At 40.5% G+C, this 236,607-nt stretch overlaps 3 protein-coding genes across 5 annotated transcripts; 2 read left to right on the top strand and 1 right to left on the bottom strand.

Annotated features, from left to right (window-relative positions):
* The first annotated feature begins 1,955 nt into the window (after positions 1-1,955).
* Positions 1,956-84,651, top strand: stx8 (syntaxin 8). The gene is made up of 8 exons (XM_077198963.1): positions 1,956-2,079; positions 2,513-2,612; positions 2,713-2,807; positions 5,138-5,248; positions 22,227-22,354; positions 22,945-23,037; positions 76,320-76,421; positions 84,005-84,651. The coding sequence occupies exons 1-8, from the start codon at positions 2,063-2,065 to the stop codon at positions 84,067-84,069; spliced, it is 711 nt and encodes a 236-aa protein (XP_077055078.1). The 5' UTR covers positions 1,956-2,062; the 3' UTR covers positions 84,070-84,651.
* A 1,652-nt stretch (positions 84,652-86,303) lies between these two features.
* ntn1a (netrin 1a) lies at positions 86,304-161,202 on the bottom strand. Of its 2 annotated transcripts, XM_077198961.1 has the most exons (6): positions 159,544-161,202; positions 112,212-112,400; positions 100,772-100,921; positions 98,958-99,011; positions 93,014-93,088; positions 86,304-87,966 (listed from the first exon to the last, which is right to left on the bottom strand). In XM_077198961.1, exons 1-6 carry the CDS (start codon positions 160,559-160,561, stop codon positions 87,638-87,640), a joined length of 1,815 nt encoding a protein of 604 aa, XP_077055076.1. In that variant the 5' UTR covers positions 160,562-161,202; the 3' UTR covers positions 86,304-87,637. The 2 variants fall into 2 exon arrangements, with proteins under 2 accessions (XP_077055076.1, XP_077055077.1); XM_077198962.1 differs by lacking the exon at positions 100,772-100,921 and having other exon boundaries at positions 159,544-160,992.
* A 3,072-nt stretch (positions 161,203-164,274) lies between these two features.
* On the top strand, positions 164,275-207,606 carry pik3r5 (phosphoinositide-3-kinase, regulatory subunit 5). 2 transcript variants are annotated; one of them, XM_077198998.1, is made up of 18 exons: positions 164,275-164,499; positions 179,762-179,872; positions 182,572-182,672; positions 184,240-184,308; positions 185,233-185,371; positions 185,706-185,775; positions 187,445-187,619; positions 188,046-188,214; positions 189,011-189,079; positions 189,280-190,139; positions 191,931-192,056; positions 192,352-192,483; positions 192,847-192,940; positions 200,779-200,855; positions 200,973-201,066; positions 201,540-201,622; positions 202,183-202,298; positions 206,895-207,606. In XM_077198998.1, exons 2-18 carry the CDS (start codon positions 179,773-179,775, stop codon positions 207,040-207,042), a joined length of 2,622 nt encoding a protein of 873 aa, XP_077055113.1. In that variant the 5' UTR covers positions 164,275-164,499; positions 179,762-179,772; the 3' UTR covers positions 207,043-207,606. The 2 variants fall into 2 exon arrangements, with proteins under 2 accessions (XP_077055113.1, XP_077055112.1); XM_077198997.1 differs by lacking the exon at positions 164,275-164,499 and adding an exon at positions 177,682-177,747.
* The last annotated feature ends 29,001 nt before the right edge of the window (positions 207,607-236,607 follow it).

Here is a 236,607-nt window from a genome sequence, read left to right as displayed (position 1 = left end):
TTCAAAATACTTAATTTTGTGTTTTATATTGTGTAAGTTATGTATGTAAAAACTCATCTTATTACTGTCATTACTGGTAATCAGCTTTGGGCCACCATTACCTAATTGTGTCTATTAATGCTGATCATCTGACGTTCTTACTACTTTGAGTAAATTTAAAGGATGGAGCAAGATTTGTTTGGTACATCAGTCATTCATGTTAGTGCTTTGCAAATGTATGCACTGTTATTGATACAGTTCACGGATGTGCACCATAATAAATTAGAAATATACACATCGGTTTGTTGATGTGTATATCACTCTTGTTAATGCTGAGTGAGGAATTACTGTTGAAACATCTATAATGTACCTCAAACTGAGTAGCATATGAGAAACATCCTGATCGAGTCGTCCTTGCGATGGATGTTCGGTTTGAATGACTAGTTTTTCCAATGTTTTATCATCGGACTCGTGCTCAGATTGATATGGTAAACTCAATGTCATCGTTACTGTCTTTACAGTTCAATCGCTGAGCTGTAGGAAGCCTCCAGACAGAGCTGACGTTCAGTTATGGTAATAGGCGTGTAGCTTCCGACAGGCGCGGTAGACAAATCACAACAGACTGGGCCATCTGGCCAATCAGAGCAGAGCAGGCTCTCGGAAAGGAGGGATTTAGAGAGACTGATTTATCCATCAACCGAGGTTTAGGCATTGCAGACCGGGGCTGAGATGGTGCTGGTGAGGACAATGGAGGAACTGAAGGGAAGGAGGAGCTAGTTGGAGCTAGAGGTGTGAAGAAATCCCAGGTGGTGAAGACAATGCACCAAGGTGAAGCCAGAGGGATGAGGGAGTCCATGGTAGAGCCAAGAGAGTGGTGAGCCAAGGTGGAGGCGATAGGTCTGAGGGCTAAGGTTTAATCCGGGGCGTGGAGACTTGAGTGGGAGCTGAGGGATCCATGCCAAGGCGGGGCTGATTCACTGGAGGAGCTGAGAAGCAGAAGGCAGCGATGACTTGGACAGTTAGAACTGGGCTTATTCAGCAATGACTTGGACATATCTAGACTGATATGATAATGGAACTAGACCGGACCAGCAGTGACGGAAATGCAGCAAAAGCCTCTTCATCCACATCACACAATAGATTTACCCAGCTCTGTTCAAATACCTCAGCCACAGGAGGGTGTTTCCCGTCGGCATGTCGGCATCGTCCTGCTCGCCACAAATACTTGCCTGTAACCTTACAGAAAAGTTGTCTTCCTCCTAGTGCTGCTTCTTGTATTTTGTGTCTCAAAATGCATACCATGCTAGCTTTGCTTAAGTAGCCTACATTATTAACATCTTGCATCATATTCATTCACAACTTGCAAAACTTGAATCGTGTATTTACTACTGCTGCTGTTGAATATTGAAAATAAATATTCTCATGTTAGCTTGCTTATATTAATTATTCACTCATTGCATCATAAGCAACTTGTAAAACATCAAACATGATTTTGAACACACACACACACACACACACACACACACACACACACACACACACACACACACACACACACACACACACACACACACACACACACACACACACACACACGCTAAGACTTTCTAAGATGATAACATAATAATAATCACTGGTATCATCACTGGTTTTACAACTCTTTATTAATTTGTGAATATGCACACTATCAGCATTTATGAAAGAAACACGACCTGAGCTGAATTAAAACCTCAACTTTATTTTGCTAGTCACAAATCTAGATTTTTGAGAATGACCTCTATCAAATTCATAATTTTAGATTATCAAGAACTAACACATGTTTCAAATCATTTACAATTGCACATATGTTCAATAGTGGTCATAGCAATAAAAGTAATTTATTTTATATATCCCTCTTTCTTTTCTCTTCTCTCTCAAAGTCAAACTTTGTAAATGATTGTTTCAGATTTGAAGTACCGAATCAATTGTGTCTGTAGGAGGCCACCGTCTGACGTCATGCCCAAACAGGAACTAACACAACGCTGTTTGTTGATGTGATTTTCTACAGAAACGCTGGTTATTACTGAAACAAAAGTGTCGCAATATGTCACAGGATTTCTGGTAAGCATTTTATATTGTTATCGTTTATTGACATCTGAGGTCTACAGGTCAGTACTGTAGAGTTCAGAAAACTCAATTTGCTGTTTAGTTCAGTGGATCTGTAAGTTAGCAGCCACATCAATGGAGACTGAAAATATCTGTTTTAATTTCCTTTATGGCTCATTATATCCTATGCTTTAGTTAATTACTAACGTTATGTGTTTGTGTACATATGTGTGATTGTTTTTTTACGCGGCGAAAAAAGAATAGCTTAGAAATGTTGCCAGGCTGGTTAGATGAGATCCATGTCACATGATTGTGTTGATGACACTCTTGATTAAATGATTAAATATCTGGCAACACATATTTTATGATCTGTTACTATCAGCGTAATGTCATAGGTGTAAAACTGTTTGACAGAACTGCAATTTTTGTTTTGTTTCCCGTTATTTAGGTTACAGAATTATGATGCAGCTTGTCGGATGGCTCAAGAAATTGCAGAACACATCCATGAAAGAAACAGACTGCAAAGAACTGGAGGAAATCCAGCCAAGGTAAAGACAGGGTTTCATTGTTCATAGGATGAAGTTGAGCACTCTGTGTCAATGGTCTTTACGTTGGTATATCTCTCTTCTTGTGTGTCTATCCCTGCAGCTGAACATGACCCTGAGAGCATCATTACAGAAGCTCAAACAGAATATAGCACAGCTCAGGGACACATTGAATCGAGCTGCTGCTCAAAGACAGATGTATCCTTTCCAGTAGAATTAATACTAATTTCATGCACAAATCCTGAGAGTGGAATTCAAAGATTTGGAAAGGCAATTTCAGTATATTGTTATATTTCACTCCAGAGGAAGAATATGAAATTTCAGCATTATACTCATATTTAGAATCTGTTCATTATGGTTTGTTTAGAGTTGGTTGTGTTTGTTTTGAAGATTTTTTAAATGAAAGTTAATCAAAAAAGGGTTCAACCCCATTTTCTCTGTGGAAGACAAAATGCAAATTTCACATTCATCCTTTCCAAACGGCAGTGCAAAGTAGCTCATCTTTTAAGCTCTAGAAAAGACTGAAAAAACAAACAAACATGTAATATATTCCAAGGGTTTTGAAGTCATCTAACCCCGAACAGGCCAAACAGAATATATTATTTGCTGATTATCCTGCACTCCAGTGAGCTGGTATCTCAAGAACAGGATCAGTCCAATTACTAAACATGTTGTTCGTTTGAGCCTCTTCTTTTTAGTGAACCAGTTGATATGGCTCATGAATCAAGTTCTTGAGTTTATCGCTTTATGATCCAGTCACAAAGGTTCTCAATCTTTGTTGTTGTTGTTTTAGTGGAACTCATAGTGACCACATAACAGCAAAGAAATCTTCAAAATTTTCCTTTTGTGTTCCACAATATTAAGAATACAGGTTAGGTTTTATTTTCAATTGCTAACAAGCATCGTTCAATACTGAAGCCACTTTTTCACAACTCTTCGTACAGTCTGCAGTACCAATATGAATCTTGGCCAAACAGTTAATCTCACCTCCAAAACTTACTCAGACCAACAAAAAAACGTTATATATGCCTCAAAACAAGCTTGTTCCACCAGAACGCTGCCAACAATGCTCATTCAGAAAACATACGTGTCATTTATAACACACTGACCTAAAAACACTAACATCAGCGATCATTACATAAATCATGAACCTTTATCTTTAAAGTTTGAATTTTTTCTTTTTAACATAAATCAGTATTTCATTATAGCAAAAGAATAAGATCTTTTCATTTTACTGACTGTATTACAGCATAAAGAATGTATGAGAAATGCAGCAATTGCTTTTTTTATATATCTTTACATATACAAATTTACTAACGAATAATAAAACAACAACAACAAAAAAACCAACAAAAATCCTGAAGCAATATAAACAACAACAACAACCCCCCCCCCATAAACAACACACCCCTGTGTCCAGAGGACTTTCTGTGTGGAGTTTGTATATTCTTTCCGTATCGACTTTAGTTTCCTCTGGGTTTCCAAAGACATACAGGACAGGTGAATTGGAGGCTGTAAGTTTGCCTGTAGGTGAGAGTGTGAATATGAATGTGTGCGAGTGTGTCATCCCTGTGATTGACCGGCCATCTGTCAAGGGTGTTTTCCTGCTATGACCCAAGATGCTGGGAAAGGCTCCAGTCTCCGCACAACCCTACAGGACAAGGGGTTTGGAAAATGTTAGAATAGATAGATGGATGGATGGATGTACAGTTCTGCAAGGGTTCTTGTCCTCCCTCTCTCTTCTTTCCCCACCGATGTGTCTTCCTTGAACCATGTTTCCAAACAAAATCATTCTGAAGCCATCCCGATTTACTAAAAGATGACTGAAAAACAATTACTACTTTATTGAGACTAAAAATAGGACACCTGGGTCGGCTTTCAGCTTAAATTGCAATTAGTTGTGTTTGGAAAAATTATGATTTAATTTCATTGTAAATATTCTGCTAAATTGAAATTTAAATGCTTTTATCAGTTTTGAAAGCAGTGTGTTAAGCATTCGAAAAATATGCTGCAAATAGATAGTGTTTTGCAGATGGTGAAGTATGACTGACAAAAGTGTTCATGGATTTTGGAAAATGTGGTCATTGAATGCATTTTGTGTGATTGCAGTGAAAAATGGTTTCTGTGTCACTGAATATGTGAAGAGTTCTGAAAGTGTGGTTAAGTATTGACCTTTGCTTTTTAGCTAGGCCATTGCAAAAAAAAAAAAACTGTAATATGACATGAGGCTGAGCAAAAACACTAAAACAAAACATCTTCACAATGATAAAAAAACTGTGATTTCTCATGAGATCCTGTAGGTGGCAGTGTTTTATAATAAACCAATTGCAGCGTGGTCAGAAGTAATGCTTCTTGTGAAACACAATTGGATTTGGAAGTACTAGCTCTATACAACTAAAAGAAATAAATGTGAATGTTGTGTTCATAAGTCATTTATGTTTATAATGATTAAGCGTATCTTTCTTTGAGATGAGCATAATTATGCAGTCATAAATGTATAATTTTAATGCCTTAATGAATAATGCCAGAATGCAAGCTGAAGCAGACAGAAGACAAAACCTTGTTGATGATCTTGCTACCAGAGAAACAAGACTGAACGCTTCTTTTAAAGGAGACATCACAGAAGCGGAGCCAGCAAGGTACATACACATACTGTGTAAAATATGACCAATGGATAAAAAATTGTGTTAGGCCAATATTACTGGCATGGCTAAATAGACATTATACAATAACAAAATTGATTTACTAAAATCAAACATTAATTCAGTAAATGTTGTGTTGTGTTGTGTTCATTTAATTTCAGCAATATTGGATACAGTATTATTTGTTAAATTATATACCGGTATTATTTTAAATGTTATCAGTATCAACCTTTTAAAAATATCAGTAATTCTTTTAAGAATGTCAGTTATCATTCCAGGAGTCAACGGTATATATTTTTTTCTCAATATTTGAGGTATTGAGATTTGTATTTAAATCCCAAGCTTTCTTGTCAACATTATTTTGTTCATTAACAATATTTTTCTCTTTTCCATAAATTCATAAACACATAATGATGCAAAACATCACTAATTGGTTTGTACATTACCATTCAAACGTGGATTTTCAGCAGCTATTACTCCAGTCTTGAGTGTCACATGATCCCTCAGAAATCATTCTAATACGCTGAGTTAGTGCTCAAGAAGCATGTCAAATATTATATTTATATTTTTGTGTATATTTTCAGGGTACATTGACTAATAGAAAGTTCAAAAGATCATAGTTTATTTGAAATATAAATATTTTATTAACATTATAAACGGTCATTTTTGACGAATGTAAAAATTAATCGTTATAATTTCTGAAAAAAAATATTATTATTTAAAATGAAATTAAATGAAATTATCAGTGTAATTTAATACAGCAGTGTAGAATATGTCGCAGAAAGCCAAATGTGTATGTTTGCAAGGCATAATGGATGTCACTGAAAGTTTTACATTCATTAATCTTGTACAACGCTGCAGTGGCCTCAAAGAGGAAGTGACCGATCCAAATGACTGGGCCTTAACTCTCTCACACTGGCGCGGTCCAGCAGAAACCATGAAGTCTATGCCGTAGTTAGTATACCAGACCACAGAGGCCTTTGCTTGCCATCTTTCCTGCTTGCCCTTGGTGTAGTGTCCCAATGTTGAGTAACTTTATGCCAGAAATGTTGTGACCTGTGCTGAAACTTAAGTCTGTGCACACACTCTGAGGGCTCCAGTTCAGCTTTACTGCTCTGCTGATCAGAGTTTGAGCCTTGAACCTCTTCCTTCAGGACTGTTTACACTTCCCTACTCTCCACTGCGCTCACATCCTCTCTCCAAAATACACCAATCAGAGACATAACGCGTCACCGCCAATCTCCTGTGCGCTTATGACTCTTAATCGAAACGACAGTTCAGGAGCTGAGCTCTTTTAGAAATATGAGATGGTCATTATTCAGATTTGACCTTCTGGAGCCAGGTTACACAAACTTGGATAGGAAGACAAAACAACCTGCTGATTTTAAATTAGGATTTTTCTTTTTTATCATACGGAGTTTAATGCTCCATCTGTCTTGATTATTGTCTTTTCTCATTGCTCAGTTTTATACAGGATAGTGTTGTTTTTTGAAACGACCACTAGAACTTTAAAAAAATTGCTGTTATCTGAAATAAGGCTGAAATATAGAAAATTACAAATAACAATTCACCGCAATAAAATAAGTTGAGGTTGAAGTACTAAAATGACCAAAACTGAAATAAAATAAAGTGAAATAGAAATATATAGAAAAAAAGACAAAAGCACATAACATAATGACTAAAACTTAAAGGGATTGTTCACCCAAAGATTAAATATTTGTCATAATTTACGCAGCCTCATGCCATTTCGAACCTGTACGATTTTTTTTCTCTTCTGTGGAACATAAAAAAGATACTTGGAGTAATGTATTTTGTTCAAACAGTGGAAGTCATTGGTAACTTCTTATGTTTACACAGAAGAAAGAAAGTCATACAGATTTGGAATGACATGAGGGTAATCAAAAACCTAAACATTAATCAAAATATTAATAAGTACTATAGTTTTTATAATATTATATACACTATATTGCCAAAAGTATTGGGATGCTCCTCCAAATCTTTGAATTCAGGTGTTCCGATCACTTTCATAGCCACAGTTGTATAAAATCAAGCACAAGGCATGCAGACTGCTTCTACAAACATTTGTGAAACAATGGGTCGCTCTCAGTGAATTCAAGCGTGGCACCGTGATAGGTTACCACCTGTGCAATAAGTCCATTCGTGAAATTTCCTCACTACTAAATATTCCACGGTCAAGTGTTAGAGGTATTATAACAAAGTGGAAGCAAATGGGAACAACAGCAACTCAGCCACAAAGTGGTAGGCCACGTAAAATCACAGACCGGGGTCAGCGCATGCTGAGACGCACAGTGCACAGAACTCGCCAACTCTCTGCAGAGTCAATAGCTACAGACCTCTAAACTTTGTGTGGCCTTCAGATTATCTCAACAACAGTGCGTAGAGAGCTCAATAGAATGGGTTTCCATGGCCGAGCAGCTGCATCCAAGCCTTACAACACCAAGTGCAATGCTTAGCGTCGGCTGCAGTAATGTAAAGCACGTCGCCACTGGACTCTAGAGCAATGGAGAGCTGTTCTCTGGAGTAACGAATCACGCTTCTCTCTCTGGCAATCCAATGGACGAGTCTGGGTTTGGCGGTTGCCAGGAGAACGGTACTTGCCTGACTGCATTGTGTAAAGTTTGGTGGAGGGGGGATTATGGTGTGGGGTTGTTTTTCAGGGGTTGGGCTTGGCCCCTTAGTTCCAGTGAAAGGAACTCTTAATGAGCACAGAGTCCTGACCTTAACCCAATAGAACACCTTTGGGATGAATTAGAACGGAGACTGCGAGCCAGGCCTTCTCGTCCAACATCAGTGCCTGACCTCACAAATGCGCTTCTAGAAGAATGGTCATAAATTCCTATAAACAGAAGAGTTGAAGCTGTTATAGCTGCAAAGTGTGGGCCAACTCCATATTAAACCCTACAGATTAAGAATGGGATGCCATTAAAGTTCATGTGCATGTTAAGGCAGATGTCCCAAAACTTTTGACAATATAGTGTTTAATACTATAACACTGATACAGGCTAATATAAAGGCTTTGTCTCGATCAGTATTGGCCCTTTTGATTTAGTGGGTGGTAGAGGCTGAGAAGAGGTATTTGGTTACTATCTCTGATTTAATAAAATTAGGGGAATTTGAGAAGTCATTTATAGGCCTGATCCTTTTTTCCCCCTACCCATCTTTGTGGACTTAATCCTCTATTTCCTTAACATGGGAGGGCTGTACTTTTATCTTTATAGTTCCCGTTCACGTCACACTGCTACGCCGTGCACACATTTAGCTAAAAGAACACTAATAAATTACAGTCATTTGATCAAGTTTTTAATGCTAAAGAATATTTTATGAGGGTGTTATCCTGGCAGGATTTTTAGGGCCTGGATTCATCTTACTGTGTGGTCTTTGTCTGCCAGTGGGGGTGTTAGTTTTGCTTCAATAGGCTGAAATAGCATTTAACTTTTTCCATAGGGATAAGACCAGGCTTATGGCATTCGCAAAACAATACCTCTGTCGAAGATTAACCTCTAATCAAGCACAAAATGACATACCGCTCATTTGAAGATTCAGAGTTCCCGACCCGGTGTCCCAACCCTCCTCCCCCAATTTCCTCTCTTTTATATTTGATCGTAATGCACAAAGTTGTAATTAGTTAAATAGGGCTTCTAAGAGACGTGGTCTGTCTCCATGTCTCGCTCCAGTGTGATGCCTCGTCTGATTAAATCTGCGGGCTCTGCGGGAGGTTAATTGGATAAACGTTAATCCTCACACCGCTGAGATGGAGCGGAGGAAGTGGAGAGGGGCTGGCGCAAGCTACGAGTTGCCAAACATGTCAGAAAGATTAGTATCCACCGCTGACCACTTGTCTCGCTGGCCAGAGGATTAATATAGGCCTGGACTTGGACTGGACTGGTTTGGTATGTTTGTAGATCAGCAAGGTGGATGAATGGGGATGAAAGAGGCCTAGCTCACCAAGCGTGTGAGATATAAACTTCCTTGTTGTGAGGAAGGATGAGAATGAGAGGAACGGATCTTGCTGAAGACTCTTCAGAGGTTAGCGACCTCTCTGAACTTAAATGAACCACCACTGATGCTGAACAAACTGAAAGAGAAGGGCCATTGTCAAAAACTGGCGCTTATAGTGAGAGGAAGTCATTTGGGTTTTACTCAAATACCTTTTTTTTTTACATGCAGTTTCACCTTAACCTGCTTAAGCAACTGCATATTCCTGAAAGGAAACATTTAAAAAAAAATCCTCAGTATAAAAATATACTTTATATGTGGGTCAATGACATACTGTATAAGAGTGTCCGTGATAAAGAAGAGGAAACAATCTTTAAAGTAATTCATTTGAAATGCATGTGCCGAGTTCTTAGAAATGTACTCTTTGTATTCATGTTGGATTTATAGTTTTGGCAAATGTTTATAGCATTTTCAACTACCGTTACAATTTAATGACTGATAAAAATATAATGTGATGATGTAACAATCAATGTTTGTCTTATACTGTACCTACATCTTAAAGGATTAGTTCACTTTTAAAAATAACTTTTGCTGATAATTTATTTACCCCCATGTCATCAAAGATGTCCATGTCTTTCTTTCTTCAGTCGAAAAGAAATTAAGATTTTTGATGAAAACATTCTAGGATTTTTCTCCATATAATGGACTTAATGGGGTACCAAACGGTCCAAGGACCAAATGACAGTTTCAGTGCAGCTTCAAATGGCTTTAAACGACACCAGACGATGCATATAGGTCTTTGTTTTGAGTAAAAAAAAAAAAGAATATATATATACAGGTCCTTCTCAAAAAATTAGCATATTGTGATAAAGTTCATTATTTTCCATAATGTAATGATAAAAAATAAACTTTCATAATTTCAGATTCATTGCACACCAACTGAAATATTTCAGGTCTTTTATTGTTTTAACACTGATGATTTTGGCATACAGCTCATGAAAACCCAAAATTCCTATCTCAAAAAATTAGCATATATCATCCGACCAATAAAAGAAGTGTTTTTAATACAAAAAAAAGTCAACCTTCAAATAATTATGTTCAGTTATGCACTCAATACTTGGTCGGGAATCCTTTTGCAGAAATGACTGCTTCAATGCGGCGTGGCATGGAGGCAATCAGCCTGTGGCACTGCTGAGGTGTTATGGAGGCCCAGGATGCTTCGATAGCGGCCTTAAGCTCATCCAGAGTGTTGGGTCTTGCGTCTCTCAACTTTCTCTTCACAATATTCCACAGATTCTCTATGGGGTTCAGGTCAGGAGAGTTGGCAGGCCAATTGAGCACAGTAATACCATGGTCAGTAAACCATTTACCAGTGGTTTTGGCACTGTGATCAGGTGCCAGGTCGTGCTGAAAAATGAAATCTTCATCTCCATAAAGCTTTTCAGCAGATGGAAGCATGAAGTGCTCCAAAATCTCCTGATAACTAGCTGCATTGACCCTGCCCTTGATAAAACACAGTGGACCAACACCAGCAGCTGACATGGCACCCCAGACCATCACTGACTGTGGGTACTTGACACTGGACTTCAGGCATTTTGGCATTTCCTTCTCACCAGTCTTCCTCCAGACTCTGGCACCTTGATTTCCGAATGACATGCAAAATTTGCTTTCATCCGAAAAAAGTACTTTGGACCACTGAGCAACAGTCCAGTGCTGCTTCTCTGTAGCCCAGGTCAGGCGCTTCTGCCGCTGTTTCTGGTTCAAAAGTGGCTTGACCTGGGGAATGCGGCACCTGTTGCCCATTTCCTGCACACGCCTGTGCACGATGGCTCTGGATGTTTCTACTCCAGACTCAGTCCACTGCTTCCGCAGGTCCCCCAAGGTCTGGAATCGGTCCTTCTCCACAATCTTCCTCAGGGTCCGGTCCCCTCTTCTCGTTGTGCAGCGTTTTTTGCCACACTTTTTCCTTCCCACAGACTTCCCACTGAGGTGCCTTGATACAGCACTCTGGGAACAGCCTATTTGTTCAGAAATTTCTTTCTGTGTCTTACCCTCTTGCTTGAGGGTGTCAATGATGGCCTTCTGGACAGCAGTCAGGTCGGCAGTCTTACCCATGATTGCGGTTTTGAGTAATGAAACCGGCTGGGAGTTTTTAAAAGCCTCAGGAATCTTTTGCAGGTGTTTAGAGTTAATTAGTTGATTCAGATGATTAGGTTAATAGCTCGTTTAGAGACCCTTTTCATGATATGCTAATTTTTTGAGATAGGAATTTGGGGTTTTCATGAGCTGTATGCCAAAATCATCAGTATTAAAACAATAAAAGACCTGAAATATTTCAGTTGGTGTGCAATGAATCTAAAATATATGAAAGTTTAATTTTTATCAATACATTATGGAAAATAATGAACTTTATCACAATATGCTAATTTTTTGAGAAGGACCTATACATATATATATATATATATATATATATATATATATATATATATATATATAATATATGTAAGCATTAAGTTCAAGTCACTTAAGATAAACATGCTTTACGTTTAATCAGCATTTCAGTATTATAATGTGTTCCAGGAATATTCTTTTCCTATGCGTTTCTATTTAGGTCATGTTCACTTTAAGTTCGCATGGTTCTAAATGTCCTATCTCGTGACCCGTAGTCCTAGGAAAACTCTTGCACTTCACGCGCGTTTCAAGTCTGTTAAAAACTGCATTTCTTTCCACCGTATCTGTCGACTTCTTGTGTCTGGCGTAGCATCGTCGGTATGTATATCTTGTTTTGTGAGATTGTCTGGAGCTATTCTTTATTATTTTTGACAATAATTTATGTCGTAGAGTGTAATCTGTGATAGTCTAAATGTACGGTTATGTTAATGCTAGCTCTCGCTTGTGTCTTTGTTGTACGTTAAATGTGCTATAAGGACCTGAAAGTTGTTCACATGTATTTCTGCTCTTATAATAATGTAAAATGAGTACAAACGAGATGCAACGGGAATAGTGTAAATTAGCCTTTATTCATGTGGTGTTTAGGTTGAATGAAATTGGCGCGACACTAATTTGTTCTTGCTCTGTTGCAGTTTCACAAATTTCTCTAACTCCAATAAACCTGTCGAACTACGAATTAATCTTCAGAGTCTTGGTGTGGGGAAAAAGTTTAGCTGGCCGTCAGGATATTAAGTAAACATATTGAGGATGGCACAGTGAAACGACGGCTGTCCAGCAAGCGAGATAAAGCAGAGCGAGTTGGAAGCTACCCGACATGTCGTCACACGCATCCAGTGGACGATCAGCGGACCATACTCTAAAGTCAAGTGTTACCTGAGCAGCGCCCGCCACCGAGCTTCAGGCTACTGAGGTACTGAGGAAGTACAGCAGCACAGCAGAACCCACACTGTGCATCGTTAAGGACGCGCTCGCAAGTGTGTTGTTCAGTGAGATCCAGTTCATCGTAACAGGGGTCTGCAGCAATCAGAGCAAGAGCGAGAGCGGAAGCAGCAAAGACACGCCTATGCTATGCTGAAGAGGAAGCTAATCTGAGATTACAACAAGCTAAATTGGAAGTGTCTTTAGAAATGTTAAAACATAAAAAAGAGGCTGCAGCAGCCATTGCCGAAGTAGAGGCATTTGAAGCTGCTGCTGATGTAAAGAGTGAGAAAAATAGCAATGACCTGAACATAGACTCTGTTCCGGTTCCTTTTGAAGCCTCACAACGCAGAAAGCAGTATGTGCTTGATCAACTAAGAGAAAGGGATTCAGAATTCCAGTCATGTGAAAACGGTGACAAACAAGCAAAGACAGCGCCAGTCCCTAATCACAACGTGTCACCTCCACCACTAAAGCCTGAAGCCAGTCCCTTCTATCCGCACCAGAACAATACTGATCCACATCGTCTCATCTCACAGCAGCCTTACATCAGCACATACGAGGACAGCCACAAGCCATTCAACATGACGCCTGGAGACGTTCGTCTACCTCACATCAAGTCCAGTGGTGAGCATGCTTCTCCTGCACATCACTTCAGAACACGAAATCACGACACTCAGCCTCCTCCCGCACACCATGTCATAGCGCCATACTCAAATGACTGCAGCTCATACATAAATGACTTTGTCAGGTATCTAGCCCGCCGTGAGCTTGTGGCTAAAGGCTAGCTTCAATTCAACGACAAACCCCAAAGCTACAGAGCATGGAAGCGTTCCTTTTTGACCGTCATCAGAGGCCAAAACCTGGAACCGAGTGAGGAGATGGATCTTCTGCTAAAGTGGTTCGGAAAGGAGTCAGCAGAGCATATTGAACAGATAAGAGCAATACACATCAATCGGCCAGAAGCCGAACAGACAGCGGGAAGTTTCCGTCCACAAGACAAAGTTGTCACCCAGAGCCACATCACACACGGGTGAGCCTCCAACAAAATCCGGCGATGGCGACAAACTTTGTCTGTTGCATAAAAAGCCACACCCTCTACGTAAGTGCCGGGAATTCAGAGAGAAGCACATTGATGAGCGCAAAACACTCCTCAAAGAAAACAATGTGTGCTTTAAATGTCTTTCTTCCTCGTCTCACATAGCAAAGCATTGCAAGCTCAATGTCCAGTGTTTTGAATGTAAGAGCAACAGGCACAACACAGCACTTCACCCTGGACCCGCACCATGGCAGCAGGAGGCTGGCCCTGTTTCTGAGCATGGCGGGGAGGAGGATGAACCTTCACCGCAGTCTCAGGTCACCAGCAAATGCACGAAAGTCTGCGGAGGGGAACTCACTGATCGCTCATGCTCGAAAATATGCCTCGTCAAAGTGTTCCCAGCCAGCCACAGAGAAAAAGCCGTGAAACTGTATGCAATCATGGACGAGCAGAGCAACAGGTCACTGGTTCAGTCACAGTTCTTCGACAATTTCAACGAACAAAGTCCCAGCGCTCCTTACACCCTGAGAACATGTGCTGGAGTGAAGCAATCAGCAGGCAGAAGGGCCAGTGGCTATGAAGTGGAGTCTCTGGATGGAACTGTTCGCGTCGCGTTGCCAAGCCTCATAGAGTGCAATGACATACCGAACAACAGAGAGGAGATTCCGACCCCCGAAGTAGCCCTTCATCATGCTCATCTAAGGTCAGTGGCACACCTTATCCCGGACATTGACCCGCAAGCCCCCATTATGCTTCTCTTAGAACGGGACATTATCAGAGCGTATAAAGTCCGCAAACAGGTGAATGGCCCTCACAAACTGCCTTACGCACAGAAGTTGGACCTGGGGTGGGTCATTGTTGGAAATGTGTGCTTAGGTAATGTTCACAGGCCACTGACAATTAGCACGTTCCACACGAACACCACTGAGCTGCAACGGCCCACTCTCTTTGACGCGTGCCCCAACGTGTTCCATGTGAAGGAGAGGTTCAGCGATACCCAGGCCACCAGTGCGCCTCAACCTTACCTGAGGACCAACCTATCTGTGAAACCGACCACCTTGGATGCACGGTGTTCAGGCGGACCAGGGACGACAACCAGGTGGCTCCCTCCATTCAGTATACAACGTTCATGGAGATAATGGATGAAGGACTACAAAAAGACTCAAACAACAGTTGGGTGGCCCCATTACCTTTCAAGAGCCCACGCCCACGGCTCCCTGACAACAGGCTACAGGCGCTGAGGCGTCTCATGTCTCTCAAGCGTAACTTTGAGAAAAAGCCTGAGATGAGAGACCACTTTCTAGCCTTCATGGGCAACATGTTTCGAAACGGTCATGCAGAGTTAGCCCCCCCTCTCGGCCCGGATGAAGAGAAGTGGTACTTGCCAACATTCGGGGTGTATCATCCGAAGAAACCAAAGAAAATCCGGGTGGTATTCGATTCCAGTGCCCAATATGACGGCGTATCACTCAACAACGTGCTGTTAACGGGACCTGACCTGAATAACACACTACTGGGAGTGCTGATTCGGTTCAGAAGAGAGGCCATCGCCGTCACAGCCGACATAGAACAGATGTTCTATTGGTTCCTGGTAAGAGAAAAAGACAGTGACTTCTTACGTTTTCTCTGGTTCCAGGACAATGACCTCTCCAAGGCCATCGTGGATTATCGCATGAACGTCCATTTCTTCGGAAACAGCCCTTCACCTGCGGTGGCTATTCACGGTCTACACAAGTCTGTTCAAAGCAACGAGTTCCCGGTCGACCCAGACGTCCAGCACTTTGTGTTGCATGACTTCTATGTCGATGATGGGCTGAAGTCCCTGCCCACAGTTCAAGCTGCTATCAGCCTGTTAAAAAGGACACAGGATGTGCTCTCCAAGTCGAATCTGAGACTTCACAAGATTGCAGCGAACAACAAGGAGGTCATGGACGCATTTCCATCCATTGACCACGCGAGTGACCTCAAAGACCTTGACCTTGACGCAGACTCGCTGCCATTGCAGCGCAGCCTCGGGCTTGACTGGAATCTCAAGACAGACTGTTTCCTTTTTAATGTCTCCAGTGAGACAAAGCCCTACACCCGGCGGGGTGTCTTGTCCACAATCAATAGCCTCTACGACCCTCTTGGATTTGTTGCGCCAGGCACAGTCCAAGGCAAGGCTATCCTGCGAGAGCTCACGGTGGAGAACGGTGACTGGGACGCGCCCTTACCTTCAGCCATGGAAGATGCCTGGACGTCTTGGAGAGCCTCTCTGTCCAAGCTCGCTGAGCTTTCCATTCCAAGGCGCTACACAGAGGCCTCACCGTCAGCAGCGGTAAGAAGAGAACTGTGTGTTTTCTGTGATGCGTCAGTCAAAGCTATCGGCGCTGTGTGCTACCTGAAAGTGACAGACAGTAATGGCAACAACCAGATTGGATTTGTAATGGGCAAAGCCAAGCTGGCCCCCCGCCCTGAACACACAGTGCCAAGACTTGAACTCTGCGCAGCAGTGCTCGCTGTTGACTTAGCAGACCTGGTCTCAGCAGAACTAGACCTACAGGTTGATGTTGTAACCTACTATTCAGACTGTAAAGTAGTCTTGGGCTATATTTGCAATGACACCAGGCGCTTTTATGTCTATGTCAGCAACCGGGTGTTACGCATCCGAAGATCCAGCCGACCAGACCAGTGGCGCTACGTGCCAACAGACCTGAACCCTGCAGATCAAGCAACACGTTCCATCCCTGCTGGCCAACTGAAACACACCAACTGGCTGAGTGGGCCCAAATTTCTCTTAAGCCGGAGCCCAGCATTTCTGAGAGCACTTATGACCTTGTTGACCTGAGCACAGACTCAGACATCCGCCCTATGGTGTCTGCCTTGAGCACTACAGCCTCAAACAAGCAACTGGATTCACACCGCTTTGCTAAGTTCTCTACCTGGAAGTCATTAACTCGTGCAGTCACTCGCCTTGTTCACATAGCCTGTCATTTCAAGATAGCTCAAAGAGAGAACAGAGCGTGCAAGGGCTGGCATTACTGCAAAGCTGTAATCACAGTTGAGGAATCAGAGAAAGTGTCAGCTGCTATCATCCAAGCAGTTCAACAGGAAGTTTACATCCAAGAGATAGTGCAAGTTACATCCAAGTTACATCCAAGTGCATTCAGAAACAGGAAGGGATGCCAAAAACAAGCCCTCTCAGAAATCTGGACCCGTTCATTGACACACACGGCCTTCTCAGAGTTGGAGGCCATCTTCATCATTCAAGTCTTGATCGGAGTGAAAAGACTGCCCTGATTATTCATGGCCAGCATCACATCGCCACTTTGCTCATCAGACACCACCACAAGCAAATCCATCATCAAGGCCGTCACTTTACTGAGGGGGCGGTCCATTCAGCTGGCCTTTGGATAGTCGGAGGAAAAAAAAGAGTAAGCAGCATTATCCACCAATGTATAACATGCAGAAGGCTCAGAGCTCCACTCAGCCTCCAGAAAATGGCTAACCTGCCAGGCGATCGTCTTTCAACAGATCCTCCGTTCTCCTGCGTAGGTCTTGATGTGTTCGGCCCATGGAACGTCTCCTCACGCAAGACCAGAGGCGGCTTCGCTCAAAGTAAAAGGTGGGCAGTGATCTTTACGTGCATGATCATAAGAGCTGTGCACATTGAAGTCATAGAATCCTCTAGTTTCATCAACTCGCTACGGCGTTTCATTTCAATGCGTGGGCCGGTCAAGTACATTCGTTCCGACCGTGGCACGAACTTCATTGGCGCCTGTAAGGAACTGAAGATAGCCTCAAACATTGACAGAACTGCCGTAAAAACTTACCTCTCAGACAAGGGCTGTATCTTGTCCTTTAATCCCCCACATGCATCCCATTGGGGTGGATCATGGGAGAGAATGATAGGGCTGGCGAGGAGGATTCTGGACGCAATGTTCCTCCAGCTGAAAGACAAGCTCACCCATGAAGTACTGGTGACTTTCATGGCAGAAGTCGCAGCAATCATTAACGCCAGGCCACTTGTTCCAGTGACTATGGACCCTGATAACTCGTTCATACTCATGCCAGCTGCTCTTCTCACACAGAGGACGAACATCGTGCCTGCTCCTGCTGGTGAGTTTGGAGTTGCAGACCTCTATAAGTCCCAGTGGCGGCAGGTTCAGCACCTGTCCAACACCTTCTGGGACCGCTGGAGGAAACAATTCCTCCCAACACTGCAGGCCCGCAAGAAATGGCAGTCCACTCAGCCAAACATTCAGTCTGGAAGCGTTGTTCTCCTTAAGAACAGCCAAGCACCTAGGAATGAATGGCCTCTTGGACTGATTACACAGGCCTTCCCTAGCAAAGATGGGAAAGTGCGCCAGGTTGAGGTGAAGATCATCAAACCAGGCGGGACTAGCCTCTTTCTCCGGCCAGTCAATGAAATAGTTCTCCTCCTACCTCCAGAGCCACAGTAATGGACTGTTTAGTAAATGGACTGTGTATGGACTGTGGGGTGACGTGTCTCCACGTCAGGCGGGGAGTGTTTTGTTATGAGTAAAAAAAAAAAAATAATAATAATAATATATATATATATATATATAAACTTGCTTTACATTTAATCAGCATTTCAGTATTATAATGTGTTCCAGGAATATTCTTTTCCTATGCGTTTCTATTTAGGTCACGTTCACTTTAAGTTCGTATGGTTCTAAATGTCCTATCTCGTGACCCGTAGTCCTAGGAAAACTCGCGCACTTCACGTGCGTTTCAAGTCTGTTATTTATTTATTTTTGAAATGACCGATCATTTCGCAAGATAAGACCCTTATGCATCGACTGATGTCGTTTAAAGCCATTTGAAGCTGCACTGAAACTGTCATTTGGACCTTGGACCGTTTGGAACCCAATGAAGTCCATTATATGGAGAAAAATCCTAGAATGTTTTCATCAAAAACCTTAATTTCTTTTCGACTGAAGAAAAAAGACATGGACATCTTGGATGACATGGGGGTGAGTAAATTATCAGCAAAAGTTTTTTAAAAAGTGAACTAATCCTTTAATCATTTTCGAAAAGTTTTAACAAACATTTTCAAGTGAATTTTTTTTTATACAAATATTATTGACTATTAATTCCTAAATATTCAGTTTTTTTATGTGGATTTGCACCATATGACAATATGCAATCTAAACTAACCTTTCTTTGTTGCATAATTTCAAATTATTTGATATTTTAAAAGACATGTTGACCTTGACACACAGTCATTTCAAATATTAAGCAGTGATTAATAAAATATTATCCAAAACTACTTAATATAGTTTTCTTTCTTTAATAATTTAATTATTTTAATGAAGCTTTGTTCTTCATTATGATATCAGGATAGTTGTACTATCCAGACATCAAATTGATTTGTAATCAATGACATGGATGGATTTGCTTGATACTATGGAAAAAGTCTCTGAACCTTCAGTATGCAGAACCCGTGCAATCTAGTGACCGGCTCATAACTCTGCGCGATGCTAAGCGCTGATAGCTTTTCCAGAAGAGCCTTTAAACTTCACTTCTCTCTCTGTCCAGGAGCCTCGGGGGGAACAGGTTTCATACATTAATCAAAGAAAAGTGCAAAAGCACAACGCAGTGTCTCCACAGGATAACAGGCCACTTCTCGGTTTGGCACGCCGCTTTGAAAGCTTGTATAAAAGCCAGAGGCGGTTCATATGCTTTGTGTCCTTGTAACGTAGGGCATGAAAACTCACTCTTCGGGCCCAACAAAGTGGAACCCATATGAACAAATAAACAGAGGTTCTCTGATCTTACAAGGTCCAACGTAGGGGATGTTGTTTGCTATTTTAGAGGTAAAAAATAGAAAGGTTATTTATTCTGAAGGCACATGAGTGCTACAGATGTGAGTTTGGTAGAAAGAGCCTGTGGATCTTGAACAACTCACGGACATGCCTCGAAGTTTATTTACATTTGTAAAGTAGATGATGTGTGTCCATTTGATGTGTGCACGTAGCTGTTGATTGACAGTGCATGTGGAATAACTATAATATTACACCGTGTACGTAATCTAGTTACTGTGTGTGTATGTAATGAGAAAGTTGACTTTGTGTATTACAGCGATGACTGCTGTATGCATAAATGAATACATACATTTTTGTTTTATTGAAACAATAATCTAAAAGAGACTGTGTTACATTAATTCTGACCACATATAAGGGCCTGTTTACACCTGGTCACTTCATGCGTTCTTACTGATCAAGTAGCCAGTTCCATTTACACTTGGACACATAAATGTGTCTCCGCAAACCGAATATAAATCCGATCCTCATTTTCCTGTGCTACGTATTTGCAAATTCAATGAAGTTTACATCAACGAATGCAACAGAGCTGCATTTTATTTATCATCAGCTAATTTCAAGATCAAAGATTTCAATAGGAGAGAGAACAGCATCAGCACTGGTAAGATCATAGTCTCAATGCTTTTAATGAAGATGATTGTGTGTTGAGCATCTGCGACTTACTTTGTTTTATTTGCGGCAGTTTGAGCATTGGCTTGCTGAAGAGATGCTCAGCTACTCATCTGTGTTGATCTGCTTGTTGCAGTAACACTGTCATATCTGGCTATAACGTCATATAGCCTATAACATGCTCTCACGCGTTTATTTTTTAACATTTTATGAGGAGTAAAATTACATACAGTATGTGGTTTCAACAACCAGATGTATTAACACTTGCCCAGTTTCGTCTGGAATCATTTATGCAATTATAATAAAATAATTGATTTAAGACACTGAAACTTTAATATTTAAATCTATTTTAAAAAATTGCTTTGCATTGTGCAAAATTATCACAAAGTAGTATTGATGATGTGGAATCATTTTCTATTGATATATGTCTCCTCATTTACATGGAACAATGATGCAAACATGGGTTCCATCAACGGCTCCAACAACTCCAGGGAAGCCCGACATTCTCATAAGATTGTGCTGGATGGTTTGAAGACCAGTTGTAAAGTCAATGAAATGCCATACAGTAGTGGCCAAATATTATATTATATATAACAATATTTTCCTTATATTTTGATGGTTTAAGCAGACTTGTAAGGTCATAAAAACAAAAACTTCCCTTGCCCAATCACTTTTGGCCACTACTGTATGTTTGATGTGGTTAGTGCCACAAAAGTGCTATTTAAGACCCTGCTTACTGTGGACAGATGAGCCCAAATCATAACCAGTGCATTTTTTCAGTCGCCAAAAATTAAATTTTTACTTTAATTTCTGCAGTTAGACCATTGATTTGTAGAGTGGGAGAAGTTATTAAATTTCTTACTTGGTCAGTTACAAAATGAATACCTTGAAAACCGAAAACCGATCAAGCCTTTATCAACTCCCTGTCATCATTTAAATCCAATACATTATATTTTCGTTGGAAAGTGCGCGGCCTCCTCCTCTCTGCTGACATCTTGTTACTCCTGACTAGTATAGGATACCTCTCCAGCACTCTTAAATAATTTAGGAGCTGAGACCTAGTCTTGACCATTAGGAACATTTATGAATCAAACTTATTCTTAAGTCTAGGAATAAGAGTAAAATTACTCCATTCTTAGAATTTTGACACACTTAAAACTAAAAATGTTGGTCTTTTCATAATCGGATAGCTATCTGTTCAGAGAAATTGCATGAAGTGACCCAGTGTAAACAAGCCCTAACAGCTGTTGCTAGGCAATATTATTCCTCTGCAAAGTAATATAGTGCACTATGTTTGATGGTTTCCTGAAAAATTCCATACATTTCTCCATAGATAATAAAAAAAAAAAAAAAAAAATATATATATATATATATATATATATATATATATATATTATCTTTGTTGAAAACAGTTGTGCTGCTTAATAAGAAATGTTTATTATAAAATAATTTCTGAAGGTGACTCTGAAGACTGCATTAATGACTGCTGAAAATTCAGTTTTGCCATCACAGGAATAAAGTAGATTTTATAAATTAAATATATTAAAATATAAATCAACTATTTTAAATTGTAATACAATTGCACAATATTACTGTTTTACTATATTTAGATCAAATAAATGCAGCCTTGTTGAGACTTTTTTCAGAAACAATAAAATAAATCTCACTGACCCCAAACTTTTTCATGGAAGTGTATATTGAGCTAGAAGTTTGTATGCTTTCAACCAGTGGCTATTGTCACAATGCTCATGTAGAAGAAGAACATTTTCTTTAATGAAAAAATCCAAACACAGTAATTCACAGGCTAATGTCACAGGGAGCAAAAAACCAACCACTTTAACCAAACAATAGCAGAAGGGTAACTAACTCAAACTGAGGGCTTAAATACACAGAGCAAGCATAGGAAACTAGATGGCACACAGGTGAAGGTGTTTAATAACCAGGATAATCAAAACAGTTACTATGACAACCAATACATTTGTTATTCTTTTTTTTTTCCATAACATCATTTGTATTATTTAATTCGGAAGCAGTTCATGGTTTAATAAATGTTATTACGTACACAATACGGCACATTTTATCGGTACATTTGTCTTAGATTTCAAAAAAAATTAAGAATTGTTACAAGTTATAAGTTACAATGTTTTTTTGGGGGGGGTTTGGTCATCTTCTGCAGGTCAAGTCTGATGACAGGAGGAAATGGGTCGGGACCCGCAGTGAACCCGTGGCTGATTAATGAGTCTGAGGAGACCCTAGGACTTGGCTTTGGAGAAATCAAGCACCAACAACAGCAGATTATCGAAGGTACGTTGCATTTGAGATCACTTTTCTAAGTCTTTCAGTCTTGCAACTGATGTGGTGCTTGACATTGCTTCTAGCTGACAATTATCTGGCCACCTCTCTCTGCTGTCCAGATAATCATCTATCTTCTGATGAGATGAGACATTTTGAGAAGCATTTTTTTGAATTTACGCCCATTTATAAGATCTGCTACGCATTTAAGAATAGCAACTGGTAGGAGTTTTGAGAAAAAGCAGGAGCCGTTTTGTCTACCCAAGTTATACTTTTAGCTTCAAGGTTACAGCTAAAGTACCTTGTGGCTCACTGTGGCAGGGACCTCTGTCAAAAATGACATCAGATCAAACTGTATGTCCTTTAAATGCCACAGATGCCAACACCCTGCTGCTAATGGAATTTATATACCTTTCTATTGTTTTTCCAACCCAAATGAGATAAGATTTTTCTTTTCCTTCTATGTATGGTAATTTACTTACCACAGAAAAATAAAATATAAGAATGTTAAACCAACATTTTTTAAAATAAATATGTGTCTTTTTGTCTTTCTCTTGTACAGTTCTGTCTGAATATGTCCATATTCTCTCATGTGTCTTTAGCTCAGGATGCTGGCCTGGATGCTCTGGCTGCAGTCATAAGTAGGCAAAAACTGATGGGTCAGGACATCGGCAATGAGCTAGAAGAACAGAACGGTAAGTGAAAAGCGCAGTAGCCTATATGTGACAGCTCTGGCTGAACATTCCGATGTTTTTCTGTGAATAACATCTATTGTGCGGTCAGGTTGGTTTTACTTTGTCAAGCCGATCTCTTGCTACACTACATGTGAAGTCATTGGCTCTAAAATGAGCCATTTTTTGAGATTGGGTTAAAGTGGAAAATGTGGAACAGGGTACTTGGAAACCCCCTCTCACATGGTCTGTCTATCGCTTTTTGCTGGTCAACTAAATATAAGACCTGTGCCCTTTGCACAGAGACATCACATCACTGTGGAAATCTATTTTAGTTCAAATGTGAGAACATGGAGGAATTGCACAGTGCCTGATGTAGTCAAAGTCTCATGGAGGAGACTGAGCTCAGATCAGTAGTCTGTGACCTCATCTGAAGGTTAAAGCTGCTTTTAACTTTTCCCACACTGTTCTTCAATCTGTCTGGCCTAGCTGGTAAAGTGAGACAGGCTAAAGTGGGAAAAACCTATATATAATAAAAAAATTTTTAAGTGAGATATTTTATCCACCAAGATCATTTGGCTGAAATACAATATTTTCTCAAAATGATCAGCCACACTAACATTCAATAAAGAGTGGTACTTTAGTATGAATTGTCAGGGTTATAGCAGGTAAAAAAAAAAGATAAACCAAAGCTGCAGTTGTTCATTTAAAGCACTTAGTGATGTTACTTGGCGCTCTAGCGTAATAAACATAACTTCACGTGTGTTGCGGAAGAACATTGTAGCCGGAGTTACTTCTCTCTGTTTATGTCTATGATGAGTCACGCAGGTACTGGACTACTCCGCAGCGGTACGACCCGTACCAGTCTAAAATAGTCCGAATATAAACACTTATTATAGGTGTACCATAGTGATTCAGGATAAGACAAAAATACGGTTTGAAAATGGATTCATGATGTAATCGTTTATCTAAATTTTGTAAATTCTCAGCAAAAAAAAAATGTTACGGACTGGAGATTTACTATTCCTAAATGTTGCATTCTGTCTAACTGCTTTGTAGCGAGAGATGAAGCATCATGTGCGAATGCCTTTTTAGGTCTTACTCAGATATCGATTAAGATTTCATGTTATCTTATCTTATTGCAACAATAGAGGGAATGCATTAATGTCACTTTCCCGCTTGAACACGCCCCCTCAGCCGGACTGAGTGGCAGAAGCGCAGCTGCGTGACTGGATTTAATAGAGGAAACTGCGAAAACGCAAGTAAAACAAACGATTCCCTTTCGAGAGGTCTCTCCTATTGCGTAAGTAGCTTACGCTATGGGAAAACTCCTTTTCTCGAGAATATTGAAGTCTTTATGTAAAACGCATTGCAGTTGCACAGCTGACAGCAATGAACGAAGGAAGCTCGGTCATTTGCTGTACGGTAACTTGCTCGAACCAATGACGGGGCGACTCTGAATGCGCGATCAATGAGCGCGCTTCGCGCCCGCGCGCATCAGAGCCCGCCAAGATGGGTGTGGCCAAGAGCTATTTATTGGGCGCCCCGTCATGAGAGTTCTTTAGATTTAATCTCCTTCAGCGAACACCTTCTTCGCTGGATCCTCCGGATTATTGAAGCCTTCGCCGCCGTCGAAAAGCATACCAGCGGGATTGATACGAGGACGTCGGCACCTTCAGCCGCCTTCGAACGCCATCCTACTGAGCCATCCGGCTTGCCACACACGCAAGTATCTTTACATCTGTTCGCCCCGCGACACTTGTAAAAGAGCAATTTTCTGAGGCGTTGTTTCAAATGCCTTCCTGCGCGTCGTGCAGAGACCTTCTCCCGGACGGGGATCGTCACATCATCTGCGCTCGCTGCCTGGGCCGGGACCACGCAGAAGCTGCTTTGACCAAGGGCGGATGCCCGGAATGTGATGACCTGGGTCTCTCCGCACTGCGGGCTCGCCTCGCCGTTTTCGCCGTGAGCGAGCCCATCGCCCCCACCCCTCTGTTTGAGCCGCGCACTAAGAAAAAGCGCCGCTCACAGAGGCTTCCTGAACCGGAGCTCAGTGACGTCACGCCGAGCCAGTCTCCGCGTGCTTCACCGCCGCTCTTACCTTCCCCACCGCCGGTTCAGTTCACCCAGCCGGACCCACACCCCTCTAGCAGAGCGGATGGGCCTTGTGACTTTCGGCGCGTCCGAGGACGATGGGGAAATGGATGACAGCTTGTCCATCGGCGCTGCATCGGACGACTGGCCGGGCTCCACTCTCGACCCAGCCCCGTCGCCGCTAGCTAGCACAAGCGGGGGCTCCACCATGGATACGGAGATTATCCGCGTACTCTCGAAGGCCGTAGAGGACCTCGGGCTCGATTGGTCTTCTCCCGAAGAACCAACCCGAAGCCGACTGGATGAGTGGTTTCTGCAGGGGCGCCAGCAGGCCCCTCGGCAAAGGCCTTCTCCCTTCTTCCCGGAGGTTCATGACGAACTCACCAAGTCATGGAATGCCCCCCACTCTTTGGTCTGAAGCCTTCTTTTTCTTTGTCGCTCTCCTCTGTGGACGGCGCGAAGGAAAGAGGCTACGAGGGAACGCCGCCCCTCGAGGAGGCCGTGGCCAATCATCTCTGCCCGCCCTCCACCACCGGATGGAAAGCCAAAGCTTCCCACCCCTCGAAGCCCTGCCGCACTACTTCTGCTCTCGCCGGTCGCGCCTACGCCGCCGCCGGCCAAGCTGCATCAGCGCTTCACTCAATGGCGGTACTTCAAGTGTTCCAAGCTAAGCTTCTCCGCTCTATGGACGAGTCTGGCCCCGAACCCGAAGCCTTTAAGGACCTACACAGCGCAACTGATATAGCTCTGCGAGCCACGAAGGCCACCGCCCAGTCTATTGGCCGCGCCATGGCTAATTTGACTGTTCTCGAGCGCTATCTGTGGCTGACTCTGACGGAGATGAAGGACGCGGATAAGGCGCCGTTTCTCAACGCGCCTATCTCCACCAGCGGGCTGTTTGGACCGGTGTCGCTTCACAAGAACGCTTCACAAGCTATGCGCCATTTCCTGCCAAAGCGCTCCAGCTCATCGCAGAGCAGACAGAGACCGCCACAGCCGCAGCGGGCTAGAACAGCTCCCACCGCCTCTCAGCCCGCGCCTCATGCTGACGCTCGACGCCGCTCGCGCTCCCACAACCGCAAGCCGCCTCCTGAGCGGCGGGGTCCTCGGCCCAAGATTGTGCTGAACCCTGAGCCTCGAAAGCCGTCCTAGCCACAGGAATGAGAAGAGAGAGTGCGTGTCTCGCAAAAGCCGGACCACTCTCTCTGCAAAAGCTCAAACATTACCCAGTCCCCTTACAGGCGGCTGGAAATGTCCATACAGCAGTCAATGGGCCAGTCACAGAGCTCGCTCACCTGCAAACAAACGCCGTTTTTACGGCGACGCACAGAAAACACAAAAAGAGTCTTTTTCTGCCTGTGTCACTAAGGGTTCACATGTCCACAAAGTGTACGCACCACTACACACAAGCACTGTTCACACAGTTATGAATTCATCCCCAGTAAAAGCGGGAAACATTATAAAAGTGACGCGTGTGCCTACCACTGTTTATGCACCCCCACTTATAGACACTGTCCTTACAGTGTCAAACACAACCCCAGCTCAGGCTGCGAGTTTTACAGACATAGCGCGCGCTGTTGTAAGCACACACGCGCCCGTTCACTCAGCTGCTCAGCGCGCGCCCGCGCCTCTGAGAGCTACGAGCTCAGGCGATTCGCTGGCCGGGTCCCTACGTCACAGCGGCCCGCCCCTAGCCTGTATTCAGCCGACTTCTGTACACACAGCGGCATGGGAAAAGATTCCAGATATGCCGAAATGGGTATTGAATATAGTAAAGCACGGATACTAGCTCCAGTTCGCTCGCAGACCACCACGTTTTACGACTGTGGTCGAGACGAAAGTGAGAAAGGAGTGTTCACAGGTTCTACGCACCGAGGTGCGCAAACTAATAGAAAAGGGCGCTGTGGAAACTGTTCCCCCCTCTATGAGCGAGGCAGGTTTTTACAGCCGCTATTTTCTCGTCCCGAAAAAGGATGGTGGTCTCCGCCCCATCCTAGATCTCAGACACCTGAACAAAGCACTAATGATTCGCTCGTTCAGAATGTTAACAACCAAGCATATCCTCGCGCAAGTACGCCCAGGAGATTTGTTTCTCTCAGTGGATCTGAAAGATGCTTACTTTCACATTCCAATAGCGCCTCATCACAGGCCGTTTCTGAGATTCGCTTTCGAGGGACAGTCTTACCAGTACACAGTATTTCCGTTCGGCCTGTCCCTGGCTCCCCGTACATTCACGAAATGTATGGACGCAGCACTTTCCCCCTTGAGACGAAGGGGGTGCGAATACTGAATTATCTCGACGATTGGCTGGTCCTAGCACAATCAGAGAGTCAGTTAATAACACACAGATCTTGGATTATCAGCCATTTAGAATGCCTGGGTCTAAGAATCAATTTTGCAAAAAGCATACTATCTCCCAGCCAGAGGATTTCTTTCCTGGGAATAGTTCTAGACTCGATGCAAATGACAGCGCGTCTCTCATCAGAGCGCACGCTCACCATCCGGCGCCTTGCAACATTATTCAGGGCGGGCGCGCGCGCGCGCCCCCGTCAAGCGGTTTCAGAGGATGCTCGGTCTCATGGCCTCAGCATCGGCCGTACTACAGCTAGGATTGTTGCATATGCGCACTCTCCAACGCTGGCTCAAGAGCCGCGTCCCTACTCAGGCGTGGCGTTCGGGCCACTTTTTAATCAGAGCGAACCACGGCTGTATAAAAGCCCTGAGCACTGGAAAGCCGCCGACTGGTACCAGTCAGGCGTGAGTCTGGGTGTGAACACAAGGAGAAAGATGATAACGACAGATGCCTCCAAAATAGGTTGGGGGGCCCTTTACGAGGGCAGGCCTGTCTCCGGCTTTTGGTCAAACCCGGAGAAGCGCCTACACATAAACTGTCTGGAGATGAAAGCGGTCGCTTTGGCTCTCAGAGCCCTGCTTCCACATCAAAAAAAAAAAAAAAACGAACACGTCCTGGTCCGAACGGACAACATGACGGTAGTGTCGTACATAAATCGCCAGGGTGGACTCAGGTCGAGCTCCATGCATTCAATGGCCAGGAGACTCATTTTATGGTCCCAGCACAACTTGCGCTCGCTGAGAGCACCGCATGTGTCAGGCGCCCTGAACCAGGGGGCAGACATGCTATCCAGAGACAAGATTCTCCCAGGAGAATGGGCTCTCAACCCGCTGATGATTCAATGGTTATGGAAAACCTTTGGCAAAGCGGAGATCGAACTCTTCGCCTCCAAGGAGAACGCGCACTGCTCTCTTTTCTTCACGAAGAGCACGGACGCGCTCGCCCAGAGCTGGCCGAGCCGCCCCTTATATGCCTTTCCCCCGATCGCGATGCTGCCACAGGTCATCAGTCGGGTCAGAGAGGAGAAAAACGCAGTGTTTCTGATAGCCCCACTCTGGAAGAACCAAACATGGTTTCCAGATCTGATGCAAATGCAATCTGCACCACGGCCGATTCCACTGAGGCCAGACCTCCTCAGTCAGGCCAGCGGGATGATATTTCATCCCCGCCCCGATCTGTGGGCCCTTCATGCATAGCCCCTCAACGGGTTCCCAGGAACCTCACGAGCGGAGCGCTAAAAACCATCGCTGAGGCGCAGGCGCCCTCCACGAGACGCTTATATGCCCAGAAATGGAAAGTGTTCAGTGACTGGTGTAATGCCAAGGGCCTGAACCCTGAGACATGCGAGATTACGAACGTACTCGCTTTTCTACAAGGGCTTCTGGAGGCGGGCCGCACCCCCTCCACGCTCAAAGTATATGTGGCGGCCATCACAGCGTCACACAACCCTGTAATGGAACGTCCATTGGGAAGAAACGACCTAATTATTCGTTTCCTAAGGGGCCTAGGAGGATGAACCCTTCACGCCCCCCCTCAGTGCCGATCTGGGACCTAGCTACTGTCCTAGACGCTCTTAAAGGGCCCCCGTTCGAACCACTCCGAACCGTGCACCTTAAACAGCTCTCGCTCATGACTGCGCTCTTGCTGGCACTCGCCTCGGTCAAGAGAGTGGGCGACCTGCACGCGCTTTCGACAAGCGCTGCCTGCCTAGAATTCGGACCTAACGACTGCAGGGTCGTCCTTAGACCGAAACTTGGGTATATTCCTAAAGTGCTCACCACTCCCTTCAGAGCACAGGTTATCTCCCTAACTGCGCTATCGTCTCCAGCAGACGAACACGACGCTAATCTACTCTGCCCCGTTAGGGCTCTCAGAGTGTATTTGGAGCGTTCTGCCCTATTCAGACAGACAGAACAACTGTTTGTATGCTTTGGCGGCCGTACGAAAGGTTCCGCCGTTTCAAAGCAGAGAATCTCTCACTGGATAGTTGAGGCTATAGCGCTGGCTTATGAAGCTAAGGGACTTCAATGCCCCTGGGGAGTCAAAGCACACTCCACCAGGAGTGTGGCTTCTTCCTGGGCATGGTCGAGCGGGATACCGATCGAGGATATTTGTGCGGCGGCAGGCTGTGCCTCACCGTCCACATTTATCAGGTTCTACAACCTACAGGTCCCGACATTGCATTCCAATGTACTATCAGCATGATACTAGTTGAACTACGAGTTCGTATCTAGATTATGTATGTGCTTGTGTCACACTGAGCGCCTTCTAGCCGCTCTGTATTTTTCCCACATATAAAGCTCGCCTCTGCCAGCTAGTTGGATGATAACTTTGCTTTTCAGCTCAGGCACCTGCCTCTGGCTATCATAAGGCGAAGTTCAGCACGCACGGCGTTTTGCATGGTGTTCCCATAGCGTAAGCTACTTACGCAATAGGAGAGACCTCTCGAAAGGGAACGACTCGGTTACTAACGTAACCTCGGTTCCCTGAGAGGAGGGAACGAGTATTGCGTAAGCTGCCGTGCTTGTGCTTGGTTAGTTCGCTTCAGTCGTTTTAACCTAAAGAACTCTCATGACGGGGCGCCCAATAAATAGCTCTTGGCCACGCCCATCTTGGCGGGCTCTGTAAATACTCGTTCCCTCCTCTCAGGGAACCGAGGTTACGTTAGTAACCGAGTCGTTATCAGTTCAAACTAAAGATTGGACTCAATATAGTGTTCCTTACAACTTACTAAAGATCCAGTGATCCATGGATATTAACATGCAGCCAGGAATCGTGTTTCCTGACATTTATATGTGCCTGATTTCGACACCGGGGAAATACATACAGCAAATTTGCCTGTGAACGCTTTATGTAAATACAATATAGGCAGGTCTAAATCCAGGTTATCACTTATATCAATGTTATATATATCATCATATCGTCTAGACTTAAAACTTGTATAGTTTTTTGTCAGTGTTTATTTAAAAATGTCAAATTATACAGAATATACAGTGGTAAATATTTGATTGATGAGTTGTCACTGCAGTATATAACAATACAATACATAGAGAATGATTTTACCACTAAATTCAGCATATTGACACAAAAATGATAACTGCAAATCCACCTTTCGCTGCCTGGAGTCCAGTTGTTTCTATGAATTGCAGCGATCTATTTGCTTCTCTGTTCTGTAGCTTTCGGCAGTCTGTAAAAATATACCTCAGATTTCTTGTCAAATGTAGTTGTACAGTCAATCGCTGAGCTCGTTCCCGTTTTAGATGTGTTTTTGTGTTTTTCACGGCATTCACGCTGAAAACCAATGCCGCCGCTCAGTCATTTTGCCACTCAGTGGCCGTGGCCTCAATCACTCCAGCTGACGGTGACGTCACGCGCATTCCCTCTATTGAGCAATTATTGTAACAATTTCGAAGAGCAGCCATCACATTCTTGAGTGTCAGGTATGTGAACCAACTGATACACAATCTTACATGCAAAATCGAATGGATAAACATCTCAGTTGAAGTCAATTCTGTGACCATGCAGATATCCTGATGCAAGTTCACCTCCTCCCTGTTGCTTTTGTTGGCACAGTGAAGGTTGCCCACAATACTTTTTCAGAGGGCAGCGTAATTGCTATGGACCACTTCCAGTGTTACTAGTCTTTCCTGTCTACTTCAACAACTCACTCCTTGAAAACATAAGACACAGTCCAAAGAGTCTGAAAGGTCACAATTGGTATTTTTATTGAACAGAGATGAGCACATTAATTAACTGAAAGAGTGATTGAAAAGATAATGAAACTATTATAAGTACATCCAGAGATTAGTTATTTTACATAGCCTAAACAAATCTAAGGTTCATCATTATTGTGACCTTCTGGTGGAGACTAATGCTGGGAATTGGAGGCACTTGGCTGCTTGTCACCGTTATTCAGGGCTCAGTGTGATTGATTTAGTCTGCTTCTCGCTTTCCCCAACTAAACATAGGAGTGAGAATGAATTATTTGAACGGGACTAACATTTTCTCCCATCTTTTGCTAAAACGTGCAGCATCAGTGTTTCCTAGAAAAAGAGTTTTAAGAGCAGTGACTGAGATAGCATGGTCTCGCATTTGAGAGCTGATAGAGTTACGATACTGTTCTAATGTACAGTCCAACAAACCTCTCCTCCAGATTTCATCTGCAAGAGTCTTTTTCAAGCAGTCAGATATAACACCTCTCCCATGTGCGTATTAAAGTCCTGCTTTCCTCTGGAAACCAGCCGTGAATAGCGGTCACAGAAAGTCTTGAGCAGAGTCCTCTAGAAAGAGACTGAAGAGTGGGTTCCTTCCAAAATGCTGTAACTTTGTGCTCCTGATGCACTTTATATAAAAAGAGTTTATACAGCACATGTACAGTGTCTTCAGAAAGCATTCATGCTCATACTTTTTTTTTCAAACATTTTTTTTGCCCTTCAGTAACACATTCATGATTAATTTTCTGATGAATTCATCTGATTAACACATTTAAAGGGATTGTCTTAAATTCATAAGTCATTATTTATTACCCTCATGTCTGTAATACCTTTTTTTTCTCTACGGAACACAAAAATATATTTTGAAGAATGTTGGTAACCAAACAGTTTAGGTTGCCATTGACTTCTGTTATGTTTTTTGACCACACAATCAATACTATACAAGACAATAGGAACTGAAACTATTTTATATGGAGTTGTTTCATATAGATTAGTATTGGTTTTGGTGATATTGTACTTCCTTATGTAAGGCCTGCCCAATCGGTCCAACGCCAGTTTCCCATAAGCGGGTGAAGGTTTACTGCATGTTACTATCTTTTCAGCGTGGCAAAGTACCTCAAATTTAGGTTAGAATGCCAATTGGTTATTGGTCTTTTATATAATAGTTAGGCAACACATTTGATTATTCTATTTAACTCTTTACACTTATTATCCTCATTAACTCGGGTGCCAAAGTCGCACAGGGTCCTAGCACCGACCGTTAATTTTATGCAGGCCCACGATCACAAACTCATCAGTTTTTGGTCACTAAACAAAGGTAATTGGCTAAATATCTTAGACGGTCACATTCTCAATTTAAGATATTTTGTATAGCTCAGATATAAGCAGACCAATATTACTTCTCTGATAGTATCTTTGGTTTGGTCATGTCATGGTTTCCCACGTACACTTAACTAGAGTAGCATTACATTAAACATAGGTAAGACTCAACCTACTGTATTTAGGTCGAGCAAAATTTTGCTGTCCTAAATGGAAATTCACTTTTTTTTTTATCTTTACAAAACCAGGTACACTTGAATTAGTGCCAAATATTAGCCGGAACTCTAAAATTCGCCTGGAAGATCCACCCTCCTCTGTAAGCCAAATTACCTTTTGGTTTACTTACTTGGAATGAGATTTTTGTACCAGCCGCAGAGACATTTCAAATGATGCCAAACATGTATAGTGTTGTATGATAATTGTTCCCATTAAACCATATAGATTTTTGGGTGCATTTCAGAAATGGGGAAAGGAAAGAAATGTAAATGAATACAATACTGAGTCGATTGCCCTTAGTGTGTTTTCGACTTGCACAGGGATGCTAGTTTCTCAAAAGAGCGTTTTAAATGTTAATTTCCTTTGTTTTCTCAGAGAGAAGCCCTCTCTTCCAGTTTCTCCAGTCTTACACTTAAAATATGTATTAAACAAATATTTAAATATTTGTGTATTTTAAAAAAAATACTTCGGGGGATTATACATTTGATGAATCTATGTTTGGGGATGATTAATCACAGAAAACTTTGCATTATAAGTAGTTCAGTTTTAAAATAATTCCAAATAAAATAATAAAAATGATAAAGTCTGGGCAATAATTAAAGTCAAGACTTCATGGTTATACTGCGTTCAAGAACACTGTCAGTTTTCAGTATTTCTATGAGCTTTGTGTATTGGAATTTTAAACTATACCAAATTAGCATTTGCACAATGCACTTTCCAGGTCATGCCATAGTTTGGATTGAAGTCTGGGCTCTGACTGGGTCATTCCAGAACTAATAACTTCTTTTTTCCAAGCCTTTATAATTTAGCTGTGTGCTGTTGATTGTTCCTGCTCTGGAAAATGTATCTTCAACCTAAATGAAGATCTCTTACTGACTCTAACGGCTTCTCTCCAAGTGGTCTTGATACCAACAAGGTTTCCAGTTTTTCCTGCTGAAAAGCAACCCCAGAGCATGATGCTGCCACTACCATTTTTGATGTTGAGTTGGCTGGCGCCAAACATTCTTTTTTGCTTTAGGTGAATCGACCTTGCACTAATCAGACCACAAAATTCTTCCAGAAGGTTTGGAGTGGCTTAAAAGTTTTGTCACATGGCTTCTGGCAAACTTTAGCCGTGATGTAATGTCGGTCTTTTTCGAAATTGGCGTTCTTATTGCCATTCTCATGAAGAGAGGCCGAATCATTGAAGTGTTGAAGGAATTGTTGACGTCTACATAGTTTCCCCAATTTCATCCAAGGAACTCTGCAGCTCTGTCAGCGTTGAAGCTGGCCTCTGATCATTTCTCTGGCAATTGACCTTTTGGCCTTGATTATTCGATCTGGTTGATGGCCTAAACTTAGTAATGTTTGGATTCTGCCATGGTTTTTCCATTTGGTTACAGCAAATATCCCAGTGTTCCTTGGCAAACATATGACCCTTCTAGTATTTTTATAACCTTGTGAGGACATTTCTTCCTCCAGACAATTTCAGTCCAATGTTCTACAGGTGGTTTCATGGTCTACATCAGACCGCTGTACTGATCTGATCTGTTTCAGTTTCGAAATGGCAGAAAACTAACTCTGGGGTTATTCAGAGTTGGTGTTCAGACTATATAACTTGATACAGCACCTTAAAACCACAGTGCTCATGGTTCGAGACGCAACAAACAAAAATACCTGTCAGACGCATGTGTGTAGACCAACAATTAAAATTTTGTGTTGCTGGAACGTTATGTGAACACAATTTGAAGTCTGCCTTGACAGATTGACAAAATAGATTGAAAAATTGAGTTCTATATTTTAAACTCTGCTTATGTATTCTAATGTATTTTGGCTCTTACTTTCACACACACTTAAACATGCTGTCTGCATGGGAATTGCATTCAAGACCTTAGATACCACAGTGACAAGTCAGGTGACGGCAGTGAAGAGGTCAGTGTCTGCCACTTGAAAGCTCCAGATGAGTTGAAAAGGTCAGCTGATCACTAATGTTGCTGTCTAGCAGTAGAGGAACAACCCAAGGTCTTCATCAGAGAATTGAATTGTATTGCATCGGGTTGCTTGTGCTTATTTCTCCAGTTTCCTCAGAGAATGAATTGTGAATATTATTCACTGCTGTCTTTTACCTATGTGAGTTAGCAACTATATAAAATCAACACATCCAACATAACAAAAATAATGTTTTCTATAAAAAGATATTTATTTTTTTGTGTGCATGATTTGAAAGAGATCGTCTGATCATTACTAAACGTCCAGAACAAGGCATCACTTTTCCGACAGTGTTTTAGCCGCTCCATTACACTCTTGTATTATATGACATAATCGACAATTTAAAAAGTAATAAGATAGTTTAATGCCCTAAAAGAGACAGCAGAAAATGGATCGCTTTTACAAAAAAGTACAAGAAAAAAAAAACCTTCTTCCTGTTGCCGTATGACCTTTTTGTCCTCTCGCATGTTCTTTTTCTTTGAATGACACTCTAGTTCTGTAATAGTGTTTTACTGTAAATAGATTAAACATTTAATGTAGGAAGTGAGAGGCACCACTGATCTCCTTTTAAGGCCATGGCTATGAAGAGTGATCAGTAGTTAACATGACTCTAAAGCTTCCTGCTGACTCTTGAGTACTGTCAACATACTTGCAAAACTGGCCTGCTCAAACATCCTGATATCCTCGTGCTGACCATTTAACCAGAGCCGGAAAGTAAAAAGGGAGTTTGCATGCCCTGTTCATTTAAATGATTATTTCTCTACTTCAAAGTTTTAGTCCACACACCGATGCCCAATTTTAAACCAGACACCAATTCTGTCATTATTTTCTCACCCTCATGTAGTTCCAAGCCCATACTACTTTGTTATTCATCCTCAGAACACAAACAAAGATATTTTTAAAATAAATAAAATCCAAGAAATGTCTGTCTTTCTATTGAAAGTCTATCAAAGCTCCAAAAAGGTCTTTAAGACCGCATACGACTCCAGTGGTATAAATATTTTCAGTTTTGCAAAGCCCTCTAATGTGCTTTCATGAGAGAATCATGCCTGTTCACGTGACATTATTAAATGTTGCCCAGTTTGTGTATAGCATTCTTCTTCCTTTGTTGTACAGTGCAAAAAAAAAAGGTGAAATTTATGGTAAAAAAAACTGTAGCAACATTATAGATTTTACGGATTTAAATAATGTACAGTAAAAAAAAATATTTTCTGATATGATGTTAATATACCAACCTATACTAATATCTGATTTGTACCTCTGTAATACACCGACAACCACCAAAAACAGGTGCTGATGACAAAATCACATGATGAATCAAAGATCATCACAAGCAGTTTTTCCACAAGTTAAGAAGGTAAATACTAGTAAATAGAAGGTGCACAGTGTCATTCACACAAATACTAAACACCATCATGGTAACACACCCTATGTAAAAAACCTTAATGTATATAACTGATTTTTTTTTTAAATCAAAAGAAGAAAAAAACGCAGAAGAAACGGTTATTTCAAAAAAATACATCCAATGTAAAGTATTCAATGACTTGTTCTTCATACAAAAACTGTATTTTACTGTCAAATTGTAATTAAATGTTAGATCTATTAAATGTATTCACCATTTACAGTAAGGAAACTTTTACGGTCCTTTACCGTTAAAATCACGATAATTTCCTTACTGTGGACCGATTCCAAGACGTTGAGCAAACATTGTAGAGCTACAGTATGCGGAGGTGAAGATATTTTTTAAATAGAGACTTGTTTACAAATTTAAAGCTGGAAATAATAATAATAATAATGTTTTAGGATTCAGAAATAAGAAATAAAGAAATGTAACAACGTGTTGTAAAATAAATAAGAGCTGTTTGAGATTCGTCAAGTCAAGTCACCTTTATTTATATAGCGCTTTTACAATACAAATTGTTTCAAAGCAGCTTTACAGAGATAACAGGAAAGTAAAGTTTTAATAGTATTGTTAAATTCAAAATTAAATGTAAAATGTCTTCGCCACTTTTACATCAATAAGCAAATTAGTAAAATCTGCAAAAAATTCTTTGCTTCCATTGAAACAAAGGATTCTCTTTGGAAGATTATCAACTCATGCTGGATAACATGAATCTTCATACATTATCAAATCCTAAAAGAAACTGACGTTTTCTGATTATTTTTGGTATAATTTGAGAAAAATGATCATGTAGTAGTCTCAAACTTTTGGACCCACTCTGTTAGTTGCAGATGAGCCAGTAAGCCCTTCAGTTCACAAGAAATCACCGCAAATGTTTTATGCAATGAACCTTATATGTGTGCTACACTATAGTCTGCAAAAAACCCAGAAAACAGATTTAATTTGGCTTCCAAATATAACATGGCAGCAATTATTCCTCTGTGTATTACAAAAAAAGTCCTATATCAACAGAGTGTTACTTTTTTGTGTTGAAAGTCAACATCGTTTGAGTTTATTGGTGTGGATGTTTCTCAGATATTTGGCCTGGAATTATGACATCAGCGTGTGTCATTGGCGGGTAAATTAGTGTGGTTATTTGTGATGACTGTGCACTGCAAAAGTTTTTTTTTTTTTCTTAGAGGGCAAATGAAGTTGAAGTTAGCTGGGTCAGAACAAGGTGCCTCTTGTTACTGGCAATACAAGGGTCATGGTGGCACGCCAAACGTTTCTGTTATTTGCTATTTAAACATTCATTGGCCTTCCGGAGATGAGTTTGTTCTACATTTTTGCCTGGGATGGTTGTTTTTAACCTGAACAGTGAAACAGCTAAGTTAATTTATATTCTACACTCCTTTTAGTGTTGTTTAATCAACACTATCTTTATATGGAGATTCCTTTCTTACAGGGGTCTTTGTAGCATGCCATTCTATAAAGAATTGGTTTTGTTAACCCACCTCTCTCTTAGCATTTTATAAATAAAACCAGTCTGAAGAAAATGCAGTCATCTGCAGAATATTTCTTCAAAAGCCTTTTTCTCATTTAGCTAATAACCCTCATCTCAGTGTTGCGTCTGAAGTTATGAAGGGTATTATAGAGTATTTGCATTTCAACGACCAGTCTTTGTGCTGATAGATATGTCACATTCCCTTGAGCGAATAGAAGCAGACAGGATCTGTACATGGCAGATCTACTGCGGATAGAGAGGACGCCAAAAGTCATAAAACAGTCATATAGATAAAAACTGAGCTGGAGGTCCAAGAGCAGAGTGAGTCTTGAACGTCCGATTGGTTTGTTTAATATGTCGTTGTTGTATGTAAATATGAAATGGTTATCATTGTTTCAGCATTTGGGAAGCACTGAAAATTACTGCTTTGCTCAAGTGCACTTGCTGTTGAATTTAAAGAAATAGTTCACCCAAAAAGGAAAATCCTGTCATCGTTTACTCATTATGTCGTAAACCCATATGAGTTTTTTTCCTCCCATGGAACACAAAAGATGAATTTCCAAAGAATACTTTGACATAGAGAAAGAGTGCATGCACATGGTTGCTAGATTGCAAATATTAAGTAAATCATCGGGCAGAAAATCGTTCCTTTTAACAAAAAAACTCTGATTATGGGATTTAAACACTTGACATCAATCGCAAACGTTCTCTTTTTTTTCAACAAAAAGTTTTTATTTTTTGCACTGCTCATAGTCCCGTCTTTTTTTGTCAAAGAATGTTGAAATAGTCACAATTATCATTTTATGACCCTATTGTTGTCTCTTTATCGTCTCATCTTAGTCATGGGAAAAAAGCATTGGCTGTTATTCTGTTTTCAGCTGCAGTTATTTGACCAGTACTAATTCCCACCCACAATTTTTTTTTTCAAAATTTCAGTAACTTTTATAATGATAACAAAATAATAAACAAAATCTTGATAATTTTTTGGTTGCGTAAAAATAAATTGGAAGATATTCATATATCTATGGGTGTTTCATTTGAATGGATGCAATATCTCACACAGCTGTGATGCTTTTGCACATGGGAAATGGCCTCAGCCACATTCCTGTTATCAGGAAACCTTTAGTAGTTTGATATCCTTAACACTTCACAGGTATTGTATATTTTTGAAAGACTGTAAAGTTTATAAGGCAGGATGCAATGTCTTGTGCTTTACAACTTGGTAACAGTAAAACAGACATGAACTGCATGATTTTGCAGCTGTATTTTATTCATTTCAGGCTTTTGAATTCTTGATTTTATATTTAAAGGTGTAAAATGCTTCAAATCATCTCCATGTTCTGTTTTACTATCCCATTTTCCCCTATCCCTATTAAAGACATATCACTTTTTCCAGCTCTGACAAATTTAACATCTGCACAAAGGGCAGCATATCAGACTGTGAGTTTCAGAGCCGAGCAACTGTAAAAAGTTAAAAGACGTTGTCCTTTGCTTGCTTCTTTTACCGTTCTGACTTGATGGATTAATAAAGAAACTGAGACAAGACAGTGGGAAGGTTTCTCCATCTGCATCTCTGGAGCAGGCCTCTATCCATCATGTTTCATCTCATTCTCTCTTCATTCTGACTTTCTCACTCCTCTGCTTGGCCTCAGTGTTGGCCTGTACAGAGTGGCTTACAATAAGATTAGGCCTCCCAGCAGAGAGCCATGAATAGAGCATGTTTGGGGGCTTTGACAACTTTTTTAAAGGTAGCATCATCAATCACAGCTCTTTTTATTCTCCATAGTTTGATTCATTCATCAAGATCTTTTTTTCCACAGCTATCCCACGTGAAACAGTGCAGTGAAGACGTTTTTGTCGAGGAAACGACCTACAAGTTTAATCTCATGTAGTTAAGATGAACATAAGTTGTGGTTTTCATTTTGTCATCCTGACAGAGATATGAGGAAAACAGAATAAGATAATGATGACTCAGCCATGCTGGCAGCACAAACTGGCCGCAACCTGAATTCACATGAAATGGATTTATTATGATCGGTAGTGCTGATTACGCAGTGTCGTTTATATTAGACTCATGGATCTGGAAATGTTTGTCATGGTTATGTCTTTCAAACCACAAGACATGTCATTTCATGAGATACTGAGGGTCAGGACTCGTGGATGCTGCCAGTTGTGGTTATGCGGTGAAGCTGTATACCAAAATGACTTCTTAAACTTTTCCTTATATGGATGAACTTGATTTTGGCCATTCGACATATGTGCGTTTTTTTGCCGTTTGGCAGATCTTGGATGCTTATTATATGATGTGTGAACATTATCTCTGTTCCAAAACCTAGTAAGTTGCCTCATTAGGCAGCATTTAAAGGTATTGCTGTTCCAAAAGATATGCAACTTTATTGTTCTGCCTCATACAATTGCTTCTTTTGGCCAAATTCTAAGCTAGCATTGCATTTATTCTTCACAGTGAGGGCAATTCCATAATGTATTATTTAAAAGTTAATCCAACATGGCGACTATAATAAATATAATTCGTTCAATACTGGAAAGTATTGATAAAATATAGTTTAAAATTCATATTATTAAGTTGAGCCATTCTTCTTGTCACATCACTTGTATTGTACGTGAAGTCTTCTGTGCACTTTGCATTTGTATGGCACACTGATTTCCTGCCTAAGTGACGTTCCAAATGAAAGAGGTTTTCAAACTTGGGTCCTAAGATCCACACCTTATTTTATTTATAAAATGACTTTATATCAGGTCATTTGTAAAAACATGTTTTTATAATTGCGTGTTTTTTCACACACAGTATACAATGTGCATTTATACTTGGAAATATACAGTATAGCTGCCTTTATATTTTCTAAAGAGGATCCCTTGCAAGGGGATCATAAAATATCTGTGGGTCTTTAACATCAAAAAGCTAAAAACAAACCCAGAGATTCCATTTCAGGTAGGATGCTGGTGGGGCGCAAGAGAAACTGGGAGCTCAGGTCAGTCAGCGAAGTGAATCTTACCACTCCAAAACTTCACAAATTCTTAGTTCTTTATCACTCAACACATTATGCTTGTGTTCCCTCACCATAAAACCTCCATCTTGGACGGCATGCCGAGAGCTGATCTCACTTTCATGGACCAAGCATAGCAAATATTTTCTTTGAGCAGAGGAACCCTCACAGTTACCTTCGAAAAACGAAGCCACAAGATCGCAGTGGAAGCTGAAAGAGCTTTTTAAGAAGCTGAGAGTGCTGTTTTCAGATTTCTTTCTTTTGTTTTTTATAGACGCCATAAAGCATCTAATCGGTATTCCCACCGCCCAGGCCGCAGTGCTGCTTAGTGGATCTTGGCTTTGATATGGCGTGATACATCTGGAATGAATGTGTGCTTGTGACAGTCGTTTGCTGCATGGCCCCACATTAAACATCGGTGGCAGGAATTCCCAGACGACAGGAAGAAGTGATCTAGAGCCCTGCAAACTGTGTGACCAAGACGAGCGGTGAACGCTTTACACCTCTCGTTGCATTCTAGATTATTTTTTCGCATGTCAAGACACAAGACAGATTTGTTTTGAGAAAAATAGGCTTTGGGTCTGAACAAATGTCTTTGTTTTGAAAAGGAAGGAAGTTGCATTTATAGACGCGAATTGATGTCAGTGCACTCATGTGTTATGAATGATGGCGAGATGTAGAACTCGATAATTTTCTACAGAGTATCGAAGGAGACGACAGATTGAGCACATGGTGTTTTCACAACACGGAGGAATTTAGCGTATTAAAAATGAGATGTAATGTAATGAAACTTTAATGGTAGTCCAGAGCGTTCAAAAAACACATTATCTATCAGTAAGGTCTCATTAGTTAGAAGAGAACGTAGTCATCCTACAAGTGAAGCTGTAATTTAGTTGTTTTGTGAAGAGTTTTAGGGTAAAACTTGGTAACTTTATACTTGGAACAATTTCGACCCCCTTCTTGTGCTCTTTTCTTTGTTTAATTTCAGACACCGTATACAGATCTTTCTGTATTTGATTAATACCACAACCTATGCAGATACAGGGTCAGATTGCTTGGTTTCGTGACTGTGAACTGAAATTCACTGATAATAGGCACAGTGAAACATGACTTGAGTTTTTTGTTTTGAAAGGGACATGTTTGTTGACTGCAGATACTCACACTTGTGCTTAACCATGGGTAATTGTCTTGTACACCCATATTTAGCTCTGCATTAAGCAAAATATTACCATTTGTAACTTATAAACAGGGTTAGCATCACTTTTATGAACCTGATAACAGTCCTAACGCTGAAGTTCAGTGCTATGAGAATGTTACAGCAAATTGTTTAGCAACTGACATCCTATCATAAAATAAACAGTTCATACCTCATTAAATATTCATGTTCTCTGTACAATAACAGACACTTTCACATGCAATGTTTAGTTTTGACATCTGTGCAAAAATAAAAATGTCAAACAGTGATGGCAAGCAAAAACTTTAGTAAAGAAGAGACGGCATGATTTGTTTTTTGCTTGCATGCCGACATTTCCACAGATGGAAAAGCTGTTTTTGAAACAAGTATTTGTCCAATCAAAGTTGTTTACCTCTTAAATATGCAAATAAGAACGTTACAGATGTCCAGTGTGAAATCTTAAAATGCCCGGTCACATTTACTGTTGCTCTTTCTCGGGTGAAATCCAGCCATTTCAATAGGAATTCACGCGATCTGAAATTTCGTGTGAGGGCGGAATATTTCTCTTCACAGATTTCGCAACGGGTTCAAGTTGCTCATCTAAATTCCCCGTGCTGATCAACAGAAAGCTGTTCAGTGCTGTGTTTCATATATCGTTACACTATTTACATTAGACACTGGTCCTTTTTTGGCCACCAAATGCACCTTACTACTTAGTAAAGGTAAACAGTGTGAAATGTGACCTTTGCTCAGCGTTAGAATGGCTCTTGGTTAACAAAAGTGTGAAAAGCCCAATAGTGGAAATGAAAGTAGTGAAATGTAATCATCTGCCTTACCACCTTACCTTTCCTGTGGATTAGATGCTATCAGGTTATGGGAGTCCCCCCCTCATAACTTCAGATCGTATCCAGATGTCCACACTGATTCCATTCTGATGAAGAGTCTGTGCTCAAACAATGACATCCAGATTGTCTGACATTGTTGCTTACACTCAGTTGTAGGTTTTGGCAAGGGAACATGCAAACTAATGAGATATTTAATTAAATAATAAAATAAAAAATGTAAGATGAAAGAAATAGCAGATCAATGAGTTTTTATTATTATTAGTAATATCAGTGTACAAAACAAATCAAACCATATGGAATGTGCAGATGTGGACCATTGTGCAAGTATCAGACTTGTCCTTGAATCTATGGAGTGATTAAACTCCTTTCAGTCAAAGGGGTCTATATGAAGCTATAGGTAATCTAATTTAGAGTGAAAGTGATTATTTAATGGTGGAACTTTCTCACTTGCCAGGGATGTGTTGACCCACCTGCCATGTTTTTATGACTTTTAATGCTAGATCTCTTAAAAGGGTGAAAATATCATTCCTTAACACACACATTCTCAACCCCTTAGTATTACTTTTAAAGTGTTGCCTAAGTCTTCAGGAATGTGTATGGTCTGCCTGTAAACTTTTCTTAACGTCTTCATGCCGGCAGTAATATTTCCCTAGAGCTCTCTCCACATTATGGGGAAAGTGAGTTTGCCATGTGGTGAGGAGGCTGCAATTTCAGCTGGCAATCCCCCCCCCCCCCCAACCCAATCTGTTTTTAAGGGTGAAAGGATTCCCTCCTATCGTATTTTACCTCCGTGCACACTGTTCTGGCATGGCTGTCATTGTGGGTGACAGCAAGAGCAAACTGGATCTCTGTTAATGCTGGGCTAACTGGTAACTTGTTAACCACATTGGTTTGGATTATGAATCCATGATGCTGGACTGAGGGAGAGAAGGCTAACTTATGCCCCAGAGCAGTCCATTGAGTGAGTAGGTAACAACCGTACTGTGCAGCAGCATGTGGTTCCCATTCAGAGCCAGAGGAAGCTTAGAGATTTAGATGATCTTTAGTCCAGCCACACTTTAAACACACACACACACACACTGATTTCAGGCTCTTGATATAGTAGTGATTAGCCATGTATAGGGAATCTTTTGGTAAAGGTTTTATGAGATGTTGCACCTCAGGTTAAAGCAAAACCGGGATTTCCTTCCTTTCTTGTTAAAAATGCTGATGTATTCTAAGGGACTGTATTTGGGGTCAAATAACTTTAGCTATGTATATAAAGATCAAGTCAGAGCACAATTTCTTTAGCTTTGCAAAAAGTAACAGGGGTCAATGACAAATACAAGTGTGCAAAATGATGGAAAGGGAAATGTTTTTTTATAAAAGTAGTTGAAAATGTAGGTTCTTCTAAATGTAATCTTTGGTATCATATAGCCTTAAAAAAACGAATGCTATTTTCAGCTAGAGGATTACACAGTTAGTGTCTGCAGTGTCTTTCTACCTGTTGGTTGTACCACATTACTTTTGATTTCCCTTGTTTAAAATAACAAATAATAATACTAATAACTGTTTTTAAATGCTTTTATTCTTTTAACTGGGCTTTTTCCTTTATTATGATATGAGGAAAGTATTTTTGACCTTATGCCCCCCAAAAAATTGTCAAAATGAATTTTAATATAGAAATTAAAAACAACATAGAAGACATTTAAGTATGATTTGCATTTTAATTCAGACCAAAAAAAGACCATTGACCCATATATTTCTTTCCTCACTGAAATGCACTATTACGAGTAAATATATTATTCTATATGTATGTAGACCTCCAGGAAATAGAACAACTCCAAATCACAGAACAGTTTCTCATTGCTAGCTTCACCAAAGTACTGAAATCCTCTGCAGTCTAGTCTCACTGTAGTCTTAAACAGAAATTGCATCATGAGGTAATGATTGAGTTGGTGACTTGCTGACAAATTGTTAGACACATTCTATGTGAGGCTTTGGTGGTCTGTCTGAAGATGATCTTTTTCCACTGTTTTCATGCAGAAAGCCCATTGAAAGAATTATGTATGAAAACAATAGGAGAGAGTGAAAGTGGGAGGGGTAGACATAGAGAGATTTGCAGCTTGTAGAAGAAGCAGGTAGTCATTACTGAACGTCATTACTAGACACTATAGACACATTAATACTGTTAAATCATTCTTTGAAAGGGAAAGTTGGTATGGTGTAGACTGTATCTGAAATACTGAAATACCAATACTCTCATTCACTATTCCCTACATTGTTCCACTAATAGTCCATTGAACTAATTTGTACGCTGAGTCCGCCAGAAGTGCATCTTGTGTACAACATGTACATTGGTTGTACACTCCTTATTGACATGCATTATGATTATGGGATTAAATGAGTGCATTCAATAAAATCCACTATGGTTACGGACACCACTACAAATAGCTGTCAGATAGTGCACTATATAAGGATATAGGGGGTGATTTCGGACACAGCCGTTGTCTACAGCCCAGACCTGGTAAGCAGAAGGTTGCTACTTTGAGCCCAGTAAGGTGCTGCCAATGTAGTTTTGGGCAGGGCACTTATCTCCAGGTTACTTATGAGAGATTGTCCTAAGGGGTGTGTGTAGTGATTGAGGAGGTCAGACAGGGAGAAGCTAGAAGAGTCATGCCGTAATGTGTCATTGCTTTATAAAAAGAAAGTGCACCCATAAATGAAAATTATGTCAAACTTTACACATGCTATTTCAACCCCACATCAACATGGGAGAGCTTTTGTTGGTTGGCGTATTTGGTTGCGTTTACACTACAAGGTCCAATCTTGGTTACAGTTCCAATCTTTTGACCATATACATTTTTTTTATTTTCAGCCTGTGTACATTCACTTAACGTCGGCATGAAACAGAAGCTGCGATGGTCTTTTCTTCCCTATTCTGACGTATAGCCGAGTGAAACAGAATCTCGAACAAGCAAAAATGTTGTTCGGACTTTGGGAAGTTATTTCGATTGAAGATTACGAGGAAAGTCATTGACGCCAAACTTGACACCATATTTGAATATACACTAATTAAATCTAAAATATATAGTGGAGGAGAAGATTTTTAGCAAGTAAAGACATGATTTCAGTATATTCCTGATACAAATATTTCACATGGCCTATGAACACTTGGAATGTAGTGCACCAGTCATAAGTACTGCTTTTTTTAATACTTTGACGCTTTGTTGTCATTTTTGGTGTTTGTCAATGTGCACCCACATTCACTTTCATTGGTAATTTCTGCAATTTCATGGTAAAGAGTATCATGAAAATTCTTCTAAACCTCTCCTTTTGTGTTCGACAGAAGAAAGAAAATCATACAGTTTTTGGTAGATGTTGGGTAAACTGGGTAAATGACAAAATTCCGATTTAAGGTGAACTAATCCTGGTGTCAATGAGACTGTTAAAGAGGATAAGAGTTGTACAACCAGTCTGATATTACCACAATCCTTTTTGTATCGCACTGTTTATAATCTTAACAAACGCTTACATTTGTCAACAGTCTTGGCGGAGAATGGTGAAACATGGGTATTTTGATCTGTGCTGAAAGTCTGAGAGCAGTATAATTAACAACTCAGCGGCTCGCTCTGGTGGATTTGAATTAAGGGATACTTGAAATGAGCTAGTAGCTGTGCAGCGTGTAATCAATCCTGTCTCCAGGCCTGACTCTTACAATCTTTCCCAAAACCAACCACAGTTTATGGCTACCACTGTCTTATATTTCCACCATGTGTAAAACAAGATCTGTCAATTTAGATGATGTCCAAGGTACAGATTATATGGATAACTCCACCTCAGATGTCCTTCTTTGGTTTCATTCTACAGTCCTTATCCCTACAAAGCATCTAGCTTGTGGACAGTTTGCAACAGATGCTACATTGGCTCTTTGTGTGATAGTCCCACCTCGATGATTATACAAGTTAAAGAATAGATTTTACACTTTATGATGTCAGAACAGCACAAAGGGGCCGATGTTTTCTTTCATCCTCCTTTTATAGTACCTCCATCTTCGGCTAACATTGCGTTCTGTTAGCACAGCTGTTCAAACTGTCCTCTCTTGCCAACAGCAACGCTGTAACCCACCTGACACTGTCAACGCCAAGGGTAGCCGTAGAGGGCCCTCATAACCGCAGCCCTCCTTTGAGAGAGCGCGGTTTGCTCGCTATCACATCTTGCGTGGTTTCCATAGGACTGCTTCTGAAGTGATTCAGAAAGGAGAGCTTTTGTCTGCGAGATCTGTTTGATGTATTATCGGTCCATAGTTTCTGAAATCAGTAAGGTAAACAGATCAGGCTGATGAGATTCAATGGCACCGATATTGAGTGAGAGCTTCATGTTTTACCTTTGCTTTACAAATGAGCCTCTGTGTCATTAGCATGTCAAACGCAAGAACGCTGAGTCAGATAGGAGTACCCTCAGATTTAAATGCTCCACCTTTGATCAGCATCCCAAATCACACAGAGGCTTAACATTATTGCCTTTGAGCCTTTAATATACTTTTAGAAGTCCTGTACAGTAGAGACGGTTTGAGCAGATATTAGCAGAGATAGGTAGGTAGGTAGGTAGGTAGGTAGGTAGGTAGGTAGATAGATAGATAGATAGATAGATAGATAGATAGATAGATAGATAGATAGATAGATAGATAGATAGATAGATAGAATTTGTTTAGCAGGGCTCGAATTTCGGTGCGGGATTGCGGTTATTGCGCATCATTTTAATCATTCCCGCAGGTCTTGTGTTTATAATGCGGGAAATTCCCGCAAACATTCATTCAATCTAGCATGTAGACCAATGAGTGAATTTAATCTAACAGATTATAAGATCAAATCAGTCATTTTAAAACTTTATGCGAGACGCAATTTCATAAACAGCGTGAGTGATTCTGCCAATGCCGCGTCTTCTCTGTCTCTCAAAATGTGTTGCACAAGGCAAGTCAATCGCGGTGCACTGCAGGCGGCGACTCTAGACTCTCGCGTTTCAGAGGTCGGGACATATGATGGAAATGTCACTTGCACAATCGGGCCATTGCATCGTCACTAATGTTTATAATTTGTGCGTCTTTTTAAGTCTTACCTATTTAAACATTCAAGCGATTTTAAACCGCATAACAAACATCTCGTGAGTAACAAAACTGAGTTATTTTTCGCGAATTATAGCGCTTTAACTGTCAAAAGCACACAACATTGTCTTAATTCCGGTCTTGGGGAGAAAAAAACTACTGTTATTTTTTTTGATTACACTCAAATTGGCCAATTGACATAAAGAAAGACATGTAAAATTCAGTAAGGATCTGACTGTGTGGTCACAGTGAAATAACAAAAATGTTTGCAGGCAGAAAATGTTTATTGTCTGTGTTCAATAGTGTAGTGATGTAAGAAATGGCTCAGACAGAAGTCAAATTCAAGATTTCAAGCAGCTTTTTTGGCCCGTTTAGCGAATCTATGTGATCAACTTGAACCTGTTGAACAATCTGTGTAGGTGCCCTCACACGAAATCCCGAATAGCATTGATTCCTATTGAAATAACTGGATTTTTTGTAAACTGGATTGGATTTTGTGAAATGAGTGAATTATGGAATATTACCATATATTTACTGTGTGTGCGCTGCTGCATCGGTTGATCACCTTTTCAGATAGTCTCTTACCACAAATAATTCTTTATCAGTGAGATTGGAGTTCACTTTCAGATTGAGCTCAACCGGTGAAAGTGGCCCTCTTTTTATCTACCTTGCAGTGGAGTTTGAATCAATGCAGACTTTCAACATAGCTTGTGAAAGAACAAGCATGGTGAAGAAACCCTTTTTGCATGACTTATTGCATTTGGAAAATTTAAATAGTATGGTCCCCATAGGTTCCCTTTAAAATCCATAAACAGCATGAAAAGCATTTAAGAGAGTGGCATGCAGGGTCTACACAGAGAAAGTGTGAAGACCACAACCACCTGTGGGCAGTAGAGTTGGACCACTGAAGAATTACCTCAGATGTTGGTGCTTGGGAGTGAAGCTGCTTTGATTAGTCAGTGTTGCTCAAACATGTAAAATGTCAATGAATAATTGTACAATTTGCTCCTTGATGCTATTATACTTCATACACTGAATGCAGCCATACAAGTGCAAATGTGCTTGTATTCCTTTTGTCACCTTAAATGAAGAGGCCTGCAGCTGCAAAAAAAGAAAAAGAAAAGAAAAAAAAGAAAAATGGATGTGCACCTGGAAAACAGGGTTTCCGCGGGGCATTAAAAAGCATTAAAAGTCCTTAAATGGATTTTGTGAAAATTAAGGCCTAAAATGGCATTAAAAAGCATTACATTTGATTCCTACAGCCATTAAAAAAAATTATAGTTTTGAAAAGAATTTTATATCAATTTATTTGAATATAGCCTTCATAATTAATAATCTTTATTTGCTGTCGTAAAATATGTACGTTAGTGTGATAAACACGTGGAACCAATTTGGTAATTGCTTCCGGCCGGAGCAAAAGGTGACTCGGGCATTTTGTACAGCGGTGGACGGGTTGGAACCTTGGAAAAATGGGAAAGTGCAAATTCCAGCCAAAGTGACTGGAAAACAAAACTTTTAAGACATGGTTAAAGTCCGTTAGGGGTAAAAATGAAGGATTTTGCGTTTGTAAAAAAAAAAAAAGCATTTAAGTTAGTGACAATGGAAATAAGCGCCGTAAAATCCCATGCAGTGTGACGGCCACAAATCGGCGTAAAGAATCGATTTAAATAGTAGGCCTACATCGTATTTAATGAGTGTTTTATACATTGTGTTACATTTGTCGTCTAATATCCATAACCGCCGTATAACGATAGCCCTTTGGAAAAAGGAGAACGCGGCGCGAGTACCGTTTTCCACGCGTTTTTAGGCGCTATATGTGAGCGCAGCCTTAAGGGCCTTTCACACAGGACGCGGAATGCGCTGCGCAATGAAACCCATTAATTTCAATGGCTTGCGCCGCACGAAGACGTTTTGTTGCTGCGTCGAGCAAAGCACAAGCGCAGCGGTGCGCACCATTGACTTGCTCACGCGCACGCCGCGGTCAAAGTTCAAAATAGTTTAACTTTTGCCGCTGCGCTCTGTGACGATTGCCAGCGCGGCCAATAGAAACGGGACATCCAAACAATCACGGAAATCAAAATGGATGAACGGCAATGTCAGAATTTCCTGAGCTCTATGAATGATACAAGTTTGAGGTCGTATAGGGACATCGGCAGAAAAGCTGTGTCATGGACACATATCTCCATTCAAGTTGGCATGTCAGGTGTGTTTTAATATATATATAATTTGTTCCTTTGTGTCAGCTTTAATGTTTGAATAAATGTTTTATTCTAAAAAAGAACTGAGCTCATGTTTCGTGTGTTGATTTTCATTGTTATATGTATATATATAGGCAATATATATAGGTGGACCTTTAATTTTTGACGCGCTGAGAACGCCAGAGAGCCTGAGGACATACTAGTGTTCTCATTCTCTGTGTTTATTAGTTTACGATCTGTTTAATATACCTGTCTAATACAACTGTTATACATAGAACGTATGCACGTCCCCATGACACCTAACGTTACACCTGTTCAATTATCTCACGTGGGGGCGAGGTATAGTTTTCAAATGTGTTATTAAAAAAGATAAAACATTTTCCCAACTTATTTAGAGGATGAGTGTAAAAAGCGATGGACAGATACATAATTAACTGCTGATTGAAAGGAGGAACATTCAAAATAACTAACCTTATTATACTGACATTGAACTCCCGCTTAAAAGTTTTTTGAAAACTCCGCCTACTTTGCTCTGGCATAGCGCAACGCAAATCGCGTTGTATCTGAAGGGCAACGCTAAACCCAGCGGCCAGCACAGCGCAGCGCATTCCGCGTCCTGTGTGAAAGGCCCTTTAGTGTACAAAGCGACAAATACTCACATCAAATGTTAACGCAGAGGAACGGGACACAGCAGTTCAGTGAGTTCACAAAAGTTCATTATTTGCATGTGCTTTAAAGCCTTGCCGGTTAAACATGTCATACACTGCTGATGCTCTGTTCTAACATGCGCTTTACTGAGCGCGAACACCCGACGCACACACGCACTAAAAGCCTGTCTGTCTACAGCGCCTGGTTACTGGAGGACTAAGTTATCTTTCGAGTCTTATTTCGCTAATACTCTCAAATACACACAAGGTTTACACAAGGAAAGTTGGTTATGTCTAAACTGAGAGCAAACTGAGAAAATTGAGAGAAATCTGCTTGTCAAATGCGTGTATATTAGATGCGTCGTGTACAGGTCTTAAAGAGACAGTAGCCCTAATAGCAGACATGCAGCCGCTTGTCTTTAAAGATGAACTGAACTGAAAAAAATCAACGTTGATAACATGTTGTTTATGACAATTCAAAGTAATTTACATTAAAAATTGTAACTAAAAATATTAATATGGCTTTTTTTAAGCAGCACAAAAATTGCGTTTCTTACGCTGGCAATTTCGATGACGTCACTGGCATGGTAGGACCCGCAAAGGTATATAGGCAACAGCTGCAAGTCCTATATACACACACGAAAATGAGTAATTTTAATGGCATGAGTTACGCATTTGAGCCTGTGAGGGACAGGCCAGTCGTATCTGACTACCACCACATGGAGGACGACCAGTTTCAGGCTCCACATACAGTACAGGATCGTTTGGGGGAAGAGACTGGTGTGGGCGCGGGCGCTGCCGGAGCATGGACACTGCACCGGAGTCGATCTGTTGCAGAGAGCTCAACCTGGAACATTTATTGATCGGCGAAAATGCATCACCATGCACCGTTCATTTCGGATGCTGTGCGGTGAGAGAGACGTGTTGGAGGAGGCTATGCTATCTCTAAGGGATGTCCGAGCTGAGACGCTAGAGCGCCGCATAAGTAGCTGGTATGTAAATGTGTATTTTACGAATTGGCGACTAGGCTAGGCTAACTTATCTCAGACTGTTAAGGTTAACAGCGTACCGGCAGTTCACTCTTTGGGCGAGGGGGCATTTGGGAAGGATGAATAAGATTCGTTCCCATCCTGTGCAGTGAACTAACGATACATCTTTTCCCCTCAGCTGAATATCAAGGATTCTAGTATGCGTTGGACTTGTAACTTAGCTAAATAAAACATTTGATGTCAGACGCTTCATGTACTCATTGACGTTTTCAACACATCTGTCTCTCGTACCTAGGATTAAATACTAGAAATCAAGACTAGAATAATTTAGTTGACAAGGCCAGGGGGTAGAGATAAGATAGCTCTGCTAATGTTGGTTGGCAACGGAGTAGCCTACCATGCCAGTGACGTAGCCGAATGTTGAAATCCAACATGGCGGCGCCTGTGTAACAACAACAACATTTTCAACATACCATTTTATCCCTTTTAACACATTCTGCCATTTTGTACCAATGAGAATAAATAAAATACATCTGTTATATCACATTTTTTTTCAAATTTCAGTTCAGTTCATCTTTAAAGGGATAGTTCACCCAAAAATAAAAATTCTGTCATTATTTATTCACTGTAATGTTGTTCCAAACCTGTAATATTTATTGCTTGTGCTGAACAGAAAAGAAGATATTTTGAAGAATGTGGGTAACCAGACAGTTGCTGGTCCCCATTGACTTCCATCGGGAAAAATATACAATTCAAATCACTGGGGTACATCAACTGTTTGGTTACCCACATTCTTCCAAATAACTTCAACAGAAGAAAGAAACTTATTCAGGTTTAAAACAACTTGAGAGAGTAAATGATGACAGTTAACATTTTTGGGAGAAATCTATTTAATGTTATTAAAACAACAAAACACAGAGGAAATCACTCACTGCTCTTGACTGAGAACTTTAATAGTAGCTTTAATAAGAATCAATGTATAATGGATATATATGGTATATCGATATTCAGCCAAAATATATCGGGATATGACTTCTGGTCCATATCGGCCAGCCCTATGCGCCACTGATAGCAGCGGCAATGAGCACTTTGGTTACTTGATTTAAAAAACAACACATTTCAGATTGCCTCTTATTTAACAAACCAGCGAAATGAATGCTCTGCTAGTTAACTGGAGAGGTTTTATTTATTTGTATTGTTACATTCTTGCCGCGAGATGTTTCAAAAATGGTGGGGACACAATCGACCTTGGCAAAAGTGGTGGGGACATGTCCCACCTGCAAATTATGCCTATGTGTTCCAGGAAATAAATATATATATATATATATATAATGTGTGGTTAGTCATGGGTCGTGTATGGCATTAAAAAGTTTAAAAATGCCATTAAAAAGGCATTAAAAAGGTATTAAATTTAATTTGAAGATAGCTGCAGAAACCCTGGAAAAAGCAAAAAGGAAATAAGGAAAATTGTACAGATATAAACTGTTTTCTCTCTATAGGAGCAGCATATAAAAGAACTGTTCAATTTAGATAGTCTTGAAGTCAGCGTTTCTGTTGGCAAGCCAGACTCTCGAGACTGTGGTTCACCTGGTCTCACGTATATACGCTAATTAAAATCCTGTGGTCATCTTTATAAACCGGTTTCACTTAGAACACAGGTGCGTGGGAAGCATTAAATAACACTGAGGTACGCCGAGGTGTCAGTCATTTAACCTGCGAATTGCTGGAGTTGTCATGAAAATATGTCAGAATATAAGATCCTTTATTGCATTAAGCCTGTTGGGATGTTAACACTTGTCATTGGTTGCCAGATCCCGTCATGGTGTGCTTATATTCATCCACGTCCCTGTTTTGCACTGCTGGTACCCTCATTCTAATTATGCTCTCATTGTTCGGTTTTACCTGGCGTTAAGGCTTTGAGTTGAACCTGGCAACCGCAACATCCTGCTGTGGTAAAAAGGAGATCTGTTTAGTATGATATGTGTATGTGGAGGAAATCTCTGGCTTCTCTTGGTACCTCAGGCTCTAGGTCAGGGGTCGGCAACCTAAGGCACGCGTGCCAACACTGGCACGCGGAAGGTTAATCGCTGGCACGCAAGCAAGCGCGAGAGGGGTGTATGTATTTCATTCAGATAAAGTAGCCTACCTCCCACCTATATACAGATCTACATATTGATGTAATAATTCCTTGTAGTAACAGCTTGTTTTATTAACTTAAGTTAGGAGTTATTAATATTATTAAAGTGTGAGTATTAAACTGCACAAGTCAATGAAAGCGTGCAGCTCTAACAAACCATTGGTCAGAGTGGTCGCGCTGACAACTGCGCATCAGCGCAAACAAGTTATCCAACTGACACCTTAAAGCTCGTTCCGCTGTAAATAGTTAATGCTATAAATTTCAACCAAGTGTAAAGAGTCCTTATTAAACATTCCATACATGTTAAAATGACTGCGATGCATGTGGAAACTCCGTTCATGCGTACCTGATCACTTCATGTTTTTTCTCTGATTGGAAAGCTATCCAATCGTGAGACAAATGCCCTCTGATTGAGAGCACACTTTTACATATTCCAGATGAAAATGAACAAAATGCATACATGCATTATATATGCTTGTTGAAGTCACAAATGTAAATCTTACTCCTCCCAAATTGGTAAAAAAAAAAAACATGCGAGTGTAACGGCTCCCGGTTTATGGATATGACAGCGCTGCTGCAACACGCATCTCTTCAGCAAGCCGACGTGCAAACTGCGCAAATGAAACTGAAAGTTTAGCTTACATTCTGAAGCTTAACACACAGTTGTCTTCATTAAAAGTAGTGAGATGCAGTTATGTTGCCAAGTGGAAGTGTAACACTTTTAACAAAAGTCAGTAAAAACACGAATGACCAGGTCCAATCAGTTCTTCAAAGTCTAATTTAGGCCTGAAAACAAAGATGAAATCTAAAACAAATTTCATGGGAAACATTTTAATTTCTGTACTATTTCTGTGTTAGCCATTATGAATATTTAAAATATGTTTGTTTATTTAAACATGGGGGGGGGGGGGGGGGGTTATGGCACAGTAATGAACTCGGAAACTTAAAAATGGCACTTTATGACAAATAGGTTGCCGACCCCTGCTCTAGGTTCAGCAATCCCTCTCTCATTTTCCAGGAAACGTTTTGAAGAGATTTTTGAAAGAGAGATTGTTTTCTTCCTATGTTTTATGAGTTTGTGAGTCATGGGTTTATTGCATCACAAAATACTGATCATGTCCAACTGCGTTGCCAGTACCTCCCTTCAATTGAGTCGAACAAAAATCTGGAACACATGCTTTTGAAGTTTAGACATCAAACTTCAGCACATTTGAGGAATGCCTTTGTGCATTTTACAACATTTTGTCGAGCTTTAATTAGCATCAACCACCATAACGCACCATATTTTCTTTGGCTGACCACTGATTGGTTGTTCAACTCTAACTGATGGATTTGTTTTTTGTGAGTTCTGACCCTTGTTTCAGTAAATCTGCACTATCCTATTCAGTTTTCTGCTCATTTGACAGCTAAAATGCCCAGTCTTCATATGACAACACGGTTTCCGTTTGGGATCTGACTTTGAAGTCCCACCTTTAAAAGAGAGCTCTTCCTTTGAGAATCACTAAATCACTGGCCAACCGTCTTCTCTGGTGCCCATAGAACAATGAATCTTCTGGTGGAATGGTGAATAGTGAAAACCTTGCCAGATTTAGAGGGCTCCGGTGAACCCCATCCAATGGCGAGACTAATTCGTGCACATGTGCCATGTGTCTGTGTCTCACTTTTTCTCTTTCTTTTCTCCTTTTCATGTCAGTACACAGCAGTATTTAAGCACACACACAAATAACTGTTGAAGACCACTACCTCTTTCTCAAGCTCATTGACTAAAGGCTCTATCAATCCCCAGACAGTGCTTTGACCAGCTTTAAGGTTGTTTAAGTCACATATATTTTCCACACAGAAATTCATTCCCTGACAGAAAATCCACTAAGTTCTCATCAAAAAGACATCAGCAGGTTGATCCAGATGCCGTGTTGAAAGACGGACCCCTCCCGGGCTCCCCTCCAGATCTGGTCTCTACCTTCATTTCAGTTTTAATGTGAATGCTTCATTGTGTTCGATTCCTGCTCTTGAGGCAGCATTTTCCACACATCTCCCCTTAACAGAATGCTGGACTAGTGTTTTTGTTGTGATTCACACATCCTTCATAACTTGGATCATATAATGTATGAAAATGGTCTTCTTGTCACTTATTAATACCATCTGCAACATCATTGAGAGTAAACCACATTTGGAACAACTTTGTCAGTGTTTCTGTATTGTCGCTAGACCTGGCAAAAATTAAAACGGAATGTTAATAAAAAAGTTTAAAAAACATCAACATCATCATATCCAATGGACCCCTGAAGACGCTCATGACTGTGTCATTAAGTTTCTTAAAATATATCAGATAATTTAAGCTTTTTATGACATGGCAAGGTTAGTTCAGGTTGTAAAATGTCTCGTGGTGTGGCGACTCGAACACATAATAATATTTATAAATTATTATTTCATGATATTGATGAAGAATAACTTATTACCTTGAAAAATATATTTAAAAACATTTTTGGAATAACGATTTAAATGTGTACACTCACATGTATTCAAGGTGCATAAAGAAAAATGTTTTTACTTTTCACATGACATTTCACAAACTTCTTAACTCTTTCTCCGACAGCATTTTAGAAAAAAGTTGTCAGCCCCCGCCAGCATTTTTTATCATTATTGATTTTCATCGCTCCCAGAATATTATGTAGTATGGATGTCTGAATATGCAATATATTGAAATAAAGAACAGACCCTCTACTTAAAAAAAATAATAATTGACAAGTTTTTGTCTAAGATTAGAAATTGTAGGTCAGATTCAAAACAATGATCAAAATATAGATTGAGTTGATCGAGTCCATCAACAGTCCCATAGCTCATCATGGGTCGACATTTCATTCGGTAATATTAGGCAGTTTTGATTTATATGCTGTTTAATGTTTGATGATCACATTATTTTACTACTTGCATATGGTATCACTTGTTTCTTCTTCGCATGTCTTTTAATCAGGAGATTCAGTACTCTTTCAGAAGATGCCTGATAGAACCTCTACCCTATAACAGTGAAAACACTGAAAGCCAGAAATATCAATGGCAGAGAAAGAGTTACAAATGGTATACAAGTTTGTTCAAACCATATGAATATGAGCCACTTGACAGCAAAATGAATACAAAAGAGTTTCTAAGAATGTTACTCATGTATTTTAAAGTGCGTTTTTAAAAGACTTCTCTTTAAACTCTTATTTGTCACTGAGCCACGTACAAAGAGGTTAGATGTTGATGTTTTGGATTATAGTTATAAATTATCATATAGATTGTACATAGATAGACATAAAGCTTATTTTAATGTTTTATGTCCCTTCAAAGGAGATCTGAATGTGTTTGTTATCATTTCATTGCATGTGTCAAAATCACACAAACATCTTTTCTTAGTTCCTTCAAGCTAAACCCAAGTGTGTATTTTCTTACTGGCCGAAACTCAGCAAGCCTTTTTCAGCTTAGTGTCCGTTTATAAACTTGTAAACTCTCAACATGAAGTACAGTCCAACTAATCCTAACTCTGAAAGAGTGTTTACATCAAGGATAAAACAGCGAGGAAACGGGATGTGAAGCATTCCACGATGAAGCACAATTTCTTGTAAATATTGTAATTGCCGGCATTATATCATCAAATGGAGAGTGTGGTCCATGTGGGAAGAGTGAGATGTCAATATTGTATGTTGTTGTTGGCAAAGACGGGATCCTAAACTCTGTTCTGCTTTAGGGCCAAGTGGTAACAGTTGTGAAGAATTGTGGTGGCGGCAAACGCTCAGTGTCACACCCCAGGAGAAGAAATTAGCCCAGTTAGTTGCAGAGAATTAACACGCTGCCCCAGTAGTGATTGAACCAGCAAGGAAAAACAAGCAGAACTCGAAACAGCGCCGTGGGAAGGACTTCTTCTCTAACACAGGCAGGAATACACACCCATGTAATCATACATTCATCGCAGTATAGCATATATCAGTATGATATATAATAGCACTTATTCATCACAGTGTGTATATATATATAGTTCTATTTCACAAAATAAGAGCACAAACATTTCTTATAGAATAGTTGCCTGTTCTATAACAGTTAATCTTACCACAGTCATTGACACAGATGACTCACCTTTTTAGTTGATGTTGTGGTTGGAAGAAATAATAATTATATATTATTATATAAGCTGCACCCATTAACAATATACAGTATTCACACTGAGCATAAGTATCACTGTAGAGTTTTGGTACTGATCCTGTTTGGTCACATATAGTGCACTAAGCAGTAAAAGTTACAGATACATAATAAATCTATTTATCATCACAATTGTTTGCATCTGATGTTTATACAGAAATAAGTGGGGAAAAATGTCTGTAGGGCTTGTTACTCATCCTCATGTCGTTCCAAACCCTTTCGTTCCAAAAGATTTCTGTCCCTCCATTCAAAGTGCATTTCACTAAACCTTTGATGCTTCAAAAAGGTCATGTAGAGATTGTGACACTTATCCATATGAATCATCTAAACAGACATGGTTGCTTTATATGATGAACCAATTTCTTTTAAGCTTCTATTCAATATCGATCAATATACAGCACATAAAAAATGGTCAACAGCAGCTTAACCACACTTGCTTGACGAGCAAGAACAAACCTCATTGGTTCTTGCGTGACACTAGAAGAATTTTCACTGGATATCGTGCATCAAGCATATGTTTGAGCTTCCAGTTTTTTGTGAACAAAATAACAAAAATAAATCTCTATCAGAGTGGGCGATATAGCCTCAAAATTCTATCACGATATTTCAAGAATATTTGCGATAATGATATTTATGACGATATAGACTTTTTTTGTTGTTGTTGAAAATTTTCTATGTTTATCTCGCCTAAATGTTTGCTCTCTCATTGCGTTTTTACAATGTGGTAATTTTGTTGTTAAGAGTTTACATAACACAAGGAAGCTTGATTTCAATCTTTGAATTAAATGTTAAATGTGTGTAGGTCTAACACCAGTATTCAGAAATACTACAGAAACATAATAGAGTAATCAAATGTAAAATAACACATAGTCTTTTAGTTCTGTTTCCTGATTAAATTAAATACATAGGCTAATAATTCTCATTCATTACAATTAAAGCTATCTTTTGTTGTTTTGACGACAACATTAGTGACAGACGCATAGCCTATGGCTGCTGTCACTTTTACAGCTAGTGCACGGATCCATTGCTGTTTTCATTATACTGTCTGTCACACTGTCACATGCGTTTTATACATAACCGACTGTGTTTATGAGTATACTTACCAAGACCGGAAGTTTTACACAATTTTGCGTTTTCCCCCCATTAAAGCGATATAATCCGCGAAAAATAACTTTAGTTTCTCGCGAGCTGTACTCTATGTATGTACGCAGTGCAGCTCTCTCAGAGACTGCGCGAGTAGCTTATTGGATAGTTTAAAACCGCTTGAATGTTTAAACTGATAAGAATTAAGAAGACTTGAAAATTATAAACTTTAGTTACGATGCACTGATGGCCCGATTGTGCAAGAGACCATTCAGCATGTCCCGACTCCTAAACGCGCGCAGGAGAAGACGCGCGTCGGCAGCCCCGCTGAAGACTCAAGCTGTTTGTGAAATTGCTAAATCATCATCGGAGGCTGACAGGCTGCTCTCGCGCTCAGACAGGTGTTGTTGTTGTGCGTGCTAGGGAACGTTAAATGCGCCATACGTCATCGCGTCGCTATATCATTGATATCGCGATATGACACTTTTTTTATCATGTAAAAATGTATACGGGTATTATCGTGGACGGTATGATATGGCGCACCCCTACTATCAAGTAGATAGAAGACTTGGATTAATCCACTCGATTTAAATGGCTTACTTTTACGATCACTTTATCAACTATTTGAAGGGTCATCATTGTTTTGATGGAATGGACCTTCAATGGAGGGTCAGAAATCTATCAAATTTCATAAAAAATATCTTCATCTGTGTTTAAAATATGCAAGAAGTATTCTCTGTTCCTTACAATTTCAATGAAACTTTAGTCCATGTCCTCATGTAAATTAAATTGAATTTAATTTAATGATAATACAATTTGTAATAATTTCCAGGGACCAAATTGTATGATTTGTGACTTTTTCATGGAAATGATCCATGTTGTAACCCAGAAATCTTTTTTGTTGTTGTTGTTGGCTAGAACAACATCTATTTTATTCAGCAGTTAAAGCTCCAGTGGGTCACTTTTGTAACCAAATATTTGTTAAAATTGTCATTATGTCCTGACAGTAGAATATGAGACCGATAATCTGTGGAAAAAATCAAGCTCCTCTGGCTCCCTGTGGTCCTACTGCCATTTGCAGAAATAAACCGCTCCCGGTCAGAAACAACCAATCAGAGCCAGGAGGAATGTCTTAGCAGTGTCAATCACGCTCGTGTACGCGTTGATCACCCCTCTCTTGCACAGCGCGAGTGCGTACCGTCGTTCGTGACTCTCCTGTTCGAACTCGTTCATCCAAATGAACAAATCTTTTTTCGAGTCATTTCGTTCATTCAACGAACGAAATGACTCGAAAAAAGATTTGTTCATTTTGAACGAGTCTTTTTCGGAGTCATTTCGTTCATTCAACGAACGGAATGACTCGAAAAAAGATTTGTTCATTTTGATGAACGAGTTCAAACAGGACTACGAACGTGCATCACAGAACAGAGCAAGGCGAGCATTTGTGCTTATAAAACTTAAATTTTTTTATTTATTTTTGAAATGCCCGATCGTTTCGCTAGATAAGACCCTTATTCATCGTCTGGTATCGTTTAAAGCCCTTTGAAGCTGCGCTGAAACTGTTATTTGGTCCTTGAAACGTTTGTGTCCTATTGAAGTCCATTATACGGAGAAAAAGCCTGGAATGTTTTCATCAAAAACCTTAATTTCTTTTCGACTGAAGAAAGAAAGATATGGACATCTTGGATGACATGGGGGTGAGTAAATTATCAGCAAATGTTTTTTTGAAAAGTGAACTAATCATTTAACGTTATCTTACTAGCTATTTATTAATTATAGAAAGAGTGCAACGTTATAAAGTTACATGTATTGCAAAATACATAATGATTTGAGGACCAAGTTTGTAGTCAAAGTATGGGCAGGCCATAGTCAATGTAAAGCATATTGTTGATGTTTCGTCCCTATTTGTGAATGTTCCATAACTGTTTATAATCCGCCGTCATCGATTGTCCTGTTTACTAGCCTGCGCGTTCACGGCAGGCTCCGCTGTGGGGGAGGAGCTGTGGAGGGAGGAGCTGTGGAGGGAGGGCTGTAGCGCAGCAGAGAGCAAGGGGGTTGGACCTGTAAGTTGTGCTTGTTCAAATTTTCAGGCTAAGTCAACATTTTCTCAAAACTCCCTACTGCAACTTTAAGCTGTACTGTTTGTGAGTGATTAAAAAATATAATTTTCTTTACATTACTTCATTTTTCTTTATTCAGTCTCTATGTTGGGGTTGTTTAATGATCATTGGAATTAAGAATCATTTTTTTCCACCATCCTTCACATTGGTGCATACATCATGTCTGTCTGGATCTCTTTACTGCAGACACCACATGAGCCACCACAGCCGTGCAACCCAGCGGTCTCTTCTACCGCAGCAGTGGCTTTGGAAGCAAAGGGGGGTACGGATTTCTCAGGGTGGCAACTCAGAGTTGCATGGCTGCAGGCCGAGTCAGACTTCCTGTGGGGCATATGAGAGAGGGGTAAATTTCTCCCAGAGAGCTGTGATAGATCCCAGCACCTCAGAAATGTCCTGTATCCCAGACACATGCTGTTATGCTCACAGTAGTGCAGGGGATTCCTTTCAGTTATTTGAATCTTTTCACCAAAAAGATTAATTCAACGGCTGTTTCTGCAGGTTACTTTTAAGTCTACAGGTGGCACCAAGCGATTTACTTTTTTTGTGTTTTGAATGAGGCACTGAATCATTCATTCAACCAATTCTTTAATACCGAGTCATGAGAATCAGTGTATGAACAATTCTGAAAGAATCACAGATTACTAATGAACACACTAGCTTGCAGCCTCTCCAATGATGCAGTGCTGCTGTACTACAAAGAAGGGGGAATTCACCACTGGGAAGATGGGCTTTTAATAAAACTTGGTTGTCTACGCAGCCAGTAAACATGACAAATATTAATGTGTGATAGATACATGATTTGAGGAAAACCGAGAAAAAGGGCTGTGGCGTTCTCTTTTGCAAATATAAATAAAAAATTCAACACCCATTATGCACTCGATTTTGACATTACACTATACAAAAATCTGTAGTTGTCTTACGAGAGGTTCTCTCGTATTGCGTAAGTTTAGCTTACGCTACGGGAAAGATTCATCTTCTCGAGATACTGAAGCCAAAAAATTATCCTTAATTTTGTATTCATTGTCAACGCAGTGCAGCAGCTAGCAGACCTAGAGCAGGCCATCTCGCGTGCTCATTGGCTGCCCTGCGGGCAACTGCTGCAGCCTACAAGTGAGCCCGGCGTGACGTCACGCCCAATGAAGGGCGCCCGCGCCTTCATAGCGTCACAGCCCGCCAGAATGGTCGTGGCTTAGCGTATAAAAGTAGGGGCTGTAGGCTGACTTCCCTGATTTTTCGTCTCTTCAGCGAGCTCTTCACATCGCTGGATCTGAGATAAGCCACCGCCGCCGTTGAACAGCGAACAGCCAGCTTAGGGCAGCGCTGAGGAAGCCGGCCGTCTTCGCCACCTTCAGCCATCCGTGCGAGCTACGCTATCCGGCGACGTATCCTTTTGCCTGCTATATATATTCTAAAAGAGCAGCGAGCGTCTTTTTAAAGATGCCTCGCACTTCCTGTGGCTCGTGTAGAGCCCCGCTCAGCGCCGGAGACCGCCACCTTATCTGCGCTCTCTGCCTTGGCCTGGAACACGCAGAGCTCGTCCTCGTGTCCGGGGGCTGCAAGCTCTGTGAGGAGCTTCCGCTGTCGATCCTGCGGGCTCGACTCGAGGCCTTCAACACCGCAGCAGTCACCACGCCCTCTGTGGGACCGCGCAGGAAGAAGCGCTGTTCCCTGAGACAGCCGGAACCTGTGGCCACAGCGACGCGCTCGCCGGAGAACCTCCCTCGAGCCTCCCTTTCGCCTTCCCCGCCTCTCCTCACTGACGCGCAGCTGCCGCTTACGAGCCTCATTGCCGTCGCATTGGAGGATGAGGCCGAGGAACACGCCACAAAAGACTGCTGCTCCATCCTGGCATCGGACAGCGAGGAATGATCGCTTCATTCTGCCACCTCGTCGATCCAGGAATCTACCCGTACCCGCGCTGGAGCTGATGCGGAACTGATGCGCCTGCTGACACAGGCTGTTAACCGTCTCGGGCTCGAGTGCCGAACAGGCTCGACGGTTGTTTTCTTCAGAGTCGCAGCCGCACAGCTTCAGCAACTAGGCCCACTCAATTCCTGCCGGAACTTCATTCGGAGCTGACGAAGTCGTGGAATACACCATTTTCCTCGAGACTTCAGTCACAGTACTCCGTGTAGCTCTCCCAAGTGGACGGCGCCACCGAGAAAGGGTACACGGCTATTCCCCCTGTGGAAGAGGCGGTCGCAGTGCACCTTTGCCCGCCCTCTGCGAGATGGCGGTCACGATCAGCCCTCCCGTCTAAACCCTGCAGAGCCACGGTCGCCTTGGTCGGCCGCGCTTATGCCGCCTCCGGCCGGGCCGCATCTGCTCTACACTCAATGGCTGTGCTACAGATCCTGCAAGCCGACCTCCTCCGTGAATGGGAGAGGGCCGGGATCCAGCTGCGGTTACGGACCTGAGAAGTGCGACGGATCTCTCTCTCCGCACCACCAAAGCCGCAGCCCAAGCCATCGGACAAGCCATGGCCGCGTTAACTGTGACAGAGAGCCACCTCTGGTTAACGCTCGCGGATATGAGGGAAACTGAGCGAGCCACCTTCCTGAACGCGCCGCTCTCCCCCACTGGTCTCTTCGGCCCAGCGGTGAACGGGATCGTTGACCGCTTCTCTGAGGTGCAGAAGACCACGCAGGCCATGAACCTCTTCCTGCCACGACGCTCGAGTTCCGCCACAGGCCGCTCTCGCGAGAGACAAAGCCAGCCACCTGTGCGAACCAGCACCCAGCGTCCAGCACAGCCTCAGCCTCAGACTTCGCAGCGACGTCAGGGCGGCCGCCCTAGGTCGGGCTCAGACAGCCGTCACAGACCGCCGCCGCCCCCTTCAGTGTAATTATTTGCCTCGGCAAAGAATTACACTGAAGTCTGAGCACGCGAAGCTCTCCTAACAGAGAGAGAGAAAAGACGCACGTGTCCCGCTATGGCCGGACCGCCGTCAAAGTTCATTTCCCTGTCAGTCCCCTTCAAACAGGCTACTGCAGTGGTTCAATTAGCAGCCAACGAGCCGGTTTATTCACCCTCTCGCCTGCACACAAACGCCGTTTTCACGGCGACCCAGAGAAATCTCAAAAAGAGTATAAGGTCTGGTCCTGCTCACGCCGTCAGTGTTTTAAGTGTAGTGAAAGTGCCCACGCCCCAGTGTTCACCCCTACACATAAGGACTCCAAATCCCGTGTCACTCACAGAGCACACTCTCAAAAAGCGCAGAAAAGCCGCTCGAGTGTTGAATGTAAGAAATGTGTCCACTGACAGACACAATGTCTCTGTGCCCACTATCTGCCCGCTCTGTTACACGATCAAAGAAGCAGGTTATGAATGTAAGTCTCGTGCCTGCCAGAGAGGGCTCACGCTTGCTAACACAAACCTCCCACCGGGCTCCGCCCGCGCGTTCAAGTGTTATCACAAAACGCAGGGCGTTAATAAAACGCTCCCCATCCATTATGATCGGGGCGTCAGATACAGTTGTAAGTCTCGTGCCCGCGTACACGTGCTCACGCTTACAGAAAGCTTTTCCGCCCGGAGCGCTGCTCGTGCGTCAAAAAGTGAAAAAAGAATGTTCCCCATCCCTTATGATTGGGACATCTCACATAAATCATCCGGTTTCGGCTTTCAGCGAGCAGCCATTGCCCAGAACCGAGAGCGTGCACGCCGCGCTTTCGGCTCCGGTTCAGTTTCACAAGCCCGCAAATGGCGGCGATCTGAACCCGGAGGCCATTCGACCCCTAGCGGCTCACATAGCTGCGTGGGAAACTATCCCAGGGCTTTCAGAATGGGTGCTGAGCACAATAAAGCAGGGCTATACACTTCAATTCATTTGCCGTCCCCTGCGCTTTCAAGCCCGGACCGCGGCGATAGTGAATGCAGATGTAGCACACCTACTTCACGCAGAAATAGCAAAGCTGCTGTGCAAAGGGGCTATAGAAAAGGTACCACCTTCTCTGAGCGAGTCAGGCTTTTACAGCTGATATTTTCTCGTACCCAAGAAGGATGGAGCCTTCAGACCTATCCTAGATCTGAGACATTTGAACAAAGTGCTTGCGAAAAGACCGTTCAAAATGCTTACGACCAGGAAAATCCTCGCGCACGTTCGCCCGAGGGACTGGTTATTTCTCTATTTTCAGATTCAGATAATACCCCGTCACAGGCAATTTTTGAGATTCGCCTTCGACGGTCAGGTATATCAATACACCGTCCTGCCGTTCGGCCTGTCCCTAGCACCCCGTACATTTACGAAGTGCATGGACACGTCGCTCGCCCGCCCCCCTGAGAAGTCAGGGGCTGCGAATAATGAACTATCTGGACGATTGGCTGATATTGGCACAGTCAGAGACAGAACTGCTATCTCACAGGACAGTGCTTCTCAATCATTGGGAAAGCTTGGGTCTCACGGTCAACTGGACCAAGAGCTCGTTACTGCCCAGCCAGTCAATTTCCTTTCTAGGAATAAAACTGGACTCGGTGACCATGACGGCTCTTTTATCGACCACCTAGCCGCATCTTTCCAGAAGTGCAGCTTTCTCCCTTTGAAAACATTTCAAAGGATGTTGGGCTGTATGGCATCAGCTGCAGCGGTGCTTCAGCTGGGCCTACTGCGCATGCGCCCGCTCCAACGCTGGTTGAATACTCGCGTGTCCCGCCAAGCCTGGCTGTCTGGCGGCCAGAAAATCAGAGTGACTCAGACCTGCATAGCGGCTCTGCAGCCCTGGTTAGTGGCCGACTGGTACCAGCAGGGAGTAAGGATGGGAACCATCTCTTATCGGAAAGTCATCTCGACAGACACGTCCAACTCGGGTTGGGGCGCGCTGTTCGAGGGCACAACGGTCTTTGGCCAGTGGTCAGACCAGGAGAAGGGTTTTCAGATAAACTGTCTGGAGATGATAGCGGTCGAGAACGCGCTGAAGTGCTTCCTCCCATTCATACAGGAACAGCATGTTCTTGTCCACTCGGACAATGTCTGTGGTATCCTATGTAAACCGTCAGGGCGGTGTCAGATCCAGAAATCTCCGCAATCTGACTGAACGCCTCCTTATTTGGTCTCATATGCACCTGCGCTCGCTGAGGGCGGCGCATGTGCCTGGCCATTTGAACGACGGCCCAGACAAACTGTCCAGGGACAATGTTCCCCCAGGAGAATGGTCCCTGCACCCCCAAACGGTCCAGAAACTGTGGCGCCTATTCGGCAGAGCGAAAGTCGACCTATTTGCGTCAAAAGACAACGCTCTATGCCCGACGTTCTTCTCGAAGGACGATGACGCGCTGGCCCAGGTTTGGCCCAGCCTCCCGCTATATGCTTTCCATCCGGTCTCTCTGTTACCACAGGTGATCAAGAGAATCAGGGAAACGCGCCACTCGGTGCTCCTCATAGCCCCGCGTTGGGAGAATCAGATTTGGTTCCCGGAACTAGCACGGCTGTCACATACAGCCCCGTGGCCGATTCCGGTGAGGGCAGATCTCCTCTCTCAGGCTCGCGGCACCATCTGGCATCCCCATCCAGAGCGCTGGTCTCTGCATGCATGGTTGATCAACGGGTACTCGTTGCCCTGCCAGAAGGAGTGATGAACACGATCACGCAGTCTAGAGCCCCTTCCACGAGATAGCTCTACGCGTCTAAATGGTCGGTGTTCTCTGGATGGTGCACCGACAGAGGTCTGGACCCGCGGACATGCGGGGTGGCGCAGCTGCTCAACTTCCTACAAGAGCTGTTGGATAAGGGAAGGTCCCCATCCACGCTCAAAGTATACGTGTTGGCCGTGGCAGCGTGCGCAGAATCGACCCACGGCCAGTCACTGGGAAAACATGAGTTGGTCATCCGCTTCCTTAGAGGAGCTAGAAGGATGAATCTGCCGCGCCCCCCGTCGGTTCCCATGTGGGATCTTTCATTGGTCCTCGAGGCCCTGATAGCTTTTCCTTTTGAACCACTAGACTCCGTGGGGTTGAAATATCTATCACTGAAAGCCGTCTTAATGACTGCACTGTCGTCAGTAAAACGTGTGGGGGACCTGCATGCGCTGGCTGTCAGCGCGTCGTGTCTTGAGTTCGGCCGGATGTCTAAAGTCATCCTCAGACCTAGACATGGCTATGTTCCTAAAGTGATGGGCACTCCATTCAGAGCGCAAGTTATTTCGTTGTCAGCTCTCCCAGCATCTGACAGCGAAAGTGATGTGAATCTCCTCTGCCCTGTCAGAGCGCTGAGGTTTTACATTATGCGCTCCGCATCCTTCAGGCGTTCGGAACAGCTTTTTGTTTCGTTTGGTGGGCGCACCAAGGGTCACGCCTCCTCGAAACAAAGCCTGTCCAGATGGATAGTGGACGCTATAGCAGCCGCTTAAGCGTCAAAAGGTCTGCAATGCCCTCTGGGCATCAGGGCTCATTCCACGAGAGGCGTGGCCTCTTCGTGGGCATGTTCCAGTGGAATTTCTATCCATGACATATGTGTAGCGGCGGGCTGGAGCTCCCCGTCTACCATTGTCAGGTTTTATAACCTAGAAGTTCCTGCCTTGCAGGCTAAACTGTTGTCAGTTTGAAGGAGAGGTGTATTCTGCCCAGATCTCCTGCTCAGATCAGTCTCACATGACTCAGCTCTCCTGGTTGAGCTGCACTAAGTAGGGTATGTGCCATGTGCCTATACAGACCGGCGCACTGCTCACTGCGCTTGGCGGGCCACCTTATTTTTCCACTTAAAACCTGAAAGTTCGGGGTCCCATGGTGGATAATTGGCGCGCAGGGCGTTGACAAAGTGTACCCGTAGCGTAAGCTAAACTTACGCAATACGAGAGAACCTCTCATAATAGAACGATACTCGGTTACTAACTTAACCTCGGTTCTCTCTAGAGAGGGAACGAGTATTGCGTAACCGGCCGTGCTCGCGCCACGAGCGACTTCGCTTCAGTCGACGAAAAACCAGGGAAGTCAGCCTACGAAAAACCAGGGAAGTCAGCCTACAGCCCCTACTTTTATACACTAAGCCACGCCCATTCATTGGGCCTGACGTCACGCCGGGCTCACTGGTAGGCTGCAGCAGTTGCCCGCAGAGCAGCCAATGAGCACGCGAGATGGCCTGCTCTAGGTCTGCTAGCTGCTGCATTGCGTAGACAATGAATACAAAATTAAGGATAATTTTTTCGCTTCAGTATCTCGAGAAGATGAATCTTTCCCGTAGCGTAAGCTAAACTTACGCAATACTCGTTCCCTCTCTAGAGAGAACCGAGGTTACGTTAGTAACCGAGTATCGTTTTAACAAAAGCCGCGGAGCTGTCAAAAGTCCAAAAGTTGTCAAATATAAATGTGTGTATATATATATATATATATATATATATATATATACACACACTTTTAGGAATTATTAAATGTAACAATTCACTTCACCTTCCTGTGATTTTTTTTTTTCAAACAACATCTGTAAGATGATCGCAGCCACAAGCTGGCCTTTATAATAGGAAACTCGTTAACAGCTCAAATACTTTCTCCCTGTAAGTGAGGCACAAGAGCAACCCATAGCGTGAGACATATTCTGATAACAGAGACTAATTTATAGGAAACAGATTTGAATGCAGAGGAATCTCTCCAATGAGTCACTGTTGGAAGACTCTGTTTTGGGAATAGAGCAGGAATACTGGAATTGCTTTCTGTAAGCTGAGAGAGACAGACAAAGTGGGAGAGAGCTGGCAGCGAGGACAGGACAGGACACGGATTGTCAACATCCACCCTTCCTTTGCATACTGCCTCTCTGCAGTGACTTTTTCAAACGATTGGGATTTAGCGCCTGGAAAGGCGGCTCAGGTCCAAGAGCAAATCACTCCCCTCTATTATTCCCAGAATCAGAAGTGTCCTTTTCCACTTTACAAACAGGTACGGAAATGGACTTGTTAACTGCTGTGGTTTGTCCTCGTGAAAAGCATCTGGCGGTGGATGAAAGCTAATCATGACCGGTTGTTTAGAGAAAGACGGTTCGTCTAATGGGTCTGGAGGTGTGGCGGCCCAAAGTGTTGGAGATGACGGCAGGATGGTGAGAAAGAAAATGCATACATGAGGTCATATGTAAGAACATCTGTGTCTGATTGGTGTCTCTCTCTGAGGGTTCACATTTTTACAGCTTCACGTGCAGTGTGGAAGTTAGAATATCCTCAAATATTTATTGGTGTTTGTGGGCCAAATTTCACACTTCTGTCCCTTATGAATGGCTAATATGCATGAATGTACATTATATTTTAGTAAATATTATTTTAGGTCTAGCATAGAACATACCCACCTCTTTATATGAGACCCATTTATCCGTCCTTCTGTCTGTCTGTCTGTCTATGCATTGCATGTTAGACATCAACGTGTCAATAATGTGGCATTATTTCATAACAGTAAATAATATTATAGAGGAAGTCTGCAGATATTTGTGAATGGGTTTTAAATTCAGTAGGTCACTTAAAATATCAGATGATTTGACCTTTAAATGAAAATAATGATTAAGATACATACACTCATATCAATTCACAGTGTACGAAAAAAATGTTGTGCAACTCGATGGTTACACAACATGACATTTTCTTGAAAATAGCATAAAACATTTTTCAAAGCCTATGGAACCAGCTTGAATACAAGGTTAATTTCTTAGAACTTGGTGTCTGTATTTTAAGCTAGATTTTTTAAAAAGATTTTCTTCTGATTTGTCATTGACCCGCATACATTTACATATCTTGCATACTCTATGTGAGTTTGTGTGTGTGAACACAATATGGGTTTAGAGGGTTATAATAGCATTTTAAATAAACAGTCATTGTTTGTAATGGGCTCCGCTTTGTTATGTGGCTGATAGTTGCAGCCCGAGCCAGAGAAGGCAGCTGTCATATCTGTGCAAACACTGAGTTCGGAAATGTAGAATTATGTCACTGGAATGGCAAGCTTGTGTGAAGGGAACCGCCAGGCAGGCCTGTTTTCCCATGAGTCCAATGCTGCCAGTAGAGAGTTACTGAGCTGTTATGGAAGACTGAAGCTAAATCTTACCTTATGGTTGGGGCACTTGCTTCTCTCTGTTATGTCTGTTTTTCTTTGACACTCTTGAATACTTTCTCACATTGTCAGTCTCATCCATTAATCTGCTGTATGTCCTTTTCACATGATTCTTTTCATTATTGACATGTTTTGTCCATATTTGTGGTCTCTGGACCCCCTGGTGGACACGCTAATTTTCTCTTACCACACGCACAGCCTCAAGTTAAGCCATATGTGACAGTTCTTTGGTTCTCTAGGTTTTATACCTGGAGCAACATCAACATACCGCTCTGACAGTCTCAGCTCAAGTAAATAAGGTCCTTATTAAGCCCTGTTTATACCTGGCATTAAGTTGCATTTTGGTCGATTGGATTACATGTAGACGAGGGAGACACTTTCCCGTTTACACCTGATGTTTCTATCTGTCTCTTTTGAACACTTTCGACCACTTTTGTCCTGATTTCTTCGAGGGGAGAATCTATGGGCGGATAAATGTATGTGTTTTTTTTTTTTTTTTTCAGATCTCTCGATCCAATGGACAAATTAAGCTTGCACAATTTACATATAACGCGCCCGAGGACAACAGAAAAACTAGGAGAGCAGCAGCTTTTGTTTAAACTCTGATAGCCGGAAGACCACGCAGAACGCTGTGAGTGTATGTTAAAAAATTGGGAATAGTGAGAGAACATTGTGCTTTCTACGTTTTTCGTCTTCAAACGAAATTTGGGTCTTCGGCCGACAAAGTTTATATCCCGTCTGGCTAGCATGCTTCCCATAATGTTTACACATTAGGTCAGTAGGCGGAGAGCAGGCGTACTTTTGTGGCTCTACGAACTCATTCGACCACATGAGCATTTACACTACGAAAGCAATCCGGTTGACTACCTCATTTTCATGCTCTTCTTCCATGAAATTGCATTGTACACAAGCTAAAACTTTCAGTTTTCAAAAAAGACAGTGCTATAAAAGTAGCATAAAAGTGGTAGTGCAAACAAAGAATCAGTTTTCACTGAAAATTCTGACATCCGCCATAGCTCTGATTTGTGTTTGAGAATTAATCCAAGTAGAGACAGAGATGTCAGATTGTGTAATGGTAAAGCATAGTGTTAGCAATGACAATGTCATGGGTTCAATTCCCAGGAAATGCTTGTTCTAATAAAATGTATAGCTTGAACACTTTAAAGGGGATAGTTATAATTGTTAAAATGATTTGCTCACCCTCATGCCATCCCAGATGTATGACTCTCTTTCTTCAGATGAACACAAAGATTTGTGAGCCAACCACAGCCCGACACGGATTCAACATGCTGAATCGGGCGAACTTCCGCCAAAGACAGTTTGACTAGAGCCGACGTGTGGAACACCGCATAAACTTGCCCAACAGACGCTCACCATAAGAAAGTCATATATATCTGGAGTGGCTTGAACATGTTGTAAATTGTGAGAACATTTTTAAAAATTTGTGAAATATCCTTTTTTTAGATGCTTTAGATTGAAGTTTCTGGTAAATACATAAATGTAAATGACTTATGATTTATAATTTTCAGTTAGATCTTTTCAGTGTGTCGGTTGTTCCGGTTTCCATCTCGTTAGTTTCAAATTAGCATTGGTGTTTGTTTATTTTTTTGGCTCTGCTGTTGAAACACATTTTTTGTCTGTTTTAATGAACTGTATTGTACTGCTGTATTATACTAGTAGTAGTAGTTATACAACTGTTAAGAGCTTAAAGCTGCTTTTCTCTCTCTATCGCCATCTCTGTTTGAAACATAAAATTGCTAGTTACTTGCAGAGTTTTTTTTTTTTTATGTGGTTTGTGCTACGGCACTGCTCCTCTGTGCGGATGAATCTGTGATCACCCAAACAGAAGTGGATCTGTCATATGCAGAGGGTTAAACTGCTTTTAATCTAGAAAGGTCTAAATGGCAGTCATCATTGACATCTGGGGAATCACCTGTTGTCAAAAACAAGAAACTTTGAACTGCAGAGAAAATAAAGTACTCTTTCGTTTTTGATCATGCAGATAAGGGTAATACATTATTTGAAACTGTTCAAATTATTTGATATTACATTACAAATACAGTAATACATTATTTGAAAGCACGTCACAACTCAGTGTATAATTGCCATTGCTATTTCAATTACTTGTCGTTTGATTTGTTCATTGCAAACAGCTGAAAGTATGTACATTTTGCCAATAAACCTGATTTGCAGTGGGGGTTGAACAATTTCGATTACAATTGTACTTGAGAAATATGTATATAAAAAGCTTGAAATGTCTACTTTTAAATGAACCAATTCAAATTGAAAACCAATTTTCTCTGATTATATAATCCGTATGAAACCAACGAGAGGTGCCGTCTTTCCAAGCAACTGCATCTTCAGCACATGCCATATAGTAGCCGGGTCTTCTTTTTTCTGTTTACAGACGTGATGTAACGACGGAAGCGGACTCGGCAGCTCAAATTATTAATCATTTTTAGAAGCTTGCCGTTGCAAATCAGGGTAAGGCTTAGGAAAAGTTTCCAACACTAATGTACTTGCTCAATAACTGATTTTTTTTGTTTTTTAAACTACAAAAAAGATATATACTGCAGCTTTAACTTGTATTGAAATTGGAGCATTATTTTAATGAAACTGAAGTGTTTGTAACGGTGATATTCTGAAGACGAAAAGTGAAGAAAAAAGTCACTTTTTGACCTCAGGCTGCATCTGTCCTTTTTGACCATAAACCTCTGCTGCCAAACTGGCATTCGTCCTTCAGAAATGTGTTCAGATCTCTTCCTAGAGCTGCCAAATTAATTCTCATGAACCTGTTCTTGGTCTATAGCTCAGCCAGGAAACCTGCACCTCCATCCAACCACATGCCTCTGGCCAGGCCTCTGCGGTCATGTGTTCTCCCCATACTTGTGGAAATACTCCAAAGCTAGATATAATTAACTTTGTTATAAATAACAAATGCATGGATCCAGGAGGTTAATCTGTACGGCTGGTACTCCACTCTATGGTCAAACTTCTTTTCGCTATACAAATTTTTTACAAACTTAAAATTTGTTACAAAGCAAAAGACATTAATTCTACACATATGCTTGTGTTTCCACTGTCCTTATTCACATGTGTTTTAATGGAAATGAGTAAGTCTGCTTTGACCGCACATTCACCCGTGGTAAAATCAGTGTAATGCGTTTCAAAATATGCCTTGATCTGCGGTTCTTAGTGGTATTGTGTTTCCATTGGTGTTTTTTGGCTTCCTTTTGGTTCTTGATTTATATCTTTTTGTACCTATCAGCTGACACGACACATTATATACATAACCTTTGGTCCTTCCACTCTTTCCACCAATAACAGTAATGATGTGAGTGACGGCTGTTTTGGCTTCTGTATCAGAGTCTGAAATGTGTTGGAGATTCTTCTTCATCAAGCTTCATCAAAACAGCTTGTTGCACAGTGGAGCGAGGCTTATTTGAGTTGGCAGGCTGATGGCAGCAAGCAGCTGAAAAAATGTACAACTTCCCGTTTCTGCTGAATTACATCCAGCTCACTGCTTCTAGGTATTGAAATTCTATCAGTAAGCTGCTCGTTTTTACAGTCATGGTTTCTGTTCGAGTGTGTGTTCTGCTCTACCTCAAAGTCCATATACAGGTCAACCTGTTCACTCTTGCTCCTTTTCCCTTGTTCTTTCTTTTTGTTTTAGCCATTTTCTGGTTAATCTCCCGTTTCATTATTTCCTTTTATTTCTCACTCTCTGTTTTATTTCTTTCACTCATTCTCTCTATACTCTGGAAAGAGGCTTCCAGCAAGGTTAGTGTTTTTAGAGCAGGGTGGAGGGAAGCCACACAGCTAGATCTACACCAAAGCAAAACGGACAATTAACTTTTTTGTTTAATCATAAATAATATTGTATTGGACATATTCCGTAATGATCCGTGGTATTTTCTTCTTACGTTTTTTTTTTTTGTCTTTCCATTTTAGCAGCATTATTATTATTTTTTACTCTGAATTTCATATTCTGCTCATTTCAGCAGCTTAAAGAAAATGAGAAAATGCTGTTCAGATGGTGGTTCAGCACAGTATTTCTCAAGCGTGTGATACAAAGTTAATGTACCAATGCGCATAATAGATTTAGATTTAAAAATGGGCTTGGAAAGTCTCAAAGGATTCTCAGCATTCTAAGTGAGAGCTCTAAACTCAGCACACTGCACCATGCACATTTGTGTGTTTTTAAGGGAATTTTACATGTTGCGCCTCTCTTATGTATGAACAATTTCCATAAACACAAGAATAGGTATGGGACATGCAAGCAGTTTTGAATTCCATGTTGAATGTAAGTGATAGTTATTTAAATAACATCATTAAATATTCTTAAAGCTAAATTCCATTTGATTATTTGTGAATAAAATCACCTCTAATCATATTTAGCTTTATGCAGTGATAAAAGAAAAGTCTGGCAACAGCATTTCATCGACATATTAAATACAATGTCATCTTGTGACAATGCACATGTTCAGTGATATAAATGGGGTTGTCCTGTTGAAATGGGTTGATGGCTACTCCACACTTTCCTGGGAAATTTTCAATGGCACACTGCCCGATGATGTTCAGTCCCTAATGTCTTATTCTTTCTAGGATAAATCTGACCTCATAAAAATGAATTTATGGTGGATTAGTTCCACGACTCAGAAACAGACAGAAAAACACAGCAAATCATAATACAGATGGTTAGTTATTTAAGTACAGTATAGCACAGCTCTAGTGATGGTGTAGTATTACTGTATCAAATAGAACATTTTATTGTATGTATTAACTTAGTTAATTATTGGTATTTTTGATTGCATGCCCAGTTTTAATGTGCATAAAATATCTAATTTGTTAAATATCATATTTGGGACGCATTGTGTCCTAATCCCGTTCCCTCAGTTCTCCGGTCTCTTTCTACTGCCTCATAAATAAATTCTAAAAACATAGTATGGAATTGAAGGAGTGAGAAGGTGTCTGTATCTCTCCAGATCTTCTACTGTACATGTTCTCACAGATAGAGATATTGGATTATAGACTTTAGTACTTCATCTTACTTTTTCCAGGAAATCTAAAACAGTTTCTGTTTGATTATTTTAGTAATTTAATTTCAGGGGTCCAAGCAACAAAGCTGCTGGAATCATTTGTGTTTGTTCTGTTGTTGTTCTTCCACTTCCTCTTTATGTATGTATTTATTTATTCATTTTTGATTTAAAAGAGTTTGGGTGTCAGTCCCTAAATCCCAAAGACCCCAAACTCAGTAGTCTGGTCCCACTAGAGAGTGTGTGTGCGTGTTTGTGTGCGTGTTTGTGTGCGTGCGTGTGCGTGTGCGTGTTTGCGTGTTTGCGTGTGTGTGTGTGTGTGTGTGTGTGTGTGTGTGTGTGTGTGTGTGTGTGTTTGGACATTATAATTATCAAATTTACACTTTTGCAATAACTCCAATAGCACTTGGACAAAACCCTTCCTCTGAATAAATGATTATGTATATATATTTTTTTATTTTATTTTTTTATTTCTAAGACATTTGAGATATATATATATATATATATATATATATATATATATATATATATATATATATATCATCTAGAGCTGGTAATGACAAAAAGTTAAGAAATGTTTCTAAAATGTATGAAAAGTTACAAAATGAGTTTTGAATTATAAAATCTTTTTACAGAAACTAGCCCATTTATTTTTCCAATGGACCTGTATTCAAAGTAAAACCTTAATGAAACTTCTTACACTCCACTTTCAGAAGATGCAAGCATTTGATCAGGAAAGTTTGGAACACATCTTGTGATTGCTATCATGAGCTTTACAATATTCTAAGCATACATGCCTCATTTTTCTCCAATTTTATGGAACTAGGGGGCGCTATAACTTAAGGAAATTCTCAAAACTGTGCAACTGTGATCAAAGAACTTTCAATCCACAACAATTGCATCCATATGACTGGTTTTGCAATTGTGGTCCAGTCTGCTTGGACACAAGTTGTTGCCACTTGTGGCTATATTTTTGTGGTAATCATACAGATGTGGCAAACATTGATCTACTAATTCAATCGTTCAGGCCTCAGATGGTGTGCGGTTTAGCCACAGCCACCAGCACATACACAACCCACACATTTCTGGCCACTATAAATCCCACATACATACCACAAAACGACGGCAGGAGATTACTTTCACATATTGCCTGCTGCTCTCTTTCTGTATATCATTCTTTCTCTCTCTAGGATCATGCACTAAGAAGACAATGATGATCTCTTGTACTGACTTGGCTTGTTGTGTATTTCAGAGATCATCGATGACCTTACTCAGCTGGTGGACAAGACGGACAGTCGCATCAAAAACGAGACGCACAGAGTCAGGCTGTTGGAAACCAAGTCCGCTTCATGTGGTGAGTGTTCTGCCACCATAGCCCTGGTTTTATGTACTCTGCATCAAGAGCCCGGCAACAATAAGTCTGTCTATCGTTCAGATTTACGGCCATCTCTCTCTCTGTCCCTTTTCTCTTCCCTACTGCATCTAGACCAGTCTTCAGAACTGAAGGGATTAAAGCACACTGCCTGTAAATGGCAAAGTCAGATCTGCACATTATGGTCGGTCTCAGTGCTGTGAGCTCTTACAGGGCCATCTGCATGTGATCTGTGAGTTTGTTATTGGAGCAGCAGTGAGATCAGGCTGAGACATTTAGAGGGGTCATTTTCACCGATTTCTGGAAAGTTCTGATAGACATTATTTTACAACCGTATACTTCAGAGTACTTTCTTCTATGGTCTACTTTTGTCTGTTTGTATGTTAAAGATAATTCATCAAAAAAAAAAAAAATTCTGTGATTATTTACTCTCCTTCATGTTTCAGACTTATGTCTGACTTTCTTCAATGGAACACAAAAGGTCAGTTTTTGAAGTATTTCATAAGTGCTCTTTTCAATATAATGTAAGTGAATGAGGACTAGGGCTGTCCAGCTTCAAAATAAAGCACCATACAAATTTAACAAAAGTAATCTATACAACTTGAAGAAAACTGGATTTTCAACTTTCATGATGGAAAAACATTCAACTTTCATTAGCTTTAAAGTCTGCATGACATGTAAAGTCACCCTACTTATTTTCTAAATGCAGATTATTGATTTTACTGTGAACAATTCATCCTTGCATGTTTCATTTGCATCAAAATGACATAACTCCATATTCCGGTGAAACGACAGACTTCTCTCCGGTGACTTATGTTGGACTTTTCCAGTCACTTTGTCTGCAAAAACAACCAAAGGATAGAATCAAGACTCCGCCTGCATTATTTTCTTTTGGATAATCCGTTTCCATGTATTCATTTAGCAGACACTTTTATCCAAAGCGACTTACAAATGAGGAATACAAGCGATTCATCATAAAGAGGCAATAAACACAAGAAGTGCATGTAATACAAGGTTTTAGACATCTTTTAGAATAGTACAGACTAGAACAGGGAGAAACTAAAGAATAGTGAAAGCACAGGGGTTTTTTTTTCCCAGAAGGATGCAGTTAAGTGCTGATTCAAGAGATGAGTTTTCAGTTGATTCTTGAATATTGACAGGGATTCGTGTTCCGGATAGGGTTGGGAAGATCATTCCAACAGTGAAAAACAATGGACAAAAACGTTCTGGAAAGTGATTTTGCGCCTCTTGTGAAGGTACCATGAGGCTTCGCTCACTTACTTACCCCAGGCTTCTGGAAGGACTTTAGACTCGTAAGGTGCGAGGTAGGAGGGTGGAGAGGCCATGGCTGCTCTATATGCAAGCATTTGAACGGTTCATGCCTTGAACTTGGTGCGAGCTATAACTGGTAGCTAGTGCAGAAAGATAAACAGAGGTGTGACATGGGCTCTCTTGGGCTCATTGAGGACCAGTCCTGCTGCTGTGTTCTGAATCATTTATAGAGTTTTGATTGGACACGAGTCCAGCCAGAACAGCATTGCAATTGTCCAGCCTAGAAATGGCAAGGGCCTGGACGAGAAGTTGTGCAGCACGCTTCGTTAAGGAAGGGCCTGATCTTCCTGATGTTGTGCAGTGCAAACCTGCATGATCCTGCTGTCCTTGCATTAGGTCTTTGAATGTCAACTGGTCATCAAAGATTACCTCAAGATTTCTGACCGAAATTGATGGGATTATTGTAGATGAACGTAGCTGGATGGTTAAATTGTGCTATACAGTCCGAGTGGCAGGGGAGAAGAGAAACTCTTGTCTTTCCTAAGTTGGGTTGTAGGTGATGTTCTTTCATCGATGCCGAGATGTCCGCCAGGCACTCTGAGATCTGTGCAGCTACTGTTGGATCATCTGGTCAAAATGAAAAGTAGTTTGTCATCAGCATAGAAATGGTAGGACAAACCATATGCCTGTATAATGGGTCCCAGCAGTGTAGTGTATATGGAGAAGAGGAGAGGGCCAAGAACTGATCCCTGAGGAACTCCCATGACCAGTTGATGTGCCCTCCATACCCCCAGCCACAAAAACCTACCTGTGAGGTAAGATCCAACCCAGCAAGGTGGAGTGATGTGATGCCCAGTGCTGAGAGGGTGGACAGAAGGACCTGTTCGTTTCACTCGATGTATCACAACACAGAAGCTTTTTAGAGAAACCTTTTTGTGTTTTTTTTATCAATAAAGATTTTGACATCTTTGATATTTTGACCTAGGTCTCTTTGGTGCATTCATGAGAGAAGCAGCAATTTCTAATTTATAAACAAATTGATATTTTTAGTCAGATCTATTCAATGAACTGGTTGATCTAGATTAATCATGGATTGGACTGATCTGTTCACTGACTCTGTGATCTCAAACTATCACATGGCTTCGGAAGGCGTTAAATATACTATTTTTTATGATACTTTTATTTAGATTGTATTTATTTTTGAAGCTTTAAAAGCTCCAGTCTGCATTTATTGTAGATTCATGGAAGATAACTAATTTCAGTATTTAAATTATGTTTAGAACGACATTGGAGCAGAGTATGTGATGACAGAAATTTCTTTTTTGGGTGAACTATTCCTTTAATTGCATTTTCTGTGATGTGATCAATGACTACAGCCTCTCAAATTTTTTGTGCATGCCAACCATGTCTGAAACACTTAAATCATTTCACATGTGGTAAAGGTTGAAGCATGTCTGTATATTCAAGCAGCAAACACAAAGTATCTGTCTTCATTAAGCTCTTCATTAAAGGAATACTTCACCCAAACATCCTTTCATTATTTACTCACCCTCATGTATGAATTTAGGCCGTGAAATTTAGGCCTCTTTTTTTCATGGAGTGAAAGTGGGCAGTGGTCAGGGGCTGTCAAATCTGGTGCAAAGACCAGCTTAAACATTCTGTTAAAGATCTTTTTCTTCCTCAAAAGAAAGTCATACCTCTACTCCTGTTTTGTTCCATGGAAGGAAGTCGTAAGGGTTTGAAACAACATAATCTTGAGTAAATGTTGGCATATTTTCTAACTAACTTTAATTCTGGTGTCTTTGGGTGATGAAAGATGTTCAACCAATCCGCTCTCACTACAAACCTTTTTGTGTGCTACTGTCTTTACACTTGACAAATGTCGAACATGCATGACAAAATTGTCATTTTTGGGAGAGCTGTTGCTTTAAGAGAGATGACTTGCCAGTAGAACACTTATTTACAGGGATTTTCGCTATCTCAAGTTACATCAAGACATTATTTATTAAATAAGCTCCTCGTAGAAGACATGGAATTGATCGTGAATTAATTTTATTATAACCATGATCGTGTGCAGGGTGTTAATAATATCACGGATCATTTTTCATTAGTGAGAGCCAGTTTAACTACATCTCTTCTGCTTGCCCTATAAAGATCCGTCTTGAATTTCTCTTGGAAATAAATGCATTGCTGCGCTTTGTCCTGCTTCTCTAATGTGACACATAATTCCATTTGTTTGTCCAGAGGACTCTACAGACTAAAGTTTGTTTGCAGATCCCAGAGCTGGAGGCCAGAGTCGCCGAGTTTTGCATTGATTCCCTTTCTCGCTCCTTTATTTCTCTACCCCTCTTCTTGTTGTCCCACGTCTGCTTTTAACACCTAACCATATTCATGTATTCTGTGAAGGGGGGTGAAGAGGAGGGGTTGATGAATGGAAAAATTCCTCACTGCCTTGTCGCCCGTACCCCACTTCTGTTCCCTGACTCACTTCACTCCTCACGTTTCCAAACTTTGTTTGACACTTGTCTTTGTCTCGTAGAAAGAAATTGCTGAAAAATATAACATGCCACAACACTTTCCAGGTCTCTCCAGCTGTCTAATCTCTCACTCCTGTGGGCACACAAGGTTTATACAGTATTTATCTCCTGTGTCAATCTTATTTTCAGACCGTATATGGGTGTTCATATTATACTGTATTTTCTAGAAGAGGATTGTTGATAATTCATATTTTTTGTCTAAGTGTCTACAGTAATTTTCTGTATATATATTTCAGACACTCAATATTAGAATAGTTTATACCAAATATTATTTATTTATTTTACAATTAATCATCCAGCTAGTTGAAAACTGTTTTGCTGTGTTGGAAGAACGACAGTTTTTTTACATGGCACTAAAGTCTCTTGTTCTCATCAAGACTGCATTTATTTGATAAAAAATACAGGGCGGAAAAAAAGAGTAATATTGTGAAATAATGAATACAATTTAAAATGCTTTTATCTTAATATATTTTAAAATATAATTTCTTCATGTGATAGCAAAGCTGCTATTCTCATATTCAAATTCTCAGCAGCTATTACTCTAGTCACATGATAATCAGAAGTCAATGTACATCATATAAATTATTGTAACGTAATTTTTTAGTTAAAACTGATTTGTTGTTTTTCAGGATTCCTCGATGAATAGAACATTTAAAAAAAGCAGTTTTTTGAAATAGTAATCTTTTGTAACATTATAAATCTCTTTGCTGTCCCTTTCGATCAATTAAACGCATTCTTGCTGAAATAAAGTATTAATTTCTTTCAAATATATATAATTCGAAACTTTTGAACGATAGTGTACAGATAGATATAGAGCATTTGTCTTCAGCTTGGAATACAACCGACATCTTTACATCAAAAATGTGGACATAAGTGCTGCAGCCAAATGCTAAATTAAAAGCCAGATGTGCCATAATTTTGGAATGTATGAAGTCTGATGTTATTTCATTGATGTAATTCGTTTTTAATTTGTTTACATTCTACAACTAAATACTTTACAACCATGAAAAGACAAAAAAGGAACTACTAGTCACAGCATTGACAGGTCGATCAAAATCATCTGTTCAAAAAATGATACAGTTCAGGCCCATCTTTTGTTTGGAATCTTCTATCCCCTGACAAGTTGAAGTTTAGAGTTTTGCCGTTCTCTTTTTCTCCCTCGACTTTGATTTTAAATAAATAAAGGACACTTGGGAAGAATGCGTGTCCTTTGTTCTGCCCCTGGGTGGCCTCACAGGTCTTCTGCCCTCTGTGCACACTAATCTATTTATCTAGCAAATATTATTGTTGTCATTGGGGCAGCGTGATTGGGTTACAAAGCTTATTTGATTGCTTATAGGACTGTGACAGTTTCTCAGAGGTGAAAAAGAGGAGCAAACAGGCAAGCCTGGGTGTGAAGGTCACTTTAAAGCGTAGAAGTCTCACAGTGTGAATGAGAGTTTGTTTTACACAGTTCTCTTTAGGCTGATTTAAATCTGAATGACATTTCGCCATTTGGCATTTTATACAAAAAAAAAAGATTATGTTCGTTGGGAGATGTGTTTCCATCATGTTAAATGGTTTTCTACAGGTTTACCAGTTCAGTGAAGATTGGTTGACCGTATATTCTATATACTTCTCTTGCCTGTTTTCTGTTAAATCTGTCATTTTCCAGTGGATGGGGGTCTGTTCACTAAAATTGTGACATTGTTCCTTGTCACAGTAAAAAATAAATAAAAAAAAATTAGACAATTGCCGGCTGTGTGCCGTTATTTCCTAACTCATGCCCTGCCCGCAGCAGGCTTTGGTAGATCGGTGGTATTTCATAATAGCAGTGCAAGTTTGTTCAGCACGGCTTCCTTTTACCCTGTGCTTCAGTGTCGGCCAGCTGGCGCTATGATCTCCGTTGGGAACGCACAGCCACCGAGCCAAACTATGAGAGAAATGTAAACTAAAGTACTGCAAATACAGTACCAGCCAGTGTCCATGACGAACAGCGCATATGTCAAAAATCCTGTCTGATTAGCAGAGATAAGCATGTTTTGAAATTCCGTGGCAGATAATGGCATGTCTGCTATGTTGTGGAGTTTGCACAAACAAAGGAAAGACTGAAGTTAGACTTAAGACAAATCTTGAATCTTGAGTGATTCGTGATCTTGAAAAAAATTCTAGGAAGATTTTAGAGAGAGTGAAAAAAAAGTAGTAGTTTGAGAGGGTATATTTTATTAGCTGTAATTTTTTATTGTCTATTTACCTAAGTTGTTCAAATTAAACAATTACATTTTATTTAATACGTTTAAAATTCATTAATTGTGATGTTCAGGAAAAAAACAGGAAAATTCTATTTTATATATATATTCTATATATATATATATATATATATATATATATATAATTTTATATATATATAATATATATATATATATATATTATTTTAACCTCATATTTCCAGTTAATTTGGAATTGATGTATACAGTATTTATTTTCTTTGTTTAATAAAACAAGACTTGCTGTCCCTAATATTTGTCATTTCTGTCACTACCGTCATGCTAAATGTTTTTTTTTTTAGATTTAGACAAAAAAATCTTTTTATTTCTAATTACTGTATAGTAATTGACAGTTTGAAGATCAGAAATATAATTAATTTTAAGATTTTTACATAACAATCTGATGTGTAGCTACTGTATATTAGGAGTTATTAGCAATTCAGTGAGTATTTGAGCATATTCATTCAGAAATTGTTTAGTTTAATTTTTGTAAATTCAAACTTAAATAACTGATAGACCTAATTTGGATCTGATTCTAATATGATCTGTTTGTGTTATCCAATAGGATATTGGGTATCTAATATCCAACAAAAAGTGAAAAATCATTACCATCACAGACAATATCAAATTCCACATTACAATGTACCAAAATCTACTTGAATGTTGAGGATTTTAAGCCGCAATAAATATTCTAACATAGATAGAAAAATAGTGGGTTTTTAAAAGATTTTAAAGTATCAGCCTTAGATTGAAGAATCACCCTTAAATATATTCATTTAAATTTAACCTTGAAAAGGTTAACCTGTGTATAGAAAGGACAGGTAATGAAAAGCTCTAAAGTATAATTGTATTAATATTAATAATTGTAAAACTTCAGTTTGATTAATCCAGTAAGTAGTTCAAGCCTAATGAATATGTAGAATGAATGTAGGATGTTCAGTCACAGTTGAGGATCGATTAGTTCATTTAATCCGAGTCCGAACTATCGGTTTTGTAATAGCGGATCTGCAACACATGTTCTGCTTGATGTAAGTGACTCACAGGAGATGAGACATCCTCTCCAACACCTTCCTGGAATTCCTCTAGTGACACAGAGCATATGAGAAATTTGACTATCAGAAGGACTAATGAAAGGCAGACGCATCACTGAAAGTTTCAGCACATTTTGTTTGTCATTCTCACCCTCAATTAGAGTGTTGATCTTGAGCTTAATTTATACACAGGGCTACAAGCCCTGTTTATTTGAATGAGTAATACATGAAAAATGCAAATAATGAATGAAATAAAATGAATCGACCATTAAAATTACAGTTAGAAGTGTTTCTAGTCAAAAATGAACATTTTTAAGGATAAACAACAGATCTGAAGGTTTTTTGCGGTGCAGCTGTAGGGATGCACATGTGTTAAAGATCAGCAAATGATGAATTTAAATATGCACATCTCTGTTAGGGCATCTTCTGCTCAAAGAGTGTTGGTTCATTAAGATGTTTTGTGTGTGTTTTTTAATCAGGGATGTGGGTGGTGATTGTTCTTCTCCTCATCGCCATCGTTGTCGTGGCTGCTTGGCAAAAGTAATGAAGAAGATGTTTCTGAAGAGAAGACAGCACAGATACGGAGTGTTTTAAACGAGGGATACGCGCAGCTTCCGCGTAAACGCGTCCCTCCAAACCCCTCTCCTATCCCCTTCTGCATTTATGAAAGTAATGGAACCCATGACTGGGTAAAAGCCAGGGAATGGACCACTATAAAGAACTGAAATTCTTCGCTCCTCAGATAATGATCAAAGGAGGATTCGGAATGGAAAGAAAAATAGAAAAGAGCTTTGAATATTATTATGAATATAACCATGAGATGCTCCAAGGGGGGAAAACCTATTTAAATTCTTTGTTTGGCGGTGAAGAAAATGATCCGTATCCTTCATGAAAACGAGGTCTGTGCGTCACAATGCAATACAGAATCTTCAGCTCCGCTGTTGGGTTAAAATATACAAGCTCTGAACTTCTTTTTCCTTGTCTATTCAAATGCATTACAGTTCGGATTCAATTTTTTAAGTAGAAATAATTCTAATAAATATGTGATTTTTCTCAACACTTTTCTGTATTTTATTATTATAATTTTTTTCCTGAAAATGTGACCTAATAAATATAGTTAACACAACCTGGTCTCAACTGTTTCATTGGTCAAATCTTGCAAAAATTGTCGCAAATGTATTTATTAGTGTTATTTAATATTTGGCACACACTGTAAAAAATGATATGATCAATAAGTTCTGACAGCATATTTTTACATTGCTTTAACAAAATATATATTTTTTAATATAATTTATACAAGAGTCAACTATTTTTTTTAAGTCTTAAGTCCTTAAATCACTTGTACTTAAATTTAAGGCAGCAACTTTTTTTTACACTGCATGCTCAGTTCTTATTTCCTTAAATCTTTACTGTAATATGTACACGATTAAATAAATAAATACTAATTTATTACTTTTTTAAGCCAAATGTATAAGCAGGGGAGGGGATGGGGGGTTTAATGAGAAAGCACTCTAGTAATGTTTTGAGATTTTATTCCAAATGAATGCTGAATGTAGTTCTACCAGGTTGGTGTTCAGTAGTTATTTTCCCCTCTGGATTTTAATCACAACCATCTAAACAACCACAAACTGTAAAAAAAACATACAAAAAAACAAAACAAACAACAAAAAAAGGCAAAAGGATGTAAAAAGAAAAAAATCCACAATGTCTTGTCATTAAATATTTTCTTATAATAACCATAATATATTAGTATGCATTGTAAAACAATATTGCAGACGTCTTGTATTTGCCACAGCTAAATTTACAATTCATAATATGAACAAGAAGCAATGTATGTAAGGTCTACTGGTAATGTCAAATACACGAGGCATCTTTCCACTGCTGCGAAAAATAAAAACTGAACATAAATTTACATCGTTGTAATACTTCAAATAAAAAAGGAGTGTGCACTAAGATACTGAGTGCCAAACAAAATACATTTACATGTGGTATTACGAATATTGTTTGTAACCGGTAAATACATCATATGTATAAATATCTGTATGTCATACATTGTGTACATTTACAAGAAGTAATCATTGAGTTAAGATGATAAGTACTGCACACCTAAACCGTTCATTGAATCAGTTTTTTTTCTTTTCTTTTTTACTTTTCTTTTTTTTTTGGTATTTGATACTGAAATGTTGCGTTCTTGCAGTTTATTTCGGACAGACGAACGTTAAGTGACCCCTCAAAGATCAGCGAAAAAGCTGTACTTTGGAGACTTCAGTCTCATCAGTAACAAAATAAGTGTGTGTGTGTGTGTGTGTGTGTGTGTGTGTGTGTGTGTGTGTGTGTGTGTGTGTGTGTGTGTGTGTGTGTGTGTGTGTGTGTGTGTGTGTGTGTGTGTGTGTGAGCAGCGTTTCTCACAGTGAAGAGAATTCTCTGTTGTAGTGAAACATTACTGTACATGCATTCCTACATTCACAGACCCTATATGAATGAAGAAATGTGTAAAAGGAGAGATGCTGTCGCTTTACAAAACTAAATACTAGTTCATGAATACTAGTTAAAGGTAGTTCGTACACTTCTAAATACTGTTTTACACACAAGGAAAGTACTAACTATACACACCATTCTACCAACACTTTTTTACAAAAAGGCCTGTTTATACACTGGACTCGTCGCACTGAAGTTGTTTTAACAAAAAAAAAAAGATCATCGCCCATGTCTGGACTATAAACAATTGAATCAAATAAAGCACGAAATGATGTCATCTACCTCAATCATCATGTCTTATACAAAAATATACATGGTGGTTTTATTCCAAGTTCAAAAATAATTGTAAATGCATGCTAATTATTTTAGGGTTTGTACAAGCATGCCATTACATTTTTATAGATCATAAATCAGTTTTCAACAATTATGAGTACAGATTTTTGTTCTTGTTGTAAATAAGTGAGGCAAGTTCTAGATTTACACATGGCTTAAACAGACATTGTTTTAAAAAAAAGAAAAATCCGCAATTCTACCAAATGTAGTCTATATTAGTGGGGACTGTTGAAGAAAATAGGCGCTACTTCTTTTCAGCAATTGTTAGATGATTCTTTAACCTTAAAGTAGTGAACTGCGGGACGCCTACGATGAAAAGGCAATCAGAAACATACTTTGAACAGAAACTGTTGATTTGCTTTTGTCGTGCATTTGCTGGGACAGTTTCAGAGTCTGTAGAGTTTGGGAAAACCCAGCAGCACCAGTCTTAAAAACAATTAGTAGTGTTATATGAAATATACATGTTATGGTATTTTTCTTTTTTTGATCTGAATTCAATGATAATGTTAAACCATACAACTTCATGAAAATTGCAACAACTAATAATGCTGAATGAACTAATTATATAAAAAAAATAATTTGCACCAGTATATGCATAATGCATGTTTTTCATGCAGTTGTTACAAAGTGAAACTAAAATACTTTTCAGATTTTGAAAAAAGAACATTATAAATTGGCTTAAGAAGAGCAAAATTTGTTTTGATGTCTGTCATGTTAAAAATTCCCACCGAAAACAGAATTGACATTTCTGAAATGTTGGCATCTCAGATGCCATTATGCATTATGCATAAGTTAGAGCATATGAATTTTTAAATGCTAAACCTCACTCCTGAAAATGTTTTATTTATGTGTTTATTTTTTTATTGAAGAGGCTTAATTAAGAACTATTCATTTAAATATTGTTTACATTTTTTTTTTCACCTTGAAAAAATTGTTTTAGAATATGAAATACAGCTTAATCTGATTCTCAAAACCGGCCAAAATGGATCTGAAATATGAAGCCATTTAACAAATAATCCAATACCTTTCTTTATAATGGACACAGGTGCAAAATTGGCAAACAGCAAACAAATCTTGAAGGAAACAAATAAGAAATGAAAACTGCATCGTGAACTCCTTCACACAGGTTCCTATTTTAAAAACAAAATGTTAATATTGTCTTCATGCCTTTATTCAAAGCAGCGATGTTCAGTTCCTCTTTTTATTCTCTTCTCTTCCTTTCCCTTATTATCTGTTCATCCCCCACTCGTCTGTTGTTTCTCTGTCCAGCTCTGGATGGCCACCTCTTTCCTTTCCCCTCACTATGCTTTCTTGCATTTTCCTTTCTTCTCCCGCTGCTGAAACTTCCGGAGTCTTCGAGCCCAAGTGTCCCTCCATTGAATGACCAGACTGCCCTTGTCTGCCACCACTCCGCTTTGTCCAGGGGAATCCTCGTCATTGCCCAGAAGTAGGTACTTCTTGCCGGGCTTGATCTTCGGGCACTTGCAAGCCACGTCCTTTGCTCTGACCCACAAAAACTGGTCTCCCCTGCGGATTCGGCTTTCACCCTGTTTGTAGACAGAGATGATGTTGACGGTGAACTTCCACCATTCACCGGCTTTTTCTGCTTTTAAGATGTGGACCTGAACAGCTGTAGGATAACAGAGAAAAGAATCAAATAAAACAGAATTATTTTTTCCACTATTAACTGTGGTGTTTTAAAATACTTCATTTATTTAATTCAAATGAAAACATGTCATTTAAAATTATTTTAAGCAGTGTAAATTAAGAAACTACATGGACTATTTGTGTACTTTTTAAATGCATGTGTCATTAACAAAATTAATCTCTGAATGAAACAAATGTTAAACTTTAAGTTTGCCCATTTAAATAATTGTAATGTTACCTTACTCACAACAAGGTCTGAAAGTCTGAGACCATAGTGAAAAAGTTCCTATTTTCTCATTTAATACAAATATTTTATTGCATAAATAAATAAATACATGAATTACTTAATACTTTGTATGTCCTGATTAGTGGCCAAGAAATAGTGTGAAATCTAAAATGTTTCTTCATTTTTAATCCCCCCCCCCCCCCCCCCCATCTTTTGTGTGTGTGTGTGTGTGTGTGTACACTGCAAGTACATTTTATCCTAAAATCTTTGTTGAATAAATACATATATTCACACTGAGCCAATTATGGGTTACACTTTACAATAAGGTCCATTAGTTAACATTAGTTAATGTATTAACTAACAATGAGCAATACATTTGTTACAGTATTTATTAATCTTTGTTAATGTTAGTTAATAAAAATACAGCTGTTCATGTTAGTTCACATTGGGTTAACTAAAGTTAACAAATACAACCTTTGATTTTAATAATGTATTAGTAAATGTTGAAACTAATATTAACTAAGATTAATAAATGCTGTAGAAGTATTGTTTATTCTTAGTTCATGTTAAATAAGGTCATTAACTAATGTTGACTAATGAACCTTATTGTAAAGTGTTACCCAAATATCTGAATTTACAGCCACAAGTGAAATGATAGTTCTGCTGCAGATTCAGTCTGGCTCTGATTCTGATTAAGTCGTTTGTATCGTCTCAGTTGCTGAAGCAATGCAGGTCAACCTTTGCTTTAAAGTGCCTTCGAATAAAGCATGTAACTCAAACCCTGCCGCAATTTGACAATCCTTGCAAGTGTGAATCCCCAAAATCTGCTTAAACTGCCTGTAGACTCATGCTGTTCCCCTTTCATTATTAATAGCCTTCAATGTGCTTTGTAAGGTGACTTCGACAAAAAGGAGCAGCAAAACAGGTAGATTTAATTTTGTCCGCGTAATGCTTTGCAGATTGAGGCAGTATCGCACAGGCTTATGGTTGGTGATCTAAGTATCTGTCCATTTACACTTTTTACATACGTTACTCGCTGTCTGTATGTTTTTTAAGGCTAGAGCCATGCAGACCATGCATGTTTTTTTGCCCTCTGATATATAGAACATTTAACCCCAGATTACAAACACTCCGCTTATGAGAATCCACATTTTTCAAGAGTTTCATTTAATTCTAATACAAGGATCGATTTTCACATTTACAGGAGTCAATTTATATCTTGCGCCACATCATCATTCTCATTCTCGACTTCTCAGTTGTATCGGGGGCCAGGATGCGAGTTCTTTAACTCTTTCCTCACCAGTTTTTTTTTTTTTAAGTTGCCAGCCAGCACCAGCATTTTAGATATTTTTCACAAACTTTTCATGGCCCCCAGAATATTTAGTTTTATGAATATCTGAACATGCAATATATAAAATAAAGAAATAAAGAAAGAAATAACATAACCTCTGCTTTTAAAAATGCATTCTTTTTTTTATCGACACTTGAATGTGTTTAAGTTTCTGTAAGTGGCGGGGAAAGAGTTAATAGCCCCAAAAATTTTAAAACTTTATTAGAAGAAACCAAATGCTTAAGTTTATTTTTGATAAGTTTAATAAGTTAAATCGCAACATATCATTGCTTGTTTAATCACATTCGGTTTAAAATATGAATACACTGAAATCAATTGTAATTATTTTTTTAAGCAATATTTTGCACAAAAATAAACATTCTGTTATTATTTACTCATCTTCATGTTGTTCCAAACCTGTATGACTTTGAAGACATTTTTGAAGAATATCCTGGATGTTCTTTTCCTTATAATCAAAGTGAATGAGTGAATTAAATTGGTTCATATGACTCAAATGAACAATTATTATGTTAACAATATTCCAAATCTGCTGATGCCATTTTATAGCTTTGTGAGAGTAACACAAAAATGTAAGTTATTCACTTCTTGATAGACCAGCTTTCCCTATAGCTTGTCCATGAGAGACATAGCAATGCACTATTCATAAACGATTCATTCCTTTGTGTGATCTTTTCAGTGAAATTCTTAATGCAGTTCACATAACCTGTCTGAAAGTTTTGTTCTGGAATTGCACTGATCTGACTCTCAACTCAATGCCTCAATGATTCAAGGAATAATGACTAATTTTGGTCTGTTTCCTATACAAAACTATTGAATGAATTTATAAAAAAAATTTTTTTTTATCATTTTTGAGTCTAACTGCCTTAGTTCGTATCAAGATATTCTTCAAAAATGTACGTTTTGTGTTCCGCAGAAGAAGAAAAAATCATACAGTTTTGGAACAACATAACGGTGAAATTTGTTTTATCTTTAATTACACTAGAAAGTGAGAATATCATGAAATCCAAAAACCTTTAACTTTATGAAAAACTGTCACCATTTGGAAAGGTGGAAGTCATTTATCCACTGATAACAACATGTCTGTGGCCCAGCTGTGGTCAGGATTCCTGTGGTGTTGTATGGGTAATGTGTTACTGAGGCATGAGGCTGTGAATATCATGCAACGAAATTCCTGATTCCCCTCACAAGTCTTTAGATGACTCCATCTTCAAGTTCAATTCCAATTTTCTAGCCATTTCTCCCCGTGCTGCTGTATAAAGCCCCCCTGATGCTCAAGAAGGCAGAAGGAAAGTGGATTAGGTTTAATGCTCAGAATGTGGGAGTTTATCCTAGATTGTTCACTTTTGAGTTAAGGGGGAGCTGGCGAACTCTCCATAACTGAGGACAACTGTAAATTGAAGTCAGCGGGGGACCATATTATCTGGATAAATTCTTAAATGAGTCTTAAATGAGTAATGGCAGTGTAGAAAGGAGAACATGCAAAGCCGGTCTGCAGGAGGTGATGGCATTGAGTATTCATCATGTAAGATGCTACTACCATTGTGTGCCAGACCTCCTCTATACGCTGTGGGGATTCCCTGGGTTTTTAAAATTTTTATTTATTTTTTTGGTGCTTTTTTTCATCCTGAATAGACCCTGAATCATACAAGGGTATATTAGGCATAAACACTTTCTTATCCATCAAATCATGTCTTTGGCTGGAACGCATAAGCTTTTTCAATCATTATTACATTTATCACATACCATCTTTACAAGTACACAGCATGGCCATTATAAGTACTTTGTGTAGCTTAAAGTAATAGTATCCAGCTCAATCAAAGTATACATTTCATTATGGGTCAATGACAACACTATTTTTTTTAGTCTTAGTTTTTTTAGTGTATACAAAAAATGTTATCACAAATTAAATTCACACGTATAGTGAATAGAATAAACATATGATAAGCATTTAGCATTTTCTGAATTAAAATGCATTGTGATATTTTGGGGGGCATAAAATAAAATGTATCAGGCTGAAAAAACTTTCCTGATATCATTTAATGTATTAATAGAATGGATTTAAAAAAAAAAGAAAACCGTAAGTAGACTGAACTACAGTTTTATTATTATTTGAAAAAATAAAATAAATCTACTACAGTGCTTAGTGGTGTATATTGATATTTGTTTTGTTTTTTTTTACTCAAAAGAACCCCTGCATACCCTTTTGTCAAGGTCAATTAAGTCTCTCAAAATATCTGACTTTATAATAGTGAGGCAATTTAAGTTCAGTTTGTAAAGTGTCATGGTGTGATTTCCCCAAAAATGTAATGGTATTTATAAATGAATAAAAAAAAACTTTTAACATTGAAAAAGATATATAAAAATGTTTTAATGATGAATTTGTGTACACAGTGCGTGAGGAAAATATGTGAATACTTTTTCTGCAAATTATTGAAATGTTTTAAATTAAATATTTATAAATATTTTCTTTTTTTTATTGTGGACACTCTAATTTGACAGCAACCCATATAATAATATGGTAATATTTCCATATAGCAATATTCAAAACTATTAAAATTATACCTATAATTATACCCAAATAATCTTTATTGTGTTTTATTCGACATTAATAAATTACCTAAACTCTTCAACACTCGCTGTTGTAAATAAAAGATGAAAGTGGGTTACACTTTATTTTCAGGTGTCATTGTTACAGTGTACTTATATATTTAAGTTCTGACTAATATTAAGCAACTACATGTACTTACTATAGGGTTTGGGTAGGACTAGGATTTGGTTGAGGGTTAGTTGCATGTAATTAATCATAATTTACTGTTATTACTAGTGTAAGTACATGTAACATTATGTAACAAGGACACTAAAATAAAGTGTTACCGAAAATTGTTTCAAATGAAATCCTATACTAATTTATTTTCAGTGTATGCTGACTGAAATGAATCAAAAGAGCTGTTAAAATGCTCTGTCTGTTATTAAACCTGCTAAGCTCTTTAAGTTCCACGGGGTCTCGCTTGACTGGCGAAACAGCCCCACCTCTGTAGGGCTGCACATCTGCTCCTTTTCATGGACAAGAGAGGGCCTGCTGCCCCCAGGAATGCAGGACAGGGACATGCGCTTCCCTTAATGAGGATATCTGTGAGCACTCCGGTCCCTTCTGCCCGTCACACTGCCATGGTTTGATCCGCTTTGGGCTGAAATACCTGCTGGGCTGTCCGTCAACGCAGCCTCCCCTAAACCCCTCACTGATGGCCTTTCCTCCTGTTTGATCCTTTGACTTTCTTCTTGAAAGCCCCAAGTAAGCCGTCACTACAATATACCAACACTGAGGGGACTCGAGGGAATTTGGCTTTGGATAAAGAATGAAGATGTTGTAGAGGGCAAGGATTTGAGCCACCTGCATAAATGTGGGAGTGTGTTGCCGTCGGTACGGTGTTGTGTGCACTTTTTCTCACTCACCGTAGTCTTTCTTGCAGTACTTCTTCATATTGATCTTCAGCTTGCCTTTGGATGCCTTGCAGTAGGATTCACAGTCTAAGTTTTGGAGGTAAAAATAAGAAAGGAAGGGTTGAGATGGGGGGGAAACAACAACAACACACATTGAAGAATGTAAAAGAGTCATTGTCAAAAAGAGAGACACTTCTGCAAACTACACATCTATCCTAAAGCCCCGGCCTGTTGTGACACCCATCTGCCCAGTTTAATTGTGAGGCTGTAATAGGGCTTGTGAGGCATTCAGCAAAGTGTCCTTTGCTCCTTAGAGAAGGAAGGAGACAAAAGGTCCCTCTCGTTCTGCTCTCTGGATGTCTGGACCCTCCCCTGCTCTGATGGGAGCCCTCTGAGGCCAAGCGTATTGTGCCACCCAGCGATTTTTTTTCTTCTTCAGTTCCATGCTAATTTCTCACCCTTGTCTCCACTGTGAGTGCCATGATGGGCCTGATTAGGGCTTTTTGAATCACGACACCTCCCTCCCAGTGCTGTCAACTCTGTACCCTGTAAGTCTGTCCTAATGCCTCCTCCCCCAACGCAACCCCTAAAGACCATTTCAACCTTTGGCATTTATTGGTTCGGCAGTCAGGGAGGTTGCGGTGAAGGGGGGGGGGCAAGGGTTGTCCAAGCACAAAGGGAGGTCAGAGGGAAAATTAGCGGCACATAAAGTGTTTAAAAAAGCTTGTTGTATGTAAAAATAAAGAAGAAACATGGTGTTTTGGGGGGGAAAAAACAAGGGATTCGGTTCTGATTGGGCCTCTTCTACAATTCTTCCCAGATAAAAACGAGTTGCGCCTTCAACTCAGAGGACACGGACACGATTAAATCATCAAAAACACCTCTTTCGAGAATGCAGATGTTTAAATGGAGAAGTTTGCTTTCGCCATTCCCCTTACAATTGTCATGGCCTTCTTTTAGTGGATGGATGGAATGGGGAGACAGAGGAGGGGGGAGAGAAAAACCTTTCAGCTCGCCTGCATATGAACAAACTTCATTGTTTCGGTCGACCCTCGCTCCATGCCTGCCTTTTACTTTCTTTTGGACTCTCTATTCTTTCTGTGTGAATGAGGTTGCCCTGGGCAACCCAGGAAACAGAAAAAAATGCCCGTGAAAGTAGTCGCACGAAGTGGTTGCGCGAGGGAGTCCGAGGTGGGGTTGGGTGAGTCAAACCGTGCACACTGTAGATTGGAAATGGCAGAGAAACTGTAACCGAAATGAAATTGAGAGTCCATACTGTGTCAGCTTCATTTCCATTTAAATGAAGACTGTAGAGCAACTGCTTTGTTTTCTATAACCCTATTTAATGCCATCACGATACTTCCCTTTGATAGCCATCATTTCTCATTAGCTCCCCTTTAAAGAGGTGATGAGCACCCTGAGATTCCTATTCGAACATCTAGTCCCCCGCAGCAAAGACAAATGTACTCATTGTGCCCCCTCTTGAGTTAGGGGAAGTAGGGTTAGCTTGCCGTCCCGTCACGATGCTCCCACAGAGGCCAGTGTCACCTTAATGGATGTTTTTCCTCCCGTCTTTTCAAGCGAAAGCTGTGTGCGAGAGATTTTGGCATTGCGTCCAGTGAGGCTGCTAGCGGTGCTAATGAGTAAAAGAAATCTGCATGTAAGTTTGAATGTGAGGCTTGTTTGACACTGAAGAATGAGTGGAGGGCACCGGTTACATGCTGACTGTGGGGGACCCCTGTGGGGAAACATTTGTGGACGAATTCTCTCCGTCACTAGACATTGAGGGAAGTTGTTGGTCTGGAGATTCGGCGGAGAACAGCCAATGAGTCTGCGCTTTTCAGCCTCACTCAGCACTTTTTGAAAAGCCTTGACATCTAACACTGACAATCTAACCTGCTGGGTCTTTTAAAGCTTGAAGACGGCAGACACTGTACTCTGTTGTTAGCAAAAAAGACCCTGAGGCTGACTTGAGGTCTGTTTCCAGTTGGACCTCTAATGGAATGGACAATGCTATTCATGCGCACATCGCAGATCTGGGAGCTGTAACAATGAGGTGTGAATGAGTGCACAGGGGGAAGGCTTTCTCTGAGCGGAATGAGACTGATTGAGAAACAAATTGCTGCAAATAAAGCATGTAATTAGATTATAGCCAGAGCCCCAAGCTCCCACTGGGGCAGGGACTCAATGGGCAAGCTGGGTCTATTCCAAAGGGAACTGCTTTTTTTCTCCTTCTCCTCTCAACCCTCTCAAAACACCCTTCTCGTTTTCTGCCGTTCTTTCATTCCGTTCAAGAGTTTGAGAAGGAAATAGCTATCTCTCGAATTCGTACATTGCTTTAAAGAAACAGACCAGAAAGTGTGTGCAGTTGTGATGTTTTTGTCACGGTCGTATCATTCTAATGGGATGAGAATGGGTAGAAATCAACTTCATTACTGTAAATGAAGCCCAGAGATTTGTGGGGAACATCGCCAACCCTCGAAATCTGACAATGTGAAATGGGAGAGAGGTGAAGCCAGCTTTAAATTAGATGAGAGCTTTGCATTCATGATGAGACACTAAATCAACACCATTCACTCTCTCTCTCTCTCTCTCTCTCTCTCTCTCTCTCTCTCTCTCTCTCTCTCTCTCTCTCTCTCTCTCTCTCTCTCTCTCTCTCTCTCTCTCTCTTTATTATCACTAGGAGCCTTGCAGATTTCTATGGGAGCATTTGGTCTTACAAGAGTGACAGTGGTAAAGGGACAGTTCACCCAAAACTGAACCTGTATGACTTAATTTCTTTCTTGTCAGAAAAAAAATATATGTTTGGGGTCTGTTTGTCATCACATCGAGTACAACAACTGTCTCATAGTTACACTTTAAGGTATACCCTTTAGAGGTATATAAGGTAGGATAACATATTTTGCTTTTTCTGACAATGTTCTGTGGAATACAAAGGGTGCATTTTTGAAGAATATATCACTAGCCCACTTTATTCCATGTCTTAGTTCTCAATGGTTGCATCAGGAGCATGTGAAAATTAAAGTCATAATTCACTGAAAATCTTTACCAATGTTCCATGAATATAATTCAGTTTCAGTTTGTTTATCACGCAAAACTATTTACAAACAAACTTATGGATGACCATACCATTGCTTTATGATAGTTTAAAGTGCTTTTGTGTTATTTTGGAGCTTGACAGATCCAGTCCCAATTCACTTTCATTGTATGGAAAGGAGCAGCCACAATATTTTTCAAAAATTTACCGTTTGTATTTCACTGACAAAAGACAATCACACAGGTTTGAATTGAAATAATATGAGGGTAAGTAAATGCTGACCTATCCTTTTGATTATGTAAAATATTCCTATTATTTGAGATAATTATTTGAGCAGTCCCCTCATGCGAAAAACAACAAATCATCTACGAAATCCATGCCAATAATGATAACCACCATGTTGGTTTTGATGACTGTAAAGACAAAAGGCGCTGATCTCCTAATGCAGGTTTGTAGAGACATCTCTGTCAGTCATAGATGAGTGTGCGTCTGAGGGATTATACAGGGGTCTTGGGAGTGGTGACTCACACCATCCATGACCTCGCCACACAATATGTGTTTTGTCTGAGCCAAGCAATTGGAGGTATTCGCGATGCACTCCACCCCTCCATGTGGTATTACTGAAGACACGTTAACATCCTCCTTCTCCTCTCCTCCCTCGGCTTTCCCTCTGTCCTCCTGCCTTTACCTATTTCATTCTCATAGACACCTGCTTCACAGCTGTCTGCCCCACCCTTCTGTACAAGAACGTACAGGTTCTCTCTCAATCTGAGTGGGCAACTGTTAAAGAGCAGGGTGGAGGTGCCCTGATAAGAACATCTGTTTGCAATCATCTATTGGATGAGGTCATATTTTTCTGCCGTATTGCACTATCCTGAGGTGAGCTTTGGGCTCGGAGTAAAGGCATAATGTATGCAGTCCCATGGCAGGGTGTGTGGGTGGTCTGGAGTGTCCATTTTGATGGGGGTACTCAAATATGTCTGTCCTGTGCTCCACCTCTCCATCAGCTTGATTTGGAATGCTGCAGTTTCCATGGAGGGCTGCTCTCCAAACCAGATGGGTCAAACATTTTTAGGGCTTAAAATCAGCGGTCCCCCATTGCATGGATTAAAGGTCACGTCATCTTTGCAAATAAAGTAAAAATGCATTGATTTTGAAATAAAGCTTGCCAAAATCAAATTCCATTAAGCGATTAGAAAGGTAGTATTTCATACATTTTTTGACCTTAGAATTTAATTAATTTCTCTTTTTTTTCTTTTTTTCTCTCCAGAAATGATTTAATCATCACATTTTTTTCATTGTGCCTGCCTTATATTTCTGTAAAAAAAAAAAAAAAACAGACGAATAAATAAATATGTCATTATTTGGTTACACTTTATTTTAAGGTGTCATCATTACAGTGTAATTATATATTTAAGTACTATTATTACTATACTATATATTTGAACAATATTAAGCAACTACATGTACTTACTATAGGGTTAGGATTTGGCTAGGGGGTTAGTTGCATGTAATTATCCATAATTTACTGTTATTACTATAGTAAGTACATGTAAAATGTAACAATGGCACTGTAAAATAAAGTGTTATCCATTATTTTTATATTACTGTAATATATAAACAAATTATATACAGAGAAATGTAGGTATTTATATTCAAACAAATACATATCAAATAAATATCAAATTATGTATAGAAAAAAATATTATTTTATATTTGTTCAGCATTGTTTTAATTGTTTCTGTTCTACAAAAATACTAAGACAAGCACGATACAGCTATCCTGCATTTCTTAGGGTTTTCACATGTGCTGCCATATGCTTAAGGGTCAGGCCATGACAAATGGAAACACATTGTGGTAAATGGGTTAACCTTTTCCCTCCGCTTTGCCTATTTGTTTATTTTGCATGGGTCATAACACCCTCTATCTCAAATCATTGATAGTCCATTAAGGAAAGACAGTTTTCACAATGCAGTTCTGACATTTGGCAATAGCCAAACTACCAGTCATGAAACAGAGAATTGGTTTCAGATGGGCTAGAGAGAGTGAGTGGGTATTTTAGGACAAAGGAGGAAGAAATGCAGAGAGAATAAAAGACCGTAGAAGAAAAATGTGGGGGCAGTGAAAATATCCCAGAGAAGAATGAAATGAGGTCCATGAGAGAGAGAGAGAATACCAGCAGCTCTGCTGTCAATCTTATCTGTCAGTAAAGTATTAGAGGTCTGCGACGATCAACCAACAGCTGCAAAGATTTTTTGCACGCTAGAATTCCTCTGTCTGTGAGAATGACGAATATTTCTTCAACAAATACTTTTTCCATACGGGCAAACTCAAGCATGTTCACTCACTATGTTGAAAATACAAAAAAAGGGGAAAAAAGTGAGAGAGAAGCTGATAGCTCTGGCAAGAAAACTTGGGAAATTAAACATCTGATCAGGAGACACTTAGTCTGTAATTGCACGAAATTTTAGGGAAGCGTTTGTATATTTGCAGACAGTGTTTTACTATCTGATGTTGAATGAAATCATTTGGCAGACACTGCAGTTAAGTATGACGTTCTGCTTACTTTTAGACATATTTATAAAACATCTGCGGCGAGAGTGAACGTGTCAAGGGACGCAACTGTAAAACTAGATCCCCCTAATAATTTCAGCAGCAGTTCCTCTCCCATAATGGGTTTGGGTAAATAAAATATTACCACTTTACGCTCAAAAGTGTAGAAAAAATTATATCAGCAAATCAATAAGAATGAGCCCCCAAACAGCGCCACATCAGCTCCTCATTCCTTAGTACGAGACACTTACAATTGGCCTAGCTTTTTAATAGTGATGGATGTGGTCTGTGGTTAATGACACCAGTTTTAAACTCACTAAAACAATTCTCCACAATTCTTATTTAAGATTAGTTAGCAGAACTAACCTGAAGGCTCCTCTGTGCTGCTTGCAGTTGTGGTTGGTGGAGCAATGGGAATTTCTGTTCCGAAAAAGAGATGACAGTTAGCAATAATAAATAAATACATACATAATTAAATTAATATTCTCAAAATCAATGTAAACATTGGTTTAAATAAAAAAAAATAATGAATATTAAAATTTAAATTAAATAATAATTATAATTTAAGATCAATATAAGAATAAATATTAGCTTCTGTTCAGACAGTTTCTTGCTGCTTATTTGAACCCTGTTAACTCCATAAGAAAATGTTACAGGTTTCACATTATGAACCCAACCTGCCACATCCGTATCCCTCTTTTGTTGTTATGAAAAACAGCAAGATGCTTGTCCAAGACTTGATTCTTTCATTCCTCCTTCCATTGCCCTTTCATAAACGGAGGGAAGTTTACACTCAGTAAAGCCATGCGTGAGGAAAAGACCTTTTCATCGAAGTGATTGAGTTCATAAAAGTGGCATTATCGGAACATAAATATACAAGAAGAAAAGGCAATTACTGCCATGAGGACAAAACAAGAGGATGACTGAACAGCTCAAGCGTACTAAGAGAAATATGAAGAAGTTGATAAAAGAGTGCTCGTGTGCTCTGTGGAGCTGTGCGCAAGCATGCAAAAAAGAGTTTTTTAGGGAAGAAAGAATCAAGTCTTCTTAAAAAACAATCTTCATCATTTGCTGGGGTCCAAAAAATTTGTATGCTTATGCTGAAATATGTTTCTGTTGCAAATATGCATTATGGCACTTTTGCCCAGTAAACAAGGCTTGATAATAACATTGATTTGTAATGTTACTTATTCAGGATGACATTGCAAATTTAAAAGTCATCCAAAAGTATAAGTATAGTTCAATAAAGAACTACCAGTTCAAAGGAAAGTAAATTTTGCTGTTGGCATTTTGGCAAGACTCTACGGTCACTGTTCAACGATATACGTGATATACGTGGTCTTCCTATATCAGCTCTAAACATCTTGGGGAAGATGGGAACAAGTTTAATGCCAGATTAAATTACAAATATTTAAATAATATTGTTTTATGGTCTTCAGAATAAAAGGACATAATGGTAAAGGTATGTGTAGCCAAGACTTCCTTGTGTTAAACTGAACTTGGCATGGATTGAGAAACTGCTTAAATTTATATGTGCTATTAAAATAAAAACATTATTTCACTATTATGAGAGAAACTAAATATTTTCAGTTCAATTACCGAGTGTCTATCCTTCACACATTCATGCTTTTGACTTTCCCAAGAAACTCAAAGATATATGATTCCAAAAAGTAATATGTTGAATTCATTCCGCTAAACTCCCTGCCAACTATTTCTCTTGAGCGTTTTATTTCCAATAGCTTTGTTTAATATCCAAGCGTTGTTTCGTCGACAAAAGCACCAATTAAACAGTTTGATTTCAAATGCAAACACCAGTGATGGATAATATGTTTTCTTTATTCCTTCCCATGCAGTGAGGACTCTATTATACTTTTGTAATCTTTAAACAACGATTTTAAGAATCTAAAAAATGTCAATCTCGCTGATTTGGGCCATGAAGAATTTAAAGAACGGCAGGTGTTAATCCTGTGGAATGACCTTAACAAGACATGGTTCCAAATTCTTTCCACTGTGAAATGCAGATTTTCTTGTTCCTCCATAAGAAATGGATCCTACAGTCCTTTAGGAGAGTTTCATCTAAATGTTTCAATGCATTCCATGGACAAAAACATTTGTGCATTATCGCCCATTGGGGATTTAAGTGGTAGAAAAAAAATCTTGACATTGAGTGATCCACATACTTATGCAGGGGGCAATGGGTGATCGGCTCTGCTGGTAGCCTTTAGCACAACGGTTGCACGTGATACCCGTCACACCGTCTTTACAGGGGCATTGGCCTGTAGTTTGGTTACAGGTTTTGCCAGCGGCCCCCACAGGATGGCAATCACAGGCTGCGAGGAACAGAAGAAAAGAGATAAAAGAACACACGTGTGGGGAAACGCACATACAACAGTACATACATACAAAAAGCACAGATAAACAGTAAAAGTAGCTTTAAGAGCCCAAGTTTGAGGAAAGGGTGAAGATTGGTGAAGCAGTTGAAAAAGACACTGTGTGTGTGTGTGTGTGTGTGTGTGTGTGTGTGTGTGTGTGTGTGTGTGTGTGTGTGTGTGTGTGTGTGTGTGTGTGTGTGTGTGTGTGTGTGTGTGTGTGTGTGTGTGTGTGTGTGTGTGTGTGTATTTGTGAAAGTGGTGACCAGTCTCTGGTAACAAGAGCATGCGCACACACACACACAAATTAAACACAAAACTTGGGTATGATAGTCAATAATTTTACATAAGGACTGGCTTGAGAATGTCTTTTTTTCTCAGTATGCATTAAACTTGATAATATCTATGTACTAGATTATGTACTAGAAAATGTATAATTTTGAATCGCCTGTACACGTGATTCATCAAGACCCTCCACTGAAACAGGATGGCCTAAGAACTGCAGGCTGGTTTGTCGGAAGTGACACTTTGACCGTTGTAAGTGCTTTGTCATCCATAGACATTTCACGTCCATGGATGATAGTGATAGTCCAGGTAATTCTAACCTCTGACAAGCCAGTCAGGATGATGGTCGTCATCTTCTGAAATACCGCAGGTACTGAAGCCAATCCGTAAGGAACACAACAAAAACAGAACAGTCTGTAGTGAATAATAAAAAATGTGAGGTGACGACTGTCCTCATGCAGCGGCACTTGGTAGTAAATATAAGTCAGGTCGATGGTAGAGAAAACAGTGGAACCTTTTAGAGCAGAGAGTAGTTCATTCATACATGGCAATGGAAAATAATCCACAATCACTGCTTTATTTGGCTCTCTGAGGTCAGTGCACATCCTAATTTTACCTGACTTTTTGGTCAATTGGTGACACCCAATCGGAGGCGTTGATGCGTTCATAACCCCAGCTGATTGCAAGCGATTTCATTTCTTTTACAGAGCATTGAGAACAGAGTGTGGCAGACGGCAACATTTTTCACTCATCTTTATGTGGTGTATAAAGTTTTTAGCACATCGAAACTCATTTGACTCAGCAACAGTGCACTGAAAGACTGGCACAGGCAGAACTTGATTGTTTTCAATCCTCAATCCAGACATTAGGTCCCTCCCCATCAGTGGTGTCCCTTTGTCTACAATGAAGAATTTAGCAGGAACTGAATGGTCATGTAGGGAAATGTTAGCTGACAAATATCCAACCACTGGAATTTGGGCTTTTGAATATGTCACAAGCCTGGTTGTAGGTTGCGACAGCACAGCATTACTGAAGTGGTATGCATTAGTACTATACGGCAGGACAGATACAGGTGACCAGGTGTCAACCACCAAATCCACCATATAAGTCTGTGAGTCCAAAGTAGATATAGTAACTGTGATTGTAATGCTGGGAGTACAAGCTGAATATTCTGTGTACAGTACAGTAATTTCTTGTAATTAAATTTTACGGACCTCGCACGAATTTGATTGCGCTGATCTGTGACTGTTTACCATTGTTCTGCGTTTTACTGCTTGCTGCTGTAACTTGGTGGGAATTTGAAATGGATTTAGCCTGATCGGCAGCAGATTCAATCTGGCTTGCTATCATAACAGCTGTCGAGTGTAAGATCAGTTTATAGTAAAAGTCCTTCACGTATTCGTGGGCAAAGCACATTCTCTACTAACTGATTGCGAATAATTTCATCAGTACCGCAACGAACTCACATAAAACAGCAAGCTCTCGCAAAGCGGCAACGTACTGTATAACTGTCTCGTGATGCGCCTGACACTTTATGGAAGACACGACGTTCAGATACTAAGTTAGCTTTAGGCACAAAGTAGGCTTTCAATGCATCCTTATACATGTTTGGCAATGAGTAGAAAATCCACTGTCCCTGTGTATCGAGGTAGTACAGCAGGACAGCTCTCTGTCTTTCGTCCCCTGTAGCATCAATAAGTCATAAAAATTTTCAAAGATCCGCAACCATTTGCTGAATGCAATAGCAGCCTCAATAGCAAAAAAAAAAAAACCTTAATCCTCGTTGCCAATTTGTGGTGTTTGTCAGGGGTCATTAAGCAAAGAATCACACAAGGCAGGAGTAGAAAACTTTATCCATCCTGTTTACTCTTCACTTCCGTTTTCACACACATTACGCCATTACACAATAGTTAAGACTTCATATCCAAAATAGTAATCCAGAAGATTTTCATCAAGTTCACATAGGTATCGCCAAACTTCTTGATTTTGGACACAATATCTACTTTTTATCATGCGAGGGCCAACCAACTTGTTTTTGTGAACTATTTTGTTTGAAAAGTTTCTGCTCTATTTCTTTACAATAAATGCCACTTTGTTATAGCCTATACTGCAAACATTTTTATACAATTTTAAATGTAAATTTTTTTAAATGTCCAAGCACAATTTTTGGGCAACTGTGTAACAATAAAAATTCAAATTGGCAAAATATCTTAGAATAAAAGTATTTTCTTCAAATATGTTTCTACAACATGTGCTTTCTTTTTTCATCAGAACATGAAAAATGATACACGTGCCTATGCCAATAATGTCTGTCACATTCCCTTCCTGTTGGGAGGTCTCTCTCTAACATATGGCTCAGCGTCTCTCTACACTTCTTAAACCATGTGGACTGATTGTATTGCATTTGTGTCAAAACTTCTTTCAAGTCCATTTTCTCAAATTCCCACCATGGGTAATTACATTAAAGATTTTTTTATTTAATTTTTTTATCCCAATGCCGTTTACTCAATATTTCCCCCACCAGCACTGTATAAGTGATACTCTGTCAAATGTTTTGCACATTAAATGAGTAAATTGGCTCACATATTTTATGAGTAATGCAGCACAGAGAGTTGTGCTTAAACTTTATTTCTTTTAAGCCAATGCTAAGATCAGTGAAGTAAAGTTCCAGTCCCAAGGCTGGAACTGGACACAGAGACAGCCACTCCCTGCATGTCTGTCTCTTGTCACTTGTCACTCTCTCGTCATCAAAGCCAAGTTTATGTCTTGTCCTTTGGTGTTGTCATTATGTAGAAAGTAGGCACTCTTTGTCTCTCGTGACAAATGTGGAGCCTTAAAGACTCAATAAACAGCTCAGCTGACTAATCCTTACTAAATGAAACGGCTTCACAGCCTCAAATGTGATGCAGGTCATTTTCAAAATGTTATTTCTTTCTTTGTAAATGGATGACATTAAATGGGAGCTCATAATTATCAGTCTTAAACGAACTAAATGCTGAGGTTTCTGCTGCAATATATATTTGAGCCGTTGTGACAGGATCATTTATTTAGGGGACTTTACTCACGGTTCATTGATCGTGTTCAGTAAAAGTTAAGTTTAATCAAAAGTGTTTTTTTCTTTATTGGCGTAATATTCATTTCCAAAAAAATTGTCCACTTATGCCACTAATGTCTTTAAAAAAATAAAAAAGAAGAAAAACATTGCAACTTTGAAGCACTTACAGTATAATGGAACAGGGCCAATCTGTAAATATTAAAGTACTGTTTCAGTTGTATAAGCACAACATATAATCTATGCATGCTAACATGATTATAATGTGACAAAAATGCTTATTAAGCCTTTTTTGACGGCATGATAATGCAATGCTTTAAACCCTGAAACCCTAAAATGACTGTAAAAAAAGATTTAAACCACTTTACAGCTCCAATAATACACAAATATTAACAAAAGTAATGTAAGTATTTTGTAAGTTATAAGCTTCAATTATAAATTTCATTTTTAAATTAGAAATGAATGATTTAAATCCTTCAAAAATTGGCCCCATTCACTTCCATCGCAATGTGCCTCACCATACCTTGATTTTTTTCCCCTTGTTTTAAAGAAAATGAGGGGTGACCCAGAATCATTTTATGTGGTAATCAACATCATACAAATGTGGTAATCAACATTATACAAATGTTGTCGAGTGAGCTTAAGTAGTATCAGTGAATAATGGCAAATAATTTATTGTCATCGCATGGAAAAGACCTGCATGAAGATTCTTCAAAATACAATACTTTTTTTTTTTTTTTGCTCCTCGGAGCAAAGAACGTCATACAGGTTTGGATTTATCCAGTAAATCAACGTAAAACACATGGGGTGCAGCTGTATGTCTCTCTCAAACATTTAGCTTCTGCTGCCTGATAACAACCTGTCTGGAGAGTGTTTAAGTGGTTGTCCACTTAGAGTGAAGTGGTGGTACTACACCAGATTCCTGGAGTAGATATGGATCTACTTTTTACTCTCTTCATCCACTCACTTTCACTGCTGCCATGTCCCATCGTCCAGAAGTACCAAGCTGAGAGTTAATTGATATACAAGCCTGAATGGGATTTCCTTTTAGGAGCCACCCTCACATCATTCCAAACCTGTATGACTTGCTTTCTTCTGTGGAAAACAAAAGGTGATTTTTTAAACAAAATTGGTCACTACTTTCACTTTTCCACTTTTCCAATCCTATTACATGGCTTCAGAAGACAAAGTATATCATGAGTAAATGTAATGTTTTGGGGTGGTTTTTGGAGCAATATATACATTTACATTTATTCTTTCTATATTCCACTTAAGAAAACAACTAACGAGTAAAGGTCAAAAATTGAGTCTTTGTTCAGAGCATTTAATCCATTTGAAAGAGATCTGCACACGGCAGCTTTATTAGAGCAGATTGCCAAATGTGAGAAGTTTAGATCCCTGCCAATAGTTTAACATAAAGCTGCTGTTTGAAGTCTGAGCTCCTCTCCTCCATTAAAAGCATCATGTTGAGAGTCGGTGGGGTAATTTGTGTGTTGTTGGAGGTGGGCCAGCTCAGCCCAGGCTCAGTATTGTAGTGATTATAGTTTCTGCTGGCCCACAAAAAAATATCTGAAGCTAAGAAAAGGAAGAGAAAATGAGAGCAGCTTCATTCTAAGCACCATTGAGGTTTTTTTTCCCCCTGATATATTTTGAGTGTCTTTTGTTGCTGAAGTTCATGTTTAGAGTGTTTTTTTATGATACTTTTTTTTAGGATAATAATTTGATGAAATTATGGATGTTACTCCCAGCACAACAACTGCTTTTTGCCAAACTTGTCATTTTTATGCACTACATTCTCATCTAATTGAAGCCAGCCACAAAATAAGTTGTTTTTTATTTTTATCTAATGCGAAAAGTTAGGTAATGTAAAACAATATTTTCAAATCCCCAACAGAAGAGGTTATTTGTGGTTAAAAATAGCACTGTTTTGTGACAATGCAAGACACATGTCAAAATGCAAGGTGTAATAGTGTGACCACAAATACCACAAAGCTCTCACTGCAAACATAATCTCTTCTAGCGTACTCAATGCTAACTTTTCTTAGCTTTTCCCAGAACCCTGATGAGGATGGGGAGAAAATGAGCCTTTTATTTTGTCTATTTGTATATAAACCCATGGCAACCACACATTAAAGGCACAATTAAATTGACTGGCTAACGTATTTTCATCCTGGGATCCCATCAGACGCTGACGTCATTCTCTGTAGCTTGCTAGTTCTAAGAGTTAGCAATCCATATAAACGCAAACATTTCATATAATACTGAACCAAGATTCCAAGCTAACCAAAATGGATGAACTATTAACAGCCCACCCAATGGGGTGACAATAGTCCAGCGTGGTTGACAGTTTGTAGAGCACCGCACATTTATGTGATCTAAGTGTGGTTTACTGTATTAAACAAAATGGCTCATTTAACAAATCAAATCTAGTTCAAAGGAGTCACTCACAGTGGGCAGGATAAATGATGAAGCAAAAGTTTCCTAAGCATAGTAAAGGAAACTTATGGAGCAAACAACTCAAAGAGAAGAACAAGATGCACCTTGCAAAGCTGCCTTCACTTTGTGTGTTTACAGTGTGCTTTATGAAGGATGAAGTCACAAATCAGAGGGCTGGAGTCTCATTAGAAGCTCTGACCTAATACAGACTTTCCGCATCGTTCTTTATGAATTTTAAAGGGTATGTTCCAGTGGCCCATAACACATGTATTTTGATATATCAATATCACTTCACAAAAAAGTATCAAATAAATGTGACATTTTCATTCAGTTTACCCAGGGTGATGAAACTCGGTTGTTTCTGGGTTTATAACACACAATGCGACTGTAACAATGTTGTTATTATTATCATGATCATAGGTTACGCTTAAAGAGAAGATATTTTAAGAAATGTCTCTTGTTTTATTACAATGGAAGTCAATGGTCACTAGGGTTGGGTATCGTTTGAATTTTAATGATTCTGATTCTGCTTATCGATTCCGATTCTTATCGATTCTGAATTTCGATTCCAATGAGGAAAGAAAAAAAAACATAGATATCATTAACATTTATTATAAGTCTTATTGCAAAACATTTCATTATGGCTGAATACCATGAACAAAAATTAGCAGGCTGGAGAACACTTACGGAAGGAACTTTTGCCTATGGTTTAAAAATACCATTGCAAAAACAACTAGCCTAACTAATATACATTTCAGGCATTATTAAAGACAAGTAAACACTCAGTAAAAAGAACAAATAAAAAATACAACTGAACAAAGATACAATTGAAATAAACAGTGTTATAAGAAAATCAGGTATTCAGGTACAGAAACTATAATCAAATGTAAAATAACACTGCTCTTTATGAAAAAATACATTACAAATATAGTTACAAAGGTTATTCAGTAAAGAACAGCACCTGAATTTTCTCTTTGTCTTTTGCTGGTTGATTAAAGTTATTATAGAGACGGTAGCAGGAATATTAGGCTGCTGTCACAAGAGCTGAGTGGACCCACTAAACTATTACACATGTGAGCGCAGCACAGAAAACAGCAAGTCTTCTTGCACCTTGAATGGCTTAACATTACATTAAAATCACTTTTTCTGTGAGCGCGCTTTGGATGTGCGTGCAGCACAGAAAACAGTGCGAGAGTCTTTTGCGCTTTAATGGTTTAAAATCACATTAAAATGCACACACATGAACCGATAAGCAGAATCAAAATGCTATTTCTTATCAAATCACTGGGTTCTTGGACAACCGGTTCTCTACCCCATCCCTAATGGTCACCAACATCCTTAAAAATATATTATTTTGTGTTCCACAGAAGAAATAAAGACCTAAAGGTGAATAAATAATGAAAGAATTTCCATTTTAGGGTATCCCTTTAACAAGACATATTATTTATGAACCAAATCACACTTTTTTACAAATGAAACTCTGATTATTATTTGCATTTATCATTATATATTTCAAATAAATACTTTGTAATATTATACATTTGAACTTATTTTTTATATTTATATTTAGACTCGAATGTCTGTATTCGAAAATGCTTCAAGGTGTTCCAAAATTACACATGTAGTCAAGTCTACAGAAATTAGTTGTGTAGAAGGCATTGAACACTAAGCCAAGAGCCTGAATTGAATTGAAGCTCAGTAAAAGAGCAGCATACTGTAAGTGTTTTTCCTGAAGTAAATTGTTATAGTATATCGTTGCCACTTTTTCACTACTTTGATTAAGAATGTGGTGACTTGTCAAAAGAAAAGAGAAAGTATGTGGTGAATACATTAAATTAATGAGTGTGAGGGGAGTGAGGTGCTTTTTATTACAACATACTTACACCTATTTTCATTAACTTGCAATACATCGCTTATTTAGCTTGTGAAAATGTTTTCTTTGGCGGGAATGAAATATCATGCTTCATATCATTTGTCACCTTTCTGTAATTACCACGCATGCTTTTTTTTTGTACATCTGTTTTGATGTAACTTAATACAGCTGTATAACTTGGACAGTGTTTGATTGTAATTACATTAGGGGCTCTAACTCTGGCAAATTTCAGGATTAAAACGATCAAAATGCCTTGTTTAAGTTACAGATTTTGTAAATCATGATGAAATGTGTTTTCAGAACTATTTAAAATGAAGCAACATTCAATTTGAGGTAGTCAGCTCAGATTAACAGGAGGTCCCCTTCTCATTTGAAGAGTGCCAGTGTTTTCCCGTGTTCAAGACCTCAAGAGTGCGTAATGTAGGAGACACAGAAGGGAACTGACATAAGTATCCAAACACGTAAAAAATTGAAATACACAATGTGAGAAATAACAAAGAAAAGTACTGAGCGTGTGCCTATAGAGTGGTGCAAGGATGACGTCAAAACCTGGAAGACTAATTCGCCGCTAATTCCTCTGAGATTTTCCTATGGGGTTTTATAATGGGGTTTTCCAATTTATGAGTGAAATAAGGTCTGTGATAAACACAACATGACGATACTTGACGATTCTACAATGTAAATTAATGTTCAATGTAAATGTAAACTGGACACACACCCCAAACGTTCCTATGTAGTTACTTATTAGGAACAAACTGTTTTTTTTTATTAAAATAAAAGCTTCAAATTAGCATTTTCGATATGGGTGATTTACATTGTAGAGCAAAACGTTCAAGTATTGTCAAGTTGTGTTTACCTTATTGTACTCATAAATATAAAAAACCCCATAGGAAAATCTCAAGAGAACCAGTGGCGAATTAGTCTTCTGGGTTTTGACGTCATGTAAAGATGGTGACAGTGCTGATAAATGTTCCTAGCAAAAAAATAGCACAAAAGTCTGATGAGGCAGTTGGACCTGAAGACTAATGACCTTAAACAGGCGAAAGAAAGAAAGCATTGAGAAATGAATAGAGAGAGACGAGAAATTGCAAACAGACAGCAAAACATTCAAGTGAACAAATCACTGGGAACTTTCCCTTTTCGCTAAAATTGAAAATTGCAGAAGAATTGCCATCTTCAGCAGATCTCCCTTACAATGAAGTATCTGCATTAGGAAAAGTTCTCAATGACTGTGGGTCACAAAGATGCAATTTTAATCCAGAATTGATTTTCCCCAATTTTTTCCGTCCAGAAATACATCTTTCATAGTAGTACATGAATATTTTGAATCTATCATTAATAATTCTGTAACAATCTACAGAGTATTGCAGCTATTTTTAGTGTGTTCTTTTTTTTAAAGTTTTCCTTGAACCATTAGTGAATTCCATTTGGTTTGTTGACCCTAATTCCAAGTGCCTGGGAAATTCTCCATGGCCTCTGTCTCAAATCTCAGTGAAACAGAAGAGTTCATTAACTTTCCAAGCAAAGCAGATCATTTTATTAAAACTATAGAGAAAAATAGGACCAGGGTCATCAGAGACCTGCAGGATTATTCACCCTTGATTTTAATTACGGGAGCCTTGCAAAAATGAAAGAAAAAAAAGAAACGGCGGAAACAGAACGTAAAACAACATATTAATCCTTTGGCCTTTTTCAGATTCATCTTTTCCATTTGCACACTATTAGGTAAGTGTGTACAACATTCTGCAATTAAATGCATCATTTGACAAAGCCAACATATCCCAACAGAGCAAACATCACCAATGAGAGTAATGGGATGCTGAAAGAATCAAGTCTTGTCCACAGGAGAAAGGAAGTGAAAACAAAAAGAAGTTCTCTTCCCTCAATAAGACACATAGCATGGGGGTTAGCGAAACACACAGTCGGATGATGAATGTCTGTTTGCATTCCAGGTCGACAGGAGAATCAAACGAGAGCCCAGAGAGGGGTAAATGTCAGTCTGGAGTATGGTAGAATGGATATGTTGGTTAGGTTATGCATTTTTGTAATGCCTTTCCATGCAGAGAATATTATTATATGCTCATTAATCTTTTTCATATTCATCAGGTGTAATGTGAGTCTGAGAACTAAAAACAACACAATACAAAATGCTTAAATTTCTAAATATAATATAAAAAAATGGTAACACTTTACAATAAGGTTCATTAGTTAACATTAGTTAACTACCTTAGTTAACATGAACTAAGAATAAACAATACTTCTACAGCATTTATTAATCTTAGTTAATATTAATTTCAAGATTTATTAATACATTATTAAAATCAAAGCCCACTGTTAACCCACTGTGAACTAACATGAACAAACAATGAACAGCTGTATTTTTATTAACTAATATTAAAAAAGGTTAATAAATACTGTAACAAATGTATTGCTCATTGTTAGTTCATGTTAGTTAACGAACCTTATTGTAAAGAGTTACCAAAAGAATTCTTAATATAATATGCCATAAAAATGTTACTAAAAGGAAAAAAAAATTCTAACTTCTTTACATCCTCTTAACTGCTTGCATATAACAGATACACCATAAAAAGTTGAATTTAGTTTTATTTATAAAATTCAAAACTACAAAACATGCTACAAAAAGTATAATTGCCTCTATATGACAGCAGGAATCAGGCTAATTGCGTTGTTGTTTGGATGTTGTAAATGAGGACTCATGTGCGGGAAAACAAACACCTTCTGTTCAGCTTTCAAGTGTAACATTCTCAGATGATGCAAAAACATTCCCCACAGTTTTGACTGTCAGATTGATGGACGCTTTTATTTATTTACCTATTTGTCTGTTTGGGGAAAACAGAGTCTTTAACTTCCAGCTAGTTTTACCCCGAGCTAAAGCTGTAAGTAAATGATCCTAAGCCGTCACGGACAGCAGCAGAACGGACCTTGTTATGAGGAGACGCTAAGGTGTGACGGGGGGCTTGTTTGCACAAAGCTTTTGCTCCTTTTGCCCCACGGCAACGTTAGGCAAAAACACCCTGCCTTTTTTGTCTCTTTCCTTCTGGACAGCTCCCAGGTAAGCGTGCAGTCGCCAACCAGTTGCACACCTGTGGAAAGTTCCTTGCTCATTCCATCTTCTCTTTTTGTCCGTCCTCCCCCTAACCTCACTCATCTGACCTGTAACGAGGATCAGTTCACACCTCTGCTCTGTTTGTTTGGCTTGTCCTGTCAAACCATCCCCCAAATGAATCCCAATAACTCTATGTCAGAAAGATGTAACCCCTCCCCCACCCACATCCCTGTCCTTGGGCTGCATGCTGACAGAGTCTCATTGGGGGTGGAGGAGCACAGGAATGTGAGAATTCTTCCTTTGGACCTGCTGACTCCCTCGTTTGAGGGGTAACCCTAACCCTAACACATTAAGAATAGTCACCGGCTCATCTAATTGGTTCCTTTGTGGTACTATGTGAATTTATTCGTGTAGAAAACAGCCAGCTAATCAGCTTTTTCTGCTTTCTTTAGTGATAAGTTGCAGACTTTGGGCCCTTAAGACCAAATCTATAGTCGCCCTTTGCGCCCATGGGGTGTAGATTCAGTACCCTTCATACCTTTGCAGGCCTTTCTGTGAGAGATGGGCTTCGACATGTCTCTGTAGTAGCCCTCTTTGCAGTAGTGGCAGTGGCGACCTGCTGTATTGTGCCGGCAGTTCAGGCAGACTCCTCCACTTTTCCTCCCGGAGAGTTTGTAAAGCTCCATGTTGAAACGACAGCGCCTTGCATGGAGGTTACAATTGCAGGCTGCGGAAAAGAAAGAGATTTACAGTTTAAACAGCATATCCTTTATCACAGCCAAGAACAATCAAATCAGAAAATCCAAATACAGACTAGTCGCAAAAATATGTTCCCGTCATTTTTTTTCTATTTGGGTTTGAGTGCAAATTTAAGGACTGTAAGCAACACATCATAATGCTTAACATTTTTTAAATATGGTGCTGCATGATCATCATCAGTCCCTTGACTGGCTCTTTTGGAAAGATTTCTGAATATTTCCAAAAGAGGAATAGAATAATACAATATTTAGAAAGGTTACACTACAGGTGTGTACACTACTGTTATACATTTAATTTAATTTACTAGATTTAATTGTACAGCATCACATGAAGCACATCTTCAATTAAGTTCAATGTAAGCTTTATACTAAAGATTTAGACACCCAAAGCTATATTAAACTTTCTTATTTATTTCAAATATTTTAGTTATATTTCAGAGTTCGGTTGAGAACCAACTATAGGTCTAGTCATTAGATCAGGAATTAACAACATTTTTCTAATCATTATGTAGTAGAGATACAGGCCTCAATTTGACAGCTATGTCTTTACCAACTGCAGCAAATGAAGAGCCAGGGAATTAACTTCTGGTAATGAGGTCAGTTTCTGAGCTTTTTCTCGGACCAGGCCTGCTCTTTTCCAATGATGCCAAACAACATCAGACAGGCTCTCCAATTACCATTCCATCCCCAATCCTCACCATGCACAGGAAGCTGTGCTCCTGCTTGTTTACTAATGAAGAAAGTTGCTGCCACCAAGTTTAATTACTGTCTGATGTTTATTCATGACTGATTTGTGTGCAGACATGTTCTCTTTCATTAGGCCTGGGTGAGACATTGGTGTGGCTCCTCCTCATGTATTATTCAACAATAAATCCCAACCCTCCTACCAGAATGCTTTGGGCTGTTCAAGCAAAGACAACTGTTGGCAAGGCATAGCTGATGCACATTCTCCGAGAAACTTCAACAGAGTGTTTATTTGGTCTGATGCTAGGAGACTTCGAGACAAAATAAGCATTTTGATTAGAGGGCATAACAACTTACAAAAGTGAACGCAGTAACTACACCAACACAAAAAATGGCTTTAAAGTTTTTTGGGGTTTTTTTTGAGTGATTCAATAGCCTATCATTTATCATCCTTAATTTTCTATGATTGTAGTTGAATAGATTTTGAAGGACCCCCAAATATGATGATACCCTTGCAAGAGACCCCATCCTAAAATAAAGGCAGCTTCATATTTCCCTTGTATAAAAGCCAACCTAATTAAATATTATCTGGAAAATATTTAATTAAATTGATAGTGAAAACTTTCTACCCACTATTAGAATACAATTAGATGTATATTAGAGGAGCATTGGTAGCACTTAATTTTTTTTAAATTACTGTTTTGCATCTATATACAGTGGCGGGCCGTGCATTTCACACCTAGGCCGTCAGTGGTGTTATACCTAAATTAATTACTTTTAATAGTGTAGCAGCGCATAGACTCTCTATAATTGTTGTGAAATTGCTGTTTTTATTTAGCACCAGCAGTTATTGGGTTAATGCGGTAAGTTTGGAAAAGGTAGAGAGAAACGAGCGAGTGAGTTCGGGGTGTGCTTTAGTGTAGGCTACAGTGGTTCTTGCGTTCCAATTATAGTCCAGTTCCTTGACTTGTCATTCAAGAGTTACAATAGTCCCTTTTCAGATGTTAAAATAGTATGCATTTTTAAAAGAAAATGAAATTTCGATCATAAATTTAAAAGGAAAATTAAGAAGAAAATCATATTTCAAAAAAAAGCATTATACTCAGCAAAACTACTGAATATTTTTTACACAAAATCCATCCATATTTCTTTCCTTCGAAGACTTTGAAGACTTCAATTACTCTGTTGTACAGGTTATCTGTGCCTTTCTGTTCCAACAATAAGTCTTTTCTATCGAGGCTAATGCTGAAAGTCGAGTCCCATCATATTTCTGGCATAAGTTTTAATTGGCTTTAGGGCTGAGAGTGTCTGCTCGACAGAAGCAGTGGACACAGGGACACACACGGCAAAACATGACGATGTGTACAGCTGCCCCATGCTCTCACACAGATTTTTGAAGGAAATCAATGAGATCAGTGGGACTTTTGCCTTCAAAATCATTCGTGGCATACATAGTCAGTTCTGTTTTTACCCGGACAGATCGAATAGAGTTCCGTGACTCTGCGTAAAGCTCAGGCTGAATAAGGGATTTCTTTTCCGGTAGGTTTAAACCTGCTGGGGGTCGAGGAGAGAAAGAAACATTCATTTTTGGGTTGAAAAACTATTAAATCTACAGGAATATATTCTAGTTTAAGCTGTTCGCTACAGACGCGGTAAGCTAGCTCTGACTACCAGTAATAGTATGCGCTCTGACCATCCAATCAAAGGACGTGAAAATGGTGACGTCATTGTACGGCTGCTAGATGGCCCCGGTGCAGTCAAATCGAAATCTGATTGGCTGATTAAATCTGACTGATTATCTGATTGGTTAAAGCAACAGTTTCATTGCCATTCATTTTAAGCTAAAGGCGCCCGCACTATCGATTCTGAAAGCCTCGTGGCAAATTTCTTTGACCCTGACAACACGATGGCTGAAATATGATTGGATAAAAGCTCTGACATAAACATACACTACTGGAAGCAGCCCAACCAAGAGAAAAGCTATGAAATTAAGAGAATGCACTATTGGGAATAATTTAATAGCTTACTCATTCATGGAAAAATATATTAAAGTGCAAGTCAGTGATTCTGATAGTGTTTAGGCCAGCAGAGAAGGCCTTGCTGGCCCTGACGGCCCAACACTTACTATGTATGTAATTACTTACTGTAAATAATGGCGCAAATAGCAGTAAATTGATGAGCGCAAACCTTAGTAAATCACCTTGCTTGATTCATTTAAATACTTTCCTCACATAACTGCTGTGTCTGAAAGGGAAACTCCTACATATGCAATATTGTCAGCCTCAAAAATAACTGTGTCCATGTCTTTGCAGTGCTAATTTCTTAATGTCTTTAGTAAATCCTGACAGTAGTTTTTTTTTTACACCAAAAGAGGGTTTGCGCTGACTCAAGCTGTAAGAAATCTGGCCGTAAATCTCATAATTTCAGTCTTTAGACAAAGTGAAAACAGTAATATTGTAAAATATTGAGTTGGGTCATAACTTGATTTTGATAGTATTTGTAGTTACTGTATTTTGCCTTGCAGGGGATTCTATTTCCTTTCTTGAAATCAAGTTAAGGGAGCAATCCGATTTTCATTCTTATTTTGACACTTAGTCCTTTCCTGTTCACTTGAGTACAATACTATCAATTTAGTAAAGAGTGAATTTTTTTTTTTAACTCTACTAAATATCTCCTAAAAAATACTCTTGGCTCATCTCCACAGATTTTCCACTTTCTGCCAAAAAATAATAATACTTGAAATAGGTTTTTCGGGATGCCTGCAGGACATAAAGAATGATAATTCGTCCTGTCCTAGAAGTGTCTCCTCTTCAAACTTACTCCATGCACGGCTTGTTTGCTTTCAAACAGGCATACTGTTGGTATTAATTCTGCCTGCTTGTTTGAATCCCGGATGAAACTAATCCTTCCTACCCTCCAGCTATGGATTATTCACTTTTGCTAACAAGGCAAATGCAGTCCACTACGCGGCCTCCGGCTTCTTTAAATTTCTACAGACTTGCTGAACTTATTGATAAACATAAAACCCAAGTTGTTTTCTCTAAAAATCAAAATGGCACCACATTTTATCACTTTTCGAAGGCACAAAAATACCTTATATTGCTATTGGAGAGGCATAAAACTGAGAAAACTAATCACAACATCATGTTTTACCAAAGTAATGAGAAAAATCTGTTATTACAATGACATCACCCTGAAACCTTTCAGTTGTATTCTTTCTTCCTTCATAACATGATTTAAAACAATCTGCGGTAAAATAAGTGATGTTTTATATGGATTGGACGGCATGCGCTGTCTTACATCGTAATTTGTTGCAGTTGCTACAGTCATAAGTCAATGCGTCCTGCTAAAAGATTAAATTAAGCATAATTTTGATTTAGTTTATTATTTACTAATAGTTTGGATGTTATCAAATCAATTTGGTTATTGTTTTATTATATTATAAATCATTTCTTTTAATTTTCTATGAGGATAGAAAATCCTCATAAACACTGTTGGAAAACACTGTTGTAGCTGGAAAACACTGTTGTAGCATCACCATGCACCTAAAAGAGCTGAAAGGAAATTGCACTGTCAACATGTGAGGCTATTGGTAGTATTTGGCACACGTCGTTTCCTCTTGCCCTCCGTGATGAAAAAACAACCTCGACACACATAGGGCAGCTGGAGAAAGCTGTTTCATTGCTCTACCTCATCTGGTTTCCTCATTCCAGAGATTGTGATTGTTGTGATACGACCCTGTCCGTATGAAAACACGAAGCATACGCTCGGCTCGCACCTGCTCTTTTACAGGCATGCAGGATTCAGGGTGGCTGCCTCTCAATGGGAACGAATACAAAGCGGCTGTACATTATGTCGCCCCCCCACAATCAACTCACTGTCAGACTCATTTTGTTTCCCTTCTTCTGCTTCAGATTTGCTCATTTTGCTCACTCTCACACCTTGTTCCCGTACCTTTGAAGTGCTTTCAGACTCACTAATCTGGCCATGTCATCTGCCTTGAAAGCATGATCATAATTTAAATGTTGCCCTGTATGACGGAAGAAGATTACAGACGCTTTTGGAAGTGGGAGGAAAAGCTCATCCCTATGGTGGTACTTCCTTACCACAGAGTGGAACAGCATCTGTCTTAACATAATGAAAGATTAGCTAGAAGTCCAACCAGACTGGGGAAGCAGAATACTTGCAGTGGATGAAAACCCTCATCAGTGAAGCCGACAAAACAAGCTATTCTCACTTGTAGCTACACATCCACTTAGCCGATAAACCCCGGGCAGAGATAAGCGCGTGAGATGACTCGTCTGATTGACTGGGTTGAGGAGAAAGCCAAACCAGATGCGTTTTGTCTCTTTCCCCTCTTTAGTTTGGCTTAGCTTTCAGAGAGGTTGATAAACACGTACAGCCGTGAGGAAAGAGTGTAAGTTGATAGCTTTCGAGAGAAGCTAATTGGTTTTGTTAACGCGTTAAGAATGTTCTTAGAAGAGAGCATTAGAATCTTGGTTTTGCTTTGCTTGTTGTTTGTTAGAGTCTTTTTTTCTTTCACTTTTTATCTGTAGCCGATTTGTATTTTGTTTGATATTTGAACAAATATCAAAAACAAAATGATAATGAAGATTAATTCACCAACATAAATTTCGGGTTACACTTTACAAGAAGGTTTCATTAGTTAACATTAGTTAACTACTTTAGTGAACATGAACTAAGAATGAACAATACTTCTACAGCATTTATTGATCTTAGTTAATATTAATTTCAACATTTACTAATGCATTTTTTAAATCAAATGTATTTGTTAACATTAGTAAATGAACTGTGAACTAACATGAACAAACAATGAACTGCTGGATTTTTATAAAGTAATATTGATAATAATAATAATATTAATAAATACTGTAACAAATGTACAGCTCATTGTTACTGTAGTTCATGCTAGTTAATACATTAACTAATCTTAACAAATTACACCTTGTTGTAAAGTGTTACCAAAATTGTGTGTAATAAAAACAAATTAATGAATGTCTGTACACACACACACACACACACACACACACATATATATATAAATTTTGTACACACATATTTTATGTTGATGAATCAATTCGAGATAAATTATTAAAAGAAACCCTTTTCTCTTTAAATTTTTCTACAATAGCCTATAATTCTGCATGTTTTTCCTCATTTTTTATTTTTTTTTAATTTTTATTATTCCTGCCTTGTATAGTTTTCTTCTATTTTGCTAGTATCATGTCTCTTATAGCATTTTTATGGTCTTTTCTTCTCACATAATCACATTATTTAAACTCCATTCGATACTTAAAGGGTTAGAATGTTTTGAAGCATCGGAAATACATTTTGGTCTAAAAATAACAAAACTAGGACTTTATTCAGAATTGTATTGTCTTCCGGTTCTGTTGGGGATCCGCGTTCAGTGACGCTGCTGACGTAAGACGCTGCTGACGTGTGTCTGGTGCGCCCGAGCTTCGTTTACAGTCTGAGGGAGACGCACGCTGGAAACAAAACAATCTTCACAAACATGTCTAAGGATTTCCACACAGAGGAAGACTTGCATTTTTTTGCCCAGCCATATTTATTTGAACCCGAATACACGGACGCACCAGATACACGTCATCAGCGTCACTGCGGACTCGTGAACGCGGATCCCCAACAGAACCGGAAGACAATACAATGCTGAATAAAGTCGTAGTTTTTGTTATTTTTGGACCAAAATGTATTTTTGATGCTTCAAAACATTCTAACTAACCCACTGATGTCACATGGACTACTTTGATGATGTCTTTATTTCCTTTCTGGGCAAGGACAGTATTCCGTCCATACATTTTCAATGGAGGGACAGAAAGCTCTCGGACTAAATCTAAAATATCTTAAACTGTGTTCTGAAGATGAACGGAGGTCTTACGGGCTTGGAGCGACATGAGGGTGAGTCATTAATAGGGGTGTCACGATTCTCCAAATGCTCGATTCGATTACATTTTCGATTCTAAGGTCACGGTTCGATTCGATTCTCGATTTTTACTTTTTTTTTTTGTTTAAGCACAGGTTGCTGTTGCTCCTAAAAAGCTGACATCAGTTAATCGCAATCTCACACATCTCTGTTATTATCAATGAAGCTGACTGCACAATGAATCTTTCATAATATATAGCATACACTTTGTTTGTTATAATTAGAGGATTTGCCAGCTTACAGAATTCAGCACTGAACAAAAAGTCTGTTTTGAGCGGTGAGGAGAGTCTATCTTAAATGCTTCTGATTGGCCATTATGTTCAAGAAATCAACACATATGTCTGTGATTGGCTAAATCGCTCAACGCTGCAAACATGTTATAAATAGAATCTCTGGCCTGTAAATCGTTTCTATTTTGTTTTAGTTGTTCTTGTTGCTTTTCTGCAACAGATAAATACAAATTTATTAGTTTTTATGTTTTATTCATAGATATTTCTAGTTTGCGGGAGTCTGCGAATTGTTTTATTCTCCCGCACACACAGAGTGAGTGCATTACCGCCCGCGCTCGCACTCGGCCATCAAATCTAGTCTCGTGCCGCACTCTATTGCATTGGGAGTGCACGTCTATAGATCAAGAGCCCGGCCCGAGGATAGTGACGGGAAATATCGGGCCGGGTCGGGCCAAGTTCGGGCTCGGGCATAGAATCTAAGTCAGAGGAATCACAGCTTTTCAACACGTGTGTATTTTTCCCCGCGCCGTGATGAGTCGTTCATGAACGATCCGTTCATTGCCTCTGTCATGTGACAAATGAACAAAAGACTCGGAAGGTCAAGTAATTATTAATGTTCCCTGTAAATTATTTTTGACTGCATTATAATGATTTCTTAATTCAGAATATGATCAAGATTGCGTAGGTGGATGTGTTCGGGGAATTTGCCTGTTAAAAGTATAACATTTAAAGCCCCTGAAATGACTAGAAAAAAGATTAGTTAATTTTGATGAACGAGACTGAACAATGGAGTCAGTAAAACGATCCGAACTTTCCATCATGGGCGCGACATGGGGGCGTGGCAGCATCGACGATTCCATTTTTTATTTCGATTTTTGAGATTGTGAATTAATTTCATTTTCATTTTTGGGTGAACTAACCCTTTAATGCCCATTTATTTATTTGTTTGGAATGTAGGACTCTTTGTCAGTGTTTATTTGTCAACAATAACTTCCTCACATTACAATTTAAAGAGCCAGTAGACTCCTAGTGACCGCTCATTTCCTTCCTCTGCAAACATGAGGATTTCCTCAAACACTTTGTTAGTGCTTGAACTAGTTGACGTAGATTAATGTTTTTTTTCCACGCCGATGCATTTGGTTGAAGTTATCAGCATATCACCCCGTTTATTAGGTATGAGTATATTTAGGATGAGATTTGTGTTAACCTGACCTTCAACAAACGTTAAACTCGCACAGTTTATCAGAATTAGTTTGGGCAATCTTCTCTTGTCTTCCCGAAAAGACGGAACATAGCAATAAGTAAGTGGGGATTAATGCTCGCTCTCTTACACTCTTTGTAAAAGCGTGCTGTATAAACAGTGTCAAACTAGAGGCAATTGGTAATTCTCCTCAGTTATCAGGGATATTAGTCCAGCACTCAACACTTTTGGCCTTTTTTACACAGAGCCTGTCAGACGGAGGAAAGATAAAAAGACGTCACCTCTGCACATAATTCGGAGATTACAGCTGTTGATTCAGCAATTTGAGTGAGGGGTGTTGAAAGCATCAGATCATGATGTTTTTCACCTCAGATTTTAATACATTTGATATTAAAACTGAACATAGGCTTACAAAAAATAGAAACTAAAAAGCCAGCAGAAAAGTAGGTGATTACAAGTTTGTGCACTTTTTTTTATCAATGAAACATCACGCTTGGTGAAGCGTTACCAAAATGGTGGTGCACTACATCAAATCGGGGTAAAAACAAACCCGCATTCCGTGACTTAGTGCTAAAGAATCCACTCACAGCTCATACATCCTTCAGAAGAGAAACATCTCAGGCATGTGATGTCTGTCTGCTCCGACACCATCTCAGGTGTGAGGCTTGACCTTCAGTGTCAAAAAGCACCAGTCATATGTCATGAACTCTAGGGCATGAGATCTTTCCTGTACCGGGGGTCGGTACCACCAACCCGAAATAGACTCAATACCAACACCTAACACCGGCCCATCAGAGAAGGAGTTACGCCGAGGGGTGCTATCCTTTTAAACAAACATGGAAGAGGACCCATCCATAGCTAGTTTAGTTTTAATCTGTGTGTGCCCTTTTAAGTAATGCGATTAGCCCCTGAGCCCCGTAAGACTTAATGAGAAAATATTGTATATCACCACATCAGCCTTGTTTTGGTTTGGTCGTCTTTCAGTGAAGTTAAACATGGTGAGTGTGCTTGAGTGGTTGTATGACATGGAGTGTGCAAGTGGAATGTAAGAGTTTGTGTGCCTGCACATGCGTTTTTCGGATGTTGCATCATTTCAAGACTTTTTTGCTCTGGGCCTTAAATCAATACTGGCAAAAAAGTTTCCCCACAGTACATATTTATTTTCTTCATCACTGAGACAAGGATGAACGTTGGCATGGTGGTTCTGTGGTCAGCCAAAGATATTCAGTGGTTTGGTCGCAGAGACTAAGAGTAATAAATTCAATAAAATAGAAGCTTGTAAACTTCACGCCATATATTTCTTCTGAGAGTGTCAGTCAAACTTATTTTTTAATCGTTCATTATCTATCCACCCTTATGTTGTTCTGAACCTGTATGACTTTCTTTTTGAAAATGAAACAAAAAGTGGATATATTTGAAGACACCTCTGATCACTTCTTTTCATGTCATTAAAATGAACTGCACTGCAAAAGGAAAGAAAGGGGGACCGTAAAAAAATACTTTTTCATTAGCCTTTTTTTTAAACTTGTTTTCAATTTATTTTAATTTTTTTCAAAGAAGTAACTTTTCTGTTTTTTAGAGTTTTGGATCTTTTAATTGGAAAATAATGCAAACATATTAAGATAAGGATTTTTCAGCTTTTCATAAAAATGAACTGTAAAAAAATGCAGTTCATGCAAAATGCAATGTAAAAAAAGTTGTATATTAATCTTGTGGGCTATATTTAATTTATACAAATTATAATACAGTTGGTTTGCTAGAGAAACAGAGCAATATTTAATTAATTCTTCACTGAAAATCTTGATGATAGTCCTGTCCTTTTTAGTTTCTCACCACGAGCTATCTTATGATTTCATTTGACATTGAATGATGAGACTTGGAATATAGTTGTTATAGGACTACAAATTTTCTCCTTTTGTGTTTTTTTTTTCAAATACAGAAAATCATATGCGGTAAAAACATGACAGTGTGTCAATGGTGACAGAATTTACATTTTTGTGAAAACTATATTCCTTGAAGGGTACATGAAACTTGCAGTCACTTTATATTTGCACAGACTAAAATAAAATGCCTCGTGGACTTTTGATTACTCACAAATTGTACAATAAAGAGAAAAAACCATTGCTGTAAGCATACTATTAATACATACAGTAGCACATGGATCAATAAAGTTTCAGATGTCTCTCCTTTTCTGCCTACTGTATTTGTAGATCCTGTCCTCTCTGGCTGACTGTCATATGAATGTGATGACACACTGCTTGGTGATGGTTAAGTGCTTTGTTTGTGTCGGTTTGATTTGCTGCTCTCGTATTGAAAATATAAAGACCACACTGGAGCAAATTATCTGATTCACACTCTCTGGAATTCTTGTTTATAGGGAAATGATCACTTCACTCACATCGTGATTTTTCTCAAACCAATTCATGTTTGACTTTTAATCTAATAATAATGGAAAACATTTTTTTCATTATTATTGGAGAACACAACAATAAAAGATACACTGTGCTCGTTGTGCTCATATTGAATCTCCTGTCAAATTTTACTTGCTTTTTTCAGATTTCATACCACTGATTGTAACAGCATGCTTGATGTTTGCTTCAGTTAAAGCGGGTGTTGGAGATCTGGGTTACAATTTATTTTAAGGTGTCCGTGTTACAATGTAATTATGCATTTATGTAGGCTACTGTGTAATAATAATTAACTTGGCCTACATGTACTTACTATAGGGACAGGGTTAGGATTGGGGTTTGATTTAGGGTTAGTTGCATGTAATTATGCATAACTAATAGCCTAGTTATTACCACAGCAACTAAATGTAACATATATCACAAGGACACTGTAAAATAAAGTGCAGAGCTCTGCTTATCTGTTGATACAGACAGTGCTTTCATAGTAGAACAAAGTAGGAAGAAGTCTCAAACATAAAACACTGTTTCAATATGCTTCAAATATATACACAGAAAATGAGTGTATATATCTATTATCTAACATCTAAATTAAATTATATTGGCAGAAATATTATTGACAGAGTCATAAATTATAATGTAACATTATAAAATCATATTGCACAATACTTAAAATGTGCAAAAAAACATGTTTTCAAAATACATCAAGTTGAATTAAAAGCAATACTGGAGTTTTCCCAAGACCCTGACATTTTGTCAGTCACGCTGTCATTTTGTCGACAAGAAACATACCTGTCTGAGATTATTTATTCTTTATGTAGACAGCTGTCTGCACCTTTGTGAAGGAAAATGTAAACATTAAAAATTCCTCTTAAAAATATAAACAGCTATTAGCCAAATCATGACTCAAATCTGGAATGCTTTTAATGAGTCCCGAAAAAAATGAAAACCTTTACAAATCACATGTTCAGAGAGTGAAGTACCAGCTCACCTTCAATCCCGGAGAGAACGAGTGTTAGATTTCCAAACTATCACCTTGGCATGAAATAAACAAATAAAAGATTAGAGGAGTTGAGGCAGCCAGGAAAAGAACATATTACCATTGGAGTCTTTGATCAGACGAACTGGTGTGGACACACTGGAGAATAACAGCGGGGGGGATCACGTCCCCCACGTCAACAGTATATTTCTAACAGGACACACATTTCAGGCAGTGCCTCTCTTCTCCACCCAGCATGCTGAGAGAGCTGAAGAGCGTTGAAGCTTTTGTTTCCACCTGTATGTGAACCCCAGAGTCAAACGGACCTCACTCCAGCCCTTTGAGTCCTAATTCAACACAAATGCGAGTGCTGTCAAACAGAGAATCACTCCACACGACAAAAACTCTCACATGCGCATGCACCCAAACACGCACAACAACCTGTCTTCGCTTTGTAAGAGCAGCCTTCACCCCCAACCCGAGAAAGAAAAAAAAACATATTTATTTGTATCCTGCTTGTTAAATTATGGCATGAACTTTAAAAATTGCTCTAATTGGGTTCAGCCTACATGTTTATCAACATAAACTCCCAGATCAGTAATACACTGACATTTAAATAAATAAACTGCAAATGTGTACATTTTTATTGACAACCAAACAGCATAACCTTTTAATGTCATTCCAACTCCTGGGATGATATCTGCTGCATTATTCATCACTGGCTGCAGAATGCTGGGATTATGACTTATGTACCTCCGGTTCTTCATAATTATAAATTGATCCACATGGGAGCCCAAGAGCAGTGCTGTGCCTGACTGCTGTTGGTTAGTAATAAAACATGCTCAGTTTTGGCAATGAATTTAAGAATATGTGAATTTTGGAGGTTTTGGAGGGACTCCCTCTTTCGATTAAACATATGCTTTAATACACTTCCAGCCGCTGGCTTAACATATCATATCAACACACACATTTTATCCTAAAATATTTCCTTCTCAAAACCTTCCAACCTCCAAAAGATGAGTGCTGGGTGAGCTGTAATGAGGAAACGTCCACTTTCTAGGTTTGTATATAAAATAATATTCCATTTATCTTATACTTATCAACAAGAAATCAATAGTAAAATTTTGGATAATAGATGATATTATTTTGTTAAGAAAAAGTCACATAAATGTATATTTTTTATTTATATTTTGTGTAACTTATTTTTTAATTAGCTTATTGTTGGCCTATTATTTTATACTAGTGTATAGTGAATAATGTTAACCTAAAAATGTCTAATGTTTAAATGTTCTCAAGGTATTCAAGTCACAAATATGATTTGAACCTCACTGTGTCACAGCATGGTTAACAAATGCAAGGAGACGAGGATCTATAGTTTCAGCAGTAGAACTTTAAAAAAGAAGCAAAATACTCAGGATAACAGGAAAACGCTGGAGAAACAGAATGTAGTTTCAACAACCAGATGCATTTACACTTGACCTGTTTCATCTGGAATGAGTCTCTGAGTGATCGGATTTAAATCCCTCTCGAATGCGTTTCAGGGTACCTGTTTTTTCACGATTGGATTGCTATCCGATTAGAGAAAACGCATTAAGTGACGCAGTGTAAACAGGCCAAAGGTTAACGCTTTATACTGTACATTATATGGTTGCAGGCATGAGGTGTACTTTTAATTCATGTTTTAATTCTATTTTACGTTACCAAAAGTGGTTATATCCGAGTGGGTGAGTTATTTACCTTGTAATTAGTCTATACAATTCTATCAGTGTGACACATTCAGGTTTATTTGTGGCACAGTTGTGACAGGATAATCAGCCAATTACAGTAATGCTAAGGCACTCCTTGTCTCATGTGAGCTTTTGTCTCTTTTCTCACATTCATGCAGGTTTAGACTTAAACGAATACACCAAGGAAGAAAAAAGACACAGCTTTCCTCTGAAATTGGATTGAGTCCCAATTTATATTAGGCATATGTTTAACTACAATTTACTAACATTTAAAATCGATCATTTGATACAATGCACTTACATGTTTTTTTTTACATTACACTTGTATTATTATAATTACCTGCATGCATATACATCTGTAATCATTTTATGTAATTACAGTTCTAATTACACTGTTGACCCTTCCCTTTTAACCCTTCCCTTAACCTTTTAAAGTAAATTTACTAAATTTACCTACCCATATCACTAAACCTGTCCGTAACTTTACCCGATTCCCACCTCAGTAGCAGCAAAAGCGTTTTTCAATACAACACCAACACAATAAGTACACTGTACTAATATTTTTTATATATTTAAGTATAGTAGTTTAAGACACCAAATATAAAGTGTGACCCAGTGTTGTTTTTGAAAACTGAGTGGTTTGCAGATGTTTTCATATCTTGATTTTGTGTGTCTAGTATTTTCTCACACAGTCTTAGATTGGCAAGTTGGCAATGCTCAGATTAATTAGTAATTTCATTTTCAGCTGCTCCAGCATGACATATTTTTTTCTTCTTTTGTTTCTGTTACTCTAGGTTTCAGGGGCTCTTTGTTATTTATACATAATGTTCTCTACATCTTTATCTCACTATTTCTCTTTCTTTCTGTCTGTTCTTTTGTTATGAAGATGTTAAGTAGGGCCAGTGTGATAAGAAGGATGGATCTGAATGCTTGGAAACTAATAAGGGTTTCAGGTCAAGAGGCTCCTAAGGGTTTTATAACCACAACAAAGAAGACTTAATGGCCTCCACTTTCCAGTATTAGCACACATTTAATGACCAGCTTGCCCCCTCGTTAGGGATGATCAGCTGTTCCAAACCGTGCACCACCCCTTGCAGCAGAAGAGATAATCCAACTGCATGCTGTGATGTAGGAATAAATAGTGTGTCAAAAGGTAGTGTGTCAGTGTTGGTGCATGTATTTCCTGGCTAACGGAGGCATTTTGTATGTCTTTCTATCAATAAGTGTTTGTGTGGAGGAAAAGAAAGAAAGAAAGAAGACAATGACAAGGAGAGATAAAATTCTGCAAGAACAAAAAAGAAAAAGAAAACAGAGAGAACAGCAAGGCATAAAAAAAAGAGATAAACACAAGGGAATATTTCATTTTGTTTCTTTGCCTTGAATGAACTTTTGAGGATGTCTGTTTTGTGTGATTCACATTGTGAGAATTGTACAGAAGCAGAATAAAGCGGCAACCTCTATTCATCCCAGCTTGGTGAAAGCCTTCTGGGATTTATGTTGATTCCCCAGACTGAGCAAATCCAGACACATAAAGATGAGAAAAGATCCAGCTTTCGGGCTACGGCAGCACAGAAAACAGAGTTTACACAACAATACTGCAATTTCCACTGCACATGCGCCCCACATCTGGCAACTAAGCTATTTCCTGTTTTTATCTCTCTAAAAACCTATGTGCTACATGAAATTACAGTATATGAACCATTATTTGCCATGAAAGCAGTTAGTTTGGATGCTAATGGATGAAGTGTTACACTGAACATGATTCCATCGTCCAAGGCTTATGTTAAAAGGAAATTTATTTTATTACCTTGTCTGTCTTGGTTCATTGCTTTAAACATCGTAAAATTCTTCTTGAGCTATGATCATAAGCAACCAGACTAAAGGCAATTCACCACAAGATCTGAGGCATTAAACAAATCAACTTAGCAGCAGTCCTGTTATATTGCCAACAACAATATATTTATGCTTCTCTCTGAAACGGTTCTTGTTTTAGCCTTAATAGTACCATAGTCCATTGAGTAAGTCGACACATTGCCGACTGAGAACCTGCAAACACTGTGAGCCTAAATGGAGTGGTGTCAAAAGGCACCAGGCATTAAGGCTCAGTGTCTGTTTGAGCTTAGTTCTGTGAAACTAAGTGATTGCTCAACTCCTTGTCACAGATATCACATTCATTTGGAATGTTGGCAATCGGAGCTATAGCACGTAGTCATATGTTGCTACCTTGGCACTCAGAGAAGAGAAAAGGGGGACTCTTTATGAAGACATTATCTTGTCAAATTAGTCACTGAAGTAATTGATAATGTTGCAGAGTTGTTGGTGTGGCAGTTTTATGAGAAAATAACCATGTCAGAAAATTACAGTGATAATTCTTTCCCCTCAGGCCAGGGAAAGACCTCCTAAGTCGTATTGTATTGCTGTTACAGTTTCTTATTAGTACTGAATGCCAAATCACAGGCCTAAATGTGATTTAGAATTGTTTTGAGATGTCTCATAAAAAATAAGAAAAAAAAACATGTTTTTTTTTATTGCATAAGACACAACACATATTTATATGTATATAAGTGTTAAATATATATAGCTATTAGCAATTTAATGTAACAACTGCAGGCAATCTCTTTCAATAGTAAAAAGACTTCCACATAAACTATTGATGGAAACATCTCAGAATAACATGTAACTCGGTTCCCGGAGATGAAAACGAGATGCTGCGTCATTGTGTTGACGCCTTGGGAACACCTTCACTCTGAAACGGTGTCCAAAGCATGTGTGAAATCTCTTCAATCCTACTGGACTACAGAGGTTCAGGACCACAAATACCATAAAAGAGCACCTACGTCACGGATTCTCCAGATTCTAATTGTCTGAAGAAGCCGCACAGCTTAAAAGAGCTTTTAAGGCTTAAAAAAATGTTATGGCTTAAAGTATTGCAATGTGACGCTGTGTCTCGTTGATGCTATGGGAACATAATATCCACGCCGCCATACTGAGAAGACGCCTCCACCACAGGTTTTGAAAAGGATACACAAGCACAAAAGGAACAATCAACCCGAAGGAGATCCTGGGGTAGCATTCACATCCACACTATAAAACCAAATTAATCCATTGAATCCATTTCAAAAATGTTCAACCCCATAATTGTCTATGAAGAGGATCAGCTAGTCTCTTAGAAGGAGCTACACCCCTAGTGGACTGGGCTAGTGGAATGGTGTCTAGAGGTGGAGCCATACTGCACGCCTCATATACAAAATAAATCAACAATCCATTGCAACAAGCACTGCTTGGTAGCAGGAACAGTTGATCGGACTTACTCCACACTTCCTGAGGTGTAGGGTTGGGTACCGAAACGCGGTGCCAATAGGGAACCGGTTCTGACATAAACGGTAGTAACGAGACCGAATAAGAACGAAAATTTTCAGTGCCTGATTTCTTTCTTACATGCGCTTCATGAGGCACACACGCACGCACACAAACACAAGGTCTCTTGCTCTCTCCCCCTCCACCGTGCGCGCTATGCGGTTTGGAGCACAGTCTCTTCTGTCTCGCAGGCGCGCTCTTGCTCGCTCTTGATTACGGGAGATTTTAACTAATTTGCGGGCATCAGTGTTAAATTACGCGTCAGAACGCCCTCTCTGTGCCAGTTGTCTGAAGCCCATATAGAATCAACCCAATTCGTTGGCTGATGGCGCGGGCACCGCCTCAACATACGTTGTCACATTATATTGGCGCACGCCATTTGATACAATATTGTTTTATAAATTTGACATTATGTAAATATGAATTTTTATTTTATATTGGTTTATTTATTATTATCATGTTACTTGTATTTATATTGTTTAAAGATTTAAGTTAATATTGTGTCCAGTTTGGCCCTGTAAATAAAATGTTATTATTTTTTGACAAAGTTTGTGCGGTTTCGTTTTCTTAAGTACCGCTTCAAGACCGCTTAAGCACCGGAACCGTTTAAAAAATACAGAGTAGGTACTGGTATCGGATAAAACCCAACCGATACCCAACCCTACTGAAGTGTCAACGTGAATTCTTAGTGCCCTGACTGGACATACAAGGTAAAGCCTCTCCTGATCCACAAGTCAAACGGCAGAGGGGAGAAGGCTTGAAGAACGACCGGATGAACAATTGAGAAAGGCATGTTCGGAATGTAACCCAACCTCAGGTCCAATATCATTTTGACCAGTCCAAGGGCACAGTCTAAGCAACAGACAACTGAGATGGCCTGCAAATCTCTTAATCTTTAAAGCAAAGTAATACCAGAGACAGAGCCACTTTGAAAGTCAGAAGGACTGAAGGCTGACTCCAAGGACTCAAACGGCCCAACAGGGCAGTGAACTGGATCAACGTGATGCTGAGCACACCATGATACAAGAGACGCAACCTTAAGGCTTAAAGTTTCCTCATGGAGAGAGCTCTAACTTTGAAAAGTCAGAAGGACTGAAGGCTGACTCCAAGGACTCAAACGGCCCAACAGGGCAGTGAACTGGATCAACGTGATGCTGAGCGCACCATGATACAAGAGACGCAACCTTAAGGCTTAAAGTTTCCTCATGGAGAGAGCTCTAACTTTTAGGATGGTCTCAACAATCTCAGTTGAGAGACCAGAATTTATGTGCTGGTTCCCTATAGGGGCTTCCAAATCTGGGGCAGAGAGTGGAGAATGGACCATTAGAGAGTCTTTCAGGAGACACATTAGGTCCAAGAACCAGATTCGGGGCGGGTGCCACACTCCAGCAACATTGCTGGGTGGAGACAGGTGAAAACACCTACTGGAGACTGCTGCTCCCTGAAACACTGAAGTGGCGGGGTGGTGAAATTATCTCATGAGGGCATCAGAAGAGAATGGACACATGACTTTGTGTTGTGAAACATTCCCACCCATGGGGTGCACCCTCAACACCCTGCGGTCACTGGTGTTAAGTCTCTTCCAAACAATCTTTAGAGGTTAACCACAGAAACCTCCCGCAGTGACCATTTCAGCATAGAGCGGCCAATAACACAGGCCATCAACTTGGAGCATGGAGGACCAGTTCCTAGCAGTAGTATTCCTCTAAACCTCTCAGAGTGAAATCAGAAGATCAACATGGTATGCCAGCAAAACCACCAAGGGATTGAAACTTGCCAGCCCCGAAAAGTTTTTAAAGACATCGTTAAAATAGTCCAACTGACTACAGTGGCTCAATCTTAAGTTTATTCAGCGACAAAAATACTTTTTGTGCGCAAAAAAATGACTTTATTTCAACTATTAATTTCCTTCTCTGTGGGCCTCGAGTCAGTTCACGTAGTTTAACATCACAGCGCTTCTGTGTTGTACGTCACACGTAGGCTCACTACTGGCCAATGCTGATAATGTGTGTGATGCGTGTGGCGTACAACACAGAAGCAATACGCTATTACACTACGTGAACTGACTCGAGGCCCACAGAGAAGAAAATTAATAGTTGAAATAAAGTCGTTTTTTTAGGGTTTTTTTGTGCACAAAAAGTATTCTCGTCGCTTGATAAACTTAAGATTGAGCCACTGTAGTCACTTGGACTATTTTAACGATGTCTTTAATAACTTTTCGGGGCCGGCAAGTTTCAATCCCTTAGAAGCCTATGGAGGAGTGATCCAGCTCTCAGATTTAATCAAAAATATCTTAATTCGTGTTCCGAAGATGAACGAAGGTCTTACGGGGTTGGAATAACATGAGGGTGAGTAAATACTGACAGAATTTTCATTTTTGGGTGAACTAACCCTTTAACATATTTACTGCCATATCGCTTTAGACTGATATAAATACTATAATTAACTTTATTTGAAGTACTTCTTTCTTTCTTTCTTTCTTTCTTTTTTTTTCTTTCTTTCTTTCTTTAAATTAAGCACCTAAATATGTTAATGTATTTGTAGTACGCTTAATATAAAATAAATGTATTTCACATGCATTTTGGTATATTTATTTTTCACTAGGGAATTTTCAGATTTTTTCACATAAATTAAATTTGCAACTTGAATGGAAACAGAGCTACTGACAAATAATGTAAGCTGTATCCACACACACCAAACCAACTTCCTTTTTTCCAGACTGCTATACCACATAGGCACTTTGAGACAGAGGCTCTTACACTACAGAAAGGAAAGTACATCCCCAAAAACAGTGGTGACTCAATCCAAATGCAGTGGAGGAGGAATCGGATCGGTTATGTTTCCACACCCTCCGGATTCAAGGATGATTCGCAAAGTTTTTAAGACAGATGACGCCCAAGAAATGAAAGCCCATGTATGAGAAGTCGGCTGTTGTCTTAGGCAGCAACTCAGCTCCACAGTCGACATCCAGTTTACCACCTGCTGTGGTATTTGCATTGCAGCGCTAGTTCCCTAAAACTCAAATAACTCTGGCGTTTTCTGGAAATGGCTTTCGGAAAATGGCTTCTGGTATACCATGATTGGTATTGGCACTTTTTAGTTAAGGGTTTAATTATCTTTTACGGCCAGGAAATCACATATTAATGTGTTTAGCACAAAAAGTGATGGTCTTCACTGATAATGCTTAGACCACATCTGATTATTACAATTTCTTTACATATTTAAAAAACCTTTGAGTCATCATGAAATCAAAACGGACAATTCCTATTGTTTATGGATAAATTCATCCATGCACATGATTGGACAAAATCCTGTCCTACATTTTCTTCTGGTTTGAGAAGCCATTGCAATGGGATATAAATTACAATAGGGAAGAAAAGAGTCTTTTCATGCCTTTAAATATTAATGTCAGGTTAAAAATAAAGCTAGACCATGTAAACTATTCAGTAAAAATATATAAAATAAATTAAATGAGAATGATGGGCTGGGAATATTGCTTCTGACTCTATATGGATCCTTTTCACAGACTGTGATGACGCTTTTCCACAGTTTTTAAATCGAGCAAAGTTTTTATATTTTCATCTATTACACTATACTTTATGTTTTATTACTTATACTTAATTATAGCCTCTACTTAATTATAAAAAAACTGGTAAACGCTGCTGCGTGCGCGTTTCTAATACAACGGCAGAGGAAACGGCGGCAAATTTAACATCTTTCTTCCTTCTGACACATTATATCTCTCAATATTTTTTTTTTTCCTGAAACACTATCATGAATTTTTTTCTTTTGCTGTTGGAGCAAATAGGAATGCAAAAATTATATTTCCTGTAGTTTACACTATAGATGTTTACTCAATTGTTGACAACTTCTACTTCTGAGAACCCCGGAAATGTAAAAAGGGTCCATTCAGTGCGATTACCATTCATGTGACTGACTATCTGTCCTTTTCTCTCTCTATTAGCATCATTAGCAGCAACAATTTGGCCATCACATCAGGTGTGAGGACTTTAAGCCTCTCTTTTTCATTTACCCCCCACACACTTACATTCTCAAAGTTCATTCACACCAATGTGGTGGGAAGGTCTCAGGGAGATCAGACCTTCTGGAGCAGATGTCATTAGCGCGTGTCACCTCTCCGATTTACCGTCCTCGCTCAACATTAACAAGCGTTCACGCTGTTTTATTGGAACACAACTCCACCGCACCAGATCTTTCAATAAAATTTATAGAGCATGAAAATGACTTCAGTTGGGCAAGGAGGGACTGCAGTGGAACAGGGGAAAGAAAGGATATGAAGGGCTGGAAGGACCATGGGAAGTATGTTGGCCGATCGGAACAGATTGCCTGGAAATGACCCCTGTGTCCATCAGCCAGTGAGAGGGGGAGCACTTCAAACATTTTTCAAGGCTCAGCCCTCTCAGTGCATTGACCTGTGTAAGTGTTTTAACAGGCTGCTAATTAGTAGAAGGAGTCTCATGGGAGATATTACCACAAACCGACAGGCAAAATACAAATATTGCTATGTAAACTCTGCACTGTAGCCAGCCTTGTTAAGGAGTGTAGCCATGTGTACAAAAATCCACTTTTTTCTAAACATGCTTATAAAGTGTTCATTCATCAGTGTAAATTGGGAAATATTTGATTTGTATGGTCTCTACCTCCAGTAGATTTATAAAAATGAAGGTAAAATTTCCATCTAAAGATGATAAATGAACACACAGACCACACATACACACATCCACTGAGGTCTCAGTGCAATGGCCAGGATAGTAGAAACATATCACAGCCAGAATACAAATATAATGAGACTAACTTGTCTTCCATCCATTTCCATTGTTCTCAGAAGTGCTATTAAACCCGCGATCGGGCAGTTGTCCAAACCTTCATCAAAAGCGGGTTGTGTTTTTTCTCCTCCCTGCCACATGTTCGGCACACCGTCTCTCCCAGTATGAGCGGGGAGCAGACAGGAAGCCCCTAAAACTGTAAATCTAAAGCCCAGGTTGCCGATTCATCCTGCTATGACATGTTTATTGTTCTTTTTCTAACCGTTGTCCTCACTCCTCCGCCATTTTTGGATGACGCCATTCTCTCCCTACGACTCCAGAATCACTTAGCGGCCTTCTTGAAAAGCTCATTGTGGTGTAATCAGCGTTTTTCACCATGTTAAAGTAATCAGACGCTCAGCATGAGCCTTCAGAGCGCCTAATTGTGTGTGGAGAAAGCACCTCTGTGGCCACCGGCCACGCGTTTCCCTCAAGAGATCTTCCACAAGACAGATGGTCAAACCAAATCGCATAGCTATTAAATCATTTTTATCATATATTTTATAAGTCTAACAAGAGTCATTTTCTATGGTAATTTTCAGTAATTGATAAACAATGTGTCCTGTAACCTGCTTCAACCCTTATCGTTGCTGCGTCACAATGATATTCCACAATTAAACATCATTATCTGAAGGGTCCAAGTGTATTTAACTGGGGAAAATTGGGAGCCTGGCAAATGTGAATATGATCGTAATTACTTTCTTATGGGGAAATTAGTTTATCCAACAATAACAATCGCGAAAGTCAGAAATTGAAACATATTTCATCAGCTGGTTTGTTCCACTTAAATGACTTCAGACAATGATTGAATTTAGTTATTGTTTCTGTAAAGGTTCCATAACCATAATTGCCACAATAAAATGCCCATTATACCGTCCCAGTTCCAACTGGCATTGCAGTATATATGGTGAAAACCACTTGCCCTGTTACCTTGAAATTCTTATAATAACTTAAGAGGAAGTGGAAAAAAAACTTCTTTCCACCTGTTGTCAAACTTAGAAATACAAGACACATTCTGTCCAGATATCCACCTGCTGAGAGCCATTAGCAAAACCAAACTTTGAGCTTCAGAGGCAGGTGCAGGTTTTATTTTCTGGTAAAGGATTGGGTAAATGCAGAGGCCTCTCGCTGATAATGGCAGAAGGTGCAGGCGGTGACACTGTAACTGTCATTAAATAATAATTACTGCACCACAAGGCTTAATGAGATTTTAATGTACTTGAACAGACACCCACTGGGAAAAAAGGTAGCCTAAAGCAACGTGAGCTACCTAAAATGAAACGATGTTCAGGAACATACAATTTGTTGACTTGCTTCATAAAAAAAGTTTCACAAAAACATAAATGGTTTCAGTTATGCTTCCTTATTCGGTTTCCTACGTCTATTACTTCATTAGCCCAGACACGAATGAGGTCAAAGGTAAGCTCTGCTATCTCTGTATGTAAGCTCTGTTAGTCTCCGGTGCTGTAGATAAGCAAGAGAGGGATGAGATAACATCACTTCAGATGTACCGCGCGATTTGTGATGTTCACAGTTAATGCTACGCATAGTGTTGTTAGGAAAATCATATTACAATAGTGGTCTAATTATGTCAGAGCTTTTTTTTTCGGTTCAATGTAGTGCATCATGCAAAAATCAAATAGTCAACTGTGGCGAGCAGGACGAGGCCGAGGGACATGAGAGAATGACGCGAGGCTGGTGGCGTGAGTCTTAATGAATGACACCTGTGAGACGCACCGGTCCCGCATCTCTCACGGAGGAGCGGAAGCATAAAAGGAGGAGCGACGACGGTGAAGACAGAGAGAGGAACAGGCCTAATATTATGTTGTGTTTTATTTCTGTTTTGTGTAGCCAGCAGTTGTCCGCGAGTGGTATTTCTGCTGTATTTCTTTTATTTTGAATATTAAAATTGTCTTTTGATTGTTCGCCGGTTCCCGCCTCCTTCTTCCCTGAACCTTAAACCTCGCTACACTGGTGCCGAAACCCGGGAAAAAGGAGGAACACGCTGTCAGAGAGTCCTCGCCGCTGTGGGGAATCCGTGGTGCCACCGAGAATGGCGGGCAGAGTCCGTCACCATGAACGCTCAAGGCGGTGCGCTGGAGTGAGTTGCCGGGGGGGCGGTCGAGCTCGCTGCCGGCCGCCTGGGTGTTGGAGGGGCGGCTACCGTCCGGGAGGGAGCGGAGGAGTCGCCGCCTCTTGCCGTGGGCCGGAACCTGCTACCGTGCGAAATTGAAGGGTAGGAGCAGGGAGCGGGGGACTCCTGCCGGCTGCCCGAAACCGCGGAGAAGATCTCCCAGCTGGTGGGGGACCAGATGACAGCGCGTTGTGGGAACCGGACCAAGAGTTTGAGCGCAGTAGAGCGCAGTCTCATGGGTACCCCCCGGCCTGCGAGGGGCGATGGGGGTATGTGGCGAGCAGGACGAGGCCGAGGGACGTGAGAGAACTGCGCAAGGCCGGTGGCGTAAGTGATAATGAACGTCACTTGTGAGACGCACCGGTCTCGCATCTCTCACGGAGGAGCCGAAGCATAAAAGGAGGAGCGACGATGTTGAAGATCGAGAGAGGAACATGCCTGATTTTATGTTGTGTTTTGTTTCTGTTTTGTGTAGCCAGCAGTCATCCGTGAGGGGCTGCTGGCGGATACTTTTATTTTTGTATTTCTTTTATTTGATAATTAAAATTGTTTGAATGTTCGCCGGTTCCCGCCTCCTTCTTCCCACAATTTTGAACCTTATCACATCAACATTAACAGTTAACACACAAGATGGAATATAGTAAAACTTCAAGAACTCACACTGACTAAATTCCTTTACCTCAATCTTGTGCATCATAACTCCCCTTGTAAAAAAGAAGTGTGCTTAATTGTATTGAATGTGCACTAGTAGTGTAATTCAAATAAAAAATAAAAATAAACTTGCTGATAATAAATTAATAAAATAAAAGGCCTCTTAAGTGTACTTAATGAGGGTACACTTTCTTGAATATGGTCTTTTCACACACTTAAGTACACTTTTAAAAGTGCACTTTATAATAACGTTATATTGTAAAGTGCTATATAAACTAAGTTTTACTTTAAGGTTAAATAATTAAGTTTTAATAATCTTTTGTCATACTTTAAAGAAGTACTTGAAATAATACTTTATAACTTGATTCTTATCCAGTGAAGATGTAGAACTGCAATTTAAATAGTAAATGCTTGGTAAAAGTTCAATAACACTGTGTGTGTTCAGAAGATTCTGGTGGAAAATACATTTATGATAAGTGATTAAAGGTTAGATAACTTGGGGGGAAAACACATAGGTCAGAGCAAACGTTTGAATTATTTTAGATTTTTTTACTTGAATTATTGTTATTTACTGAAACAGAAAGGACCTTTAAATTTCTTACTCTTATCATACTAAAACGTATATAACAGAAACAAACACAAAATATGTAAATTAAAGAAATCTGGTCCAATGACCAGAGCAGATGTAAGCATTGGATTTATTCAATGTCTAGGGATGATACACCAGTACGATAAAAATCTCTGTAGGCATAATGAAAGTTCATAAGTGTGACATATCAATATGTGTGTACAGTTAGGGTGACCAAGAAAAATAAAGTTGAGGTGCAATTTCCGACCAAATGTCTACACTAGGCCCATCTTAACCTGCAAACATGGCTGCTGTTACCATTCTCCTTTAATCTAACTCCACTCTTCTTTTTAGTCCTCACTCTGTTTGTTTTTGGGGCTCAGCGATCTCTCTATTTCCCACCCATCACTATAGAAACCAGATACTGTATCTCAGCCAGGGCTATCCTGTGGAAACAGAGCTCACTTTCTCAGATAAATAAACGGTTACCGTGAGGCCGCGGGAGGATTGCAGGGAAAGGGAGATGAGGGAGGAGGCAGCGCTGCAGGGTCAGGGAGCTGTGAAAAGCGGCAGGCGCGCTGATCCTTATCACACTCTCAAAATGCATCTGTGCCCCAGGAAATAAACATCTCTACCAAACTTGACCGCAAGGAAAAGAGATACTGTAAAGGTCATTTCCTAAAGAGTTGCTGTTTTTTATTGAGTTTGTTAATTTGATTGATCATGGCACACTTTATCAACATGACTCCCACATGAGAACTAGTTGTTGTTGTTTTTTTTATTTCCATACTATTATAGTATTTCTTGATCTTTTGAATTAGCTTTTATTTTTCTATTTTCAGTTTTAATTTTATTATTTTATTTTTATATATTATAAATTATATTTTAGTATATAATATAATAAATTATATTTTAGCTTTAATATAATTTTTATTTCGGTTTTAGTTTTAGTAAATTTTAACAACGTTAACTTATTTTATTTCAGTTAGTTTCCAGGGCAACACATCTTTCTTCATCTAATATTAATATTTTATTTCATCTTTATTTAATTTAATGAAAACCATTAATTGTTTTAGTTTTAGTTAACAATAACAAGACTTAATATAGAAGAAAACAGCTTAAAATAATATTTAAGCACTTGCAACAAGTCTTCTGTGGGCCTATTATTTCAACTGTAAAGTTGTTTTGGTCATTTTAGGGTTGTAGTTAAGTTGTATTTTGAATATAACTTTAAACAGATAAGGACAGCAAACAATTTTCAAATATGAGCATTTACTCATAAGCAGTGTTTGGTATAATTAATTACTAAGTAATCTAATTCCTTACATTTAATTACTTTTCCCTTAAAAAAGTAAAGTAAGGGATAACTTAATTTTTCTATAATTTAATTACAGTTACTTCTTATGTATATATGTAACGGAACTAATGCTAGAGACTGCGGTCTTTAGCATCAATGTTAGCGCGCTCGCCGCCCATGCCAGAGACACTGGTTCAAATCCCACATGGGGCGGGTCGAGTAGTAGAGGTTACATTTGGTGTAACCCGAATGGGAGTAAGGTTTAGGGTTTGAATCCTGCTCGGAGCGGCTATATATAACAATAGTGGATTTAACATCAACATTTTATTTTCAAATGTATGTTTTTAATGTAGCCTTCTCCCTTTTACACACTTTGGTCAGTTCAAGAATAATTTATGAAATTGTATGTTGTTTTTTTGGAAGTCTTTGGAAGTTTCGTGTCTATCCTTGTATTGTTCAACTAGTCGAGGTTGATTTGGGATTTATAAAGTAATTAGTAATATGTTATTCAACACTTTTTAGAGAGAGTATTTAGTACAGTAATCTAATTACATATTCTATTCACTGTTGAAGATGTAATTAGAAGCTAGTAATTAAGTACTTTTTTAAAGTAACTTACCCAACACTGCGCCTAGGTCCCATCCATATTTTGACATTCTTCAAAGAAATCAAGAGAAGTCAATACTTTTTTTTTCGCTTCCATTTGATCTTAACTTACTAAACGTAGTAACGTACTAAACCCAGAATAATTATTTAAGTACTGGTCTCACTTTCGATTAACCGCAACAATTTAAAGCAAAACAAACAAACAAACCAAACTCTGATGTGAAGCAGACTCAGATCCACACCAAAGTCACCTGAAAACATATCTACATCCCATGCTAAAAATAATGTTTTATGTTGCAGTGTGTTGTAACCTACCCCTTACACATATCAGCTTATAAAAATTCAGAGGAATGTTTGAAGCAGTCTCGTTGAGCTTACGGTTAGACACTCTCTCGTGCTGCTGGACTTCCTCCAGCACTTAACACACAGGAGGAAATAAATAAAGAGGGCCATCGGATTGATCTTTCAAAACATATCTTTTATCCCAAGCCAGAGCCCTGTCCACCGGACAGCATAACATATGGAGCCTCAGTGAAAATATCTGGAAAAGAAGCTAAGATGAACTGAACTGGGTGCCCAGAGATATCTTCTGTGAGTGGCAGCTGCCTGTGTCAGGAGCCTCATAGTCTGGTAGCAAAAGCATGACTGCTCTGGCCTTGTCTAACCACTGTCCTATTTTTTCACTGCAAGCAATCCATGGTGGTCTTTAAAAAAGAACAACAATCAGCAGTTGAGAATGACCTCTTCACAATTTAATTTCCAGCCAGGAATAGTACCTTGGAGTATCATATCATAACACAAACATACTTGAGTGATTTAAACCTCAATTTCCTTATCAGCAAAAAAAAATTATTGGTCTTGGTTTATTTTGTTTTCCACATTTTAATGAAGAACAATAATATAAGTGGTTGTGCTTGAGCAAAAATGAGTTTATCACCCCACGTCAGATTCCTTCTCACATTTCTTCATTTCATCAAACATTATGTTGTATATTTAGATCGGTGTTGGGAAAGTTACTTTGGAACTATGGCTCAAGCTGGAAATTACTCATAATTTAAAGTAACTCAGCTACAGTCAGGCGGCTGAAATAGCTGTCAGTTACATTTCAATTTACAAACGACATTAAAGCAATTTGTTAATTTATATCGTTTTTTATGTAATTTAGCAATATATATATAATATATTATATTTTGCAGAATTATCTAAAATATTGTTTAGATGAACTGTTCAATTAACCTTGAACTAACCTAAAATCAATCAATGTTTATGGGCACAGAACAAATATTCATGAGTCATAACTTGTTAGTATTTTGATATGAGGCAAAGACACCTTATTTTTAAAATCCACAGTAAATGAAAATGTATTTTTATCTGTGCATAACCGTACAAGATAACACCCAGTTGCAATTTTTATTTTTACATGAATCAATATACAGAAACCAGGAAATATAAGATTATCGTGGCTGAACTTTTTATAGGACCTTTCCAACTGCTTAATGGCATTGACATTCAGTATGAATGAACTCTGCATTCTCTCACACCATTCAATGGTATTTTTGCACATTATTGTGAGTAGGTCCATGAAAGTCCATACACAATTTAGTGCAATATAGCATTTTTCCAGGAAAATATTCTATATGTTTATTTAGGATCATCATCACATGTCTTTAAAAGCAAAGCCCAATATCTGCACCATACTTCCACCACCATGTTTGCGTTATACTGTACATTGCAAACTCATTACCACATCCCTGGATTTCCCCTTTTACTTTCTCACAGCCTGGTGTTCAAGGAGGTCAGGGGGCAGATGCACTTTCTGACCACAGCTCAGCCTTTTTCACAGACTTTGGGAATCCTGGATTAAATAGGATCAAGTCTGGTTAATTCAGATGACCTGGCAAACCTCCCCTCTTTAACTGGCAGTCTGGTTATTTCTTTATTAAATTGTGCTCATTAATATTCATTAAAATGAATCATATTGAATACCTAAATATTTATTTCCTTTATTTTGTTTTAAGTTTCCAGCTAAAATGATGACTAATGGAAGTAAAACAACAACAAATTGTGATCACAGAAGGCAGAATATTGATTTATAAATACTCATTTTTAAAACTATATTTTGACATCAAAACACTTTTTTATCATAGATCATGATTTGTAAACTAATACATTTTCCTATTTGCATCACATAACAAGCTCCATATGTATGTATTTTCTGATGTAGTAAACTTGCTCAGTAGCTCACCTAATACAGCATTGTACTAGCAATGTTGAGTGAGTGCAAGTCCTGTAAAAAAAAGACGCATGCTAAAATGAAGCATGCTAAAATGGCAAAAAACAAAACAAAACAAAAATCTCACATTTGTTTTTGTTTACACTATCAGTTAGGTTTAGGGTATGTGGTACATTATTTTCAAACCTTCTAGTATTATTCACTGGGCATTTCATTCCCAAACTGCCACGATATGTACCACAACCAGCATAATAATATGTTTCCAGATTCACGGATAAAGTCGGATTAAACTGAACAAGCTTTTAGTGCCTCTAACTGGACATTTGTCTTTGAAATTGTCACGGAACATGCAAAAAGCAATGTAATAATATCATTTTTCAAAAATGTTGCCACGGGCAGGTTTTTCCAAAGCCTGTGTTGGTATTTTTTGTAGTATTGGCCTGAATACTTAGCTTTGTCCAAAAAACAGATTCTTTCTGTTTGCTGGGATTTTCTTAAATCTTATCTAAACTAACCCATCAGCTTTGTTTTAGCATTCTGATGCCAGTACATACATTCATAGTGTCGAGTATTAATCTAAGTCAATACCCTAAAGCCATGGCTCTGTGTATAGTTGAATCTTGAACAAGCCTCTGCAGTTCCAAACCACGAACAGTTACGAATCAAAACATGGTCATGTTCAAGTACCACAGTTTGGGTAAATAGAGACAAATTCGCTTTAAATGAGGCAAGAAGAGCTCGGCTTACCTCAAACAAAGACTTGCCATCTCACAAAAGAGGGTCAGCAGGCTTTTGGCACCTTACCTCTGTAGAAATGCGAATAGAGTTATCTAATTTATCAAACGTGCACAGTGCCGACATCTTCCAGTCTCCCCTGCGCTATCTCAATATTTGCCAGAGCACCTTATAAAACCTGTCATTAGTTAGTGTTCACCTTAAATTCTGTAGTATATTTACACTACTACATCCTTCAGAACATACTTCATAACTTTCCTCTGAGGTAGGGCAAAAGATCTGCTGGGGTGTGTGAGGGGGTCCGGGACAAAGTGTATAGTTAAACACACGTAATTTCATACAGCCATTAATCACAGAGAGGCGGTTGCCGCAGGAACTGCTGCCTCAGGGACGATGCGTTCATGCTCACCACTGGTGGTCCTGTCGACAGACCTACCGGACTCATCGAACCTCAAGTGCCAGGGGTCGCACCTCAGGCGGTAACCCAGAAACAAGGTGAGAGAGAGATGTGGAGGCCGTCAGTTATGAAATATTGCTTTTGGAACTATTTTCATTTGTCGAGCAAAATTAACTGGCTATATTTTGTGCTCAATATTCACTTACTATTAGTTTATAGAACCACCGTAAATCTGAAATATATAATATTGAACTGATATTGTAGATATATAATACATAAACACTGTACATGTACACCCTTCTAGTTGTTTACTTTATTTTGTTTTATTTCATTTTTAATGAACCCCCCCCCCCCCCCCCCCCCCCACACACACACAAAAAAAAAGCCTTTCTAAACCTTTTTAAAACTTTTAACCTTTCTAAAACAGGGCATACGTGCTTAGAGCTTCAATACAAAAAGTGTCAATAACAATCGGCTTACAACTGATTAAGGAAAATATTAAAAGAATTTGAAAAGAAAATAAGCCAAATTTCAAAATAATAGCACTGTACCCAGGCTCTTGATACCTCAAATGTTAAAATAAATATTTAAATAAATAAGTAAACAGAATTTCAACTTAATTGAATCATAGTTGCATTATGAACTGTGCCAGAGTATATGTTTTTTTTTAAACGTCACACTAGAACTGTCCCACATTTGAACAAGCCCTTCTCTCTCTATCTTTCTCAGCTCATTTCCTTTTTGTCTTCACTGTATGTTTGGTTTGGCTAAGAATCCAGCCCAAACACTTGCCCTCCACCCTAAGCGGAGGTCATCAATTCAGAACCTATACCCGGGCAACGGTGTTTAAGAGAATACATGTCAAGAGAAACGGTCGTGTCGAGCAGTGCACATGGTATGTGTCAGTGTTTCTGCACTGTTTACAGCTCTGTTTATGATCTGTGTTAACAGTGTACTGACACTTTAACTGGCTTCAAAACAGCCGCCAGCATGAGGGCCATGAATCTAGAGCGGCAGCAGACCTGCGTTTCACCTCATAAGGAAAGAGTAGGGAATATCTCTGTCATCTGTGCAGTTGTTTGTTTAAAAAAAACTTATTTCTATTTTATGCTCTCATTCCTGTTCTCTTTTCTATTATGCTTTATGTTTTGTTTTTAGAGTTCCTAATGGTGAATGAGTTAAGTAATAATAGTGATAGTTTCACGTTACATTATTACAGTTTCCACAAAACATATATGCAGCACAACTGTTTTCAACATTGATAATAAAGTGTAGCATTATTTCTGGCAGGTCACGCCAGTCAAGCTCGCATCAGCTGACTCTCGGCTAATCTGCGTCTACATAGGTATACAACGCCTATCACAGCATTCCAATAAGGCCCATTCATTGTTATTAGCAGCTTTATCCTGTTGCTCAGGAGCTAATTACCCTCCTCCATCCCCAGCTCCTCCTCTCGTCCTGTCAGGACTTGGCCTTCTGATATTCCTCTTCGAATCAGAAAAACTTGAATTATGTTAAATTATTAAACATTAAATTATTGAGCATTAAGGATATCTGCTATACATTTATGTTGGTTCTGTTCTGTTTACCCTAAGGTAGAGACCTGCACTCCCGCGGGACTACCGCGGGACCCGCGGGACCCAGCGCAACCGAGTGCGGCGCAGGACAATATCTGATGGGTGAATGCGGGTGCGGGCGGCAAGATATTATTGTGTGCTGGTTGCGGGAAAATAAAATTATTTGCAGGAAATATAGAAAAAAATAAAAATAACTAGAAACAAATAAACCGTTATTTATCTAATGCACAAGCAACAAGTATAACTAAAATAAAAACGATTTACAGGAAGGTCGGAAGCTAACTCTCGCGTGGTTCATAGGCGCAAAACAGCCAAGCCTACCACAGGCAAAATGTCTGCACCGCATGACTCAGGTGGATCGTTTAGTGCTACAGATATTAGTTCGTTATTAAAGAAAGGAACATGCAAAACTACAAAACCAAACAAAGGAAAATCTGAGATTTGGAAATGTTTTTCAGTAGTATGCGACAGCGATGGAAAGCACCTTCCTTTTGCGAGCTGTGACAAATGAGGCAAAATACTCACATACTGCGGGCACAAGTCTGGAACTTCAGGTCTGAAGCGTCATGTGTGCACCGTTTTGAAAGGCCAAACTTCCCTGACGTTTACGGCAAGTCAGTCGAAAGTGTCAAGAAACCCAGGTTTATTATTATTATATAATTTATTAGACTATACTATAATTATTATGGTATATTTGTATTTATTTACATTTCTTACTTTTTTTTACTGTATTTCTATGTTCTAAGTTCATGTTCATCCATGGAATTAAACGCAAATAAAACGAAAAATTTGTTTATTTTCCGTTTCTTTTTTTAAAAATTTATATTCAACAAGGGAGCAAGTGAAAAAATAACAGAGTAGAAGACAGAATATGAAATGTATTTTAAAAAACTTTTAAACTACTTATACGTTTACCCGCGGGATTTTGCGGGCGGGAGCGGGACGAAACTTGATTGTTGCGGGCGGGAGCGGGAGAAAATAACATATATTTTTGCGGGAGCGGGACAAAATCTTGCGGGAGCGGGACGGGAAAATCCGTCTCGCGCAGGTCTCTACCCTAAGGTAGGTTATTCCTGCTCTCCTTGCTTTTATCTATGCTAGGCTGCATTGATGTGCGGGGGGTTCTTGCCCAGAACAGAACCATACCGCCAATCCAAACTGTTCAAAAAATTGTCAATCATCTTTGACGATAGTGGTCCTGACAGAAATAAAAAATGTTACTTGAGCATCATATTAGAATGATTTTCTGAAGGACCATTTGATACTGAAGACTGGAGTAATGTTTGCTGAAAATTATTTTTCAAAATCCTGATTTTGTATTTGTATTTGCTGATACAGGAATAAATTACATTTGAAAATATATTAAAATAGACAACAATTAGAGCCCCAAAACTGTTTAATAGTTACGTATATATTTTAAGGCTATTAAAATAGCATTTGTCAAACAGAACTTGAGCAGATGAACAGGGTTTCTTCAGTAAAGCACATTCTCTCTGCTAAACAGTTTACAGAATATTTACAGTATACACAAGAATTTGGTTTTAGACATAGAGGTACAGATGTTTGTCATAAGCTCGTCACTCTGACTCTTTTCAACTGTTTCATCCCTGACTGTAATCTTAGCAGTACATTCTCCTGTCAGACTAAATGGAAAATATCCGGCTGATGTTTATTCTGGCAGAGTGCGGTGATAAAGCTGAGAAACTCTTTCTTGTGTGTAAATGCAGTACCTGTTAGAAACTGTCATTGATTTTGTTCTACTGAGTGACATGTCTATTGTGACAGAGTGTGAAGTATATATATGATGATGTAATACAAACTAAAGAAGTAAAAAACAACTTCCAGTAAATTTGAAATAAAATGATTCACAATAACGATGAAACACATAATGTTGCAGTCTCCGTCTGTAAAAAGTAAAACTAAGTATTACTTTTGTGCCACACAGAACAATTTCTCAATTGCTCACAATCAACTGTCTCAGTGAATCTTCATAACATCCCTCATTTATTCCTGTGCTTTGCCAAACCACAGCTGAGAGAGGTTGACAAGCTTTCATGGAATAAAAGGCTCAATTAATTTATTTAGTTGTTTCTTTGCCTCGAGGGCCAGACATCAATAGGCGAACAGACAATCCTCTTCTGTGCCTACTATAAACAATGCTGGCTGGCGCTGACAGAGGAAACAGGTATCAACAAGGGTGAGTCTGAACAGCACTGCAACACTGTGATTTAAGAGAGGTGTTAATGCCATCAAGAGTGAAGTCAACTGTGTCTTACCCTAAAAGCTCACGCAGAAAACAGCCAATAAATTACACAATTGTATGATATATGAGAGAGCTATCCTTATTGTGCTAAAATGCACAGCCAATGAGCAGGTCTGTGAACTTGTAAAAATAAGCTGGAATTTAATAATACACACCAAAGACAAAGACACACAATGGTTGCAATTACGTTATTGAATGAATACTGTAAAAAGGTGGTTAAGTTGGGAAGTGGCCTATAGTGGTTAGCACATATTTCCCACATGTCTGATGCTCAAGCAGGCACTGCAAGGTATATTCTCCATCTTATTCTCATCTCCTCACCCAGAAATATAAATCTGGCAAAAAGACCAAAAATAATATTCAAAAAATTGTTGAGGTCACCTATACTAAAATTTTACTAAATGAAATGACAATTCTTATTTTTTATGGAATATTGCAGTATTTATTATAAATTACTTATTCATGCACATCAATATCTTTTCAAAATGAATGTACCCTCATAAGGGGACCTATTATGCCCTTTTTCAAAGTCTTCATTTTCATGCTTGAATGCTCAAATACTCATTATTTTTTTATTTTGGATATGTCACAGCCTTTATCACAACCACAAGTTTCAACACACTACTAACACAACTCAATCAGACCTCATCCCTTTTTTGTGTTGGATGGAAATTATTTAAATGAGGGATTTTGTGAACATGATGCAGCAGCCACGTAGCATAGTACTTGACTGAAACCATAAATAGACATAATACCAGCATGTCGCCAGATTTTAATTGTCTGAAGACGACGCTCAGCCATGGCAGAGGTGTGGTAGCCTGACGCGGCGTCTTACAGGGAACCGGGTTACATACGTAACCTGAGATGTTCCCTTTTGGAACTCAACGTTGCGTTGAGGCTACAGGAACTGCGTTGAGCTTGACGCTACGGGAACTTAATACCAACTTCGTCACGCCAGTGGATTTTTTAAGACTCTGGAGTTGAAACCGTGTCCAGACTATAAAACTTGATGAATGTGTGGAGAGGACCATCCTGCCACAGCACAAATATCTTGCAAGGGTGCACCCCTAGCGGGAGCTTTGGAAGACGCTCCTAATGGAGTGGGCCCAAATCCTCAGAGGTAAAGTCACTCCGCGCGCCTCATAGGAAAGGGAGATTGCGTCAGTGATCCAATGTGAAATACAGAGGTGTTGTCTGTGCGGACCAACACATGATAATCCCTCAGGTGTGGGAGGAAGTGTTTCAGAGCTAGAAATACTACTCTCATTTCTAGGCAATTTATGGGCCAATGAAGATGAAGGTTCCCCCAAAGCCCATTGGCTCTTGACAACAAAACGCCCTGAGAGCCTGGCTTTTGTTTAGGAACCATGGCTCCTTCCAAAGTCATAGACCACGTAGCCCATGGAGCATGACCCTTACAACCCTGGAGGGATGGTTCAGAGGACGGAATCCACTGCTCATTAGCCAGAACTGGCATGGTCTTATGTGCAGTAGGGCTAGTGGAATAATGTCATGAGACCTAACAGCATCTACATTTGTAAGACTGAGAGTTCCTGACCTAGCTTTATATCTTTAATAGCACTTAGGATAGATTCTACACATGCAAGAGACATACGTGCCTGCACCGTGGTTGAATTACAAACCACCACAAGAAATGTGGTTCTCTGAGCTGGAGAAAGTGTACTCTTCTTGGAGTTCAAACTAATCCCCACCTTCTTCATGTGGGTGAACACAACATCTCTATGTTGCGCCGGCAACTCTTCTGAGCAAGTATCAGCCAATTGTCAATGTAGTACTCGGATACCGTGGAGTCGCGAAGGAGCCAGAGCAGCATCCATGCACTTGGTTAATGTGTGTGGGAATAGATAGAATTAGGCCGAATGGAAGAACTCAATATTGGTATGCTTGCCCCCAAAAGTGAACCTGAGAAACTTCCTGTGTTCTGGCAGAATCTTGATGTGAAAGTATGAGTTGTTTAGATCTATTGTCACAAACCAGTCCTCAAACTGGATTTCCGACGCAATTAACTTTAGGGTAAGCATCTTGAACCTCTGTGTCTGAAGAGAATGGTTCAGGCCTCTTAGACCTAAAATCGGACGCAGCCCATCATCCTTTCTGGGAGGGGTACACTTTCTATGGCTCCTTTTGCCAAGAGAGACTGTAGTTCTTGGCTTGGCAGTAGCTGCCAAGCTGGAAAAAGTCTAACAGAGGGCCCATTTTTTCGATAGCACTGACCTGAATAAGCAAACTGCCAGGGACTGACCGGGAAGACCAAATGGGAAAATCTTTTGAGCGAAGATGGGGCAACTAGCCCGTTGGGTGTCGCTACCCAATGAATCACTGCTAGTGGTGGGGTAAGTGTAAACGCCTGCCGAGGGCTCAGAGGGAGGTCAGGCACACAATGTTGTGGTGTGCACGGATCTCCCTCTGGAAGAGATGCCCTCGGGGCCAGGGCCCATGATGGTCAGGACATTTACTTTGCCATCATGAAAGTGAAAGTGGCACGTGATGGCCAAGTATTGTAATCCATACTTGGAATTTGACCTCTGCATTTAACCCATCCAAGTAAGTGCACACACATTAGGAGCAAAGTAGTGAGTAGTGAACACACACACACTGCAAACGTGGATAAACACACCCGGAGCAGCGGGCAGCCTTGAGTGGCGCCCGGGGAGCGATTGGGGGTTAGGTGCCTTGCTCAAGGACACCTCAGTCATATTCCTGCCGGTACTGGAATCGAACCAGCAACCTTTGGGTCACCAGTCCAACTCTGTTACCATTAGGTAACAGAGTTGCCTCGGCGACTCCATGATAGGACTGCCCCAGTCCTATCATGGAGGAGATAACAGATCTGAGACCCTGTCTTCCCTGAGATGGTGGAGCCTGAGCGCTCTACCCGGTCCCCATATATTGGGGGCATATTGGCCTTCTGCTATTCTCTCCTATCACTGGCAGCTGTGAATGGTGCTGGCTCCTGGATACTGCGAGGGATTAATTCTGAGGAGGTTGCTCTTGGCTAAATGTTAGGTAGCTGTCATCGAGTTCGACCTCGTGACCTGTCTCTTTTCATCAGGCTACTCCAATTTCAACTTGCCCACAGCGTGAGTAACAACCTTGAGCAGCTCCTCGCCTGTCTGTCTGCATCCAACTCCTCAGTTCCTCATTATGGTCTGAAGAAATCGCAGAGCAAGCTTCAAGATCCAGAATGGGGTCCACAGAGTCTGTGGACAGGGCGAGAAAAAGGGCGTGATCACCTGTCTTGTGCTCCTTGTCTGCCAACTCTACCTGTGAGCCCTATGACTGAAGGCACCGAAGTCGCAGAGGTGCCTTGGCCATGGGGCCCGAATGACCTTGCATATTCCTCGCCGATGAAGATCACACGTTGTGTGAGTCATAAACGAAATGTACTGCGGGCACGGCGGCACACATCTCCTGTACTTTTTTCCTGGCATGGTGGAATCTAACTCCTACCTATGTCAAACACATAAACAAGGCAGCAAACACACACTCAAACATGCGGCTTCAGAAGACAAACAAGCTGGCAACAAGTTTATATGGTGTCATGGACGTACTAGGCTATGTCACTGTGTCATGCTTCAGACACGGCTCACCGAAGCGTTCCCACAGCATCAAGCCATGACGCGTGTTGAGTTCCACGGGAATGGGAACAGTACTTACTGATATAGAGCAGCTGTCTGGCAGACATCTCGGCATGGATGAAGGAACATCACCTGCAGCTCAACCTGGCAAAGACTGAGCTTCTCGTCCTCCCTGCCAATCCGTCTCTACAGCACGACTTCACTATCCAACTAGATTCATCCTCAATCACCCCATCAAGGTTGGTCAGAAATCTTGGAGTAATGTTTAATGACCGGCTGTCCTTCACAGACCACATTACAAGACAGCTCGATCATGCAGGTTTGCAATGCATAACATCAGGAAGATCAGGCCTTTCCTAACGGCTAAATGACTAAATGTAAATGTAGAGAATTCTTCCCTTTGGAGTGGCTTTGTAACTTTGCAAGACCTTTTTCATCCCCAAACAACAATATTACGAACTAAAGATGTAAATGTAAAAAAAAAAAACACCTAATAGGAACTTAAATCAAAACAACTTCCCCTCCTCTTGCAACAACATATCTCCTCTTCTCTTCTCTTCTCTTCTCTTCTCTTCTCTTCTCTTCTCTTCTCTTCTCTTCTCTACTGACGTGTTTAATGGAGCAAAGGCAGGACAAACATTTACTCACGTAGATCACAGCAGATGCAAACCGCAATGATCCAATGATCCAATCAAGTCCCGCCCTACATTTTTTCTTGTTTGAAAAGCTTTTTCATTCCTCACAATAGGGAAGAAAAGATTGCGACTTCTGCTTCATGCAGACTTAAAATATATATATTTTTAATTTTAATGAATAAAAATGTAATATTATATATTCAGTACATTACCTTTAAACAATTAAACAATTAAACAAATCCGAGTTAGTATAATTTACTCTGTGTGAACACTATCAGACTTCTAGACAGGAGACACTATGTTTGTGTTGTGAGAGTCAGCCAATTTATCCTCAGCTGGTTCCCGTCAGTGATGTGGAGACTGCTTTATTTCTGTATCACACTAACAATGCAGACAATGAAGGATGACATTCCCCATGTTCCTAAGAAACAACTTTGAATCTGTGAAGTGATAACACGAACCTGCCTAAAATTATAAAATGTAGTCATAATAATTCATGATAAGTTATAGAGTGTGTAGGAGACGTTTGGAGGAGAAGCAACCCAGCTTCCACCAAAACACTCGAAAGAACTTGTCTTCATCTTGATACTTTCACATTCTCCTTCTTTCAGAAACATGCTCAAGGTTTCCTCTTCATGGGCTTGAAATGGGAATCTGCGTTCCATTATGTATCAGACAAGTAATATCAAAAAAAGCTTCAAAAATGAATGTTTTGCTTTAGGGAGGCAGAGAAAATCCACTGAGATGCCAATATAAAGTCTTAACCATGCCGTTTTGTCTTGTATATGAGTGTGCAGTGTGTTCTATGCAGTGATAATTTTAAAAATGTTGTCCCTTTTCAAGCCATATGTTTGTGGGATTAAGCAGTGGCAATATTGTTCCACGCACAGCAAAAAAAAGAAAAAACTCAGTTGTTTGGTTCATGACTCTGAATCTGACTCTGAATCTCTGAATGACCTTGATTTTACTTACTTTTTAAAATTTGCAAAATACTGTAACATTTTGGTATCATTTTTGTGTTTTAAATGTCTTTTCTGACAAACTATAAGGCTTATATATAATTCCATAAAACATAGATGCAATTGTATATTAAAGTGGGAAGCGAAAATAACTTTTTAAAAGTCATAAACATTCCACCTGATTAACTAAAAATATCTCAGGCAAAATATCCCAGCATATAAAAAAAGTGTGTCGAGTCACTGCTGATCTTATACACAATCGTTGAGTATTATCAGGTGTTCATAATTACACAATCAACAAATTCCAACTGAACTCCACCATAAAATAACAGCAATAGAAATAACAGAGTTCGAATTGAGTCATGAAAAAAAATACTTTAAATGACAGCTTTGCAGGCTTCAGCTCTTGAAACAAGTCTCTGTTCATGAGCCATCGTTCTGCCTGAGATACAGTACTTGCCTTGAGATACAGTACTTGTCCTTGCATTACAAGCCATGATCATTGTATTTTAAAAAAAATACTCTGACCACAGATGTACTTGTGGTCAGATGGGACGACAGAAATTTGGACATTGTTAAACATTGTCAAACTGACGAATAAATTGTTTTGACTCCCATTTATAATCAGCCATGGTGTTCAGTTCCCTCAAAACTTGACAATTACCAGCAATTTAAAGCTAAATCTTAGAAAATGACATCAGATATACTTAATAGTATTCTCTCACAAACTGGGCACAATAATCCTCCATCACTTATGAGCATCCAAATTGCATTGCCCTTGAATTCACTCTAATTTAAAATCAAAATGATCCACTAGTAGAAAGAGAAGCAGCATTATCAGATTTTTACACATACCATCCTGTGTGCGCGTGATATGTGTGCTATCCCTTATGTTTCCAAGCCCGTGTGTGTGCGTGTGGTGGCGTCTAGGTAAACGAGATGCAGATGGCTGGTTTGGGCCTTGTGCGCTGCAGCCTGGCAGGCATCAGGTTGAGTTTGCTGCAGAGTGTTCGGCTCTAGAGCCAGGCTCTCTTCTGGAAATATACTCACCCCCCTACAGCAGAGCCTCAGCGTGGGCTTTCCGCCAGCACTGATCTCGCCAGGAGGTCTGGGCCTTCTCAAAAACACACAGCCTGCCTACCCCACAGCCAGTTCAATGCACCCTTATATCTCTGGTTCTCCTGAAGAGGCTGGGCTTGTGCATTATAGTCTTGACTCCAAATTCTCAACAAAAAAAACTTTGTTTTTGATCACCGTTCCTGTCAAAAAAGCTGGCAGCCGGTGTGGAGTAACATGAAAGAGCTAATGAGCTTTCTCACTTGCTAGTGGAAAGCATTCATGTTCATTGTTACAATCACAAACAGGTGGTTTAGAACTTCTACGTGTTTGCTGTATTTGTTTGATGCATTTGCAGTGGATGAATACACTTTTCAGAATTCCTCCACAAGAATCATGTGCATAAGGTTTTGTTCACCTACGCTTTACCAAACAAGCCGGACACCAGTAAACACTGATAAGCGTTCTGGGAAATGCGGTTACTTGTTAGAGAAATGAACTGCTACTTGTCTATGATGGTAGTTCATCCCCTTTGAACAGTAGTGAGGTACAATAGTGATGCAGCAGAGCAAAGTGCAAAAGTTCCGTCAGGTTTCTCATCTTACGTCTCACCCTATTTTGCTTGATAAGTGGGACTATTTGATAAATCGGCAGCTTTGAAGATTAGAGACGTTGATTTATAAAAAGCCATGTGGCAGCTAAAACATTAACTAGAGCCTTTTACTTTTACTGGCATAGACACAAACACAGAGATTACTGATGGCTGACTGTCTAAGAAATCTGACAAACTTTTAACACCCTGCTGTATTAATGAACCAATGGAATTATATATTTAAATCAATTTTTAAAAAGTTGTTTATTAAATACAAGCTTTAGTTTGAGCTTTTTGTTAAAAGAAAATGTCACCCAAAAGTGAAAATTCTGTCATAATTTACATTACATTTGTCATTACAAACTTACAGTTTTGTCTATACAATGAAAGTTCAATGGGGTCCAGAACTTTCAAGTGCCATACAGCTCCAGCGATTTAAACCAAGTCTGAGTCCAAACCAAATATGTTGATGTGTCATTCAGTGGCGTCATGCCCATATAAAGTGAGGGGGCACGTGCCCCCTCAGATTTTTCCTCCCTGATAATTTTTTTTGTCACAACTTTATTCCTATTATGCTCCATAATTACCAGAGCCTATAAAGACTCAAATGTATTCTCAGGGATGTGATTTTTCCGGATTAATTGGATTAAAATACATAAATTGGTTATGTCTAAACTGAAAGCAAACTAAGAAAATTGAGAGAAATCTGCTCGTCAAATGCGTGTATATTAGACGCGTCGCGTACAGGTCTTAAAGAGACAGTAGCCCTAATAATAAACATGCAGCCGCTTGTCCTTAAAGGGATAGTACACCCAAAAATAAAAATTCTGTCATTATTTATTCACTGTAATGTTGTTCCAAACCTATATTAATTTATTTCTTGTGCTGAACACAAAAGAAGATATTTAGAAGAACGTGAGTAACCAGACAGTTGCTGGTCCCCATTGACTTCCATAGCGAAAAATATACTATGGAAATCACTGGGGTACATCAACTGTTTGGTTACCCACATTCTTCCAAATAACTTCAACAGAAGAAAGAAACTTATTCAGGTTTAAAACAACTTGAGAGAGTAAATTATGGCAATTAAAATTTTTGGGAGATCTATTTAATGTTAATAAAACAACAAAATCGGTATATTTTCCTGCTTTTTTGTCCTTAGCCAATCACATGCCTGATTCTTCTGGATGTGTAATAAATTGGTCAGCATCAGCCCGCCCCTTTTTCCTAATATGGTGTCTGTGTATATCAAATCAGCTCTCTAGAATCTTTGCTGTGTATGTTCAAACAACTCACTCGTCTCGCACGTTGAGCTGGCAATGTTTTACAGATGGTCTTGAAGTGGTAAGTGGGCAAAGCAACAAATCGGCATTGAATTAGTTATCGGATGATATTAAAAGGTAGTGTGATTATTTGTGGTTGACCTGGAAATTTGAACTTGATCAAAAAGTTATGGATTTGATATTAGCTGCGAATTCAGAGCATTAACTTAAGTTGTGTCAGTGTAACGTTATCGATAGCTAGCCTAGTCTAACCTTCAGAAAACAATTGCCTCAGATTGTGCCCCCCCAGAATTTTAGCTTGCATGACGCCCCTGGTGTCATTGACAATAAACATCTATGAAACTTGCATGTCACCTGACTTATCATAATGGTACAACCACCAATGAGGTTTGATGCTGTTGACATGCTGCAATATTTGATTTGGGCATACATGAGTTGATCAATGATTTGAATTGACTTGAGAGTAAAAAATCACTACTTAAAGGGATAGTTTACCCCAAAATTCTTACATCATTTACTCATGTCGTTCCAAACCCGATTTTGATTTATTTTCAAAACACCTGTTTGAGCTTCCATGTACCATATTTAATGTGTTCTATGTGCGTCAATCAATTCTTATATGTTAAATGCAGAGTTAAATTAAGTCTATTCATCATATAAAGCCATCATGTCTCATTAGATGACTTGGATTAAACTGCTCAATACATATGGATTTGGTTTACAATCGCTTTATGAACTTTTTGAAGCATCAAAGTTTTGGTAGAATGGACATTCAATGGAGGGACAGAAATCTCTTACATTCATTAAATATGTTTCATTTGTGTTTTGAAGAAGAAGAAAAGCATTATGGGTTTGGAATGAGATGAGGGTGAGTAAATGATGATCGAATTTTAATTTTGAAAACGTGAACTAACCATTTATATTTCTGGCTTTTCAACATACGAAGTGTATTAAACCACTGGAGTTGCATGGGTTGCTTTTATGCTACCTTTTTGTCCGTTTTGGAACTTAAAACTTTTGGACCCCATTGACTTTGAACAGACTATTTGTATGGACAAAAGCAACTGAAACATTCTTCAAATATCTTCTTTTTTTTTGTCCACAGAAGAAAGAAAATCATTCAAGTTTGAAACAACATGAGGATGAGTGAACTACCTTTACATCTGAGAAGACCAAATTGTGAGTGCTTTGTTTTCCTCTAAAACGTGAATAAAATGTCTTTGGAAATTAGCCTGATGGGTCCACCTAATTAATGCCTTCTGCATATCAACCTGCACTGCCAGTCAAGAATTTCAGAATCAGGCCCAAGAGAGCTTTAAACCACTTCCAAGTGTGAAGTTAATGTTCAAGGAGATCATGTGGTAACTATGTGAGACAATCTGTTCAAACTGGCAGAGTCATGTTGTGGTTTGGCATGTGGGAGAGATGCTAGGGAGTTAAACTTAACTTTGTGACAGAGAAACAAGCACATGCGGGAAATACAAGAGAAACGATTTGTATACTGACAGCGATATGCTTTACTTCCAATGATAGAGGACAGAGAAACATCCCTCATTCGTCTAAAAACAATCTGAGATTAAACGCGAACTCCTCTGTCATCAAGATTACATCCCTTTTAAACATTTCCTTCTCTTTACTAAAACATTGACTTTTATATTTTGCTGCCTTATCTGGTCAACTCAGGAGTAAAGCTTAAAAGACGTTCCTCTTCTAAATGTAGGCTTTTAGGTCTGACTGAAACTGTGTTTTAAAGAATGCAGAAAATATAGCTTGAATTGAATTTTGACTGTTAATGAACTAAAATGAATCAACACTGAACTAACTGAGCTGAATAATGACATTTGTCTTCTGTAGATATGCTTTACAGCTGAAATTAAAATTAAATTAAAATGATTGATTTTACAACATTAACACTGTAATTTTCCCGTTTACTGTGAAGCTGCTTTGAAACAATCTGTATAGTGTAAAGACTATATACATAAATATGACTTGATTTGAAAATGATTTGTATGTAATATAATAATAATTTGACGGATTTTTCCTAAGCATGGAGTGGCATTCCCATTTCACAGAATGGCTGCCTTCTCTTTATTTTGTATTCTTGACAGGCTTCAGACTATGGCTCAATGCATTAAGGAATTATGCTTCTCAGCTAGCATTAGCTGATCAATACCCTAAGGCCACATTAACGGGGCACTCAGGGGGTTATACGGCTCCTTTTCCAATCAGTTGAGTGCAGTTTAAGTGAAACCTAGGTCTCTTTGCAGTCCTAGTTATTGATCGCTATCTATTTCTTGTCCTATGTTTCACTCACTTTAAAATCCTCATTTTCTCAAATCATTCTATCCACTATCTATATTCTTATGATATTTAGTAAATGGAATGCATAGCCTCCCGGTTCAACTCGAGCTCCTTTCATTTCAGTAAGGGTTCAATCTAGTACATGAACACATATTAAGACCAACAAAGAGTGTTAGGCCTACACTGAAATAATTCCCAGAATGCTGGAATGTTTTTCGTACATACAGAAGTGATGAAAGAGGACCAAACCCTCAGTCAGATCTTTTACAACATACGTTCCATATTTAGGCATGGGTTATGAATGAGAGTTTGCCATAGTGTTTCTGTAGGTGTTTGATTGCATTTTGCCCTCACACGCACACAAAGGTTTTCCCTTGGGCTCTGCCCTCGCTCAGAGGTGTCACACGGCTCTTTCTTCTCCTGTTTAAGCTCTGTTTGCTTTAACGTTGCCCACTCCTTCACTCCTCTCTTTTCACTTCTTCACTCCTTTTCATTCTCTTGCTCTCTCTTTTCATTTCGGCACTGGATCTGATGGCACTGCGCTCAGGAAAAACACAGCCGAGGAATGTTCGACAAAAGCATTGGCTCGCTGACAGCAAGATGGATGCTGTGATTGACGATCTTTTGTGTCCCATGCAAGACACACTCATGAAGGCCCGGTAAAAATAAAGTGTCAAGGATACAGGGCAGCAATTCATGTCTCCTGTGTGACAGTGGCGTCTAAACTGGTTTGTTTACATTTCTAGTGCATAGAAACATATAGGGCTTACTTAGAGAAAGGAGGATAAGAACAAGCTCTTCTCTTCTGAGATGAGTCAAAACAGTCATAGAAAAAATCAAAATTTGCTTCCGAAATGTGTTCTTTTTATTATGATTCAGATTTGTTTATGCAGGACCAGGCATTATTTGCTTGTCAAATTGACAGTGCACCCTCAATCCATACAGACTGCTTAAGTCATTCTGATCTTTAACTGAGTTTTTAAGTTTTCACATTGACAGAAAATCAGCAATGAAAGCTATATCTGGTTAAGACATAGACTCATTAAATAGATGTAATGTATTCAAATATTATTATTATTCTTCATCATGTTTTAAGATGCAGGCAGTCAAAGAGGTACAGCTTCTTTTCTGCCAGATATTCTGTTTAACAGTATAGGCAAAGTGAAATCACCGAAATACAAAAAGGGTATTGTCAGTATTAATCCTATTTTATTTGAAGGGATGTTTTAATCTACAGGTATTATATGCATCTGCTGGACCCATGTGCACTTTTAATAACCCAGAGAGTTAGGGCTTCAGCTTGATGTAGGCCGGTTTAAGAGTGCCCAGACAATTCAGGGCGAATTATGACTTTTAATTTAGTTTATAGATTATGTTTTTCTTTCATTAAATTAAGTGTTATAGTTTAATTTCTTTATTTTTGTGGCCTTAGCAATAGGCTAAATATCTATATTCCCCAGCTAGTTTACAATGGTAATGTGCATTAGCCTACACATATCTGTGCATACAAAATATATTTTTTTACAAATGCTTAATAAAATATCAGTAACAACACTTTCAGAAAAAAAATGATAGCATTTAAGAAGGTTATAATATGTTCCATTTAGGTACTAATATGTATATTTTTGGTACCATTTAGATAGGCTACTAAGATGCACTCTTTAGGTGAACCTTTTGAAAGGGTACCGTTCCAGTCACAGTTTTTGTACTTTTTTCTTTCCTGAGAGTAAATAATAAACCTAACCCGCGCTGCTGATATAACTTAATTCGATAGTTTGTAGCCTTTTATCTGTATTTTGTTTGTGATATAACTCGAAATAAAATAATTTAATTTAAGCCTAATATGAAAGTGATATTCCTATCTGGATATGTCTGAAAATGTAATGACAGTGACAAAGTGAGTACACGGGCCAAAACACGAGGCGGCTCGTTGGCAGACTTTTATCACATTGCTCTTTAGACAACAAAATGCTGTTTTTATGACACCTGTTCACCTTCTTTTATTTTTTACATTATGCGTGTTGAAGCCGGATATATACGATTTTTTTTTCTCCTAAACTAATAATAAATAATGAATATCATGTAAACATTATTATTATTTAAACTGTTTTGAAATGTCTTGTTTGTAATGCTTATAAAAAACATTAAAACGCATCTTAACATGCTATACTGGACAAATGACAAATTTGTCTTTTTCCCTCCTTTTTTTCTTCTTTTTTTTTTTTTTAAATAACGCATTTTGTATCCATATGTAGGCTAAGCTATCGTAGGCTACATGTAGCGTGAGCGACCTTAGGTTTCTAAAATTCCCATTTGTTTTATTTTAGTATAAACTTTTATTCAATAGGCCTAGTACATAAAAATAGACTGCAAAAACAGACACTAAAATGAAGTTGAACATTCAGTAATTATTTTCCTACATTTATTCAAACCTCAAGCTGCTCGATGCCGCGAGGTTAATAAAAATCGGCTATAAGATCATGATAGACTGTAATAATTTATATTCGTTTAACTCAGGACTGACAACAGTATATTTAATCCATTATTTCAAGTCTTGTAAAAATTTGAGATTTTTATTATCTTCTTTCCTCAAAATCATCGCGCTTTCTCCATAAATCTGTCGCCTATATTGTTATATGCTGTAATGGTCCTGAAAGTTCCATTCACTAGATGCGAAATGCTTGAATTTAAAAAGAAAACACCCGCACTTTTCACCAGGCATGGCTGATTTCGAACTCATCTCAAACAAATTGTAGGCTACGTGCGACGAAAGATCAACGACATATCTTTGGTGATATGTTCTCGCCGTATAGGTGCTTTCCAGAGATGACACAGAAATAAAGAGTTGGACCTACCGACACATTCGTTGGCTTCTCTGGCGGTTGCGCGCTGCCAGGGTCGGTCATAGTGAAACGGTTTGCATCTGTCACACTCTGGTCCGGCTGTATTGTGCTTGCACTCGCACACTAGGTTTCCATCCCGGTCTTTGACGCAGCGTGACGCGTGTCCATTACACTTACATCTGCCTCCGACCTGCAGGTCTGACACGGCGTAAAAATAGGAATCTCTGGCCAGCTCCGAGTCATCCTCATTTTCGTCTCCGAAAGTGTGCAGTCGGCTGAAAGTAACCTTAATGTCAGTGGCAGTCACCCAGTCCTGAAGTACGGGTGAATTGTCAAAGTCGTGCGCGGAAGGTCGCCCGTCCAGGGTGCTGAACGCGATCAAGCCGCCAGAGAGTGGGTGCATGTCGGTGTGAGAATCTGTGCAGATTGCCTCTTGCTCGTTTTGCTTAGTGATTGTGGCTTTGCTGGGCTTGTTGAACATCTTTCTACACTGGGTCGAGTAATACTGGAAAGGCACCCAGGACTTGCCGTAGTCCATTGATTTAAAGATGCCCATAGACTCTGGTCGTGGTGAGCAGAACTGCAAACTCACGTAGGTCACTTCGAATTTCTTGTTTAGGGATAATGTTAAAGTGACGTTTTGAGGATATTGGATGTAATTGTCCGACTGCCAGCAGGTGAGATTATGAGGATTGTTCAGGTCGGTTAGGTAAGCAGGTGGGTGATATTTCTTTGGGTCCGACGCCTCGCACGTGTGGCAGTTTCTTTGCCTTTCATCCCCTTTCTCAGTCACCACACAGTACCGACTCGGTGTTTTGCCGCAGGTGCTGGACGCGCGCACTTCCTTCCCGAACGCCGCGTTCACGAAATCGGGGATACATCTTCTGGGGTGACCGTTCTCGTCGTAACACGGATCCGGTGGGGAGGTCTGAGCGGCGAACATGCTCATGCCGTATCCGCCGACAGTCCCGTTGACCACAAAGTAGAGAGTCACCAAAGTGACCAAAGCATCCGAGACCCTCAACATCATCACGCGCCTTTCTCAGTCCCTCTGAGCTGAAACACAGACGTGTCCTAATGAGAAGATGCGTTCTCTGTTTGCAGATGTAACGGGGGAAATCAGTTGACAATCTGAGCGAGATCAATCCACAGCTGCTATGACACCACGATTAAACCGGTGCCTAATAACAAACTAATGTGAATCCGAATCTGAATCTGACTCCAACACATGGGCAAACTACTGGATACCTGATCTAAACCACTGCGGAAAATCCGACAATATAGCCTTTCGCAATAAAAAAAAAAAAACGCAGAGGAAATCTCCAGTTTCACTGTACCTCCGTCAAACAGTTCAGCAAAAGCAGAAAGTCACAAAGCAATCTGAGTTCGTGCTGGCTCTCTTTTTCCTGGAGTAACGGACTCGCGCTTTCACTTGTCTAGTTCTTGAATCTCTGTGCATGTAGAGGATAGCCTATAAGAAGATCCCGTTAGTTTGAGCTCTAGTGAGATAGGACACACTCACGTTGCCCCGTTCTCTCTCTCTCTCTCTCTCTCTCTCTCTCTCTCTCTCTCTCTCTCTCTCTCTCTCTCTCTCTCTCTCTATCTATGTATCTTCTCTATGGAGACAGAGTCGGACGCGTCTTTTACGCAGAGTTTTGAGCTCATTCATCTACAGCAGTGACACTCGAGAGAACAACGACATCCACTGGTAGATTATCAATAAAACCAGAGGACGAGGAATAGAAATAAAGAGAATAGAAGTTTAATATGTAATTTAGTTACAGTAATAAATATTTTATTCATTTGCTCTATAAATGTGGCGAATGTTTAATTCATAAAAACTATAGAGCAGAGAAAGATAAACATGATGCTATTTTTGAAATTAAATTTGGTTTTATTAATGAGTTTCATTTTCTGATAACAGAAATTTCCCATTGGTGCCTTTTTATTTTAAATTGCAGCCAAAGTTAATGACTTCCTTTGCATTTGAATGATGTTCTGATTAACTGGTGCATATTCGGATAATGCTCTTAAAGAAAACCCCGCCTTTAAACCTGGTAACTTATGGTAATCCATGAGCTAATGAAACATATTTTGGACGAGGTCTTCACATTTGTAACACTTTTTAGATCAGGTGTAGAATTGATGAAATCCTTTCTCAATCAATACACACACGCTTACCTGTGTAAGGAGGACAGCTTATGCCATACAATTACCATAAAATATTGTTTTTATTAAATAAATGTTAATTATACAGACCCACAACAACAACAAAAAAAATTTGTGGCATTTTTTAGTCTACTGTATTTATGATTTTTTTTACAGCGCACATATTTTATAAACATATATTTGTGTTACATATTGGCTACATCCAGTGTTTTTAAAAAAATATATTGTGGCAATGGACCCATGTAAATTTCCTACCAATGTAAATTTATATTTTTAAAAAGAAAAGAAAAGAAAAAAAGAAGAGACACAACAATAATATCTTTCGATGTAGCTGCTATACTCATCTGGAATGGATCACATCCACTGAAAAGGACATGAGCCGAGCGGTCTGCCGTTGCTATAGAAACCTCAAAAGGATATTCTATTTGCGAATGTGGTGCAAATACTCCACGATATAGCCTAGCCTACCTATAACTTCGATATTTCGAAATCATGTTCTGAATCCTCTACAATGTGTAAGCAATAGGTTATGCAAGTACAATAGGTCTACCCTCCTGACCTATTTTATGCATTTTATGGGTTTACTCAAACGACTTTTTTTCTTTTTTTTGAGTGGGATTATATGACCTTAAAAATAAAAGTTCCAAAAAGGGGGTTTTCGCACTGATGCCATTGAAGAACCAATGTTTGTTCCCTAAAGAACCTTTCAGTGACAAAACATTTTTTTTCTTTGTGATGAACATTTTAATAATCTAAAGAACCCTTTTCCCGTATAAAGAGCCTCTTGTGCAATAGAAAGGTTATGGATGTTTAAGGTCCTTCATGGAACTAGCCAACATATGACAGAATAGGCTAAATAACCTTTATTTTAAGAGTGTGGAATATGACTGCTTTTAGGCTAGACTATGTATAGGCCCTGGGTTAGATAGATCCCGCTGAGCCACTTTCTAGGCTAATTCTCATCCTGAGTGCAGTATAGCCTAAATAATGTATTATTTTAAATAAAAGTTGTCTCAACTGTAAGGGCACCGGTTAAACGCTCCAACTAGCGCCTCCAAACGTTTCAGGAATAACAATGTTCGGCTCTAGGCTATATGATCTCTAGGCTATATGATAAATGAAATCAAACGGTCATTCAAATTCACTGGTTATCTTTATTAGCGACGTCAGTGAAGCTTCGCCTGAATTTGTATGATTGGTTCGAGATGGGAACTGAGCAGGGTTGCGTTTCTCAAAAGCATCGTGAACTAAATTGGTAACAATGCCATTTGGTGGCAATGGTTCAACGATATACGTAGGTTTACTTATGATTTTTGGAAACGCAAGCCAGGCTGTGGAACTAGAAGACGCACGCGCAAATAGCATGGGTGTCAGAATGCGTTTCAAGTCTGAGAATTCATATCGATTATCCATGTCAATGTAAATAAAACCAGATACCATAGCAGCATAGTTATTTTAAAGTGATTTATATTATTAAACATCTGACTTAAACACTCCTTTAAGTCGTTAATACAAATAGGCATTTAGCCATATAATACAAACGAATAAACTAGACTTTTCCGTAGGCTATAGGCAATAAAACTTGGCTTTCTGGCTTCCATTTGAGGAATTTCAAGCTCAGAAAGCATATTCAACATAATGTCTTCAGGATTTTTCATAATTTACCAATAAGTTGTAGCCTACCCAATTAATTTTCCCGTTTTATTCACACAACACCAATCCAATGGAATCTACAAACACCTGGCGACTTTCTATGTTTATTGATCTGCTAGTTGGTTGGACCACTAGATGGCAGTATTTCATTTTCCACCTAGACAAGCTCATCCATTCCTACCCTGTCTCCCATTAAACAAGTGCCACATGCCTATCTTTTGCTATTGTGGATCTACCATTTATTATTATAACTTAGAATTCTGAGCTTCCTGTCATGATCCTTCTGATTGGAAGGGTTATCAGCTAAGTTCCTTCTTTAGAACAACTACACAATATTCAATGAGTTCCACTCATTGTGATGCCTACAATTCAGCTGACTAATGTGTGTGCTGTGTGATTTTTGAGAAGGGAAGAGACAGAGTGACAGAGAGATATTCTTACTGTATAAAATGCAAATTTTGGGGGAAGTTAAGATTTGATCTTACTCTGAGTATAGAGGCTGAGTCGGCAGTTAGACTTTAGAGAAAAGCCTGGAAAAAAAATACACCATGCCATTTTATTATTCAAATTATGTTAATCAGACAATTCAACTAGTAAAAAAGTCATTAAGAAGAACCTAAGTTACCTTTTTAAAAGTTATTTTTTTGAAATAAAACAAATTATTTTGATATTGTGGGCAGGCCTGTACTCATAATCTACATGCCTGTTTAAAATTATTTTTCAGCATTCTCAACAAAAGATCAGGTCATTTCTAAGATCAGCTTACCATTTATGGCAAATTGCCATCCATACATGGCATTAATACAAACTAAGGCATCTGTCAAAGAACAAAAGCCATGTGTGTAAGTTAAACCTCCTCCCACTCATGAACACATGTAGCCCATGTCTTCCTCTTTGAGTTCTTCTGCACCCTCTCTCTCTGAGTTCCTGTTTAGTGTCAGTAAAGCGCCACAGTCATGCTGAAGACTGCTCCTGTTGTTGCTGCCGTCGTTTCAGCGTCTATGTAGGCTGATGCTGAAGGATGTGGTTACATTTCCATCTCTTTTCATCTTAAGTGCTGGATTACGCTTCGAGGACATCGGTTCCATCTCACTCCGCATGCTGATAAGAGGCAAAGAAATCATGTGAAGAGGCTAACAACTCCAGGTAAGTGATTCTTGTGGTGCATTCCCGTATGATGATGGTTACATCTGAGCTCAATATAGCCTAGGAAAAGAATAAAACTCAGGATAAGTTTAAGTCATTGAACATGAGGTGTGCAGGTGAATTCAAGCATGCTCATGATTTAGTTTAGCTAGCATCAGAAGGGAAACACTTTTTGCATGTACCAGCTCAAATGTTGACAAGTAAAGACCCCCATTGATCCAAGACCCTTTAAATTGAGTTTTTTTAAGACAGAGGACGCTCAGCTGAGGATGTCAGATGGAAACTTTACTATTCACTGATTCTGTGCAGTGAGGCATGCAGGACAGTTGTTCTGAACCGTATACTGTTGAATGATATTCATCTACCTTTATGCATCACAATAATAATGCACATTATAGGCCTGATATGTTACTTTACATGACTCTATTACTCAAACAATGCAGAATTTCAGTGCTTAAACTGCTTTTAAAAAGCAACCTTTTTCTGTCTTCCTCTGTGGTGAACGGTCAGATGTAAAAACAGCAGCTAAGTCTGAGATCTTATCACATTCAAGCAACAAACTTACAGAAATCGTTCCAGTTCTCACAGAAGATTCATTAAGATTATTTGGGGGTGTATATGACATTGAATGACAACATTTGAAAATTTGTAAGATGTAGTCAGACCCACAAGTAAAGCTAATGTTTCAGCCCTTTAGATGAATGTGCTTTGGATTCTGTTAGAGACTGATACACTGAAGAACTCATAGTATTTGATGCATTCATGTGATGCACTGCACACATATTTTCAAAAAATCATGATCCTCTAAGTTCAAGGGTCTGATATTTATACGCGCAGCTGAATTTTTTTTATTGACGTTACTCATGAAATAATTTTACTTGCAAATTAGTTTTCTATTTAATACTGTTGATAATATTCAAATGATATATTTATTTTCATTGCTGCCATAGCACTCTGAAAGAAAGTTCATAGTCACTCTGCAAGAGCTGGCCTTTAGTGTTTTGGTTGACTACAGCTTTTAAGTAGTGTGATACTTCTCCTTTTCATGCATAAACAGCATCTGATAGAAACCCTAATAATACATACATAAGGACGTTTTTTTTAGGCATTCATGTGCTTGTCCATCAGCAACTTTAGAGACAGGAATTTCAAAATATGTTACTGTTCAGTTTAAACCACAGGAAGGTGGGTTTGGTTCATTTCAACTAACAGATAAATGGATTTTGCATATTTGTAAATGTTTCAGTACAGTACAACAGAAATTACTACAATAAAATAAATAAATAAATAAATACAGAAGTAATTTCTTGTGACAAACACCCACTTGAGTAAAATAACAGGTTCTTCACTTCATAACAGATCGTTGGCCAAGCTTAAATTCCAGTTAAAGGGATAGTTCCCAAAAATGAAAATTCTGTCATCATTTACTCACCCTCAAGTTTTTTCAAACATGTTTGGTTACATTCTTCAAAACAACGTATTTTGTGTTCAGCAGAAGAAAGAAATTCATACAGGTTTGGAAAAACAATGATGACAGAACTTACATCTTTGGGTGGACTGTCAAGATTGGGCCAAAGATTGTGCAACTAGACTGTGGAAATGAAACTGGATGAAAGTTTCAGTGGTGACGATCATCAGTGTGTGTATCATTGCTTTTAAACACTGTGGTCAGCCTGTAAAATGTCACTGGACAAAAACATGTGTGTGCTAAGACTGTAGGGAAGTTATAGAGTAAAGTATTAGTTATATGCATTAGTGTGTGTATATCTATGTACACACTAATACTATATAGTATTATAATAGATAATTACTACACACTAATAGTATATAATAGATAATTATGTATATCCAATGTATTAGTTCTAAAGCAGATTCCCAAAAGCCATATTCAGGCACAGCAATTATATACATGCATTTTTTACATTAGCTTCATTTTATATAGCGCTCTTAACAATATGGACTGTTTCAAAGCAGCTTTACAGTGATAATAGGAAATTAAAGTAAATTAAAGATTGTTTTGGCTTTACAGCAGCTCTAGAATAAAGTTATTGTCCAGCTAAAGTTTGTTTTACACTTGTCTCTGTTTAAATGGCTGCCATAATACATTTTTTTGTCAGCCAGCTCCTCTATGTTCAGAATTCGTTAGGTTTGAGTCATAATTTGAAGTGAAAGTAACTCCTTTACAATCAGACATAGGCGTTGGTTATGTCTGACATGAAAGACATGCTAAAGTTGTTTTATGTTAAACCTCTTCCTGTTTGTATATGCCAGTAGGGTTCATTTCTTTTCAATCAATTTCATATTCCTCACTGTTTTTACCTGTGAACCTGGCATGGACAAAATGTGATCCTTTCCAAATATAGAATGTGCTTTATTTATTCTACATAGTTATATTCCACTGGCACACTTATTTATCCACATCATATACAGAATCAATAAATCAAGCTGCTTATGACTGATTCATATCAGTTATTCATGATAAAAAAACTCAGAACAGAAATTCTGTTCAAACAGACTGCATACAGAACAATAATAGTGCGTAAATTTGAAATATGTACACCACACTCTCAGAAAAAAAGGTGCAAAAGCTGTCACTGTGGCGGTACCTTTTCAAAAGGTACACCTTTGTAAGAGTGCATATTAGTCCCTCAAAGGTACATATTGGTACCAAAAGTGTACATATTAGAACCCTTTTGAAGGGTACTGTCCCAGTGACAGCTTTTGTACCTTTTTTTCTGAGAGTGTACAGTATTACATCTTTAGACGGGCACTTGTAAATTTCACAATATGGGGATGTCCATAATTTTACTTAGTAAAAAGAACATCCATAGGAATAAATAGGTATTCAGATCTTTCTAAAGATGACGTTTTTCATCATCTTTCTGTAATAAAAATAATATATAAAATATATATATAATTTAAAAAAAGATATTAAACATCATATACAGTACACATATGACAGTAGTGGCCAAAAGTGATGTCCAGCCTAGGAAAACTGACATCCTTACCCTGTATTCAAATTATTAAAAATGTGTTAAAGATTTTGTAAGCATATTGCATTTGTGTGTTTGTGTGTGTGATAATGCAATGAAACCTGCCAAATCGTGCTGACATAATTTTTGGTCAGGCTGTCATACAAAAAAATTCTGAACACATGCAAAAACAAGAGAGAACCAGCAATATTTTAATACCTGATTATGTTATTATAATTTTTTTCCTAGATTTTTTTTCTGTAACTGTAATTTACCCCATTGTTTTCTCAAATAATTATATCAGATAAATACCTGTATATATTTATATTTTATGAGGGAAGAACAATATATATATATAATACTTGCCTCGTATTTTGATGGTTTTATCAAACTTGTAGGGTCATTAGAAAAGAAAAAAAAAAAAACAATGGCCATCACTTTTGCCCACTACTGTACACACAATGTCTAAAAAATATTCAAAGGGTTTCATATGCAAAGCAGCAAAAACTAAACAATGTAGAAAGTGTTATTACTAAGCAAAATTCTATTTTAATTTACAAATTTAGACATTTTTTTTCCCCACAACGAATTTGCTTGTTTCCTTGTTTTATACAGCACACTACCCCTCAGTTCACTGTTCAATACAACATGCACTCAAACTGAGGTGAGTGTAAAGTTCCCGCAGGTACCGATAGAGGCTAAAAAGGAAAGAATAGAGTTCCTCATTTCCGCCTCGACAGGAGCAAATCAGCATCCTGGTTCTGGTAAATATTGCTGTGCGATAGATCCCCTGCATCCTAATGCATCTGCTCAACCGGGCCACTGTGTCGGCGGCAGCATATAAAAAGGAAGCACTTACCGTTGAATGTTGTCACCATTGTTTGACTGCTGTTATTTCCTAAAACGATCACGGCAGGGGGAGATTGGCCTTATTGTTGTGGGAGGGAGGGATGTGGATGAGAAGACTCTAGGCTCACAGGAGAAGGCGCATTGGGGATATTGGTCCCCATCAATCAGAGACTCCACACAATGAGCGTCGACCCCCTCGCGGTGTGGGAGTCTATCATAGCGGCCGATCGCACCACAACAATGGAATAACACCTGTTTCCTCGGCTAAGCTCGGGAGCAACCTTCCTGTACAGGGCTGTTGGAAATATGATCAAGAGAAGGAGCTAGCTGAGATGAACCTTCATTCTGGGTCACAGTGGGAACGTGAATCAGTTAAGATGAAGAGAGCATCTCATCAGACATGCTGTCAGGATTTGAGGTTATCTTAAATATGGAATTTAGTGTCCAGTGTTCGTACTGTCCCCGTTTCATAATGCGCATCTGTTTACAAGTCTCAAAAGGTTGTAGTGTATGTTGTATTGTGTTGTTTTGTTCACTCAAATAATGCTGGGTAAAATGGCTAAAACTGAATTTCATTCTGTTTTTAGAATTAAAACATCCACATTTTGAACACACCTTTGCTGACTCAGGATAATTTACTTCAAGCAAAGGCCCTACATTTCACTAATTCTGTTCATAGTCTCCGCAACTCAAATGCCTCTTTGCTTCACATAGGAAGTTTGCTGGGATTGTGTTTGTGTTGCCCAGATGAAATCATCCTCTCACAGAAGAGGATGTGAACACATCCTTTTACGTGTAAACAAGGTCACTTCCACATTTTCAGAGGTTGCAAAACGAACAAAGGCCTATAGGCATCTGACTGACTGATGGCTGCTGGTCACTTGTTTGCACCAGTTTGATCTTTTATTATGCTACTTTTCAGAGCAACGATGTATAAATTATCTTGAACAGTGCTTCTCAACCTGGGGGCCCTCAGCAAACTAATAAAGGGGCGGCATGATTAATATACATTAATAAATGATTATTAATATATTAAATATTATATCTAATCCCAAATAATATAGGTAACACTTTACAATAAGGTTTCATTTGTTGACATTATTTAATGTTTTAGCTTCCATAAACTAACCGTGAGCAATACATCTGTCACTGTATTTGCTCATCTTTGTTAACGTTAGCTAATATAAATCCAGCTGTTCATTTTTTTTTTCATGTTACTTCACAGTGCATTAACTAATATTAACCAATACAACTTTTTATTTTAATAATGTATTAGTAAATGCTGAAATTAACATGAACAAAGATTAATAAATGCTGTAGAAGTGCAATTCATTATTATCTAATGTTATCTGCGAAAAATTTCTTGTAAAGTGTTACCATAACTCATATAATCTGAATTAAAATGCTAAAAACTGATTAAATCAAGATGTAAACTGATATCATGTTTCTTCTTTCCTCTCAGGAACTGGTTTCCAGTGAAAACAGTTTTTGAAACTTCCTGAAGTCACAGAATGAATCATACACTTTAAAAAATAGTGTTGGTTCAGCAACAACAAATAATTAACGCAACAGTTTGCATTTTTTTTTTGAGTTATGACAACTTTGAGTAAATTTACATTCAACCAACAATCTACATTGATTTAGAGGAACAATCAAGACAATTTCATTGCTACTACAGCCTAATTTAAAAAAAAGGCCAATTAACGGAAGAAATTTGAGTCTAAATTACAGACGATATTAAATGCACGTAAGATTGTTGGATTAAATATCCAAAAAACACTAGAACAATGTTATATATTTTGTTGATTTGTGTACTTATATTATCCTAAATGTTTCCAAGAATGTTTAAAAATAATCGGTTTTAACCAGGACAGACCGTGTCTGTGCGTCGCCTATCAGTGACATCGTAACCGAGTTACCCTCGATTTCGGGTTTTATTTTGTTGGGAAACCATGGAAACACCAAAGACGCTTTACTATATTATGTGTTTTATTAGACAGATGAGCAACTGTTTGGATACAGTACATTCCTCAACAGAAAACTAATCATTGTTATATAGCTAAACTCAGATAGTCTTTTTGTTTAAATCTTGTTTTCTTGATTTATTGTGAGTACCATTTTTACCACCTAATATCGATCTAGCTCTCTGCAATGTCTAATATAGTCGCCGCTGCGCGAACACACAGAGTAGTATTGTAACAACTTTCAACACACTCAAATGTATCTAATATGATAAAACAGCGCTGTGTTACCCCACAAAAACGCATGACCGGAAGAGGCGAAGCGGTCGGCGGCATAATAAAAGCTCCACTGGTGCTCTACAAGCTGTGTGTCGTGCTTGTCTCTCATTAGCTCCAGCGGCCTCATTCTGCTCCAACGGCTTTCGTAACGTTAATAAATCTTTAATACATTACCAGTCATCCATGAATATGATTTCTGCCCGAGTCCCGTCGTATTCTCCACTGGCTGTAGAGATGAAGACAACAACTTCCATGAGTCCACGAAATCAAAGCATCATCAAGCTATGGCTTTTTTTTTTTTTTGAATAAGCGACCCCTAGCAGTGACAAATTACATAGTGTGCCTTTAAGTTGTTGTAATGATTAACATTATTATGTCAACAGAACTCTACAAAGTAATATTTGCAACTTAAAATGTTTAATTAAAACAATAAATTATAGTTTTTTAACTTGCAACCATGCATTTATTTAAGTTGTGGTAACCGGTCCCCTGAATTACTTTTTAGAGTGATACTTTTAATAAATCAATACCACCTTCTGTTCATAAAAAAGTTTGAAAAAAAGCGGATTTGTATTTGTTTAATTACAGCAGAAATAACAATATCTTTGCCTATATAGTGGAGAATATTGTGATAGTGGGGATCTTTGAGTCAAAAAGTTTGAGCACTGAAATAGATGAAAAACATGTTGAAGACATATTAAGAAAGTGGTCAATGGCTACCGTCAACTGTCTGGTTACCAGCATTCTTCAAAATATCTTCCTTTTTGTTCAGCAGAAGAAAGAAATTCATACAGGTTTTAAACAACTTGAGGGTGCAACTTATGTCAGGATTTTCATTTTTGGGTGAACCATCCCTTTAAAGTTTTGTCAGTCAAAAATGCAATGGAGCCCGTCCTCTCAAATTCTAGTCTTGTGTTTGACTCCATCTTAAGTCTAAGTCAAGGCTGAGTATGTGTAACAGAATGTGTAACAAGATCAAAGACGTTTTAACAGGGTGGGTTTAACTTAGACATTAGAAATTATTTGATACAGGAATTCAATTCCTATTATACATGACCTGGACCATATGTCTCTGTGTACAAATATAAATGTTTTACAACAATTAGCAATCAGTTGGAAAAATCCACATTTCACATCTGGGTTGTAATCTAATTTGCACCTGGCACCTGTTAATAAAGGTGCAACTTTCTGTAAAATTAGTCAATGAAATATCAATCAAATACAAACAAAGCTTTTTGTTCACCGTTATAATGTAAAAGGCAATCATAAGTTCAGTGATGAATGAGTTCCTTCCGGTAAGGATGTAATAGAGCTCCAAAAGGTCATTAAGGCCATATCAAGCTGTTCCCACTATTGCTTGCAGCCCTATTGTTGTGCTTGACAACAAGTGACTTGCAACAATAACAGATTGCCTTAAATAACCTCAAATCAGAGATCAGTTACTATAACTGCTTTAGGTTTCGTTTTCATCTTGGAAACCTGTTATATGCATGGGGAGTTCTCTTAAGTTTTCTTAAGTTGCTTAATGACTGACAAACCTACTCTTGATTTCTCTTGAGCTAACACCAGCAAATTCCCCCAGCAGTGACCACAAACATATTATGAGATATATATATATATATATATATATATATATATATATATATATATATATATATATATATATATATATATATATATATATATATATATATGGATTTCTGTTGCATAATGATTGAATTTTGCAGCTATGGACAAACTCAACATCTACATCCTGTGTTTTATTAGATCAGAAAAAGCCCCTGACATCAGATAGGAAATCAGCTTAATCTATTTTCAACACTGTTCTGCTTTTCTTAAATTGACATACTGTCATATGTGATGCTTTGACCTTCAGTAGTTTTAACACAAACTGCATATGGAGTTATTAAACCTTAAATTAAAATTAGCTATTATATGAATTATATAGCCTACTAGTGCAAAGTGCACGTTCAAAATCAGTTTTTGCACTTCGTATTGCGTAGCTATAAAAGCGGGTAAATCTATAAAAACCTGCCAAAGCGGGTTTTATATAAAATATGTATGTGATTGTGAACAGTAACTTTTATTGTAGACAAGACCAGACACCGTCGGGTCTAAATCATACTGAAAACACCTTCGCCTGCAGGGAAGGTACCTCCATATTATAAAACTTCATAAATGTGGAAGGCGAGGACCAGCCGGGCGCATCACAAATATCTTAAATGGGAAAGCCAGAGGACCAAGCCCATGATGAGGCCATGCCTCTAGTCGAATGAGCCTTGATACCTATAGGGCAAACCTGACCCACTGAAGTATAAGCCATGGAAATGACATCCACTATACAACTAGACAGTTTTTGCTAAGTGACTGGATTACCCTTAGATCGGCCACCAAAGCATACAAAGAGATGTTCCGAAAGTCTAAAAGACGCGGAACGCTCCAGATAGATTCTCAGGGCTCTGACAGGGCAGAGAAGATTAACCTCCCCATCCTCTCCAGAAGGGGGAAGGGCTAATAGAGTAATAACCTGTGCTATGAACGGCGTTGAGAGCACTTTGGGCAAATAACCATGTCTGGGTTTGAGGATGACTCTGGAGTCACCTGGTCCAAATTCCAAACACAAAGGGCTCACTGAGAGAGCCTGCAGATCTCCCACTCGCTTGATAGATGCTAGTGCCAACAGGAGAGCAGTCTTTAGCGAGAGAGGTTTAAGATCAACCGACTGGAGCAGTTCAAAAGGCGGACCCTTCAGAGCCCCTTAAGAAACCGTACCACCAGGTTGTTTCTACCCAGTGATTGGCCATCCACCAGAGCATGATGCGCTGAAATGGCTGCCACATACACTTTGAGCGTGGACGGGGATCGGCCCGCGTCCAACAACTCCTGTAGGAAGGAGAGTATCACAGATACCTCGCGTGACTCTGGATCAAAAGATTTTTTCGAGCACCAGCTGGAAAAACCTAACCACTTCAAAGCATAAAGGCGCCTAGTAGACGGGGCCCTAGCCTCAGAAAAAAGTATTTAAGACCTTCTCAGGAAGGTCCCTGGGTACCCGTTTAGGGGCCATACGTGGAGGGCCCATAAGTCGGGTCAAGGATGCCATATTGACCCGTTGGCCTGTGTGAGGAGGTCCTAACTCATTGGAACAGGCCAGGGGGTCCTGTCCGATAACTGAACCAGCTCCGGAAACCAGGGCCTGGATTTCCAGAGGGGTGCCACCAGGAGGACTGGGCATCCGCTCTCCCTGACACGCTTGATGACTTGTGGAATCATCGAGACGGGGGGAAAAGAATAAAGTGGGCGGTTGGGCCAGAGATGGGCCAGCGCGTCCCTGTTCTTCGAGAAGAACACTGCACAGTGGGTGTTGGTTCTCGAGGCAAAAAGGTCGACTTCGGCCTTGCCGAACACACTCCATATCAGACCGTCTGTGAGTTCAGGGACCACTCGCCTAGCGGTGTGTTGTCCTGCGAGAGCATATCCGCACCCGAATTCTGAATGCCAGGGATGTGCATTGCTCTCAGAGAACTCAGATTTGGTCTGTGCCTATAAGAGGAGGTTGACGTGTTGTCCGTGCGGACCAAGACGTGGTGACCTTTGAGGTTTGACAGAAATGTCTTCAGGGCTAAAACAACCACTTTCATATCCAGACCTGAGGCTGGAGGCAGGCTTGCCCTCGTGCAGCGCTCCCAAACCCAGGTTGGATGCGTGTACTCCCATGGCCACACCCTCGTGGTACCAATCCTGAGCCCGCCAGGGAATCAGGGTCCTTAAACAACCGTGAGTCACCATGATGCGCAGGCTGCCTGACTGCCATGCATGGGTTGGCATACGGCGTTTCAGCCAGTGCTGCAGTGGGAGCATGCGCAGTAATCCCAAACAGAGTACTGGTGATGCTGCTGCCATGAGACTGAGAAGTTTCTGAAATCTCTTTAGGGGTGCTCGCCCGCGCGGCCTGAATGAGGCAGCCAGTGTTCGCACAGAGAGCGTGCGCTCTCGTGTGAGCCGCGCTGTCATCATCACAGAGTCTAAATCTGTGCCCAGAAAGACCACGCTCTGGCTTGGGGTCAGTTTGCTCTTGGTAACATTGATTTTGAGACCCAGACATTCCAAATGGCCGAGAATCAAATCCCTGTGAGCTAGTAGCTCGGTTCTCGACTGTGGTAGCACCAGCCAGTCATCGAGATAATTTAGCAGTCGCACTCCCTGATGTCTCAGGGGAGAAAGCGCTGCATCCATACACTTTGTGAATGTACGGTGGGCTAGCGACAGACCGAACGGTAGAACAGTGTATTGATAAACCTGACCCTCGAAGGCGAATCTCAAGAATGGCCTGTGACGAGAGTTTATATGAATGTGAAAATATGCATCTTTCAGATCCAGTGTAAAAAAACAATCCCCAGGGCGAACTTGCGCGAGGATGTGTTTGATAGTTAACATTTTGAAAGGCCGTTTCATGAGAGCCTTGTTCAAATGTCTCAAATCTAGTATGGGTCTGAGACCGCACGTCTTTTTTCGGAACTAGAAAATAACGGCTGTAGAAACCCGAATGCTTTAGCGCGGGGGGACTAGCTCTATCGCCCCTTTTGCTAACAGATTCTGTATTTCGGCGTGAAGCACGTGATCTCTCTATAACCGCCTGAAATTTTTTGGGGTCTGTGAGTGAATTGGAGCGAGTAGCCTCGATTTCAAGTGTTTATGATCCAACTCGACACACCGTGAATGGCTTGCCAGGCCAGCACCCATGTGGCTAGGGATTGACAGACTGATTGGGACGGGCCGCCTAAGATAGGGGGACCTGATACCCTTAAATTGTGATTTGTGCACATACTGAGTGTTGGGCTGAATGTACAGGCTTTGCCTGTGGAAAAGTCAGTGTAATGACAGGAAGGTGGTGGCCTAGTAAAGGGGGACCATGAACCCGTGTGTTGTGATTGTGAAACATACTATTTTTGTGCTTTATTTGGGTTGCCGTGAAAACGGCGTTTGTTTGTAGAGGCACGCTTACTGCTGCGGGCCTGTTTACAATAGTACAAACCCCAGCCGTCTGAACTGAATAGGGAGCCGTGGGAAGTTTCGCGGGTCTTTTTGAGGGTGCTCCGCTAGGCGAGACACGTGCCCTCTCTTTTCATCCTTGGTGCTAGGATGACTTCGGCTCAGCATCCAACAAGACGCTGGTTCGCTGGATGCTGGACGCTGGTGAGAGACCTGCTTCGCTGGTTTGGCTGGATGAGTCGAGGGCTTGGTGGGCTTGAACCTACTTGACGCGGAGCTCGAACGCTTCGTCAAAAAGTGTTGCATAGCTTGGGATGCCTTTTGTGCCTCAGTGTACGTCTCGGAGATACCCTTGACGCCGGGCCGAAGAGGCCGGAGCTGGATACAGGGGCGTTGACTAACTTCGATGCTCTCAGGCTGCCGTTGGCAGCGGCGCTTCTTCTTCCTCAGCCGAAGTAAGGCTGGAAAGGGAAGCGCGGCTGAAACGGCGTAGCCGTCTCGAGAGAGAGAGAGAGCTAGCCGAGTTCGCTGGACGGAGATGGGCATACTCGCACAGGCCGAGCATCCACCAGCAGAGAGTGCATTCTCGGCCTCGTGCAGCTTGGATCCGCACGTGGCACAGGATGAGAGAGGCATTTGAAACAACGCCTCAAACACTCAATGAATATAGCGTCGTCGCCGGATAGCCACAGGTGAATGGCATCAGGAGAAAACGACCAAAGGCGTAGTCCACTGAAAGGGTGCTCGCTCAGGCTGAAGGGCTTGTTCAAAGGCGAAGGCTCAGTAAAAGCTTCACGAGTTCACACTTACAAATGATCAGAGAATAAATGGTTATGCGTATTTGGCGTGCTGTCCGGGGGGAGGGCTCCGAGCTCGGAAATTGGGCCCGAACCCAGAGGACCCCCCCGTATCTCTGTTTAGGAAGATAACTAGGCAAGTGTGAGGAGATGGGGTGGTGGAGGGATGCTGAAAACTGTCGAGGAATATGGGTGAGTCGACTGAGTATATTTATAGGCTTTACTCGTGCTGATTGAGTGGACCTGTTGATTACTGATTGCTGACAGCAGGCTGGAATGACTTGATTGTTTGATCATTAGAACGTGTTCCTCCCGAACCTTGTTAATAAAACATCAATTAGAGACGTGGTGTTGTCGCTGAAGGAGTGAAATCTGCTATTATGGTGCTTTTCGGGGTCTAAAATAGGTTAAGGCCGCGCCCCTTGGCTGGCTCTGACGTGTGTGGCTTAATGCTAGCTCATTGGCGCACACGTCAGAGGCGCCTACGCCATTGGATGTGCAGTTGCACAGCGCAAACAATGAGCGAAACAGACGCTCTCTGTGCTGGTTGTGCGAGTGCAAATGCGTTTTACATTATAGGCTTCAGTAATCGAGGAAAAGGAGTTTCCGCCACTGCGTATAGCTACGCAATACGAAGTGACCGTTCGAAAGGGAACGCTACTTAAGCTCCGCTGCTTTCTTCGACCCTTTCTGTCTCTGAGAGGGGGAGTGGCCAGCGGCTAGAGCGGCAAAAGCCAATGTGTGCTTCTTTAAAGATATATTTAAAGATATATTTTGCATTTCTAATCCAAACAACGTCAAACTTGGCACTTACTCGTGCCCGTAGCAAGACACCTGTGTCAAGTTTGAAATCCATCGGACTAACGGTTCGAGAGATATGCGAATAACAGACACACAGACAGACAGACAGATACACACACACACACACACACACACACACACACACACACACACACACACAAGACAGAAAGACGTTCCTGTAATTTATAGATAGATAGATAGATAGATAGATAGATAGATAGATAGATAGATAGATAGATTTTATTAGCCTATTTTATTTGAACATTTTCGTAAAGCTTCTTTGAAATCATCAACCCGTAAAACATTGTATCCATCATTCAAACTTGATTTAAATCCATCACAGTTTAAACACAAAATAAAACAAACATTGTGATTATGTACATCATGAAGAATTATCTAAAATAATCTCACTATTTCGTAATGTTATTTATTTTAGACATAGGTTCCCTTGTAAAATAAAACAAACTTTGCACACAGCTCGTGGGCTATATAGGCTATTGTGCGGCGAGCTTCTCGGTTTATGCAAATCCACTTTATGACGCATGACGCTCAATGGGCCACAAGCTTTGTGTGTTAATGCAACGTGAATGATGTTTGGTGAGTGATGAGTCCTGTAGATATGCTAGACAAGTGTTTACAAGCAGCTAAGTGAAGAAAAAAGCGTTACTCTAGTTTATCATCTAAAAATATTGGTGGTTTGAGCTTTGAGTTTAATGACTCAGAGTTAATATCTCTTTGAATGTTTGCCTATGGTTTGGGGGATTTTTTGTTTTGACATTGGGGAAGTTTTCTCTGAAGTAAAAATACAGCTGGTGTCTAATATGAGCCTGAGCCAAACGTACATTCAAGTTGATGTTCTAATATAATGACCTAAAAACCTTAATTTGTATATTAAAAACGATCCACGTAAACGTATGCATTAGCTACAACTCGAGTCTGTTCACATACAGCGCGTTTTTTTTGCGTTTAAAAACAGGAGAATAAGAAGTAGAATTAAAAAAATGAAAGTTTATTTAAGTTTAACTTAAAAAGAGCTCGTTTTTTTACGCGAAGGCAAAAGTCCAACGCGTGAGTGTAGCTGTGTTACAGACAGTGGGAAAGCAGCGCAGTGGAATGGATAAAGGGATAGTTCTGTCATAATTTACTCACTCTCAGGTTGTTCCAAACCTGTATACATTTCTTTGTTCTGTTGTAGGCTAGGCTACACAAAGGAAGATATTTATAAGAATGTTGGAGACTGAACAGTTCTGGGGCACAATTGACTTCCATAGCAGTGTTGGTCCTATGGGAGTCAATGGTGCCCCAAAAGCGGCCTGGTTACAATCTTTTTTCAAAATATCTTCCTTCATGTTCAGCAGAATTTATACAGGGAATGAAATTAAATATAACAGGTTTGGAACAACTTTAGGGTGAGTAAATGATGACAGAATTTTCATTTTTTGGGTGAACTATCTCTGTAATATTTGTAAGTATTCTATCTATATCTCTGTCACAGCTGCACTCTAAAAACTGCCAATGAAGTTTAAACATTTAGCTTAACTAGTCAAGTTATTGTGAATTTTAAACTTTCATTGGTCACTGACTCACTGGGAGAAAAAAAAATCATCATATGCGGTTCTTTGCATTTAAGGAAATTAGTCTGGTGGAAGAGAAATATATTTGTCATGTTTTAATGTCATTACTTTACTCTACTTCAGCTCAATTGGGTAATTTTTTCTCTCATAAAAGGATTATATGGATTTCAAAACTTGCATTTGTAGCCTATATCTGTGCATGATCTGTATTTCATTCGACAGAATGAGGTTTTTCTACTATTTTTGAACTAGGCATTGTTTATTATCCTGTGACCGGTTTCATAAACTTCTAAGACTTGTCTTACAAGTAGTCATCTCATTTTTTTCTTCAAGACTGGTCAATTTTTTAAAAGCTCTTTACACAAAAAGGTAGATTGGTCTCATTAGAATCTGAAAAGAGCGAGCCCTAATTAATTGCTAGTTGGTCAGACTAGTTCTTAACACAGTCTTAACTTAGTGGCTATGTTTATGCAACTGGTCTGTTCCCAGGCAACATACTAGTGTTGTTTATTGCTACAGTAGATGGCAGATGCCATACCTCTAACAGTAAACATCAGGAACTTTAAATGTTTTCAGGAAGAAAAACAAACCGTAGGCAATCCCCGTAATAATCCCTAAACACGATAGTTCTCTTGAAATTCTCTGTCACCGGGTTGAACATTTTCCTAAACCTCAATATCATTTACAGACATGCAAAGGATGCTGTGTGTTTACTTCCCTGAAAAAGACACATGCATGTGTTTGTCTATGCAGATATCATTATCTGGAATGACAGATATTTTATTACACATGCTGCTACTTGTTCCAGGTTTGACAAGCTGTGTTATTGGCTGTACAGTAGAGCCAGACAGAAACCTAAAGCATAAAAGCGTAACATTGTTCTTTGACTGATCTGATTGAAATTCTTCCATGGACATAAGGAAGCTGTTCAACTGTATTATGTAATATTTTCTTCGTATTGTATTTACAGATCAGATATAGGAGGCAATGTTTTGCAGCTTCCTTTATATGACTTTAGTTCTTATGCTTCTTTATAGTAACAGTCAAAATGCAGCACACCTCGTGCACAGAGGACCGGATCCAGCACGCTCTGGAGAGATGCCTGGATGGACTCCGGCCATCAGAAAGCCTGGCTCAATCCTGGAACGGTAAGGCCACCCCACTTACCCTCTGCTGCTGATGGTGATGGGTCGCTGTTGGTTGACATCACTGGTTCTCATTTCTTTTTTTTTACTTCTGTTTTGTAGAGTTTACATGCGTGTTCTTCCTTTCTCATTTTTTCTCATTTGGTTTCAATTGAGCTTATTTCACTGATAGGGATATATGCATTATTTGGCATTTGGGTTGGCCTGCTGGCTAACTGTAAATTGGCTTCTCAGTGTTAATTCATTCAAATAATTCAGTGAGACAACAATCTTTTTCTTTTTTTGTCTTCACCTAATAATTTATTCAAAAATTCATATATTCAGTACATGCATATTGTGAAAAATACATCTCTTCTATGATGGACATGTTTTGAATTTTTTTAATGAAATTTTTGTTTTGATATTTTTGGGGGGAGCATAGAGTACAAAAAAATAGACAATTAGATCTACTCTTACGATTATCCTGATATTATAATGAAAGAAAAAAAGCCTAATTAAAATAATGGAATTCTTGAAAAGAAAACCTCATTAAGTAGTTGGGCAAAATTATTTATTTATATATATATATATATATATATATATATATAAATATCACCATGTCATTGATTATTCATATTTTTTTCCATCAAATCAGTGGTGCAACCAAGTAATATGAGGCAGCCAACATTCAGAAACAAAACTAAACAGGAAATAATATTATAGAGAGAGGACCCCTCCAGATCACCATGCCTTTGTGTCAAGAAATCTTTTAAAATATCATATAAAGAACATATACAGTGCCTCGCATAAGTGAATAAACAAATCATCTTTTGGAAATTGTTCTTAATGCCTTCATTAAAAAAATTAGGAAAAATCCAACATTTAAGGACACCAGTTTTCTTTGTGAATGAATAATGTATCGTAAATAAATAAATGTTCTTCCTTAAAATACAGGGTGCATGAGTCAGGACACCCCTATGTTAAATTCCCATAGAGACAGGCAGATTTTTATTTTTAAAGGCCAGTTGTTTCATGGATCCAGGATAATATGCATCCTGATAAAGTTCCCTTTGCCTTTGGAATTAAAAAAGCCCCAAATCATCACATTCCCTTCACCATACCTAGAGATTGTCATGGTTTTATTTCAGTTAGCCTAATAGCTGGTTTGATTTGCATTGAGAGATGATCTTATGGAAAGTACCCCTTGCCAATCTCTAGGTTATACAGGAATACTATTCATTCACAAAGAAAATTGGTGTCCTTAAAGATTGGATTTTTCCTCATTTATTTAATTAAGGCATTAAGATCAATTTACAAAAGATGATTTTTTTATTCCTCTTTTTAGTCAACTTTAGCATGAGTGTGTTCACTTATGCTAAGCACTGTATGATAACATATTTTCCTTGCTTGATCATAAAAGGGTCCACTTTTATGATAAAGCAAGGAAAATGTTACGTCCCGCACCTGCACCTGATTGTAGCATTTAATTGTGTGAACAAAACAAAAAACACTACTTTTCCACTATAAAAGCAGTTTTTAACTAAATGGCCTCAAAGATGGCATATCGGTAATACACAGCTGTGATATACTAACATATTGGGAGTGTTGAATTAGGCCTGATTTGTTTTTATTTGTCTGTTTTGCAAAGGGCATGAATAGAATCTTTATTAGTTGTGTATTTGCCTTGGCTGGTGTTTTTATATACCAGGAAACTGTTTTTTGTATTAAGAAAAATAAAAAAATAACACCCATCACATGTACTGATAAACGTTCTTATAATATTGTTTGTGTAAAATGTTCTGCGTAGTGTGACACTGTTGATAGATTCAGAAATAAGATGTTATTCTAAGAGTCTGTTCTAAAGGAAATGTATTATTTTACACCTTCACCTTTATCAGTTTTTAACTGAATGGCCTCAGAGATGGCATAATACACAGCTGTGATATACTAACATATTGGGAGTTGAATTAGTCCTGATTTGTTTTTATTTCTCTGTTTTGCAAAGGGCATGAATAGAATCTTTATTAGTTGTGTATTTGTTTTGGTTGGTGTTTTAATGAGCCAGGAAACAGTTTTTTTGTATTAAGACAAAAAAAGATCACACCCGTCACATTTACCGATAAACGTTGTTATAATGTTGTTTGTGTCAAATGTTCTGCATAGTGTGACACTGTTGATAGATTCTGAAAAAAAGATGTTATTCTCAGAGTCTGTTGTAAAGGAAATGTATTATTTGACACCTTCAGTTGGGCAGGAAGCTGAGATGCATTTTGTCCTTCGAATAAAGTAGAATTGGTATCAGTCACTGCAGATCTTTAGGAAAGCTTTGAGTACTCAGCTCTGCATCGTTCATGTTCTAAATATATGAGGCTGTGAGGTTACACACAGTTCTATCACTAAACCAGTATGATCTGTTTACACTGCTGCTCTCAATTTGTTCACCGCAGAGAGTATGTTCTTCTCAGAATTTTAACCAAAACTGCACATCACTGTTTAGAGCAGGGAACCCGTTGACCCTAAACAGCGGAGATTTCAGTATCAGTATCGTGTAATGAACCAGTCCTTTCCTGTCTGATGTGTGTGTTCTTTGTGTTCTTTACATTCATGCTATGAGGGACTTGTTTACTAATATCATCTTCATCTGAAGTGTAAGTCACACATTTGTGCCTGTTTCACAATTAGGGTTCTTATGTGTGCATATCTATGTTTGTGTGTCTGTGCAGCTGGTTGGTGTATGAACCGCTGGAGTCTAGTAGAGCTGTTAAAGAGAGACCCAGAGAACTTTCTCATTCTACTGCAGCAAATTCTCAGAAAAGCCAGAGAGGTGAGTATGCATGTGAACACATAGCTAACTGAACAGAATACTACACCCGCGTAGAGGTGATACTTTCTATCACGTTTGTGTACTGTCTATTTATGCCCTATGTGTTGAGATCTCTATGCCCCCTTGTGGGCTCTGCAGGATGCGACAGATAAGATCTAATCTATTCTAAGAAATTGTTGTTGTTTAAAGTACATTATCAGTCCTTATTCCAAAATGTATTTGTGTCTTAGCCTGATTCACTATGGTAAGCCTATTATAAGTGTTTATTTTTTAGACCTGACATGACGGGTTTCAAAGGAAATTGCATACATAAGTCACGCACCTGCGCGTGTCTCGTCATATCTGTAAATAGAGAAAAGATGCTCCGGCTACTTTGACGTGTATATGGTGTGGGAGTGGCATAGGTTAGTTGTCACAATGAGCGAGACGGTTGACATGGAGCACGCTAAATCTTGAACCTCCGGGTTTTCGGAATCACCCGAAAAACGCAGACAAGAGGAGAGTCTGCTGGCAAAATGATAAAGCGTCAGAACTCGTAATAAAACGAGAATCAACAATGGATTAGCTTTTTGAAAATGGCGAGGGATATTAAAGGGATAGTTCATCCAAAAATTAGTCAATGATTTACTCACCCTCAAGTCATACTAGGTGTGTATTACATTCTTCTTTCAGACGAATACAATCGGAGTTATATTAAAAAATGTCCTGGCTCCTCAAAGCTGTATAATGGCAGTGAATGACCGTTTCTGTTTGGAAAGCCATAAAAGTGCATCTATCCATCATAAAAGTGCTCCACAAAGCTCTGGGGGTTAATAAAGGCATTCTGAAGCTAAGCGATGAGTTTGTGTAAGAAAAATATCCATATTTAAAACTTTATAAAGTAAAATAACTAGGTTCTGGCCAAACGAGCATACGGATTTGACTTAAGTGTAAAGCGCAACTTATGCAAGTAATGCGACGTACTGTTGATATTTATGCTACACCATGAAGCACTACGCTACTTCCGACGTCATAAGTTGTCTAAGTTGAGCTTTAGGCGTAAGTAGACTGCGAATGTTCGTTTGGCCGGAAGCTAGAATTTTACTTTGTAACATGTTAAATATGAATATTTTTCTTACACCAACTCATCGCTTCGCTTGAGAAGGCCTTTATTAACCCCACGGAGCCGTGTGGAGCACTTGTATGATGGATAGATGCACTTTTATGGACTTCAAAACAGAAACTGCCTTTTATCCCTTTAAATATTGTAAAAGCAAGGAGATGGTGTTTTTATTACTCAACAGGTGAGTAAGGTATTTTATTGAACAGATAAATCGCCAAATGCAGTTCATTGTAAATCTGTTGTGAAGGGTCATATTCACCCCCACAGTCATGCAGAGCCGAAGCACGACCAGAAAAATGTTATTCCGCAAAATACATGCAGTTTTGTTTTTTAAACAAAGAGGGCCAAAAGTTACACAGTATATTTATTTATTTAAATGTATTTTAGGTGTATAGATGTGATCAAAAATACAGAGTAAGTTTATGTAAAGGTGGTGATGCTGTATATCTTTCTCTGCTGTTTTAGATTCAACAGGACTGTCATTACGAGCTTGTGGCCCCCTTGGCTCTCATGTTTGAGTCCACACTCCTGCAGGTAAATATAAATATATATATATATATATATATATATATATATATATATATATATATATATATATATATATATATATATATATATACACACACATATACATATAAAAGCAATTCATACATACAGTGACTTAAAAACGTATCTTCTATGAAGGGTTTTTTGTTTTGGTTTTTGGAGGGATAGGTGATACAACTATCCTAATATTCTAATGATAGAAAAAACTTGAACCTTATTCTCTTATCATCTTGGTTGTTTCAAACCTGTACTAATTTATTTCACACAAAAGATGATATTTTGAAGAATGTCAGTAACCAGACAGTTGATGTACCCCACTGACTTCCATAGTAGGAAAAACAATACAATGGGGTCCATCAACTGTTTGGTTACCAACCTTCTTCCAAATATCTTCTTTTGTGTTCAGCAGAAGAAAGAAATTTATACAGGCTTGAAACAACTTGAGGGTGAGTAAATTATGACTGAATTTTCATTTTTAAGTGAATTATTCCTTTAAGTAATTTGGCATAGTCTTTTATTATATTTTATGCTTCACTGCTTATTAATACTAGAATTTTTCAGTCAAAGTCAACTAAGAATTATTATATTAAATTATATGATATTAAATTCTGTGAATCTTAATTTTGTTATTTATGAAAACATTGAAATAAACCAAGTTTAAGGAGTTAAAAAATATATATAAAATAAACCTTAATGAAGAAAAATATGAAATGTATGTACATTTTTCAGCTTTTCATTCAAAATTTTCTGCTAATAATGTGATTTGTAGTGATTCAGTATTAAATCAGAAAAATGAAAAGAAGCAGTATTTTCAATCAGACTTTTGGACTCCACTTGCTCTCAGTTTGGGCTTTATCTCATTTACCCAGAAGCTGGTGTTAATGAAATCACATGTCTTTTTTCTCTTTGCAGGTGCCTTTTTGTCCATCTAATGGAGAGATTCTGACAGAAGCTTGTGAAGTGTTTCATGGCTTCCTAGCGTGGCCTGAACCTTATTGCAGTGTGTGTCGTAGCCTGCTCTCCACCTTACATCAAGAGCTTAGAGCTCCAGGTAGCACATTGACATCAATACACACAAGATAAACCATCAGGCAACTGACTACCTTAGTACGGACCAGCTAGTTAACCTTGTCCCAATCTGCTAATTCATCATTTTTATCAAGAGAAGTGAAGTAACACACTGCCCCTCAGTGGTTTCAAGAAGCACTGCAATTATTTTCAAAATAAATACTACACTTGTTTTTCTGTTTTAAGAGCACTAGTAGTACCTTAAAGATTACTTAACGTACACTCTAACGTCAGTGCATTCACTAAGAAGTTGATTTGTTACATAATGTTAAAATCTGATGAAATAATGTGTTCTTGTGTGTGTTTGCTTGAATCAGGAATTTCGTACCACAGACTGGTAAGAGAGGAACAAGGGCTTGCCATCTCCAGTCAGCGTTCTAAGATCATGTGAGTGTGTTTCCACAGAAGCAGGAGGAAATCCTGTTGTGTCAGTTATTGCTCAGCCCTTTGTGGTTGCAGTCTTCACCTCTCGCTTCCTGTGTCAGTTCTTGGATATCCAAAATTGTATTGTCATATTATACATCTGTTTTAGCATGACATTATGACATTGGCCACAGTATCGCAACGAATTGCCCTGCTTACAGTAAGATTCGTTATGAGTATCTTAACAAGTCCTTTTCTGTGTAAAAATTGTGTGACAAAAACGTTCACCATGTTTTTTGGACAGGGCAGCATGGTAATACCATGCTTTTTTAATTTAAAGTACCCTGTAAATACCATGGTATATAAATATGGTAGTTATTCAGGACCATGGTATAATTCAATGGTTTTCAACTGGTAGGTCATGTGTCGCATGTTTGTTTCGAAAACAATACTTAATGCAAGTAATAAAATACGAAATAAGATGAGATGAGAAGAAACTTCTGAAGTTGAAACTTCAGAAAAATGAAATGTTGAAATCAAAATATTGTGCATACAGTCAATTTTATTTGTCATTTGGCTGTCATTTATTTATCATATGAATTTCACCTTTTGCAAGCAAAAGTATTATAACTAGGGCTGGAAAAAGATTAATCGCATCCAAAATAAAAGTTTGTGTTTACATAATATATGTGTGTGCACTGTGTATAATTATTTTGTATATATATATAAATACACACACATGCATGTATACATATAAGAAAAAAATATATTTATATATAATATAAATTATAAATAAATATATACAGTATATACATGCAAATATTTCTTAAATATATACATGCATGTGTGTGTATTTATATATATATACAAAATAATTATACACAGTGCACACACATATATTATGTAAACACAAACTTTTATTTTGGATGCGATTAATTGCGATTAATCTTTTCCCAGCCCTAATTATAACATGTCACTTTGTAAAAAAAACAGTACGTCCTGTAGACTCAACATACGCACGCACATGACATCACCGTTTTTACAACTTCGAGTTTTTGTATTTTATACGGAGACTATACTGTTTTCAAAAACTTGCACTTTTAACCCAGTTTTCAAAAATGTGCATTTTCAGGCCCCCAAAATGCCATTGTCGTGTAAATGGCTGGACAAAATGCATAAAAAGTTTTCAGTTTTTAGCTGAAAACGTTGTCGTGTAAACAGCCCCATAAAAATAAACACATTCACCCAAAACCTTTGTACGGTAGTGTAGCTAGGGCTAGCTGAGTTTAGCTCAAACCCTAACCAAACACAACAAACAAATTAATTAAGGTGATCAGAATTACTTGTAAATTACAGGTGGGTTCAATTGGGCTTGGACTAAAGTCTGCAGGACACTGGCCCTCCAGGATTGGAGTTGAAGAGCCTGCCTTGGTGTAAATAATACCATGGAATCACCACAGTACTTTTTTACAATGGCTAGCCATTTTAATATAGCGAAGTCCTCTCTGCGATCTATAGATAAACAACTATTTATTTTATGAATAAAGTTATTTAAACATGGTTGTTGTTATACTCAAATCAAATGCGCTAGAAAATAACGATTATAAAGCTTATCTGTGGACACGACTGCTGTGTTTGCTCAGTGTTTCTGCTTCACTACAGTGATGTTTTCTGGTGTTTTTTTCGGTTGCAGTACGGTGTTGTTGATGAACCCGGCTGAGGTGCCTGCAGAGTTCCTGTCTGTGGCGGAGCAGCTCAGTGGAGCGGAGGTCTCACAGAGAGAGAGTAGCGTTACACTCATTAAACACAGCTTCCAGGCAGTGCTGGGAACTAAATACCCACTACAGTCCATCAGCGGTGCTCTGCAGGTACACCTCACATTACAATATGTTTGCTGTTTTAATGGACTCCAAAAGACTTGAGTTGATACAGAGTGAATGTGTGCATCAGATTATGATTTAGTGTGTTTAATGTGTGGGCGTATCACTCTGTGGGGACATGCGTGATCTACTTGGGCTGGGGGTTGATATGAATGTGTGACCAATGACTCATATGTGGGTTTGTGGGTGGCAAATGGAGAAGAAATAGATGGGTGGAGTGGGAGTAATGGAGGGGAAAAGCTTGTTATAATAGTTTTACTTGCAAAAGGTGAAATTTACTTTTTATGAGATTACTTGGAAGTTAGAATCAGGGGTGACTTAATTTTAAACACTGCTAAACATTTATCAAATTCTGACTTTGAATGACTTGCTACAACATAAGAGGATATATGAAGGAAGTTGATTCCTTTTCAGTGCCTTGGTGACGATGAGTTGGCGCAGGTCCTGTCCTCAGTGAGTGACCTTCTAGAGTCTGCAGCTGCCATGACAGATATAGCTAAAGCTCGAGAACATGTGGAGAGTGGCCTGGAGGCGCTGCGTGAAAAACTTGACATACCAGCCTTCAATAGCACAATATCAGATGGTACAATCTCACTTCCTACTTCTAGCCCACCTCACAAAGCATAAAGAGACCGTGAAATGTGCTTTGAATTCCTACCAGACTTGAGTCCAACGTAATACTAATTAAGCATGATGAAATCTTAATACTTTTTAAATTGCATTTTTCTTTCTAAATCAGTGGTTCTCAACCAGGGGACGGGGCCAACTAGCTAACTTCCATTAGCAAACTTCCATGTGGCCAATACGTCTTACAATTTAGTTATATTAAAATAATCTTCATTTAAATGCTTTCATTATACCATCAATTACCATTCACTAGCTATCAACAATATGAATAAAGAAAAAGATACTGTATAATACACACATAGATTATGCTGCATCATAGACTATCTGGGCAAATTATGTGGACACCCTAATTAAAACATATGGGTACAAGGATTCGATCCCATTCAGTCAACAGAATATAGCTGTTGAAAATAGCTACGTTTCCCAGAAGAATGGAAACTTATAGCAAACTCCCTATTAAAGCCAATGGCTTTGAAATATTTGGGCATCCACATACTTTTGGCCATTTGAATTTGTGGTCTACATCCTATGGGGTTTCATGGTTGTTGCTTGGTGACATACTACTTTATTTGTCTGGGCAGCAGTAGTACATATCACCTGGCACCAACTCTTAGAAACTTAACAAAGATGGATGGCCAACATGAAGCAATAAAGCTGATGGCATGGTTTTTCGGCTTGGGAAACAGTGGTGTGTTGGGTTTGGAGTGGGCTGGTGATTAATGAGAAAGACTTTGTTGTGTTTGTGTCACTAGGGGTTCTTCAGACGCTCAGCCTTCCAGCAGCCAAGTGCTACACCTTCCATTGGGACAAGGATAATTTTGGTAGGACACGGAATTCAAGCCAGTCACATTTTTGTTCTGCTTATTCAAACATTTGTTTGGGTGTTTTGGAATTATAAACATTATAAGATTGATTTCCAGTCGCTTTGATTTAGTTTAAAATATCATTATGAGTTGGAAATTAATCCTCCAGCTAATAATGACCCTCTGAGTCATGATTTTCCTTTTTTGTTTTTTGCTAGATGTTTTAAACGACCTTCTAGACATAGAGTCTGAATTGACCTTATCTCAAACATCTGAGGGCATGGAGGAGGATGATGTTGACAATGTTGACGTGGAAGATGATGTATATGATGTATTGGAGGAGGAGTTTGTATCAAACGGTTGCGTTGACTATCGTGCCTCAACCTTCTCCACTGTCTCCTCCCTTTCCACTGCCTCCAAAGACTCCATGTTCTCCACGGTGTCAGTCGCTTCCTCCGAAAACTCTCCCCTCTCCACGCTTTCATACTCATCTCAAGCTTCGGGTACAGACAGTGACTTCTGTGAGGACGCAGAGGAGGACAGTATGAGCACAGCATATGTGTCCAAGACCAAAACCACCGCACGACTTTCCAAGTGCCTCTCACGACTCTTCAAACCTCGCAGCAATAACTCTCTCTGTCGAGCCAAGAGCCTGGGCACCCCTGAGGCTAAAGAATTAGTGATCGTCCGCTCTAAGAGATCAAATTCTCTGCCACAGCAGGTGCGGCTGCGGAACTCTGATTTCGGGTTACCATTGCCCCCCCTCTCGCAGCTGCAATACGTTTGCTACAGGAGAAGACCTATTCTGAGTAGCGATGATGAGGAAGGGCCAACAGGGGGCACTACGCTCAGAGTGGTAGTGTTTGGGGCAGATCATGTGGCAGGGAGGGTTGCCCGTGCATATGGCAGTCTAAGGAAAAGAGAAAGAGACTGTCCGCACCTCACCAAAGCTTTCAGGATGAAGTTTTTCTTTGTGCCTGTACGGAGAGATACAACTCCAGCCAACTCTTCGTTGAGGAACTCGGGTTCTTCTCTGCAGCTCTCAGCAAGTCCACTGAAATCAGCCATCTCTAGCATTGTGAGTGAAATTACAATACTGATACTTTGATTTTTTCATGTACACGTGGGTATGCGTATAGTGACGTGTACGGCTGGGTATCGAGTTTGATACTTTCTAGGCACCGACCGAATTGCCTCGATACCATTGAGTATCAAAAAATGTCTTGTCGTGCGGTATGAAATATCTACACCTAAGGAGTTAATCTCTTCAACATGAGTGAGCCAATAAGCATGCTGCATGATTGGCTGTGACGAGGCATCTAGGAAAAACAATGGTTTGCTCCAGTTACGCGAAGAGACTACTTGCCTTACAGACCTAAGAAAAATGGACAAGGCATACAGAAAGCTTGAAATGTATACTTTTAAACGATTCAATTCGAAAACAAATACTCTCTGATTATGTAATCCAAATGAAAGGTATATTTCTTCCTATAGGCGTTCGCACATTCACTATACTGCAGAGATTTCGAGTCAGCAACGTCAACTTCATCTTTGCAGCAACACTGACTCAGAAAACAATAGTTTTTTTTAATAAACAATTGAAATGTCTCCTTGAATGTCCAATCCCCATAAAATAATTGTCATCAGCATAATATGCATTTTGCATTCATTAACTGGTCCACACAGTCGCAATACTGGCCCAGCGTGTTGTTTCAAGTACAAAAAAATTAAAGAGACATAACTTTAACAAACTACTGGAGATGCCACAACAATAAACTCCCACATTGATGAGCAATTACAATTCTAGTTGAAAAAAAAAAATGTTATCGTTCAAAAAATCTGGAGAGAAATAGTGCAGACTAGAGATGCGCGGATGGGCTATTATTTCATCCGCAACCGCATCACAAAACTCATCATCCATCCGCCATCCATCCGCACCAACTTTTTGACCAATTTTCAAAACCGCATTTTTTCACTTCTCTTCTCAAGTGCTAATTCCTATTCGGTACACAGAATTGTACTGGCATGACAACACATTCAACCACCAAATTCACTTATGAAAAATTAGGTAGTGACAGCTGAATTTGCTTAAAATCTGCAAAGTGTGTACAGAACCAGTTTTTAATGAAAAGTACATAAAAAATGTGTGCCTCTCTTCTCCAAGCAATTCAGTTGTGTCTTGACTCTTTTGTAAATTTTGTCCCAGGTGCGTTTTTCACCTCCGTAGCTCTCACCAGCCCTTCAGTAAATGCAACTACCAAATACACTATGATGAAAAGTAGCAAACACCAAACTGCTTATATTGTTGCCATTCGTGTTTCTTGCTTGCAGCCACAAGCCATTGCTGTAATTATCACTGCGTCAATCGTTACAGTTTCACATGTGGTTCCTGTATTCCAGACACACTTGAATCACCAAATTAGGAGATTTACTCCCACATTTAAGTGTGGTTATCTCTCTCAGATCTTTTAGTGTGTAAGGGCCACATTGCTTAATTAGATATCAAACCACATCTCTGATGGTGTTAATCTGGTCTAGATGGTATCCCAGACAAGATATTCTGGTCTCTCTAGATGGTTTTAGTGGGAATTAGGGCATCCCCCCCCCCCCCCAGCAGGTCATGCTGGGACCATTTAAATGCAAACTTAGCAGGTTTTAAGACAGCTGGACTTCAGGTTTCATCAGGCATATGAATGTAGATTTTTGCTCCTGGTCTAAGCTAAGCTAATAAAGTCCAACACTACTTTTGTGTGCACTACCATACACTTTGAAGTCAAAACAAAGATGATTTTGTTTTCATTCAATTGTTTGTCTAGACATTCACATGTAAGATTTTGATACAGAAACATTGGTATTAATTTATCAACAGGATCTCAGTGTGAATGGGACAGAGGACAGCACTAATGACATAGCTAATCTGTTGGGAATGCTGGATCCCTGGTATGAGCGTAACACTCTGAGCCTGCTGGACCTGCCCGTTAATGTGTTGTGCCAGGTGATACTCTCACGTCTACACAAACTCATTCACATGAACAGAGAATGCATTCATATTCAAATAATCAGTAAGAAGAACAAACATTGTAAACCTTTCATTATATGGCAAGCAGTTGTCGGCAGGGTCACACACGCACACAAATAAAACCCACATCCCATAAAGCCATTCATATGAGGAACTTGCGTGTTTGAAAGTGTGTTTTGCATTGTTTTGATTATCACCATGCCCAGCCCCAACCCCCCGATCAAATGACTGATGAACAATGCATTTACATCAAATGTTTTTGCCTTGACAGCAAACATCAAAGATTGACTCAGACTTGTCCGAGGGCGCTGCTGAGGGGCGTTTACCGATATTTGCTGACCTGGTGCTCCATTACTGCCGCCATGCCGCCCGCCCTGCCCTCATTCAGCTCTATCAAGCAGAGGTGAATAAAAAACGTGCCATTTCCTCATTCTGTGGCAGTTCCAGTCAAAGACTTTTTATTGTACCATAAAAAGTTAATAAATAGATAGACTTTTAAGTTATACATCTATTATATTATAACATATCTGGCAAAATGTGGAGGATCTTTCTCCAATGGGTTCTGTTTTTTTATTTTTTTTAATAAACTATACATTCATTCAATACATTCATCTACATACATTTTTAGATGTTTCTTGGTGTTAACTATTGACTACAGTATTTCAATCATCTTTTCTGGCCTATTTTGAAATTTGTCTTGCATCTTTTACGAGCATAATGCAATCCAATAGTTTCACAAAAGTTTTATTCCTATTCTTGACTATAGTTGACACTAGCTGGAGGAGAGAGACGGACTGAAGTGTTTATTCATTCTCTGGAGCTGGGCCACACAGCTGGTACAAGAGCCATCAAGGCCATGGGTGAGTGTGGAAAAACATCAAGATATAATTTCAGATCTTTGTTTCTATGAATGGCCAATTTCACATTATTTGATGTTTGCTTAGTACACTGTAAACCCAGATTTTGTTTCTAATTAAACTTACGAGTGATCATTACTTATTCTTTTATGTTTTGTAAAAACCTGCTATCATTACTAAACAACATTAGTTGGTTGTACTATTTAGCTGAAAGATTCATTGCACTAATGAGTTTAGCAGAGATGACTTGGTATGTTTAGTTTCATAAGGAAGGGGAGGGGTTCAAACACCACATCACAAATCAAAATTCAGAAACCACTGGTATTCAAAAACCTGCCTGGTCACGTGAAAAGACCAACGTCTAACGTGCTTCCAAGGGGCTCTTCACCTGCCTGGACGAGCACAGGCCTCGGCAACAGACGGTATTGAGAATTAACAGAGGTTTAGATGTTGATGAATTATTGTTTAATTTAATTTAAAAATATTCACCATAATGGTGATAAGTGTTGGCTTTAGTTTGGCTCTTGCCCTTGACATTTGAAATTTAGTTATTATCTGGGTGCTTTACTTGTGTGTCTAAAAAGGTACAATTGTCATAGCCAAAAAGCTATAGTAAAGTGATCCAGTGATGACTGCACATTGATGTTGTCAATAGAGATTAAAAGTCATGGAAAATGAAATGCATGCATACGTTGCAATGCATGATGGGTACCTAGTAGTACACCTAAACTCAAAGTTTTAGAATGTGAACTAATGATTTTCAATAAAGACTACTAATGTAAACTTGTTTTGTCTACTGCACCGTACATAAGATTATATGTTAATAGAACTCAACATGTTTAGTTTCAGCTTGTGTAAAAAGTTAGGGTTCCATGTTAATACAACTCAACATGTTTAGTTTCAGCTTGTGTAAAAACTAAAGTGGTATAGGGCAACGGGTTTCCACGCGATTTGCGAGTAAAGTCAACTAATTTCGAGTTAAGAGTGTATGCTTTCCTTTCAGAAACTTCCTTTTTCCCAGGGTATATTAAAGCAATCACCAGGACAATTTTCCTTTCTAAGCATACACAAATGAGCCAAAACATTATGACCACCTGCCTAATATGCTATTGGTAGACTCTAAAAGACCCCCTAAAGGTGTCCTTTGGTATCTGGCACCAAGATGTTAGCAGGAGATACTTCAAGTCCCGTAGGTTGCGAGGAGGAGCTGCTGTGGATTGAACTTGTTTGTCCAGCACATCCCTCAGATGCTCAATTGGATTGAGATTTGGGGAATTTGGAGGCCATAGCAACACTTTGAATACACTTTTAAGGGGTGCACCTGGTCTGCAACAATGTTTCGATAGGTGACTTGTCAAATTTACATACACATGAATGTCGGATCAGGGTTCCCTATCAGGGAACTCGAGCTGCGTGACAACGCTTTGGGAACGCCCCTGCGTGAGTACGTCATGAAGCACGTATGAAATCAGTCCAATGGCGAGACGGAACGTCATAGGCGGGTGACGTCATCGACCAGGAAACTATATAAGCACCCCAAAACACAAGCACGTCAGCTTCTGAGTCTTCAGCCGGCGCTCTGTGTGTGAATAATCCGTCTGTGTCTCAAAGTGTTTTCGTCTGTGCTTAGAAATTGCTAGGCAGGAGTTTTTCACATATAAAAAAAAATATAAAGAGACGATATATATATATATATATATATATATATATATATATATATATATATATATATATATATATATATATATATATATATATAATATGGCGAGCGAACAGCAGTTCAGAAAGTATGTTCATCCCTGCCCACGTTATATCACGGGTGGGGACACTCACGATCTGTGTGTTGTTTGTATGGGAGTGCAACATGCCCAGTCAGCTCTCGAGGGAGCTGGTTGCAAGCATTGCGAGCATATGTCAATGAAAACACTCCGCTCCCGCCGAGCCCTCTTTGAGGAGAGTGGTTCGGTGAACGCTCCCCGCGGTTCGGGTCCCGCTGCTGCCGAGGCACAGCGCAGGCTTCAATCGTGGGGATCGCAAATGGATCTATCAGCGGGGATTGAGACGGGCTCTGCCTTATCGCAGCCTTTACCTGGTAGATCCAGTGCCTCAGATCCGGGTGTGGAAGCACGCGCTGCGGTTTCTTCCACCCAGGCTGAGGCACCATCACTTCAATTATCCAGTTCTGAGGATCTGGATGTTGAAAGTATTGATACAGCAGAGACTGGGGACTCCTGCTAGTGAGGAGCTTATGGAGGTGCTCACTCGTGCTGTAGAAAAATTAAGCATCGAGTGGCCAGCTGATAGACAGGAATCTCGTTCAAAAAGTAAACTAGATGAAAGATTTCTGCCGTCTCGTGCTGCACCTCCACGCCGGTGTCTTCCATTCTTTCCTGACCTCCACACCGAGGTGTCAGGTCATGGAAAAGACCAGTGTCATCCAGAATATTTAGCCAGCAAACATCTGTTTATTCAAATGTTTCTGGGGCTAAGAATTATGGTTATGGGGCGATGCCTAAGGCTGAAGAAACGCTGGCGAGCCATCTATCTCCAGTTACGGCATCGTCATTTAAGACACCGGCATTGCCCACAAAGCCATTAAGAAATACCTCGGCTTTGGTGGGCAAAGCTTACTCGGCGGCAGGTCAAGCGGCAGCATGCTTACATACTATGTCGATATTACAAGCATATCAAGCAGACCTTTTAAAAGATATGAGTGAGGGGGATGAAATTAGTGCTGACGTAATTCGAGAATTACGTCAGGCAGCAGATCTTTCTCTCCGTGCCACCAAGGAGACGGCCAAATCAGTGGGCCGTTCTATGGCAGCCATGGTGGCAACGGAGAGACACTTATGGTTGAATTTATCCAGCATGAAGGAAAAGGAAAAATCTTTACTCCTGGACGCCCCGCTTTCAACTGCTGGCCTCTTCGGTGACTCAGTGAATTCGGTCATCGAGAGGTTTCAGGAAGAGAAAAAGCAGGCAGCGGCGCTCCAGAAATTTCTCCCCCTCCGTGTTCATGTCTCCGGGGCCGTCGATAGCTCCTCACACCGGGTGCAACAGAAAAGGAGTGTGTCGTCTCGTGCTCCTCCCCAGCAAGACTGGGCCGAGGTGCGGCGCTCTCAGACGAGGTCTTTCAGGGGCAAGGCCGATCTGAGGATGGTTATTGTCACCAGGAAGGCTTCGTCGAAGACGAAGCCCTGACGCCAGAAACGTCAGGGTACTGAGGGTGGTCCCCACCAAGAGAGAAAGGTGTTCGCTGCAGTACACAGCGCCTATTCTCTCTCGGTGCCCTCAGGGGCCCGTTCTGCCAAGCCCGCCTGCGTGCCGGGGCGTAGACGGTCCCAGCGAGCGCTTTCCCGAGGGACGCTCGCCCGCTCTGAGGAGCGGTTTAGAGTGGTCAGACCAGTTGTTCCCTGCCGGTGCGCCGTTACAGGGCACTGTGTCTGCCACTCAAAATATTCCAGAGGCCAGTCTCGAGAGACTGGTACCCTTAGTAGAATTTTTGGCAGAGTGGAAAAGCCTTCCAAATGTATCTTATTGGGTCCTGCAGACTTTCGAGAAGGGGTACGCGATTCAGTTGAGATCACGCCAGCCTCGCTTCAGAGGGGTTCTGCCCACAGTGGTGGGCCCCGAGCAGGCTCTGGTTATGGAACAGAAGGTGAAAACTCTCCTGCTGAAGGAGGCTATAGAACGAGTTCTTCCTCCCAGCAGAGAGTTGGGTTATTAAAGCCGATATTTCATCGTTCCAAAGAAGGATGGGGGGTTGCGTCCAATTTTCGATCTGCGCCTGTTAAATCGCTCAGTAGGGAAGCTCAAATTCAAAATGCTTACTCTCAAGCAGATCGTGTCACAGATCAGGTCCGAGGACTGGTTTGTCACGATAGATCTAAAGGACGCGTACTTCCACGTTTCCATCCTTCCACAACACAGGAAGTTCCTGAGGTTCGCTTTCGGGGGCGAAACGTACCAGTATCGGGTTCTTCCGTTCGGCCTAGCACTGTCTCTTTGAACTTTCACGAAATGTATGGATGCAGCTCTGGCTCCGCTGTGACTCCAGGGCATCCGCATTTTAAACTATATCGACGATTGGTTGATTATGGCTCAATCGGAGCATCAGGCGATTCGGCATCGAGATGTCGTTCTCGCCCATATCAAAAAGTTGGGGTTGAGGCTCAATGCCAAGAAGAGTGTGCTTTCTCCAGTACAGAGGACCACTTTTCTGGGCGTGGTTTGGGATTCGACGACGATGCAGGCACGTCTGTCTCCTGCTCGTATAGCTTCGATTCTCTTAGCCGTCAAACAGGCAAAGCTATGCCAGTCACTCACTGTAAAAGAATATCAGAGGATTCTGGGTCTGATGGCAGCAGCGTCTAACGTTATACCTTGCGGCTCAGGACCAAGGGGTTCTCCCCGAGGGGAAACCCGCTCCGCAAGATCAGGGTCACGCGACGGTGTCTCCGTGCTCTGGCTATGTGGAAAGAACCTTGGTTCCTGTCCCTAGGTCCTGTGTTGGGGGCTCTGTGTCGTCGTGTAACACTAACGACGGACGCCTCTCTCACAGGCTGGGGGGCGATCATGAGTGGTCGCTCGGCCCAGGGTCTGTGGCAGGACCATCATTATCATTGGCACATAAATTGTCTAGAAATGATGGCGGTGTTTCAGGCTCTGAAACACTTCCTCCCAGACCTGAGAGGTCACCATGTTCTTGTCCGGTCAGACAACACATCGATGGTCTCTTATATAAACCATCAGGGGGGTCTGCGTTCGCGCCCGTTATACAAGCTGGCGCGCCAGATCCTTCTATGGTCCCAGGTGAAGCTTCTTTCACTGAGGGCGATTTATATCCCGGGGTATTTGAATCAGGGGGCAGACATCCTGTCGAGGCAGGGGCTGAGGCCCGGGAAGTGGAGACTCCACCCCGAGGTGGTGGAGCTCCTATGGAAACACTTCTGTCGTGCCGAGGTAGACCTATTTGCATCCAGGGAAACATCACACTGCCAACTGTGGTTTTCCCTAAGTCCTCCAGCCCCTCTGGGGTTGGACGCGATTGTACAGGAGTGGCCGAGGTCACGCCTGTACGCATTTCCGCCGATTGCTCTGCTCCCAGGAGTTCTGGAGAGGGTTCGCCGGGACGGGGTCAGTCTACTGTTGGTAGCCCCGTACTGGGCGGCCCGAGTTTGGTTTGCGGACCTAATTTCTCTCCTCGACGGCTCTCCTCTGGAGATTCCGATGAGGAGGGACCTTCTCTCTCAGGCGAGCGGGTCATTACTTCACCCCCGCCCAGATCTATGGAGGTTGTGGGCTTGGCCTCTGAGGGGGCCCAGCTCATAGAATTTGGTCTCTCGACTGAGGTCGTGGAGACCATCCTCCACTCCAGAGCTCCGGCCACTAGGAAATTATATGCCTTGAGGTGGAAAATGTTCACCTCTTGGTGTGGAGAACACCAGCTGGACCTAGTTAACTGCCCGGTGGGTGCAGTGCTGGAATTCCTTCAGGAGCGTTTCTCCACAGGGTTATCCCACTCCACACTGAAGGTGTATGTGGCGGCCTTATCTGCTTATCACGTCCCTTTGAGTGGTGCTTCTCTCGGGAGACACCCACTTGTAACCCGTTTCCTTAGTGGCATTCTGAGGCTGAGGCCAGCAGTTCGCACGAGGGTGCCGACCTGGGACCTGGTGGTTGTTCTAGAAGGTCTCTCTAGCACCGTTCGAGCCCATTGAAGAAGTTTCGGAGAAATTCCTCACTCTTAAAACTATCTTTCTTCTGGCTATATCTTCATTAAAAAGAATAGGAGATATCCAAGCTCTGTCGGTCTCTCCCTCGTGCTTGGAATTTGCACCAGGCATAGTGAAGGCTTTCCTCCTCCCTAGGCCGGGATACGTTCCCAATGTACCAACCAATGTGGTTAGGCCTTTTGTACTGCAGGCTTTCTGTCCTCCTCCATTTCTGACGTCGGACCAAGAGAAACTAAATCTGCTTTGCCCTGTTAGGGCCCTTGATGCTTACATCCACAGAGCTGCCCTGTGGAGAAAGAGTGAACAGCTATTCGTTTGCTTTGGACCCCCTAAGAAGGGCTGTCCAGTATCTAAGCAGAGGTTGAGCAAGTGGGTGGTCCAGGCCATCTCACTTGCCTATGAGTCTGCCGGTCAGCCTTCTCTTTTGGCTGTCCGGGCTCATTCAACCAGGAGTATGGCTGCCTCTAAGGCTATCCTGTCAGGAGTATCAATCCAGGATGTTTGTGATGCGGCAGGCTTGTCCTAACCGCACACATTCGTGAAGTTTTATCATCTCGACTTCAGCTCCACTCCAGGGGCGCAGGTGCTTTCGTCCGAATGTGCGCTCTGACTTCACACAACGGACACTTGCTCGTATGGCGATGTTGGTATTAGCGTTCCCAAAGCGTTGTCACGCAGCTCGAGTTCCCTTATAGGGAACGTCTCTGGTTACGTATGTAACCCTAGTTCCCTGAAGGGAACGATACGCTGCGTGTCTATGCCATACTCCCAGCATGCCCGTGAGCACTTGCTTCAGTCTAATCAGAAGCTGACGCGCTTGTGTTTTGGGGTGCTTATATAGCTTCCTGGTCGATGACGTCACCCGCCTATGACGTTCCGTCTCGCCATTGGACTGATTTCATTCGTGCTTCATGATGCACTCACGCAGGGGCGTTCCCAAAGCGTCGTCACGCAGCGTCTCGTTCGCTTCAGGGAACTAGGGTTACATACGTAACCAGAGACGTTTCTCAGCAGAACATTGCCCAGAGCATCACACTCCCTACCTCTGTCGGCTTGTCGTTGTCCCACAGTGCATCCTGGTTCCATCACTTCCCCAAGTAAACGGCGCAAACGTCCATGTGATATAAAAGAAAACGGACTCATCAGATCAGACCACCTTCTTCAACTGCTCCAAGGTCCAGTTCTGCAGCTGATTGGTCTGCGGCTACGCAGCCCTATACGCAGAGTGTGATGCACTGTGTGTTGTGACACATTCCTCCCAGTGCCAACATCAAAATTTTGTGCGACTGGTGCTACAGTAGACCTTCTGTTGGGTCAGACCAGACTGGATAGCCTGCGTTGCCCTCTTGCATCGCTGAGCCTTGGGTGCCCAACACCACCCTGTTGTCCGTTCATGGTTTGTCAATCCTCGGACCACTGTTGGTAAATTCTCACCACTGTTGACCGGGAGCAACCACAAGCCCTGTCATTTCAGAGATATTCTGATCCAGTCACCTTCCCCCCCTTGTCAAAGTCACTCAGATCTTTATTCCTGCCATTTTCTCCTTCATTCAGCAGATTGAATGCAGGATTGTTACGAGAACTAATTTGTTTGCTTACCATCTAATCTACCCAGTCCTTAATATGTGACCTTGCTAGGAGATGACCAATGATATTATCTGCATCACCTGTGACTGGTCATAATGTTTTTGGCATGTACGTGCTCACTGTTTACTTCTGTTTCTTTACTATCTTGCAACCCTGTACAATCACCCTTCCATAATTCTGCCTGCATATGGAGGTCAGAGCGGCGCATGACAGTGTATTGAATCGCTGACGCGAGTAATGCGAAAGGTCTTTTAGTGTGTGTATTGCTCCTTACAGCATGCTGTTGTCTGCATAATTATCTGAAATATTTTTTTGGGTAGTAGCAGATCTTCACTTCTCAGAAGATATATAACGGAAGCAGCTTTAAATTCAAACTAATCAAAAATGTTCATACGTTATAAAAAAAGGAAGAAGAACTTTTCGGATCCTGTTATAATAGCTGTATTGTGTTTTGCTGTAGTTGAGGTGACTAACTTGACTTCTTTTCTAAAGAATCCAATCTTTTTTATTATTTTGCAGGTGCTGCCAGTAAGAGATTTGGCATTGATGGAGACCGTGAGGCTGTTCCTTTGTCACTAGAAGTGACTTACAACAGAGTAAGACAAACCGTTCCAGTGTTTTGATTAGTTTTAAATGATGATCCATTTTCATTTTAATGCAAGTAATCCCATTTTCATTTATCCTCTTTCTTTTTTTTTTGCCTTTACTTTCAGATACATGTCAGTGGCAGAAGTCAGAAGACGATGTCAGAAAAGTCCTGCACCTCCATAAACCTGTTAAAAGCCTGCAGGAATCCTGAGGAACTAGGTAACATAATAACATTGACCTCAGTATAGAAAGAACTTTTTAAAACATATTTTAATTAGGAATGTTAATTGTTTAAATTGTAATTTAATGAAATGATGAATGAAATAAATTGATATTCTTATGAACTGTAAAATCACTGTTGCTCCATAAAAAAGGAGTGCAACACTGTATTTACACAGTAAAGATCCCATTTATTTTCACTATAGGGGAATTAACTTGTAATGATAACTTTAAGGTTTTTAATCAATTGGATATGCTTTTGTTGAATCCATCAATTATTTTAACGTATTTATTAAATAATCGTGTTTAACTGCGGAGTTTACTCATATAGTACGTGTTTCCAATAGTTATGAATATTTGCTTTTACTGCGCTCAGATGCATCAAAAATGTTTTCGTTTTTTTTGCAATTTTGATTGTTAGTGCATGTAAATCCAAATCACAAGTGCTTCATTTATTTTATTTTTTTCTTTAGATTCTAAAATGGAGTGCCTTCATTTGACAATGACAGAAGTGCTGAAGAGACAAAACTCTAAATCAAAGAAAGGCTACAATCAGGTGAGCAGGAAGGAAGTATGGGAGAAAACTAAGCTGTGGTTTAAACAGCCCAAAACAAACTTAGTGCAAACACCTACAGTTACTCTCTCTTGTGGTTTCTGCAGCAATGTGTAGCAGCCGACAAACAACTTTTTTTTTTTTATCAAGAGCAAACATTTTGGTTTTTATTTACCTGTTTCTGTACTGGTTTACACGACATGGCTGTTGTTTTTACACCTTTGTGTTTTTGGTGTCAGTTGTACTTTCATTTTTACAGTGCTAGTGGTTACTCTTTGGTTCAGTTACACCACACACTGACTGTACTCCATCTTGTTTTGTTATCGATTGAATAAAAAATATACTGTTTGTTACAAATGTTTGAAATAAATAAATGAAGCATAGATTATACTGAGTATGAAAATGCACATATCTCCTTTTGCAAGTCTAATGAAAACACTATTCACAAAGCTCTTATATTCTTGCATAGATTAAGTAAAATGTTTATGAATGTTAAAGTTATTTGGGAGATTCAAGTTAGAGTATTTTAATGTTTTATTCAGATAATGTTGTTTGTATTCCAGCAACTGACCACCACACAAGTAAAAGTGGATAAGGTTCAGGTTAGCGGAACTTGCAACACCACCTTTGCAGTTTGTCTGGACCAAGATGAGAAGAAAATTTTGCAGAGTGTGACCAGGTACAGTTTGTTTTTGTTGGCTTTTTATGCTAAACTTTGGCTAAAAAGAAAATATATTTATTTCCTTCCCAGCAATGGCAGATAAATAAGTAAGACAAGTGTTTACACCTGTTCGCTGTTTATCACACCCATGACTTTGGCATTGGTATCACCATTGATCTGTTAAAAGTACGTTTATGCTTTTACATATTTATACTTTTACTGGGGTAATCTACTTTAATTACTGCGTCCAGCATGTATGTATGTTAGTGCTGTCAAAATAATGTGTTAACTCATGCGATTAATTTCAGTTTAACGCGTTAAAAATATATATTTTTAAATCCTGTCATCCTTTAGCTTACAATATTATCAAGCTCTTATTCATGCAAATGCTTTTAAACCATTCAAGCACAATAAGACACAAAACAGAACGCAGTGCTGTACTGATCCTGTGAATCTCCTGTCTATGTAACACAAGCGACTACACAGCGCACAGATAGCCAGTTCAGAAACACTTAACATTTTGCAAAAATGCCAGTTTTGTTGAGTATCCTCGCAATCGTGGTTAAATTAGTTTAATGAAGTCTTAAATGAACGTACGAAGTTGTGGGAAAATGGGTGTCAGCTCCACGTCATGTTTTGCAGGTCTTAAAGTGACAACAGCCTAATAAACCTGCTGCTGTTTGTCATTAAGGATAATTAAAGAACAAAATAAAAATACTGAATAACATTTGTAGCTTTAATAAGCATTAATGTATTAATATACATTTAATTCTATAATTATAATATTTAGTTTATAATTTATGCAGTGAAGACTGTGAAGTGTTTAATATCTCTATTCAATTTCTGTATATATCCTATGTGTTAATGACCTATCTGAAAATCTTATAGCTCTGTTTACAAGGTTACATGGGTGAAAAAACATTTAGCATTTTGACAGGCCAAGCAAAAACCTAAACTTGTCTAACTGGGCCAATAGAAAAAAATGTTGCCCTGATAAATTGAAGGGTACAGGTAAATATGAAATTTATTATAATGGGCTTATGTAACGATTGTTTAAAGGTCACTTAAATAAAAAGTTGTTATATTTTTTAAAGCCTAATAAATGTTAAAATTCGTAGCTTTCAATTATACTGTAATGTTGAATGGCTATAATTAATGACTAAAATTAAGAAAAAATCGGTTTGATCGAGACATCAGCAGCAGTATTGGTATAAATATTTAAAATAAAGACTTTCTACAAGTTAATGACTTCTACATTAATTTAGAGATTAAATTTAAAATGATAACAATATAAAAATACAGTGTATATATAGTAAACTTTAATGTTTGGTGCGATTAATCGCAATTAATTACAGACAAATGTGCATTAAAAATGTCTTTAACCTGTTTTAACAAATCGAATGAATGAATGAGAGTAATGCGATTAATTTGCGATGAATTACTCAGCACATTGTGTAATTAATTAGATTAAATGTATTTAAAAACAAATCAGCAAGGATGCATTAAATTGATTAAAAATGACAGTTAAACCGGTACATTGTTAAAAAAATCTAATAAATGCTGTTCCTTTAAAAAAAATCAAATCAAAGAATCCTGCAAAACAATGCATCATGGTTTACACAAAAATATTCAGCAGCACAACCTTTTAAAACATTAAGCACCAAATCAAATCAACATATTAGACTGATCATGAATTTCTGAAGGATCATGTGACATTGAAGACTGGAAATAATGGCTGGAATGGCTGCTGAATATTCAGCTTAACCTTAAATTACATTTGAGAAGTTATTTTAAATTTTAATAATATTTCACAATATAAGTATTTCATCTTTAATTTTGTTTCAGCATTTTTTGTATTAAGCCAGCAAAATGAAAAAATATGGAACAAAATTATGAAATGTTCATGTTTTACTTTGAGATGGAAACGTACTCGGTTACTAACGTAACCTCGGTTCTCTCTAGAGAGGGAATGAGTACTGCGTAATATCTTACGCTATGGGGAAAACCTTTTCCACGATATATTGAAGCCAAAAATTATCCTTAATTTTGAATTAATGTAAACGCGTTGCAGCAGCATGCAGACATAGGCAAGGCGGCTTGCGTGCCTATTGGCTGACCTGCAGCAACCGCAGCAGCCTATCGGGGGCCTCTCTTGATAGGCTGCTTCTGGTGCTGCAGGTCAGCCTATAGGCACGCAAGCCGCCTTGTCTATGTCTGCATGCTGCTGCAGGTCAGCCTATAGGCACGCAAGCCGCCTTGTCTATGTCTGCATGCTGCTGCAACACGTTTTACATCAATTCAAAATTAAGGATAATTTTTTGGCTTCAATGATAGTACGCAGTACGAGAGAAACTCTCGTAAAAGAACCAGCAGCCTATCGGGAGAGGCCCTGCGTGACGCCATATCCAATGGGGGCGCTTTGCGCCACTACATCACGTCCCGCCGAAATAGGCGTGGCCTTGAACTATAAATATAGCTCGACAGGCTGATACAAACTGGTTTTTCATCGCCGAAGCAAACCAGAGCATGTTGTAAGCACGGCAAGATGCGCAGTTCTCGTTCCCTCTCTAGAGAGAACCGAGGTTACGTTAGTAACCAAGTATGTTCTCTTACGAGAGTTTCTCTCGTACTGCGTAATATCTTACGCTATGGGGAACACAGTGTAAAACGCTGTGCGTACTGGGATCCAGCACCAAAGTCCCAAGGGCAGAAACCCGGGGCAAATATAGTGCATAATCACCTTAGACTCACAGAGAGTCGGAGAAGAGAGGCAGTACGCATCATTCTCCAAAAATAGCATCCTACAGGAGCTAATCATGTTAATAGTATACCACGCAGTCAGGGTGAACAGCGTTCAGCCTGAACTGGGTAGCAGTACGGGTCTTTCAACACCCATGGAGCTGTTCTATCGGTCAGTGAACGATGCACAAGCAAAATTCAGCCTTCTGAGCCGGAGCAACGGGGCAGACAGAGCTGATTACTAGACCGACAGAAGCTTAGCCTGTAAGGCGGGAACCTCTAGGTTATAAAACCTTATAAATGTAGAGGGCGAGGCGCAGCCTGCCGCCGTACAGATATCCTGCAAGGTAATCCCGCTAGACCACGCCCACGGCGAAGCCTGACTGAATGTGTGTTGGTTTCGTTTTTACAGAAAACCGTTGGACATGCATTGTGTAGCGTTTGTGGGCACTGAGTTGTGGGCACATTCACCACATGTAATGCACAATCGACACCATCGGCCGTGGCCGGAATACATAAAATACACATCATGTGATTTATCTGGGTCGCCGTAAAATGGCTTTTGTGTGCAGGCAAGCGGGCCGTGGTACCGGCTTGTTTACTGCAGAATATACTGGAACAGTCGCATTTTCACGAGTCTGGCCGCGGCGAGACTTTAACACCGTTGCTTACCTAGGAGGGCTAGGAAGACTTTGAGGCCTCGGGCTCGCGGAGGGGGGGAGGTCCACAGAGCTCGCCCAATCCTCACTGTCCGACGCCAGGATAGAGCACCTGTCCTTCTCCACAGAAGCAGCTATCTCGTCATCACCAATGGCGGAAGCGGCGGCACCGCTGTCCGTCGGTGAGCGACTCGAGTGAAGCTGGCGGAGATGGCGGGCGAACCGGCAAGCTTTCGCTGGCTGGAGAAGGCTTGGGAGTAGGCATACTTTATATGGTGTGGCACTATAGCGGGTGGAAGTGCAGACTCGGAGAGAAAAATGCCAGGCGAGTCCTCACCGTCAGCGAGCATCAGAGCTGCATGATCCTCACCCAGGCAGGAAACGCAGATGACATGGCGATACCCGTCGCTGAGTGCGACTCGGCACGAGCCACAGGAATGAGGCATCTTAAAGACGCTGGCTCTTTTAGATAAGAGAGAGAGTGCGAGTGGCGGCGAACACACACTCGGCAGAGTAAAAGTATATATACGCCGGAAAGCGTAGCAGGTACGGCGACTGAAGGCGGCGAGATGAAGGCCAGCAGCTTCAGATGCAAAGCTCGTCCTGCAGAAGGCTTTTTTTCAGACGGCACGGCTTCTCACTCTGGATCCAGCGATGCGTGAGCTTCGCTGAAGAGATGAAAAATCAGTTAGTATCAGCCTGTCGAGCTATATTTATAGTTCAAGGCCACGCCTATTTGGGCAGGACGTGACGTAGTGGCGCGAAGCGCCCCCATTGGAAACGGATATGGCGTCACGCAGGGCCTCTCTTGATAGGCTGCTTCTGTTGCTGCAGGTCAGCCTATAGGCGCGCAAGCAGCCTTGTCTATGTCTCCATGCTGCTGCAACGCGTTTTACATTAATTCAAAATTAAGGATAATTTTTGGCTTCAATGATAGTACGCAGTACGAGAGAAACTCTCGTAAAAGAACTAGCATTTGTCATTGAAAGTGAGTCAGTGACCATCACTCTTTGTCACAAAGAAAAAAACTGTTTAATAATTCCATTGCCATAGAGACACTAAAAATATTTATTATAAAACTAGTTTTGTGGCCTACAACCGGTAAACTTTTTCAGTGTACAAGCCATCGGCAATTACTTTTTGGACCCTGTATATTAGTATTTGAATGTAAACTCCTACAATGCCAAACAACCCAAAATTATTTCTTTCTTTGCAGGTGTGAGGTATCGGTTTGTTATAAGCCAGATAGTTCGACTGATTGGACGAAAGGAAGGGTGTTCACATCTCAGACCCAGTCTCTGCAGCCAACCTTCTGCTCTCTTCTTTGCCTCCCTATTGCAACTTTCAGTGGACCTCAGCCTTAAACCCAGAGATCAGGCTTTAACTCACACCTCCAGCCTTAGACTTAAGTTTGGGTAAAACGTTCATACCAGTTTTCCACTTTCAGTTTCAAACTACAACTTTGCATATCGACTCTCAGTACAAAAGCTAAGATACACTTTTGGGGAAAAGTTCCCTTTTATTACATTATATGAGCATCATGTCTACAGTATGTACATGTTGGGTTGTTTGCTTCAAACTTCTGAGATTAGGATAATCGGATCAAAAGTTTTTGTTTTTTCTAAGGGTACATCCTACTGAATATAATTCGGTGGGCAAACTGAGACAAATTTTGTGGACTTACGACTAACATCTGAATCTGGTTATGGTTAAGGTTTGGTATGAATGGGATGTTATTACTGGATTTATTTGTAACAAGGCCTGTCCTGGTTCTTATACAACTGGCATGGATTTCTAACTACCAGAATACTCTTGTTAATGTACATATTAACCAGCATCCAAATAAGCACTCTGGACAACTTAATTTGATTGTAAATATGATGTAATTATTTTATGTAGCTATAATTAAAATTCTCAACAAAAAAAAATATATATATATATATATATATTATATATATATGTATGTGTGTGTGGGCTCATTTACATGCTTTCCTTTTTTAATTGTTTATTTAATCCAATTTCTGTCTGGCCAGAGAATTGAAACAATGGAGCCTCAGATTATAGTCCTTAAAAAAAAATCTAATGTATTCAGTGATTGTTTTTGTATATATTTGTATATCCTCTATGTTGTTTTATTTTTGGTGTTATGACTTTAAAACCATTTGAAACCTGTCTGGTTTAAATAACTCTTCTTGTAGTTTGGTCGGTTGGCCAATAGATGTCCTTATAAAACAGTTGTTGAGTTCAACCCATGTGGACGCTGAAGGCTGAACCAGTGAATAAAAAACCGAGACTCTTCAGTCAGAACACTGTGTAATACTGCTGCAGTTTGTAAGCGAAACAAACTGAAATCTTTCTTTCTTTCTTTCTTTCTTTCTTTCTTTCTTTCTTTCTTTCTTTCAATGCATGTGTATATTTATAATCTAAAATAATCACTATAACTGTCAAAACAATTTTTTCTCCTGATTATTTTACAAACACTCAACTTGTATATATTTTAGCAAGCTTATCAAGCAATGGTGTTCAATGTACATATGTATGTGTTTTTATTAAAATATAAAATTGAGCAAATTGAGGGATTTTACTCACTCTCAGGGCAGACTGTTTTAAAATAATAATTGTTTATTAAAAATTGTAGGTGTATTCCATACTACATTTTATTTTGGTGTGATAACATGTTGGAAAGAGTATTGTGGGTACAGATTAATGACATGTGCTACTGAAATGTGCACTGTTATGCAAAATGTTTTTATTTTTTATATCCTTGCATTTCAGAGAACTAAAGCGGTACTTTTCATGTGACATTTATGTTCATGAGGTGCATTCATTGTTTTTATATGTGTACACTGTAAAATGTCAAATAAAAAAATGTATTAAAGTCCCATTCAAATTAAATTACTAATTACTACTCTGTGAATATGGTTACATAATGACTAACAATGATATTATTGGCAATTGTCAGGAGTCTGCCCTATAGTCACATTAATAAACCAATGTTTTATACATTACATGGATGTGATTTTTAATGCGACTGTCATCACATATTACATAGACTTTAAATGCTTGCTTTTGGTTTTTCCACTGTGCCCTGCAGTTTTTAGAGGCATTCTTGTGATCAAATGTCCGGTTAATAACTTAACAATGACACCTCTGTCTGCTTAAAAAACAGTCTTTCATGTTCCTTGTTTTGCTCAGGGTGTTTATGAACTGTTAGCCTGTTCTATGTTATTAGAAATTTAAAAAAAGAAAAAGTCACAAGATGACTGGCTATAATCAAATAAAAACAGCCATTAAGTAAAAGCTTGAATGTGCACATAAAATTGGATTATGTCAGTTATGATCAAGTTTGAGGATAAATAGTACCTTTGTCAATAGGAAATAAGATCATTCTGAAAGGATTTGTAATGGGGTCAACCCTGATGCCTGTCTTCATTTATTATTAATAAGAATTTCTCACATTTATTTATTTAAAAAAAAAAAAATTATTAGTTTATTTGATAGGGACCATGCATATTCATGAACATTGTTGTACGATAATACACCATGTAAATATGCCAGAATTAGTAAAAGATACTACTTTTCATCTGCAGTCCCTAGGCCGGTAACATAAAAAACACCAACAAAAAGACAACCAACAGTCCTTGATAACAAAAAACGTCTCGGTTACGTATGTAACCCTCGTTCCCTGAGTAGGGAACGGAGAAGTTACGTCGGATGGCGACGAATGGGGTTTCGCTTAGAACACCTATCGACTTCGAGTATTACAAAACGAGCCAATGGCAAAGAAATGCCATGGGTCTGCGGAATTTGCATAGCGTAACTCCGCCCCACCTGTGGGTATAAAAGGAGGAAGGCGGCAACATGCAGATATGTTTCTTCGATGAGTAGCCAAGACTGAGCTCAGGCGATCCCCGTGGTACAGCGGAAAGTGGCAGGCAGACGTATTGTCTCCGTTCCCTACTCAGGGAACAAGGGTTACATACGTAACCGAGACGTTCCCTTTCGTTGTCACTCCGAGTTACGTCGGATGACGACGAATGGGGTTACCAGTCTAATCACGCCACCTTCTCGGCTGTCTTCCAGTGCCCTGCGTAAATCTGAGATCTTTGTCGTGAGACTGGCACGGACGAAGGACTCCTATTTAGCACAGGAATACCAAGGTACACTGGGGGGCATATCCCATAGCTTAGAGGAAATATGCAATTATTGCCAACCCAGAGGGGGGGACTTAGAAAATACACATATGACCCAGAGGGATGCATATGGAGAACACTGGGGTGTCCAGCCGCAGGTGGAATATTTCAACCCCAGGGGAGGCAAGGTGGCTTGCCAAGGGAAAGACACATGCTCAGAGAGGCTTACCGTGGAAATAGGGAGGCACCTAGCCGAAGCGAAGGCAATAGATACTAGCGCCGACGTCGGGAGTGCTGGAGGAGCTCAGGGCTTTCGGGGAAGCTCACCTGAGGAGAATATTGCACGTATCCAGTCCGTGGAGTGGAATGGTGAGCAAGCGAAGACACCTGAGCGGGTCTGCGGCCAGCTGTGCGCCAGAGCATCCGTGTCGAGCATGCCCTCGGTCAGGGAATAAAACTGGGCGCAATGGGTCGAGTCGTGAGAGGCAAACAGATCTATCTGTGCGTCCCCGAACTGGTCCCAAATCAGCTGAACCGACTGGGGATGGAGTCGCCATTCTCCAGTGGCTGAAGCCGTGAGAGCTCGTCGGCTGCACAGTTCAGCGCTCCGGGAATGAAAATGGCTCGAAGCGACCTCAGATGCTTCTGACACCATAGGAGGAGGTGGCGAGCGAGTTGTGACATACGGCGGGAGCATAGACCACCTTGATGGTTGATGTACGCTACAGTCGCGGTATTGTCTGAACGGACTAGTACGTGTTGACCCCTGAGCAAGGCCCGGAAGCAGTGCAGGGCAAGGCGTACTGTCAACAACTCGAGGCAATTGACATGCCATAGCCGCTGGGGTCCTGTCCAGGAGCCCGCGGCAGCATGTCCATTGCACATGGCGCCTCAGCCCGAGGTAGAAGCATCTGTTGAGACAACAACATGCCGGGAAGCTCGTTCCAGGGGGACAACCGCCCTGAGAAAACTGAGGTTCGACCACGGGGTGAAGAACTGACGGCAGGTCGGAGTAACTGGTACTCGGAGCGTGCCGTGTTGCCATGCCCACCTCGGGACTCGGTCGCGAAGCCAAGCTGAAGCGGTCTCATATGAAGCAATCCGAGTGGCGTGACCGCGGCTGCAGATGCCATATGCCCCAGGAGCCTCTGAAAGAGTTTCAGTGGAACCGCACTCCTGCCCTCGAATTGTCTCAGGCAAGTCAGCAGTGACTGCGCGCGCTCGCTCGTAAGCTGCGCGGACATGGCGACCCAGTCGATGTCCATACCGAGAAAAGAGATCCTCTGCACAGGGCAAAGTTTTCTCTTCTCCCAGTTGACCCGAAGGCCCAGACGAGCTAGGTGCCGAAGCACTAGGTCCCTGTGTTCGCAAACCTGAACTCGAGAGTGAGCTAGGATCAGCTAGTCGTCGATATAACTCAGGATGCGAACCACGTGTTCCCGAAGGGGAACAAGGGCAGCCTCGACGACCTTAGTGAAGATGCGAGGAGACAGGGCTAGCCCGAAAGGGAGAACCGCTTACTGGTATGCCTGCCCCTCGAAAGCAAACCGAAGGAACGGTATGTGTCGAGGAAGAATGGAGACATGAAAGTAGGCGTCCTTCAGGTCGATCACTGCAAACCAATCCTGGGGCCGTATGCATTCGAAAACGCGTTTGGCGGTGAGCATCTTGGTCGTCCCGCGGGGCCTGCTCTGCCAGGGGTCTGGCGACAGAGGGGCACAGGGGCGAAGCGGTCCGTGGACGGCACGCCCTGTCAACCACCTCTGGGACAGAGGGGGACGAGGAGAGCACGGCTTGTGGGCGGCGCTCTGTGACGTCCGAGAACTATCTGTTCTCAGAGACGGGAGAGTCAGTTCTTTGGAGAATAAGGATTCTTCCCCGGCCCTCCCCCGGGGAAAGGAGTGGTCCTGCTACCAACTCCTGGAAAGAACTGAGTCCCATCTCTGAGGAGCCCATCTCAAGAGCGCCGCCTGACCCGGCGTGTAGCGGGGGGCGGGGCTGGAGAGGACTGTGGCGTCCGACCGCGGGGGGCGCCCTCGGCGGTGGGCAGACCGAGGGATCTGAGCGGACGGCAGGGCCGTCGGGACAGAATCAACCTCAGTCTGCTCCATCCCCGAGGAGCCCGTCTCAAGAGCGCCAGTTAACCCGGCGTGTAGCGGGGGCGTGGCTGGAGAGGGCTGTGGCGTCCGCCCCGCGGCCCCCAGAGCCGGCCCGGGTGAATGGGCGGGGTGGGAGCCGCAGGAGGGTGCCTTCGGTGGTGGGCAGACCGAGCGATCTGAGCGGACGGCGGGGCCGTCGGGACAGAATCAACGTCATCCTGCTCATGGGCGGCTGAGAGCTGTTGGGCAAGCCCTCAACCGCACCGCCGAAGAGGCCGACCTGGGATATGGGAATGTCGGACAGACGGGTCCGCGCGACATCCAGCACATCAGACAGGTTCAGCCACAGAATGGTGAGCATCACCTGACCCAGGGAGCGTACAGCCACTTTCGTCGCTCGGAGACCAAGGTCAGTGGCGGCGCGCAGCTCAGTGAAGAGCTCTGGGTCAGTCCCGCCCTCGTGAAGGTCCATGAGCATCTGGGTCAGGTGGACCAGCAGAATGACCATGGCATGCAGTGAGGCGGCTGCCAGTCCCGTGGCGCTATAGGATCTCGCCACAAGCGTAGACGAAAAACTACAGGCCACAGGCGGGTGCTTAGGATTGCGCCGAGAAGAAGCACTCTGAGGACACATAGCATCACAACAGAGCGTACAGCCCGGGGGACCCCAGTGTACCCATGGGCAGCGGCCCCATCGAGGGGAGGAAAGGCGGATGAGATCAGCGAGCGGTCCCGAGAAGACAAGGGGGTCTTCTAGGACTTCGAGATCTCATCATGCACGTCCGGGAAGAAAGGTATTGGGGTTTGCCGTGGACGAGGGTCGGCGGCCTTACCCAAAAACCAATCGTCCCGGGAAAGCATGGCCGTCATCTCCGGATCAGACTCAGGCACAGCCGTATGCACACCGGAAGGTGGCAGCTGTGACGAGCCCTCACTTCCAGAAGACTCAAACCCACCTATAGTGATGCTGCAACAGACATGGCATCTTCCTCTGTAGCTTCAACTGAAACACGCGGGCCACCATAGGGTAGACCCGCGGGAATCAGCAGTTCACTAGCGGGCACCGTCATTGAAGAGGGGGGCTGGGGTCGCGGACACATATTCGGCGCCTTGTTCCAGACCGTAACCCTCAGGTCACCCTGGCCACCAGCCGAAGATCGGGGGGTGTATGACGGGACTCTCACTCTGCGAGTTCACAGAGTCTCGACCTATATATGACGCGATGATCACGTTCCCAGCGAGAGCATGAGTCACCCACGAGCGCTGTTCAAGCATGATCAAAGCCCAAACACTCTAGACAGCGCTCGTGCCCATCAGAGTCCGATACCAGTCCGCTGCAACCAGAAATGCACGGGCGAGCCGTCTTTAAAAAGAGGTGCCGCGTGCGAGCTCTTTTATGAGAGGAGAAAAAAAAACTCTGCGATGTTGAAGCGCACAGGGAGACACACACACACACTGGCAGATCACAGCACAGATCAGCAGGCACTGTGAGCTCGTTTCAGATCGGCGTCACACCAACACCGGAGAGAGAAGCTCGTCTCGTAGAGCGAAGTCAGAGATGACTGTGGAGTGAAGAAATACTCTTGGCTCCGAAGGGAAAACATATCTGCATGTTGCCGGCTTCCTCGTTTTATACCCACGAGGTGGGGAGGAGTTACGCTATGCAAATTCCGCAGACCCATGGCATTTCTTTGCCATTGGCTCGTTTTGTAATACTCAAAGTCGATAGGTGTTCTAGGCGAAACCCCATTCGTCGTCATCCGACGTAACTCGGAGTGACAACGAAAGGGAACATTATACATTCACCACTATACTATATTTAATATAACAATGAAAGTGTATGGCTAATTAATATGTGACAGTTAGAAATGAGTACATCTCTGGTTCTCCAAGAGCCACTGTTTTAAGTGAGTTTTGATGGTGTTGAACGTAGGACACTCTCGTATGAAAGGGGCAAGCTATTCCATAGTTTACCATCTATTATTGACAATACATTTTGGCCAAAGGTGGTACGTCTAAATGGTATCATACAGTCCCCTTTTACCGAAGCCCGTGTACTACTCTGCTTGCAAGTTTTTGGAAGAAGACATGCAGCGGAGGCGGGGCAAGATTGTTTAACACTTTATATACCAGACAGACATACTTGAAACGTTAAAAATGATCAAAACTTAGAAAATTATGTCTCTCTAAAATATTGCAATGGTGGAATGACAAGTCTTTTTTATCGAATGTTTTTATGGCTTTCTTAAATAGAGACTCATTATTTTTAAGAGTAGATATGCTAGTCAATGACCAATTTATGAAACAATACTCAATATGAGAAAAAATCATAGTGTAAAAGAACAACTTGGCAGCTTTGGTATTAAGAAATGGCCTGACTTGTTTAAAATTCTGCAAACAGAATTTAACTTTATTTGCCACCTTTTTTTACATGATGTTTAAATGTTAAGGTTGAGTCATACAGTATAACTCCTAGATATTTGAATTTATTAACAATATCAAGCTCCTGTCCTCTAAAAAATACATTAGATTGTGACACCTTCATGCTTTGTTTGGTGAACACCATACAGACTGTTTTTTTGTTTTTTTTTGGTGTTTAAATAGAGACATGACTTGAGCCAGTCATCAATGTGAGCCATTGCCGATGTGAGTATGGATGCTATCTCTAGATAGTTCTTACCGTGTGTAAAAATTACGGTATCATCTTATGGAGTTAGAATTGTTGCATTATTCCAAATAAATAGATTATGATCCACAAATAAATATAAAGAGATTCACAAAAATATATCAAATTCACAAATAAATAGATTAAGATCCACAAATAAATGTAAAGAGTTTCACAAAGAATTATAAAACTCACAAATAAATAGAATGAGATTTGCAAATAAAAGATATATTTACAAATGTTGTTTATACCACAAACACAACTCTGCCTGGCATTTATTTGTGAACCGTTTTTTGTGCATTTGTAAACCCCCTCATGCATTTGTGAATCGGTTCCTGTGCATTTGTAAATCCCCTCACGCATTTGTGTGCACTTGTAAATCCCCTCACGCATTTGTGGATTTTGAAACACTTTTAGCGTCGACGTGCAGACAAATCCACAAATAAGTGGACTCCACCCACAGTTTACTCAAGCCAATCAGATAACGGCCACATTGAGTTGACCAATCGTAGCACGTTCTCACTACAACCAATCACGTTAGGCTTTACAATCAGAGTTGTCTTGCCCTGAAATAATTTTGCTCGTTCATCTGCATTGCATTGGCCAGCAGTCGAGAACAGGAGTAACAGGGTCAGTGAAGGGTTTGAGTAAAGACACATGGAAAGAAGGAGAGATTCTGTAATGGCGGGGAAGATTGAGCCTATAGGTGACTTCGTTCAACTGCCTCTGGATGGTGAAGGGTCCAATGAATCGAGGACTCAACTTACGGCAAGGCAGACGGAGACAAATGTCCCGAGTCGACAACCATACCTTCTGACCTGGTTGATATAGGGGAGTGTCGAGTCAGTGACGGTCAACTTGTTCCTTGTATCTCCGAACTACCTGCTGTAAATGCACGTGAGCTGAGTCCAATACCCCCTCGCTCTGATGGAACCAGAAGTCGACAGCTGGAACCTCAGAGGGCTCACCCGACCAACGAAAGAGTGGAGGCTGAAAACCAAGGACACACTGGAAGGGGGTGAGCCCGGTGGAGTTCTGTCACAGGGAGTTTTGTGCGTACTCCTCCCAGGGGAGGAAACGGCTCCAGCTGTCCTGGTACTGGTGGTGGTATGTCCGCAGGTAACGACCGATCTCCTGAATCTTACGCTCAGTCTGGCCATTAGTCTGCGGATGGTATCCGGAAGAAAGGCTGATGGTGACCCCGAGGAGTCTGAAGAAGGCTTGCCACACTCGTGAGATGAACTATGGACCCGGTCCGAGACGATATCTTCAGGGAGACCGAAGTTCCGGAAGACATGGTGGAACAGGGCTTCCGCTGCTTCCAACGCTGTAGGGAGTCCAGGTAGAGGGATCAGCTTACACCCTTTAGAGAATCGATCCACTACCACAAAAACACATATGAAGCCTTCAGAGTTGGGTAAGTCGGTCATGAAATCTATTCCGATGTGTGACCATGGTCATCTGGGAAGAGGCAACGGCACCAGCTTACCCTCCGGAAGTCTCCTCGGGGTGTTGATAATGGCACAGACTGAGCACCCGCGGACAAACCTGGAGACATCTTTGGTGATGGATGGCCACCAGTACCGTTGACTGAGGAGCGAGAGGGTACGCTTGCTATCCGGATGTCCAAAGCCCGGAACTGAGTGAGCTGAGTTCAGAAGGGGAGTCCGAAGATGAGGTGGCACGAAGATACGCCCTTCTGGACCTCCCGACGGAGTCACAGGCCACACTTGTCAGTGCGAAATTGATGCTCATTCATAGTTATGTATAGCGATATTTGCAATAGAAACCCACTGCAGTTCTCCGCCTCTCCAGAGAATGTCGCTGGCCGGGCCATGGGACTCGCGGAGGCAGTGAACGAAGCAGCGGGTGATTGCGGAAGTGGTGGTGGTGGTGTGATCGCGACATCGACTGGTGGTTGACTGAGAGGGAGATCCTCTTCAAGCTCCGGCTGCCTCTGCATCTTCGGTCTGGTCTTCTGTCAGGGCTCACAGATGGAACAGACTGGATGGTAAATTTATACGTTTTATTGTGCAGATGGATATTCAGTCGGAGATAACAGGTGAGGAACAAATGACTTAGAAACATAAACAAGCTTAGCTGATGAGTAATGTCCCTTTTCTCTCTTGCAAATGACTTGGTAGATGCCACACGGAAGACGGATGGGATCAGACGAATCGGGAAGCAGGTAAGTAGCAAAGTGGATGACAGAGAGTCTGTGAGTCATAGATTGACGAGACCACACAATGACTGCAGTGAAGGTGAGTGCTTTATAGTGCATGTGGGTGATGGGACACAGGTGACGGTGATCAATACTCAGGTGATTGTGAACGGGGGAGTGTCCGACTGGGTGATATGCCCAGCAGACAAGCGATTTGAATTTATCCGTTAAAACGCTTGATCACACAAATAACATTTCATATGAATCAGACTTAATAATATTGTATTGTAAAAGTTACTTACAGCATCCAATATAAATGCAAATATGTATTTTTTCAGCATTGCATTATCTACTCAAAACCCCATTAGCCTACACGCTGTTACATCTTCAATGATGGTCATTTGGGCTGATATTTTGTATTCTACATAATAAATGTCCTATAGGTAGCTATTTGTCACAACGATTGTGCTTTAAAAGACAAAATCATCCGTTTTGTAATTTATTACATCGTGTCTACCCCGTGCGGGGCTTTCTACATTGGACAAAGGAGCAAATGTGCAAACTATGTGTCCTCCGTATAGTTGCGTGTAGTAGCCGCTACTTCAGATGAAGAACGGGCATCCGTTTACTATCAGTGAATCATCGTGTCGTGCTGCGCCGCGTCCAGACACTATCACGAATTATGAATTTTCATGTAGCCAGCATAGTCAATAAAGAAGATTCTGTGAAGCTCCCATTACAGATGCTTTCAGGGGTGTCGATATCTGCAAAATTAATCAGATCCAGTTCTCGCCCCCGGGTGTAAAGCCTAACGTGATTGGTTGTAGCGAGAACGTGCTACGATTGGTCAGCTCAATGTGGCCGTTATCTGATTGGCTTAGGTAAAGGGTGCTGGAGTCCACTTATTTGTGGATTTGTCTGCACATCGACGCTAGAAGTGTTTCAAAATCCACAAATGCGTGAGGGGATTTTTACAAATGCACAGGAACCGATTCACAAATGCTTGAGGGGATTTACAAATGCACAGAAAGCGGTTCACAAATAAATACCAGGCCGAGTTGTGTTTGTGGCATGAAACACATTTATTTTATATATAATAATAATATATATTTTTATTTGCAAAGCTAATTTTATTTATTTATTTATTTTTATTTTTTTGTGAAACTCTTTACATTTATTTGTGGATCTTAATCTATTTATTTGTGAATTTGATATATTTTTGTGAATCTCTTTGCATTTATTTGTGGATCATAATCTATTTATTTGGAATAATGGAAGAATTCTCACCCCATATCATCTGCATACATCTGGACATCAACGTTTTTACATGCCTCTGGCAGGTCATTTATATAAAGTGTAAATAAAATCGGACCAAGTATGGAGCCTTGAGGGACCCCTACTGGACATTCACAAAATGGAGACTTTGAGTCATTTATACGAACACATTGCTTTCTACAGGACAAGTATGATTTTATCCAGTTGAGAGCTTGCTCAGAACAATTAAAATATGTTAATTTAGATAAAAGAACTTTGTGATTGACAGTATCAATAGCTCGCTTTAGGTCTAGGAAGACAGCACCAACAGGAACTCGTATCTATAGGTAGCTTTTAACCTTTTCCAAAAACAAGCAATTAGCTGTTTCTGTTGAGATGTGGGCCCTGAATCCAAATTGCATATGGTGGAGTGAGTTGTTGCTTTTATTGAGATGTTAAATCAGTAGTTTAGCCACCCATTTTTCAAGTATTTTAGAAACAACAGGTAAAATACTGATTTGCCAATAATTGTCCATATCTGATCTTTCCCCTGATTTATAAATGGGTGTGACCAGGGCCTTCTTCCATGCTGATGGCATGACGGATTGACTTAAAGACTGATTAATCAGATATGTAATAGGCTGTATAAGGACCTCTTTGTACCTTTTTTAAAAGTTTGTATCAAGGCCATAGATATCCGTGGCCTTCGAATTTTTTAAGTTATTGATCATGTTTGATACTTCTAATTCAGTTATTTGTTGTAGATGAAAAATCGACTGTGCACAGTTAATTGAGCAGATAGAATAGCTAGGTGAATTAAAAAGTTTAGTTATTTCATAGACAGAGTCTAAAAAGAGGATGTTTAGTTCAGTAGCTATGATAGTTGGATTTGTAAATAGTTCAGTGTTAATTTTCAGCTCTAAATCTCTATTGTTATAATTCTGTTTTCTGCCAATCAGCTTGTTGATGGTTTGCCATATCTTCTTCCCATTTCCTCTAGCCTCTTTAATAGTATCAATGAAAAATTTGGCTTTGGCTTGTCTCAGCGTTTTTAATAGGCTACTTTATTTCTTAATGAGGTAATTTTTTGTCTGTCTATTGTAAGACCTGATTTTAAGGATTGTTTCAATGATTGATCTCTTTCATTCATAAGTTTCCTACATTCTTCATTTAGCCACAATGTGTCCCTTTTTTTCTTATGACTCCGCTTTCTGAGGTAGAGGCCCATGACTTTCTTAATTGTTGATGTAAATTGATCACAGTCACTCTCCAGATCTCCTTTAGAGAGGAACCCACTCCATTCAATCTCTCCTAATGCTACCCCAAGGTTTTCCTGTTGACCAATTGGAAACTGATTCATATTTGCATATTGTTTTGACTGAGGAAAGAAAACAATATTTTTTTAGCTTCCTGGCAAAAAGAATAATATTGTGATCTGACATCCCTGTCATTAGTTTAAGGGTCTTAGTAATGCGTTCTGGTCTATTTGTGAACAATAAATCTATTTTAGTTTCAGACCGATTAGTTATTCTTGTGGGTTGTTCAATTAACTGTGTAAGATTGAAATAGTCTGTAATGTTTTTTAGCTTTTTCGTAGAACTCAAGTTTCGCTGATGGTTTTCGGTATAGACAGATTACACTAAATGTCATTTCAACTGAAAGTGAGATGTTAACACCAACGCAATCAATGTCAGTTTTCTTAAGCCATTCAATTTGTTTGCATTTTATAGTAGGCTACTTTTCACATATAATACAACTCCCCATCCCTTCCCATGATCTCATGAGCATGCATAAGCATTCTCACAGCTGCTATTCTTCTTAAAAAATAACAGTAGGCTAATAGTAAATTGGTACATCTCACAAACCCGATGATGAAACCGTCAATAATATGTCTGAGTCATATTTTATTCCAAAATGAAAAGGGAGGAATAAGGAATAAGATTTTGCTTAAAGAATGTCTGTTTTTTGGTTTTGTTTCAAGTTTATGATTTCATGTCTTTTATTTTGAAATTCTCATATTCATGGTTCCTTTTTGTCATGTGAGTCCTTGCCCTCATGTGATCATGTCTTGTGCTTTCTTAAGTGTATTTTGACAGCAACAACAAAATGCTTAGAACAGAGAAGTTTTTCCTTTGAGTTTTCCGAGTACAGACGACACCATTGTCAAAACGATCCCCATTCACATGGATCAGCGAAAACGACTAAAAACGCTATATTCTGCTGCCAGGCCATTAGATGGCGATGAAACACTATATACGTTATGCGCCAGAGAAACGAGGGCGCCGCCATCTTTAGAATATTGTCTTTTAACTTCCGTTTTTGCGGTCGCTCTGTATATTTCTATGGCATCGCTGTCCAGGAGTAATTAGCTGGTGAAGTTGATTTACTTATTGTAGGGTTAACGAAAGTTATCATGAGCATTGTAATGTTTATCATAAATATTGTAAAGCATATGTCTTAACAAATAGACCTTGGAAATTTTTTAAACGAGCCGTTCATTCATAACTACGCAAGATCGCTGTGAAAATACAGACCGGAAGTCAAAAGACAACGAGATCAGCGCTGAAAAGGGGCGTGGCTACATAAGGTTTATAGATTGAACACGTATTACACATGTGCATGACTTCATCGCTTTCACAGATTCGCGTTTTTGTTGTTTACACGGAGACCGTTTTTCAAGAACTTGCACTTTGAAACTCGTTTAAAAAGTTTGCCTTTTTAGGCTCCCAAAACGCCATTTATGTGTAAATTAACGGCCTAAAATGCATAAAAAGTCTTCAGTTTTTAGTTGAAAACACAAACTTTTGAAAATGTGTTTATAAGGGAAAACTTTATGGGCACGTGTAAACGTGTTTTCGCTTAAAGGTATTGTAGGTAGAAATCCCCAAAAATACTTTTTTCCATTTTTTTTCAAACTGTCTTTATATATCAATGCATAATTAAAATGTAAGTACTCTGGAAAATAAATTATAAAAATCGAGTGTCTGTAGTTCTCTCAGGACTGTAATAAACACAGCTCATTATTCCATTCGGGACGAAAGAAATGATTGGCTGGGGCGACTGTCACTCTCCCTCGCTACCATGGATACCACCTCTGCTGATACAGGAGGAGCCCAAATGCGCGCACCCGTTTGAAAAGGAACGGAAGCTAGTAATAACAAACAATTATGGCAGAGAAAGAACAGTCACAATTCTCAGTAACGTTACCTGCATATAGAGGCAGCGAAGTCAAACGAGTTAAAAAAAGGAAGACAGTATTTGAAAAGGCTATGAACAAAAAGTCTTTGGATAAGTAAAGAAATCATAAGAGAGTCGGCGTGGCTTTCCAGCGTCGGCTACTACTGAGTGATCTCAAGGGGCTGAAAAGTGACTCCATGATGGCTTTATTTCTGCTGGACAGGTAATCTTGCTGTTTTCATTTTGATGGCATTTATTTTTTCATGAAGCATGTATCACTAGCACACCTAACTACCTAATATTAGCTACCTAACGTTACGTAGCATAACTAACGGTACTGGCTTAGCTATGACAGTGTAACTTTGGTGTCGACTAGTATAACGTTACTGTTAGTGAGCCAGGGTTGAGACGATAAATAAGCAATGGGCCTATCTGCAGTCGAAAGCTGTTTTATTTAATTTCGCCGAATCTAACTTTAGGTTAAAAAGTTTAGGGGATCTATTTTTATACCTAGCTTTACCCTCTGCCTAAACTGTGTTCCTATTTTCACCGTGAACTCTACCTACTCCGTTTTTTCACGTTTGGTTTGTTGTTATATGCTCTACATATGTTTACATATGTCTTTATGTTGTATCTGTATGTGCTATACAATATATGTTGTGTGTGTGTGTGTGTGTTATATTATCTTGGGTCTGCAATGCAGTTGTGAGAAGGTGTTTGAGTGTATGTAATTCAGTTTATCTGTAAACAATCTTATGTTATGAATCTTACAAATTCACCTTCATCACAGTGTAACTGATAGTAACGGCAAACGTGTATCAATGAAGCTATTTATAGCTTTGCCTTATATTGAGTTTGATTCCGTTACGAGCTAGTAAAATATTTTAAACTTTACAAGTATCGTTATGCGAGCTGGATAGTGAGTACTAACAGCCATGTTAATTGTTTATATTCATACTGATAAAGTTAGTTATTTTATTACTTGTGATTCTGACATGATGTCACTACATCTGTTAAAGCTGGTAAACACGTCCGACTCTTCCAGCTGAGCGAATGGCCGGGATCGCGCGTTCATTTGTTTTGGGGGCGTGGCTTTGGAAGGAGCCGAGTAGGGAGGGAGTGGGAGTTAATGGAATAATGAGCTGTGTTTATTGTAGTCCTAAGAGGACTACAAACACTCGATTTTTATAATTTCTTTTCCAGAGTACTTACATTTTAATTATGCATTGATATATAAAGACAGTTTAAACAAATTTTGACAAAAAGTATTTTTGTGGATTTCTACCTACAATACCTTTAAGGACCTCATGTGATTTAGAAATTATCCCCCCACATCTGAATTTCGTGTGGCGCATTCGCATGGGATAAGCTAAGCCTGTGATTTTACTTGAATTTACTTACTTATGTCCCGGATATGATGTCTATAGGCTATTGCTTGGAAATGTCTTGTCGTTATAGGTCTAGCTATGTGATATATCGCGAACCGAAGAAAGTTCCTTACCGCATGCTACTATACATGTCATCCATCTCCATCTAATCATTCTTTTTGTTTTCGGTCTTGTGATGATTTTCAGCTTTCTATTTCTGTAAATTGTACAGTTGTATGGTGTAGGCTAGCGATATGACCCAGCACCCAAAATACTATCAAAACACTCCAACGCATGCCTCCATTCTTCGTGAAAGATGGATAAAAAAGCACACAGGAAACAAAAAAACTTGAACGGGATTTATATTATCACAGGACCTCTGTGTTTGGCGAAATACTGTATGGTATTGTCACGGGGCGGCCGCCAAGAATAGTGTGAGGACTCAAGTGCAGAGGTGAAGAAGTGTTTAATTAAGTAAAACAGAAATCAAACAAACAAAGGAAATCCAGGTCTCAAGAACTAAATAATAAATCCAGGGACATGACATGGCAGGCACAGAACTACACATAACTCACCACCCATAACTTTAACAATGAACGAGCAGAAGACAGCAAACACAGGGAGACTAAATAGGAAAGCAAACAAAGAGGGTAACAAGGGAAACTAGGTGAAACCAATAATCCAATAATGAGGTAACAAGGTGGGAGGGGCTAGACAATCCACAAGAGCACATGGCACACAGAGAACTCATGACAGCCATACACTCACAGTGAACAAGACCATACACAAACACAAGACCAGGAATGCCACTGCTCTGTCACCAAATCAAGAATAACCAGAATAGCTGTGACAGAACCGTGACACTACCCTCCCTCTAAAGGGACGCCACCTGGCGTTCCTAAAAAGAGACATAAAACCACACCAGAAGAAAAAACACACAATCCAAGACACCACCACAGAAAAGTCAAATGAAACAAAAACAGATAAACCACAAAAGTCCACAACTTGACCAGGGAGGGACGGGAGGGTTAAGCCAGGGATCCTCAGGCTTCTCAGAAATCCTGGCAAGGACCAGGGTGGACCAGGCTGTGCAAGGTGGCTAAGACGTAACAAGCAGACCATCGGGCGGCCAGGGCAGAGACGTCCCCTCGGGCGGCCAGGGCGGAGACGTCCCCTCGGGCGGCCAGGGCGGAGACGTCCCCTCAGGCGGCCAGGGCGGAGACGTCCCCTCGGGCGGCCAGGGCGGAGACGTCCCCTCGGGCGGCCAGGGCGTTGAAGACCCCTCGGGCGGCCAGGATGGTGAAGACCCTTCGGGCGGCCATGGCGGTGATGACCAGGGCGAAGAGGACAGTCCATCGGGCGGCCAGGGCGAAGCAGACAGTCCATCTGGCGGCCAGGGCGGTGAAGACCCCTCGGGCGGCCAGGGCGGTGAAGACCCTTCGGGCGGCCATGGCGGTGATGACCAGGGCGAAGAGGACAGTCCATCGGGCGGCCAGGGCGAAACAGACAGTCCATCTGGCGGCCAGGGCGGTGAAGACCCCTCGGGCGGCCAGGGCGGTGAAGACCCCTCGGGCGGCCAGGGCGGTGAAGACCCCTCGGGCGGCCAGGGCGGTGAAGACCCCTCAGGCGGCCAGGGCAGTGAAGACCCCTCGGGCGGCCAGGGCGGTGAAGACCCCTCGGGCGGCCAGGGCGGTGAAGACCCCTCGGGCGGCCAGGGCGGTGAAGACCCCTCGGGCGGCCACGGCACAGGAACAGAAACCGGCTCAGGAGCAGACTCCGGCTCAGGAGCAGACACCGGCTCAGGAGCAGACACCGGCTCAGGAGCAGACACCGGCTCAGGAGCAGACACCGGCTCAGGAGCAGACACCGGCTCAGGAACAGACACCGGCTCAGGAACAGACACCGGCTCATGCACTGGAACAGACACCGGCTCATGCACTGGCACTGGCTCCAGCTCTGGAACAGGCATTGGCTCTGCCTCCGGCTCTGGAACAGGCATTGGCTCTGCCTCCGGCTCAGGAACAGGCATTGGCTCTGCCTCCGGCTCAGGAACAGACACTGGCTCTGGAACAGGCACTGGCTCTGGAACAGGCACTGGCTCTGGAACAGGCACTGGCTCTGCCTCTGGAGCAGCAGCCACCGGCTCAGGAACTGCAAACACCGGCTCAGGAACAGTCACTAGAACAGAAATGATCACAAGGACAGACACAAACACAGAAACAAACACTGGCTCTGGCGCTGGAACAGGCGCTGGCTCTGGAACAGACATTGGCTCCAGCTCTGGAACAGGCCGTGGCTCTGCCTCCGGCTCTGGAACGGGCACTGGCTCTGCCTCCGGCTCTGGAACGGGCACTGGCTCTGCCTCCGGCTCTGGAACAGGAGACACTGGCTCCGGCTCTGGAACAGGAGACACTGGCTCCGGCTCTGGAACAGCAGACACTGGCATGTCCAGGATCCGAGCCAGACGCTCCAGATAGTCCAGCATTGCCTTGGCGGCCACACGAATGGGCATCTCTTGATACGTCTCAAACTGGGCAGACGGGACGTGAACAGTCTCTGGCTGGGTAGACGTGACGTGACCATTCTCTGACTGGGCAGACGTCACATGAACAGTCTCTGGCTGGGCAGACGGAACGTGAACAGTCTCTGACTGGGCAGACGGGACGTGAACAGTCTCTCGCTGGGCAGACGTGACGTGAACAGTCTCTCGCAGGGCAGACGTGACGTGAACAGTCTCTCGCTGGGCAGACGTGACGTGAACAGTCTCTCGCTGGGCAGACGTGACGTGAACAGTCTCTCGCTGGGCAGACGTGACGTGAACAGTCTCTCGCTGGGCAGACGTGACGTGATCTCTCTCCCTGGTCATAGCCGGTAGCTCAGACACCACAGGACACGAGATCTCAGGAACCACATGATCCGATGACCGGACAGCTCTCTTCCTCCTCCGCCTCCGACCGCGCGGAGATGCAGCCGTCTCGTCGGTCACCACTGGCAACAGGCTAGAGATCGTAGACCGCTCTCTCTCGACCGGTGTTGAGTCCTCCTGGACTCCCGGGCTAGGGACCACCGGGCTCAGGACCACTGGTTCTGGGATCAACCCAAGTTGAAGCGGAGAATGGCGTCGAGATTCCTCTCGATCATCTCCACTCCTCCGACCTCCCCGGGTTCCAGAGAATCTGGCGAGACGGGTGCCCTCAAAATTTTCTCTACCAAATGGCCTGGTCTCCCTGGTGGTGTTAGAACGGGGTTTCGGATAGCTGTCAACAGTATACCCGATTCCTCCAACTTGACCTCTGGCAGCCCTCCTCTCTGCAGTCTCACGAGCACCTATAGTGAAGAGCTCAAATAATGTCATAGGGGGTCCCAATTCTTCTCTCCTCTCCTCCTGGGTAGTAGGGGAAGGAATACGAATCCCCCTACTGCTGGAACCCGATATCATGGCTTCCAGTCCCTCTCTCCGCTGAGTCCTCAAATTGGCTCGTTCATTCTGTCACGGGGCGGCCGCCAAGAATAGTGTGAGGACTCAAGTGCAGAGGTGAAGAAGTGTTTAATTAAGTAAAACATAAATCAAACAAACAAAGGAAATTAGTGATCGACCGATGTATCGGTTTACCGATATTTTTCCCATAATTGGGAATCGGTTTTGTAATATCGGATTTTCCGATAAACGGCGCCATCTTGTGGCCGTTTTGAGAATTCCGCCATTGCAGCCCGCGTCTGAGGAGATCAGTCAATAACAACTCTGTGCACAGGTAAAGTATATGTTCTACTTGCTTTGCTTTAATTATTCAACTTTATTTAACATAACAGACATGCAGAAATGAGATTTGAGACATAAATGCCTGATATAGTTTATTTATGCAGCTTGGTTCTAAAAAATTGAGACGAACTCATTGAGCCACGTAGCGTAATCCGTCATGTCCTGCCCCAATAAAGACGTAACTTTACATGAATTAAATAAAACAGACATGAATGAGTGCATGTTGAAAATAAAAGCGCTGAATTTAATTCTCTATCTGTTGTATTTGCTCACCATTAGTCTCGAAAAAAAAGTTCGTTCATATTGCTGAGCACTCACTGGGTTGATGATCAGGAATGCTCAAGCACGGCGACTGAATGAAACTTTTGACAAGATTATCTTGTTTAAACACCCTAGATTATATTATCATTTACTATATAGCAATTATTTCGCTAATACACATCTAAATATACCGCTTTGTGGAAATTAATTATTTATTATCTGCACGCGCGATCGCGGTTGAGTAACGTATAGCCTAATGTTATAGTTATGTGTAAATGCATAGATAAACAGCACTTTGTCATAAAGCATTTCATGATCTAGACCGACAAAAATATTAATAATAATTAATAACATACTAGTTGGAAAATGCAATGATGTATATGCTGTTTTGTTTGTTACTTTCCTGATGTTATAGGCTATTCCAGCTAATATTATGCAGTGAATTAATATTACCCAGTGAATTATTCCTCACTCTTAGTTTAAACCTATTAAACGGCACATAAACCTTCTAAAACTGTTTAAAATGAATTACATTTCTGCAAAGGTGATATGACTCCCCTGTCAATTATTTTTTCCATATGAAAACATTAGACTTTTAACATTTATTTTGCCTATTGTTAACATTGTTGCTGCTGATGCTTATAAATGATATGTATAATTTAGATATAGATTATATAATGTAATAATATAAATGTTTTTATTGTAATTTGATTAGTTTACCATTTATGAAAACAAATAAACATATCCAAATATGTTAGAATAGTTTTTGTGCTTTATTTTTTACCTCATCAAAGCTTTTATTTTTAAACAAAGACACTTAGTAACAGTGCACTTTATTTTTTGGACTCAGACCGCTCTATTTATTTGTGTATAAATATAAAGGTTTTTTTTTTTGTATGCAAGGAGGGAGTGATTGTTATAAATAAAATGGTTTGTTCAGTTCATTTGTGTTGTAATAATTGTGCCAAAAACAGAAGTATAACAGTAAATAAATATCGGTTCTGCATATCGGTTATCGGGCACATACACATGCAAATAATCTGTATCGGTATCGGTTATAAAAAATCAATATCGGTCGATCACTAAAGGAAATCCAGGTCTCAAGAACTAAATAATAAATCCAGGGACATGACATGGCAGGCACAGAACTACACATAACTCACCACCCATAACTTTAACAATGAACGAGCAGAAGACAGCAAACACAGGGAGACTAAATAGGAAAGCAAACAAAGAGGGTAACAAGGGAAACTAGGTGAAACCAATAATCCAATAATGAGGTAACAAGGTGGGAGGGGCAAGACAATCCACAAGAGCACATGGCACACAGAGAACTCATGACAGCCATACACTCACAGTGAACAAGACCATACACAAACACAAGACCAGGAATGCCACTGCTCTGTCACCAAATCAAGAATAACCAGAATAGCTGTGACAGAACCGTGACAGGTATGGTAGGTCATTTGCGGGGGAATCACAGACAACCTCCGTAATTATTACAAATGACTAGAGGTCACCAGGTAATACTTATCCCGTGTGAATAGTGCTTTAGTCTCATATGATATTTTCTGATTGTTTTATTGTGTTCATTGCTTTCAGATTTGTCTTAGTTAGTCATTTGTCTTAGTGTATATAAATAGCCCTCATGTTTCCATATATCTGGTCTAGCTTTGTTCGTGTAGCTGCTGTTGGTGTGTTTGTTTTATGCTCAAACCATGGCTTTGTTTATTTTTGTTTTTGTTCATGTTTTGTGTAAATAAACTGCACATGGGTTCAGGTCAACTTGCTTTCAGTGTACTCTCATTGCAGAAAGCTAGTTCCGAATATGAACCCAGCAGTTTGTCTGCTTCGCCTTCTTCAATGTGACGACTGATGACGAGAGGCTGTTCTCGGATTGTCTATACCCATGGGCGTAGGTTTGGTCTCAGCTTTGGTGGGGACGGGACGGGACACACTCACAAATGCATTACATAAACAGAATGTAGAAACGAAAAATGTCTCAGATGTTCCACTGTTTATGACGGCAAGATTCTAAGTTAAGGTAAGCTAATTAACATTCAGTGACTTGCTAACGTAGCATTCTATCATGATAGTGTGACTTCTATGAGTCTATCCGTGCTGCACACCCCTAATTAATGCTCCTAACCTTGAAAGATTGCAGAAGCTAGGTTTAACTGTAACAATATCCTGGGTAACCAGGGTCACCAGTTAATACTATTTTCCACAGTATAATCTGCATTTGAAAGCCTGGTCAGTCACTACTACTGCTAGTTATTTGTGTGGCTAGTTATTTTTGCCTACTTACACTCTGCTTTATGAAAAAGCTTCGTATGTCCCCTTTCTTCTTCTTGGGTGACATAGCTGATCTACAAAGTACAAAAAGGGGCAAAAAAAACGGAATATTAAAATGTTTTACTCTGGCCTTTATATATGGCAGGCAGAGAGACAGCCCTGGTAACTTACCGTCGGCGTCATCACGCGCGCACACACACGCGCACACACCACCCGCTCGCTGCCAGTGAGTGCAAGCACAAAAAGTAGTCCCGGCCCGCGCGTGTACCCTGCCTGTCAGATACCCCGCCGCCAATCAAATTACGGCATAGGCAATCTTGTACTGTCGTCGTCCTGGCCGTTGGAATCGATCCAAATAGCAGCGCAAAGATCCAAATGCAGCGCAAATATCAAAATAGCAGTTCAAAGGAGCTTGCTAAATATTGGTGGGGACAAATTTGTCATCTCAAAATATTGATTGGGACTAGCGTCCCCCCTAAACCTACGCACTTGTCTATACCCCATGTCACGGCCAGGAAGACTTCCCAGGCCTTTGTTCAATCATGGAATTATTTTTATGACAATTAAACACATTGGCTGCATCCAAAATCGCATTCTTCCCTATACCACACATAAGAGAAAAAGAGTAAGCCTATATGACAAAAGGAGTATGTCTGAATTCACAGTACTCGTAAAAGAGTAGGCAAAAAGTACCTGGATGACCAACTTCCGGCAAAATTCTGAAGTGTGTATACGATGGACACTTTACTATCTCATGAGGCAACGGGAAAGGATTTATAAATGGCAGTAAAGCGACGAAACTGACGCTGGAAGGTCACATGATAATGGGGAATGTAGTATGTCCAAGCTCCTGTTTCAATGAAGACCCTTATTCTGATAAGTGCAATGTGCTCTGATCGGTCAAATGTCACGCCTCTTACTATAACTGTGTTAGATCCAGGGTGGAAAAAACAATGGGCCTGTCCCAGTACCCACATCTGTGGTCTTTGCACTTGACTTGTTTTCTACTTATACAGTCTACTATACATGACGTATTTCCTGTATTTGGCCCAAGTGTATGGGATATGGGAGACAGTTACACAATTTATTTTTAATTTAGGCTATTTGTAAAATTTAAATGCACACTGTTCTGATTCTGATTGGCAGTACACTTTAAAATAACATTTAAAATGTCAGTCCCTTACTTACAATCAAAATTTAATTGTGGTGCTTCAAATTAAAAGATAAAAAGATAAAAGATAAAAACCATTACACCATTTTAGAAAATACACACATCTGTGCATCAATAAAATTTCCAACACTTTGTTCCCTTTCGAGAGGTCTCTCCTATTGCGTAATGCTTACGCTATGGGAAAACTCCTTTTCTCGAGAAATATTGAAGTCTTTATGTAAAACGCATTGCAGCTGCACAGCATACAGCAATGAGCGAGGCAGCTCGGTCATTGGCTGTGCTGCGGCAACTTGCACGAACCAATGACGGGGCGACTCTGAACCCGCTTCCAATGAGCGTGCTTCGCGTCCACGCGCGTCAGAGCCCGCCAGGATGGGCGTGGCCAAAGGCTATATATTGGGCGCCCCGTCGTCTGAGTTCTTTAGATTTAATCTCCTTCAGCAAAGAACCTTCTCTTCGCTGATCCTCCGGATTGTTGGAGTCTTTCGCCGCCGCCGCCGTCGACAAGCCTGCAGCAGGACTGCTTCGAGGACGCCGGCGCCTTCAGCCGCCTTCGATCACCCTTCTGCTAAGCCATCCGGCGCGCATCGCTATATCCTTTTTGCAAAGCTAATCAGTGTTCGCCCCCGCGACACTTTTATTCTAAAAGAGCAATTTTCAAGGCGTCAAATGCCTTCCTGCGCTTCGTGTCGAGGCCCTCTTCAAGACGGGGATCGCCACATCATCTGCGCCCGCTGCCTGGGACAGGACCACGCAGAGGCTGCCCTTACTCGAGGCGGATGCCCCGAGTGTGACGCCCTGGGCCTCACCGAGCTGCGCGCTCGCTTCGCCGTCTTCACCGCGAAAGAGCCCACCTCTTCCGTGCTGCCATCTCCTCTGGTCGAGCCGCGAAAGAAAAAACGCCGCTCACAGAGGCTGCCTGAGCACGTGGTTTGCAGTGATGTTACGCCGGGTCAATCCCCGCGTGCTTCACCGCCACCCGAAGATTCCCCGCCGCCAGTCCAGTTCACACAGGCGGACCAACACCCCTCCAGCGGAGCGATGGGGCTCGTCTCGTTTGGCGCGTCAGGGGATGACGATGACAAGGATGACAGCTTTTCCTGCGATGCTGCATCCGATGACTGGCCGGGCTCGTCTTTCGACCCCGCGCCGTCGACACTAGCGGGCACGAGCGCGGGCTCCAGCATGGACTCAGAGATCGTCCGCGTTCTCTCCAAGGCCGTGGAAGACCTCGGGCTCGACTGGTCTTCCCCGGAAGAACCCGCCCGCAGCCGACTGGACGAGTGGTTCCTGCAGGGGCGCCGACAGGCCCCTCGACAAAGACCCTCCCCCTTCTTCCCGGAAGTTCACGACGAACTCACGAAGTCGTGGAAAGCCCCGCACTCCACTCGCCTGAAGCCCTCTTTTTCTTTGTCGCTCTCCTCCGTGGACGGCACAAAAGAAAGAGGCTATGAGGGGACTCCACCCCTCGAGGAGGCCGTGGCCAACCACCTGTGTCCACCCTCCAACGCTGGATGGAAAGCTAAGGCTTCTCATCCCTCGAAGCCTTGCCGGTTCACGTCAGCTCTCGCCGGTCGCGCATACGCCGCCGCCGGCCAAGCTGCATCAGCGCTTCACTCTATGGCTGTCCTACAGGTGTTTCAAGCCAAACTTCTCCGCAGTATGGACGAGTCTGGACCCGAGCCTGAGGCATTTAAGGACCTGCGCAGCGCCACTGACATAGCGCTGCGAGCCACAAAAGCCACCGTCCAATCCATCGGCCGTGCTATGGCTAACCTGACTGTCCTTGAGCGCCATCTGTGGCTGACGCTAACTGATATGAAGGATGCAGATAAGGCGTCTTTCCTCGATGCGCCGATCTCCCAAGACGGCCTGTTTGGACCAGCGGTGAAGGAGTTCGCCGAGCGCTTCACCGAAGCCCGTAAGGACTCACAGGCTATGCGTCACTTCCTGCCTAAGCGATCTAGCTCATCGCAGAGCCGCCAACGGCCGCCTCAACAGCAGCGAGCTAAGACGGCGCCCCCCGTTTCTCAGCCCAAACCTGAAACGGATTTTCGACGCCGCTCGCGCGCGGCCAACAGGAAGCAACCGCCCGAGCGACGGGGACCTCGGCCCAGGATTGTGCTGAACCCAGAGCCTCGTAAGTCCTCCTAGCCACAGGGAGGAAAAGGGAGAGCGCGTGTCTCGCAAAAGCCGGACCGTTCTCTCCAAAACGCCTAAAGCATTACCCAGTTCCCTTACAGGCCGCTGGAAATGTCTATACAGCATTCAATGTGCCAGCCACACAGCTCGCCCACCTGCAAACAAACGCCGTTTTTACGACGACACACAGAAATCACATAAAGAGCTATTTTCTGCCTGTGTCATTAAAGGGTCACGTGTCCACACCAAAGTGCGCATTCCCACTTTTCAAAACTGTCAACGCAGTGCCAAATGTTGTCCCAGCTCAGGCTGGACGCCCCATAAATGTAGATTGTGTGCCAACTGTTACGTATGCACCACTACACACAAGCACTGTTCCCACAGTTATAAACACTTCCCCAGTAAAAGCGGGAAGTTGTATAAGAGTAGCGCGTGTGCCCGCTGTTATGCACGCACCCCAACTCAAAAACACTGTTTATATGGCCAAAAACCCCCCGCCACGAGCGGGAAGTTTTATGAAAGTGGCGCGCGTGCCTACCACAGTATATGCACCCCCACCCATAAGCACTATACACACAGTGTCAAACATTGCCCCATCTCACTCTGTGAGCATTACAGCGAGCGTGCCTGTAATCTCTCACGCACCCCTGCACTCGGCATTCAGCAGAGCTGCTCAGCGCGCGTCCGCGCCGCTGAGAGCTGTAAGCTCGGTGTTAACACAGAACGATTCGCTGACGGGAGCCATACGTCACTACGACACGCCCCCAGCCAGCAGTCAGCCCATATCTGTGCGAGCGAAAGCCTGGGAAAATATCCCCGACATGCCGAAGTGGGTTTTGAACATAATAAAACGCGGTTACTCGCTTCAATTCGCTCGCAGACCGCCCCGCTTCACAGCGGTGGTAGAGACAAAAGTGAGAAAAGATGTTTCACATGTTCTACGCACCGAGATGCTCAAACTGATAGAGAAAGGCGCTATAGAAACAGCCCCCCCCCCCTCTATGAGCGAGGCAGGTTTTTACAGCCGCTATTTTCTCGTCCCGAAAAAGGATGGCGGTCTCCGCCCCATTCTAGATCTCAGACATCTGAACAAAGCTTTAATGATTCGTTCGTTCAGAATGATAACTACCAAGCATATCCTCGCGCAAGTTCGCCCGAGGGATTGGTTTCTGTCAGTGGATCTGAAAGACGCTTACTTTCACATTCCAATAGCGCCTCATCACAGGCCGTTTCTGAGATTCGCTTTCGAGGGACAGTCATACCAGTACACAGTACTACCATTCGGCCTGTCACTGGCACCCCGTACATTTACGAAATGTATGGATGCAGCACTTTCCCCCCTGAGACAGCGGGGAGTGCGAATACTGAATTATCTCGACGATTGGCTAATACTAGCACAATCAGAGAGCCAGTTTGTGACACACAGGTCTTGGATTATCAGTCATCTAGAGTGCCTAGGTCTAAAAATCAATTTTGCAAAGAGCATGCTATCCCCCAGCCAGAATATTTCTTTTCTGGGAATAGTGCTAGACTCAGTGCAGATGACGGCGCGCCTCTCATCAGAGCGCGCGCTCACTATCCGGCACCTTGCAACATCGTTCAGAGCGGGCGCGCGCGCCCCCGTCAAGCGGTTTCAGAGGATGCTCGGTCTCATGGCCTCAGCATCAGCTGTACTCCAACTAGGATTGTTGCACATGCGTCCTCTCCAACGCTGGCTCAAAAGCCGTGTCCCCACTCGTGCGTGGTGCTCGGGCCACTTTTTAATCAGGGCAAATCACGGCTGCATAAAAGCCCTGACGCCCTGGAAAGCTGTCGACTGGTATCAGTCCGGCGTGAGTTTGGGTGTAAACACAAGGAGAAAAATGATCACGACAGATGCCTCCAAAATAGGCTGGGGGGCCCTTTACGAGGGCAGGCCTGTCTCCGGCTTGTGGTCAAACCCGGAGAAGCGCCTACATATCAACTGTCTGGAATTGAAAGCGGTCGCTGTGGCTCTCAGAGCCCTGCTCCCGTACTTGAAGGACGAGCACGTCCTAGTCCGAACGGACAACATGACGGTAGTCTCGCATATAAATCGTCAGGGTGGACTCAGATCAAGCTCCCTGCACTCGATGGCCAGGGAGCTCCTCCTATGGTCCCAGCGCAACCTGCGCTCGCTGAGAGCAGCGCATGTGCCAGGCGTTCTGAACCAGGGAGCGGACATGCTGTCCAGAGACAAAGTTCTCCCAGGAGAATGGTCTCTCCACCCCCTGACGGTTCAGTGGTTATGGGAAACCTTTGGCAGAGCAGAGGTCGACCTCTTTGCCTCCAAGGAGAATACGCACTGCCCCCTCTTCTTTTCAAAGAGCCCGGACGCGTGTCTGGCCGAGCCGCCCGCTGTATGCCTTCCCTCCAGTTGCGATGCTACCCCAGGTCATCAGTCGGATCAGGGAGGAGAAATGTGCAGTGCTCCTGGTAGCCCCACTTTGGAAAAACCAGACGTGGTTTCCAGAACTGATGCAGATGATACAATCTGCCCCATGGCCGATCCCACTGAGGCTAGATCTCCTCAGGCAGGCCAACGGGACGATCCTCCATACCCGCCCCGATCTGTGGGCCCTCCATGCGTGGCCCCTCAACGGATTCCCGGGAACCTCCCCAGTGGAGTGTTGAGAACCATCACTGAGGCACGAGCGCCCTCTACGAGGCGCTTATATGCCCAGAAATGGAAGGTGTTCAGTGACTGGTGCAAGCCCAGGAACCTGAATCCTGACACATGCGAAGTACCGAGTGTGCTCGTTTTCTTACAAGAGCTGTTGGAGGCAGGCCGCACCCCCTCCACGCTCAAAGTATATGTGGCTGCCATAGCGGCATCACATGAGCCGGTCGAAGGACGCACACTAGGGAAAAACTACCTAGTTGTTCGTTTCCTGAGGGGCGCCAGGAGGATAAATCCCCCACGCCCCCCCTCGGTGCCGATTTGGGACCTGACCACGGTCCTGGACGCACTTAAGCGTGCCCCGTTCGAACCCCTCCGAACTGTGCACCTTAAACAGCTCTCGCTCAAAACTGCTCTCTTGCTGGCTCTCGCCTCGGTCAAGAGAGTGGGCGACCTGCACGCGCTGTCATCAAGCGCTACCTGCCTGGAGTTTGGACCTAACAACAACAGGGTTGTCCTCAGGCCAAGACACGGGTATATTATCCTTAAAGTGCCCACAACCCTTTCAGAGCACAGGTGATATCTTTGGCCGCGCTATCGTCCCCAGCAGACGAAAGTGACGCCAATTTACTCTGCCCGGTCAGGGCACTCAGAGTATATTTGGAACGTTCTGCCCCGTTCAGACAGACAGAGCAGTTGTTCGTATGCTTTGGCGGCCGCACTAAGGGTCTGGCTGTATCAAAGCAGAGAATATCGCGCTGGATAGTTGATGCTATAGCACTGGCTTATGAGGCCAAGGGCCTTCAGTGCCCCTTGGGCATCAGAGCTCACTCTACGAGAGGCATGGCCTCCTCGTGGGCGTGGTCGAGTGGGATACCCATTCAAGATATTTGTGCGGCTGCAGGCTGGGCCTCACCGTCCACATTTATCAGGTTTTATAACCTACAGGTCCCCTCATTGCACTCTAACATACTGTCGGTCTAACTATGCATAGGCTGAGGTGTGTACATGCTGAGCATTATCTCCTCCCTCATAAAATCACATCTTTGCATCTGATATGGAGGATTTTTCATACATAACAGTACATAGAAATGTGCTTGTGTGTATATTTGGACGCCCTTTGGGCCGTTCCACGTTGTCCCTTTATAAAGCCCGCCTTCGGCTGGCTCGTTGGATAATTACTTCGCTAAAAAAAAAAAACAAGCTCAGGCACCGGCCTCCGGCTTAATAGATGCGAAGTCAGCACGCACAGCGTTTTACATGGCGTTCCCATAGCGTAAGCATTACGCAATAGGAGAGACCTCTCGAAAGGGAACGACTCGGTTACTAACGTAACCTTGGTTCCCTGAGAGGAGGGAACGAGTATTTCGTAATCTGCCGTGCTCGTGCTTGGTCAATTTGCTTCAGTCGATTGAACCTAAAGAACTCAGACGACGGGGCGCCCAATATATAGCCTTTGGCCACGCCCATCCTGGCGGGCTCTGACGCGCGTGGACGCGAAGCACGCTCATTGGAAGCGGGTTCAGAGTCGCCCCGTCATTGGTTCGTGCAAGTTGCCGCAGCACAGCCAATGACCGAGCTGCCTCGCTCATTGCTGTATGCTGTGCAGCTGCAATGCGTTTTACATAAAGACTTCAATATTTCTCGAGAAAAGGAGTTTTCCCATAGCGTAAGCATTACGCAATACTCGTTCCCTCCTCTCAGGAAACCGAGGTTACGTTAGTAACCGAGTCGTTTTACAACCAAGTTCACCTTTTCATTTATTTGTAAAGTGCTTTTCACCACACATATCGTTTTAAAGCAGCT

The sequence above is a fragment of the Siphateles boraxobius genome, unplaced genomic scaffold (genome assembly GCF_051911475.1).
Source record: "Siphateles boraxobius isolate OS27281-9 unplaced genomic scaffold, OSU_SipBor_1 41, whole genome shotgun sequence".
NCBI lineage: Eukaryota > Metazoa > Chordata > Actinopteri > Cypriniformes > Leuciscidae > Siphateles > Siphateles boraxobius.
This window is presented reverse-complemented; position numbering and strand designations above follow the sequence as displayed.

Bases quoted from the DNA above. Each gene is read 5' to 3' on its own strand.
- stx8 (XM_077198963.1), top strand. The intron at 2,613-2,712 runs GTAAAGACAGGG...CTATCCCTGCAG, and splicing joins CTGGAGGAAATCCAGCCAAG to CTGAACATGACCCTGAGAGC. The intron at 23,038-76,319 runs GTAAGTGAAAAG...TGTGTATTTCAG, and splicing joins TGAGCTAGAAGAACAGAACG to AGATCATCGATGACCTTACT.
- ntn1a (XM_077198961.1), bottom strand. From the start codon at position 160,561: ATGATGTTGAGGGTCTCGGATGCTTTGGTCACTTTGGTGACTCTCTAC. The intron at 100,922-112,211 runs GTATGAAGGGTA...TGTTCCTCGCAG, and splicing joins TCACAGAAAGGCCTGCAAAG to CCTGTGATTGCCATCCTGTG. The intron at 99,012-100,771 runs GTATGTGGATCA...TTTTCGGAACAG, and splicing joins ACCCATTGCCCCCTGCATAA to AAATTCCCATTGCTCCACCA.
- pik3r5 (XM_077198997.1), top strand. The intron at 179,873-182,571 runs GTAAGGCCACCC...GTGTCTGTGCAG, and splicing joins CCTGGCTCAATCCTGGAACG to CTGGTTGGTGTATGAACCGC. The intron at 187,620-188,045 runs GTACACCTCACA...ATTCCTTTTCAG, and splicing joins CCATCAGCGGTGCTCTGCAG to TGCCTTGGTGACGATGAGTT.